This window comes from Taurulus bubalis, assembly GCF_910589615.1.
Source record: "Taurulus bubalis genome assembly, chromosome: 14".
Taxonomy (NCBI): Eukaryota; Metazoa; Chordata; class Actinopteri; order Perciformes; family Cottidae; genus Taurulus; species Taurulus bubalis.
This window is the reverse complement of record NC_136602.1, coordinates 12,353,993-12,611,940: the sequence shown is the minus strand read 5'-3', so window position 1 is coordinate 12,611,940 and position 257,948 is coordinate 12,353,993. Positions and strand designations below refer to the sequence as shown.

At 41.5% G+C, this 257,948-nt stretch overlaps 11 protein-coding genes and 1 pseudogene across 20 annotated transcripts; 6 read left to right on the top strand and 6 right to left on the bottom strand.

Annotated features, from left to right (window-relative positions):
- Window positions 1-30,632: 30,632 nt before the first annotated feature.
- Window positions 30,633-44,302, bottom strand: LOC306747029 (semaphorin-4G-like; the record flags this gene model as incomplete). Its single annotated transcript, XM_079230020.1, has 14 exons — window positions 30,633-31,636; window positions 32,163-32,221; window positions 32,635-32,789; window positions 32,982-33,097; window positions 34,114-34,336; window positions 35,109-35,253; window positions 36,220-36,395; window positions 37,287-37,441; window positions 38,086-38,199; window positions 38,288-38,381; window positions 38,587-38,685; window positions 38,806-38,868; window positions 40,162-40,310; window positions 44,155-44,302. 14 exons carry the CDS (start codon window positions 44,300-44,302, stop codon window positions 30,633-30,635), a joined length of 2,700 nt encoding a protein of 899 aa, XP_079086146.1.
- Window positions 44,303-53,314: 9,012 nt separating this feature from the next.
- tp53bp2a (tumor protein p53 binding protein, 2a) lies at window positions 53,315-81,973 on the bottom strand. Its single transcript, XM_079229590.1, has 20 exons — window positions 81,849-81,973; window positions 71,548-71,695; window positions 70,336-70,449; window positions 68,308-68,378; window positions 67,451-67,552; window positions 66,085-66,259; window positions 65,699-65,880; window positions 65,399-65,563; window positions 65,113-65,151; window positions 63,482-63,529; window positions 62,015-62,198; window positions 59,807-59,929; window positions 59,524-59,645; window positions 58,997-59,408; window positions 56,805-57,658; window positions 55,877-56,014; window positions 55,535-55,668; window positions 55,077-55,243; window positions 54,702-54,901; window positions 53,315-54,602 (listed from the first exon to the last, which is right to left on the bottom strand). Exons 1-20 carry the CDS (start codon window positions 81,873-81,875, stop codon window positions 54,561-54,563), a joined length of 3,447 nt encoding a protein of 1,148 aa, XP_079085716.1. The 5' UTR covers window positions 81,876-81,973; the 3' UTR covers window positions 53,315-54,560.
- Window positions 81,974-83,904: 1,931 nt separating this feature from the next.
- On the top strand, window positions 83,905-97,379 carry xpo5 (exportin 5; the record flags this gene model as incomplete). Its single annotated transcript, XM_079230288.1, has 33 exons — window positions 83,905-84,006; window positions 84,589-84,710; window positions 84,795-84,867; window positions 85,135-85,272; window positions 85,542-85,724; window positions 85,852-85,878; window positions 85,959-86,144; window positions 86,598-86,674; window positions 86,770-86,814; window positions 86,914-87,004; window positions 87,170-87,253; window positions 87,359-87,484; window positions 87,565-87,655; window positions 87,742-87,870; window positions 88,675-88,790; window positions 88,898-89,053; window positions 89,371-89,412; window positions 89,503-89,592; window positions 89,723-89,922; window positions 90,016-90,118; window positions 90,768-90,949; window positions 91,357-91,457; window positions 91,555-91,651; window positions 91,750-91,881; window positions 92,007-92,109; window positions 92,237-92,283; window positions 92,603-92,712; window positions 93,499-93,558; window positions 93,977-94,068; window positions 94,154-94,261; window positions 95,514-95,651; window positions 96,820-96,984; window positions 97,233-97,379. 33 exons carry the CDS (start codon window positions 83,905-83,907, stop codon window positions 97,377-97,379), a joined length of 3,663 nt encoding a protein of 1,220 aa, XP_079086414.1.
- Window positions 97,380-120,941: 23,562 nt separating this feature from the next.
- efemp1 (EGF containing fibulin extracellular matrix protein 1) lies at window positions 120,942-138,230 on the top strand. Its single transcript, XM_079230021.1, has 11 exons — window positions 120,942-121,001; window positions 121,603-121,706; window positions 121,884-121,929; window positions 122,099-122,404; window positions 133,199-133,321; window positions 133,481-133,600; window positions 134,442-134,561; window positions 134,726-134,845; window positions 135,669-135,795; window positions 135,884-136,076; window positions 136,248-138,230. The coding sequence occupies exons 2-11, from the start codon at window positions 121,626-121,628 to the stop codon at window positions 136,407-136,409; spliced, it is 1,398 nt and encodes a 465-aa protein (XP_079086147.1). The 5' UTR covers window positions 120,942-121,001; window positions 121,603-121,625; the 3' UTR covers window positions 136,410-138,230.
- Window positions 138,231-146,194: 7,964 nt separating this feature from the next.
- Window positions 146,195-172,418, top strand: LOC306747046 (serine/threonine-protein kinase MARK1-like; the record flags this gene model as incomplete). 9 transcript variants are annotated; one of them, XM_079230045.1, is made up of 19 exons in its annotated part: window positions 146,195-146,245; window positions 149,024-149,224; window positions 155,126-155,179; window positions 162,707-162,755; window positions 163,261-163,326; window positions 163,656-163,726; window positions 164,987-165,043; window positions 165,176-165,412; window positions 165,982-166,101; window positions 166,772-166,871; window positions 166,960-167,072; window positions 167,173-167,326; window positions 168,071-168,252; window positions 168,376-168,467; window positions 168,612-168,752; window positions 168,949-169,200; window positions 170,127-170,153; window positions 170,780-170,824; window positions 170,955-172,418. In XM_079230045.1, 19 exons carry the CDS (start codon window positions 146,195-146,197, stop codon window positions 171,298-171,300), a joined length of 2,358 nt encoding a protein of 785 aa, XP_079086171.1. In that variant the 3' UTR covers window positions 171,301-172,418. The 9 variants fall into 9 exon arrangements, with proteins under 9 accessions (XP_079086171.1, XP_079086167.1, XP_079086170.1 ...); XM_079230041.1 differs by having other exon boundaries at window positions 167,173-167,371; XM_079230044.1 differs by lacking the exon at window positions 170,127-170,153.
- A 401-nt stretch (window positions 172,419-172,819) lies between these two features.
- Window positions 172,820-177,703, bottom strand: LOC306746782 (leucine-rich glioma-inactivated protein 1-like; the record flags this gene model as incomplete). The annotated part of the gene is made up of 8 exons (XM_079229758.1): window positions 172,820-174,599; window positions 174,735-174,899; window positions 175,008-175,177; window positions 175,584-175,655; window positions 176,359-176,430; window positions 176,524-176,595; window positions 177,142-177,213; window positions 177,507-177,703. The coding sequence occupies 8 exons, from the start codon at window positions 177,701-177,703 to the stop codon at window positions 173,782-173,784; spliced, it is 1,638 nt and encodes a 545-aa protein (XP_079085884.1). The 3' UTR covers window positions 172,820-173,781.
- Window positions 177,704-181,693: 3,990 nt separating this feature from the next.
- LOC306746587 (cone cGMP-specific 3',5'-cyclic phosphodiesterase subunit alpha'-like) lies at window positions 181,694-187,236 on the bottom strand (the record flags this gene model as incomplete). Its single annotated transcript, XM_079229517.1, has 22 exons — window positions 181,694-181,734; window positions 181,834-181,981; window positions 182,089-182,172; window positions 182,463-182,537; window positions 182,626-182,689; window positions 182,798-182,905; window positions 183,000-183,100; window positions 183,261-183,348; window positions 183,439-183,548; window positions 183,643-183,750; window positions 184,013-184,159; window positions 184,254-184,319; window positions 184,397-184,540; window positions 184,748-184,897; window positions 184,986-185,033; window positions 185,150-185,216; window positions 185,335-185,399; window positions 185,491-185,565; window positions 185,658-185,798; window positions 185,913-186,002; window positions 186,398-186,550; window positions 186,769-187,236. 22 exons carry the CDS (start codon window positions 187,234-187,236, stop codon window positions 181,694-181,696), a joined length of 2,541 nt encoding a protein of 846 aa, XP_079085643.1.
- Window positions 187,237-188,601: 1,365 nt separating this feature from the next.
- Window positions 188,602-190,648, bottom strand: LOC306746586 (free fatty acid receptor 4-like; the record flags this gene model as incomplete). Its single annotated transcript, XM_079229516.1, has 3 exons — window positions 188,602-189,107; window positions 189,887-190,018; window positions 190,109-190,648. 3 exons carry the CDS (start codon window positions 190,646-190,648, stop codon window positions 188,721-188,723), a joined length of 1,059 nt encoding a protein of 352 aa, XP_079085642.1. The 3' UTR covers window positions 188,602-188,720.
- Window positions 190,649-192,117: 1,469 nt separating this feature from the next.
- On the bottom strand, window positions 192,118-195,382 carry LOC306746585 (centrosomal protein of 55 kDa-like; annotated as a pseudogene). The gene is made up of 8 exons (XR_013771253.1): window positions 195,230-195,382; window positions 194,948-195,064; window positions 193,734-193,963; window positions 193,357-193,483; window positions 193,077-193,266; window positions 192,899-192,973; window positions 192,643-192,765; window positions 192,118-192,315 (listed from the first exon to the last, which is right to left on the bottom strand). The product of XR_013771253.1 is annotated as a centrosomal protein of 55 kDa-like (transcript).
- Window positions 195,383-196,762: 1,380 nt separating this feature from the next.
- myofl (myoferlin like) lies at window positions 196,763-214,454 on the top strand (the record flags this gene model as incomplete). Its single annotated transcript, XM_079229536.1, has 54 exons — window positions 196,763-196,850; window positions 197,291-197,346; window positions 197,491-197,582; window positions 199,680-199,788; window positions 200,011-200,101; window positions 200,426-200,592; window positions 200,946-201,074; window positions 201,475-201,537; window positions 201,659-201,709; window positions 201,791-201,821; window positions 201,930-202,045; window positions 202,171-202,297; window positions 202,391-202,494; window positions 202,587-202,655; window positions 202,760-202,803; window positions 202,883-202,965; window positions 203,061-203,093; window positions 203,223-203,347; window positions 203,458-203,571; window positions 203,827-204,004; window positions 204,244-204,368; window positions 204,455-204,564; window positions 204,716-204,908; window positions 204,999-205,154; window positions 205,244-205,375; window positions 205,472-205,635; window positions 206,039-206,153; window positions 206,562-206,664; window positions 206,778-206,917; window positions 207,004-207,168; window positions 207,350-207,437; window positions 207,584-207,661; window positions 207,818-207,999; window positions 208,117-208,275; window positions 208,357-208,458; window positions 208,667-208,828; window positions 208,942-209,107; window positions 209,194-209,264; window positions 209,361-209,375; window positions 209,463-209,561; window positions 209,944-210,072; window positions 210,505-210,660; window positions 210,793-210,884; window positions 211,507-211,677; window positions 211,785-211,933; window positions 212,150-212,289; window positions 212,427-212,515; window positions 212,591-212,686; window positions 212,820-212,961; window positions 213,083-213,182; window positions 213,357-213,550; window positions 213,634-213,743; window positions 213,855-214,002; window positions 214,142-214,454. The coding sequence occupies 54 exons, from the start codon at window positions 196,763-196,765 to the stop codon at window positions 214,178-214,180; spliced, it is 6,150 nt and encodes a 2,049-aa protein (XP_079085662.1). The 3' UTR covers window positions 214,181-214,454.
- Window positions 214,455-216,202: 1,748 nt separating this feature from the next.
- parga (poly (ADP-ribose) glycohydrolase a) lies at window positions 216,203-241,083 on the top strand (the record flags this gene model as incomplete). The annotated part of the gene is made up of 17 exons (XM_079229514.1): window positions 216,203-216,231; window positions 216,413-217,057; window positions 217,188-217,320; window positions 217,915-218,037; window positions 218,135-218,215; window positions 218,850-218,924; window positions 223,152-223,244; window positions 224,431-224,585; window positions 227,207-227,286; window positions 227,400-227,460; window positions 229,032-229,107; window positions 231,793-231,940; window positions 236,521-236,599; window positions 236,707-236,815; window positions 237,665-237,770; window positions 239,032-239,160; window positions 239,802-241,083. 17 exons carry the CDS (start codon window positions 216,203-216,205, stop codon window positions 239,936-239,938), a joined length of 2,259 nt encoding a protein of 752 aa, XP_079085640.1. The 3' UTR covers window positions 239,939-241,083.
- A 2,663-nt stretch (window positions 241,084-243,746) lies between these two features.
- Window positions 243,747-257,613, top strand: ogdhl (oxoglutarate dehydrogenase L; the record flags this gene model as incomplete). Its single annotated transcript, XM_079229745.1, has 22 exons — window positions 243,747-243,968; window positions 244,328-244,498; window positions 245,377-245,479; window positions 247,211-247,326; window positions 247,419-247,573; window positions 248,043-248,189; window positions 248,271-248,361; window positions 248,441-248,620; window positions 248,725-248,853; window positions 249,279-249,458; window positions 249,546-249,698; window positions 250,338-250,440; window positions 250,624-250,752; window positions 251,206-251,356; window positions 254,686-254,813; window positions 254,887-255,065; window positions 255,216-255,287; window positions 255,805-255,930; window positions 256,806-256,878; window positions 256,965-257,128; window positions 257,230-257,384; window positions 257,490-257,613. 22 exons carry the CDS (start codon window positions 243,747-243,749, stop codon window positions 257,611-257,613), a joined length of 3,051 nt encoding a protein of 1,016 aa, XP_079085871.1.
- Window positions 257,614-257,948: the final 335 nt, after the last annotated feature.

Here is a 257,948-nt window from a genome sequence, read left to right as displayed (position 1 = left end):
GCTATATTTCTCTCAAAAAAAACAAATCAATATCAATTGCTATAGTGGTAAGAGTTTGTGTTATAGACGTAACTTAACAAAATTAAAGCAGCAGGTACAATAAACGAGGACTTTGATGTCATCAAAGTCCGCCAGAAGGGAAGCACACATGTTCATGTAGTTTCTCTCCCTGCATGTGTGCTTGTAGCTGCATGTGTGAGAGGACAAAACAACAAAGACAACACAGATATGCAAATGTGATCTAAGAAAAGGAAAGAACGTAAAGGACATGGGAGATGGTGCACGGTTAATTTATTCCCAAGATGGAGAAGTACAGTCAGGGTTTGTTTGGTGAGCACTCTCTGTGTTTGATTTTGTAGATGTTTTAAACTGAACCGACCGCTCTCTGAAGGCAATCCTGTCATACACGTTTCACAGCATATTTATGTTAGACACCGTTTGACCATTAACACACACACACACACACACACACACACACACACACACACACACACACACACACACACACACACACACACACACCATCAGATCCGTCAGTGTGTAATTTCCTTTTACTCAGTGGCAAAGGTCAGCATGTCCACATGTTTCCATAACCCTCAGGGTATAGGCTGTATACTATGTGTGTTAATGGAGACTGGCATGATGACTGACATGGATGCTGAGCTTTGCTGTGCTGGCCGAGGCGTTCAAACAGCAGAGATAAACTATATATAGACTATCTTTTTCACCCCCAACAACCCTCCCCCCTCTTTTTCTGTTTTCTTCTTTTCCTTTTGCTTTATCTGCAGATCTTGTATCACATTCACTTTGCTTTCTATCTCCTCCACCTACTCCATGTTGCTTCCCTGCATGCCCTTGTCCCTTCCTAATTTGTGTCCCTTTCATCGTCATCTCTCCAAATCCCCAAATGTCAGTCTCCTTCTGACTTTTGTCTGAGGATTTTGTTCCCGAAGGGTAAAAAACAAAATACTGGAATAACAAAAAGGCCAAACCCAATCCTGTGATTTCAGAAGAGAGTGTGGGATGAGGAAAAGGGGGAGATGGGCTAGTTAAGGGGGGAGATGGGGGAGAGACTGAGTTATGTAAGCGAGGCTAATCCCCTCCCAACCCTGCATAGTTAATGAGACAGGATGACACTGGCCTCATTTCATCCGTTCATCTCTGTATCCGCCGCCGCTACCTCTCCAAACCGCTGCGTCTCCACCTCAATCTTTCTGTTTGATCTCTGACAGCAGACAAGAGCTGAGATTTAAACTCTGCACAGCAGCAAATCCTGGTCTGCTGACACTTTATTTTATCATCAATGGTAACATCAGATTTTTTAAAAGCTCTCTCATAGTGAGGAAGGAACAGAAAAGGATTGGGATATATTCATGTTAAACAAACTCAGCTGACAACAACTATAAATATTCCAGATCTATTTTTTATTATCGGATGCCAGACATTTCTGTTGTAAAAGTGGAGCTACGGTGACAACATGTCTTCAAATTTAATGATAGAGTACCCATAAAACAAAGGCTTAGCTCCCACCACATGACCCTCAACCCTCCAGCTCTTCTCTCCTCAACTCTAAGCCGACAGTCTGACCCCTCACCCAGCCAGTAACCCAGACATCCTAATCTGTAGAGGTACGTTTGGCTCAAGGGGTCAACAAGGCCGGCAGAGTGATCTCATAACACTGCACCTCGTATCAGGTATTGCAGCTCACCGCTATTGATTGAATCGTCTCACAAGGAAACAAAAGACATGCCACAGCATGCAAGTAGTTCTGGTTCGAATTGACCTCTTCTGTACTTTATGTTCAGTGATGAGCATGTCGACATTAGCGTTTAGCTCAAACCACCGTTGTGCCCAAATACAGCCTCATACAGCCTCATAGAGCCACGAGCATGGCTGACTACTCTGAGGCGATGCTGCACCAACAAGGATTAATTGAATCTAAGATTAGTTCTGATCAGAGTTTACCAAAACTAGGTTTGAACTGAGTTAATCTAATTTTGAAATGAAGCAGAGCTGTGTTACACACATACAATGGATTCTCCATTTAGTAAATCCAAGTTTAAATCAGAATTAAAAAGAGTTTAATCAATATGATGCTTGTCACCCTTTTAAGATAAACATGTCTATGAATAAATAACCTAGTGTTATAAAGAGGATTCCTTCAAAGGAGAAATTCAGCAGCATCATAAGAATTGAGTCCATTAACTTTCTTCAATTAACTTTTATATATATATATATATATATATATATATATATACATATATATATATATGTATATATATATATATATATATATATATCTTTGAGAGCCCAAATTATTCAGAATTTACATGTTTCAGAGTTTAAAGAGTAACTTAACATCAGGCTGGTAATCAGTGTTGTCACAATGCACTTCAGCGAGGTGGGAAGTTCAACCACTAGAGGTCAGCAAAAGTCTGAGTCAAGTTACTCTTAAAAAAAACAAATAACAATAAAATAAACACATAACATAACATAACAAAAATAAATATGTTTTAAAAGAATCCCTTAAATATAGTTATATACAAATAGATTTGAACAATACAATATATTTAAAGATTTTATTATGCCGGACACGGGTTAAATAAATAAACATATCTTCGGATAATTTATGCCAATAACGCTGTGATTAGCTGAAAATAAACCAATAATAATGGTCGCCAGTAAATTGTTTATTAACGCCCCCACTCCACCACCACACACACACACACACACACACACACACACACACACACACACACACACACACACACACACACACACACACACACCATCGCCACTCCAATCCTCCTGCTCAGACAGGACGCTCCACTAAACTTTGACCTACTTATGTCTTCCCTCAGTCTGAGCCAAGAGGGGGGGACAGCAAGACCCCAAACACAGCGAGCTTCACGCTGATCCAGCCTGTTAATGATAATAATATGAATATCAAAGGCTTATTTGGACAATACATCTTTTGAATGTCAAATCGCAGAGGGAAGCCGAGGGAGGCTTGAGGACGCGTGTATGAGAAAGAATCACACTGGACTCATTGTTTAGTACATTTTAAATTCAGATGGGCGCGCGTGCACACACACACACACGCACACACACGCACACGCACACACACGCACACGCACACACACACACACACACACACACACACACACACAGTATATCTCATGCTGAGGACTTGATTTCACGTTTCTGCTGATCAGCCACAAGACAAACCCTGTCCTTCATCTTTTTATCCGCACTGTGTCTCTGGTTTCCAAGAGATCTCACTCAGCAGATGGACAAAATCCTCCATAACCAATTGTCTGCTGGATAATGCAGAGCAGACAAAGACGCCGCAACACAAAGCCCGACAACACCTCCACGATTCAGCTCTGTCAGTGTGAGCCCAAGTCCCTATGAAACTCAGCAGGGGACCAGTGACAGCATCACTTCATAAACTGCAACTATGTTTAAAATCTGCCAACTGCTTCACAAGCGCAGGACGGCTTCCAGGCCAGCTGAGTCCTGGCGATCCACATGTGATTGGCTGGCTCGGACGAGAGGGTGGTGGGAGTTATGTTACCGCGGCTGGGACGGCATCCCAGAGGTTCCCGGAAGAGTTCTGGGAACATCAGGGTTCAACATGTGTGTGTGTGAGAAAGGAAGAGATGGAGGCAGGGAGGATGACGGGGGAGACGTCTGCCAGCAATTAAATAGAAGGGATCAATTACGTAGTTTAACCGATACAGTATGCAGAGATATACGCCGGGGTCATGATGTAAACTCTCTCAGGGTTAAAACTCCCCAGCCTCCCACTCCTCCCTCTCCATGAGACAAGCTGACCACAGTTTACCCAAGCTAGTCAGCTGACGCAGGGAGGGGGAGGGCGGATTCTGCCGAGGTCATCTGGCAGACGCATCCTCTGAGATGGCTTCACTCCGCCGAGGGGAAGAAGCTGGCCAAGAGGGTGGAGGAAATCTAATCTATAAATCAGACACATCTCCAAACAACTGGGTGTCAACCGATCTTTGCTTATGTTATTAGCTCCGAGGTGCCTCGCTGCAACATGCTGGCAAACTCACTGATTCAATTCTGCTGAGGTAGTTGTTTGAGGTGTTTGGAAAGACAGAATCATATCTGAGAGGCTCATTTGAAAAAGATGAGGAAATTACAGCTAAACTCCACCAGCAGGGGGCCAATGAGCTTCTAAACCGGATCAATAATTCATCTTTTGCTTCCCTTGTTGGCACAAACCAGGTTTCCGATAGAATCAAATCAACAAACTTAATCAATGACTTTCTCACTTGTAAGGAAGAGGGGCGTTGTTAGTTACGTAAAGAGCTCAACTCCGACTGATTTCTTCTCTGATTTCAAACTCGAAGAAGAAACAAGTCTCTTGACTTGTGAATGGAATTTCTCACAGATACAAGATTGCTACCAATAAAAACATTTGATTGTTGCAGCTGCAAGTCGTCTCCCGACTTCCTAAAACCGTTCATCTGCTGCCGGGCAAAGTGCCTCCATTCTGGACCTAATACTAGTTTCATCCATCAATCTTGTGTTTGCGTGTGTGTGTGTGTGTGTGTGTGTGTGTGTGTGTGTGTGTGTGTGTGTGTTTGCGTGTGTGTGTGTGTGTGTGTGTGTGTGTGTGTGTGTGTGTGTGTGTGTGTGTGTGTGTGTGGTCTGCTGCTGTTTCAGCACTGGCCATTTCGGTCCTCATACATCAACTTCTTGACAGCAGTGAAGTGACGCTTTGTGACATATGAGGCCACTTTACCTTCTCCTCAGGAGGAGAGAGGGAGGAAGGCAGGGCAGCGCTCCAATCGATGAAAACTGATTCCATGTGCAGGCATTGTACTCGTACATTGCACACAGACAGGGTTTTTGCATTTTAATAATGAGAACTTAAAACTGCGAACTTTTGTTGGTCACTTGCTGGTCAAGTGGTTTTGTTGCCTAAAGCTAAATCCCTGTGAAGACTGAAGTTTATTTTGAAAAGACGCAATGCATGTAGTAACAAGTGGAAACTCCAAAATCCAAAACGTTTACGTAGAGCGTCATGGTTTGAAGCCGAGGAGCATTAAGATGGTTATTTTACGTATAATTGTAAGAATGTGTTGATTTCAGCGAATAAGTTGCTCTACTGTATCTTTGGGCCAAAGTGAACGAAGACACGAGTGTTGAGAAAACACAATTTGATTGGCCCACTAATGGATGTTTGGAGCAATTGGCAGACTTCAGCATTCTTGGCTCTAATGAGATCTGTGCCAGAGCTCTGCCCCCTAATGTCCATTAAACACAGACTTACTCCACTCTTCATTGATTCTGACTCTTTTTACAGACTGTAGAGGCTTTCAGAGCTCATCTCCGCCTGCCATCTCAGCTATCAGATTACAACAGCAGTTTAATTGACATGCAATCTATTTACGCTAGAAAACACATTTTGAGTCTCTTTTCATGTTGAAAAGGGTTCTGCACGAGCATGATAACACACAGGCAGGGAGCCAGTTCATGGAGCCTTTAATGACTGCTGCTTTTGGGTGTTTTTAAGTCGGTAAAAGTCAAAAGGAGGTAATGACAGGCTGAGACTGAGGACAACTTGACGATGACAGTCGTGGTCCACCAGAGTCTGTGCAGCCACACCTTGAGGCTGATGAACGGGCCGAGCAGATGTCGGTCTGTGTCGGGCTCCTGCAGCTCCATGTTCCTCCCGACTAGTTATCTGAACATGCTGATGTTTAGTACGCATAACATTTAGGGCTGCCCTGTACCAAACTAACACATACCATTTTGTCAACTAATTGATTAGTTGATTTGATCAACTCATCTGTAAAACTGAGTTCCCCCACACACACACAAATCACGCACCACTTTAAATCCTGTGTTTTATCAGAAATGTGCTCTTAAGATGCTTAAAAATAAGTCATAAGAACAACTTATGGACAAAATAAATCATAGTTGAAAAGAATAAAATAAGTACTGACAGAGACGTGGCAACCCTATAATAATATATATCATCATTTACTTCATTTACTAATTAGCACCTGATGGGAAGGTCATTCGCTTGGCAAGTTTGTTTGGTCATGAACCAAAGTATTGGGCAAATTACATTTGTTTTCCTCTTTTTACCTCATTAATGTTCTGTATATATGTATTACTTGACAACTATTGTTGAATTGAAGTGATGCAGTCAACAATTGAGAAAAAAAAGCCTCTTCAATACGCATTTCCTTACTTTCTTTCTGTTTTGTATCCATGGCACAGATTGCTGTATTTGTTAACTCGAAACAACTCACCAAACAAATAAGAAAAAAAAACAAAAGAAAAGATTAATTCAATAAAAATGATTTGCAGAAGAGGCTGTCTGTACAGTTTATGCATCCTTGTGTTCACAGGAAACAATCAGCACGTTACTGTTTGGGAGTTTGCATACTGCAATGATTCACTAATATTACTGGGATTGGATTTATCAATAACTCAAGAGTTCAGCAAATCCCTTAGATGTCCTTAAATATTTAATGAGGAACGAAATGATATTATGGATTTGCTGCAGCAGCAGTCAGGCCTCTTCAAAAGTTCTAAAATCTATAATTTAATTGTCAGAGCAGTTAACTATTCAGTTCTCAGGAACAGACAAAATGCAGCTCGTTAACCATGAAGGAAAGTCAGACAGCAGAACCAGCAAAGATAATATTACTGCAATGCCAAAAAACAACATCATATTTCAAACTGATTTTTTATTTGATTCCATTTCATAACCAGCTGTAATTCAACACTAAGTAGAACAATCCAATAATGAAACATAAATGTAAACATAATCATGTGGTTTGACAAATTTAGAAAGCAATGAGATTAGTGTCTCTGAATGAAGCCTGAATAAGTATTTAGGCATACAGTGCACTGTCTATAATAAAGCTCCATTCAGGTCCAATAAACTCAAATTGAGCTAAAACTAAGAAGTGAGATGAGCATGAAGGCTGCTGTAAGGCCCAACACACCGAAATACTGTTGTTTTGGAGTATAATGTTTAAGGTAACAGCTTGTTTCTCTCTCCTTTAATGGGCATGGACACCAATATGACAACAAGACATTCTAAAAGATAAACTCTGTCAGAAAGCATTTTTGCATAAATGCAAGAGATGATCCGTCATTAGAAAGAATCAATGGCATACATTAGAAGAACATCTCCTTCTCCGCTCTGTCCATGTTGCTTTGTTTATTTCAGGCCACAGTAAAATTTCAGGAATGCAAGTCGATGAAACAAATCGACAAATGAGCCACGACAAATGAGTCTTTTAAAGTCACAGCATCAAAATGCTGTATATTAGATGCAGATTAATTTCAGCAGATGCAGATAATCAATCGATCTGTCGTATCAAACCACATGAACATAAAAGCAAAGCCATTTGTGATGCTGCTGCGACACTTCCAGAACGGGCCTTTAAAAGCAAATAAAGAAAGGTCACTGCAAACCCAGGCAGCTACTTATTACAGTCTCACATACAGTACAAGAGCAGTCTGTGTGTGTGTGTGTGTGTGTGTGTGTGTGTGTGTGTGTGTGTGTGTGTGTGTATTGAGTCTGACTGACAACTCGTCTCTCCCCTGCTGTGCTCTTACTCTTGTCCTTCTTTAACGGGCTGACAGAGAGAAACTCTGAGAGAGATCTCAATGATGGTCCCGCTGTGAAGACACATCCCAGCTGAGGGGAGTCACAAGCAGAAAGATCTCAGAACCAACATAACTGCGACGAACTGCATTGAGAAAAAGGAGCTGCAGCATAAACATCAAACAGACCTGCTTGTCTGACATGAAACTCAAGACGTGAAATGGTTCATGGAGGGAAACGCGAGACGAAACCAAGAAAACACATCTGTTGAGCTCCCTTGAGTGCACAATTCCCTCAGAGGAGTTGACGGTTCTTCCACAGACACAAGACTTTTCACACGAAAGCTCAATGTTACATTAGAATAACAACATACACTTCCTGGTTTATCTCAAACATATACCTACAGTGGCGTATAATAGGAGCATAGGAGTTTCTGTTGTGTTAAGCTTTTGGGTTCTGTTACATCATCATAGATGATAACGAATTAAATATTGCTGACATGCTTTTAATTACATCCACCGCTCATTGTCATCACCGCTGCAGCAAAATAAAATGGAAGTCTGCATCATTTAAATCCCAGATGGCTGGAGAGGCATTTTGATAATTGAGCCTCGCAGGTGTGGATCAGACTGTTCCCTCTATACATCACTTTAATGTGGGATTTTCCTTAGCGTGTTATATAAGAGTGCAACCGAGTGCACAGATGTGTCCCCCGTGTGCACAGTTTCATGCTATTTTCAGCTGAGATTATCTAATGAGCAAATTAAGCTGCGAAAGCAGCCGCTACATTTTGAGCAGTAGGCGTGTCTTTAATGTTTCAGCGTCTTCAGAGCAAGTACTGTGCAGATGTGCATCAGCTGCGATTGTGCCTCTGGCTGTGTTCTAGTTTCGACTCACACATATTTGTTAACTCAATGTAGACATGAATGGGGATGAGGTCGGTTTATTCGACAGTAGAAGCGGAAAGCTGAGGAAAATGTAGCTCATAATCATGTTAAACTTAAAAAGGGAGAGAGCAGTGGCAGAAAAAGACAGGAAAAAAACAAACTGTTTCAGTACTACATGTTGTCAGAAGCCTGCTGAAACCATGACTTTGGTCATGTTTTCGCCCGGCTGCCGAACATGTCGCCCCCTCAGGGCTTCTTGTCCTGTGAAGGAGCCATGTGATAAAAATTATCCCTCATCATCACACCCTCCTCCACCACCTGCCCCCCCGTCCGCCTCCTCAGCCCCTCCAATCCCTCCAATCCTGATCGCCTGACAGCTTGGTTATCACCTCCCACCACCACCACCACCACATCCCCCCCCTCTCTCCGTATGTGTCCCACCGTCCTCCATCCTCCCCTGCCTGTGCTGTGGTGACAGTGCAGGATGATGTAGGGTCTCCTAGTGAGGCGGCTCAATGATGCCGGAACACTAAGTGAACCTCCGTGCAGGAGCATGTGCGGGCAGAACAAGAATCGATGTTTGCAGCATTTATGCATCCTTGTGTTGGTTGTCTTAATGTTTGCATTCAGTTTAAGTCTTATGGCTGTGTGAGGATGACGTCAAACCCATCAGTCAGCTGCAGCGAGGGTGTTCACCACAGATGAGAAGAAGATGGAGAGCATCTCAGGCATGCTTTAGCATTTATATCTGCTCCTGTGACCATAAATAATCACATTTATGGCCCAGTAAGACCCTGCAGGCGTTTCCAGTTCAACTACTAACTAATCCATATATTAAAGTGGGCCTCGAGAGCATAAAACAAGTGGTGCTAAGGTCCCTCTCTCTCTTTGTGTGACCTTTCCTTTTCATCACATTCCCTTCATCCTCTCTGCTTCTTTCAGTCTTTAAACAAAAACAGCTGCAGATATCAAGAGGCAGAACGAACATAACCCGAAAAGTGATATGCAAGAGCAGTTGTTTGCGCGTGCCTGTGTGTGTGTGTGTGTGTGTGTGTGTGTGTGTGTGTGTGTGTGTGTGTGTGTGTGTGTGTGTGTCAGTTGCAAGGGGCAGCCGCAACCCCATTCACTGAAACAGCTGGATATAGAAAACAGAGCAATGCTTATTCTCTCTCTCTCTCTCTCTCTCTCTCTCTCTCTCTCTCTCTCTCTCTCTCTCTCTCTCTCTCTCCACACATGCACGTACAGCTCGTGGGGGAAAAAACAGCTGAATTCAATGCAAGAAACTGAACTGAAGAAACTGGAGGGAAAACTAAGTCACTGCTTTCCACTGTAACAACTGCGCATTACACTCAAGTACTTTAATCACTCAGACAAGTCAAATGCCAATAACCAATTAATCATATCGACTGAGCCATGCACACTCTGACGCAGCACCATCAACATCATACTTTAGTATATTATCAACCTCCCTTTTGACATAAATGGCCATAAACAACGCTTGTTTGTGGATCATTTTGCACAAATCGGCCAACAGCATGGAATAAATTACTGTAATGATTAACTAGTTGTATAAAAACAGGGTAAGAACGCTTTAAAACAAAGCCAATAACATGACTTAACCACCCTGTAAAAGAATACAGCACAACAATGCAAACTGTCCCACTAAGTCACTGTTGCGCGCTGCGTGAGCTGCTCACCTCCAGCAAGATGTTCTTCACAAGCAATGTTTCCTCCAACACTAAATGTGTAGTGCGAGTATCCGGTCGCCTTTTCTTTGCGGGTGCAACTTTTCTGAAAACAGCAAGCAGCGAGTGAACCCTCCTCTCCTCTACGTGTCGGTCCTCCTGTAGTTCTGGCTCCTGGTCGCACAAACCCGTCCCGCTCCTCAGCAGCTCGGTGGACCCGCTGCTGTCCAGGCTGAGCGTGTTTGGTTCTGTCACCGGCAGAGCCCGGCTGCTGCTCAGCGGGGCGGGCTGACTTTCTGCTCCAGAAGGGGCTCGACTGCTGATCCACAACAGAAAGGTTTAGGACAGGAGGGAGGGCAGGGGGCTCCGCCAGGGGGGGCTGCGACTCCCGGTGCAGCTCTGCAGGAGGTTGATGTATTTACTTTGTAACTAATAATAGATTAGATAAGTATTTCTTTATTAGCGGTGCACGTGCAATGTGTGCCTTTTTTTGTGATATAATTATTTATTAAATATATGGCTACTTAGTTTTGTAGTAAATCACTGTCAGTACTTGTTAGACGATCTGGCAAATGTAAAGTCTTTCGAGGTTGCACTGTCCATTTCTTATTAGGAATCTTGAGTATGTGTTTAATTCAGTCAATCATTACATATAATACAATAAGTATAAAAAAGGAATACTGAAAAGGTATAGGCAGAAGCAGAATGCTTATATATTCCTTTTATTATGAATTATTATGATCCCACAGAAAGTGGACTCTTGGGTTGGACCCACTGTCTTAGATGGTTGTGGAACCATATAATGCATATTATGAAACAGTCATTAATATGGGCTGCATTTGGGGGACTCTAGGCCTCAAAAGCTGCTTAAAAAGCTTGAGCCAAAGGGCTTAAACACATGCAACTCTGGTAATTTATGACGGATGTGTTGCCCATAAGTGTTCCACAATATTCCCTTGATGAGGCTAATTTACTTTTTAACAACCAGATCAGGGGAGCCAGCTAGTTACAGGTAATCTCCTTAATGGCTCGACTCTGCTTTAAAATCTCAGGTTGAGAGATTCCCGCCCACTGCCTCCTGTCCACTCTAACAAGCCGGAAACACAATATGGGGTCTTCTCTCCTCACCACAATAGAGCCACCTGCCTGATTCATCCATGAAAGAGGAGCTGTATGAAAGGTGGAATTACCTAATTTGTGCGAGGAATGTGTGTATTTGAGTTCCACTAGATCTTAAGGTGCAAAAATCCCTTAAGTCAAAACGAGCAGCTGCCGCAGTAATGTTAATCCATACAGAGTTATCCGAGCAGGTGTGATGGACTGGCCATTCACGATAGATTTACACAGACGTTTTCACAGAGAAAAAAGACAAGTTGCGTCTTGTCTTTGGTCTCTCTGACCAACAGTTTCTCCACCAACTCTGCAATGTGTTCAGTTAATCCGTTTTTTTTCTTCTTCTCATTTTGGACATGTGGTCCACACTGTAAAGGTAAAAGAAAGCAAGGAATATTTAGTTTTTCTCAAATCAAGAAACATTGAAATCCTCTATATCTATTAAGAACATTGGCTCATGCACCATGAATTTCAATGTCCCTGTTTGTCTTCTCTTTCCCTCCTGATTTCCTGTAATCTCTCTCTTGTTGACTCACTTGTGAAGGCATAAAATGCCCCACTGGGAAAATGACAAGTATTTCAAGGAGGTGCTATAATTCCCACTGATTTCATTTGCTCCTGTTATGACAAGGCATTAAAGAGCTCATTAAGGTGGATGCTTCTGCCATGCAGCATCACATTTATAACATCTGTGATGTCATCAGTCTTCTACGCTATATACAGCTCAAACATGAAGGTTACAGCTCAAGCATGAAGGTAGAAACATCTAGTTTGCCTAGTTTTCAAACAAAGTGCAGCTTTAAACTATATTATCTTACACCGCAGCCTCCACAGTGACACCTTATGTCTTTGATGTGCGGTCGGCCCTCCTGCCTGAGGAGGAGGATATTCAGGAGGCCTTTCACTGCTGAACTCCAACTGACCTCCCCTCCTCTGCGTAAAACATACCAATTTATATCCTGCACCAATGCCAAGTGCGTAACCCCCACCTGTACTCTGCCCCCTGGTTCTCCTCCTGCTCGTCTCTCCCTCCAGATTGTCAAGCACCTCTGCTACTTTTCTTCTTCTAATCCCACTCTGTCCAATAACCTTCCTAGTTCATCTCTTCCTTCTCTGCCACATTCAGCCTCCGCCCTCCCAATTCACCATCAGCTCTTCTTTTCCCAATCCCTTTCTCCTTTAAATCGCCTCCATGGTTCATTTCAACTTCAGGCTTTGGCAGCCCACAACGCTAATATGATTTTCAGCTGAATTGAAACGTGCAAATGTGCTGCAGCCTCTCCTTTTCCCCAGTGGGTTCCCTTTGGAGTCTACTTCATTATAGGAGGCTGGAGATCTTATTTTTTTACTAAACTGCAGAATATTAAAGTTACACATTTTCTGGGCTTCATGTTTGTTGGTAGAGCATCACTTATTTTTCCAACATCATAAAAGCCCAGTTAGTTTATTGTCTTCTGACACAATATGCAAATAATGTGTGTGTGTGTGTGTGTGTGTGTGTGTGTGTGTGTGTGTGTGTGTGTGTGCGTGTGTGTGTGTGTGTGTGTGTGTGCGTGCGTGTGTGTGTGTGTGTGCGTGCGTGCGTGTGTGTGTATTCTAAATGCAGTTCTTGCCCTTGGCAGCTCGTGACGTTCGTAGAAGACAAGACTGTTCATTTCATAATCACTGAGAGGAAGATGCTGCAGCAAAAAAAGTCCTGCTTATCCAACTATTTCTCATATTTTTGCTTAAAATGTGTATTTTTAGCAAGTGTTGGTGGTGTGGTTCCATGGATGGTAATGTCAGTTGCTCAGTCGCTCCCCCTCTTTGGTGCAGGTTGAAATATCTGAATAACTGTCAGGTGGATTGCTGTAAATGTGGTACATATGGTCCACAGAGGATGAATTCTAATAACTTTGGTGATCTTCTGACTTTAGTCAGCTTTCACCTCCATGTTCATATTTGTGGTTAAATATAGGCGTATGTTTTTGGAGAAAATAAGCTCTGTGGCAACCCACATTGATGACACTTACACGTTTTGTTAGATCATTTTCACAAATGAACACCAAGCGTGAATCACCAGAAATAAAAAGCTAATATTTAGGTTATAAACAAACTACTCTGCGGTTATAAACAAACTACTCTACGGTTATAAACAAACTACTCTACGGTTATAAACGACCTACTCTACGGTTATCAACAAACTACTCTACGGTTATAAACAAACTACTCTACGGTTATAAACAAACTACTCTACGGTTATCAACAAACTACTCTACGGTTATCAACAAACTACTCTACGGTTATAAACAAACTACTCTGCGGTTATAAACAAACTACTCTACGGTTATAAACAAACTACTCTGCGGTTATAAACAAACTACTCTGCGGTTATAAACAAACTACTCTACGGTTATAAACAAACTACTCTGCGGTTATAAACAAACTACTCCACGGTTATAAACAAACTACTCTGCGGTTGCATGAGTGATACACAACAAGACTGTGTCTCATTTATTCATGTGTTAGCAACACTTTTACCCTTTGGAATTCACAAGAGCGGTATTTACTGATGTATTTTTTTTATTGTGGATCAAAATGTTAAAATCTCTTAAGCTTGTGTGAACCACAGACCCTATTTCAGGCATCAAACCAAAACCCATAAAACAAAACAAAAAACCACTGACTTTAAGACGTTATAATGTGTCAAACCAGGATTAGAAGCAATGCATGGTAAGGTGCTATGGTATAGATATACAGTGTGTATGCTGCACTGTAGATGCTGTGATAGTCGAGCACACACTCACATGCCTCCGTGGCAGCTCTGATACCGTGAGAACAGTCAGGGTGCTCCTGGTGGGAGGACTCTGAGAAACAACCCCAAGAACACATCTCACACAGTGTAACAGCTTCATGAAACAAGATGAAACAGATTAATTCCTCACGCTCATGCCTCAGCAGAAATCATACATTGCAAACCTTTGTTTCCAATCCGCTTTGGTATGTGTCTGTCTGTGTAAAGGCCGAAAGCCTGGATCATGTGACTCACACATGCTCTGTCCCCTCAGGGTCTTCATCCACCGCCAGATACCTGACCAGAGTGGACCCTCAGCCTCAGCATGATTCAGAAATAACAAAATGCTTCCAGCAGCGCTTCTAAAATTAATCCCAAGAACTTGTAGTGCATTATTGCATTTTTGTTTTCTTTTGTTTCCACATAATGCACCCCATCATCTCAACTTGATGTTAAATGACTCATGAATTGTTTATGCCTTGTTTGCCAAGTAGATGAATTTCAGCTGTTCAATAAACAATGAAGCTCAAAGTGCATCCAGGATGAATCTTTCATACAAAACAACAACGTGTAATTTTGAATAATGCCATTATCTTTGGGTTGGCCCTTTAAAAATGCTTAAAGTACTCTGACATCTCTGTCAGGTACCCAATTAGAGGTTCCCAATCCTGGAGCTGCACGGCCAGCACTGTGTGGAGCTTTATTTACATATTTCCATAATGGTCGAATCAGGAGAGGGCAGTGTAGCATGAAACACTTTATTCCCTCAAATTCCAGCTCTGGTCTGAGCCTGCGAGCTCATCCAGTGTTGGGTTCTTTGTCTATAATCAGAATCAGTGTGGCTGGGAAGCAGAGGAACTGGGGCAGAAAACAGCTTCATCTCTGTTCTGATACATGCTGTCTGTTCAGAGCTTCTCATCTCTTTGCTTGTAAAGCTAAATGACAGCTCAGTGTCTCAGTTTCTGACTAATTCTATGAAATACTTTGCTGCTGCTGCAGTCGTGGCTGTAGCAGAACAAACTCCCTCATCACACGCGGAAGAGGATTATTTAACACCGCTATTCTACACATGCTCATTAGGAGTTTGTCTGTGCAACAAAAATAACCACATTGATAATTTATTCAGTCGCCAGCCACCACTTTGATCTTCCTTTTATTCCCTATCCTGATGCACTTTCATACATTTTAATTACCGTCCCATATGCTCATCCATCCACTGCTACACTGGTACTGTCGATGAACTCTGACTAAACTCCTGAATACATGCAAGACATGATTAATACTGTAAATATATAAATACAACCAACATGCTTTAGGATTGACGATATGCACTCATAACACTGCTGTGAGACTTGTTCTCCTCGTCATACTCCAATGAGAACATGCTGTGCTTTTCAGGAAAGAATTACGCAATCGTTTTTACACTATAAATGTGAATGTATGCAAGAATTTTGTTTACTTATCTTTCCAGTCTCCGTCTCTGAATAAAAACACTCTTTTATGCACTGAGACAAAGCTCAAAGGAAACGGAAGTTATTGTTAAAAATTGTTAGCTTGTAGTGACAGATAACAAAAGTCGTATTTTGTAATAAAACCAATGTTTTTCTAAATGATGGATTTTCTCACATTGAACCATATATTGTTGCAAACGATTCTGCAAGCATAGCTTACAATGTATCCCTGATTACAGTGACTATTAAAGGGGTATTTCCATGCCAAAGAAGTTGAGTCTCATACAAAGCCATTAGTGATTCAATTCAATTTATTTTGTATAGTCCAAAGTCATAGTGATGTGCCTGGCATTCCTTCGTTATAGTTTGATGGTGCATTTTTCTGGTTGGCTAAACATAAATGATTTGACCTAATGCTGACATTTAAAGTGCAGCTACAGTACAATATGGTCTGATAGCAGAAAGGCAGTCTAAAAGCAAGACTATTAGGTTTTGTTGTCAGAGCCGTCAGTTACAATCAACACACAAGGATTTATCTCCACATTGCCATTAACCTTCAAAAATCATAAAGGGAGACTTGAGATCATTAGACTACGTGTTTTACTTTTCACTAATGCTCCATCTAAAGTCATCCCAATGCTGCACCTCCTTGTCCCAGATTAAAGATAACTAACCTCCATCCAGTAGCTGAAATCGCTTCTCAGCCTCGACTTCCAGATTCAGGATTTTCTTCTTCTTCTTTTGCAGCGGCTCATTTTCATAGCTAAACTGAAAATGGGATGCCGAGAGCAATCCTCCCTGGATTATTTAAACAGCCACTTCAAAGGAGAGCAATTATAATCCTACATTATTGATATGGGAAAGAAACAGTGAGTAAATGTCATACTAGAAATGAACTGTCACAGTCATATTGTGGACGTGCAGAATGTGAGCGCAAGATAAGTGCTTTTAGGTTTGAGAGTTTAATTTCTTTTTGTGACATAAAACGATAGATTGAGTATAATCATAATATTACACCCTGTTCAAACACAAAACATTACTTGTGAACTCAGTTGTGCACTCACACACAAGAGACATACTTGCACCCACACACAGTCAAATGTTCTCGCTTGCTACATTATATTTAGTAATACATATCAATATCTAGGCTTTTTTATTATACTTGGGTCACATCTTCCATGTAATTCTCTATTAACTATTACAATAACTATTACTATATAGTTATATAAAAAGAATAAATTGTAGCTCATACTCACAGAAAAAATAGCTGTTGTGAAGTTGTATTTTTTGTGAAATAAAACTGTCAAATCTCATAGTAAGCTTACTGACCCAGATTAGAGCATGCATGTGTATGTCTGTGTTTGTAGTTAGTAGTAAGTGGCAGTGAATTATGCTGCACGTGTCCCAGAGAACGCCGTGCAGATGGTTATTTTAGTCAGACGAAAGCTGCAGGCAGCACGCTGTCATGTTGTGTAAATCTGGCTGCAGAAAAACTGTCCATCCCTGCAGGTAATGATGAGATTACTGCACGTTTTGAGAAATGATGAATGAGAACGCTGGAGAGAAAAAAATAAAATTATGTAACACTCTGCAGAGCAGTTGTGGTTTTGAATTCTGCAACCCTAGTAATAACTTTCTGTTCATTGCCATCAGCCCTGCATGAATAATAGCATTTTCTGCCTCAGTGACCTTGGTGGAATCAGAGTTTACTGACCTTTAAAATGTCTGACTCATGACCAAGTGTTCTGTCTTCAGACCTTTAACTCATTTATTTCACCTCACTCCCATTATAAATCCATAAGATATTCTTTCATGCTGCAACAATGTTATTTTTGACTGCACAGTGCACCTTTTATGTTTTGACGTGATTGCAGATGCATTCGCAGGACGTGTGTCTGTGTTCACAATATTGGACACGTCGAAGGTTGGACAGTGACATGTTGATGGTGGGTGACTTATTGCTTCCTGCCACGATGGCGATACCAACCTACCAGCATGTTTCTAATATGAAAAGAAGTCAAGGACGTGGCTGCAGGAAAGCACAACTCTTAAATCACCTCCATACCTTTTCACACAGACACCTGTATGAGGATAAAGACACAAAGACGTAGTTTTAGAAAGGAGTTTGTTTTCAGCGTAGGTCAGGAAATGAACATCCCAGCAAAACCTTGTCTTAAATCAAGCGCACCTTTAGACAGAGGCACTGTTGTGTGGAAAACAGAGAGAAGGGTCTTTAGATTAAAACAGCAGCTGTGGACATTTTGGGGTTGGCTGAGGTGATGCAAACAGCGTGACCGTCTCCAGACACTCAGCAGCTGTGTGTGAACACACACACACACACACACACACACACACACTTTCATTTATAGTGCCTTTCCTGCTAATGCTACAGTATGCGTGTTTGAAAGGGAGTCATAAATGTTGTCGTTGCAGGGTCCTTGAGCTCCGAGGAACTCGTATAAGTCATGCATGGTTCTTTGTTTGTCACAGTTAAAGGATGTGCAGAGGGCGTGTGTGTTTGCACTTGTGTGTGTTTTAATGATAGGGGAAGGAGACAAGGACAAAAAAAGGAGTAAGGCTCAAACCCCCCTTCTGAGCAAGGAATTGACATACCCTGACCTTTGAGTATGAGTAAAGTAATGTTATTGAAAAGTGTCTGAACGATGAGCTTGATATCTTTGTTACCAGCAGATGTATCAGTGACACACATACTCGGAAATAAGCTTTCAGGATTGTGATTGAACAAGAAGTCACAAAGGAACGTGTGGTGTGATAAATGTCTTGCATCACAAAAAAGAGTTACACTTGCACGATGAAATCTTCAAATGTTTGGTGCCCATACATCTAGCAGATTTTGAGAGATCTAACGCGATAGCTGACCCGTGGTGGTGTGAAAAGAGAAATCTGGCCTCCCATGAATGTCTGGACAAAATTTCATGGCAATCCGTCGAATAGTTGTTGAGATATTTCAGTATGGACCAAAGTGGTGGATTGACATTGCCATCATAGAGGGACTAGCCACTAGCATGGCTAAAAGAGAAGCTAACTTCAGGCCCTGACACTAGCAGCAATGTGGAAGTTGTATTAAAATGCCTTTATTAGTCCTATGGCTTATTCATGAGACAGTAAAACAGGCCAGATATAGATATAGGAGGCGAGGACTTTCACATCCAACATCAAATAACGTCCTTGAAGTCAACTTGAAGACTTTTACATGCAATCGAGAGCTCAGAATAGCTAACTTTACATTATTTTGTTGCACATCAGGGTTTATCAGAGTTGGAAGCAGGACTGCTGGAGAAGAGTTTGAGGATGTTTTTGAGCAAAACAAGTGGCATCAGAGAGGTGAGGATGGACTGAAAGATAGTTTTTATGTCAGGAGGTAAGAGGTACATGAGAGAGGAAACGAAAAGGCCAGAGGAGGAAGGGAAGGAGGGTACACTGCACTAATGTGGAGCGACAGGGCCGGCATCTGTTTTTAGAGTCTCCATCCATTGTCTCCCCCTGACCCCCTCTGCATCTCTCTCTGAGTCTCTCTTTGATTTTATGCCCACAGTGTGGTTCACCATCAGAAAGCAAATACCAGGATCTTCTCCCAGAGGAGTTGGAGACAGCACGACTGCTGTTATTTTTTCTACAGCCCAGGATCAGTCAGGACTGCTCTATTTAATAGCAGAAGGCTATAAAAAACATTGAAGTGTTATTACAGTAGGGGCTTGAGAAATAATTCAAAACATGTGTGTGTGTGTGTGTGTGTGTGTGTGTGTGTGTGTGTGTGTGTGTGTGTGTGTGTGTGTGTGTGTGTGTGTGTGTGTTATTACATTATTACATAAGAGATTAACATTTGGGTGTCTGGATGCAGAAACAAGGATTGGAAAGAGATGAAGGGAGGTTTCAGTCTTCTGCTCTCGGTTATGTATTTCTTGTCGCCATTCGAAAGGGAGGAAATCTGGAGATAATTTGAGCTGTTGGAATTCAGCCGCTCAAGCTCCAGTGTAATTGAGGAGAATTTACTGAAAACATGCTTGACCTGCTCCTCCCATGTCCTCCACTGAACCCCACAACTATTTATCTGTTTGTTGAGGACTTTCAGGCTCCAAGAGGCCTCTCTGAACGACTACATCATTTCATCTTCACAGCACTTCATATTTCACTCAAGAGAAGGTAGTACTGTGAGAGTAAAAAGAACATACTCCTGTAGTTACCGAGGTTGCTGGGTCGACCCTTGAGCACTAAACTGCGACACCATTCAAACTCTCCGGTAAGAAGGAAAAGAAAAGGGCTCTCTGGTCTCTGGTGCTCCGGAGCTGCACTAATATCAACACCGGAGATTGTCCGACCTTCCCTTTCAGCTCAAAAAAACACAACCTGTAGTAATAAGCAGAACCACATCTCAGAAATGTGACTTTTGGCTTTTTTTTTTAGCACATACGCTGCTCTGCTTGTTTGCATAGTTCTCCTCGATCCCGGCCCTGATGTTTAACACAAGCTCTCTTCACAGATCCTGGTGATTAAAGTTATTAACTTTTAGCTCTCTCATAAAAATAGATGGAGGTAGCAAAGTATTACTCCTCTTCCCATTAGCCAGTTCACTAACTGCATCATCAGTTATTGTATCAGGTATTGATGATGAAGATGAAGGGGGTGGGTGGATTTCTGCAATGCAGGAACATACATCGCAGGAACATACATCACTCAGTGTGAAGTCAAGGTAACACGTGGATTCACAAACACAGGCACACACACTCACACACACAAATAAAGTAATTAATTGTTCCCTGCTGATTGGACACCTGGTACTGTTGTTTCTATTAATCAATCACCAAAGCAGTAATACCCGCATTATTTTATGGTGCAGTTCTGTGTGCTTTTGCCTGTGTATCCTTTTGTGCTTGTGGTATGTTACTGCGTTGCATGTGTGTGAGTGTGTTTAACTGAGTTAGGGGATGCAGCTCCAATCCTGGATTAAAGCTCATCTCTCTCTGTGTTTATCTCCCAATGGACTATATGTGAGGAAACAGAGGGGTTTGACCCAGTTGGACACACACACACACACACACACACACACACACACACTCACACTCACACACATACACACACACACACACACACACACACACACACACACACACACACACACACACACACACACACACACACCCTAACTGTAAACCCAACCCTAAAACTAACTATGCCCCTATCATCGACCTATCCTAAGCCTTCACATTCAGTTACACACAATCATGCACCATCTCACACACTCATGGTCTCTCTCTTACTCTCTCTCACTCACACACACACACACACACACACACACACACACACACACACACACACACACACACACACACACACAGTATCTCCATGTCATCTGTGCCCTACTGTCTGTATTCTGGTGTCTGTGTGTGATGTAACAGCAGTCTGTTCTTTGTGTCCTTAAACGGTTTTTTAAGTAAACACATGGATCAAAGTTTGTGCAATTATTATTATTCACAAAACCATCTCAACTCAAGGTCCACTTACAGTATTTGCTGGTTGGGGAGTTTTTGCACATATTGGTCTTAATTAGCAGATTGAGTTCACCACTGAATTTACAGCTTTGCATTTTACTTTGAAAACTATCTATCCATCTGAATTCCTCTCTTCAAAATATTTGTCAATTTATTCACGTTGCGTAGTTTAAAATTTCCAGTAGGTATATTTTTGGGGTTTTAAGATTCCAACAGTAAATATGAACAAAATAACAAATCAATAAATAAACACTTATTTATTGCACATATGGCAGAAGGAGGCTCTTTTAGGTCAGCGTGCCTGCACCAGTCAGTGTTGATGGTGGATAGAGCAGCAAAGATTGAAAGATGAAATTATTTGACAGTGTGTTGACGCATAGACAGCGCTGGCAACATGTGCCTTCCATAAATGGCAGGAGGAAATGATGGCAATAGGTAGGAAATGGTGTCAGTCAGCAGAAATGAGACACACATGCACTCACACTATACGTCTGACTTCTCCATCCACCCAAAACAAGAATGACACTGAAATACAGACAAGTGTTGTCGTTGCTGAAGCCTGAAATTGCCTTTCCTTCCTGCTGTTGATTGTGTTTCACACTCAGTGAAACAAGAGCTGGGACCCCATGACAGATTCAATGTGTGTGTTTGCGTGTGCGTGTGTGTGTGTGTGTGTGTATATGTTGTCTTACTCATTTGTACCACGCTTACACCAATTTGAGATTGATTTGATATTCTGCTTGTGAGATTGAATTTATGCATGGAGGGTATTCAGCAAGAGAGCTTTCCGGTCAGTTAAGTGGCAACCAATCTAACTTCTTCTCCGGTTATTAGCATTGCTGGACTTCACTGAGTCCTGTGGCTCAATAAGGTTAATGTTTATTGCAAATAAATTCATCTGGAACACTGTTAACTGACTAACAGTCTCTTGTTCTCGCTGTAGACGGTGTACTCTATTGTTCCCTGACTGGGCCTCGATGTCCACCACACATGATTACATAAAGACTTTGTAACTTTTTTTAGAAGGAATTACACGGATTTCTTCTTTTATGCTTTATACTTCTACTTCAATTTTGGAGGGAAACATTTGTTTCACATATATAGTTATAGTATTTATAATTTATAATATTTACATATTATTATATTATTTAATAATATGATATTTTGAAAGTGATCATGATGCATAATGAGATCCTTTACTTTTGCTAGTTTAAACACATTTAATAATAATATTTTTGGATAATATTTATCTGTACATTTTGGAATGCAGGACCATTACTTGAGTATTTATATATTGTGGTATTTTTATCTTTTTTTTTCATCCTGTAATTGTCACTTGCTACTGCTACTGCTCATTAAAAATACTGTTTTTGTTGTACAGTAGCATACAGTCTTTTGGCTGTGATTTCATGTTGGGGTATATATTTGTATTAATCTTAGTTGCTGTTTACATTCATACATGTGATTGGTGTGTGTGCATGAAATAATTCCAAATGTCTCGTCTCAGAAAAAAGATTTAAAGGTTTTAAAGTTTCTATGCAGTTTTGCACAGCGAGGTCAGAGGTCAGGGTCAGTTATGGACCAGTGCCTCTGGAGCTGGCCGGGGTTCAGCCTCATCGTTGTCCGGTGACACATTCATCAGTTTGGATGCTTGCTGCCATTAAGAACTGATGCCAAGTTTTCTTGGTCAAGGTCTGTCTCCTACTCACTATGTCAGCCTGCCTCCTTGTTTTATTTATTTTATATTACACACTTTTACCTTTCTAGTCATCAATATGTATGTCCTTAAGGCCGTTGGACTTGGGTCTGTGCCATCAAACTTATGGAGAGAGGTAATCCTGTTCCTTCAGCCCAGATGTGCAGTGGAAGCTTAGCGGCCACTGGACTAGAAAAAAGTTAATACTAATACGCACATACTATATGAAACAATATTAGATTATTTACATCTCGTCTTGTTTGGTCTTCTTTGGATTATCTCCACAGCTGTTTGATTTCAGACAAGTGTGTGGTGTGTGTCCTGCCTACAGGGGAAATATGATTAAATGTGTTGGGGCAAAACACATAATACTATGGAGTTGTGCTGAGACTTTAGCATGTATCCTAGTGTATTTGAAGGCAATTGTAGAATTCATACTGGCGGATTTTCCATAAGCAGGCTGTCTATGACCTCCAGTGGTAAACAGCAGAAGTACATTTTTATATTATTGTAAAGAGAGGATCACTAGGTGGCGCCACAGGTGAGAGAATGACATGTGTCCAAAGGGGAAGCCATTGGCCCTGCAACACACACACACACACACACACACACACACACACACACACACACACACACACACACACACACACACACACACACACACAGTAATTACTAAAGTGTCACAACATGAACAAACACCCATGACAAGTGTCACAAGTGCTCTTTTCTGTGTGGCAAATTTCAAACATCAAAGCTGAGCAAGATGTGCACACCGAGCTGTTTTCACACTGTCAATATTTAAAAAGTCCAAAGGTCCCAAGATCAGACATTTGTCTGTGCCTCTTCAGGATATGGGTGTCAACAGCCGCTTTACATCTACATACACAACACCTGAGCAGCAGTCTGTGTTTGTCTAAATCTGTTTCACTGTTACATCATGCAAAGGAGAGGAGCACAATCACATGTTGGAGCCAGTATCAGAGTTGTTGCTCACTGCAGTTTCACTTGAAACTGCAGTGAGCTGCTATCAAAACATCTACCTGGAGTTAAAGTAAAACCTGAGACACTCAGGTGTGTGTGTGTGGGTTGACAATGTGGCGTATCTGTTGACAAGCTGATCATACAGGTGACGTGTCACCCGGGTGTGTCTATGTGAGCTTCCTGGTGGCTACAATTCAAATGTGCGTGATCACAAAACTACAGGGTAGCTTTCAATGCACTTGTTTTTTTGCACTATTGATTTCGTTGGATTCTGTCAGAAGCAAATCAGAGGAAATTGGCTGCAGTTTCAGCAACTACAACAAAAGCCTGGAGTGGTCCATTAAGCTTACATTATTAACCAATACACAATATGGCAAAACAGGTCTAATCTTATTCACCAGTGATTAACCTACTTTGTCATGAGGCGTTTCAAGGACACAACTTGAAATTCTCCGCAGGTTCATCTGTTTTTTTCTGCAGTCTGATTTTGACAGGCATGTGTCTTGTCTGAAGCAACTGTGACAGTCAGACAGCGAGCCGGTCGGGCGGAGTTGAGGAAGCAGATAAAGGGCTGATTGATATGGAAGTGTGGGGTGTGTGACAGCAGAGACGCGTGGCTTTTCTGGCGTCAAACCGGTCTGGGAGGAGGCAGAAGAGCAGCTTGTTTGCATGAAACAGCAGCACTCTGTTTGTTTTGGGGAAGAAAAGTGCAGCGTGACACACTTCTTCCCTTTGTCAGCTCAATAGACGGGCTTTCCATAACGGTGATGTCCAGAAAACCAGCTCAGAGTGGAAACAGCAACTGACAATATTAGGGGCCTGTTTATGTAGCTGTACAATGACTGCACACAGAAATAACAGTGGACTCTGAACACCACCAGTGTTTTCATTTAATATACAGACTGAATGGATACAACACTTGGTTTTCTTTCACTTACTTACTGCAACTTTTATTCTATATTTTGCCTTTTCACTGTTCTTAATTGTTTTCAAATCTTGTTTTCTTCTGCGTTATGTTTTGATGTTTTTGATGTTTTTATGTGAAGCACTTTGAATCGCCTTGTTGTTGAAATGTGCTATACAAATAAACTTGCCTAACTTGTTTATCCTTTTATTTTTTTTTAGCAGTGAGACTACGGGGAGGGACTTAAAGAGGACTCTATGTCACGCTTGTCCCAGCAGCATTAGATGTACTTTACTGAAGCTCAGGATCCTCTTACTTCATCCTGGCTGTCAACACTCTAAAAGCACATCTCTGTTTGTGTGACATTTCCAACATCACATGGGGAGCAAAGAATCAGGTAGAATGGGGATGTCTTTTGGGAGGAAAAAAGGGGAAAAAATAAACCTTTAGAAATCAAACAACACAATTATATTCAGCTCAGTATTTCCAATTTATTTGTTATGTTGTGTCCTCATCACAAAGTGTATTCAGTTTTGCGCAGCAATGGGTTTGTCATGTAAAAGCTATTTGTCCTTTGGCCAATCTTGATGAGTCACAGTGACTTCACTTTCTGATTTGTTCCACTTTCCACTTGTGCGTCCAATACATTTTAGGACACCCGCTTTTATGGGTGTGTCTTTTTAATCTAGTTGTTTTCACCAACAAACAAAATGCACCTCTGCTGACGTCTAAATGAGAACTAGAACCAAAAATAAACAAGACAAAGGAGAGCTGAGATGATGGCGCCGGCAGCAGAAAAAGGAAGAACAAGGAGTGGGAACTATCATATGATTCCTACACTTTCTCACTGAAGGTTACCTTGATATAAGACTGATGTCTGCAAGCTAAAATCTTATTTTTCCCCTATCATCTGTCATTTTCATCTCATGTCTCCTGGGATGATATTCATTTACAGCTTGGATTCACAAGGAAGAAAAAAAGATCTGTTGAAATATTTTTTCCCCAAGATGTAAATCTAGTCCAGGAATAGAAAAAGAGGTTTTCATCTCAGATGAAGTTACTTGATGGGTAATTTCTAAAAGACAGAGTGGTTTACAAATATCACAGGGAGATAAATCTCTGTCAGTGTGTCTGAACAACAAAATAGCACATTTCCCACCAATAAGACACAGTGGAAAGTTATTAAAGGTGTTCAGTACTTCAATAACTTTGCCTCAATGAAGAAAGACTGTCACTATGCATGTTGTGCAGTATGTTTATAGTGTATCCAACAGTGTCCACATTGTATTGTTAGTCTTATTATCTTGAAATGACAGGACCATGTTTTATTGCCTGAAATGATAATGACAATAAAGTTGGTTTGATTTCAATCATTTTCAGAAGCCCAAAGAAGTCAAATTATCCAGTAATTCACAAGAGAACTAGAGTGAGGCTATATATTAAGCTAAATGCTAATGCAACCACGAACATCTCACAATGCAAAAAAAAAAAATGCTGATGAGTTATTGGTAATGTTAACCAACATCTTAAGCCTATAAGTATGCTAATATTTGGCTATTTAACGAGCACTACAGTACAGCTAATGACCATGTCTTCAGTAGATGTTGAGGCGATGCAGTCAGATGTATCTTTTGATCAAGTATATATTTAGGCTACAACAGAAACACTTTCCCCATGTTTATCAAGTCAGTTCAAATCAAGACGGTAATGTGTTGTTGATTAGCACACGTATCAAAGCAGCAGGATTTTATTGAGTCCACACATTTTCAGTAAATTAAATGAAAATATTCTACTCTGCCACTCTAGAGGCAGACCATGGGCTCTCTATGTTGACCCTGATTACAAAAACCGAGGCGGCGTTAACGTAAGCAACGCACCAACCATGACAGTTTGTTAATCACATGTCAAGCTGTACGATCTGCAGGTTACCTGGCACTATTAAAAATGGCCCTTTGGCTGCGTGTGCACGGCACGGCTGTCCTATTTATGGGTGTTTTGTCACGCTGCCAGTAATATATTACAACAGCCGAGTTATTGTGTGAAAGCTGGGTGTTGCCAGTTCACCAAGCAACATCAGAAAAGGTCATATGGATGATGGGAAAAAAATCAGTGTTATATATTGACTGTGGCATTTCTGAAAGATCAGTTCAAACGGTTCAGATGAAAAAGAGGATCGACCGCTCTTTTATAAAAGCTGATGGACATTTTCTCTTGTACTGTACGTCCTTAGACATTCCAGCTAGATCTGAACCAGTCCTGGAACATCAACCTGTGAGCAACATTTTCCGTGCCATTCTCTGGTGTGCTTATTTAAAGCCTCATGTCCGAGAGTCTGACAACATTCATCCGCTCTGCCTCCTCTTAACATTCCAGTTTCATCTACCTATCTTTGTGAAACGTGAGAAGGCAAACTGTAAACAAGAAATGACGAGGAAGCTGAAGTACAAAGCTTTATTTTAACTCATTGGAAAAACAAACAAAAAAAAACAAAAAAATCACTGAAATGTGAAGGAACATACTGCCCTGTTATTCTCTGTTTAGTTTAGTAAAATAATTTGCTGTGCACACAAAAGCATGCAGTAACATGCCGATAGAGATCAAAACAAATATTTGGACATTACAGTGAGAGAAAAGCTAAATGATCCCTAATTAATAGGTTAGAGTGAATAAGTAAATTAGTGTGTTATTCCTCCCATTAGTAGGTTATAAATATAAAATTCCGTGGTTCTGGTACAGCCTCTGCATGCTTTTGGCTACCGTGCTTCCATTCATCACATTTTGTTTCAACACAGGCGACTTGTGACCCTCCCATTTGTCACAAAGGTGTCCACAAGTGGCACCTTAACAGCAACAATAACTTCCTCAACACAATGTACAAAATAAATACACTTTTTAAATCCATTTCTTCTGCCTTAAAAGTAGGCTCACAGAGCTCTTTTTAAGCACCGACCTTGGCATTTTACATTAATATTAAGAGTTTTCTTGACTTTAAGAAGAAAAAAGCTGTGTTGAAAACATAATTCATGCAGCAAGTGTGGAAAAAAAGGCTATTATACTTCGAGTTTGGTTGAACAAGTTTGCATCAAACAGACAGATGTTGCTTACTAGGACACTGCAGCCAACCGTTTTCATTCCAGTTGTGATAAAGCAGAGCTTTACACTTTTATGCTGTTGCTCTTATCCAGCTTCTCTTTCTCTTCTGGCTCCGCTGTCCAGTGATGAAGCTGAATTTGATTTCATTGCTCATTTAAAGAGCAGCTTTAAAGCGGGTCTTGCCATCTGACTGGACAGATGGTATCCCCAAGAATTAAATTAGGAGAAACTCAAACTGACCTGTGCACCTGCAACGAGAAAGAGGGAAAAGATATTCAACAATGTGTCTCTATTGTCTGTTTTTTTACTTTACTGTGTTGCCTGGGCTTCGTCAAACGCAGCTCAACGTATTTATATATTAGTTAGACTGATTTTAAGTGTATGTATGTAAGTATCGTTATGTTCACCTCATCTTCGAAAAGTCTTGTGCTTTGAAAGGAGGTCAGAGGGCTTTCTTTAATGGAGGCGTTTAAAGTGTGAAGTCTGCTTTGATCAGTGCCATTGACGGGAAAGCTTGGTTTATTGCAGACCACTGCAGAAGGCACAGTATCTCACACCCTGACCCCACAGCGCTTCAGCATCGTCTACGGGGGTGTATGAAGTGCCACATGCAGCATATGGTGTGTAGTTGAGATGCTTTTAGATTTCTATTTTGACGTAAAGTAGTAAAACACAAAACCCCAGTCTGACCCAGAGAGTATAAGCAAATAATTGGGAGCTTGAGGGTGTAAATCTCCAGGGAAGATATCAAACTCACTTTGTCTCTTCTCTTCAGCCTTCAGCAAGAAGGTCAGACGAGTGTTTAATTAATTCTGCCCTCTGACAGTGAGATGCAGAAAGAGGACACCATAAGGGAAATAAACAGTGTGCTCCTGATTGATAATGACTAGTTTGAAGATAAACTTGCCAAGTGAAAATATTAGTTTCCTTTTTGTAAACTGCAAAATAAATTAAACTGTAGCTCCTCCATCACCCTGGCTTCTAAAAATCGAGCCTTGGAGTTCATGGGATCCATGGTTGGGGTTCTCTCAGAAATGTTTGAGGTGATACACTATACAGTATATCTGTGAATTAGACTCTAGCAGATGTTTTCATATGGGCATCTCTGAACTTTTCTCCAAATTATAAACAGCCCAGCCGTCATATCAACGAGCTGTTAGCGTTCAGATAAATCCAGTAAATTGTGAGATAACACTATGCTCAGTGTGCCACATGTATCCAGTCTTTGCAACACTGATGAAGTGAACACTCACTCTATCTCCATGATCTATTCTTTTAAGTGCTTGTTTGGCATCGTGCCGGTGTCGGAGATGTGTTGGTAAGATATGAAAATGATTTACCTTTGATACTTTTGGTGAACGCTGTGCCCCACAGTTTGTCATTCTTCGCTATAGTCTCATGTCAGGCGTTGCTCAGCGGTGGATTGAGGCTCAGCTGAGACAGTTTTCCTCGTGTCAAACGAGGTCCAGCAGACAAAGTTGTGGCCTTCCCCGCTGCAGCTCTTCATACTGAGAAACGGTCAATCAAAAGGCTCCTCCATCCTGCTGGTTCTTGACAGGTTGCAGAATCAACGTCCATTATAGTGTTCATTACCTTCCGTTTCAAAAATGTTTTAAAAACTACTTAAAGTGCATTCAAATCAATAATACTGTCATATTTTCTTCAGGTTGTCTTTTAACACTTGGTGAAAAAAATCACTATTCAATATGTCTTCAATTATGTATAAGATTAAATAACATTATTTCCTTGTTTATTCTTTACTATCTAAGGAATTGTATATCTAAAATGTACCCAAATGATGTTTAGGTAAATTCATGTTTAATGGCTACTTATTATCTGTTGGCAGGAATCGCAGACACGAGTTGTGACGTTATATTAAAGGCCAACATGAGGCTTAAAGCCATGTTTAACCATTTGTGATAAGTTGTGAGCCTCAGCTGCAGCTGTAAATTACAGTTATGCTTATTTGCAATAGCAAATACTTATACTTACGATTAAAGGTTTACCTGTATATCAGGTAATTATGGCAGTCAAAGTTATTGATTTAATTTCTTACAATTTTAACACTACCAATGAATGGCAAATTCTCAATATTGCCATCAATTAATAAATAAACTACATGATATTATCAATGATTCATTTTAAACAATGTCAACATTATCTTCAATTTGGTTAATTACTGAAGTCTGAATTAGGGTCAATAGTAATATTAAATAATGATTAGCTCACCATTTCTTCATTCTTTTCATCATTATGTGCTGCCATGAGTTACTGTATATCATTTTGTGTGTTATTAGTATTAATTATAATATTGCAATTGATTAGGTCAGTATTAAATGTGAAAATATTGTATACCAAATTCCCTTACTCATCATGTCCACCTCCCTCAATATTTATAAGATGCGAGCGTCATGTTTAAAAATGCATAGGCCATCTGTGCACTTGTCAGTGCAAACAAACTTTGGCTAGCTGCCCTCCGGTCTGAATTGAGCCAAAGATGGCCGCCATGCAGCAGAAGACTTCACATGTATTTATATTCCCATGGGGCTTTGCTCCTTGCTGGAGTCCGTGTGTCCCGTTTTGTGTCTTGATACTCGGATCAGACTACAGACTGACTGCAGAAGTTCTCCTGGGCAGTAAAAAGGTGAGGTAGATTGCACTTTCTTGTCATTTCATGCTCGATCCTTCACTGGCATTTATCACTCTCACTTGTTATGTGTTGGGAAATTTGGGAATTAAGGTTAACAAGCAGCCCACAAGTCTAAAAAGAAGGAATGTCTCAATGTGGACTCGTACAAAAAGAAGAAAAAAAAATCCAAAGATTGTAGTTAAGACTCTCTCATTGCGTTAGTCCTTGACAATAATGGGTCATATGACAGGCACTTCAGCACCAAGTAAAAACATAGCTGCTCTCCCACCACAGGGGGAGCTACACCTCTCTACACGGAGCTCTCGTCCGGTCTGGGCAGCAGCTGAGTGTGTTTTCTCTTCTCTAAGATCTTGTTTAGCTCCTCGGCAAAGGAGTAGCAGAGCGGTGACGTGCTTTCAGACTCGCTCTGCCTCAGCAGCACGTAGCTGTTGCCATTCATCCTCCGCAGGACGCTGGGGAGCGTGGCCGATAACCCGTTGGGGAAGTCATACTCTGGAGAGGGATGTTGGGGAGTTGGTGGGAGAGGAGGGGCCGGGGGAGGAGACTCCTTATTGGGTGACGAGTGAGCCTCTCCGGGGACGATCTGGAGGAAGCCTCCCTCCTGGAAGTCGCCGTTGTGCTGCTTTGAAACTCCATTGCAAATGCCATTACCGTTACAGTGGCTCGAGATGGTCTTCAGCTCCATGAGGGAGGAGTTTCTGTGATGTTTTCTGTTCTTGTTGTGCCTCTTACTGTTCGGGTAGGCTGAAGCAGCGGCTCGTAATGAATACTTTCCTCTGTTGCCCACTCGCAGGCAGAAGCCCACGTAGACGAGCACCACAGTAAGGACTACACAGAGGCCTCCGAGGATGGTGATGAGGGACAGATATATGGCCTCCATGTGCCTGGGGGAGAGCAGCTCTGAGTGTGGCAGGAGAGGAGCCGGGGGCGGTGGCCCCTCGGAGGAGGAATGCTCAGTGGGGGTTAGCAGGGTGGCAAAGAAACTGTAAGTGTCTTCCGTTGGCTCAAAAGGTGGAGGAGGGGGCAGGTCCAGGCGGATGGTGACATTGAAGGCGACTATGGCGACCTGGATCTTGTTCTCGACAGCGAAGCAGGTGTACAGCCCGCTCTGGTGCTGCCGGGCCTCGATAATCAGCAGGCCGTCTGTGCCAGTTCTAAAGCCGGAGTTGAGGCCGTAGCCCTGCAGCTCGCTGCCATCCAGAGTCCAGAGGGGCGTCGCCAAGTTCGAGCTGAGCTCACACTGCAGCAGCACGTCGTCACCGACCCGCACAGAGCGGCTCCGCACGACAACGTCTGCAACACAGAATGAATACATCGTGTCTAATTTCACATTAAGTTTACAGGAAAACTCACAACATAGCCGCCGACTCATTTTATATGGCAATTGTTGGACACCTACTTAACCGATTAATGGCTGTCCAAGGTTATTGAGGCATAAACTCCAAATCCATGTCTTTTAAATCCTGCCATCGTTTTACCTCTCAGAGAGAGAGAGAGAACAACGAAGGGGCAGACGATGCTACATTTTATCAGATTGAAATTGTGAAGTGAGAGAAGGCATTTGCCTGCCTTGAATATCAAACAGATTTCTCTCCAGAGATGGCAAAAATGTGATTAAAGAAGGGAAAAGAGGATATTGCCAAAGCAGTGTGCATAATCAACTTTCAAAGAGGCCTTCACGCCATCTGATGACAACTATGCATCTTTTGAGTCCTTCCTAACATTTTCTATTTTTAATCTCCCTTTCATCATTAACTGTGTTAAAAGGAAACTTTTTTTAAAGTAGCAGCACCTAGCTGCAGATGAGATTTCTGCGTACCATCTTGTGTGTTCTCACATCCTTTTCTGCCCTGCTGGATGTCCTGGACTAAAGTGGATCTGTAATGAAGGGGAAAACACAACAGATAACAGTGCACAGATTAAACACACACTTTCTGCAACATAAAAACGTTTACAAATTGTTGGTAAGTATATTGAGAACTCCATTTCCTTCTATTTCTATTGTGTGCTATTTTCTGTCTCATATCATTTATTGCCTCCATACCGGCTTTCTACCAAGTAAGCAAAACCATCCAGGTTTAATCAGTGCACTGGTGCGCATAAGGTTAAGTACACAGCTGCATGCTCTGTTCACTATCACAGCGTTGTGATTACGCAACAGTTCTGGGAGCTGGCACTGTGATACTTGAGGTTAGTTAAATCAAAAACACACAAAAGGGCACCTGCAGCACTTTAATCAACACACACACACACACACACACACACACACACACACACACACACACACACACCTGTTTGCTTGAGCCATTACGCCCACACACTGGGCTCCGTTCCAGGCACAGTGAGGGTCTCTGGCAAAAATGCAGTCGTAGCAGGAGGTGTATCTGTGACAGCTAGAGAGGGGAAGCTGCACCACGCCTGATGGAGAGCCCACGTATACACTCATCTGGGGGCGACAGAGATGATTTAAATACTGTAGGACGGTGAGATTACTCATCAAACGTACGTGTGTGTGTGTGTGTGTGTGTGTGTGTGTGTGTGTGTGTGTGTGTGTGTGTGTGTGTGTGTGTGTGTGTGTGTGTGTGTGTGTGCGCGTGTGTGTGCGCGTGTGTGCGCATGTGATGGTCAAACACAGTACCTGTTTTGCTGACAGCAGCAGGTTGATTACAGGCTGTGGTTCCTCAAACAGTTGAAGCTCCTCGATAATGTGAAGCTGACCCTCGATTTCTACAGCTTTATGTAACCAGCCTTCATCTGAGCGACACACACAAAGAGGAGGAACATCAGCAATGAAAACAACATACCAACCAGCAGTGGCCAGTACTACAAACGCAGTTAACCAGTTCCCAAAACGAAATCACTTTGTTATGATTTATTCATAAAACATTAAATTGCAAACACTTGAAACTAACGCTTAAGATATCAATCCACTTATTTGCCTGTATTTATTATAGTTACAACATTGTTGAGTGGAAATGCAGCCACAGTTGGTGTTTTCAAGAAGGTTCAGACATCTAAAGATGTGGACTTCTCTCGCAAAACACAATGTTTTTAATGCAATAAACAAACCAAATGTAATAGTTTACATAGTTTCTTTCACATTTTTATCTTGTGGGTTTGATTCTCTGGAAATTTATAATGCGTTGCTGCACGAGCCACTTGAGCACATATTTGGTTCTGTAAATTGTTTATGCAAGTATAAACAGAATAATACATTTGTAAATGAGATGTAAATTTGGATTAGACAAACTACAATAGTTTTTTGGCAGCTGACTCTAAAGACTCCTTTAACACATCAACAACCTAGTAATGGATGGGTTACCATTTTTAACCGGGTTTCTGTTCCTGGTTTTATATTCTCAAATCATAGTGAAATGAATGAAAGACACATCAGAGATATATATATATATATATATCTATAGATATAGATATAGATATATATAGATATAGATATAGATATATATATATATATATATATATATATATATATATATATATATATATATATAGTAATCGATACAGCTAGCCTGGCCACGGTGACTCAACAATAAATAGTCCGGGACGTAATCCTTCATAAAAATATTATGAATTTAGGCAGACTTTACCAAACCCCCAGTTTCCAGTAGTTATGCTAAGCTAAGTTAACTCTATTGTAGCTTTACATAGTGAACAGACATGAGAGTGGAATCAATCTTCTCATTTAACACTCGACATTCCCCAAATGTCAAACTATAGTAGCACAATTATACCGGACATGAATTCATACACACCTGTGCCCATGTACAATACATGGTATGTTCGTCCATCTAAGCCTTGGATCATGCTTACGGCCATGTGTGTGTAGTCGGTCGTCCGCCTGAACAAAAGTGGTCGCCTGTCTGAAGGTTGGACCTGCCGGGACATCAGAGGATGCCTCCGGACAAAGTTCAGCACATCGTCAGGCAGGGAGGTGGAGACGTTGATGCCCTTGGCCCTCAGAGTGTCAGTTATACACTACAGGAAAAGAAGTCAAAGAGAGCGATGAGAGGAGGGATGAGAAGCCATGAGGCTTGGTGTGGGCTGCAGGGAGAAGAGACATTTTTGGCTTTTAATAAAATTCTCTGCAAGCAGAGGCGGATGGTGGAAGGCAGAGAGGATGTCACGAGGCTTAACGAGATGGTCGGCGAGGAAAAATTAAAGGATCAAGAAGAACATGCGAGCCTATGGAAGATTCTGTCAGGGGGGAAATGATACTTTTCACACGGACAACAATGAGACTGTGCGAGTTCAGCAGCCGGCTTGAGCTGACATGCGGGCGACTCAGCTCTCTGAGCACCTGACTAAGGGAACATCTCAGCTTCAGCCAACTCCTCTAAGAGGCTTTCACGCTCCCAAGTTAAAGCCCTTGACCGTTCCGTTTAATAGCAACGTTAGAATTAAGTCCCACAAAATTTTTAACTGACACCACTAAGCCATTGTCGCCAAAGCTACGGGCTGGAGTTAAATCGGCATGGAAATGGGTTTCAGCGACATAAGCTGGTTGTGTTTTTTGAGCCTCGTCCTTTCTATCATCTTCCCTCATCTTTTCTTCGTAATCTTTACTTTGGATCACATTCATCTGCTCTCCGTTGGCGTCTTCCTTGTTTGGATCCTGAGGCCGAAGGGGAGGGAGACTTTCCTCCTGTTCGTCATCTTGTGTTTAAGAGGCTGAGAGTGCAGCAGGGCCCGTGTCTTTGTGCATGTGTGTTTACCGTTCCAGGTTGTGTCTTTGTGCATGTGTGTTTACCGTTCCAGGTCGTGGGTCAGGGATCTTTCCAGTGTATTCCTTCCACTTAGAGCCAGAGTCCTGGTTCTCCATGTATGGTCCTTGAAAGGCCTCTTGAACTTCAGACAGAGAGAATCGACACACCGCAGACGCCTTCACGTTTTTCCTACAGAGAGCAACACAGACGGAGTGAGAAAAAGACCAGAGCACAGGCTGCAAACAATAATAGCAGTAAACCCAGTGTTGCCATAGGGACAGCTGTTGGAGTACAGTAGATCAGTGGTGCCCAAAGGAGGGAGGAGGAGAGGGAGGGTGAGCGCTGAGAGAGATAGTAGGAGGATTCCTAGAAGTCATACATCTCTGAGAAGGTAGGAGGGAAAGAGGAGAGAAATATAAAATCATTTCAGAGAGGTGTCGTAGGAGTTGGAGACAGGAGAGATGGCGCTCAAAAGGACACAGCGGCATCCAAACAACAAAAGCACTGAAGATAATCAGTTTGTTTAAACTTCCTGCACAACAAAACCTTTTGTCCAATACATTCTTGCAATAAATGCACCACATTGAAAAGAGATAACTAGTTTTTACAAAGAGCCATTGCCGTTATGACCATAAAGATGTTCCTGAAAACAAACAATATTTTTGATACGGTTGATGGTCTGCATTTTTCCTGCAATAGCCATCTGATGTATTTACATTCAGTAATTATCTCTCTGCATAGTAGCTCTTTATACTTTTTATACTTCCACCGTTTCACATTAAAAACGTTTAACTGGCGAACCATAGTGTCTTTTATTGTGAACACAGGAAATTAGTTTGTCTTTTACATTTTTCAAAGAAGTCATAAAAAGAGCCACAGTGTGGCATTAGCAGGTTAACTTATCTTTACCTTCTTTTTAGTCCATCTAAATCTGTGTTTCTTATTAATATTCTCTCCCTAAATTATGGTAAAACCCGTCCACCCAACTTTCATTTGAATGAAAGAGTTCCCCTCTCTTTCATCTCGTCCTCTCCTGTCTCTTTCGACTTTCTCAATGTATCGATTGCTGCCTTTCATCATCTTCATCTCTCTCTTTTACATTTGCATCCTCAAAGTCCCCGTCAGCCGGAGATCTTGACGCACGTTCCCACTCACCATTCCAGGCCGAAGATGCCGTAGAAGAGCGTGTCCTGCGGCGTAAGGCCAGGCATGACAAAGATGCTGCGCAGCATGTTGAAGTGGAAGTCGTACTCGGGCAGAGAACATGTCAGCCTGGCCTTGAGGAAGGACGTCCACCGTTTCTGGAGAGTTAAACGGCCTCCCCGGTCCCCCTGAGGGAAGAAGAGGGCGGGAGAAATGAGAAACAGAGAAGGGAGGGGAGCGGGTCATACGAGGTAAGGTCTGAAGAAATGAAAAACAGACCGGACAATCGACTCAAGGTGGCACACAAGGGGAACTGAACCCCCTAAAGAGTGCAACAGATGGCATTGGAAAGCAATAACGAAACAAGATTAGGGTTTCCCATAGGTACTGTGAGACTCCCCACTGAAATCTACAGGTTTGGGTAAAAGTGTGTGTTTTTGTCCCCAAGCAGACTGCAGCACACTTAACGAGTGAAACATTCTGGACACGTTCATATTGGAAAAGCTCGACTCAAGGCCACGATTCTTTTGGAAATCCAGCAATTGACATCACTCTTTGATCACAACTTTTAAATGTATTCAGCATGTAGCAAATTGCAAATGTCACACATTCTACCGCAGGACATTTCTATTAAGATGAATAAACAATATTATTATTGCCACAACTTCAAGGAGAGAACTTGTGAGCTGACTTGATTTTAAAGGTGCCATAGGAGAGAACAACAAGGTTATTACACTGTACAGCTAGCTCTCATTATTCTTAACTCCTTCCTGGGCAGCAGGAAATGTAAATCATTCACATTTCAGGCAGCAGAGGATGCCAAACAGTCTGTCTCTCCCCTGCAGTCATCCATCCCTCGCACTCTGAGCCACAGTGACGTTGCAGCCCATTCATCAGCTACAAACTCTGCTCCTCTAATCACAATGGAGCCATGTTACAAATGCAAATCCCATCCAGCCCCTCATCTATTATAGCAACCTCTTCTATCATCAAGAAAGACTTCACTCAAGCTAGTCTGATGCAATACTTCACTCCCAGTTGTGAATCATATCCTGCATCCTTTTTAAAGCTACACTCACCTTACAAATGCGAGCCACTCGTGCCACCCTGCTGTGGCTGTAGGTTGTTGTCTGCTCCTGGCTCTTCTCGGTGAAGAAGTAGTAAATCTTATCATCATCGCCGGTGCTGCTGCCCAAACTCTCCCTCACGAGCGCCGAGCCCACAAAGTCTGCCTCTGTATAGGAGAGTAAAAGATGTACAGACTAATGCTGTGGGGGTTTTTTCTTTCTTGAATAAGGAATTTACAAAGACAATTTCTTACCATAAAACTAGGTATAGTAGTTTCCCCAAACAATAGAGTTAACATAATATTCTACATGTCTAACCTGAGGTGTCTCCACAAAACATCTTTAACAGAGGAGATGGCTACTTAAAAGACAAGAACAAATGAATGGTAATCCAAGCACCAACACAGTTAGAACAGATGGTGAAAACAAACAATGAAAAGGAGAAGATGTTATCCGTTTGAGTCATTTAAACTCCAAACCAGGTTTCTGGAGGACTATATTAACAAACATCAGAGTCCAGAGTCATTCTAGTGGCTTGGTGAGGCTGTGCTTAGGCCCAGTTGTACTTTAAGCTAAACCACAATGCCAGCATGCCCACTATGATTATGCTAATAGGTATAATGTATCATTTTAATGATGTATTTTTTATTTTTATACGCAAAGGCATACAAATATATTTAGCAATGTAAAACTACATAGTAGTATTTTAAGAATTATTGGAGCAATCAGCAGAAGTACAATAATGTATTATTGATCAACTGCCACTGATAAAGAGAAAAGGACCTTTTATTATTCCAGAGGATTAACTCACCGTTCAGCCAGCGTGTCGGGGCATCTTCTGTCTTCAGTGTGGGGAACGGAGAGTTGCGGCGGATATCTGGAAAGCTCCTAAACTCGTACTGGGAAGCTGTATACATCTGTTGGTCTGGAGGAAAACCAATGAATCAGATTATGCAGTATTGTAATCTATTAGTAAAACTTTGGAGGTGACTGACAACTGTTGAAGGGCGTACCGATGATGAGGGCAGTGTAGCCTGTCGTCGGGCTGTAGGGGCATTTGTCTTTGCCCTCTTCAGGCTGAGACGACATCACAAACTTCTCCTCATTCTATACAGGACAAAACATTTGGGTAAAGAGGACATTTAGTCCCACCTTAAAACCATACATGAGGAATCAAAGATCACAGCAGCGATGTTCACATCTATATAAACAACTTTACTCAAAAAAAGTGTCACTAATATAGTACGAAATTAAATATACAAATGGATTCAACAGCACTTAAAGGTCTGTAATGCGTTTTGCGTTGACATACTATGTATGCACAGAGGGGTCTGAAGGCATGAGTCCCACACATGTAGAGATGAGTTGAGTTGAACCTCTGGAGGAAGCGGATGTGATTAAAACATTCCGTCTGGAAGAGGATGAGAAAGCCAGAAAATATGTTATGGTCAGGAAACGAATATCAATACATGGGAGAGAACCCAATACGAAAAGATGAAAAGAAAAGACCCAGGAAGAACTGAATGCCTACCTTATTGTCTTTTCCCTTGAGCAGACACTGGCGTTTTTGCTCGGGGGAGGTTTCCCATTCAATCTAATACACACCACATTTGATACAGGAAGAGCACAGAACAAATTGGATGGTTTCATATCACTGACTTGTATACATTTTAGTAAAATACAACAGATAAAAGTATTTTTAATTTCTTTCAAAAATATGGAATTTTGACCTCACTGCCTTCATTGTGTTGTTGAACAGCATCGTATCTTTTCAAACTCTTCTGACACAAAGACGGTTTTAACAGGTGTATTTACAGCAGGGGACGCAGGAATGGCTGCGAGGGAGTGTTACGCACGCACACCAGCAATTATATTTTATGACAGACACCAACGCTGCATTAACCTAATTAGCATGACAGCTTAACGTCAGGTTGTCACCAGGTAACACACGCAGCAGCATGAAGGGGAACGAGGATTTTCCACTTCCCTGGGTGACGGTAAACTTTGAAGACATTGTCCTGCAGCATAGATAGTATGAGAACTAGACTCAATCACAGCAACATTGCTGAGAATACACTTTAAGGTCAGCTATGGACATATTCAAAAGTTATTTAATGTTTGTTTTTTGCATCACTGTCACTTTACCTATACCAAAGCAAATGCGTTTCATCTTCAAATACCATCTGTTGAGCTACTCTGGATTATGTCGTTACTTTATTGCACATGGATGCATTGTTCATTGTGAATAACTTGTTCATGCCATTTGAAACCAGATATGTAAATGTCTGAGTTTACATTTATTTAATGTAAATGGCAGAATATCTTATAACTTCCAGCCATAAATAGTGTCAAAAATTGGCTTTTATATGAAGAGAATTGTAAGGACTATAACTTTAATGCGGTAAACGATAAAGGGAAAAGGGCCAAATGTCTTATCATAACCACCGACCTGAAATATTAATTCGAATCAGAATTAACCTCTTGTGGGGTTTTAAGTTAAAACTGGCAACACTAGATTGAGGTAGATAGATAGTATGCTAATAACTGCATACATGTCAACATATTCCAATGTGTGGATGATATAAACATGAATTCTGTATCTATTTAAAGTTACAGTGAGAAGATACAGTAGTTAGTTTTTCCGTTTTTTTCTCATTAATATGTAAGTTTATGCAGCAATAAGCTCCTGTGGTGAAACTGCGAGTTATTAAACCAAAAGTAACACAACTACACACATAAACAAACACACAAGGGGTGACATGGGAATAAGTAGTTTTGCCTCAAAAAGTTCCTGCGTCGTGGAATGCAAATTAAGTTGTGGCAGAGTTGAAGATATGGCAGCTGAGGTGCACAACATGAAGCAACACAGAAACAAAAACACACTCACAGTGAGAGCAGAGCTGGCTGAAATGTCAGAGGCATTGAGAGCAAAAACAGCTCCCCGGGCCCCGACGAAGAGACGCTCACTGTCAGCCTCCAGCAACATGGTGCTGTAACTGACTGCAGAGGACTGGAAACGTCTGCAGTCCCGGAGACCTGAGAGAGGATAGGAGAGGAGAGCAGAGGAGAGGAGGAGGATTGTTATTAAACATTACTTTTGTAACACTGGTTGGTTCTGCCACATCGATTTATCAAAACAGCTCTAGTGTCCTTTAACAAATTCAGGTTATGTATTTTTTTAAACGACACACAGAAAGTCAGAGGGAGCTAAATGTACTACACATAACCCAGTTTTTCTTTTGTTGTTGTGCTGCCACTGATAATTGGGATCATATCCCAGGTTTGATTATTGGACGTAGCAGCTTGATTCTCATTCATGTGGCCACACACATTAACATCTGGGAATATCTCAGCACAAACACTGTCCACTACTGCAATGTCCTGTCTCTATGGCAGACCATAAAAACTGTGGGTTCACAAATAAAAAAATTCTAGAGAAGAAGCATCCTCTGTTCGCGATCATATTTTCTCAACTACTGCAGAAATGTACTTATTTATCGTCTGTAGCAACACTTGAGTGATTACTAGATGATGCAGCACACCTAAACACTGGATTTGTGTGCGATAATTTGAATAAAAAAACAAAAACAATCCACACTGCTGTTCTGGAAACACCTGAATGTATTTAGACTCATTTGCATAAAGTTCTTGCCATCAGAGTGGGGGCATTTTAAAAGCATGAGAGTGAGTGTTTTTTCAATCAAACCTGACAGCATGAGAATAAAGGGAGAAACTGAAATCTATTCATCTCCTGTGATGGATTTCTCTCTGTATGATTGCCGAACATCAGTGCAAAGCGCTAAGAAGGCCTTGCTCTTTGATTCTGAGGGGTTTACTGCAAATTCTTTTTTTAGACTGCAAGAAAAAAATATCCTATTCAACTCCATTGTACTGCAGCTGCACAGAAAATCACTTTCATGACCTCAAAGTTCATTGTGTTTCATCAGAAATAAGAAAAATACACACTCCCACAACTAAATGGGAAAAGCAAGATGTATTATCATAGCGGCTTTTCGACAGGAATTCATACATTTCTTTGGTGGACCATCGCCATACATACGAGCCCTGCGGTTGGCATAGATTAAAAAAAATGCCTTAAATTTGGTGGTTTCAGCATTACAAACAATTTATATTTATCCCTGACCAGAGATGAATTTACAACCCCACCATGGACAATAAAAGCCAAGGGATTATGCTTATCCCAAACAGCTCTGCTGAGGAAGAAGAAGATAATGAAAAGAGGCCCAACACAACATCAGATTTCAGAAATCCACTTCTGCTTAATGCGGGTTTCTGTGATTTTATTGCTTTGTGGGCATGTACCCCGTCCAGCTTACCAGGATATATTGGGATGCATCTGTTTTGACAGGACATGAGATTCATCCATACAAACACTCAGCAAAGACACATGCTGTACAAATATACACACATATACACACACGCACACTCGCTCACACGTCATGTCATGTCATGTCATGTCATGTCATGAGGTCACTCACTGCAGTCCTGAGATGCCAGAGAGTTATGTAAGTTCTAAACATACGATCGAGCCGGGCTCCACTTACCTTGGGTAAACATGACACCACTGTCAACAGTCACGGGTGCATGTTATGACCTCAAGAAGATCTCCACAATACCAACTGTGATGCGACAGCATGACAGCAAAGTTTTAGTTCCATGTCTAATTAAAATATCTCATGTGACGAATGCTGAGCATATTTATCCATCAGCTGGGGTGGAGTATTTACAGCAAATAAAAGCAACAGAAACTTGAAAGCAAGCCACTTTTTTCTGCCTACTGCTCGACAGCAGCTCAACTCGACTTCCTGCTTCCTCAGCCACTCCACTTCCACACTGAAGACTGCATGGTTATCAAGTAAGCCGTCATTAAGATTCCTATCAGCTGCTACAAAACACAACCCACACTGCTCACTTCAGCAGCAGCAGTCAGATCCCATCCCAGACTGCTCCCTGGTGATAAGGTGTGTACTTTACCTCACTCATTCTCAGCAGGAGGAAGAAGATTTTACCTGAATGGGATTTTCAGAAAAACAGCTCTCCCAACATGATACAGGTTTCTTTATTGTAATCCGAGCATTAAGACACACAATGCATGACAGCTGCAGCCATGTAACTGTAAACTACCTTTCTGACGGTGTGACGCTGCGGAGGAAGATTTATTAACTACATCTGCCAGCACATTTTAGCCCCGGCTTATAAGATCGTGAGAGAAAAGGCCCGTTTGATTAAGTCTATAGGGGAAGCAGAGGGAGAAGCCCAGAAGATATTTTCTGAGCAAACACTTGGAGGGACCTCAGCTGATCAGCACAGTACACAGTGTTCAGGGACAACGCACACGAACGCACACACACAGTTGCTGAACCTTTAGGGCGACGGACTGTAACGTGACAGCCTGAAATTCACACTCAATTGTCAGGTCTGTTTACGGTCCAGCGTATCCTGGAAAGCCGGCAGGCGGTGCTGAATAAACAAAGTTAAATCCACCGACTATAATTCCCCAAATACCTGACAGGTTGAAATCAGTGTGCGTAATGAAAAGGTATTAAGATGTTTAGATGCGTCCGGCTATCTCTGTTTTGACAGCTTTTAGCCTCTCTACTCCTCAAAACTGTAAATTCGTCAAATCAATAATAATCCATCACGACTGTCCCTCCAATTTTTTAACCTTTATGGTGACGTTGCGATATGGAGTAAACACGGAAGTGTGATATTAACAACCCCGCACAGATTTGGAGGCTTTGCCTTCTTTAGGTTGCTAAGAAACACAGAGATTAAATGGATTAGAGGTAAATTTGTATATCGAATTCTCATCAGGAGGAAGGACGAATAAAGAAAGAAAGACCAGAGGTAAAGACCAAGTAAAGGAATTGAAAGAGGGCAGAGCATCCATGGAAAGTACAAACTAATAAAGAAAAAAAGGGAGGGAAAGAGACGGATGGTGGGGGGAGGCGGGAGTGAGTGATGGGGCAGCAGACAAGGAGATAGGAGATGAGGGGTGTAGGGTGTAGGAGGACTTGTGTGCAGGCTTGAGCCCAAACTGATGATTTACAGAAAGTGAGATAAAGGTATCAAGAGAGGTTCATAACAATAGGTGTAGCAGGAGGGGAAAACATGGATAGAGATAGTGTAAGGAGGTGATGTATTGAGAGAAAGACAACGGTTTAGAAAGAGAGAAGGGGAGGAGAGGGATGTTGTTCTACAAGAAGATCTAATGGAGTTAAATTTGGCTGCATGTCGAAGTGGAGACGTGAGAAATAAAGTCCAGGATCAGATAACAGTACTGGAGACACACACACACACGGCAGAAAATTACGGTATACGGCCGTCTTACTCCATACTACAACAGTTGTCATGGTTACGCTGCTTCTGACTGAACTACCTACACGGGTGTCGGTCTCCCACGATGCTCCGCATGGATCATAGTGTAAGCACATCACTCATCTGCCTCATTCTCTGTGACACCTCGGGCTACATGCCATCACTCACACAAGGTAAACGAATGGTAATCACACTTTGGTAAAATAAATAATAATCACGATCTACAGAGCAGTAGGTGTGATAATTACTGAAGCAAGCGGGTTTGTGCACAAGTTGGTGTACAGAAATAACTAAAAACAAGAGAAAAAGACGGCACAGCACCTGCAACACTACAGACTAAAGAGATTGAACGATAGAGAGTATCTCTCCAAATGGAGACAGTCTTCAGGTATTTAACCCAAAAAAAAAACAGTTCAAACTTTGACCCCTCAAATGATAAGATCCGTTGAAATGTGACCATTTGGAATGTGTTGCACCATAAACTGTCCAACAATCTGCTGATTTTAGAACAACCCCCCTGTGTGCTTGAGTTCTTGCTTACCACTGTTCAACACGGTGACGCGTGGAGTCACATCCAGGTCCAGGGGCGTTCTGAACGGGTAGCTGGCTGCGGCACACACACAGCAGCTCAGCAGCAGGAACCGCACCGCAGAGGATCGAGCTCCCTGCATCTCCACCGAGTGTCTCATGGGACACATACACACACACACGCTCTCCGACCAGGGCGTATACACATGCAAAATGCACTCACACAAACATATTTGCCCTACGACTCAGCCGGCAGCAGACAGCCTCTTCCCCAGTGCTGTAGAGAGAATCGAAGGAACCTGAAAAAAATAGGGGACACACAAAACCATCTGGGTTAATAGTCATATCTACACTCGAAGAAACTAAAAGAAAATTACTGAAAGTGTCACATCAGAGGAAAAGAAGAAAAAAAAGGAAAGCTGGTGAGTCAAACATCACAGTTAAACATTAAATAAGCTGATGTGGAGGATTTCACATGGATGACGACAGAGATATGAAAGAGACACAAAGTGCATTGGCTCAATAAAATATTGGGTGCTTTTGCAGATCAATGCTGCCATGCGAGACTGGGGCCGGCTCTCCGTGTTGCAAAGTGTTGCAGTGTGCAAGCAGCTGCTGCTAAGTCTAAACACATGGCAAGTATCCTTAACCAAACAATGGCTGTCAAACAGAGCTACGTGCCGATGTCACAAGCAAACACTTGAATGAAGCGCCGATGAGATCGATAAGATGTGAAACCAGTTCAAACAGCAGACGTGCATGAGAGGAGTCCAATGCATGAGGGGAAATATGATCATCTCTGTGTGTGTGCGCGGGTGCGCGATATGATAGGAATGTTATTTCAGCAAGACAATGTGCTTTTTTTTGGAGAAGTGAAGGGAGAGGTGATGTTTGTGCGTCCCAAATCACATGGACCAGTGCATGTAGACCAACACTGAACGCACACGGCATACAATCGATCACACCTATCTTTTATGCAACCGACACACACCTCTCTCTTTCCCTCCCTCTTAAAACTCCACCTATTGTTTAGAACACTTTTTTAGAACTGTTTCATGGAGGAACGATTGTTGAAAGAATGTCTCTGAAATTTTGGCAACTCACACCGTAATCAATCTAGATTGATAAATAACACGACAGGTGGGAGGATTTTGAGGTGAGCTGTACCTTTAAAATGCTTTTGCAGTTCCAAATGTAAACAGTCACACTCTTTAGTGCTTTCCTTCAGCAAAGCATGCTCTTTTGCACACTAAAGAGCCGAACGTCCAGAGAGGCTGCTGGTTCCTTCTATCACGAGCACACACATGCCAACACAAATCCGCGCGCGCGCGCACGCACACGCACACGCACACACGCACACACGCACACGCACACGCACACGCACACACGCACACGCACACGCACACGCACACAGCAGAAAAGTGAATCCATTAGCACAAGTGTCTCACAGAAGGTCCTAGCAGTCCCTCAGGGCAGGACACCATGACAACAGCTGGCTTGAGCATTGCATAATGTGACAGACAAACAAACTGCAGCATGCAGGTGTGCTGACTGTTATTCTAACAGCAGGTAGTAACTGAAAGATGGGGCAACACATGGTTGGCTGTAAGTACTGTAAACAGTGTTATTTTATAACCTTTTATTGCACCCACAGGACACTAGCGTGTAAGAATTTCCCAGAGTGCTAGTACTACGGGAAGTAACAGGATTTTAGTCCCAAACAAGCAATGTGTGTCCACAGATGGACAAAAAGATGCCCCGTTGTAAAAATATATTATTATTGAAAGCATAAAGTGATGGTGTCTCCAGTGGGTGGGTGTTAAAGGATTATTCTACTTTCATTGTTTTATTTAGAGATATATATATATATATATATATATATATATATATATATATATATATATATATATATATATATATATATATATATATATATATATATATAGATAGATAGATAGATATATATATATGACCACAATTGTGGTTTTGCATGTTTCAGCACATTTACAAATGGTGTACTAATTCAGAACTTTTTTAGAAACAAAGAAAATATGTTTTTAGATTGATTTTCCATCTTCCTGCAGTCACCAGACTCAGTTGATTTATCTGCAGAACTCAGCAGAGAGATGCAAAACCTGCAGTAGATTTAAGTAAATTCTTAGTGAGATAATACACATCATGCTGAACATTTATTCCTCTTTATTTCTAAATATAAATTGCAGTGATACATTTACAAGTGAGGACTATTTTGTAAATTAATTTGTGTTGGGCCAGCTGCCAAAAAGTGTTGTAGTCACAAGTTATGTTGTTAAGAATAAAAACACAAAGACACTAAAGTAGGTATAATAATAAGAAAGTATAGACTGATGATCGAATAATGAAAAAATATATATAAATCAGTACTTGTCAAGTTCTTGCATTAAAACATGGCACCTCAGCAGCAAGATTATACATTCTTGAGGATGTTGGACTTTCCCAAAATACACCCGCAAGGAAGAGAAAAACCGTCCCTGCTCATTATTTTGGCCAAAAGGAAGTTTGAGGAGATAAAAGAGAAGTCAAGTGAATCTTCAAGGATGTATTTTAGTTCTCTGCAAAGGGATACCTCTATTGTACTGGAGTGAAATTAAACCAACAGCTAGAAGGTAGGAAATATAGCTAAATATTTTGGAAATGCTAAGTATAAGTGATCCTCCAGGAGTGCATAAAAACTCCTTGACCTCTCATCATCAGGGCAATTTCACAACACCGTGAAAACAAGGCTGCTTCTACAATGTCTTGAACTGTAGTCGTTTGGGAAATACTACTTTTAAACTAGTGTCGTCTTTTTAAAGTTTTTACAGCTCTAGCCTGTTCCCAGTATGGAAGATATACCTTGGGGACACTAATTATTTCAGCCGTACAGTCTCTTTCCTGGAAGTGCCGTCAAACACTGTAAAAGGTGTGTCAATCAGCCTCGTCTCAGCTCGCCTTAAAAAGATGGCAGAAGAGGTGCAGGAATAGGGCTCTTTATAAGTCATTTATCAGACTCATGTACACCAAATCACTCAAATGTACTGTCGGGGTCTAAATGCTTTCACTCAATCAGTCTGCCATTCAACTGATGAGTTCTCATAATGCTGAGAGGAAGAGAAGTCTATTCAGATGGAAATACTTCATAAGAATACGACGGAAAGAGAATGGGAGAAATCAGCAAGCAAAGAGGTAAAATGCTGTCTGAAAGTCCAGCAGCGCAGACTAAAGAGACAGTAATGGTGACATTCCCGATTCCCTTTCATCTAAAATCCAGATTAGCCCTGACTTGCTCCGACTACCCCGGACCCCCTAAATGCAGAGGCTTTAAATAGTTAATTGGCCGCTGAGCACACCAGTCACACTTTTTAGAAAATATAGAAAGAGATATGCTGAAAGATAAAAATGAGGGCTGGCCCAGAGGAAATGTGACTCTACCACTCACGACCCAACCTTCTTAATCGGTCTTTCTCCTGATCTCGCTGCCAGCTCTCAGTCCCATGGCATTCGTTCACAGAGATGGATTTTATCAGGCAATTATAAAGTGTCTATAAACGTGCCCGAATGGAAGAGATTTGAGCACTGTGGTGGCGACAGCTCCATCCACAGACTATTGTCTCAGAGGACTTGAAACTCTCTGTTTTTTTAAGTTGGATGTGTGTGTGTCTGTCTGTGTGTGTTTGTGCATGTGACAAATAGAAAAGATTACAGTCAAAGCCATTGAGCTGTGTTTCCTACTGACAGACAAACTGTGTTAAAACTCTCTTGTGTAACAGACAGACAAGAGGAAGCCAACTGAACTGAACTCTATTTATTCCCATTACTGTAGCTTCATACTTTCTACAGTCAGTCTGTTAAACACTGAGCTCTTTAAACCGACACTGGAGTTATTCTGACAATACCACAAAAGAGACAACTGTGTATGGCCAGTGTATAACTGAAATGTTCTGTACCATTATTTCCCAGCTTATTTGTGTCATTTGTTTGAATCTGTCCCGTCTGCGGCTGGTTCTCTCTGGAGTCAACAGCAGCCTAAATGTGGCAATAATCTAGAGTCTAAAGTCTAAACTCGTGGTTTCTGACGGTCTAGAGAGAAGTTTAGACTCTCAAAGATACAGTTATCAACCTAATTTAGGAAACAGTGATGCATACAGTCAAATCAGTCTTCAAATGGTTTTATTTTAGAGTATATGAAATTCCAAATTTGCCTCAAAGGGTTTCACAATCTGGACATTATACAACGGCCTCTGGCCTTAGACCCTCGATTTGGTGAGGAAAAGAGCAACAGAGAAATAATCTATCTTCCAGACATACAATAGATGTTGACAGGAATAACAATAGTATATTAGTAATAGTAGTATTACTTATTTGGTACAAGGAACAAAGTGTTTTAATCTGCATGAACATATAGCACGTTTGCAGTGTAGAATAAATCCTGATAGAAACCATGAATAGAGCTACAAAACTACAGTCATTACAAGTGATGAACTTTAAAACATTTGCACAGGTGAAAACCGGTTGAAGAATGGGGAAACATAAAACAATCAACTATATGAAGAGAACATCAAGGAAACAATCTACCTAACAATGAAACACGTTTCCTTTCACTTACCCAGCTACGTCTTGACATTTCCAACGCCTAACCAGATAAATGGGTTCAATGGGTTTCCCCATACTAATGATTACATCACAGAGATGGCTGATTACCCATTTTACGCAGATCCACCATACTCTTCAAGCACCTTCAACATCATCAATGTGTGTTTAATAAACAACATGTGTTCCATATGAATCACAGGCTGCCGCTTTACTTTGCATTTTGCCCAGTTCGCCCACATCCCTGATGTGGAAGTCTTACACATCAGTCCACCAAAAGAAGCCCCTGGTGAGTTGAAACGCGGCGATGCAGTAAAGTGAAGCAGAATGGGTCACTGGGTGCTTTGAATACAGCAATTAGCCATTTCTACTCACATGCATGAAGCCAATTCCTGCTTCACTTGGTGATATCTCACACCTGTCTGAATCGGCTGAACTCCTCGGAAAATGCCCAACAAGGAAACATAAATTATCCTGTATTTTAATTAGAGGATAGCCTATTAAAGCCTATAAATATTACAAGTCCGAATAGGACCATTGCTTAACTGTCATAAAGATTTTAGGAGATTAAAAATATTCCACCTCGACGACAGAGAATCACACCGCACAACTATCACTGTGTGGCCACAGTAGAGCATATTAAGATAAACTCAAAAGGTATTTTTCTGTGGGCTAAGCAGCGGTGTGTCTTACCTGACTCACGCACAAATTCCTCGAACAGAAAGATATGAACGTTTCCTTGAGCTCAAAATAATCCAAGTGGACTTTAAACGCCGAAACACCCTCTGAAACACACAAACACCCACTGGGCGACACGCAGCACTAACAGTGGGGCTGCCTCGAGCTCTTCTCCACTCATGTGCCGTCACAGGTGGCCCGCCCTCCCACGACGCTCAACACTTCTTCGGGTTTTTTTTTCTCCACCTACCTCTGAATCAGGTAGGCCGGTCTGTTTTTTCTCTCTCTCACCAGCTCGTTGTTATTTTATAAAGAGACACTTCCTGGTTCGCTGTGGCACTTTGTTTTTGCGCTATATATGCATCACGAGTTCCAGCCAGCGCGAGGACAGTCACAGTTATGAAGCAAAGTGGATCATGCAACCTGTCCAATCAATGCTGCAGGGTGGCGTCACACCGACACCTGGCGGTCACAGAGGGGACTGCACACAGGCAGGTGTGCGGGTTAGAGGAAGTCATCAAAATCAGAACCATTTATTGCCCCGTAAAAAGAATTTGTCTTGGCAGGTGGTGCATAACATTAAACAATAAACACAGTGCAAAAATAAATAGGAGCATGACATTTACAATTTAAATTTACAATAGAATATAATATTAAATTAAAATAAAGTGCACAGACAAACAGATAACAGTACTTTATACAAGTGAAATTAAGTGAAATGTGAAATGTTTAATATAAACATATACAGTTAACTGACCAGACGGCCCTTATTTACGACTGTGCACTCTCCGTTTTTATTCACTGCTGCTTTCATCTCTCTTGACAAATACACATTCTAGTAAGCATTTCATCGCATTTGATGCTGCTTTTCAAATTAATTTGGTAACTGTTTTCAACTTTGCATACTTTGTTGAATGTATTTGAATTACATAATGTAGCTGCTCTTGCAAAGTGCACACTGTTGCATCAGAATTAATTCATTGGCACATAATTTGTCACAACATTGCCCCTCGAGCTTTAACCCTCTATCTCATTTATTAGCTGTGCAGAGGATTGTGGGTCAGAATAGCAAGGAAAGGCTGCTGACTTGTATACTTCAAAATGCAACCAGATGCAGTAGGACATCCTGGTATTTTCGGCATACTGCATTTGACAAACTACGTATTGGGACATATAAATGTGGACCAATACCCATACTACCATATTGTTTAGTATGCCAGAACATTTATTTTGTATTGGTATTTGAAAATTGGTAGAACGCTCCAGATGAATGATTATGTTGCTCTGTAACTGCTGGACATGTAAATAAACATATTGCAGTTAAGTTCACCATATAATATATGGTGAACTTAACTGCAATGTGTTCACAACTATTCCAGCTGTCTCCAACCGGCCAAAAAACAGTTATTCCTGGTTCAAAGACCAATATCAAACGATCAATGCTTCCGGAAGGTTTGCAGGAGACAATGGATGTTTGTATCCTGCACTAAGGATGTCACTGTAGCTTTTAGACAGGTTTCTTTCTTTATTAAAACACTTTTATGCAAGGCTCACATCACTCACATTCAAGCATGCAGACATAATTCCACCTTAAGGTCCTAATCTGTTTCCTCGCCTTCCTCTCCTCCAGACCCTCGGGTAAAATATTAAATTGTGCATCTCTAGATTGGGTGAGATTCATGGTGCAGCAGATCTCATATCCCTGTAAATGTGGACACACAGGCTCAACAATTAATGAGTGTGTCTGTGAGGAAAGTCAGATCCATCACCAGAGGGACACAAACCCAATAAAATAATATGCCCAGAGGAGATATACATGGAACTTTAATCATCATATTGTATAAGACAACAGTAACAACATATATCAGATATGTATCTGTGTGTAAACCCTGCAGACCTTCACACTGCTCATAAAAATAACAAAGGGCTGGTGTGCTGCAGAGATCAATGAGAGCTCTGATTATGAAGGATAAAACAGCATCGATCTGTCATCTTTCTTTAGAGAGAGTCTTTATCAGTACTTTGAATCCATTATAAATGTATATGTATCAATTATAAATGTAGTGAGTCATGTTCAGTGAGCAGTGTTGATGTTGAGTTCAGCCTTTTATCTCAACTCCTTATTGCAATACAGCAGGGGATTTGTGCAGCATAAGGGTTGTGTCTTAAAGATCCAGCTGCATTAACCCCGTACAACTCTCAAAGGGACACAACAGAGGAACTCCGCTGGAGCTTATGGATGAAGAAGTGTCACTCGTGCTGGTTACCATGGCAACAGGGGTACCTGAAAAAGGGGGTTGGTTCATATGATGACATACAGTATGATGTGGATATAGTGGTTACATCAAAGGGTGCAGCACTTCTGTTTCTCTCCCAGTGTGTGCTGGGATAAAGATTACAAAAATGGATTGAACTGTTTCCCTTTGCCTCTCACTCTGACGGAGATCTATCTGCACACGTCAGTTCTAGCCATATTTCAATATGAATATATATATATATATATATATATATTATACAGTTATCTAGATCTAAACATTGATTGTGAGAGGAAGCTGATCTAACACAACCTAAGATGGTGAACATGGTGAACTAAAATATCTCAATAACTAGATTCATGTCATGTAATTTTCTACAGACATTCGAGTTTCCCGGAGGATGAATCCTGCAGACTTTAGTTTAGTGTTAGTAAACTAATGTTAGCATGCTGCTTACCCACTAGACTAACATGGTGTGCAGGGTAAACCTGCTACACATCAGCATGTTTAGTTATTGTGAGCATGCTAAAGCATTAAGAGCAATGCACCATTGTGCCAAAAGGAGGTTATCTAGGTTCCCAGGGTCTTTTTTTTCTTCCACAGTTCAACATTATTTAAGTAAAACATTTCGAAAGGTTTTATTTTGTCAGGGACTCCTTTTTCCCAGGTCTCTGTGTTCAACTCCATGCACTCTTTAAAAAGTTCCCATACAGCCCGCGACATATTTAGCAAATAGAGCTAGGGAACATCTGTTTCAGGTTCCCATTATGTGCTTTATAGGGTTGGGGAACCGGCCAGGTTATCAAAAACGTACTTATTTGAACCCAAACCACGATATTTTCCTAAAACTAATTAAAAGCAAAGTAGTTTTGCTGCCTTAGCCCACGGGGTCCTGACAAAGCGTCTGCAGTGATGAGTTGGGAATGAGAATGGGTGGAGGGAACAAATAGAACCATGGAAGAGCATTATGTAGCGCTGGAGAACAAAGGGCCCTTTGTCATGTTCACATTATGTGCCATATGAATGCCATTCTTCTTCTCTCTGCAATGCAATTTTTCGACAAAAAGCTATTGTATCATTTATCAAGTTAATTCAGCCTAAACTTTATAATAGTGTTTTCCTGTGTCCCACAACATCCGGCTTATTTTCCTGTTGTGACGGGACTGGGAGAGAAAAGGAGCTTGTTCTACAAATTAAACATAAACGTAATCTAATACAACAAGTTATCACCTTACAAGGATTGCTCAAAATACACTATTTTTCCGCATCATCTGATAACAATTGCTTCCGTAAACGCAATTGCACGAACAGTGCAAAGTGCAGAATGATCTCAATCACAGTGGCACTAAAAACAGGTTGGTTTTAACAACTGTCTTTATCAAATTTTATGTACTGCATTACTTATACAATATTAGTTTATTATATAATCTGCTCTGACTCTTTTTCCATATTTGGATTCATGCTCTGGGAGGTGAATAACCATCATCTGTCCAGCAGAGGTCACCAACGATAGCGTAAAAAGAAAAAAACAGTATACATGGAGACAAACATATTTCTACTCGCCTTCATCACAAGGATGAGAAAACTGGAAAACAGTCTGTATTTGTGGTTATACAGGAAGACCATACAAACTTAGTACAAAGTATTTTATTGTAAATGTTTGAAATACTAAAGTACATTTGTGGTTATAGTACTGACAAAAGGGCTAAAGAAAAAAAGTAACAAAAATAAATACATCTGCTTTGACAGATAAGTGATGTGGGAACTCATATTGTATAAGTTCCCTCTTTTTTATTTGACTTGAGAAATTGTTTCTGACTTCATGATATAGCATTATCTTCACTTACTGGTTATTACAAAGGTTTCTGGTATTACGTTTTCCTTCTTACATTATTATATTGTCATGAAATGGCTGTAATAAAATATTATTTTTCATACTGCATGACATCTCCTTCCTGACCAAAGGGTTTCTGAAGAGCTTGAAAGTCCATTTTCATAACAATATAATTCCTACAGTAACTTTTCACTAGTTTTAGGACATACAAATACATGAGTATCTATGGCATCTCAACCACAACGCAAGAAAGCAGACTGGCTTTCTGGGTATCATAAACCACAGAATAAACAGCAATAGATCAATCAAAAGCTTCATCACCAATCATCTCATTTTCTTTTTGTTTCGTCAGCACAGTGATGGTCACAACTGAAACTTTACCCCTCTAGTGCTGTTATGAAGAGGCACAGTCACTCAATACAGATGATGAAAAACAGGCGCCCAAAGATTGTCTCAGTAACAGACCATTTTTAAAAGCATCCTCATTATCATCATCATCATCCACTTGTTCACCTCATGCAATGTTGAGCCCAAAGTAGTTTTAAAAGACTATTAAAAAGTGTAAAAAGGTCTCGCAATAAGAATACCGCTTGTTCCATTTATATCCCAACATTTGTGTTTCTGTCAGTTAAGAAATAGTTTCAGACACTAATTACATATACAACAAAAACAGTGGAATGAAGGAAAACAATGTCAATAGCGTCTTAAGTACGTAGTACACAGTGTGGCCTGGAAAAATAAGTGAGGGAGAATCCCTCTGTTGTAGGTACAGAAAAAAAAGTGCGAGAAAGAGTTCATAGTTGATCCTTCATATTGTTTGGTCTGTCTCCGTCTCTTCATTTCAGCAGTGTCCTTCTCTCCCCCTTGTCTGTTAAAGCCTGTCTGTGTGTGTCTGTGTGTGTGTGTGTGTGTGTGTGTGTGTGTGTGTGTGTGTGTGTGTGTGTGTGTGTGTGTGTGTGTGTGTGTGTGTGTGTGTGTGTGTGTGTGTGTGTGTGTGTGTGTGTGTGTGTTTTGGAGTTCTGGTACACTGGAATGCACAGCGTTTTAAGCGAGGGTTCTCTGCCTTGGCTTTATTCTGGGATAGAGCTGTAAGAGACAACAAGAAGACATGCCAACAATTAACATTCGTGCATGAAATAATAAACACACTTATCTTCATTACAGTTTCAGTGACCCGTGACTCACCCCGAGGAGGTTGCGGGGAATGTACCCCTCAGTGTCACCCATGCGCGCCCACCACCATTCTATCTCGTCCTCGTCCTCCCTTCGCACGATGGTCATGCAGTCTCCCTCGTGGAACATCAGTTCATCAGGGTTTTCGCCGTTGTACTCCCACAGACCGTAGACCACTCCCCTGTTCATGATGCCCATCTTCTCTTGCACACCTTAGGGTAGACAGATTTAAAATAACAGAAAAATTATTAACACAAAAAGCATAGTGAGGTTTTGACAGAAACATAGACACAGGACATAATTCAAATGACATTATTATAAAGGAACAAAGCATAAAACAGAGCACAAAACAAAGACATCTAAAATAATAACATAGCTTTAACTGACCATAGAGGAACTGGGAGCACTGGGTGTAGCCCTCCTCCATCTCTTCACATTTATCAGCTGCTGTTTGCATGTCACTGTAAGTCATAGCAAACACTGCTGCACCAGACTCCACCAGGAACTTGCACACTTGCACATTGTTACAGGATGCAGCACAGTGAAGAGGTGTCCTGTATGAGAAAAAAGGAAAAGAAAAAGGAGGTAAGAACCGAGGATGCGGGAGAGGGAGATGAGAAACAATAGGACTAGAGAGTAAGACTTTCAAAATACTTTAATTTAATGACTGGATTTTGGTGACTACAGTTGCAGCCACTACACTGCATTAGGGTTTCTGTTGTTAACCAGCTCATACTGCTAGAATATGCTCAAAGTTGAGAAAAAACAAACATGTCGACTATTGATGAAACAGTTTGGACTGGTCTAAGGCAAATCAATTGTGTCAGAAGCAGACTTGAACTTACCAGCCGTCACTGTCGGCAGCATTGACATTGACACCAAACTGAACCAGAAACTTGACAATCTCTGTATGTCCGGCACAGACGGCATTGTGTAGGGCAGTGATTCCTTCATCGTTGGGCAGACTGGGATCTTCCACCTGAGAATGAGGAATTTCAAAGAGTTTTAGCACCAGTAAATTGTGAAATATAACTACTTTTAGATTTCTTTAATGAAAACGTATATGAAACAGTGGCAGCTGACTAACAGAAAAACAAGTAAAAAAAACTACTTTAACAATGTGATTTTAAACATTATAATAATGTTATATTACATAGCAATTGCTTCTTGAGGAGAACAAATCTTACTTCATAGATGATTCTCTGCACCAGGTCAAACTCTCCCTCCAGAGACGAGTCCAGCAGCAAAGCCAGTGGGTTGAACTTCACTCTCATGGCGTGATCGATGCGTTCAGAGCCGAGCTTGCGCAAGTTGGTCCTCTTTCCCTAAAGACACAATCATAACAATGTGTCACACAAACGATCTTAAACAGCCATCACAACACAGAGAAATGTAACATCTAAGACGTGAGACTGCAGAGTCTCATCCTGAAGTGTGTCCTGCCGAAGTGCAAGCGTCCACTCTCTGTGGGGTTCAATCTGGACTGAGAGCCGAGGAGGGACTTGTTTTCTGGCTCTATGTGCATTGCTAATCCAGTTTATCCAGAAACTAATTCATTCCTCTAAAACCATGAATGTGCAACCAAATGGGTGTTAAACGGAGGTGACAAAAGGAGGGAACAAGGGGGGAAAAATGGGTCACAATGTTCATTTCTCATTGGTTTTTCTTTTCGGGGTAAAACCTGCCACCTCACCATAAACCCACTTAATGAAGTTCACTAGGAGCTCAACAACAAGAACACGTAAACTTGTGTTTATTTACAACACTGAATGGGGAAAAGTGTGTATCCGCTTACTGTAAGCAGAAGGCTAATTTTCTCCAGAAACAATAGCAGTACTTCATAAGGATTATCAAACTATATAACATCAGACCAGGTCACTGCTGTTAATTGGCAGGTCATTAAAAAGTAGAACGTGTACTAACTGTAACTCATGACCTGTCACTGTGGTACAAACAAACAAACAAACATGTGAGTAGGGGATTTAAAAACAGACGTAGCACAAACGCACACAAGGATAATCTATACTGGTGACGCCGGGCTGAATTGACAACAAAAAAGACCCCGGAGAGCCACATCATAATTGTGAATCAACAGTTTAAGGTGGTGATTCATACCGGTGGCAGCGTGACCTGGCCAGTGACCTCAGGGGCCTTCATGTTAAAGGTGTCCTCTCCCAAGCTGTCCTGCTCTGCTCCACTGGGGTATGGGGGTGGAGGGTATGGGGGGAACTCTTCCAGGAAGCCTTCTGGAGGTGGAGGAGGAAGGTTGGCCATCGCATCCTCCAGGCCAGCTAGGGGTGGTGGTGGGAAAAGAGCATCATCTGGCCTGGGGGCTGGGTGGGACGGGGGAGGTGGGGGGATAATGTCCTCGCGCTGGCGGATGGCTGAATATGGTTTGGTCTGTTCAGCGGGGCCTGGGATGGGGACTTTAGCATCTGGGATGTGAGATGGGAGCTGTCCTCCCTCCAGAGTCTGTCCCGTCTCTGATGGGTGGTTCTCTGCACCACTCAGATGGCTTGGAACATGTGGCCCCGATGATCCTTCCGCCGCTTTCTCTGCTTCACCAGCATAGGTTGGAGTAGTTGGTGTAGTCACAGTCTCCATGGCTGCCAGTGTGGTCTTCTGGTAGAGGAGTTTCTGAATGTTGGGCCCTGCAGGACCCTCTGGTTCAGTGATGGAGCTGCGCTTCTTCAAGGGCCTTGGTGCATTGTAGAGCTTCTTCCTCAGGGCTTCCAGGTCACCATCACTCTGATGCCTGTAAGGGTTGGAAATGAAGGGAAGCAGCTTGGTGGGGCTGAGGGGCCGGGGGGTGCGTTCTGTTTCTGTTTGGGGACCCTCAGACGGGCTGGGACCCACGTTGTTGGGTCCATTGTGGTCAACTTCCGCTTCTGGACCGGGGGACCGCCGGTCAATGTAAGGGTTCTCTGGATGTAGGGAGCCTCCTCCAGGGATCACTGGTTTACCATACACTACAAACAAATAGAGGAAACAAGTGTCATGACTGCCATGTCTACAGAGACACCACCAATATCACACTGATACCCTCAGGACTGACCCTTTGCTCTCTACCAATTATAGTATAAACTGCTTTATTGACCCAAAGGTGAGTATTATAAATTGATCATTATAATACAGAACCTCATTACTACGGCCTTAAAATCATGACAACATTCTAAAAAGTTATCCTGCTAATTAATCGTTAGATATCGTACTTTAACCCTTTGGAAGCGGGGGCAGATATTTAAGTTTTTAATAAAATCATATCTTCGCAATAATACATCACAGAGATATGGTTTCAAATCTGTCGGATATGGTTTCCACTTCCGCATCTGAGCATCTAAACATGGACGTGTCGTATGGCACCTGACTTACCAAGCCTGTAAGACGTGTGTCAGGTCAACAAAGTGCTACGCAAGAGATGCTGTGATAAAACTCCGTTAATACAGATCCGATTAAAAAGAAGATATCTTTTTCCACCAATACACAACTTGTCTTTTGTTTCAGTTTCTAAACCTGTTGCTTGATGATATTTTTTTAATAAATATAAATCATTGCACTTGAAATATTGTTCTGATCATATTTTTTTGTTTTACTTGTGCTTTGACTTGCACCAGACACCTACATAATTAGTTTTCATAAATGAAATACCATCTCAGTCTAAATTACTGTATAGAGGCTTACTTAATTATACTGGGCCTATGTACTCATATCGGACTTATTCTATGCTATCCATTTCAACTTTTGTCTCTGTACTTTTACTTTGTCTTTTCCATCCAAGGCTTCCATTGCATCTTTGTCAAGCGGGTGCCTTATTTGACTTTGCAAATTAACATTGTATTAATTTTACAGAGCTAGCGAGGATATGAAAATCCTCAGCACAGAATTTACACAATTCCAGTCAGAAGCAGCAGATACAGTTGCCTGTGATTGCGTTTGTAGAATGAAGATCTAACAGATGGCTTCGCCTCTCTAGCTGCCCCTCTGGTCAGTGGCGTGTAAATATTTTCTTCCAGGCAGCAGGGTAGATTTACCTTCAGGTGAATACATCTCGAACTTGTCTTAACCCTTGTTTACATCATACCGAGTCTTCAGATTGTATTTGTATTCCACTCAGAGGGATAATGTGTACATTATCTATACTCTCACTAGATATGACTCTTTGATTTTGTGTGTTACAGTGGAGTTATGTCTCATTCAAAGTGTGACCCTCCATTTCATCATATAATCTATCCAATAACACTTTGTAAAGAAAAAGAACCCCATCATCTGTGTGCCGTCAACAACACTACGGATATGGATATTCTTACCACTGGCAAATCCATTGGTGCGGCTCTGAGACCTGTTGAGCGCGCCCAGCACACCAGGCAAGTTGAAGGGCTTCCCTGAGCCAGGCTGCTGGGTGTACATGGAGTAAATGGAGCTGGCCGTTAAGGTCTGGGGTTTACTCATGCTGGCGTCTTTGGAGGAGGGCAGCTCTGGGGTGAAGGGCCGTACGGTGGCTGCAGGTGGAGTCTCCTGCTTGGAGGGTAAGGGGAGTGTCTGGCTCTGTGAGGGTGGGAGAGGGTTGCGGCCCTGTGCAGCCGGGGGCTGCTGGCTGTGGGTCTTGGTTTTGGGGAAGGTGCCCGTGTTGAGACCTGGTTTGACATAGGGCACGACAACAGGGCCTTTTGGTTTGGTGGGTACAGGAGGGGGCACCTTGACTGGCGCTTTGGGAGCCGACTAGAGAAAGAGAGAGAAAGATAATTAGATGCCAGGGTGTGTTAATGTTGGTAATTACTAAATACTATTTTTTTTACTGTGAGGATGTAAAGACAATGTTTCTATTCACGCTCACCTGAGCGTCCCTGACCAGGTCATCACTGCTCTGGTTTTTGCGTAGGGAGGTGGTGGGAACCTCCGTTGGCTCAAACATGGAAAATGGACGCACCTTCCTGTCCCTCTTCAGTTCTGTCTCATCTATGCAAAAACCACAATGAGAGACAGTAATCAGTTTCATCTCATGTTCAGACACAGTGTGACTTTACAGTAGAACAGAAGCCCCTTTGGAAGCTGTTGTTCTGTCACATTATTGTAGTTTCCGTAATGACTATTGTGCAGTATGTGTGCATGTGTCTTACCTTGTTCTGTGTTAGCGTTGGAGTGAGAGGTCATTCGTGGCAGTGTTGAAGCTGGACCATGACCGTTGGTGTTGGGTTCTGGACCTGAAGAGCTCCAGTCTGCCAGCTTGGATGGTTGAAGGCCTGTGGGATGGCAAGAGAGGCGAGAGAGAAGAAAGCAAAAATGAGAGACAGATCATTTATCTTTTACATAAGAATAAGACAAAACAAAGTAGCTGTACACAGATTGGAAACTAGCTTTAGCCATTATTTATCCAGATAAACAGAGGCTTCAAAGAGCTGTGTGATATACAGGGTCACACGGAACAAACAATCATGTTTGTTTTTTTCAAAATAAGAAAAAAACAGTGAATTTTGAAGCATTTTGCCTTTCTCGCTACTCATCATTTGTTATTTTGGTTGACTGACTAAGACCCAGCCAGTGGCCATGCTTGTCCGCAGACATCCAGTCAGATGAGCCACAAAAGCATGGGGCTCTTACAACTAGCAAGATTAGCATCACATCAAAGCTGGTAAAACATGATGATTTTCATCACAGTGCCTGCAGACTGTAGTTAAATGCTCCCTCTCAAGAGGTGCTGTACAAATACGCCAACAAACTCACACACATTTTGCAAACAAGACCTGATTGGGTTGTTCAGAATCTGCACAGCATGTCAGTTCAACTGAAGGTTATGAATTTGTTCCAACTGACCCATTTAGAGGGGCAGAAAAAGAACTGAGAAAAAAGCTGAACAACAAACAGCAGCGAAACAAGGAAACAGGACCAAAGATCCAGTCAGGAAATTATGAGAATATATCATCTTTTTCAGTGAGAATCACGCATGAAAAATAAACACAAAGCCTTTGAGATGCAGACAGCCACAAACACTAACACAAGTGTGTACCTTTTCTTTTAGCCCGCAGCTCTTTCAGAGGCTTAAGCAAGAACATGGCTTCTGAGGAAGATGCATTCAAAAGACAAAACAAAAACAAATAGCCTTAGAGCTCCAAATCTTCCTTTTCTCTAGACAGCTGTTGGCTGGGCCCAGGCAGGGGGCCCCCTGAGGAGTCACACAGAGACCAGCACAAACCCCAGGAGCCTGCCTGATGCTATGCACAACGTCCCTGCTAGAGAAGAACCGGGGACGGGTGTATATGAAGAGCAGATTCCTCTGCATCCCCATCGCTATCTCTCTTCTTCCCATACTGCAAATCAACTCAGCATGCAGAAATAATTGCGTGCAACATCATGACAGACTGGGTAAAACCTGTTTCTTTTACTTCCTGAATGTGGAATGCTTTAAATAGGAAAATGTGGACTGAAAAAGTGAGAGAGGGAATAAGGAGGGGGGGCTTCTGTTGTTGTTGTTGTGTAATAACTACTTTTTGTATCGGATCATTCATTTTTAATAATATAAAGCATGCTGATGGCCCACTATCCACTGGGGGACTGATTTAGGTCTAAGAGAGAGAGAGACTAGAGAGCGTGAGAAAGAATTACTGAGAAAGAGGATGGCACAAAGAACATCTATAAGTGGGATATGTTGCTCTGGTCCGTCATTGGTTTAGACAGACTTCTTCCCCTACATTACACAGCACATATGCTACTTCAGTCAGTGGGAAAACGGTACTGGTGTAACAACAGCTAACTTTGTACCATCTCTCAAACTTGATTTTAAAAAGAAAAGTGGCATAAAGAGATACACACCACAATGGTTAAAAAATTGGTTCACTCACTGTAAAACACATCAAGAGTTATTTAGAAAATATAAGGAGACTGGAAGACAGGGTTCAAAGTTCAGGCTCTGCAATACTCGGTCACAACACACCATCCAGGAGGTAACTAGATACCTTCTGAGCTCAGACTGACATCACAGCCAGCTGGTGTCCCAGACTCCTCTGCTCCTGCTGGAGGCAGGACAGTCTCAATTAAATTAGTCGCATTTCAATAAAAAAAATAACATACCAAATCCCATGATGATATTCACAAAGACACCACATGGAACAGTAGTTAAAGACTCTCTCCTTACGAGTTTGTGATTATTTTTTAACTTTGCTGCTGCTGAGAGCCGTGGCTCACTTAGCAATCACTAAATTTAGTTGAAGAAACTATTTGTAAAAGGACAGACGGGACAAAGTGAAGGATCGCCAAGTCAGAGATCCGAGTCATGACTCAAGGAAAAGAGGTGAAAGGCTGCAGATAATGTGTTGTCTCTGGCGGCTCACCTGTGCCGGCCTTGCCCTGTGGCTCTTGGGCTGGAAGGGTGGCAGTGCCGTCTGGGTAGGCCGGTTTTACGAGTAGGTCGTGCCTTACTGGGCCCCTGGGCATGGTGGACGACTGGATGTACGGGCCGACCGCCGCCACACGAGACGGACCCAACTGCTGTGCTGCTTGACCATCAGAGGGAACCTGCACAGTGAAAGGATATGAGAGAATAGATAAGAGGAGCTTGTTAGAGCGGCAAAGGTCGGTGAGAGTCATTTTAAAACCCCGTACTACGGGAGACAGCAGAAAGAGAGCACACTATTTAGACACGGTGACCAAAACTGTATCTGATGTTTTTTTATGAATGATTTAAAAAAGTAGAGATTGAGATGAGTATCACAGAAAGCATGCTGAAATCCCTATTAATGTTGACGCACTATACAACAACACAATACATATATAGCAGCACTCTGAGACTGTGATGTTCATTACATGACGAAGAAAAAAAAAAAAAGGTATGAAAGTTGAAAAACGGTGAGACAACTTAGTCTTCTTGCCACGCAAGACAAAAATATAAGCGTTGGCCTGAGGGTAGCGCCAGAGCGCACTATGTTCACTTAAATCAAAAGGATGTATTCTGTTTATCGAAGGTCTGTAAGGCAGTCTTCATTTTTCTAACCTGTGGGTGGTGGTCGCAAAGTGAGACAGCTTTGAATGTTTTTGTGGGGCGCACTGTCATGAAGTCTGGCACAGGTGGAGATTTAGACCTGCTGGTCGAGCTTGATGATGGGTCTGAGGACCATGAATGTTTATAAATGCAACAATATAACCCACCAAACAATAATCTGGATGTTTCACTGGAGACTAAAATGTTGGAATGACAGACCAACATCCCCATCATATGCCTCGAACCCCTCACACTGGTATTTAGGTTTCTAAGCCGGCGCTCGGTTTAATTGTTGCTGAATAAACATATTGCTTCAAGAAAATGCATGGATTACTGTTGCTCATGCAGAAATAGTTAATTTACCCAGATTTTCTTAATTATTCATGCATTTCATTTTATTAGCATGTTGCTTTTTATAAAACTTGTTGCAATTAAGAATCCTGCAGTGATTTTAAAGCAGCTAAGATAGGAGTGGGCTCTTCTTAGTCGACAGGTGATATAAAATCCTCACTGACCGTACAACCTCTTAGATCCTGCATCTTACTTTGAGGCATAATTAGAGTTATTGAAGTTAGGGGAAAGTCATTTTGTCATGGATAGAACATGTCACAGAAGAAACCATCTTTCTAAAACAGCTCAACTCAGCTGACGTCATTATAACAAGCCGTTTCTTTTAAACACGATGAAGATGGCTCAGGATGCCCATCAAGGGTCTGAAGAAAAAAAAACTTAACTAATCTAATGTGCCAAGTCATATTGAAGAGATCAGGTCAGAAAGAAAAGAGACGCATATGTTCAGCTCCAATTCTAGTTTAGTTACCTGAAGATGAGTGTCTTTTGAAGCCCTCTCTTTACCAGGATAGCCATTCTTGAAAGAAGAAGAAAAAAAAACACAAAGATGAAACGGCAGTTCAAATAATACCCTTTTTCCAATCTAATGTAAGCATTTTCCAAGTGTCTCCTGAGCTATGTGACTCTAAGGCGGTGCACGATCGCTTCTAGGCCGGCAGCGCTCAGACTGCCTCTCTTCAGTCAGTGTGGTCATACATGCTTGTTGTGTGATGTCAGCCAGACGCTTGTTGTTTGGGTGGAGGAGAGAGCAGCTTGGATGGAGTGTGTCTTTGTGCTAGAGTGAAAAAGGGCCACTCATTATAATTCCGGGCATGGTGTGGGTAAATCACCTCCTTACTGGGGCCTATTCAGGCCTTCATCTCTAAACCACACACACACACCTTTCTCTGTTCTGTTCCTACTTTATTATGCATGTCGAAGGCACATCAAAAGAGAAGTTGGCCTTCTTTAAAGTTGGATTACGGGTGCTAGTTCCTACTTTATTTGAGCTTCAGAAGGATTTGTTGAATATACATTAGAACATTTATTATTTATCTTCTAACTTATAGATCACTTAGGATCTTGTACACTGTATTTGCTCGGAAAACAGCAAAATAAGGAGGCAATTTTTGTATCTACAACACAGAGAAAAGAATCTGATGGCATTGAATACAAACAGCTTTGTGATTTGCACTACAAAGTTATGAATCAGCATTATGTAATGAAAAACAATATTTGAGGTTAATTGGTTGAATGTTAATTTGGATGAAAGACAGAAAGTTAATGGTGAAGGCCAATGAAACCCCGTAATTATGTCTGAGGAAATCGACCCCGTCAGAAGTACACAATAAGAGTACACAATTAAATAAATTACTGCATAGAGGACAAAGTAAAGTGATTTGTGTTGATAAGAGGGTAAAAACATAAAAATCATCCATCATCCAATCAGAATGATTATATTTTCTTTTTGGCCATCCTTACATCTTTGCTATCCCAACACAAGCATCCTCAAGCAGTAAATATGTTATTTTTTCTTCCACACAAGTCTGTTGACTCTTATTTATAGTCCCATGGCAACCTGTGTGCAAAACAACTCCTGGAAAGGGGAGAGGGGAGCAGAGGAGACACCAGGCAGTGAACTCGGAGCCAAAACTTTGAAACCAATTACAGCTAGTGCAAAGACTGGATTATTCAGCCTGCTTATTTCTAGTACGTGTTAAATCCTGCAATGTATTTCATATCTAATGTGTTTTGAAAAGCCAATGCTTTTTAGTAGGATGATTCTTGCCATTAGTAAACTGATTATTTGCCTTTTCCTGTGTCCGTGGAGCTAAATAAGATAGCATCTCCCCTGACATTCCTGCCCGTATGAGATGCCAGCCTGCACTCATTACTCCTCTCTCATCTTCAGGAGTTGTTTCTGCCAAATGCGACTGAAACACAGCTGAGTGAAGAAGTGAGAGAGTAAACTCAGATGCAACTCTGTGACATGATCAAAACTATCATCAATCCCCACCAGCCATCTCAGATAGAGATCAAAGAATGGAAAACGACAGATAGGAATGGACTCCTTTGACAGAGAGGGGGCCACTTGGTTTTCCCATAGAGAAGATAGCTTACGTTGGCATTGGTGAGCTCTGAATGCCAGGGCATCTGAGGCTTCAGGATGTAAAGAGAGATACAAACATCCTTTATTATCTGGCCACTAGGGGGAGCTCTGATAAAAAACATTTCCATCACTCATTTGGTATTTTTAAACAATAGTGGCATGACAAATTGTGAGAAAGACACAATAACAATCAAAGTTAACTGAATAACGTTCACAAAACATTGAGGTGACATGTGAGGGGGTTCTATATTAGGTTATGTGAATCTTTTTATGATGTCGTGACATTATAATACTTACAGGCAAGTTCTCTTTCTGCTGCAGCGCGACCTTCTTCTTCCACAGCCGGTCTCGGAGCTCACTGATCCGTTTGTCCATCGCAGCCACCTCCAGGTTGCGTTTGTTCAGACCCTCTCTCTGCTGCACCAACTTGGAGTTTTGATCCTGGTTGAGCTTATTCCTCAGCTGGCCGCCAAGAAGGACAAGGCACGAGGACAAATCGTTCAATGTTTGTGTTCATTTAAAACAAATACCATCATCTTTGGAGCTCATTTCTGTTTTGGTGTTGAAATTAATTTTGTCTAGATTATTTCTGCACACCTGTAGTTCCTTGTACAGACGGTCTAGTTCAGCCACAGAGCTCTGGTTGTCATGGATGTTGTCCATTTTGCCAGTTTTGAGCAACTCCAGCTGACGGCTAAGCTCCTCCACCTTGGAAGCAGCCGTCACTAGTTCTCTCTGCTTCTGCTGGAACAGGTTGTTCATCTGCTCTATCTCTTCCACTGGAGAAGGAGAGGCATGAAGACGAGAAGAAGGTGGAGAGACAGTGTGTGAAGATTATGGGAGGCATGGAGGTGTGAGAAACAACATCATGACAAAGTAAAAAGGAAGACATTGTGTCTTAATTTATTAAAATAAAATCTTCTACTCATACAAAATCCCGAGCAGGCATAAACTCATAACATTCAGTAAATCCTTTAGCTTACCCAGTTTGCCGTTGCTGAGGCGTTTCTGCTCCACTTGGCCCTTGAGGGCCCGGACCTTCTTGAGCCGAGTTTCCTGGTTCTCGATGTTCTCTCGAAGGCGCTGTAGCTTTTCCTGCTCAGAGGCTTGCTGCTGCTGGCGCTGCTCCTGCTGCTTTAAGTAGCGTAGCCGCTGCTCCTGGAAAGATAAAAGAGCGGAAAAAGGAGCAAAGGTCACAAACATAGTAAATCAGACACTTTAATTTATGAGAAATCCATGGCCAAATATTCCTCAACAGCTGCTGTACAAGTGTCATACGGCAAAGCACTGAACTACATCTGTAATGAGATGTTAGGGGCTAGCAGTAAAAGGGCTGTTGTAAGAACACGATTCAAATTCCTGAAGGCTGTCATGAATGCATTTTATAACATACTTGGTGAAACATGAATAAAAAAACATTCGGTGGAGCGAAACATCGTTAAACATTCCAAACCAATAGTCAGACTTGACCTCTGACACACTGTGCTATACACCTGATCTAGCTCTCCCAAACAGGTTCTAAGACAGCACACTGTTTCTACCGGGAACTGTACCAGGTGATGTGTGCCGATGGAAATGCCTGCTTGTTTACTTGACTTATAAGAGTGACTTGTAAGTGTACTTGACTGCTTGAGGCTACATTCCTTGGGTTGCTAAATCATTCTCAGGCATAAGTTGATTGGATCAGAATGCTTGAGTGGGTTATTGACACAGGTTGCCATGGGCAGAACATATTTAAGCATGTGTATTGAAACAAAAGAGAAAGACCAGTTGTTTTAGTTATCTTAATACAGTGCATATGTCTGGGTCGGCAGAACAAAAAAGAAATGTAGGTACCTTAGCAAGAACCAAAACATGCGTAGGGAAAAAGCCAAGTATTTCATTATATCACGCCTGTTTTCTGTCAAATGTCTTTCGCACAGTCACCAATAATACTGAGCAAAATGAGACGCAAGTCCTAAACAAGAAAAAAAATAGATCTTCAAATACGAGAGGACTCCTGCAGTGAGAATCAAAAGGCAGGAAGCTGTCTCAGGAGTCTCAAATTATAACCACTGCACCTGCAGCCATCCACAACTCATCTAACCTGTCTATCGCAACCATCACATGCACTCTGTCTTCGCATTTTTGTTATCATGAGTGCACTAGACTTGTTTTAGTACCTTTGTTTTGTGTACCATCTCCCCACTTTCTCCCAATTACCCCGTCTTTAATCTATCTCCATTATTTTGTCTCTCCTCCTCTGGCTTTTACTTTCATCTCCACCATTTAAACCTCTCCATCCCCTGAATCCACCCAGCTATACCAGTCCCCATCGCCCCTTTCATCGTGCACTCTGTCTTAACTCACCTTAGAGGCAAGGAGCTGTTGTTGAGTTTCTATTTGTTGTTGCTGTCTGGCAGCCATCTCTTGTAGTTCGGCCAGCGTCATGTCCATCCGGGGTGTTGCCACCTGGGCAGAGGTTAATGGAGAGATGTTGTAATACACACTCTATTGAGTTCATTCAAGGTCTAATACGAGACAGCAAGTGAAGCACTGAAGTCAGAAAAGCAAATGTAGCAACAGACAAACACATGTGGGTTAATAAGTGGAGCAATCCCTTCATATTTCCACTAAAGAGGACCGATGTAGACCATTTTGGGATTTCAGGATCTGTAAAACATGTTTTTTTCAAGTGACATTCTCAACTTGATAATTACATAAACAGTCATGTCGATGTTATGATGCACTGATTAATTTTTCATTTGCATTTATACACTGCAGGGTGTTTTTTAATTGAATGAATTAGTACCCTTTCAGAAATCATCAAGTTGGCTCCTTGTTAAGTATAAAGAAACAAAACAGGTCACAGAATTTATGTTAGTAATAAAATCTGTGACCCACATGACAAGAATACAAATAAAAATTAAAACATCTTAATGGAGATGCATTAAAACATCTTCGACCTGCAATGATTAGGAAGGAAGGAAACTATGACTGTAAATCTAATGTTATTACAATACAAAAGTCTTTGTAAATGAACTCTTTTGTTCTTCTTAAACTTAAGAATAAAATAAAATGACTAAGTGTGCTAAAGTATGGATAAGGTGTTGTCAGTGGATAAGACGACAATATTTTGTGAGAATGAATCAAAGTTCTTCTTATAACAATGGAAACATCCTGTTGAAAGTATTTGGAATTGTCTAAAGAATAAGACACAAACTCACCCCATTCTCCATTCTTCTGTCTGGGGGACCCTTCACTCCATTCCTCTTCTGCTCTGAGCCTCTTGACCCACCTGAGTAACCAACACGAAACAAGACTCAATCAGACATCACAATCTACTGTCGGTCTTCATCCAAATTGACGGCTTCAGTTCAGTCCAAACCAAGAAACAGCAAATCGAGCAAACTATTGGCTTTTGCAGACAACTTCCCTTCGCATTTCTGCCTGTCACGGTCTCTAAATACCATGGCTAGACACTGTACGGCTTTCTCTGGACTTGCTGCAGAGGAGATTGTAGATCAGTAGACGACTAGGCAAAACAGACTGGCTAGTGCTGAATGATCTTAGCTTCTCTGGGAAACAACTGGGATAAGTGTTCTTTGTGACTTGCAGTAATCTCAGGATTTAACCTAATACATAATCGTCTGGCAGTGGGTCCCACACGTGTGTGTGTGTGTGTGTGTGTGTGTGTGTGTGTGTGTGTGTGTGTGTGTGTGTGTGTGTGTGTGTGTGTGTGTGTGTGTGTGTGTGTGTGTGTGTGTGTGTGCGCTCGTCTGTGTACATGAATGCACTTATATCCAACAATGCGACTGGCATTTGACAGCTGAGAGGAGGGGTCTGGCAATCCAGATCCCATCCTTAAAGCCTTGGCCCATGACCAAAGCCCTTTAGCTTGCATAATGGTTTTAGATGACCCTTGACATGCAGAATGCCTGTTAAATACATGAACTGTTCACTTCAGCAAAGAATTCATTTGTCCTGACAAAAAAAAAAAAAACACACCTGCATAACAACAGGAAGTGTGAACATTTAACTGACTCTGTACTACCGGTAGGGCTGAGTACAAGACGATCCTTTTTTCATAGATAATATTAACAGCACAGAAACAGGAGACCACATTAACACATCCTCTGTGTTACAAACACTGAGCAGAGCTAAGCTAACAGTGTGGGAAAACAAGAGCAAGTTAAGATAACAGGAAGGGAAAACAGCCTTCTAATCCCTGGGCCAGACTCAAGCTGTGAGGGGTAAAAGGGCTTAGTTACGCAACTGGGAGCTGAGAGGATAGCGCAAGACCAAGTTTTCTGTGTTCCTAAGAAAACTGAAAAGTAACAGGTTTATGACGATGTGCCTGGGACTCCCTGGCACCCAACAGTACGGCTAAATAAGGCTGAATCAAGATTTGAGGCCTGCTAATATAAAACCCTCTCCTGAATAAAGCAGTCTACAGTGTACCACCATCATTTTCAACCTCGAACAGGATGTTAAGGCTTTCAACGCCACATACTGCCCAATTTGATCTCAAGTGGGCCAGACCAGCGTTTGTGACGCGTTTGTGACGCCACTTTCATGACGTGATCCATTTTTAACGACTTGCAACACAATGCCTCGCGGTGAAAAATACTGTGAAATGTCCAAAAACGTTATCCTCCATTTGGTGCGCCGTCTATAGCCCCACTGACAGCACGGGTCCAGTCCACTCTACCCGGTCCAGCGCTTCAAGAGAGCGCTAAAAACATAATTCGCTGTCGTGGTGTCTGTCATTGTTATCAACTCAAGGAACTCCTCGGTGACCGCCAAAATCTCATCAACACCACGAATGAATACGGCCAGTTGAGCAACATCTTTAGTAATGACAGAGCTCTCTTTGATTGCAACTGAAAATGCTACAAATTACTTTACTTTATGCTTCTTTTGGCTATCCAAATCTGCTGAAAGATCGGAAATCCTATCAGTCACAGTATTCTTCGTTAGGCTAATGTTGGCAAAAGCCTGTCACTTTGAAAAAAAAATTATTTAACAGTTATCCGGCGGGCCGAGCTGGACCCCCTGGCGGGCCGGATCCAGCTCGCGGGCCGTATGTTTGACACCCCTGGTTTAGAGGCTGCAGGCATCTCTGGAGTTTACTACGTTGGTGTAAAATGTCTTTTCTCTGGGGAATGCCCTCGTCCATTGAGACCATAGAAACCTTTGGCTTTGCTTCTACCTGTATGTGCGGTTGGGCTGTGTGTTGGAGATGGGACACTTACCCGATTCCCTGCCAGGGACACGATTGTGACGCAGAAAGAAGCGCACCTCTGCCCTGTGTTGTCCCCATCGTTGGAGCACATCCAGCATCCTCTCCCCGTCACCTACAGCTCGCTCTGCAGACAGAATACATAAATACGTCAGCGCTCAAGTGTGAGATAACAACACACCCATAAACTCAACATTGAAAATGTTTACTTATATAAAATTTGGCACGGTTAAAAACCTGTGACAATACCATTTAGGTCTAAGTGTGCATGTGTTGTTTGCTTTGTAAAATCCTGTTCAAGCACTAGCCCGACACTGCTGGCAGACACTGAAAGGAGATTAATTTCACCATCGTCATCTGCATCTAGTTGATCTTTCTGAGTAATGACCTTGAGTGTAAACAACTGTGATGTGTTGTCAATTATTCTGGCTGGTACTGAGCCAAAAGGCTCATCGTCCATTCCTCAGACATTTTCTTCAACCTGCTTAAGACCGTTTCATTACACAAATGGACAGACACATTACAGTCAAGTAGAGGTCAATGAAACGGATGTATTATAATGGCATGACTGCGAAACAAGTCAGAATAATTATGTAATATTCAGATTATTAATAGCTTTACATCTCAATTTGATGCAAAATGCCACTGCTGTGGTTTCAAGGAGCGTCAGCAGTGGTCTTTAGAGAAATGGCAGCAAAATGAGACAATCTTTTCAGACTACTTGTGGAAGGACTTGTATACAATAATTGCCACTTTCTTCACTCTTACGGCAGCATCGCCATGGAAACAGCTACGAAGCCTGGCTCCTTGAGTTTTGATGCTGAATACCCCCCGACTCTCAGAGATGGAGGAAAGAGGGAAAGCATGAAATCTCAACCCCTTTCCACCTGAGAGATGTGGGAGATGTCTGGGTGCTTGTGTTTGTTACAGGGATTATGGGCTCTGCTTCATTTGCATTGTGGACCCAAAAGAGATAAGCCCTTCAAAAAGAAATTACTAAGCAGTTGACCACACAGCTAATCTCCATATATGGTCTACTTCAGAAAAGCAATTTCCCTCTAATTAAAAGGAAGAAGACAAACAAGTGTCTGCAGACTGACTTGAGTCCCTTGGGATGCGTCCATAATATCCCACAACCAAAACAGCATGTGACTAAACATCCCATGTTCTTCATTGTGGACAGATGAATAAGGATAACACTGCGGGAACTGTCACTGTCACTCACCAGATCCACGCCACATCTCAGAGAGGTGACAGTCGGCCTCCCCTGGCTCTTTGCACAACTCCACCACGTCCCGGCACAGCGTCTCCGGGGTAACAGGAACCTCAGTAAAATGCTGGTCATTGTTACTGAGGTATACTGTCAGGAACATCTGGGGACAACGGCAAAGAGAGAGAGGCCGATTAGATGGAGAAATTAAATAACAGCAGAAAGAGGAGCGTGTGCCTGCGTGTGTAATACATTGCTGGCTTCATCTGTTAAAGCGATAGCATTTTGTCATTCAGATATAGGTCACTTTACGTTAATATTCTGTACAGCATATTCAAACATGGCAGCACATTTACAATTAAAACGTATTTTGTCACTGAAGCCTTAATGACCCTAACAGTGAACTACTGATACGGCTGCCTGTTTTATAATATCCAAAAGTGCACAATCATTTAATTCCTTTTAGCCCACTTAGTGTATGTAAAAGGTTTTGCTGGATATTCATGTATACATCCACACAGTATGCATTAATGAACATTGGAAATGCATAGAGACTGTTTGCCAGATTGTTATTGATTCATATAATTAATTTGTTGCGGTCATTTTAGGAGGCGGTACAAGTGGTACATGGATTTCATTTCTCCCCCTTTCTCTGCGTGTTTCACTTTCCACTGCTACAGTCTTGAACTTAATCTGACAGCATTCAATTCAGATTTGTATTGTGTTGAAAGTGATACGGAAATGTTACTAGGTCCGACCTAAAAAGATTGCTGTCGTGAGCTTTACATATAAAGTGACCAAAATACTTATTCATATATGAGCAACCTGTTAGTTAAATAGTGTCAGTTTAACATAAAGGGGGCGTGTCTGAAAGGGAAAACAGATAGCAATATCTACTCCGAGCTTTCATTCCTCTAATCATCAAAGGCCAGCTCCCAGAACGGCATTTTACCCCATGGCATCTAACTGCTAAGTAGTGCTGTCACCACTGTGAGAGATCTACCCCAACACACACACACACACACACACACACACACACACACACACACACACACACACACACACACACACACACACACACACACACACACACACACACACACACACACACACACACACACACACACACACACACACACACACACACCCCTGCCAAGCAGGGGTATGCCCACTGAGGATTCTTGAGTTGTCAGTGTGTGACTGACAGATGGTAAAGACCGGTTTAGGACCATCTAAAAAAGAAAAGAAGTATCTCAATGAAGATGTCACTCGGTGAAGAAGTGGACTGTAAAAGCCTTTGGCTACTGCAGAAAAACAACAACACTGAGCAGAAAATTGAGCCCTTTGACAGCAAGCATCCCGAAAGCTGGAATTTGTCACATTCCAAACTGAAGCGTCAACAGCATCTGTATTGCTTTCAAAAGCTAAAAAAGAATTCTCAAATCAATACTTATACATGTGTTTATCTTTATAGTTATAATAGGCATTGGGTGTATAATTGAATAAAAGAAAAGACGCCTCAGTCAAACTAAAGTCTCAACAATCCATTTCGAAATACACATCCGAGTGAAACATAATGTTCTGCTTATATGATACCTGAACAAACACTAACGGTAAACATGAAAGGGAAAACGGTGTCTCTGTGTTATCATGTAGGCCTATGACACTGTTCGGACTGTGCTGAAATATGATGATCCCATCTGTAATGTCATCATCCAAAAAGGAAAGCGACAGCTTTGATAAGGCCGTAAATAAAACCAATATTACGAAATAACATAGATGTCTTGGGGCATAGCACCACTTGAACTGCTTGAAACTTTATGTATTAGCCCAAAATCAGCAGACCAAAAGCTAGAGTAACCTGAAAAGTGGATACTTGTTAGAATAGAATCGTTTGTGTCCTAAACTTCCAGGTTGGACTGCTAGGTTTTTCTATTCTCAGCACGCTGCCGTGAACAGCCGAGCCTATAGGGGCTATGGTGGGAACATCAGGTCAGCAGGGTCATGAGCACAAAGGGCTTGGGGGGCAGAGCAGCTGCAGCCATGGTGCAGAAACAAAAGTATTTCAGTTGCTTTTGATCTGTGGGGTGCACAGCGTCAAAGCACAACAGCCTTAAGATAAGTGGCTTTATTCCTCTTTTCTTCTTCAAGCTTACTGAGTGAGTGGTGACATGTTTCCTCTGAAGATCTCCTTAGCAACATATACAACCAGAAAAGGTTTGCTTTTTTCACGGTAAAGGTGGAAACAAGGGGCAGCGGTCTGACTCAGAGGACCTGAGTCAACTGGTTTGCTCCATAGAGATGCAAATGAAAGATCCTCATCAATAGAGCGAATCAGCAGCGAGTCATCCTTGTCAGTAATCTACAGTACAGACGTTGCCCCTGTATTCCTCACCGGCCATATAAGCCCTAACAGCTCTGTGGTGAAAGACCACCCCGGAGAACAATGCCAAAACCAAGACTTTTCCTTTGCTGTCTGCTTATCAGAATAATTTTACAGTTTGTAGTACGGAGATGAGAAATGAACTGTTATCAGTTAACATAATAAATGACCATGTCATGGGCTATAATTAAACTAAAACCTCAACTGGCAACACTTTCATGTAGCCTGCCTTTAGCGAAATAGCCATTGAGAGATCAGCACAGAGCAGCTAACATCATCACAACTTCCCAGCAATGTAGGACATTCAAATGACCCTGTTAATATTTGGAGAGTGAAAGAGAGACTACGGAACAAAGGGGGGTGGAGGGTGGGAGAGAAAGTGAGGATACAGGACGCAGTAATGGGAGGGGAATGGAGTCCTGCGAGTGGCAATTCCTACACTAAAAGCCAATACTCTAAAGTTAATGATCCAAGGCCACCACTACCCAGATCTAGCCTCCATCCAGATGAGTTAGCAATTTGCTGCTGACCTTCATCCACCTTATGCACGCGGCCACAGTTTATAGACTAAGATATCGCACACATGGGCAACATTTAAAGAATGATTTAAACTAATCAGGCTAATTGTCATACATATTTGCATATTCGTATCGCTTTAGATAGATTAAACTATGCAAAAAACATAGGGTTGTGTAACACATTAATATTCATTTATTTGCATCTCCTATAACTGTATTCATATTGAAATATATAGTTCATACACTGTCATATTTAATGCAGCAAAATGTCCACTTTGACTTGCTATTAATAGCAGACCTGTGTGTGTAAACAACATAACTTCTAACATAACTAATGTAATTTTTCATGCAAAAACTAATTTGAATGAGAGAAAAAAAATCTCCATTAAGCCCAGCCCTACTGCAGAGCCTCCTTGATTAAGGTGGTCTACCTACACAGACGGGTGAAAAGAGTGGCCCTCATTTTGACTCAGCTAAACAACTTGAGGTCATTAAATATTCATAGATACAACAGCGAGTAAAATTAAACAGCTCAATAACAACAACAGCCTGTTTAAAAATAGACAAAGTAGCACAACAGCTCAGCAGAAAGAATCGTCTTCGGGTTGCCTTCCACAACCAGGGAGCCGAGCGGTACCAATTTGGATTGTACATGACACGTACTATGACATTTGACAGAAGTGTGCTACACTTGCCTTCCGTCTACCAGAGCAAATGACAGAGGCAACTGCTGAATTGCCTTTCCTGCCTACCTGAGACAGGGCAAAGAGATCGCCCCAGGGAAGGAGAAGGGGACGAGCTGCCTCTGCTGCTGCGGTTCACTATCATAACGATAGATTTTTAATTCCATCACAGCATCAGTTTAGTCCAATCTGTCTCCCAGGGTTTGGGACTGGTGTGACAGCTCAGAATTGCAAATTGACAATTATGGCCATTGCAAAGACATGTGGCTGTTAACACTGCAGCCTGTACTGTAGATATTCTCAAAGCAGCGCAGCTATAAGGCGAGGTCATTGGGGCTATATCGCTGGGATTAAGTTAATCCGCTATATAAAAATATAGCCTTTCAACAGACTACTGGCGCAGTATTACAATAGTAAGCTTAAATGCAATAGCGTGCAGATAGGCTACAGCCACTATGCCTTACGTTTTAAAGGGAATATCATTCCAAGTAGCCAAGGCCCAAAAGTATGCAGGTGTTCATTCTCATAACCAGTTCAGTGCCTGGTTTATCCATACAAATATAGGTACTGTAGTAACTTGGCTAGAACAAAAAAACTACACAGTCTTGAGGGTCAATGGCTCATGTGTTATTAGAACATCTGTTCTAATAACACAGATAGGAGTGTGTGTGTGTGTGTGTCTCAGAGATGAAAGGCTGTAACATCAAACCCTCAGACAAAAGACACTGTAATAAGAACACATCTTAGAGAGAGGGTGACTGCAGCTGGCAGCACATACTTGACCTGCCCTGTTGAAAAGGGCTGAGATGTTGAGAAAGAGACACAAACACACAAAGGTATACTGTAACAGTTGTTCTGGGTTATTGCATGGAAACCGGCTCCTTTGTCAATGATTTTGTCCCGTATGAAATTAAGTAAGATGCAGTTTCTGCAAGGAAGTGCAGGACTATTATGCGATAAACTGAAGATATCAGCTACAAAGCCTCCAGCCCATAAAATGCTGATTTGGCCCTTTACTGTGTAATTTGGATCCCTTCTCCATTAAAAGCCAGAGGGGCCATGAAGCAGATGCCATGGATTGCAGGCCTAAGGGGAACAGGCTTTTCAAGCCGCTCGAGTTGTTTAGACAGGACTCTGAGATGACTTGAGTTTGAAGAGCAACACTGTACCCGTAACCAATTACAGGAAGGAATGCTATGCTTGTGTGCACGTGTGCGTGTGTGTGGCACTCCCACTGATCTTCCAGATAAGGAACATGTGCACTGCAGCAATAGAGTACAAACGTACAGGACAGGTCCAAGGAAAATTAAGTTATAAGAATGATCTTTTGACGATGTTATTTCAAGCATACTAACCCCTGTCCCACCTTCACAATACACTCTCTCCTTGTGAGGGTCAATTCTATCTGTCTCTCAAGATCATTGTCCAAATGCAATTGGTCCCATATTGAGTTAAGGGTGATCAAAACTGTCTGCCACTGCAGTTTCCCATTTCCAAGAATAGACAAACCACAAGGGATTGTACTGTAATGGCATTACTCTGCATTATCAGGATAACTAGAAAATCAGAAGCGCATCCCCTCCCTGAGAATTCACATCAATACAACAAAAAACACCCGCAGCAACGTCAGAGATAACTCATTATCTTTGATTGGTGTTTAATGCACGCAAGCACGTGACGCAAGACTGTCTATTTATGTTAAAAAAAATGTAAGTTAATATGATATATTATTCAGAATATAAATAAAGAATGCAAAATCACACCTGTTGAAAGACTATTTCACTTTCATTTACTATTACTGCATTAAAAAATGGAAACTGTTGTGATTTGAATTTAAAAAAGTTTGCCATTCATAAATTTACTTCACACTCGAGTGAGAGGGGAATACATACTTTTCTCTCACTAAGTAGCATTTAATATATTTTCAGTTTGTCGTAGTAAAGAGCCTGTTAAATCTCAAACAGAGAATTTCAGCCATACTTATCGTACTGTGTCTCTATAATCCAAGGTAGACAACAACCTCCTGCTGACAAAAGAGTGATACATATTAACCAATTGTGTTTATTTCGTATTAGGTAAAACATTGCTGAAGTGAAGGCCTCAGTGTTGTAGTCTATAAATAAGACAAATCCTTTCAGTGTGTTAGATTCACAAGGGAACAACAATTTCACATTGACAACAATTTGGTAAACCTGCAATATGCTCCAAAGATAAAAGTGCCACTTTCGGAGAGTGTGTTCATTAATATTGTGCAAAACACAATATAAAGTTGTATATGTATACTCTGTATGTATCTACATTTTGACTATATCACTGCTTTGGAGGAGCACCATGGATGTAGTCAGATCAAATGAGGCAGAGTGTCAGACGGCTTGATATAATACACTGGGATTGACAACAACATAAAACATCTGATTTAATGCCTCGGAGCAAAATGGGACAACTGGGGAAGTGGATAGTTTGAAGCAGGGTGACAGCAGCAGAAGATAACAGGGGCTGGACTATATATTTGACCACTCCTGAGGGGTCTCACTTATTGGCTGCTGGGCCTTCTGTCCACACACTTTCAATTACATGTATTGCTGTGGTAAGCGAATGAGTCAACTTGGTCTTGTTGAGGGAGTCACCTCTGAATCTGATGACAGCAGGTCAGTAAGACACTGCAGCATCATCTTCGTCTCCCTTCTTCCTGCCACAGCTTCAAGAGTTGACACAGTTCCAGCACAGCAGTCCTTCAAAAAGGCAAGGCAGCAGAAAAACTCTCTAATGGCGTTATGCATTATTCCTCTTCATCCGTCTTTCAGTCTCTCTGACTTTCTGTATGCTGCATTAGGGGGATGAAGGGGTGAGGGAGAAAAGGTCAGGGGCAACAAACAGGAGAACGCAGGCGGAATCTGAACGCACAGTCGCCTCATTCAGCTGCAACATTTAGGAGGAAAAAAACAAGCAGCTTTTATACGCTGAAGCTGCAGCGAGCTGTGACTCCTTCGATCAGGACAACCTCTTCTCTCTGTCTGCACTGCAGTACTCGGATCGCTCTATGATCTGCACTCTCGGAATAGCCTTTCTTTCCTGGTGTACGTGATGAACACGCTAATTGGCTTCCTTAAAAAAAGCACACTGAACGATGCATTTGTGGTGTTTAATTTGCCATATGAAAAGAGACTTTGGTGAAGCAGGAGAGAGGGGGATTGGAGGAGGCAGAGTACGAAAGCCCTTTTTCAATGCAGGAACTTTTCAAGGATCTTTTTGGGGACTCAAGAACAGTCGCTAACTTTGGACAAGAGGAAACGGTGTGTAAACTTGGCTAATGGTGCAATAGCTTCTGTCCCCAACAAAGTCCCTGGGCCAGGGGTTAAGGTAACTATCACAGCACCAAGTACTGGTTTCCAGTAGTATCGATATGAGGCCAACAAAAGCTTAGCCTAAATGTTTGACATTTAAAGAACAACCATTCGCACAGCAGTACATTACAAAAGAACTATATAACAGTATTGTTGTCTTGTTACATGCAACAACAACTCCCTCTCCAAAAAAGACACTGCTTTCTGTTATTAGTTTAATTTTCCATTATCTTCTTGGTTCTTCAAATGTGCAAACAGGACCACAAAGAAGCACTTTTTGATTCCCGACTTAGTCCCAGGAACTAAGGTAAAGTAGGAACTATCTGGTGAAAAAGGGGCCACAAGTTTCCTAGAAGGCTGATTCCCAGACCACCCTGGGTACAGTTCTGAATCATGGCCTTGCTGTTCCCCATGGTTAGCCCAGTGTTTCAGCCTTAAACAATGCTGTCACAATGCCCTCGCTGCTTGAAAAGGGGTCTTTCTGGCATTGGACCACTTTAATGTGTAATTCAGCTTTTCACCTGGATTCCTCGCAGATGGGAGTCACTCAATATTCCATGGCGGGTAAGTCGATACCTGCTCTGGTGACTCTGTTGTGCTTCCTCTTAGAAACCAGTCTAATGTGATGCCTGTATTGTGGGATTAGTGCACTGCACAGTCGGACAGTGTGCATTTAAAGAAAATAATTTCACATATTATCAATCATCTCAGCTAATACTCTTTGTTCTGCCCCGTAGTGCTTAAATCAGGCTTGTGTGCTAAATGCTATTAATTGACTACTAGTGCTATGAAGACATTTAACCAGGTTGCTGAGTTGTCAGCAAAGTATCAATGCTGCACTTTTGCAACACTCTTTTCGGCTAATACAGTCATACCATTAACTCTTCTTCAAATACGAGTCAAAACAGTGCTCTTGAAAGTCCTTGGCTATGACTGATGAGGCTGCTTAGTAACTACCACGTACTCTCCCACAGACTAAACACAAAGCCCGTGGTGGCGCAAAGAAAGCCTTCTCAGGTTTCTGTTGACACACTGGCATCCAGAACATCATCTACTTTTCCCACCATCGCAACAAAGTCGAGCAACAGTGAGATTTGTTGCGGTGTAAATGTACATGGTACAAATGTGTGTGGACAAAGAATGCAAAACTAACAATGTGGCATAAAGAAGTGCATTTGCTTGAATATACACATAAAGCAATATACACCTCAGATGGGAGAGGACTGAAGGAGTAGTATGTTCCTGCAACATTTGAAATCTGAAATGTTGCCAAACCCCCCCCCCACAGATTTGTGGTTTCTCTTCTTTTGTCAAATATAATTCATCCTGACAAAAAATACACAACAATGTAATATGAGTTAATACTCCAGCAGAGAATTCAAGCCCAAATGTGTCATTGATAAGTGTCTGTAGAACCAAGCTTGGTTTAAGTAGAGATGAAAGTAAATCAGGGGTAAATGAGTTATACCTTGCTTTGGTTCAATAAAGGGTGTGCATCCCTTATCAGGGTGCTGCCACAGCACAGTCGCGCGCGCACACACACACACACACACACACACACACACACACACACACACACACACACACACACACACACTGTGCTCTACACAACACGCTGTTAAAGAGTTCCTGCAGCTCATTGTGTTCAGCAAACAGTGACCCCTTATTTACCATCCCAGCCAGTAATTACGACTCTACATTCTCACTACCCCCGAGCCCCTGGTCTGTGTATAAGCAGGGTCATGCGCTATGACAATACGTCTCATCAGACATTTCTATATAGAGGCCATTTTGAGTTTATCAGGCAACACCAGAAGCTGTATCTCATTCAAACACACCACACATACATAATCATTCAGGTGAAGAATTGGGGTAAAGAGGGTAGTTACCAAAGTCTCATGGGGCCTATAAAGAAGCAGATCTTGTCTGAAAACATGCAAGGGTGACAGTTTATATCGGTGTCCACAAGAATGGAGCTTGTTGATAACAAGTGACCATGTGCCAGCAGACTGAGGTCATGCACCAGACAGGACTATCCAAGTACGACTGTCTCCACAGCTAAGATGATTAATTCTCTAATCAAGCGGTTTTACTGGAAGCACAGGTCTGAGCAGAGACGGGTATCATTAGTAGAACCAGAACTTACTACAAAAGAGGATTACACTGGATTGTTCATTAGTTGTTAAAATCCTTGTACATAAATGTAACTGTGTGTTATACAGTGTGTGACTTACATATTTGGACAGAAAGGCCCAGAATTAACCAGGGAAGTTGAGACAAAAGCATTAATTGCAACAGTGTTTCAGTAAACATTCAGGCAACTAGTGCTGAACAGTCCTCAGTTTTGACATTGTTATTATTACAACTATTTGGACAACAGATTAATCATTAAAGTAAATTGCCAAAAAGGAAATGCCACAATACTCTGGCTTATCCGTTTTATATAATTATTATTTGTATGTTGGTACAACAAAACAAGCAATATAAATACTTTCACTTGAGCTCTTGAAATGAAGGGCACTTGTCACTACTTTACAGCATTTGATGAAATAAAAAATGTATCCAAAAGAAATTGACAAATTAATAATGAAAACGGTTGTTGTTTGCAGCCTTTTTTGCCATGAGTTTCTCAGTTAAATACATTTGAGAGTTTATAACTTGGGTTAGTTATTTACTTTGTTTTAACCAGCAAGCAGACAAAGTGACAGAAGTCAAAGTGCTTCGTTAAAAAACTTCTATAGCTATTTCTATTTGTTGGGAAGGTTATTTCTCTACAGTATACAAGAAGACCACTGTCCACTGCCCTCTCTACTACACACATCAACAAAGTGCTGAGAGATAGACGTTTCACTGCAGCAAGAGCAATGATGATGATGAGGATGGTGAGGACATGGCAGGAGTCCAGATCTGAGGTTAGCGTAGTGCCATCCAGACTTGGCAGGCGCCTTATGCTTGTTCTGAGCAGGCTGGATGTGTACAACACTAACAAAGCCGACAATACATGCATCTACTGTACATTACTGTGCTGTCAGGTAGATGCTAACTCTCCCAAGACGGGGTCTAAATACACCGCGGCGCTATGACGCAGGGGACATGTAAAATAGCCACCCGGAGTCAAATGTGCTTATATTATCCCAGAAAACAAATAGATGACATAGCTTCCCACCAGATGCGACGATCACACGCACACACATATGTCACTGATAACAAACTTCTCAAAACAAACCCGTGCTACCGGAGACACAGAATAGCAACCGCCCCAACTTGATTTAAATGTCCAGGTAACTCACTGTGTAAACAATGCGGCGATATACATGTCGGAAACGGACGTATTCAGCTGTAGGATAACGTTTAAACTTGTAGCCAAGTGAATAAAGCACAAACTCACCGGCATCATTTTAGCGTCGTACCGCATTTAGATCACCAACACGGCATGAATCCTCACGGGGCAGTTTCGACGAAAGCTGTGAGACTGGCGATCACTTTAATCCCGGAGCCTGAACCCGCGACGGGCGAGGCGACTTTCTCCTGTTGGGACCGTCCTGCGGTAAAAACAAAGCACACCGTGATTTAGTAAATACAACCAAAATGTCAAAAGAACAAAATACACTATCTCGTCTCGAGGACCTGTTGCAACGAATAGCACGGCCTTCCTTCACGACAAAAGTTTCCGTTGTAGTTGCGCGAGCATAGCTTTAGAACTTTCTTCATTGCGAGCGCGAGGCAATGCTAAAGAAACAACTCAAGTGTTGTGAGTAGACTAAAGGTAAAACAAAATGAAACATCTATGAGAGGATTATTCGCTATTTTTCAGGTTTTGCTTACCAGAGGGCGCCTAGGTAATCAGCCCGAAACCCCGTTGACTGACAACGTTGCTCGGTCGCTCGCAGCCTATCCCAGAGTGACGTAGCGGGAGGAAACTCGTTCCCGTTTGGAATTCAAGCTCCGCCTCCTTTTGGAAAAGACAACACCTCCAACGGACAGACTTACAAATACTAAGCCTTTACGCTTACTTTTAGAAAGCAAAACACATATGTTCACTACAATATACTACAGGTCGACACCAGTCAGTTCTCGTAAGCTAATTAAACTGACATTACAGGTAAAAAATTCAACCTGAGTTGATTTGGAGAAAAGTAGGATGTCTCACTCCGCTCGTATTTGACAGGCTGAAAGCCAAAGGTAAAGTGGGAGGAGTTATGGCAAGACGATCCTTAAAAAAGTAAAAGTAGACTCAATAATACTTTACCACACAGTGAAATACTCTGGTACAAATAAAATGTGTTATCATAAGTCACAGGTGGTTTTGTATATCATTCCAATTTTGTATTACTTTGTCGATCAGTTTGTTCCTAATGGCTTCAGAAGCCTGATTGTTTTCTGTTTCTGTTTTAGTCCCTTTTAGATAATAATGTTAAATCCCAATGTATTTGGTGTCAGTTTTCATAAATGAAATAAAATAGCTGAATAAAATGCTTACCATGGGGCCAAATTTAAAGGATCACACACTATCAGGGGGGAATCATGTGCTTTGTTTGTTTGTTTGGACATTTTGACATTGCAGAGTATGAAAAGCACAGGTCACCATCGTCAATGTTATAAATAACACCTGTCACTAAACAAGTCACTATGTCCTATCTGGATTCTCTTGGATGTGTGGTGGCTGTATAATAAGTGCATCTCTTGGTGACTAAAATGTGACCTTCTACTTATTCAAGACTGGAATGATTACAATTTAGAAAAATATCTGCTTGCTGGTGAGGTGAGAAGGCAATCTATTCTAGAAACCCACAATGCATGTAAAATAAAATAAATTATTGAAACACTATAATATAAATACGTTAGAAAAAAATAAAGTGATGTATATATATATATATATATATATATATATATATATATATATATATATATATATATATATATATATATATATATATATATACGTAAGAACAAGAATTGTGAAATAATTTGATGACCTGAAAGGTGAGGATACTGGTGGTTGTACACTGTCATGAAAATATAAATAAAAGTCTTTTGAAAAGACTTGATGTAATAATTACTCAAATTACATTTCTATAAAGAAGTCACCCTAAGTTTAGTTTTGATTATTTATTTATTGAATCATTGATGTCATAATATGACCATTTATTTCATAAGGTCTTAATAATGAATAATGAAATAAGAAGTACACGTTGGGGCTCCATCTGATATTTGATTTGTTTTAGACAATCTATTATTATTAATTGTTTTATTAAAGGCGACTACAACTCCCATAACTCCCTTTCAACAACGAGCCAACCTTTCACACGGGCAGGCAGCACATTGGAGCACGTTGGTAACGCTACTGCCTCCCTGAGAGTACGCAGCCCGCTGTCGTGCAGGTGTTTTGCATAGCAGAGCTCGTCGCCTTTGCATCAACAGCGTGCCAGACACGACCTGAAGTCATGGCTGACCAGGTGGCCGTCCTGTGTGAGCAGCTCGTCAAAGCTGTGCATGTGATGATGGATGCAGAAACAGGACAGATTTACCGACTGGAGGCCCTAAAGGTAACATCGTTATGGGTCGCGAGCTAGCTGCTAGCTAGCCGAGCTTGTCATGTGCTGTAGCTGTTGTAAAAGTAGAACCATGTGCCTGCAGAGCTGAATGGATATTTGTTGTTCGCGTTGTTATTGATGGTGTAGAGTTAGTTCATACAGTTCGTGTACGTTTGTTAATGTTCGCTAAATATGCAATGATGATGGTGGCCAGGTGGTAGCTAGCCGTAATTTATGATTACCACTTCACAGCAACAGCCACTGTCGACTCTCGGTCCATTCATTCTTAGAAATGGTAACATCTGGTTTAATACAGTCTTACAGATGGTTATGAAAGATGGCGCTCCATATTTATAAATCCAATTCATTTGAACGTTATTTATTACAACTTTTCACCTAGCTTGAGTGGCTAACGTCACTTGGTTGGTTAGCTTAATGCTATTTGAGTATTTATAGTTATAATACTGGGACAGCTGTCTGGACGCGCTACACGTGTACAGTAATAATACGATAGTGTTATTATCAAACCTGCTTGGCAAAAGTTTAGCAAACTAGGTCCCGGTAACATAACATGTTTTATTTTTTCCACAACAGTTTTGTGAGGAGTTTAAAGAGACGAGCTCCTTCTGTGTCCCATGTGGCTTACGATTAGCCGACAAAGCCCAGCCAGCTGTAGTGAGACACTTCGGTTTGCAAATCCTGGAGCACGTCATCAAGTGAGTGTAACATATAACCAAAGTATAACAAGTAATTACATGATTTAAAAAAGAGGGATATGTGAAAGCAAAACATTCTTGCAGGTTTCGATGGAACAACATGCAGCAACAAGAGAAAGTCCAGCTGAAGGAGTGTGCCATGCAGCTGCTGTCAACTGTGAGTGTGATAGTAATAGGATGTCAACAACATAACCACCTATCCTGTGGTTCAATTAAATTCAATGTATTTTGTATAGCCCAAAATTACACATTTGCCTCAGAGGTCTTTACAATCTGTACACATACGACATCCTCTGTCCCGGGACCTCACATCGGGTCAGGACCCCCCACCCCTCCCACAACACTCTTTTTTTGTCTAGTAGTAATTCTGCCTTACTGTCACAGTTGTAAAAACTTATCTCACACCTGTTTGGGGTCTTTTCAGGGTACTCATGCTATCCTGGAGGAGGAGAGCCACATCAAAGATGTCCTGTCACGAATCACTGTGGAAATGATAAAAAGGGAATGGCCTCAACATTGGCCAGATATGCTTAAAGAGATGGAGGCTCTCACTAGCCATGGGGTGAGTGACTTGTATAGTGTCTATAGTTTGTTACTGCATATTAGTCGTATCCTTTGCCAGCTTGCATGCGATTTTAATAAAGTTATGTAATAATGTAATCGTACCAGTCGATTAGTCATGTTTCTTTTCATGTGGCATCTTCATGTGAACTTGGCCATTGGTAGATATTAGCAAGTGTGGGATAAGTGCAGCAACTATGAAACTAAACAACATCTTTTCCACTTGATTATTTTATCAGTGCAAACATTATGCCCTTATGACTTTTATAGGCGGCACAGACTGAGCTGGTGATGTTGATTCTGTTGAGGCTGGCAGAGGATGTGATCACCTTCCAGACATTGCCCAACCAGCGGCGCAGAGACATCCAGCAGACTCTCACCATAAACATGGAAAGCATCTTCAGCTTCCTGATGGCCATTCTGAATATTAATGTCGAGGACTACCGTAAACTGGTCAGTGGGGTCTTAACTTAACTTTTGCAGCAATAGGTAGCATTACAATGTACTTCTCAATATTAATCTCATTGATTGATGTATTATAATTTCTGTTGCTAAATTATTAGTATTATTTTTCATCCAGAATGGGTCCCCTGGACATGAACTACAGGTGAGAAAACATCAATGCATTACTGCTCTAAAAGTAACCTCTTATGGACTTGATTACTTACCTTCATTTTCCACACACAGGCCAGAGCTCACTGTCGAGTCGCCGGGGCTACGCTGAATACACTTGCAGGCTACATCGACTGGGTGTCTCTGGTGCACATCACCACCGGAAACTGTCATCTACTGGAGATGTTATGTTTGCTGCTGAGTGAACCGGAGCTACAGCTGGAGGCAGCAGAGTGTCTGCTCATCGCCATCAGCCGGAAGGTGAGTCGCAGGGAAAAAACATGCTGTTGAAACGCCATGGTGAAGCCATAATGCGAGCTGTAAAGAGATTATTCTTTCAGTCTCATTTATTGTCTCCGTTTGTCAGATAGCTACAACTGTATGACATCGTAGAAATACCAGATTTAAATAAAATGTGTTGGAAAGTTAGGCCATGGAAAGAAGTTCTGCAGATTCAGAGCAATAGCGCCACCATGTGGCTATTTGTAACACCCTTTGACCCATAACTCCTGAACTAAGAGTTGTGGATAAGAGTTTTTTTTTTAGAGAATTCCTGGACAATCTGGACAATTTATATTTTTCACGACAATGATCTTTATAATTTATAGAATCGTAGATCATATGACTCAAACTACAGTATGCATAGTTACTGCCTCGAAAGTTTGCATACAACTGACAATAATAAGTGTAATAAATTGTGTCATTCTGCCACAGGGCAGGCTGGAGGATAGGAAGCCATTCATGCTGCTGTTTGATGATGTGGCCATCCACTACATCCTTTCTGCTGCCCAGTGAGTACAACTGCTTCTCTCCATCATTTGTCTTTACCGGTTTTCAACATAGTGTCCTCACAGTTATTGAATGGTTTGTGTCTGTCTGGTTACAGGTCCGCAGATGGACTGGCAATATGTACGACGTCCGCAGAATCACAGTAAGTATCGTGACGCACTGTAAAGCAGTCGTAAAAATACACAATACGTTTGTTCAGTGCATCTAGCTATGACTTATCGTCTCCTGTATATGACTTTAGAGCAGTGGAGGTGGTGGAGCGGCGTTACATTTTCCTGAAGCGGCTGTGTCAGGTCCTGTGTGCCCTGGGAGGCCAACTCTGCTCATTAGTGGTGAGTTTGTGTTAATTTGGCCACACATTAGTTCCTTTGTTCTCATGGTCTTTTATCTGGGCTTGGTCCACACTCATACAGTACGTACACACATAATGTAAAATAACAAAAAAGCTTGTCTTAACAGTTTAGGCTCTTTGTTTAAATGTCATGTTCTCTCCACAGGGTTCAGATGTCGAGGTCGCGGTACCTGCAAATCTCAGCAAGTACACAGAAGCGTTTTTAGCCTTCACTACACATTCCAGTCAGGTGAGAAGACAATAACTTTAACTGCATTTAAAATCAGTAGGATATTAATCTTTCAGCTGTGTTTGATCTCTTCTCTTGTGATTTGTCCCCCTTTTTTCCCTGCAGTTTTTAAAGTCATCCACTCTGGCCACTTGGGGAGCTTTGTTCCGACATGAGACTCTGTCGAAGGACGCGGTTGTTGTTGAGATGGCCGTCAAATACCTCAGAGCGTCCATGACCAACCTAGTCAAGGTGAGACACTGATGTCAGTGCTTCCATTCCCCGTGTACATGGAAGCCAAACCGGTGTAACAGTTTTGTCTTTCTCCCCAGACTGGATTTCCATCTAGAAACGATAACCCAAGTTGCAGGTACTCCCGTGCTGACTTTGACAGTGATGAGGACTTCAACTCGTTCTTTAATTGTAAGTATTATGGATTCAGCTTTACTTTAAGTACTCTTTATTTTATCCCTTGGATGTTTTTCACAGCGCTTGTTCATATTCAACAGCTTTTCGAGCGCAGCAGGGAGAGGTCTTGAGGATTTCATGTCGCATTGTCCCTCTGGAGGCGTTCCAGATAGCAGCAGAGTGGCTACAGTATCAGATCGCGAGCCCTATTGATACTGGGGATACAGCATGTAAGTGTTTGTCCTCATTTCTTACACTTGTAGGGGAGGATTTTTCTGTACATGTGTTGTGGTGGGTTTGGTTTAACATAGCGGTCCCCAATCTTTTTTGCACCACGGACCGGTTTTGCGTAAGACAATATTTTCACGGACCGGCCTTCACGGTGTGGGTGATGAATATGCCATAATAAAATGATACGACCGGCATAAAGACAATTTATAAAGTGCATAAAAATACAACTCACCATTACGCCGAATTAGTGGGAGGCCTGAGCTTGTTTCTCTGCTACGAGCCGGTCCCATCTCAGGGTGATGGGAGACAGCGGCGAGTGATCTTTTAATTATGTCCCGTCTGCTCCGTAACTTAAACACTATTCACAAAGACAGGGTGTTGAAAATGGAGGCAGGTTTTCAATGTTTTTTTTGGCGATCTCAGTATACTCTGCCTTGGTTTTAATCTAGAACACCGGCATAGTTGAAACAGACTTTTAAGTTTAATTTTTTTGGTAACGTATCACGTAACCTCTTGACATGTGTTGGGGACGGCCAGGTGGTTGGGGACCGCTGGTTTAACATGTAGAATATGCAGCAATATGGATCAAAATGTTGCATTACAAAGTCCCCATTGGTTAAATTTACGGGAGCAATCCCCATTCACCACTCGGGTACAACAGACTTATTTGGATAGTGATGTAAGAATGTGTATGCATTAGCAAAACATGAAAAAGAATCCAAATGAGTTGTATATACATGTTGATGGTCATGAATTCTTACATGCAGCTAATTTACTTATCTTCTCTCTCTTCCCTACACCAGCTAAGACTGTTGAGGGCCTGTGCTCCCTCTTGTCTCCATCAGTGGTCCAGTGGGATGCCATGACTGTCTTCATGGAGTGTGTGGTCACACAGATTTTAAAAAATGTGGATGAGGAGGTAACAGGAACACTTTTATGTAACGGAACAAAAGAGTATGAGGAAAAAAAGATGTTGATTGTAATGATGTGAATGTTTCCCCCTTTCTTCTGCCTTTTACTGTGTAGAAGTTGCCTATAGATCGGAGCATGGAGCTGCTGCAGGCCGTGCTGAACTACAACACCAAAGACCCGCTCATCTTGTCCTGTGTGCTCACCAACGTCTCTGCCCTCTTTCCGTTTGTTAAACAAAGGCTGCACGTCCTGCCACAGATTCTCGACAAGGTCAGCTGAGTCGTCGTGTATTATCTACCATGCATGTATTATTGTATATGGAAATGTATAGTGTATATATATCACGTGTTTTCTCGTGATGGTTAGATGTGATGATATTTAGGTTTGGTGTAAATACAATCATTTGACTGTTAGTGTGTCTGCTACTGGCAATGTAATTATTGTGAAATCATGAGGGAATACAGCTTTTTCGAAAAAAGTTCCCCATGTCACATCTTTTTACATTTTGTTATGTTTCTGTGCCAGCATGGCAAGTACTTAATGAATTTACTGTGACTTCACAGTATTTTATTATTTTGTCCCCACAGCTGTTTACTGCCATAACATTTGAGGTTGATAAGGAAAGTACGGTAAGAGTTGCCTTCAGAGAACCAAATATTGGTATTGTTCCCTCATCTTTCCTGTCCAAGTCCCAAAAATATATTTTCTCACATCTTCAGGCACCTCGGACCCGAGCTGTAAAGAACGTGAGGAGGCACGCCTGTTCTTCCATCATCAAAATATGCCGGGATTACCCACAGTACATCCTGGTAAATTGACATAAATTACATGTTTATATGAATATATTTATGCATAAAATGTGTACCTGAAGTACAACATGCTGATGAATAGACATGAGTAGATGTTTGTGGCTGACATTTTTTTCTTCTTCTTCTCCAGCCTTGTTTTGACTTGTTTTACAGTCACGTCAAGAAGTTGTTCTCAAGCGACGCCACACTCACTCACATGGAGAAATGTTCGCTGATGGAAGCTCTGGTGCTCATCAGTAACCAGTTCAAAGACTTCGCAAAGCAGAAGGCTTTTCTAGATGAACTGATGGCTTCAGTGGTTGCAGACTGGACCTCGGATGAGATGAGGCAGTGCGTTAGATTTCTCTCTATTTATGTCACGTTGTACATGACGTGTTTCAGTGCCATGGCAGGTAATTGACTTCTTATCTCTTTGTGTCTCAGGGTGCTGTGTGACCCTGCTGTGTTCCTGTCATTTGTTGGTGCTGATCAGGTGGTCAATGAGCAAAATCGGAATGCAGACACGGCGGGCCGTAATAGGGGCCGGGTAAGTGTGTCGGTTTGGACTGAGTTAGTCACTGGGACATCCTTCATAGTCACAATCAATTTTCGGATGTAGCATGTTAGCATTAGAACTGGGAAATGTATTGATATAACATAAATACTGTGATATGAGACTAGATATTGTCTTAGATGTTGGATATTGTAATATGGCATTTTCCTGGTTTTAAGGGCTGCATTACAGTAGAGGGATGTAATTTTCTGAATTTACCAGATTGTTCAGGCTATTCTATTGTTTGCCTTCATCTACGTAATCCTAATCATTACCACATTACAGATTGGTTATTTACCAAAAATCTCAATGTTTACGTATTTTTCAAAAGCATTAATAGTAGCACTAAACAAGGATGAGCAATGGGAGTATATTGCAGGTATTTGGTCATTAAGCTAATTATTGGACAAATCAAGGTTTAAACGTGATGACGTAAGAGGAGACACAAATGAACGTACAACATTTCATGGCAATCCGTCAAAATTGTTGAGATAATTCAGTCTTGTCTAAAGTGAGGGACTGGCTGACAAACTGACATTGTCATCCTTAGAGCCATAGTATAGAGACATGGCTACACGTTGCATTTAGTCACCTATGTAATAACTATTAAGTGTTTATCTCTTCTTTTTTGACTTTGCTCTAGCTGAGTTTCTGCTTGTATGCCATGTTGGGGGTGGTGAAGCGGGCACGCTGGCCTGCAGACCTTGAGGAAGCCAAGGCCGGTGGCTTTGTGATGGGCTACACCACTGCTGGAGCTCCCATCTACAGAAACCCTTACACGGCCCAGTTTCTGGTCCTGCTGCCCAACCTGCTGGCTCTAATCAGGTACGCCTGTCGGGGGGCCCTGAACCTTGTGTTCAGCCACGTGGAGAACTGTATTGGACTAACAAAAACCTGAGGATCCTATTATACCCCATATGAAAATATGGTTTAGCTTCCTAACACCCTCTATGTACAAACAGCTGCTCACCACTTGCTGGCCAGTTGCGAGCGTTGAACAGCGAGCGGTGAACAGCGAGCGGTGGCGGTCCTTTTCGGCGTCAATGAATGAATGCGTTTACTCAACAACAACAACAACAACAACAACAAAACGTGATATACCATGAAACCACCAGAATCGTACAAAATACCGTGATATGAATTTTTGGCCATACCACCCAGCCCTAGGTATAATAATAAAATACTTCCTGCTATTATACTGATCTGTGTCTTTTCTTTGCTTCTCACTGCAGGACGAACAACAGTCTGTTCATGCCGGAGAACATGGCTCGTCTGAGTGAGTCTTTCTCCAGGGCACATGAAGTGATGGATTCAGACAAAAATGTGGTTCTTGGTAAGAAGATCTTTCTCCACATGGTTTCTGCCAATTAGTGAGCCGTCATCATCTGAAAAGATTCTGGTTAAAACCTTGTAATATGGGCTTTCTCCAGGTCTCTCTCAGCCTCTCCTGGATGTTCATCACTCTCCTGTGAATAGAACCAACCTGGAGCGGATGCAGGGATTTTTCTCCACATTGTATGATAACTGGTAAGAATTTCCCCAAACTTTTCTTCTGTATTGATTACATCTCACATGCAGTTGCTGATTAAATTCTGCCTCCTCTTCTGCTCTCTTTACCTCTGTAGCTTTCATGTCCTGGGAAATGCAGGTCTGTCCTTGCAGCAGGAATTCTACACCATTGAGAGGTTGAGCGAAGAAATAGCTGGTTCTGCTTTTCTCTCCCTCGAACATGTTCCTGACCATAGACTTCGCCCTATGATTCATATCCTTATTTGCTTTTGCTTCATTTGATTTACCCAGTTTTTTGTTATAAAGTACAAAGCTCTCTACATGAACAAAGCTGAGCTATTGCTTTATGTTAACATGGCATTTCCTTAACAAGTGTACGGGTGTTCCTGAGGCAGTTGGTGCTAGCATGTCCTCCAGAGAACTACAACAGTCTCCTCTGCCCCCTGCTAGGACCTCTGTTCGCCTACATGCAGCAGGTCAGATCTCCACACTTCTCCAATTCTGTAACGCTTATCTCATACACATCTTAATCTCATCACTATATCACTCTGTTTTATTCACTCAGCCATTAATGTTTTTAATTGCTTCCGTTTCATTCTACAGAGACTCGACGCCAAGTGGCAGGTCATCAACCAGAGGAGCTCTGTCAAGTAAGTTGTGGGATAATGTTTCTTGTTGTTAAACATATTAACTGAATGCTCAAGTTAAACATGAATGCCTCAAATACAAATCACAATTCACACTAAAATGCCGGTATTTTGTTTAGCTGGAGAACAACATAAAATGTTCATGTAAAATATCTATAAAACAGTTCCTTTTGAATATTTATGCAGTTCAAAATAAGCACAGATAAGATCTTTTTTCAAATCTCTCGAAAGTATCTTTTGCATATACTGTACTGTATAATTAATTATTTGATGACTCTCAAACTGGTTGGGTGGACCTACTGGTAACCTGTTGTGTTTTTAGCGGTGAGGATGAGGAGGAGGAGGCGCTGTGTCAGGAGAGCCAGGTGACGCAGGAGATTCTGGAGGAGCAGCTGGTACGCCTGCTCAGCAGGGAGGTCCTGGATCTTCTCAGTGAGTTTCCGCATCTCTAGCAACTTCTCCCATCTCTCATTTACAGACAAGTATATCAAACAGCTGTTGTGTTACAAAGATATTACAGTGAATTGTAATCTGACAACCTATAAAAGCCTGTTTAAACATTGATGCATGCACACTTCATTTATTGATAACTATTAACGGAAAATGATTATGATGTCTCTATGAACAGATTATTTTTGAAATAAACTGGAGTTGAAGAATTAAAAGTGAAGGAAGTCTTTACTAGCATTGCAGTTTGTTCTATGTGCCAGCCACTGCATTTCTTGGCATAAGTATTGATTACAAAATAAAACATCTATTGTAATCACAATGTTGTTACTCTTGTTTTATGACGGCACTATAATGTACCTGTCTAAACCCGCCATAAAGCGAAGCATTATGAGAAGCGCAGGGCTTATTCCTTAATGCTGCTTGTGCACTTTAGTCCTGTGGGAAGGTTGGGTTTGTGCCAGCTACACAAGCTAAGAACGATTTCAGAACGCATCAGGAAAGTGCAAATATCAGCTGAGACTATATAGACGTGGTAGACCAATAGGATTTGTCTTGGGTAACAACCCACTTGCTCTACTTTTAAAATGTTTTACTTCCACTGTGCACTGCTTTGAGGGTGGTTTTTGATGTTTGGTATTGAAAATGTACTAATATATGGGATTTCCAGCAAATTGCAGACTGGATCAGCTTTGACTCAAGACTGACTATAAATTGGGGAGTTACGTTATTGTGGGGCCATAATACTTCTTCTTCTGTCTTCTCTTCTAGCTGTAAGCTGTATTTCCAAAAAACTGCCTGAACCAGCAGCAAATAAGGAGGAAATAGATGGTAAGAGTCAAATTTCAAATATTTGAATCATTAGGTAAATAATGTTTTCTTAATGTGTGTATGTATGTATGTATGTATATATATATATATATATATATATATATATATATATATATATATATATATATATATATATATATATATATACACATACATACATACATACATACATACACACACACACACACACACACACACACACACACACACACACTGTCTATCTGTGCTTCTTAAAAGCTATTCTTCTTCATGAGTTTCTTCTTTTTCTTGGCGAGAGTTATCCTCATCCATCTGTCAGTGCTGTGATGTCGCTCAGCTGACCAGACAAAAACAAAACAAATACCCGGAATCTTATACTGTTGTGTTTTTTTGATTCTGACAAAACGTCTGATCGCTTTGCTTGAATATATTCTCTTAGAGGTCGACATGATGGATTCAGTGCAGGTGACGTCTCCTGCCCAGCCCACAGAGGAGCTGACTGAGCTGGGGAAATGCCTGTTGAAACACGAGGTCAGCCTAAGACGCATGACATCCAGAGGACAGCAAGGTCATACATGCCGTATATAAATCTAATGTCTCTTTTTCCTCGGTCCAGAACATCTACATGACCCTGCTGACCCTCTCCTTCACCTCTCTGTCATGGAAGGACACCACTAACTGTCACCGCACTGCTTCAATGGTCTGCTGGACACTTCTGCGGCAGGTAGCACGATAGCATCTAATATTTATTTTTATTTTTTTCCCCTTTTTAATATCATACTTTCCTTTTTGACTTTTTTTTTACTTCCCTATCGTGTATGTGGCTCTCACCACCAGGCTGATTCTTTCTTCCTGAAGATCTACATCTTTCAAAGCTGTGCACAAGTATATTAGGACTGTCAATAAATATTCTAAATCCGATATATATATATATATATATATATATATATACACACACACACACACACACACACACACACACACACACACACACACACACACACACACACACACACACACACACACACACACATTCGTATAGTAAAAAAAAAGCGGACAAAGAATAGGAGTCACACAACGTCCATTTCATTAATTGAAAACAAAATGTCACATTAAGTCAAGCTCAGCGAGGAATAATTTAACAGCCATACTGATGGCAGAGAGAGAGACACAGTGTCCAAACAGCAAGCGCTACATTATCGCATGTAAACAAACCACGTGCCTCTGGGTCAGACTGTAGATGTAACCACTTAATAGATTGGGGGGGTTGTACTTGCTATCTTTCCGTTTGTATTTTTTACTTAATATTTACCGGAAATTACATATCCGACAGCAAGTAGGAAACTTTCAGCTCTCTGACGATCTACCTGCAGCCAGTTGCCACCTCCATAAGGTTTTTGTAGTGACATGAGGTATCGTATCGTAACTTCCCCAATCATCCATGCCTCGTCCAATGCAATGCTTTCCAAGAGAAACTTAGTGTCCGACAAAAGTTCAGCTAGTCTTACGCAGCCAGTCAGGACACAGTGTCATGGACATAATGCCCAAAAATAGATGTTTGAATAGTTCAAACCTATAGATAGTTCAAACCTATTGTTTTTTTAACAACAAATATTCAAATGTCATATACTTTCATTTTTAATACAAATTTCCCGAAACCACAGGCACTGTACGATTTTAAGCAAATGTTTCTCAAACGAGAGTTAATAGTGCATTTCATTTAAAAATGTTTCTTTGCTACAATGGAAATCTACAGCACAGGGGAATAAGCTACGTTAGGCTTCGGATACACGGGAAATACCTGTCATGTATTTTAATTTAAACCTTTAACATTTCTCTGGCCACTAATGTATTTGTATTCCCATTTAATGCACTTTGTCAGTTGTTTTTTTGTGTTAATTAAATGTTTCAGCTTATAACTTAAAGGAGGCTGTGAAAAGTATTTTACCACATATTTCCCACTTTTGTCTCTTCAGGTCGTAGGGGGTAATCTTCTTCGTGAGGCGGTCACATGGTTCTTTACCAGTGTCCTTCGAGGCCTTCAGATTCATGGGCAGCATGAGGTCTGCAACTCTACCCTCTCTCAGCTGGCAATGCTCATCTATGAAAACCTGGTGAGGCTAAAGGCAGCCATCTCGGTGCTTTGTTTCTGCTTTTGTTTGATCAGTTGAAGATGTTTCCTAAAGCAGCAACTAACCATTATTTTCATTAGCATTTATCCAGCCTATTATTTTCTTGATTGTTTTGTCTATAAGATGTCAGTAAGTTGTATTCACTAACTTGCTGTCCAAAACCCAAATATATATATCAGACATGAAAATCCCTCACCTTTCGGCGAAATTCGCCGTTTTGAAACCAAAATAGGTAACCTACGTGAATCGTGAAGATCCGAAGAGTTTTTGTTTTTGGGAGAGGAGGGAGGGGGGGGTCAACTGTCCGCCGTTTCTGAGATTGGATTGGGACACGGAAAAAACTGAGGTCGTGATCATCTTAGCAATAGAAGATCTTTGACGTGTCGAGTCTTGGCCAATCAGCGTTAAGATGTCTACAGCGGCTTCATTTCCCTCCCACCCGTTTTTTAACACGTTAGCTAACGTTGTTGGAGAGACAGCGAGTGAGATTACTGGCAGCGGAGAGTCCGTGGCAGCGTGTGACGTCAGACAGGAGAGCGGCGAGTCAGCGGCGCTGCAGTTCTACCTACCGACACCTGACTACATATAAGGAGAGGACAATGGAGATTTTATCCAACTTTTATTTTAATAAAAATAACGAAATGAGTTTCCTCTGTAGGGTGGCCGGGCTACTGTTTATATTTAAGGGTTTAAGATCTACGTGTAGGAAAAAGTGTATCCTCCAGTTAATTATAATCTATATATATATTCTATTTATAATCTCTATTCCGAGGGAGTCCTCGTCAAGATGGCAGCATAAAGCATCGAATAACAGACATAAAAACTAAACCGTAAAAAGTTAAAAACGGCACAAGAAATTTCTCAAAAAAGAAACAAACTTAAAATAAACAGCACATTACATCAACCAGTTTACTGTCAAATATGACCAAGAAAAGCAAAGAGCCTCATAATTGGGAAGCTGGAATCTTTGCATGAAAATGTACAATTGATCTATTATCAGTAAGTAGTTTTTGACACATTTTCTGACTATCAACTAATTGTTTATCTTAAACTCATTTATGCTTTAGGTGTAATGAAGGTTTAATTTGTGGAACATTCAATTTAATTCCTTCTCTTTTTAACTCCTTTCCTGTCCGTCAATCTGTTTTAGCGGCCTCGATACGTAGAGCTGAGAGCGGTGATGACCCAGATCCCAAACATCAGTGTGGAGACGCTGGACCAGTATGACCACAGGCTCATAGACCCCAATGTCCAGAAGCTTGGAGACAAGAAGAGGAAAGACCAGTTCAAGAGGCTCATCGCAGGAACAGTCGGGGTAATGCCACGTTTAGCCTCTAGAGGGCAGTGCTTCTCTATCGTATCCCACTGTAGACTGCTTATCAGAGGTGGGCTCACACTGCAAGAATTTACTCTGCACTGATTTTGGCTCTGCTGTAACCTCTGTGCTCGGCAGCAAAAAAAAAGTGCAGCAGCTCAATGAGGCTGTACAATCTAATGAAATTATCTCTGGGAGATCTCAGACAGCTGTGTTTAACCTCTCCTCTCTCTGTCCCCTGCCAACAGAAAGCACTGTGCCAGCAGTTCAGGAAGGAGGTTCATATTCGGAATCTTCCATTGCTCTTTAAACAGCCGAAGCCAGACAAAGATGTACCGAGCATTGAACCATTGGGCCTGGAATCGCTCTTCTCCCCGGAGAATAAAACCCTGTAGAAGCACAGAGTGGTTCTAATGGACTTCATTCTGACTGAGGACAGTTATGTGTACAAACCGGCGGTTTCTCTCTCCATCCTCCAGCTGGAGCGGCGCGACTCTACCGAACATAACTGTCAACACTCTGTTTTCCAAAAGGTCATCTTTTTATTTCAACCCTTGTTGTCTCACAGCAGCAGTCACACTCATAACTAATATCCTTCCACTGGTCATTTGTGTAGGCTAGTATCACACAGTAGATACCTTTTTTTAAAATCCTATTGCACACGTCTTCTCCATTCTCTTGCTCATATCAATCCTGTATTTTGAGCTATGGAAATGTGTAGTAAATATTTCAGTTTATGAATGGCCTGTTTCTGTGTCAGATTGTGTTAAGAGACGATCTTAAAATATCAGACGAGCCAGTCATATTTGCTCTGCAGCAGAAGCTTTCTTGTGCTGCAAAACAATCAAGCAAGGGACCAAACTGTGTGGTTTCACGTCAAGGTCTTTTTCCTTTTTAAGAGGCCATATTTACTCAATGCCCATTATCATGCACACAGTATGTCAGATGTATGTATGGGATGCGGAAATCTAACTGAGCTTCAAGGTTGATTAACAGCATAGAAACGGGCATCTAATGATATCCAAAAAGCAAAGAATAGAGAATTGCTGTAGGAGTAGCCCATTAGGATAAAGTGTGTGTGGTGTGTACTGTAGGGCCTTGGAAACCTTTTGTATTTGTAAAACCTTAATTTCAGATGTTAGTGTTGCAGGTATGTCATGTGACCAAACTGCTGCTCTCGAGGCTGTTTTGTATTCCGGGTCAAGAAGGAAAAACTTTTACTTTTTTTTTTTTTGCTGCGATTTCTTTTGACTGGACGAGCTTGAATGCAGTCTCTGATTCGGAAGTATTTGCTAAAAGATAACTCAGGTGCGACGTTCCCTAAAATGGGATGAAGATGCTTTATGGAAACGTAACCAAGGAAAAAAATATTAGTTGAATTGTGTACAAGAATGGTTATTGTAGATATGAACAACCGTTTACTCGTTTGCAGACCACACTCAGTAGTTGGTTTAGGCATTGGTGATTTGCATTTGACCAGTTCCTCATATCGGCACAATTTTCACAGCCCAAGTAGTGTTTTGATTTGCTTATTTAATGCATCGCACATGTACTACAAGTATTTCAGCCACATATTGTGCCAAAACAATTGATATACTTTGACGCAAAACCTAATCAGATATAACTTTCATGGAGTTTATTTAAGGGTGGACTCAACAACTAATGTGTAGCTTAATCCAAGTCTTTGTTTTCTGGCTGTTTATATTCTGTTTTTAAAGGGTTGTTCTTTGTGTTCGTACTGGTTTTGCCAGCCATAAGAAAAAGATGAACCAGCACTACATTCCTTCATTATCCAAGGGATTGTTTATGAGCTTAATTTGTTGGATATATTTTGCTCTTATGGGGCTTCTATGTAGTGTGATTTGTTTTGTGTAGATTCAGGCCAAACGTATATGGGAGTTATTTTGGCTTAGAGTGAACCTTTAATAAAAGGCAAAGACTGGTCTGCTTTTTAGATATTACTGAAACATCATCCTTGCCCAGGAACATGTATGAAGCTTGACCTTCCAATGAATTGATTTCTCTTCTTGTGGTGATTGTTTGTTCACGTCGCCATTTGAAAAAAGAAAATATGCTTGTTCAACACTAAAATGTTCTGTACAATGGAGAAAATATGCTTATTAACACTGTAGTGTGGTTTATATTTTTTGTTTGAAATAAAAAAGAATACGATTTTAATATCTCAAATTTATAGAAAAGTATTGCAACTTTTTAAAGTTATTTAAATGCTATAGATTGACTTTTTGAATTATATATTTAGTTTTGCTTATGCACCATTTTCAACATTTGGTGAAGAAGTTGCAAATATAAATTAGGGTGAAATAAAATCATAAAGGAAAAAGCAACTACAATATGGATAGTGATTCTATTATATCAATTGTACTATCAGAGAATCACAAGTCGATGTTAACTTGCTGTGTATTATGTCAGTGAATCTTTACGCTGACATGTTTAATACATTTAATAACCCCTACATACAAATGTGTACATATACTGACAGATCTTCTCTTCAGAGCTGTCCCGTGCCAATGTAATACTGTACTTTTGACAGAATTGAAAACTGTACACCTATTTCAGACATAAGGTCATTACTTTCATTGCAATGAACACATTTACACAGTTATGCTGTGTTTTAATTTCTCACCATGATGCTAAATCTAAATACTTTATAGAACAAACTATTTAAATAGATTTGAGTTTTGTGTTTCTGGTTCAAATTCAGTCTATTCATTAATCATATATATCTGCATTTGGTGATGAAAAACACCAATTTCCTAATCACCAGTGTACCTTTTAGGGCAGTGGTTCTCAAATGTACGTGAGATTTCTTTTAAATATATTATAAATTAGCATCCATTAGTGTGAAAAAGTGTGTTGGATCTTAGTATTACCACTAGTGTGAACCCTGGACATAGATGTTTGTTTTTTGTGAGACATTGGGGATATTGTATTGGGTATTATATTCACACAATGCATCCTTAGAATTTTGACCTACTGGAGATATTGACTTATTAAGTCCACATTCTGAGATCTTAAGGGCCTCCATAATAAACATCTGCAAAAACAAACAAACATCGGATCAGAATGTTTACTCACTTTGAGTCATGCCGTTTTTGTCCTGTACCGCTAGAGGTCAGCGTTGTACCATCTAACAAGTATCCTCTTACTGGTCAGACTAATAGTATTTGCTATGAGACTGCTGTGCTGTGCTTTTGGGTACAAGCTGGAGCTATAGGTCCAAAAATATGATCTGGAACTTTTTATTATTATTAAAAGTGGGGAGTCAAGATTAGACCAAAAACATAGCGTCATAAATGTATTCAACAACCGTATCGGAAAAATAAAATAGGTTATTTGAGCGCATGCTTTTTTTCCTCTGTGTCTATTATACTCTTAATCAAAGAGGTAAATAGGTTGTAAAGTTGGAGCGTGGAGCTGCGGTATTTGATTTTCGGCACTTTAGTGCACAACAATTCCTCGGTAAACTGAGAATATAAAATCTGGACATAAACATTCTAAAGTTCATATTGTGAATGACTGTGGTATACAGACAGTCACCTTTTTACATTAATAGCAAGGTTTAAATAACCAAACAGCTTCCAGATCTAGTTTTGATCTTCCACATTTACCCTAGATGAATAGGAATATGTTTGGCTAGAACACATTGCCACAATATCCATGCTACCAAAGACTGTCTTCGTTAATGAGGACAGAATGAGTATCTTTATTAAAGGAAACTACCTCCACAATATCATTACACCAATGCCTTAACATAGTACTCTTTCTATTCTGATTTTTTGTGTCAAACAGAATGCAGAATTCCAGCGCATCACAATCCCACTTGAAACCACCTCAATGACGCAATCTGGCAGCCATTTACCCCATCTGAGTCCCATCAAGGGAGTGTTCCTGTCCAGAAACTAAACATCTGGTGATCTTACAAGAGGTAAATATGTGACCACACAATGTATACAAATGTGCATATCCTCTAGAGCAGTGGTTCTGAAATGAGGATACGTGAGATTTAAAAAAAAAAAATCCTTTTGAAAATAGTTATTTAATAAATATTCTGAATAAACTGTATATTTTCTATATTAAATCAGACACTGATGGCACAGCGTTGTGTATTACATTTTTTTTCAACCAAAAATGCTTTTCACTGGTCAGGGGGTACTTGGCTGAAAAAAGGTTGAGAGCCATTGTTTTAGGGGATTTTGTAAAGGAATATTGAATTAGTGAACGAGGGAGAGACTTCTTGGTAAAGCATGTTTGGAACAGCAGCTCTGACTCCAAGTCGACAGGGGGCGGTAACGCGCCATTTGCAGTAAAATAGTTTCATAGAAGCGCAATGAAGAACGCTGTTTGGCTGCCAGCGTCCATCGGTGGTTTGTTGTGTGCTTCTGTTATTATGAAATAATATTGAATTTTAATGAATGCATGCATTCAGGCGGGCTCAGTATTCGTGGTCAACAGGAAGTCGTTTTCACGTGCACGTGTTCAACGCTCACAACTGACCCGTGGAGCTGCAGCAGCAGACGAACAGCTGTCAGCGGAGCACAGACGCGTTAGATTATAAAGTGACGTGAGGCTACATCTGTAAATTACGACAGCCAGGTGCTGCCCTTCATGGTGCCAATGTACTGCAAGTATAGTTGCAACTGAAGTACAATTTGAGCCACTTTTTAAAAAAGTATTTCCATTTTATGTTACTTTTTACTCCTATATTTTCTAGTTACTTCACAATATAAGAATGTTGCATAGAAAATATGTTATAATCAGTTAAAATATGATTTAACTAAGCTACTAGTTTATGAAGTAGATCAAATTAACTCATCATCTCCAGCAGCTACAACATTAAAATGTGGCATACAATAATACTGATCTAATGAACCTCGACAGGGCTTGAATACTTTTACTTTTGATGCCTTGAATACATTTAGTTGGTAAGACGTTCACCAGCTACTATGTGGGTGTGGATATTGTAACTTAAATTTGTGTAAATTCTGAGAATTATTTTTTATACAATTGCTCTTTGCGATTAACTGTCGTTACTGCTTACTGTTAACTAACCTCATATTCTCCTTAATTAGGTTGGGCCAAAGCTATTTAAAAAAACAAAAAAAAAACACCCACAAATTTAACGAAGCTATTCAAATCAATTAATTTCAACGAGGCTGTATTGGCAGTACCATAATATTACACATTATTGCCAAAGCACATTGGCATTACATATGTTCTGTATCTGTTTGTTTGTTGAACCCGAATCATGGTTAGTAAAATATTAAATGGCAGCACAATTATGTCAAATGGAGCCTGCAGCTGATATATAATGTAGCATCTATACCAATACATTTTTAAGCTGTATAGTGTACGCAGGGTTTAATTTAAGAGGTTTATTAAAGGATGGATTAAGATATTTAAAGTTTACCTGACCTTTCATTTAGAGCTGAAACAATTAGGCCATTAATCGATCAGCCTTTTGACAAAAAAATTGTTACGCAACTATGATAAACAATTAATTAAAGTAATTTATAACCAATTCATTTATCAAGCAAAATGCCAACCGTTATCGGGTTTCAGCTTTTTGAGGATTTGCTGCTTTTTTTTAATATCTTTGGACTGTTTGTGAAACAAAAACAATGGCACCTCTGGGCTGTAATGGAGAAAATCGTAAAAAAAAATGTATTAGAACTATTAATCAATTAATTGAGAAAAGAATCATTAGTTGCAGCCCCACTGTAATGATTCCTCCCGTCCATACTGAAGTTATCCTCTCCTAGCACACAAAACAAACAAAACCCGGGACCCACCTTCAGTATGCTGTCCTCCACCCATGCAAACGAGTACAACAAAGGAATGTCTTTTGTATTTTGACCTCCAAAGAACAAACTGTAATTTCTTACTTTCCAGTTATCCCCATTTCCCCTCCATGTCCTCTCATTGCCCAACCAGCAGCAGCACAACGCTCCTCCTGCTTTGCCCATCACGGCTGCCTGGAGGCAAGATCTTCTCATCAGTGTGACTTGAGCTCAACACATTCCTCTACATTTGTTTGCATCAAACGCACTTAGTTAAAGTTTTGGGATGCTTACCCGAAATGAATAACAATTAGTTTAGACGCGATCGTATTTATACATTTATTGTTAACCTTGTTCGAGGATGAGTTGTGTCACTGGAAGGTACAGCAATTAACTACTCAAGGAAAAGCAATATTTTAAATTGCAAAAAGGAAAGGGGAATTCACTGCCTATAAAATGTATTCACCATCCTTGGATTTTGGCCTTTTTTTTCTTTTCTTCGATTAAATCTGTGGAAATGCTTTTTTTTTTTACTCATATCTTTTTACATATTAATAAATAGTTTAAAACAAAGTACAAATATGAAGAAAAAAAATTAATGATTGCAGAATGTACTCATACTTTAATTCAACATCAGAGTCCCCTTGGCAGCAGTTGCAGCCTTGATTGCATATGGATAAATCTGTGCTTTCACCATCATCTTTGCAAAACTGCTCAAGCTCTATCAAGCTGCATCGGGGAGTCGAGACATTTTCAAAGGGATTGTCATCTGAACTCTCATTTGGCTTCATGTTTGGGGTAGTTGTCTTTCAGTTTTACAAACTGAAGCATGTCTTCTTCCACAGGCTCTGTCGCTGTCTGCATGTAGTTGACCCTCTACCTCCACTAGCCATGCTGCAGAGGAGCATCCTCACAGCATGGTGTTGCTGCCACCAGGCTTCAATGTGGGGATGCTGTGCATCACAAAATATTGTATTATAATGAGCTAGTAGCCCCCTTTGCTGTAGTGGTGGCCTGCCACACAACTGCCTTTGTCACACAGACTCCAAATGTTTTGAGTGCTTAAGGCAGATTTAGAGCAGTGCTATTCGATATTCTTATTTCAAGGGATATTCAATGCACTAAGAGTGTCATTCAGTAGCCTTGTTATGTAATGGATTAGAACTTGAACACTTGTTTTTTGCCAGGAAATGTTGGCCCACTAACCAGCGGTTAGATTGTAATCAAAAGCACCTGATTACACACAGGTGACCTCCATTCAGCTTAATTATGTGTATTCTAAAAACAATTCACAACAGGATTGATGATTGCCCAAGTGTCCAATCAATCATGGGCCAATCAGGCTTTCCTGATGAATAAATGGTGTGCTTGCTGCGTTTGTTTGTTATTCATGTACGAGTATTACTTTATTATGTGCTGTATTTGTCTTGACAAAGAATTGTATTGTTCCTCATACTTACAACTTTCAGTCATTTATCCCATTGGCTGGTGTCACAGCAGCAGCACATGCTTGTGGTCGCGGTGGTGATTTTCAGATCGGACGTTCATGTTTTAATTAACAGATAGGAAGCAGGTGTGCGTTTCCAGCCAGCACGTTTTAACCCGGCTTTGAACGCGACCTCGGCCATTTATACCCGATAATCTTGACACTTATTAGCGTCTACAAGACGACTTGTCGGGTGCAAGATGTTCGTGTGGTTTTGTATTTTCGCGTTTGCGTCGGCTGCTTGCCTGCTAAACGCCGGGGAAGTGATGACGGGTCGGCCACACAAAGTCCCGGTGAACGGCACCAAGGTTTTGAGGGCAGCCCACTTTGCTGTTGTTGAATTCAACATTGCCAATTCAGAAGAGCAGTTTGCTTACAAAACTGTGACCATAACGTCGGCCAAAATTCAGGTAGGACTTCATTCTTGAGTCATGCACGTACATTTTATACCATAAACACGATTCCCATAACGAGTCTGGTTTCCTGTAGGTCGTCGCAGGAATAAACTACATCCTGGAAATGCTGCTGGGACGTACGATGTGCAAGAGGATCTACACTGATGACGGTGAACCATGTGTTTTCCACTCTGAGCTCAAGGTAAATTCAGGATTTGATGTGATGCATGACACCCAAAAAGGAACCCATGAACCCAATGCAAGTACAAATGTGCTCCTTACTTTAACCCTGTGCATTTTTGTTGTGTGGAAATGATAAAAATGCACAAATTTACTATTTATTTCAGGAACTTCAGTGCCGCTTCATCGTAACAGAAATCCCTTGGAAAAGTTATTGTGTACTTACTCTAAATAAGTGTCTTCCATCTAATCATTGACTGCTATTCTGATTGCTGCTGCTGGTGTTGCCAAATAAACGGTTATCCCTGAACAGTGTTTTAGTGCTTCATGAATGGGAGATTTTTAATATACTGTCCACACCCTCTATGTTCATAAACAAGTGATTTCATTGGCTCTCAAATATGCCACTTGTTCTAACACCCGAGTTGAATAAGTTCAGTGACCTGCACTGCATTGTATCGGGCGAAAAATGGCATAATTTTTCCAGTGAGTGACTGGGGCAGCTTTACTGTGCCTCGTCTCTCGGTGTGTGTCCTGGCAGCTGTAAGGCTCCGGTTGCGTGTCAAGCTTGGTCAGACACATGGCTGCTAAACGGAGACGAGGCTACACCTCTTCACACTACAACCACGGTCTCCAGAAGGGCTGGGCATGGAGGATTACAGGCATTTTCAGATTACTGCTCAGCAAGACTGAACTGTCTGCTACTCTGACCCCTTTTTTTTTTTTTTTTTACTGGAAGAATGTATGTTTCACTAATGTACAGAAACACACAATGCATTGGAGAAATTATGTCTAATGTGTGCAAGAGTGTAGTTTTGTTCGGGGCAATAGTATATCTGCGCTACCACAATTTCAGGAGTTTTACCTCTCAACCATGTTTTCATCGCTTCAGAGAAATTGGGGGGGGGGGAAATTAGGATTAGTGACTGACAAAAACATGTTTTAGTTAAAATGGCACACATTGCTAAGTGGTATGGGGGCAAAAGGGGCAGCGTCTGTTTTGGCTTTGATTACAGTAAACAGCCACATGGATAAGCGTTACATGTGCGCACCCACACACCCCTCTCACCCAGCCCATAATGTCTCTAATCAGGGACGTCTTAATCAAACTGAGCAAAACATAAAGAATTGGCTGGCACTGTGGATTAGGTAGCAGGGGTTAGGAATGTGGGGGAAGGGGCTTACGCCTTAACGTAGGATGACTAACATCGATGCGCTGGTGCCAGGAGTATGCCCTGTCCATCTGCCATTCCACTCACCCACCCACCCACTGACACACTAACAGGTGCGTGCACGCAGATACACGTGTTTTTCCTGTGCACACGCTCGCATATTCCACCCTGCACTCTGGCCCTACCCCTGTCCTCACTTAGCCTGGGCAGCAGATGGTGAGGGGCAAGGCGTGTAGCCCCCCTCCCAACTCCAAGCCACCAGCCCATCACTCCCTATTTTTTTTTTTTCCCCCACGAAACTACCCCACCCCTCTTTGTGTTGTTGAAGAGCTTGAGTGTTGAAAGGCGAGCCCCAGCTTGTCTCCCCCCCCCACAACTCCTTGGCTGGCTGCCATTGGCGGGACTCAGTCAGGTGTCCTAATGCTTCAGTTAGGGGAGGAAACGCTGGTTAATCTGCCCATCGCGTGCCACCGGCCATGGCCTGGCCTCTTTGTGTCTGGCACCCCTCTGATCATTCCCTCCACCCCTTCATCTGTCTTTCCCCCTTCTCTCCCATCCCAGTTTCTGTACCCCAAGACAGGGTCATCCTTTCTTAAAGACATCCCCTCTTGGGATCGGTTTTAACGATAGTCTTTAGGCAAATCCAGTAGTTTTGACAGTTTTTAATACCTCCTGGTTGATGGATTGAACTATTATATTGTCCTATCCGTCATTAAACCCTTCTCTATTTTGTGCTGACTCATCTGAGGCATCTAGTATGCCTACAAATGCACCTTACAGGAACATTGTTGCTATTCAATATTGCACCATTCTTCCTTATAACTTCTGTGCCACTTACAGTACACTAACTTACAGTACACTAACAGTACTAGTCAGGCCTTTCAGTGCCTTTTGGTGCATTCCATGTGTTGAGATGTGAATGTTCAACTATGATCACTGGCCTTTTTATCATTCCTAAATTATAGTAAAACACTAACATTAAGTTGCTCCTTAAGGAATACTTAAAGTTAATACAACATTGCTACCAATTAAATGTAGGTATTAACACATCAATGTACTGTAAAAATGTCCTGTAATCAATTTGAAATGCTTTATTTCTCATGTAGCTATATGTTTTTGTTATTTCAGTGTTTCATATTTTGCTCTTGATTGTTCATGCATCATCACACAGGTAAAAGTCTATCTCATTATAAGGCGGCAGCACCATAACGTACTCCTGGAAGGTGCACAGCTCTTATTAGGATGAATGCTGCTGAGATGCTACTTGCAGGATGCTGATGTGGTGTGATTGCATAACCAGAGAGAGGTCATTACCATTTGATCCCTGCTGACCTTCTTTTTGATTGACCCTGGGTTTGGTCACCGCTTCAGAGCACAGGCAGGAGTATAAGGTCAGAGTTCAAAGTATCATCAGCTGTGCTGTCATGGAAACAGCAGCGTTTACTCCTCTGATGGTCAGTTTTAATCTATGGACAGTGGTTCATTTTACACTATCGTTTGCTTTTGTTTTGTCTCACCTTTACGTCTTTTTAAAGCTCCAAAACTACACTTGTAGTACACAGACAAACTTAAGATATCCTTTTGGACTGATATCAGAAATATTGAATACAGATGTTTCTAATTGTTTCTCTTGTACTTCTGATGTTTAAGGTTGTTTTGAGGATTATATGCAAATTTGCCCGGTTGAAGTAGCATTATGAATGGCTGGCTACATTTCACAGATTAGTTATTTGTGCTTGTGTTATTTTAGCCTTTTACATGTTGTCTTGGGGTTTTCATTTTCATTGTGCTATACAGCAAAGCATACGTCTCCTGTCTTCAGTATTATGACCAAAGCTTCGGGATCCACCATTGTGGTCAATCGAAACACACCCGCGGTTAGTTTTTCCACTTCCTGTTTGTGACCGTTGTGAAGGGTTTCCTTGCAATCAGTGCTGCGGCAGGCAGGGGGGAGAAAATCAATACTTTCAATGTAACATGCGGCCAATGGAATAAGGGAATGATTTATGTAGGGATGGCTACTCCCTGAATCAGATGGGATTTGTGTTTGGTGGCCGGATGAGTGGAGTGGAGGGGAGGAGGGATGGGACAGAGACCCAGAGAAAGAAGAACTATAAAATGTTAAAAAAAAGTGTGCTTCACTGCTGTTGATCGTGGCACCACTGCTCTCCATTTCCCGCTGTCCCTCTCTTCTCTTTTCATCTCTCACACACACCATGCTCTCTGACTGTCCCGCTTAATCTTAGCGCTGTATTATTATGAAACTCAGACCGACGGGACACACACGTACACATGCCAGGAGTTTAGCAGGTTGTGGACCACCCGCCAAAAGGGCATATGCCCCCATCTTGTCTCCAGATGAATGGGAGCATGTTAATATTACCGTACAGTCGGAGAGGAAGAGATAGGGGCAAAGGGTAGGGAGGGGTGGGAGATGAAATGTGGAGGGAGAGTGTAAGCAGACAGACAAGGCAAGAGGAATGAGAGCAAGTCGGCGAGGAAAGGAAGCAGTGAGCAAGTCTTGGAAAGAGACAGAAAGATTGAAGTGTGGAGGCGGGAAAGAGCGAGAGAAGCGAGAACATAACAACCATAGAAAAATATGTGTGTGTGTGTGTGTGAGTGTGTGTTTGCTTTATTGCAGTGGCCCCACCTACCCCTCCATCCTGTTAAGGAGGCACAGTCCTAAGGAGGAGGGGTGGGATCCCCTCCCTCAGCCACTGACACACACGCACGCACACATACACACACACACATACACACACACACACACACACACACACACACACACACACACACACACATACTCTCTCTCTGGCTCATACACACACTCTGCTCGTGAGGGAGCAGTCGCTGAAGAGCTCTGGATAGACCATGTGTGGTTCTGCAGGTGTCCCACCCTTCTCTCATCACATGGATGCTTTAGAAGGTATTATTTACAGTTGTTTCTTTCTCCTTTATGTCATATATCCCAATTCTTCTTCAGTTTTCTTGGGTTTGCTGTTTCTCCTTCTTTGCTTGAAGATTTCTTCCCTTCATTGTTCAGAGTAATATGTGAGCCACTGCTGCTTATATGTTTTGGGAGATTACATGTGCGTTTGTGTGAGGCTGAACGCATGCTTGCATGGTTGTTTACAAGCTCTACTGTAGCCGCTGATCTGACAACTTTAGTAGAGTGGATTCTATTAGCTACATGTGTTTCACCTCGATTTTATTACTATGTAATGCTTCATTAAAAAAAAAATGTATGGGGGTCGCTTTCGTTGCTTGTTGTATTGTTTAGTCTTGCATTTTATTATTTTTATTGGTGCTCAACTCTTAAGGGTGGAGGGGAAAAAAGCGCATTATGAATGCTCTGTGTACACCCTCTTAGATGCATATTCATGATGTTTGGGTCGAGATTTTCAGTTATCTCAAGTGTAATAGAAATACATAGCATGTTTACAATAGAAGTGGAGGGTTACTCTTTTCTTGGGTGTGGTAGTGATGATGGTGAGTGTGAAAGAGTTGGAGATGAAAAAAATAAATACAAAAAGTCAGTTGAGTTGTGGCCATGCTGCAAATTAATCTTTTCATCATAAAAAAAAGTAGATTTGTGTGTAGCATAAAACATAATTAGTAAAGGCCAAACCAGAATATTGGTTAGAGAGAAATAAGGGAGATGGCTAATAAGCTGGCAACGTGGAGTGAGGTAGGGAGAGCACATGTCTTGCATGTAACGTGCTGTATTGGTGAACATCCGATACACCCCTCTTCTGCTGAACAATACTCTCTAATATACTGATTACGATATTTACTATGGACATTTTATTTCTATATGCAACAGAATCACAAGTTATACAAGTGTTATAACTATATATGTACTGTCCATTTAATTTAATATACAGGAATGACTAGACTAAAATGCTTACCTTATTTTGGTTTTCTCTACCCCGGGAATTTCTTGAACTAATAAGACATTTGGTTCACTGTCCTAGCGTTTGGTTGTTTGCTCAGGACATGTAATGACCGTACAGTCTGTAAATGACCATATTTATTTTTTAACAATGTTAGAATTTCCAGGACAGTCCTACTCGTATTGTCTATCAGTAGTGCTCAAAATGTGTCCAGGTCATTACATCCCTGTTTGGAAATCAAATTGGGGACCATTTGTTTAAACAGAGTTGACAAATAACCTACAAATCCATCCTGGAAATCTGTTCCTTCCACAATATCTCCCCCTCATCTCTTTTCTTCTGCTCATCCTTCAGCAGTGTTCTCTCCCCCCTTCTTTAAGCTTATATTGACCTGTTAATAGTATTATCCACATAGCGTGTGGCAGGGCCATGGGTCACATCCCTCTAGGGTTTGGATGGTCAGCCCTCTGGCCATAGTTTGGTCAGAGAGAGGCCAATAGGACCAAAGCTGTGGTCATCCTTCAATCTAGCTCCTTTCACAGCAGAGGTCACACGAGTCAAAAGGGTAATAAGTTTAACCCCTTGAGGGGTGAGGAGTCAGAGGTCACAAGCAAGGCAATGGAGAGAAGGTTTGCATCATCAATCAGTGGCACTCCTGGTTGTATCTGTGCATATCGATGACACATGCACGTTTTTGCCAATCTCATTTGCATGGCGTGCTAAACACCAAAGACAACCATTATGATTATATAAATGTGAACAAAAAGAACATTGATATTGCCAAGAAGCTTTGTAATGTCAGTTTTGCTTTGCCCCTTTACAATAATATTTGTAACCTTTCTTTGTTTAATTGTACACTTCATTATGCAGACATCTATAAATGATTCCATGCCGATTAACAATGCCAGTAAAAAAAGAAAAGATATTCTCTTTGCATGAATCAAGTGTTCTGTTATCTTTTTATTACTGCTTTGGTGATTACTTTAAAATACATATATATATATATATATATATATATAACTAATTCAAACAACTGTACCAATTTTTCCAATATATGGACTCTGTGACTGGTTATGTTGTTGCTCTTGCATACTACACCCTTAATACCACGTTGCATTAAGTGTGAAACGCTGAGAACAAGGACTATATCAATTATTTGACATGTTTTTCTAGGAAGGGAATAATTGTAATCGTGAATTGATCATAGTTCTATTTGTAGAGGCGTGGCCTCGTTAGTTAATTTCCACAATCGCGTGCTAATATTCATTGTCTCGGCCTCCACAGGTTTCTTTAAATACAAATAAATGATTTCCTACAATGGTACTGTGACACTTACTTAAATTCTACCGCAGATGAGCACGTGTGTCCCTCCTTGTGAATCTGAAATGGTGCTGTGCTGATGTTTCAGCATCTCCCAGAGGTCTTCTCTCCCTGGCTGATGTTAGCGATGTGTCAGCATTACGCTAGGCCTGCCTGCTCGGCTGCTGGGGCCGTGGTGGCGACCAGCCCAGCCTGGCTAAAAGCCAGACCAGACATGTCTTGGCACCAGACAACAGAGACGTGACAGGATCAAGGATTGGGGGGGGGAACTATGCTCATTCAGTATGCCGTATTGCTGAGCCATCCTACCAACAAAGTACACAGGAATGTATATTATGCACATACCTTAAGGAATTTAATAATTTGAGATCTTCTGCCCCTGTTTTTTCTTTTTGATTCAACAGTGCACCGTGGAGGGAGAAAGAAATGATGGGAGGGAGCATGAAAGAAGACATCCCAGGTCGGACTCCAAACGAGGACGTCGTAGTTACATGGTATGTTCTTCCGCCAAATGAACCACCGCGATGGTCTTGATGTGTATTCCTTTAAGGAAGGCTGCACATGCACATTACATATATGGGTTGTGGTGCATATATGTTAAACTAGGCGCACTATAGGACTTGTGCATCCCATTAAATGCATGAACAAGAGAGATGTACATGTTGCTCAGTCAGCTATTGCACAGACAGAGACCATCAATCACAAATGCATGGTGAGCCGTATTGCTTTTTTCCTGGTCCCTCAAGTCCTTTCTCTAGGCTGGAATTACACAGCGTTTTACCTGCAACACTGCATTTTTCTGGACTTTGTCTTCGCCCTGCATCTTAACTCAAGCAACACATTTGTGCGCTGCCATGTCTTTTTAAACTGACGAAATGTGACATTTTATAGTGTAACTTATAAATCAGCCCCATATATTGTACACGGTTTCTATTAGGATTTTATTCTCTACTCGCAGTAAAATGTGCACAAAGAGAAATCTGTATAGTTCATGGCTTCCACAATGTCTTAAAATAACGGTATGATTACAACATTTGTTATTGAAGGCCCTTCCCTTGGTGAAACTACTGTAAGCCTTTTATTAGTCTCACAACAAGGCATCTCCATGCCTGCTTGACATCTTGTTTCCCTGCATGTACCTGATGTCAGGTGTTAAAGAATTCTGCGTGCACCTCACCCAACATGAACGACCCTTTTCTTTTGTCCTTATGTTTGCCCAATATGGTCAATATAGGCACATTTTTCCTATTTGATATTTTACCATTTTGTATATCTAATTAGGTAATTTATATGATCCCACCAAACTCCTTCATTTGCTGTTTTGAATTATGTAGAAAATTAAAAAACCCACTTAGTCAAACAAAGCAAGGACACCATCAAATTAACTATAGCTCTATGGTATGGGCAAAAGCCAGCTGTATTTGATAGATGAACGTTGAGACCTTGGGCTCTGGATAAGACATGAGGGTGAGTATGCTGAGGGCGCCGGTTTTGGAGAGCGCGTGTGATAATCAGCAGGTGGACTGGTTGTTGTTGTGATAAGAGCAGGTGATTGATCATGCGGTCAAGGTCTTGACTTTCAAACAGTTTGATCAGCTGAAAGGTTCACTTCATATTTATCTCCTGAACTAACTGAAGTGTTGAAATACTATTTTGGCCTCTTGAAATGTATTGAGTAGAAGAAGATAAAATAGAGCAAAGTTTATCAAAAGAATGGAATATTTAGCTGTATTGTAAAGTGCCTATAACGACACCTACAGATGTGTTTGGGGTCTTTCTGAAGTGATGCGGTTGCCCGGGTTGTTAAGAAGTGCTCTTTGTAAAGGTCACACATTACTGCTTGCTATGCTGTGATGCGGACAATAAAACAGGCAATAACTGACCCTGTGAAACATGCGCTAATTACAATGTTTTGTCAACGGTTTTATTCTCACAATTGAAAATATGCCATTTAAAGAAACATTAAATAATCTTACGGCCTCATTTATGAAACTGAAACGACTTAACCCCAAACCTATAATTTAGCAGTCATTAAAAAACAGACATTGATGAGCATGTTTAAGATTAGATATGAATGAAGTTTCTTCTGCTTATGTCGGGTCTGCAAGTTATAAAGTATACATCTCTGTGAGCCATGTGCTAACACTGTGAACGTATTCGCGAGCATCCAGCACACAGAAGTTAATCCACACAACGGTACAAAGTAATTTATCTCACTCTTAAAACTCTGGTGTTTTCCTTCAGCTCAGAAAGGAGTAGGCGGACTCTTCATCAGAGAAACCTTATTTTTTGTCCATTCTTAAACGTGACCCGGCATTATAAAGAGCAAAGCCTTTGTGTCAAATGTATAAGGCTTTACAAGTATATTGTAAAGATTACTGAAATGTTATATTTTTTGTTCCATGTATTTTTACAAGTTTTATAATCATACTACAGGAACTGAATAGAGTTACGGTTCATTGAGGGAACTATTTTATAAATGCGGCCCATGTTTAAGAGAATAGAGGTTATTTTCTGTTCCCTGTTAGCTTTGCAAAACTTAAATGCTACTTCCTATATGATTTGGTGATACTGTATTTGATGAGATAGCAAGGCCTCATTCAACACCGGTGCCGTCAGTTAAATCAAGGTAATGAACGGGGACCTTGAAATGACCAAAGACCTATAAAGTAGTGTTCCCTTGGAACCGGCCGGTCCTCCACTGGGCCTAAATCGACTCCCCACTCATTTACATGAGACATAAATTCACATTTAAATGGCAGAAAATTGCTCGGGTGGCTGATACACTCGGGCATATGAAATTATAATTGTACTCAGCCGTGTACGTGTGTGTGTGTGTCTGCGTGTGTGTGTGTGTGTGCGTGTGCGTGCGTGTGTGTGTGGGTGATATAAGATTGAAGAGATGTGTGGAGGAATTATGTGTCCAATAACTGAGATGGGATGTAAATATGGTCAGGACAGTCAGTGGTCTGATGCGCTACCGGCCCATTTCATCTGAGACTGCAATGCAGGGGCTAAATGGCAGCCAGTCCCACATCGAACGAACAGCGAATCATAAAAGGTCTCATAGCACTACAGGGAAGTGTTTTATATGAAGTAACTAGTCTATGCTTTTGATCCTTTTCTCGATTAATCACTGTAAAAACACTGGACTGTAAAATGTCAAAAAATATTTAAAAAATGTTTCAAAATGTCCAAGATGATGTTTCCAAATATCTTGTTTTGTCCAACCAACAGTCCCAAAACCAAAGATAATCTCTGTATAGAGATATGAAAGAGAAAAGCTGAAAATCCTCCTATCGGAGAGGTTGAAATCAGAGAAGAGTATTTTTGCTTTAAAAATATTCTTGCTGATTAATTTTCTGTCACTCAACCAATCGACCACTTGTTGCAGCTATTAAGATGAATCATCCTGGTCGCACATGAAACAATGATAACATGTTCAGTTTCATATGATACACATTTTATTTGTTTTCATGTGCTTCTCATTGTCCGTATAGCTGACGTGGCATAAATGGCTTGTACTGTTGTGCAGTTTGCTGCCTGTTACTCAAAGACACTGTGGCCCCTCCTCATCCCACTATCCCTCTTTCCCTCTCTTTCTGAGAGCAGTTTTTTTCTTTCACCTCTCCTCCAACGGAAAGGCTTGAACAAATACACATGTCACATCAGTTCATGGAGATCCCAATTGTTTTTAGCCAGTGTGAACCTTGGGTTGGGTTGCTTGTGTTTCTCACACAACCCTTGCACATCATGCTGAACATGCACTCAGATTTATAGACGCATACATTGTACGTGCACATTGCATTTCTCTGTGTGCACTCTCACACACTGTTTTCTTTTTAAATCATACCACATGTCATCCAATCCAAACTAGACCATCAACAAACAGTACAATATGGCTCACCAGGCGGCCCCTTACAGACCTGTTTCATAATTTGGGCAGCTCTGTCTATTGTATCGGCCTCCTTTGATAAATTTACCTCCAACTGATACAATGCGTCAGTCTTTTTGTTCGAGGAAGACAATTGCTTGTACAGCGACGGTCCAGGGCCTTAATGAAGTGCTAAAGCTACTTGGCACAAAGGTCGTTTTTGCTCTTAACATTAGATGACAGCTAACGAAGCAGATGACACTGTGAAAGGATTGAGACTAAAGTTCATATGGTGATATCATTATTTTATTGTTCAGAGCTATATGTGGAAGCCAGTAAAGCGTAATGTGAATTTGTTCAAAACTGAATTTGAAATAGCCATTGATGAGTCACAGTGAGAGACTAACTGAAGAAAACAATGAGCTGCGGTTTGAATAGGTTGTCAGTGTCAGACCAGTAATGTGCAGGAGGATCTTGACCTTCCCAGGCTTTCTGCTTGCATCAAGCCATACATGATCAAATGTGGGGTTTGAGTAGCATTATTTTCTAAATCCAAAAATGTAAAAACATCTTATTTTGTTTGGGACTTATTTGTAGTAGTAAAGCAAAGGCTCCATTTAGGGGTCACCAGTATCAGTTTAGATTGACCATTTCATTCCCCTCATTCCCCTCCTCCCCTTTCAGTGCTCTGGCTGTTCTGCTCTTTATTTTCAAGTGTAACAGCAGGGCTCAAGACTGGTGTAAGGCAGAATACAACATAAGATAATTTTGGTGTATTTATTTATTTGGTCATTACACACATTACAATAGAAATGCATTCACAGCTACTTTTATTAAAGCCTTTAAAGACAGCTATTGTGCATGTTTCCTTTTGAAAATTTAAATTGTGTGGATTACAAGCACATCCATTGTTCGCAAAAGCATTCAACCTGGAATGCCTTGAAATGTTTGCCTGAAAGGTAAACCTCTATACTGAAGATGATATCACTTGAGTAGAATAATCTTATATTCTTCTTTAATAGCAGTGTTGCACGATTTTTATGGTAAAGTGTCGGAGGGGACAGGTTGAGGGTGAGGGGGGCCTCATGATGTTGGGACAGATGGCATTTAGCTCTAGCTGTGCCGAGCTCAGTGGGACCCGAAGCTTAAGAGGTTAGGCCTGTCAAAACCACTCTGTTCATTCACCGCCTAACAAAGTGTGGACTGTCAGCCTGTTCCGTTTAATAAACTTAAGATTTTTCTTTTGTCAACGCCAGAGCAACACTTTGCAACTCGATGACCTGAATATCCCAACATGCATTGAGGCTCAGTGGAAAAGATTGCACCCCTGGCTAAAGACTTTCCAAACTGTGTGGACATAAGTCTGATCTGGTCAGTTAAACCGCAATAGCTGATAGTGTTTTGTGAATTAAACACAGTTAGGTTGGGTCAAGAGGCTTTTTCAGCAAGCATTAATGCATGACCACTATGAATATGTCAACATATTACATGGACTTTTTAATTTTTTATCAAGCTTTAAGTGACTGTAAAAAAAAAAGAGTAGAAAAGGCCAATCGGTGGCATCTGTCTCTCATATTGTTGATACACCAGTGCAACCAATCTCAAAGCATAAATATTACATATGATGCATTTTTGGGGCATTTCCCCTTCATTAGATAGTTTACAGTGTAGATACAAGAAACACTTGGAAAAAAAAGGGGTGAAATGGAACGAGGGTAATTGACCAGAATCAAACCAGGAAGATGTGCTTATATATTTGTAGTAACCCCTAGGTTTCTGGGAAGAGCCATATTCAGCATTTTTCTGCCACACTTTGAATCAAGTCCTCATAAAATCAGTTTCAAAACATATTTCACCACAAGAGGGAGACATACTGTAACACGTGGAGTGACTCCACCATACTGTACATTGTCCACACAAGACTACACTGCTAATCTGCTCTCAAAAGGCCTGAAACACAACAAATGCTACATGTATCAGAATATCCTTGTCTGTCTTTATTGAGTAAATATGTTGTAATTTTGGCCATCTTGCCTCCCCTCTCTCCCTCATCTCTCAATTTGTTTCAGTGCTTGTTGGGGTCAAAGGCTGAGGGCTGGAGAGTGGTGACCTGAGCGAGAGGCCTGGGTGCCATCTGACCGCTAAGTGGGTGTGCGGGTGACCCTGGAGGATACTGCTCAACAAAGGGAGGCACGTGCCTTGGCCTAGTCACCATGGTAACACGGGACCTTTTTGTAACGGTAGGGGGGGTAGGGTCAAAGCTTGGTCTTTATTCTGATCAGTGTTAACCGTCTGCTGCCAATTTGCTCCGATAGATATAAGAACGTGCCCACCACAAAAGTGTGTGTGTGTGTGTGTGTGTGTGTGTGTGTGTTTTTTTGGGGACATGCATCTGATCACACAGTGACCTTTTAGGGATTCCACTTCCTCTGTGGGACAAAATGAGGAGAAAATTCACGTCCCCATAACATAAATTGTTTCAAATTAAGATGAAGATTTGGTTTGAGGTAAGGGTTAGGATTAGGCTGGTAGCAGTTACGATTAGGGTAAGTCTTCAAGGAAATGAATGTAAATCCATGTTATATCCCCAAAAGGTGTGTGTGTGTGTGTGTGTGTGTGTGTGTGTGTGTGCGTGTGCGTGTGTGTGTGTGTGTGTGCGTGTGTGCGCACAAGTGAAGAATCTAAGGGCTAACTGGGTAATCTCTGCAGGCAACTGTGATGGTGCTTTATATTCTCACAATCACCTGGAGAGATTCTGCAGTTTGTTTTATATGACTTAAAAACATGTTTATATAAACCTTTAAACTGTGTCTTTATTTCATCTCTGTTGTCTCTATCAAAACCATATCACAAACCATTTACGTATTTTTCATCTTAGTGTTTTCTGCAACATGTAAGGAGGAGACCAAATTGTTTACCAAAGGTTAGCTCAAAAACTGTCTGCCTATGTGGAATGGTGATCAAAGAGGAATTCATGCTCTAGCTTAAGGTAGTGATCATTGCACAATAAAAGAGATGTTCCCATGAGACACTTTTGTTTAGTCTGTTCATGCCTCACTATTACAAGTCAAAACAGTTAGTGGTTGTTTAAAAGAAAAAAAAGGGGTGTTATTAAATTACAGTCCTGAATGAGGGCCAACAGGTGCAGTTCACCTGGAAGAAAACACGTTTCACACTTTATACTTTGCCTCTTTGATGCTGTGCAAGCTGCACGCTCAACACAGATAACCACCACCACCCTGATCCCACAACCACCTGCCACCCCCTACAACATAGCACTATACCTATACCATACTAGATATTACTCGTCAGCTTCCATGTAACCTAATTTTTGACATTTTTGCTACTATCAATCCTCCTGCCTCTGGCCCGAGTCTTTTACCCACGTTTACCCCTCCTCCACCTCTGCTTTTCCTGTCTCATCTCCTTCTCCTTGTGTTCTGCTGTGTTTTGGTGAAATCTCAGCTGGCAACTGTGAGTCGTTCACTAGCTGCTCTCACAATGGCCTCTGGGATTATGCTAAACACAGCGCCTCGGCTGCTCTCCCCATCGACCGGCGTCAGCGACGCCCTTTGGAGCACACAGGAAAGAGATGGAGGGCTCTCAATGAAGATGTCACTGCAATTACACAAGCGCCTTTCACAGGCACCCTCTGTCTGCTCTTCCTCCTCTCGCATCCCCCTTCCCCACTTTTTTTAAACATTTCTTTTCGACAGTCTTTTGAAGTGCAGCCTCATCTCTTGCAGCTCTTTCATAATGCATGCTCCACTTTGAATTTGCATGAATTCACTTTCCAGATGCTTCTGCTGCCATCTTGACTTACAATGATGTCTACTGTACAGTAGCTATTGAATTATCGGAGCATGAAAAGAATAATAATGGCTTGTTTTTATGAGTATATTTAAATCACTCATCTCACCATGAAGAGCTATTGCAGAGGATCAAAATGTGTTGTGAACTATTCACCTTTTGCTGCCCCTGCACTGATGTCGGGGTGAAGGAAGAACTTTCTGATGTGGATGATACTGCATCAGGAACTGATTGGTTGATGCTAAATTGCCAACAGCGCCTGATGCATTGCCTTCAGCATCGAAAGAAACGTCTGAGTACTGGCTCCTTAATGCTCTAAAAAATATACCTCACTAGTGTATTAGCCCTTTGGGTGTTGGGACACCAACACTTCTGCTTTGCCTCTGTAATTTGCAAGCATGACTTTCTCATTTGGTTTCCGGTGAGGAATAGGACCTCGGGGAATGTGCTCTTATCCTCTCTTTCATCAGACTTGGATAACATCTTCTATTAATCTCTACAAACTACTTTCATTATTCAAGTGCTTTATCTCAATGTCTCTGTCTTTTTTTGTGCATCTGTTAAATAGCTTGCCAAGTAAAATAAACTTTTAGTGAAGAGTCAAGCCTTTGCGCAGTTATTTATTTGGGTCATCCATGTTTGTACAAGTTATTTATTAGCATATTATGTAGTTTATTATTGTGCCATATTCAGATTATTCTCTTATCGTGTGAGCAGACCTGAATATCTACAGTGCAGGACCAAAACTCAGCTCTTAAATTGCATGTTTTAATGTGCTTAACCCGGGAAAAATGCTCTCTGATTAGAAGATAAGTACTCACCTTAAAGATTAAATACTGGAATTGTGTTTTGGTAGAAAAGAATCAGATTTCTGCCAAAAAAAGAGAGTTTGACACTGCACCTGTAGGGTATCGCACCATGCAGAATCTATATGCCTTCCTCATGTTATCCAGACCCTGTGAGGAAAGGTCAGAAGGTCAGCATTAAAGGAGGTGGTTGCCAAGTCATTTTCTATCCACTTGTATCAGCAAGCATTTGACACACACACAAGCACACACACGCACACACAGAATAACTTGCTGTCTCTTCACCCATGGGAAATCCAGGAAGCCATGCCAATTCCAGCAGATGTTCCTGAAGCACAGGCATCTTGTAAACACCGTGAAATGTATTAGAGGCTAATGTTGTGGTTGCTGACAGAGGTCTTCAACACAAGATTTGATTGTAACACCTGCTGCACACACATACTGTACATATCCCCCACAGCATGACAGGGTATGACAGTTACAACCCCAAAAGTCATGGAAGCTCATTCTTAAAATAACATGAAGAAATGGTGTTGGACTATTACAACTAAGGGGTCCCAGATTTCCTCTTAGAAAACGATTTAAATCATTCAAAAATAAGGACTATCACTTCAAACTCCCTACAGTATTGTTAGCATAACACTGGTACAATAAACATTTTATTAAAGCTAATTATTTCAATAACCTATGATGTGTGCAATACATTATAGGTTTAATGTAATGCATTGGAGCCATCATACTGTAACTCAGTTTACTTTGGTTTCTTATGAGAATATTGCACACTGTTTATTGTTAAATGTGTTTCTGTTTATTGTTAAATATTCAGTGTGATGCACCTCCCGCCAGGACAAATTCCTTATGTGAAAACATATATGGCAAATAAATGGTTCTGATTGTTCTGTGCAGCAATATAATGATTAAGGTTTAATAATAGATTCATTCTCAGACGAGTTTTCCATTGATAGCGGTGTCTTATGATGATTAATTTATGTTATCACTAGTGATCAGTCCATAGAGGGAGCCACTGTAGCCTGCTGATCGTTTACTGCTCCCCGGTGAGAGAAACCCGGAGCTCAACCTGCCCGGTACACCGCCCCCAGCATGTCATACTGTTCGAGCCGCATGTTCATCACAAGTGCTGCTAGCTCTCCGACAACGACATAACATCCACTGCACCGTTTGCATTCAAACGCCAGTCTGCTACGCGCGCACTCTCGGATTGCGACTGAATAATAAACCGGGGACGTTTCCTTCAGCGCGCCAGGAGAGTTGGAGATCCGCAGGTAATTGCAGGTACGTCTCCAAGGCGCCACGGGATGACAAAGCTGCTGCATAGAGCACAGCGCTCTAATCAAATAACAATGAGAGCCGTTCAACGAGTGTGAATGTTGAAACAAGTTGGGGGGAAAAAATCTGCAGTAGCACTTGTTTCTGATGTAGCTCGCTTGTTGTCATGGAATTGACCAGTAACAAGTGTATCTTGAAACAAGGCTGCAGGATCATATTTTATCGGGCAGATTGTTAAATTGGACATGTTTTGTGCAAATACAGAATTGTCCTCAACATGAGCTCCTTATGGCTGATTAAGTCGTTCATTTTCCTGACACTGACTGACACAGGAGGGCATGTTTACGCACGATCTTTACGCGTATTACGCACTAATCCTTTTGGAGAAAAACAGCAGAAAAACACTTCACTTAGTTGAAGTCGCAGATTTGGCTGGAGCGGTGCCAACATAAACATCACGCCAGCAGCGGGAGATGTTGGGACTCGTTAAGCAATGCCATCAATGATGTAATAGCTAGTATTAAAACTTGAAGGCTTGTCAAGCGAAAAATAATCTTGCACGCTCTATCCATTTGGTTCCTCTGCATCTCGTTACAGTGCTGCTCCCACGTTTGGTCGACATGCTGGGGATCTGCGTGTGTCTTTGTGCGGTGTTCACACACGTCCTCTCTCAGGAGGCTGGGGAGCCGGTCTTCTACACAGTAAGTGAGAGATTTTCTGTGTAGGGTTTAACACAACCTGGCATGTTGGAGATGCGTACTATTAGCTGATGGAGACCTCAGGGTCCATGCTTTTATTGTTATCATATGATGTTGACACACATGAAAGGACACTCAAATATGTATCATTTCATAGTAATCATTATCTGTCCTTCACAGTGCACAGAAGGGTATGAGTATGACGGAGTCAGAGAGCAGTGCAGAGGTGAGAAATGTTAAGCATTAGTTATTATACAATTGGACAGCTTCTCATGCTTAATTAGTTTAAATGTATAAGTATCAGTTGTCATTGTAACCAATTGGAATAATTGCATCACACAAAATGTCATATGTAATGTCTTTCTATTTGTCTGTCTTACTGTTTTCCCTGTCAGACATCGATGAGTGTGCCTTGTTAGACGATGCCTGCAAAGGAGGGATGCAGTGTATCAACCACTTTGGTGGCTACCTCTGCCTCCCCAAGAGCGCCGTCATCTATATCAGTAAGGATGGCGAGCAAGTGCCGCTGCCGGAATCTATCCCTCCTATCCCTGCTGTCCCTCCTGTCCCGGCTGTCCCTGCTGCTCCACCCAGCCAGCCTCTGCTCCCGTGGTCTACAGGCAACACCGGGGTCTCTCAATCCGGTCGGACCATCCGCTGTACATCTGGATACGCTGCAGATGAGCAGAACCTCTGCAGAGGTAAGATCAGCTGCCCAGGCACTCCTCCTCTTTGTTCAGCTACACGATGATACAAAGTACATCAAAGTAACTTGAAAAACGAGCCTTTCATTTCTTACGGCTTTAAACCAACACATGGAGACGGATCCTCTTATCTCAGCAAGTGGTGTTGACAAGACCTCCAGGAGAGAAATAGGAGTCTGTCAGCAGGAGAGGAGGTGTAACCACAACATATGGTATAGAAGTGCAAAAGGGATGTCTGCCACACTCTCCATGAAAAAAAAAGTTGTTTCTGTTATTTAATTTTCCAGAATATAAAGTGCAATGTGATATATCTGGCTACACGCTAGAAACAAATAGGGGGCAGCATTTCACCTCTGCTTCTGGGTCCATTCAATCTAAAGTTACAGTCTTCAAGTATAAAAGAAAAAAGTCAACTACTAACTACAGCAGGGCAAGAATAAGCAAAATTCAACCAAAACTCTGTCAAAATAACACTTTTATCTCCCAATCTTTACATGTGGAGTCGGTCTTTGGTTCATGCTAGCCATCTTTAAGTTTATTAACTGGGGGCCATAGCTTTGATAGTTTGTTTACTGGATGAAATCCAAAGTGGCAGACACTAGAAAATGACTCATATTTTCACTTGAGCCGCTTCACGGGAAGCAGTTAGCGGTAGTAACTCACATTCAACCAGCGCTCGGAGACACAGCGGGAGGTTAGAATACCCATTCCAGATGTTGTGTCAAAGACTTATATGTATTATGTTGCAGAGACAATATGTAGACATCAATGACATAACTTCAACACTGTGACCTCTTCACATTCTGTTGATAATTCATTTCAGTTCATTTTTTGAATGCTTTAAACTGAAATTCTATCCAGATCTTTCATTGCACCTTTAAATGTTAATATTGAGAAGTGCTTTTATGTCCTGAATATCAGTAGTATGCTTTTGTTGCTCTTGGCCAGATGCAGTGCTGCTGCATGGAAGAATGTGTCTGAATGTGTCTCTAGCAGGGCCAAGCAGGTATTTGATAATTACTTGCTAACGACTTTAGAGCCTCAATAAGCAACGCTCCAAAGGTGAAGTGTTCATCCATCTGTCTGACAGTCATCAACAGCTAAACCATGCGTAGCTGCCAGATGTGTTGCAAGCTTCTCGGCTTTTCCTCACTGTGATGTTATGTGTTCTAAACTCTTTGGTAGAAATTGTGTGTTCAGGTCCTTTGCTTCAGGGGCAAATCAAGGAGACCTTTATAATATTGAAGCGAGTTCTATGCTCACATATAGCCTGTATACCTTCAGTAGGTAATCTCTGGGCCGTGACCAGTTTGAGATTTTGGTCGCTGCAGACAATGGTATGGGTGTGATCTTGTGTTTGGGCGAGACTCTTTGATCTTCACAGATGGGGAGTGGTTTGAAGATTACATTTTGTGTCTCTCTAACACACACACACACACACACACACACACACACACACACACACACACCCACACACACCCACACACCCCAGTGCTCTTCACTACTTTGTGCCAGATGCAGCTGCACCTGAGAGAGAGAGAATCTTTGATTACTCGTAACCTGCCTTAGCTTTACCCTTGCCATCTCTCTTGGTCTGTGAGAGATCGGGATGGTGAGTGTGCATATGGTTAGCTGTGTAAATGTAATGTAAGGTAAAGTGCAGTGCTGTAAATTACATGTGTTCAGTGGTTAGGAGGTCCTCTTGCCAGTAGGCAGAGGTATGCGGTGAGTGGCTATGTGGTGACGCTTGCGGTCACAAAGCTGCAGTGAAAGTAACAAATTTGATTTTACACCTGGGGCAAAGATATGTGTGAGGTGTTTTATATGTTTCTCTGAATTGAAACCCAATTAGGTTTTATTAGAGTGTAAAACATGGCAGCTCATCAGCTAAAGCAACCACATAAGCAGGCTGGCATGGGTTTAATACTTATTCATTCGCTGGCGTGCCATTTCAGTGCACGGGCTAAACAAAGATAGGCTGTTGCTGTCAGCGTTATTGCTTTGAAATGACTGCAGTTTTAACTGGAAGGCGTCTCGTGGGCGTATGTTTCTGTTGGTGGAGTGAAATAATCTTTGTTTACATCAGTCTCTGGTTTCTCTGTCATTACCTTTAACTCGCTACAATGAGCCAATTGTTCTCGGACACAGAATTGTCTTTTCTCTTTTTTGATTCCACAGTGGCTGTTTTGCACAGCTACGTATCTTGCTAGCGAAGGAATTCCTATTAACTTTCAATGGGGGGAAACCTCAGTGTATCAAATAGCGCTTACATCAGGCTCCTTCTCTGCTAACTCACCACTCTGTGAAGGAAACCTCGAGTGTCGAGTCAGGTAGGGCAAAGGGGAGGATGAAAGGCTGACTTTGACTAAATAACCGCAGAACTGGCCAAGCCAGGTTGTACCAACGCCATGCGTTGTGCTAATGCTGAGTTGCTTTGGTGACTTACTGCTGAGTGTGTGGCGAATAGTAGAGAGATCATCCAAATACCCTGGAAAAGAAATGAAGCCAATTTTCCAAAGCACGACAAATTGTTAAAAAAACAGTTTCGAAAACAAAAAAGTTTCTCTTTCGTGCAATATTCTTTATGCTGATTAAAAGCAAAAAAAACACCCCAAATTATACAATACACTTCAAGATAATATTTTTGCTTTCAAACAAAGCTTTAATTTCCGTTGTATGAAGCCCTTTGACCCTGAGTGTGAACATGAGCCTGCGTTTGTGTTGTTGCAGTGACACATCGGGGAAGTTGGCCCCAGCCACACAGAGACACTCTGAACCTTTACTGTATGTGTGACAGCTTAATGATGCCCCGCATTTCCATGACCTCCCCCCACCCTCCAAACACACACACACTTACTGTGTTTACCGCTAGGAGATGCCGACAAGTGGCTTGTTGTAGTCTTATGTATGCATATTAACTCTTATTTACAGCAGAGGTGAGATCACATCCTCCTTGAAATGAAGGTTGTCCATCAAGTGCAGTCATTAAATCTAATGAAAAATAGAAAGACGTTTTTTTATGATCCTCATTTACAGTTGGACATTGTTTGTCCTCATAACTAACTGTACTGTATTCAGCTTTAGGGATATAACTTTGCCAAAGAGAATGACACATATCATGTTTTACATGTCCTGAGTTTACTTATATTTCATGTATAAATTAGATACTAATGCACTGCAGTATGGGACATGAAAGGACGTGCCACTCCTGTTTACCTGTCTGGTTTCCTGAGGTCATGCAGGCCACACTACCACCTACATGCTTGACTGATTTCAGCTTCGTCTGGACGCTCTTCACCTGCAGTGGCTGGAAATCTTTCCCAACTATGTTCTACTAAGGCCGTTAATCCCTGTGTGACAGAACTTGTGTACTTTTCCGAACAAGGCAGAGTGCATGCAATAACATTTTTCCACACAGATGCAATGCACTTGGGAGGAATATCTCTGGAATGTCAGTGGTGGTTGTTTTTTTCCGTTTGCTCTCATCTTTTGTGATGGTAGGAATTACTCACCACCTTTGACAGATAAGCATCGGATCGATCTGCGCGGAGCAGGAATGCAGAGAGCAGAACAAGCAGAGAAAGCAGAACGAGACGCTGCTGCACGATTTGACCTTTGCAGTTTATACTTTACAGCTCCACTAGTTGTCATTTCATCCTGGCGTTTGCACTTGAAGAAACAAGTCCCAGCCACCCAGTGTTTGCTCATCCACCGACAATGTAAAAAGATGGGAGGATATGCGCAGAACCATTATAGTTTTTCAGGAAATTCCTTCAGATGTTATCCTGTTAGTATTTGTCTTTCCCAAATGAAAGATAAGCAAACAGATTTTGGAAAAGGTTGTTGCACAGAGAAGGAAGACGTCAACTCTGAGTTGAATGTGACACAGAATGTTAAATTAAAATAAATCAACTGCTCTGCTTTTGTTGAGGAAGTGGGATCAAGCACAAGCGGACCCACTTTGTTTAGGGTTACTCAGACAAAAAGAGACACCTTTGTACCTGTTGAACCCTCCTATTACCCGCTAAGCCCTTGTCTTCCACCTGCTTTCAGACTGATGATTTGCACGGTCCTGTGTCAGTGTGTCTTCACAATGTGGTTGTCCTGGTCCTACTCAACATTGAATCTGTTACGCTGCAGTTTCAGCTGGAACAACTGGTGTTGCTTTCTAGGAATGGCGATGTTGGAGTACCTCAATGGTACTTGGTGTTTATGTTAAAAAATAGAAAAAAGGAATATCAGTTGTTAATTAATCACTATTACCAGATGTACTTGATATATGTATCTGACTCAAACATCAAGTAATTGTCATGTTTTAAAGATTTCTGGCTTTCAGAACTCATTTTCCATTTGCAAAGTGTGCCAGAAAACATGTTGATGTTGCAACTCCTGAGTTTCTGATAAAGAAGTTCCCAAATCTTTAATGATCTTTTAATTAATGGATGTATTTTGACATCAGTGTCTCCATGGCAATAAACAGTTTTAATCTCTTTATCTTAGAAACCAAGAAGTCAGGCGCAAAACAACTTTGATTGAAACACCTTTTGGCGATTACATCCTAAAACATCGACTACATGAGGAGTCTTGACATCGATGTCAGAGCTTGACTTCCAGCCCTCCTGTGTTTTAACCGGTATAACATGGTGACAGTATGTTACAGCTTCCTAACGCTGCCAGAAAAGATCTTACAGGCTCTCTGAGTACAATCCAATGATCCAGCAGGCCTCTGTGGGCCTGTGCAGTGTTACTGTACAGGATGCTGTTATTGCTTGTGGTGTTGCTGCTGGCTCCTCGCTGCCATCACACCAACGAACGAGCAGCGAGGAGCCAGGGGGGAAGCAGCTTTGCCGTGCCTCCTCAGGGTAAGTGCTTAATGTTGTTGTTATTATTCTCCCTGAGGTCGGTGCCTGTCAAACGGCCAGCTGCTTCCTCCTCTGATGTGCTCACATGTGTTGCTCTTTCCGTTTACCTCATGATGGAAAGGGACACGGGGCTGCTATAAATCACTATTGCGCTCAGCTAGGTGACACTCGCATGCGATCGCAGGGTTCGTGTTATTCACACTGTTTCCCCTTTGATGCATATTTTCACACTTTTATTTTGATCATATTTTCAGGTTTCATTCCTTCCATGCCATAAATTAGCTCTGAAGGCCGCAAATGGCTGCCGCAGTGTGACATGTCAGGTGGGCAGAGTGATTGATTGCCTTCACATTGAATAGCAGGAGAGTTGCTCAGCACTTATTTTTTCTAGATATTTTTCAGAGTAACAGGAAGGATTATTATCAGTCAGGAATGTGGCTGGCACACTGGACGGATTTTCAAGAATGTCAAGACTCTGCCCGACCTTTAGAAAAGTGTGGAACAAACTCACAAATCAGTTAGTAAGTGTCAGCATGACTAAAACTCCTGTTCCTACTGAACAATGAGAGCGATGAGAGGGGAATCTTGGGAGTGGTACAAATAGCAAGAGCATGGAAATATGTCATGGCATAATACAGATAGAAATACACAGAATATAAGGTGGGAGTGCCTTGAATTCTTTGATTTCTTATCTGCTTTGTGTTTGGACTTGCTTTGAAAGGGAAACACTACCACTCCCATTTGTCCTGAGGTCTTGTTCAAGCTGGTGATAGATAGCTGCATTTCACACTGCATTGCAGAGAGAATTACACAAGTGAAACAACGTGCGGTGCAGAAATTGCTAGCAGGGCTGATATTAAGGTGTTTGAGGTTAAGCAAAATCAAACGCTCAGGGGCTGGTGTATGACATGCTAATACATTTGGCGTTGTGAAATTTTATGGGCTATTAACATTGCACATCTTGCCCCCTGCTTTCTCGAAGATTGAATTATCCAATAATCAGAGGGAACCAGAGATGCTGTCCAACAGCAGGATGACTCCAACTGTTCTTTGGAACAGCTCCTGCTTTCCATTGCAGTGGTTCAGTGAAAACAAGACTAAATGCTCTCAAGTGATAATTACAACAAGCCCTATCATGTCGCTTTGAATCTGGAACAAATAACACATTGTTCTGAATTCTGGCCAAACTAATTTGAAGTCCCCGTTTTGGACACATATGCCGTTTCTTTCTCAGCCATATGCATGCAGTAACACACCAAACATCTCTTCATGGTGTATCACTCCATTCTGTTAAACATTGTAAAAAGCCATTTAATGTTCGAGCACCTCAAACAGGACCTCTGATGCACACACACCCACTCGTCCATTACACACACTCTCACATTCTTTGAGCTGCCGCCATCCCCGTTACTCCCCCAACTCCCACAAGGCATTTAGAATTAATCTCCCTGAAAAGCAAGGAGTTTTTAACTCTGACATCACATATGCACACACGGCCATAAATCTAACTTCAAATCTTAAAAAGCCCTTTAAGAAAAAAAGAAGAAAAAAAAGACCTCCACCCTATTTCCTCATTCTTTCCTTCCACATCTTCCACTCTGCCGCTGGACAGCCTTATCTTTCCCTGTGATGTTACAGCAGGCTCGCTCTTAGAGGAAACTTGTAAGCTGTGTTAAATAAATTCTGAGGAAAAAAATCTGACCTGAGAGAACAGAGTCACTTCTCCCCACACGCAACACATCATCACATTTGATGGTAAAATCTGTTTTCCTGTGTAAACTATATGGACTGTACTGAATGTGGTCGAGCTGTGGAGGCTTTATGGGACCGAAGAGCCAGCCAGTGTGGGATGCCCTCCCACCCCACCTACACACACACACACACACACACACACACACACACACACACACACACACACACACACACACACACACACACACACACACACACACACACACACACTTGTACGGACGCACACACAAACTTCTGTAGAACTTTGTATTGGCAGCGTCTTAAAGGTTTAGTGACAAAGTAGCAGTAACCACAAGATATTCCCGTGAATGAACCTTTGGATTGCATTCAGCACATATGCTTTCATTTAAAGCTCTCCAAGCTTTCTTAAAGGGGGTGAGGATGACTCTGACTTTTCCGTACACAGAACTTCTTAGGAAGCATTGCTGCATTGTTCACATTTAAACAATTTACAGATAGCCATGTGCAGTTACTTTGAACCAACAGTTATTTTCTACACCTGATAGAGTGTTGGAACTTGATCCAGCTGCATATGTCTGCCCTGCACCAGCGACACCTTGTTTGATGGATTCTGGTACTCCCAAGTCTCCCAGGTACTCCAGGTCAACACGTAAAAATCATTCCAAGTGCACCTGATGTAATTCTGGTCGCCAGCAATGTCCCAAAGCTAGAGCAAATGCTGCTCTCAGAAATTGATTCGTAGTCCACGTATTGAAGCCACATGTGGACCAGCTCTGGCTCAGATGTTGTCCTGAATTCAGACTGAATTCAGGACACAATGTCCTGAATTCAGTCTGAATCAAGCTGAATGGGTCGAACTCTGCTGCATATCTGATCTATAATGCTGCAGAAGATAATTGCTTACACCAATGGATTGCGCGCTGTTCAAGCAATAACAGCTCTGCGGAAGTTAAAACAAACTAAAATGTGAACAAAGACAACCGTACCTATTAAGAAACCCTGAAGCTTAGCAGCACTGGCATGGTTCGAGGAATGGCAATGTTGGTTTTGATCAATGTCTCAACAACATGAAATCTTTTGACCTGACAACTTGTTCTCACTTCCAACTCGTCAAATTTCACGGACGGTTGTTCAGTGGCACTCGGCCGGATACCAACGTACGGATGCACCCTTTAGCGTCTGTATGCGACACACCAGCTGTCAGACGCCCATCCTCCGATAGAGATGGGAGTTTATTTTGAAAAGACACTCATGTAAGGAGTGGAAACTAAAACATTGTTCTTGCCACTTTAAAAACGGACTCCAGAAGGGTACTTAGAGCATCATAGTTTTAAGCTTAGGGCTCCTGACTGGTGTCTGTATTTGACGAGTTGGGAGTGAGCATGTGTTGAACCTGAAGAGACTGAGTTTCAGGATGAACTGTTTTATTGCTACCATCAACATTATAGGACTGTTTCTCAATAAACCTGCAAACATGATGACATTATCAGCATCAACTTGTGTTTAGTGCTTATTTGCAAATGTTTTGCACGCGAACCCGCTAAACTAAGTCTTGTTCATTTCTGTCACTCATAACAAAATTAGAACATTTCCCTGGCATCACAGCTTGATTGTCTGCTTCTTGGCACCATGAAAACATCAACACACAGACTTTATTTTATCAGGAGTTAGGAGTCTCAGGCGTGTGTTGTCTGAATCTATTGCCAGAAGGCAGGGCATTTCCAGTTTCAATGAATCACTAAATACCTCCAGTAAGTAGGCGTGGTTGGGATTCACAGGGATTTGTCCCGGCATCAACTATTTGCTGGCATTCATTTCAATTTTTCATTGATGTATACAGGATTTCACAATTTGTTTTTTCTTTGACCAGCACGTCACCCTGTTATCATTTAAGTCGATCTAGTGGTTCACATTCACTAGCTTTGGTAAATTTTTTGGTACATTTTCTGCACGTTCAAACTAAAGCATAGATAAGTTGTTTATATGTATTAACATGAATATACTGTATTACTAACTGAATGGATGATGTTAGAAAGTCTTGGTATTGTCGCAGAAACAGATGCAACTTGATATTCAAATCTCTACAAATAATGCAGAAACAAAAAATGTTGTGTGGATGCACTTACCCGCCACATGGGGAAATATATACGATCCATTTAGATCTAGACTAGATAGGTCTCTTGGTCTAAGAGATCAAATCTGTATACTGCACGTCTACCGCGAGATACTGTAGCGAGCCACAGCTTTTTAACAGCCATGTTATCAGCCATCCCATAGTGTGATACTGTTATGATCCAAGCATTCAGTTTCTCACACACACTCGGTGCTGGATGCAGATGCACTTTCCCAGATGCCTTTTCAGGCAACATCAGAGCGTTAGCTTGTCCATAGAAACACTACTTTTCACCTTTGTCCTTCATTAAGCAGGTCAGTGAGCAACAAGCATTGTCTGTGCATTCCTCCCTGAATGCAATTTGCATCTGTTGTATCTCAAGTACACCTTTTAGATAAGCCTGCCTTTGTCCTTAATGTACTACGTTCATCTTATCACTGTGCTCCGAGAGAGTTGAGCACATTTTAGCCCTCTTCCCTTTCCTCCCTTTAAGAAGTGAAGACAGCTTACCTTCTGTCCCACTTTTTGTTTCAGTGGCTCTTCTACAACAAATCGAGCCAATTTCTAACCGGCTCCAGTCCCAGTGGATGGTGGAGGCTGTGGGACTGGCATTTAGGGCACTTGAGGCTCTCATTCCCAGCACCCCACATTAGATGGAAATGTCCACGGAATATAAGATAAGATCTAAATGTATCCCCACCGGGGAAATTTGGTTGTTGCGATATTGTGAAAACAGAATTGGATACAGATAAGTACAGAAAGTACGAATGTAATATCAGTTGGACATATCTGTGCAGGAGCAAGTTGGGCTTTCCTGCACTTATTTTAATGGTTTGATTGGTACATTTGACATGTTTGATCGTGGTGTGTTTTCTGTGAATAGCGGCTCCATGAGTATCATTGTCTCAGGGCCATTTATTGCATCTATTCCCTATAGGAGCGATAATGCAATCACGGCTGTCAGTAAAAAAAGCAAAGAGTTAAGGTTTTCCACTATTGTGAGGCTACGCATGTGTCAAATCCCAATGCAGCAGAACCCCCCTTCTTTTCTTTGGTGCGTGTGTGTTATTGAGGATAACTGTCTGTTGTGCTGTTAAACTGAAGCCCACTGGCTGTCTGCAGATGATGAGCTGTGTCAGACCACCCAAGAGGACTGCTGGTGGGCCCACAGGGATGAGAGTATACAGTACGGGCCTATTTGTGTGGGGGGAGATGGAAGATGGAAGAAAAAAAGGGGGCAGTTACAGTGAACAGGCCTTTTTTTAAGAGGCTCTGGCTCCAAACAGACCAAAATTGAGAACGTGTTTGTATGTTGAAGATAAAAAGTGAAATCTTACCCGTGCTGCTGTCGTTTATTTTAGCCAGAGCTGCTTCAATTTTTTACTTGTAACTTAATAACACACAATGGTACCTTTTTGAAAGTTTAACACATTATCATCTCCTTATTGACCACCTTTATTATTGTAGTAACATTATTGCTAAGTTGGTGATTAATGCGCAGAGTTGTTTATAATATAGATATTTCTCACTGCCTTAAAAATAGTTTGACTTCAATTTGGGAAATGTAGTATCTTGTTCTAAACGTTATTCATGATGGTGGGAGGGATAGAAAGTGGATCTGTGTGCTTTTGTGTTGATGGATGTCTGATGAGAGAGCAAAGCGTTGTGTCTTTCTCCTTTTATACACACACACACGCACGCACGCATGTACGCACACACACACACACACACACACACACACACACACACACACACACACACACACACACACACACACACACTACCCCCTTCAAAGAGCTGTCCTCTTAGCAGAAGATATGATCTGTGTTTTCCCCTTCACCCGGAGCTGCTGAATAAAAGCCCTTTTTATTGAATCGCCCGCTCTCTGTGTGAACATGTGTGTTTTTGCCCATGTGTGAGATGTGATGGTGTCAGTGATCACAGATTTTTACTGTCTGTTTGAAAGCAGTTTGCACATCACAGATCACAGAGTACATACAGTCCAGACATGCTGCTTTGTTTTGTCTGCCACATGTTCCCACACAGTAGGCATTAACTTGGTGTAGCTTCCTCTCAGAGTCTGTGTTTGTGTGTTTATTGCAGACATAGATGAATGTGCGACAAGTAGACACACTTGTGGTCCTGAACAGACGTGCTACAACACTAGAGGCTCCTACACCTGCCAGTGTCTTCCAGGCTTCCAGAAGAACGGAGACCACTGTACAGGTGAGCGGTTGACGTAAAAACAAACTCTCCCTTCGTGCTTTAACACATGATCCAAACTGGTATCGAGCCTTTGAAATGGTTTGTGTATTGTCTTTTATCAACTGACTTTAATAATTGCTTTTCTGCAATGTATCTTATTGCTCGGTTTCTGTTTTGCAGACAGAGACGAATGCGCCCTGACCCACTACTGCATGCACAGATGTGTGAACACGCAGGGCTCTTACTACTGTGAGTGCAACGCGGGTCACAAGTTGGCCAGCAACAACCACAGCTGTGTTGGTAAGTCACTGAAAGGCCACGTTTACTCATGTGTTAATTTGTACAACAGTGCTTTGTCATTTAGTGACAGACAGCTTGTCAGACATTTTGTGTTGGCGTTGCCAGGCTGACTTTCAGTAGATCTGGACACCTGTTGTTACTTAAAGAGTTTATTATAATAATCACAATTACTGCTTTAGTGTACATACAAGCAGAACAAAACCACATACTAGGGCAAAGGAAAGCCAGATGTATACTTGATAAAACACATGCAATTAATAATATGATGCATAATAAAAATGCATGAATAAAACATAAATGAACTATGAGAGGTGCGGTGTAATACAGCACAGGGATGTCAGCTCAGGTTTAGCTCACCAAAGTCTGACTTTGTCGCTTTCATTCCTCAGTTTTCTCAGGATGCAGATATTGTAAGATCAGGAATAGCTTTAACAAAACAAATGGTGCACGAGCTGTTGTTTTTTATACCTGGAATCTCCACCCATGCAACCTGAACCCACACAGTCAACCTCCTCCGGAAGTCAAAATAAGTTATTGAAAATGTTGTGTGTTGGGATAGAGGGCTGAAACATGTGTATGTTTGTGTTCCTTGTTAGTTTAAAAAAAAATTCTAATTCCAGGTTTATTACAACTTGGGTCTTACTGACATAATGTTGCCCATCATTTCTATCCATTATGATGATACCATTGCATTCATCTTACTAAATGCAACATCTTAGCTGTTAACATGGGAACTAGTACAGAGCCATTAATATTGGATTAAAGACCATGTTCCAGATTGTGATAAACCAGAACTCTCCGTATTAAGTCCAGGTTTGTAAAACATCTGCTTTTGTTCTAGATGTGAATGAATGTGATGTGGAGAATCCCTGTCAGCACCACTGCTACAACCTGATTGGCTCCTTCCTCTGCCAGTGTGAACAGGGCTATGAGCTGGCACAGGACACGGTCTCTTGCCAAGGTGAACACACACACACACACACACACACACACACACACACACACACACACACACACACACACAGACAACTGCAGATACATGCATCCGAGGCCCAGTGTTCTGCATACACTACCTTCTGCTGATTATCTAATGTATGTTTGTGTGTGCATATTTTTTCTGCGCAGACATTGATGAATGCAGCTTCTCCAACTACATGTGTCAGTACCAGTGTATTAACAGCCCAGGAAGTTACTCCTGTGAGTGTCCAGATGGATACCAGCTCCAGGGAAACAGGGTGTGTCAAGGTACTTCAGTCCTCCTGTTTCCTCTCTCTTTCCTTCTATCAATCTATTTTGTTATTCCCTTCTTAGTTAATTTATCTATCTTACCCTCATCTCTGTTTTCACACACAACAAAGTTCCTCTTCTCTCTTGCCTCTCCTCCTCTTCCTCAACTCTTTGAAGATCACTCTTAAGAGGAACTTGATCATTCCTGCTATCAGCCACTACTCTACCTCTCAAGCGTGAATGAAAGCCACTCTCAACCAGTACTGTCATGGAAAGAATTCAGAGTTTAGGCAAAACAAACACAACAACTTTGTGTTGCCCCGCTAAGCCACCTCTGTGAATTTAAATGCACGATGTTGGTTTCTTGAAGTCGATTTATATGAAGCTCTCGCGCCCGCTCAAAGGGAGAGCTGTTATTTTTTCCTCTCCCCCTCGCTCAGGTGCAGGCTTTATAGAGAGAGCCATGAATCCGGCCGGTTGTGTCAGATGGACCTGATGGTGATGAATCCAGGTGGCTGTGCCAGAAATAACCCTGTGATCTGGGGCATGTTTGATGGGGTTATTTTCATGGTGCTGCAGTCAGGCCTGTGTGGGGTTACATCAGGGGCTTCCCTCTGCTACAGATCTGCAGCTGCTGGAAATGCAGCTACAACCCTAAAAACACTCTTCCCAAATTGTACATGTCCTGAACTTTGACTGTGTTTTCACAGCTCTGTTTCAAGGAGCGTGTAGAGTTTGTGTGTGTTTTGGAAGTTTGGGATCGTAGCAATTTTATCCAGCTATACTTTTGACTACTCATTTTCTTTTCTCTCTCTCTTTCGGTCACCCTGCCAATCACAAGACATAAATGAGTGTGAAACGGGGACCCATAACTGCCACGACGATGAAATGTGCTGGAACTATTACGGAGGCTTTCGCTGCTATCCCAGAGACCCTTGTGAGGCACCTTATGCCAAAACCTCTCAAAAGTCAGTAAACTCCATCCAGCTCTTTAGTTTCACTATCAATAGTGCAGCCAGTTTCACAAATATTGTGTTAATTTTTGTGTGTTTGCAGTCGCTGTATCTGCCGGTCTCAGGCCGAGTGCCAGGGTCTCCCACCATCAATCGTCTACAAATACATGAGCATCCAGTCGGACCGGACTGTGCCAGCTGACGTCTTCCAGATTCAGGCCACCAACATGTACACCAACACACAGAACACCTTCAGGATCAAAGCTGGGAATGAGGCGGGAGAATTCTTCCTGCGAGTAGGTCACTGGGAATTATTATTTTGTTGTTGCATGAAAAGTTGGAGGAGGGTGAAACAAGTGATAATGATAACTAGGACAGTGCCATGATGCTGTCGAAATCTGCAGCGCTAACATGAGATAATTCTGTATTTACATGCTTACATATTGACGGATTATGTTTCCTTGCAGAGCTCCAGCAATGTGAGTGCCATGCTGGTGCTAACCAAGCCTCTGTCAGGCCCCAGGGAGTACGTCGTAGACCTGGAGATGGTCACCCACCATCTGACCATGAACTACCGCTCCAGCTCACTGCTCCGGCTCACCATCATAGTTGGGCCCTACGCCTTCTGAATGCCGCATTCCCCAGCAGCCCGCATACGTCTGGTTCAGCAAACATAGCAGTGTAACACAGCAGATGCCTGTATCAGCATAACATACTGTACATTTTCTCACAATACAATATATATAACATAGGCTGTCCCAGACTCATACAGCAGCACAGCAGTTCCAATAGGCTTGCTCATGACAGCCCAGCCCGTGCTGTAATGTGACCACTGGGCATCTTTTTCTCTCAAGGTGCTGGGAAGCATTGTAATGAAGGGTTATAGTGTCCTGAGGAAGCACACACTGTTTTTCAATCACAGCACTTAACATAAAAATATTTCTCATCTTTAAAGTTTACACTTTTTTTTTTTTACTTTAAGTGCCTGAAGTGGACGTAAGAAAGATAAGAAATATGCTGGATGTAAGCCTTTTTACTTTTGATCTGCTTCCATACTAAAAAAACAACTGGAAACAGAGCAGTGGCCCTCAGGAAAAGAGACCCAGTGGACACACATCCAAACGGTGATGGATTTCTGATGCAGTTGTACCTACATTTATCACTTTGTTTCAGACCAGAACTCCTTCCAATAACCTGTGTATGCATCAATGAAGCGCTCTGTTGTAAGAAAGAGAGAACAATTCATATTTTCTATATTAATGTACATGGCAAATATCCAGTATGACCAGCTTTTGATACAAAAATAATTGACTGAGCTTTTGTTGATAAATGTTATCAACAAAAGCTGCGCTATGCTGTTTATGCAAGTTTCTGTATAGTTTTGCTCATGAGAAATAATTTCGAGAACAGTTCAGAACTGTAAGGGGAGAGTCAGTTGAGAGAGTACTAAATTTTACATGACAACAGGCTTGATGCTCGTAGACTTTAGAGTTAAGTCTTGTACATACCGAGGTAACAAACCTGTGTGTGTGTGTGTGTGTGTGTGTGTGTGTGTGTGTGTGTGTGTGTGTGTGTGTGTGTGTGTGTGTGTGTGTGTGTATGTGTGTGTATGTGTGTGTGTGTGTGTGTTTGTGTGTGTATGTGTGTGTGTGCGCCTGGCTTTGTTAATGCATGTAAGCAAGTGAAAGTGTGAAACACAGATGGGGAGTGAGGGAAAGAGTGAGAAAGAGCGTGTTCTGTGCCCCCAGGTTCGGTGGATGTGGTTGAGCTGTTTATGCGTTTCTGTGATGCCATCCTCGCAGACCTCGGTCACAGAGGCAATAACAGAGATTTTTTTGGTAAACCCGAAAACACGCTGGGAAATGACGGCTTTCATTACACACCTTGGCCAATCGACCGCTCACTGGTGCCACAGCGACTCTCCAGAGTAACAGCTGGGCTTTCTCATGTCGGTCCCAGTCAAGAAGTCACACTGGCACCAGGCTGGCTTGCGTGATAAACATAATTACAGTGCTTTGCCCTGTAGCTGGTTTCATGTGTGCCACAGGGGATTATTAAAGTGTTAATACAATGCCACCACACTGGCAGTATGAGAAATCTTTCACTACCTGCTTTGCCTTTCGTGACTCTGCGTGTCTGCTCTGGCTTATTGCTGAAACACTGTACACTGTAGACCCACAGCACTGGAAACCAACATGTTGTCGCCACTTCAAGTGTAGAAAGTTGTCCATCTTTTATGTGGTTTCAGCAGCGATCATTCGTAGTGCCTTAGAGGTAAACACAAAACAATGTAACACTAATATTATCATTCATGCTGTCAAGACTTCCTTCACTGAAATGCCTTAATGTTTTTCTCTTCTATTTAAAATATATATTTTTGTCATATGTATCTTATATTGATTGTACTCTGAAGAGCAAAAGTTATATTGTTGAATAAAATATGATGGATAAATGGGGCTAGGTTGTTGTGTTTTTCCTTTATATTCAACAGCTTGTGTGTAAGAGAGAAACAACAAATGAAAACTGCACTGTGCCTGTACCGAAGTGAACAAGATCTAACGTCATACACTGTATAATGGAAAATGCAGCGGTTGTGTGAAATGCTCCGCTGCTCTTCCAATGCTTTGGGGAAAACGTGAGGATGATTTCATATGAATATAACAATGATAAATGCATTGCACATGATGCCCTAGCCGTCATATCGATCTTATTTACAGAGATCCAGAGGGGATGTAGTGATATAGTATGTTGAGTCAATGTGTGCTGAGGGACGAATGTGAAGCCTGCACACACACGCAACATATTTAGATGTGAAATTGGTTGGGAGGGGTTTTATGGTAAGTTGTTACTCAATCATTCTGCTGTCTAGAGCTTTAGTCAGAGCAGCGTTGGGACGTGTAAGATGATACACGATGTGTCATTGTTCCCCTAACCCCATCTTCAGCTCGCCGCTCATTGGGGCTCTGGGTTTCTGCTGTCCGTGCATGATTCAACCCCCAGCAGAAAACATTGCTCACCCTCTTTTTTTCTGTGACTCAACCATGTGTTGAACTTCTTAAAAAGAGCAACATTTTCAGGTCCTGGTTCTTGGTTAATAATCCACTCAGGGTAAAGATAATTAACTTAATCTCCCTGCGTGTGGCTTGACATTTCATTGATCATCGTTAGATTTATTAAAATGACCTCAGCCAGAGTCATTGGAAGAAGATCACAGAGAAGGAAAAAAAAGTCATGAAAGTTCAGTAAGTTGAATGTTTGTTACCCTTGTCCCTTTTTCCCAGTGATGCAATAACTGCCCTCTATTTCTTTCTGTTTTTATACTCCGAACATGTTTGGGATCAGATAGATAAGTGAGCTGTTTATATCAAAGAGTCATGTATTTACACAGTCACATTTTCCAAAAAGCTAGTGAACATTTCTGAATCAAGAAATTTACTTGCTCAAGGCATCTGCAGTTTACAGATTTTTTTCAATTTCCGAAAGAAAAACAGAACACCTGCTTTACAAATGTATACAGTATGCAGATACAGTATATTACCGACAGGGCCAGATACACCCATTAGGAGGCCCCGGGGAAAAATGAGGTGTGGGCTGCGACTGAATTAGTTTGTGGTAACTTGATTAAGTACCTTTGTATATAGTCCAATGCACTGGGGCCTAAACATTAGGTATTTATGCAGGTTTTACCCCTAAGGTAACCTATCACTTCAGATTATATTGTTATTTTGTGGTTCATGCGGTGCATACAGTAAAAACTAACTATTTTGCAATTCATTCAGTTACCACAAACTAATTGTCAGAGAACGTGGAGTCTTCTAGGCCCCTGAGGGTGCCTCTGCTTTGCCTGGCTGGCAACACACACTTGCAGTATGTAATAAGAAGGAGGAAATCCCTTGCTATGTTCGCTATATTAGCTTAGAATGTTACTAACATTGGGAGACATTTCACACAAAACCTCAACTATTAACCTCATGGAGGCATACGAGGAAAAATCATAGGGTTACCTAATTCATTTGGAACACATTGTCTGGGATCAATTAATGTCATCCAGTGGATGTTGTGGCTGTTGGTGCCACAGGAAAATGTATTATGATTCATCCTCTTGGGATCGTTACTGATCTCTACAAACGTGTATCTTGTTGAGATATTTCAATCAGGACAATAAAGTGGTGGAATCGACACGTTGTCCTCCCACAGCCATGGAACTAGTATGACTCGAAACACGCAGAAGAAATAACATAAAAATAACCCACAAAGAGGGTTGTGAAACAGTCGTTACGGTGCAGCAGAACTATATTCATTTAGACATTCACTGGACTCAGACTTATCCAGGTTTAACCCCAAGGCCTACATCACAGAAATGTTGTTGAAACTCAAGTGATTAATCACTTCTCATTGGGAAATCACTCACAATCGCTTCATAGCATGCAGTTGCTTTATGTTCTCTTGTCTTGAACTCTTTCAGTGGGTGTCAGGGAAAGAGGTAAGAGGTGTTTTAATGTCGAGAGAGAGAGAGTGCATGAAGAGGTGAGAAATGAGTAGTTTATTGGATGACATTTGAGATCGGAAAGATATAATGGGATGAGGTAGCTTGTTAACACTGGCAAAAAAAAGTGCCACACAAGGGTGGCATAACCACACAAAGGCATTCACAGGGAGACACATTCACACCGCTCGAGAAACCGCTCTCAAGGTACCAAGACCATACACACGTAAAACCAATTAGCAGAACCAGCCGTGCATGTGTGCATGTTTATGTATGTAAATTGTGAACTCTGCTGGTATGGTTTGCTGCCCGGTGCCACTGCATGTGGCTGTTGAACGCGTGCCAGGTCGTAAACACTTCCTGCCAACCACAGATGTCATTTCAATCAGCCTTCAGTCAGGCTGAAGAAAAAAAAACCTGGAGGTCCATACCTGTGTGATTACATTCTCTAATTATAGTTTGGAGCAGTAACTCTGAGATGACTAAAGGAGACGGGCCCTCAGGGTGTTGTGAGTGTAATTATATCCTGGCAATTAATAGGCCCGCTCCTCAGAGAAGAGTTTGTTACATGATGACGTACCTGACCGTTTTAAGCTCGCCAGGGAAGCCTTTGAATTATGACATAATTACAAGGGAAAACATGATATACAAGGACGATAATTATCCACAAGTTCAGTAACAGTAGTGTAAGTGGCATTGCCACTTATGATACAAGTTAATATCAAGGAAAAAGTTTACATTTCTCCTCTGAGGGGTTGCTGCAGTGTGCAGGGTTTATCATTAGCTGCTTGGTCAAAAGAGGAAATACTTTGGACCTGGAGTGCACCGTGTTGGGCCATAATAAGTGGAATAATTTCTTTATTTAAAGGAGGCTTGATCTGTTGCTAGAGTACAGAGTCTGTACCCACAAGCAAAGCAACACATATCTAAATGGCTGTAAAAAAGAGGAAGGTACAGGCTAACAGGCAATGCATGCAAATAGTCGGTGACTAATTAACACACATTTAGAGAAGCACGTTAGAAAAGGACACGCTGTCAGAAAATATATTGCCAAAATGATTAATGACAACCTGGCAACCCACATCGTACTGTTCTTACCGAGTGCTGATCTATAAATTATAACAATTGATTTTGTAACCATTATCGAAGCCGTTAGTTATGGCTTTAGGTATGGCTATAAAATCCTTCTGACTGGCAAGTCTGCTAAATGGGCTCTTTTTGGTCCAAAATCAAGGTGAAGCCACTTCTATAGAGGGGCCTTCTCACACACATGCAACCCTGTTCTTCATGCTTAGCTGCAATACAGGACAGCTTAACAATGTTTCCAGTCTGCTTTAAAGCAATAATCAGGTGCCCATATGGACATTGATGTGTTTTTTCTTGCTGTAATCATTCCTCTTGTTCATACCGGCCATTAAGATATTCATGCTTAATGTGATTTCAATGTAATTGATGGAGCACCAAATCCATAAAAACTTTATCTGAAGCTGATATGAGCAGTTTGAGTTAGACAAATCAAGTAGCTATCTTTCATTATCTTTTAGTAAGAAATGTCATGCCTCTCTCCCAAACAGTGGCAGAAAACACTGCAAGAAAACGTGCAGAAAAGGCACAAGTTTTGCAGCTAAATCTTGAGCTTCTCACTTACACCTATTGCTCCTAGTACACGTCTATCGTTCCCGTCCTGTCAGCTCACATCTGCCCTGGATCTATAAGCCTTTTCATAGTTTCCACTTCCCTGCCATCCCTCCCAATACAACACATCAAGAGAGTACATGATGTGTGTGTGTGTGTGTGTGTGTGTGTGTGTGTGTGTGTGTGTGTGTGTGTGTGTGTGTGTGTGTGTGTGTGTGTGTGCTTGTGAGCACATGCATGTGTGACAGCGATGAAGACAGGCAGGTGGAGGGGAGGCCAGGGGTGGGCGCCGGCTGTTGACGTGCCAGTCAGTAATACTTTTCCTCAGGTTGAGGTGTGCTCACCTCTGAGAGGGTGTGTTACTGCTGGAAAGCTCTGTAATGAACAGGAGGCTGGCTCTCTGCCTGATCAAATTCCACCTTCATATCTATCTTGCCTTACAAAAATGTTCAGCATACCAGTGGGTTTTATTGACTTGTCAGAGCAGACAGCGGAGTGCAAGCTCTGCCTTGTAAGATGTGCAGTTAACAGGTTCCTACAGCAGGAATGTCTGCTGATGACTTTTTATTTGTAATACCTTTTTGTGGTTTTAGCTCAAATTGATGAGTGTCGATTACAGCTACATGTGCTTGGACAGTGTTAATTCGGAATGCAAACTTTTACTGTATTTATCCAAGCTGGACTTAAGTTGATCATGTTTGCACATTTTTCCTTTAAAATGAACTAGACCACGAGCCTAACGGAAGCTAGCCCTAGTGTGTGTCATGGATTGCTGTTACATTTAATTCACAGAGCTTTCCCTTTTCAGAAATAATGCAATTAAACAACACGTATGGCGGTTCTGAAGATATCCTCAAAGATTCTTGAAACCATCTGGAAGGAAAAATATTTTGTCTCCTGCACGAAAAAATAACTTCCTGAGTTATGTAAATAATAAAAAAGGTGATATTTCTGTCCCTGCTCCATTGATTTTGTCGTTTTGTCCATCGTGAGTCTGACAGTGCAATGCTAAATTGATGGTGTACTCTTTTGAAGCTAGGGTAGGTAATGCATTTTATAATTTTTTTTGATGTTCTTTAATGAAATGATTGGATGGCCTAACCATCTGTCTACTTAACTGCCTTTTTTTTCTGCCCATGCACTCATTGCTCATCATCAGAGTCTTCCACAAGCTGCTAGCTTGACAGCTGTGAGAACTAACAATTGCCATGTTTGTTGTTTACGTTCATAATGATAATCTTGCGGGAGCGGCTTTGGAGGGAGACCTGAAGGGACGGGCTGTCAGTGTTATAGACTTACTGGCTTTCTAGCTATTTTTAGCAACTTTTGGCAACTAGCTACTATAATTGGAAAAGAGTTGGCAAGACTGAGCTTTGGTTAGTTTTACAATCTACCGTACTCTTGCTGGTTTGTCCAATGTTACTTACCCAAGCTTTAATCTAATTAAAAAAATATGATCGGTTATAATTGTCTTTGGATTTTACTCTCCAATATTTTATATTTTCATACATCATATTTTTTTTTGCACTCTACAAATATAGCAAGGACATTTGTAATGTCCACTACATGGGTAGGAAATATAGCAGTGGATGGAATATTCTTTTAGTGTTTCATTGAAAATCGACAAACCACTTGAATGATTTAAAAAACACCTTCAGAACAGCAGTTAGGATTAAACAACCTTCTCAAACATCACCATATATTTATTTTTCAGATGCATATGTCTGTACTGAAATGTAACCGTTATATTTGAGAGGCACAAAGTGGAGCTGAATGTGAAAATGCAAAACTGTACAAAACATGTTCCCTCCTGACGAGGCTGTTTGTGGTGTTTCCCACACTTCTGCAGGATGTGTGCACACATTTTTACTGACTGGAAAAGCGTGGCTTGACTTTCACTGGTGAAACTGAGTCAGACAAAAAGAGCTGTGGTAAAGTGCCAATGCTGACAGATGCTACTACACTATCTGTCTCATAATGAGTTTAGCCTCTCCCCCCTCTGTATCTCTCTCTGTGTCTTTCTACTCCTTACTCTCACCCCCTGTCCTGCAAATACAGTTAACTGCATGACCATCCGCGATGAATGGCGGTTAACAGCTGCCTCTTTTTTGATGGTTGCCTGTGAGAGCATGTAATTGCATTTGGCCCTGGGTGTACATGCACTCATTAAACCAATGTCAGTGCCCATTACATTCCACAGCAGTGCAACTCAGGTACAGAATGCAAATCCCAGACACGAACATTGTGAGTGATTTGGTCCTGAGGACAAGAGCACTGAAGGCCTCAGCTCAACAAGGCCGGAAGTTCAAAAAAGAAAAAAAAGAGTTGCATTGATTGTTTTTAGGGTAAATGAACCTTTCCACGTGAACAAGTTATTCTGATGAACACACATTTTATTTAATTGTGTAAAAACGTGGTACATTTTATCAAATTTAAAATAAATTTCTGCAAAATAATACAGCCAAATATCTCAGTATTAGTACTACGAGGATGCATTTGCTGGAATAATTTAGCTGGTCCCAGTTGTTAGGGCTCACAGAGGATAAGATCTGCTATGTTGGGACATGATCCATGCTGGGATCAGATGCAGAATTCCAAAAATGCCCATCTACATGCCAAGATTCAGTGTTGGACCCCTTTTGTTTTGTTGAACCCATCTAATTTATTTGGATATTGTTCTGGTATGTCTCATTAAAAACATTATGAAGACAAAACATTTTTCAATGACACTTATCTGAGCACTCTCACCTGATGTGAAAAGGAGGTTGGTGATCTCCCTCAGCCGATATTACGGAGCTGAGTTTGTAGCTGGTGAAAAATAAACACAAAACCACAAAAACAGACCTAATGTTCTCAGTGGCTTTCAGGTCCTATATCCATCAGTTATTGTGATACGTTATGTCATGCTGCGTCCATTGTTATGGCTGAGGCCTCTATGCTGGGTGAGACAAACCATCAGTCATGTAACGCCCAGGAAGGTGCAACTGTCTGGCTGAATTCTACAATAATACTGCAGAGACAAAGAGGATGTGACATCTCATCCAAAAAGACTCACATCCACTCCTATTGCACTGCTTGTTTCTCATCACAATATGACATGCCAGTGCATTCATGACGTATGGATACAGGTAATTAAAGCAACAACAACAAAAGATGAGTAATGGCATTATTTGCGCGTCAAACCCTGCAGATGTGCAACATAGCCCACTGTGGGTGCAGCCTGACACCTAGTGGACAAACTGCGCATGCACATCTGTCATATCATCAGCACCATAACCAGAAAAACGCAGGTAACGATTTCCAGGATTCAACACATTAAATATGTCTCTTAGTAACACATAGTCACTCAGGTTGCGCTCCCTGCTCATTCAGAAAACAATACATATTTCTATGATCAAACATGACTTGAGGGACAATGAGGGGTGTAATGCTGGAATTTTCCAACAGATGGCAAAGTCTGTCCAGTTTGCAGTGTGACACAGGCTTCACCCTGAACGAGGCCTCTCTCTGGACAGTTACCACATTGTCATACTCATTATGAAGTAGCAAATCACTGAGCTGTTAAACCATGTGTGTCCAACTGCAAGACTGAACTAAGGAGTTGACTCAACCAAAACAATATTTAATGTATGTATATTATCCCAGCAATAAGTGAGCACTACAACACCACCCTAATGCGTCCTTAATAAGCCTCTGGGTGATAGGTCTACAGGTTTGGCAGTCTGTACACGCCCTATAGTTAGTATAGAGGGACACTGTTCCAACTGTGTGCTTAACTGTTTTCTGGTGACTTGAATAATGAGCTATAAAGAGGAGACAAAGGGAGAGAGTGTGTGTGTGTGCGTGTGAGAGAGAGAGAGAGAGAGAGAGAGAGAGAGAGAGAGAGTGTGTGTGTGTGTGTGTGTGTGTGTGTGTGAGAGAGAGAGAGAGATCCCTCCATCCTTCCTGGTGGGAGGTTTGAGATGCGCTGCGCAGACCCGTCCGCTATCGACGCATCTTCCTGGCCGACCACCCCCCCTCCCCTTCTCTCTCTCTCCCTCGGTCTCTCTTTCCTCCTTTTCTGTCTGCCACTAGCCTACCTGAGGGGAAGTGCACAAAGCCAACAAGCAAATCTGGCGTGTCGGCTGGGCCCTGCGCGCGCTATGCTGCGGTAAAAAAGGCCGCTGTTTGCGGTGTTTACAGGGGATGTAGAGAGGGACACAGGCACCGCTCTCCCCCGACGGACCGCGCCGACTGTCTGCTCTGCTGCTGCCCGGCCCGCTGCCTCGCTGAGCGGCCTGCGAGGCACACAAGATGTCGACCAGAACGCCATTGCCAACGGTGAACGAGCGTGACACCGAGAATGTAAGTGCTGCTACCCGGAGACACGCCGGTGGGGTCCCGCGCGTGGGAACAGGGAGGGAAATGAGCCGGCTATGTGGCTATTTAGCGCGCTGGTCGGTGCATGTTTATGGCAGCGCTTTTTTGAGGGGCTAGTTTTGCAGAGCGACTCGACCAATGAGCACTCCGGCTTTTTTCTTCTTCTTCTTCTTCTTCTTCTTTCCCCTCTGACGGGAATATTAGCTCGGAGCCCGGAATAACCTAGAATAAAAGGTGCAGTTGGTTTGTGCCTGCCCCAGTTTCTGCACAACAAAACGGCTAGCCTCAACAACGCACTGCGTCAGTGTGCTGGCTTTAATGATACATGCGAAGCTTGAATGTTAATGTTGAGAATGAATGTGGCCTGTGAGAAAATGCTGTTGCTCCACTGGTGCAACTGGGGGTATTTTCTAGTCCACAACGTCAATATTTAGCGAGGGTGGGGGAGGATGTTGTCCTACTTTTCAATGGCAACGCTTGGTAGCATCGCAATGTGACATCCATCACCTATTGGGGCCTGTTTGTAACTGCACGCTCAGTGAAGAGGAGGAGGATGAGGAGGAGGGAGCTATTATTATGATTATTATTATTATTCACCATTCTGCCGCCACGACACTGATACAGACATGCACGCTATTGATTTACACCAGACAGAAAGCATGGCTTAACCCGCCGGAGATTTCTCATTCACTTTGTGAAGGAATGTTTATGAACGGACACCCCACTGCTCGAGCGCGTACACTCACGCGCTTTCAAATCACAGCATAATAACACACTTTTTTTTAGATCAGTCCAAATGAGGACCTCTGGATGTATGCTGACAGGTTCTGACATATCTAGGTGCGTCTGATTATTTTCCTGGAAACAAGACGAGGCAGCGACTAAACCCTCCTTGTATTGTGTCCTGTTACAAGCAGTGGAAACAGCTGGAAGCAGTCTTTTATTATTTATTTAGTCATTCCCAGATTTAAAAATAAGGCTTTTACCTGCATCTGGGTTATTCATTGTCAGGTGATAACATTTAAAGGGTAAAGTGTATTTCCAAAGTTATTACCTAAACCCTAATGACATCAGCTGTCTTAGTCATTCTCTGCCAGTATTCAGAAATGCATCATTGCTGCAACTGTCTAACAGTCGATTGCTGCTTTAGGTCTCTTAGACATAGACTGCTAAGCAGCTATTAAAGCACTGCCTCAGCAGCAATGGCTGTAGCCAGCCGGCCTAGCCTGCCTCTGCTGGACTCCATCATGCAGCCCCAGGGCCCACTAGCAGCTGAACTGCATTGCATAACAGCTAATTACTCAGAGAGACAAGTGGCTTTAAGTGCAGCAAAATAGAAGAAGCTTTCTCCTGGTTTTCTTATTTTTTTTTATATATGTGTGTCTGTGCAGGTGTGTGTTAATTGTTCAGTGTTTGGCCTCCTCAAAAACATAACATCTGTGTTGGAGTTATTGGATGGTCGAGTGAATCAAACTTTGTATTAATCAAGTGCTCCAAATCACCTGCCTGTCCAGATGCTCCTCAGTTAATTTACATAATTTTGGCGCCAGGCCAAGTGTGTGTTTGTGTGTTAACTCGTGTGTGTCTGAAGGATAAATTGACCATATGATATATCTGATTTAAAGTTGATGGGAGGAAATAAAGGCCCTTTAATGTGGACATATACCAGTTGCATAATAAGTAAGGTAGTGCAAGCAACACAGAGTTCTCTGCCAGGCAGATCTAAAAGAGGGTTTGCTGCATTAGAAACAAGGATGCTGACTTTGACTGGCATCTAATCAAAATTTCTCCTTGCCTTACACACATGCACACACACACACACACACACACACACACACACACACACACACACACACACACACACACACACACACACACACACACACACACACACACTGGGCAGAGTTTGAATCCTGCAGCTAGCTCTCCCTCTGTCAGGATGCATACTATCAGAGGTGATGCGCACCCTGCAGGGTGTAGCGTTTCTCCGGTGAAACAGGAGCAGAGGAGTCTGGGTAACCAGACCAAGGCTTTATTCTCTGGCTGGGTGTGGTGCTCAGGAGCAGAGGATCATGGGATCTCTGACCTGGACTGACATCGGCAGCTGCTGTGGAAGAGAGGACACAGACCAGCAGAGACTGTGCGTAGCCTGTGCCAGCTCTGTACTTATAGCAAGCTGTTCCTAATTCACCTTCAAATGCCATATCACAGGGACACTTGTTGTTAACGGATTTGGCCATGGGGGCCAGTGATATTGTTATAACTCTTGACTCTGTACTGCACACTTTGTAGGTATTCTCAAAGGCACAAAGTCAAAGGAGTTTACTTTCTGTGTCTGATAAGGTCTTTTTGATGTGAATGTGTCACAGAGGGAGAAGAGGGAGCCTGATTCTCTCCCACACAGTTCCTCTTTGGGCTTGCATGCAGGGCACTACTGTGTGCAACGGCATGTGAATAAGGTTACAGTATATATGCACATACACAGTGTCGATCCCCTTCTGGTTCTAGGTCAACTTAATGGGTTCATCTCTGTTTGCACAGCAAATGGTCCACCTTTGGCACACACAAACCTCCACTGCAGCACTCTGCTGCATTGTTTGTTTGTGTGAAGCCAATGTAGCAAGAGGAAGGGTCCTTTTGGGATTACTGAGCCAGAGAGGTTCATGAACTTGTAGACTTGGTGTCTGTATAAATTGTACTGTACAAAGTTCCAGTAAGGGATTGAAGATGTTACTTATCTTGACATGTGTGACTTTTTTCCAGCACTCTTCGGTGGACGGCTTTGTTGAACCCCCAGCCCCCCCGACAAAATCTGCGAGTCGGCACAGCCTGCCGCGATGCCGCAACTCTTTCACCTCCACAGAGGAGCACCCCCATATTGGCAATTATCGCCTCCTCAAGACCATTGGGAAGGGGAATTTTGCCAAGGTGAAGCTGGCACGACATGTCCTGACTGGGCGAGAGGTGAGACAAGTTTTCATTTATATTTTCTAAAATACATTGTTCATCCCAAAACCTACGATGTCAACCTCACTCTTTTATTTCCACTTGTTATGGCTGCAGCTTACTATTATTTCATCATCGGTTAATCTACCAATCAAAAGCGTCCCTGGTTTGATTCTGACCTGCTGCCCTTTGCTGCGTGTCATCTCCTCTCTCTCTCCCCCGTTTCCTGTCATTCTCCAGCTGCTCTAATACATGCAATAAAAGCCTTAAAATGATGGAAAAAATGTCCATTGCAACATCCCAGACCCAAAGTCAAAAATATTACTTGTTTAATCCGACCAACAGTCTAAAACCTAAAGAAGAAAATCATCAATGAACAAGTGAATTTTGTATTTCCTTGTTTCAGTTCTGGTACCAAAGCATGAAAGCTCACTTCAAAGAATGACAAGATTCAAAGGGTACTTACAGTGAGGTCATCATCTCATTTGAGTTACACTTTTACACATCCACCAGGGAAACTTCAATATATATATATATATATATATATATATATAGATATATATATATATATATATATATATATATATATATATATATATATATATATCTATCTATATATATATATATATATATATAGATAGATATATATATATATATATATATATATATATATATATATATATCTGTTCTGTTCTGATTCTTAGGAGAATGAAAGATTTCCTGTCATGACAATATTTCACTTGTCCATGTTAGTTCTCCCAGTCAGGTCAGATCAAGCTCTCTCTTTCTGCCTCACACACAAGCACATGCACACACAAACACACACACACACACACACACACACAGAGCTGACCTGTCAGAGTGATAGACATCTTGCTTTGGTGTGCCGGTAATTAAAGCTCCTGTTTCCCTAACGGAGAAATCAGTGACCTGCGATTCGTTCACTGTCTTTTACTCAGCAGGTATCACAGCACTCACTGTCAGTCCTGATCCACCTCAGATATCCTCTCATGTCTATTTCTTAGACACTTGTTTCAATATGTTCTTGGTCCGATCAGAGTATGGAGGGCATGAATATTCTCCCAGGTCAACCCAGTATCAGTCAGATTCATTCTGCGTCCTTTAATGCTAATACTAAACAGGCATATTGAGTATGCTGCCCCACTGCTTGCTGAGAAGGTCAGCCGCTGCTTTGTGTATCTGAGTGCCCTTGCTGGCTCATCAGAATGCAAAGACATGGATCAGAGAGAGAGAGAGAGAACTGGTGGAAAGAAACCCAACACACAAAAAATAACGCAGTTTGAGCTTTAGCCCAGCAAGTCGTTTTTATTGGCAAAAAGCTAAAACGGCAAAAAACAAGTTTACCTTGAAAAACATCAAAAGAGCTCTGTGGAGAGAGCAGCAGTCACTTCTAGGTGACAGAGTGTCCTCTATCTGCTGAAGAGGGTGATTACAAGATGTGTGCGCACACACACACACACATACACACACACATGCTCAGCTGCACTGATGGACACATTTGCCTGTACCCTATGTCCTCATGTTCCACCCACTAGGGAATGCAATAAATCATTATTTATCAAATTGATTAATCAATTACCAGTCAAATGTTATCATAATGATACCTCATGTTTTTGTTGCACTAAATTTGGACCACTATTATTGATATTGATTAATCTGTAGATTGTTTTTGGTAATCAATTGATCGACTGATAGTTTGGTCTATTTAACATTTACTTTGCACAGCAGTTGGATTCTCACAAGATCACGCGAGAATAGCGGGACCACACAACAATTCAGCTTACTAGGCTTCTGGTATTGGGTTTGTTTTCCGTAAACCAGAGCTTGGACCAATCAGCATCCTGTTAAGAGCCACGGGCAGCGAGGGGCGTGGCTTAGGTGTGTGTACGACAACATGTTCTAAACAACAATGGCAGCTCATGAAGAGGTTAGCGTAGATGCTGCAATAGCACCAGTTATATCAGAACTTCTTCACTGAAAGAAGAGCAAAGAACGACACTTTTCTCGACGGTGAAGACGGTTTCACTCTTCTCCCGACTCGCTTCAGCAAGAGTTTGATTGACAAACGCTTCATCCAATCACCTGCCACGGGATTTTTAAAAGTGCATCCCCTTTCTAAACAGTTTCCAAAGAAACCTCTTCTCAGATGAGTCTGTGAAACAAACCATCTGGTGGGTCAGATTGATATAACGTAAGAATCAGTTATCAAATTAATTGCCCATTACATGTTGTTTTTTGTTGATCAACTTGTCGATTGTTTGACCATTTCAGCTCAAATGTTGACACATGAAAGGAACTTGACTTCAGTAGCTCTTATGCGCACACACACACACACACACACACACACACACACACACACACACACCAAATACAGACATAATGCTAAAAAAAAGACAACAAAGCCAAGGAAACATGAAAATACAGATGCTATATGGCAAGTTGGTATTTCTATACCCCGCAAATCTTAATACTTAATAATCTATATGACATCCTCTATCTTTAGCAGCTCAATCTGAGTAACAATAAACTCCAAATAACTTTAAAAATATATTTGGTACATACAGAGTAGACTGCAATACACAAACATAAAGTATCTATTGTATATGCTGGTCAAAGTATTAGTGTATACTGCATTTGCAGGGTTCTGTATAAACTGCTGGAATACATTTTGAATTGGTCGTTATAAGTTACTTATATACTGTGGCAGTAAGTTTATGTGTGTGTGTTTATGTTTGTGGATGTGCACAATACTTGCAAAGAGAAAAGAATATTATGTTCACTCTGATACATTATATTCCTATATTCTAGCAACAGTAATGCCTTTCTCTTCTGTGTATGAGATAGGACCTTGTGCTCTGCTACAATAGTTCCCTTCAGCTCACAGAGATCATGACGCGGTGGTCATGTAAAAAGAGCTCAGGCGGAAACCAAGATGTAGAGGAACATGTAAACCTCTCCGGCACACAAGTGAAGCTGTGATTACGTTTCCCCTCCGTGTCCTCTAGCTCAATATCCACGTTTACGCCCGCTAACAAGACCTGCATACGGTGAAGAGCATATGGGCCGTATGTTACGAACGCGCTGAATAATTAACAGTGACGCGTGTTGCCCTTCTGTCACACTGGAGCTGAATTATTCACCCTCAAATCCATTACACAGAAAACAAACTCACCCACATGCACACAGACACCGGCATATGATTTAGTGCCATCCACTCGTTCATCAAATCTGAGAACAAAAAGGAAATATTGGATCAGTGTCGCGTAGAGGAAATGTGAAGAATATCTATGACTCATGCAAATGGAATAGTGGATGTTGGAACAATGGAGTGACACAGGAGGACAGCTCGGACACCTGCAGGCATACGTTGACACACACACACACACACACACACACACACACACACACACACACACACACACACACACACACACACACACACACACAGATATACACACACATGCATGCACCTCCACCTGAGTTTTGTCCGTGACAGGAGGCAGTAGAGAGGAGGTGGGCGAGGTCTGTCTGTATACCTCCATGCCCAAAGAGACACCACCTGCATACCGCGTGCCTTTCTGAAGCCTCTCACCCCGCTCGCTCTTTTCCCCGCTTGTCTCTTTTGCGTTTGCTGACATTATTAGTTCACGAGTTTGGTGGAAATGAAATGCAACTTGTAGTGTATTTGGGAAACCCTGCTCGGGCTTAATCACCTGCATTCTCTTCACTGTGACTCAGCATTTTGCTGTCTTTGGATTAGAGCCAGAGTCTGCATCCACTGAACCATGCTTATTAAGCTCTCATAAGGCCGGAGTCACAGCAACGCTGGGATGTTAAATTGTTATTAATGCTTACATGGTATTATTAAACTACAAAAGGCAACATCTCCCCTTCCTCCCTTCTACTCTAATTAGAGGTCAGAAGTCCGGGTTTGCAATCTCTGTCAGAATCTTATTGAACAGTTGAACATACAAAAGACAAAAGTTTACTCAAGTCTGGAGTTTTGATAGTTTCACAAGGCAACATGTTGTAGAGATAGAGGAACTGCTTACTATTGGAAAAGAGAGATAACGCCTCAATCTGTGGAACAGCTGCTCCTGATTCAGCTCAAAAACAACAACCAATACATTCATGAAAAATATATTTCAGCAGGTATTTGTCAAGTTTACAGTTTTTAACTGTTATTTTCTTTAAAACAACGGTATGATTTATTCGAACAGCAAACATCAATATCAGTAGTTTCTTGTCCTGTATTTTAGTTGTCAACATAATGTATGATACAGATTAGTACCAAGGTTATACTTATGTCTGTACATTGTAAATGACGGAAAACCGTAATGTTTTGCTCAAAAGACCTTCATCACAGCTCTTCTTCCATAGAATAGAGTTATACAGTAATAATGATGATGGCAATAACAATAATGATGATAATAAAATGCATTATTATTTTTACAAGAATTGTAGAGACAGAAAGAGAGTAAGAGAGAGAGAGAGAGAGAGGGCGAAACAAAGATCCCAACCGGATTCAAACCGGGATGGTTGTGATGGTGTATTGAGTGTGAAGCAATACGCAGCACTTCCGATGGTCGCTGATCAAAGGGTGGCGGTAACGCGACAAGATAAACTGCAATGCACCAGCAAAGGCTGGAAAAAAATTGCTTAACTTAAAAGATACGGCTGTTTCACGAGGGCAGAAAAACATGCAACACGCATGCAACAAGCATGACTGTGAACTCTTGAGTTATTAGCCACAAGTTGCTCCTCCTTTTCAGTTGAGTTGTATTATGCAACAGTGCCCATTTACATCAACACCACCATACAACATATTTAGTTTTAATGCTGGTGTTTTTGAGTACATATCACTTACAGTATGCAAAACATGGTAGTAATCATTACGGAGATACTTTCATTTGAACTGCACGACTATGAAACTGTTTGGATCTGAGTTTATTGCGACAGGCATTAACAAACACTGCAACAGAGAATAAACACTAACACATGTAAAATGTCCAACACTGTGAAATGGTCTGAAAGGACACAGTTGAAGGGTCTAAACCTCCCTTTGAGCCTAAAGAGGCCAAGCAGCTCCAAAGTGGTTCAAACCGACGGCGTTGGTCTTCCTCAGAGCCCGGTGCTCTCTTTAGCATGGCTGAAAGATCTTAATTGCTTAGTCAGACCGCAAACTGTGACATTCATATTTATTCAGCCATTCTTAAGTCTGTGCCATTTAAACTATAATTATTGTTAAATTCGTTTGTGCACCATCAAAAGGCCACATGCATTATTTTAGTGTAATTATAGTGTAAAACTACTCCTTCAATCTCTTATCAGCATAATGTATGAGCTGGCGAGTCTGCAGTGTGGCTCAGCTACTTGCTCTGTGAAAGCTGCTGAGCTCTCAGAAAGTGAGCCGCCTGTTTCAGTGCACGTTGGGGTGATTATTGAGATGGATGCTTCCGACTGCTGCCTCGCAAGATCTGCCCGGCCAACAGTAGATCACCGCAGACTCAGAGTCACATACAGTATGCTAACACTGGCCTGGCTGCCACACAGAGACGGACTGTCTGTGGATGCAATCACATAAACTGTTAATGTTTTTTAAATTTTTCTTTATCTTTGCCAATCAAAGCACCATCCCTTCGCAAAGTACTGAACAGAGGAGCTTTAAGGTGTGTTCAGATTAAACTAATTCAGCCGTGACATGTTTTGACAAAGCTGCCTCGCAGCGGAATAGTGAAATAATGAGGATAGTTCATTTCAGCACAGGCTTTTACTGTACGAGCCAAAACACAAATACAAAGCTAGAATTCTTTTCGACATCTTGGTTATCTTTCATCTCTACATCCCTCTTCCTTTCTTCTTCTGACTTTGTCGTTCTCTGTCTTTTCTGTTTTCTAGGTGGCGGTGAAGATTATAGACAAAACCCAGCTGAATCCCACCAGTTTACAAAAGGTGAGTCAGTGTTTTTACAGCCTCTTGGTAACATTAATGTCTAGGTTACAGCGGTCGTGGCTTTTTCCATTAGTCATCCCTCTTGTTTCCTTGCTCTTTGAACTCAGGATGTGCTGTTTTGCATAATGTAATCAGATGGAGTCAGGAGAGACCGCAAGGCTCGTTTAATCCAGTGCACCTCTTGACTTTTTGTTGGTATGTGGTTATGAGCAGCTATAAATACCCCTGCCTGCCTGTTTGTCACTTACCCTTGTCTAGCAGTCATAACCAATTACAACGAGGAGTTTGGAACAGTTTCCTGATTACTGGATCCAAATCCAGCTCTTTCTGCTGATTAAACGCACACACCCACACAATCCTCTCGGTAGATTACACCATGTGGAGGGAAAGCGGTCGCTGCTATAAGCACCACCTACTGTGAGTCTCAAAGTAATGCAGGTGTCCAGCTGACAGACAGGATTTCTTTTTCGGAGGTCAGGACATTATTGTAGCATGGCTCCCCATAGCTCCTCTTTTAATTTGAGTGTTTTGTAAAAGATGAACAGATTGCTAAGCAACCTCTTCAGTGACTCATTAGACCGTAATAAAGGACTATTCAAACCACCACCACACCTAAATGGATGGCAGTTGATGTCTTGATAGACCTCTTGGCTTTTATCTCTCTGGAAGCTGCCAGAAAACAATATTGCAAGCAGTCTCAAGCAGAATAATAACAACAATTTGCTTCCCAAAATGTCTGCCCTCACACATTTGTCTGAGTGGAGTTAAACCAATGAGTCTGGCTAATCAACCAGGGTGTAATCGTGAGACAATTGGACACACCTGGGTCTGGCCTTTAATCTTTTTTGTTGAACTGTGAAACGAGACGGTTGGTTTCTGGCATGATTCTGTTCTCCACAAGCAAATCTGTAATTATCTTGGATCTTAATGGGATCCAACTGCAATTCTTCAGACAATCAGTACGAAGACCCTTTGAGAATTTCAAACGCCGGGTTCTGTCTAACTGAGATGAATTTCATTGTGCAAGATCTTTTGTTAGACAGCCTATTGTGTGGTTTCTAATCTGCACACTCACAGTGGGGTAATGCACATTTAGAGGCGTCGTGTATATGTGTGTGGCATTAAGATTCTGAATATGAACTGACTTTACCCCTTTGGGTCTTGTCTCGGTCATGAGAGGTTACGTACCCAATGGGTCGGGTTGTCCGCTGCCTGGTGACGGTCACAGCAGACGTATCATGTGAGACTGCCGACCAATCAGGATCTCTCTGATCAATTATTCAATGAGCCTTTCAGATGTCAGCTGCAGTAGACCTGAGAGGGTCAATATGGAGAAGTCTTTGGGCTTTTCATGGGGGATGAGCTATTATTGGTGTAAACGCATGTATGAACGTTGGTGTTTATGTGTTAAATCTGGTGTGTGTTTGTGTATTGGATTATAAAGACAAGTTCACATCTGTACGTTGCTTGTAGTTGTATATTGTTATGTCTGCTGCTCTGCACTATAGATTGCTTTAAGTGCCATCTGCAATGCAGAAGCTCGTCTTTTAATGCAGCAGTCGTCTCCTGGATTGAATCAATACTCTCATTGGCTCAGAGTCATATGCTCTCCGTCTGAAAGCTCAACTATGGATGCATTAACATCCACCTTAATACAGTTTTTGTTTGGATTGGCCAAATCATATTTGTGAAGAAGGAAGTCAGTCAGTTGTTCTCATTCCGGCGGTTTGGGTTTCGTGGCGCTGCTGGTTTTCAGGATAATTGCCGTTAATGGCAATTAGTTCCCCTTTGGATGACCTCAATAAAAAAACAAAAACAAGCTATGGGTCCAAAGGAATAGAGTTGAAAACCACCACTCTAATTTAACAAACAGATGTTTGTGGATCTACTTAAGCACTGTGAATCCTTCCACCCTTTCGAAAATCTTTCAAATTCTTTAAAATCATAAAAAAACATGAATATCCTCTCAAGGAACATTGTACTTGTTGATGTCTACAATTTGGTGTTCAATGATGTAAACATCTCCCGCTGATGTCAGTTAATTCAGTATTTTTCCGCATGCTTAAGAAAGAAGACTGAATTTCACTTCGTTCCCTGAGGGTGTCACATCCCCTTTCGGACCCTCACCCTGGAAAAGAAGGAAGTAAATGTTATAATAAATGGATGTAAAATGTAAGTCCATCCCAATTTCTGTTTTAGGATGGTTTTGTTTACCCTCTCACGTCAGTGACAAAATAGTCCTGGTGAAAAATGCCATTCTCTGCATCTGAGCAGGCTAATTCTAGAGGCGGATATAAACAACAGACGGTCATAATTATTGATTCGATGACTCAGGCTTTCTACATGCATGAAGAGCAGAGATCGAAGGATGCGTTGATGAAATGATGGTGTCTAAAATGACTAAATGATTAAACATGTTTGTACTGAGGATAAACCTGGGGAAGAAATTAACCACTGTTATAGAACTGTGCTTTATTTGAGATCTTGTTGGTTTGTCAGTGTGGATGAGTGAGGTTTTAGAGGTCTGCTCCTCCTCTCACTGTTAACGGCGACTAGCCCGTCAAAATGCCACTGATCTCTCTTTTTATGGTCTCAGAGGAGCCAGGCTGTGGGCACACCATCTGGCTCAGTAGGCACAGCCAGCGCTCTGGCAGATCCCATACAGCCACACATATATGCATACACACAGGAGATCCTTTGGTTTATGCAGAAGGCTCCAGCTGGCAGAACCTCGTTTTGTTTGTGTGTTTCATTCACGTTTGGCAACATTTCGCGCACATGGATGCCTTCCTGTACCTGTGTACAGCCATTAATTCACTGATACACACATGCAAGCATCCAGTCTCACCTCTCTCAGAGTAGGATTTAGAGACCGCAGAGACAAAGAGATGAAGTCAATCTCAAAATCTCTGTTTTTGTTACTTATTTTCTGGAGCTTATCTTTGTCAGTCTGGTGTTTCCCTCCGATTATTTGATTTTAAAAAAGGGTTAGCAGAGGCCAAAATGAGTCACAAGGCTAGAATGAAGCTATGGTCTGTTCCTTTATGGTCCTCGCTTCCCTGGTGTGACTTTGTGGTGGTTTCAGTGTAACAGGAAATGAGGTCAGCTGAGCTTCCAAAGCACCTCCTTAGATCCACCTCAGGAAATGCATCACATGTCATCTGTGGTCAGGGATGTTGACGTTGTCAGGGTTTTGAGGCATGTTAGCCCGAAAATAGGCCTCTTTGTTAATCCCCTCTTTCACTGAGCAAACGCTGCTCTCATCCCACCATCCCATCGCTCTCTGTCTCTTCCTAATCTGTACATAAGAGTTTTCATTGCTTCAACAATGACAACATCAACAAAATATTAAAGGTTATATAATCGACCTGTCAGACGTGATAGATGCGCCGTTTCAGACCATATTAAAGCCTGTGCTTTTAAAAGGCGAGACACTCACATTTGGAAAAGGTCTCTACCTTTTCAAAATGTGAATGTGTCTCGCCTTTTACGTGACGCAGAACAGGCCGGAGAAATTCAAGAGAGTAAACGAAGCAACAGAAACACTGGCAGCTTCACTGAAAATTAAAATCTCCTTTCTAGATGTGGCTCAGAGCCACATTGCTGCTAACCTTCAGTCTTCCAATGTTTTGTCTGAGTGTCACGGTTTTAAGGCAGCCAGAGTGTGTTCACAACAACATACTCTGTATTTTCAGCCAGTTGCGAAAAGCCCACCATGGGGTCAAGCTCTTTTAATGGCTGCTGTTTATGTCTGTCTTGCGCCTGCCACACTGCATTAGCCAATGAAATGCTGTCGAGCCCATTGGCTACAGGAGCTTTGGTCTTGTTCAGATGAGTGGAATGTGATTGGACAGACAGCACTGTTGTCCGCGGTGAATCATGAAACAAATCAAATGTTGAGGCTAATTTTAACACAGATTTGTTATTCACAGCAGCATTATCAGGAAAAAAAACAAGGTGCAAGAGAGCGTTTAACCACAGCTGTGTAGTACTAGTTTGCACATGCAGTACTGATCGAGCAGGTTGTATGGATCGGGTAGCGAGTGACAAGTGGCTCCTTTTGTATCGGTAATTAGCTGAACAATTATCACATACACTCTGATACCCGATCCAATATTTTAGGCGGAATCTGAGGCATTTGGTAAAGTTGAAGTTGTATCTTGGCGTGGCGAATAATGAATAGTGTATAAGGTGGCACATCTTCGTAGAAGCAGAGAGAGATGGAGACAGGTGTTATTTTCAGCAACAGGAGTGGAGGACAGGACAGATTGTCTGAATGTCAGCGACACCTTTGTTCCCTCTGTCGGTCTCCCACTGTCTTCTTTTGACATTATTTACTGATATGTGGTTTTAAAATATTGTTTGAGCATGGGGAAGTGCGCGCACACACACACACACGCACACACACACACTCATTGGCAGGGCTACTCATCCTGTCAATAATGTTGAATGAGCCGCTGTGCTGCTGTGACAGAAACAGTCCAGCCAGTTCTTGTCAGTGTTCCCAGTCTGATATCTGCCGTTCTGCTCCTTCTGCATGGGGGCTCTGCTGTAATTAAGGCTAGTTTGGGAGTCTGGCTGCCCCTGGGTGGCTGGAAGTAGGTCACTGGCACAGACTACTGAGATCCAGGCACATTAGAAACGGTGTGTTTTTGTGTTTGTGATACACATATCGTTTTTGCAGCTATTGTCTCAATTCACCATCTAAATCAATCATTTGTATTCATTTTAGTTTAAAGAAAGTAATTTAGCCTCAAAGGAAGATATTAGGACTCGCTCACCTTCTCCAGAACTACATTGAAAATGTTATTTGCCCCGCTGTGACTCCCCTGTATGCCTGTAGACATTATTGATGTTATATCTCGACTAGATCAAAGATCCTACACTCATTATCTCATGTGAGCTTTGTACATCCCCATTGAGCTTTTATCGACGGGGCTGCGTTTGTTGTCGTCGTTTTTCCACCGCTTCTCAGATTTGTTCTAATTTTTGTTTCCAAGTGGCTGCACGCGTGCTTCCCATGTGAAGGGCTTTAGGGCAATGACGCAAACGAGAGAGAGAGAAAGAGAGAGAGAAAGAGAGAGAGAGAGAGAGAGATAGAGAGAGAGGGGGGAAGAGGCAGAGAGGGGAAGAGATAAGAGATGAAGATGAAACACAGACTCTTTAGTCCATCACTCATTCAGATCAGAATAATAAAGAAGTCCTGTCTTGAAGGCCGTGTCACATGTTAAAGCACGTGAGTGGATGAATGCAGATCGAAAGCTGCGACTCATGTGTCTATTCCTGTGTACTGCAGGATCTTGTGGTTATTGTGTCAGTGTGTTTCCACTCTAATTGACTGTGTTACCGTGGGGGAACCTCTCAGGCCAACGTAGCAGCTGATGAATATGGAGCAGGGTTTGCCACACAGGAGAAGCTATTCTGAGCCGCTGAGGGAACGGAGACATTTGTTGACAAAAACATGGTGCCGTTTAAATTATGAAATCTGTACGCACACACATTGCTTTTAAATGTCGGATTTAAAATAAACAGATATTAACCTCAAACAAACAGGTATCAACAGTTATGTACAACTGATTTTATTTTTTCTTCAAACTATGATTGTATTATTCTTAATTTTGACATTGGTCTCTTTGTCCATATAACTCAAACCTGTTTATACATCAGGTTATTTGCATTTGCAATACAGTCTTGTTTAAATGCATTGTTTTAATAATGCAGGTGATAATTTATGTCAACAAAAGAACACAACTATTAATGTGTTAATCCACCTAAGATTTAACTCCTTAAAAATATGTTTAAAATAACTAAAACAGCTGGACACTGTTAACATTATTCAAACAAAAGTAAATTGTGCATTCCTTGTGGGCTATTTTCAGCTGCATATTAATACACATGTGGTGCTCCGATGAGTACTCAAAGCAGTAGGAAAGTGTATGTGGAATGGATTCAAAATAAACTACAGTGCCCATTTTTATTGTAATCGAGGCAGATGTCACCCAGTGCAACAATGCAGCTCGCTTTTTTAATTGTGTTTGGGCAACAATGGAGCTCTATGGCACAGAGGAATACGCCATATCAGGATTTAGCCCTCACAAGCAACACTTGTTAGTCGGGAAAAACCCAATCTTTGTTGGCTTTCTTATTTTTGTCTTTTTATGGGACTTTTTGACAATACGAAAAATATGGAAGGCCTATTCTTTAAGCCCTCTGCAGCAGCTCTGTGTCTGTGTCTGTGTGTGTGTGTGTGTGTGTGTGTGTGTGTGTGTGTGTGTGTGTGTGTGTGTGTGTGTGTGTGTGTGTGTGTGTGCGCGCAACGAGACGAGGTGTCAGAAAGAAAGAAAGAAAGAAAGAAAGGAAGAAGAGAGGCAGGAGAGCAAGTAGAGAACAGAGGAAAGAATTAGAGGGAGGGAGGGAGGGAGAGTACCTGCATGTTGTTGAGCCAGACTGTAGCTGAGAGGTCCTACAGTCGGGCCTGCTCACACTGGTATAATGGCTGTGTTTGATGACCTAGAAACATAGACTATCAGAGCACTTATGTAAGACCAAAAAGGCCATTAGAAAAGCTGCACGCACACACTGACGCATACACCACCACTACATTGTCCACTCTCATTTTTAATTTGACGTGTTCAGTAATGACGCGTTGAGTAAACATAATTTTTTAATTATACAATACACACAAGCAATACATTTGCTCAGCAAATGGCAAAATCTGTGCTCCGTCTCAGGTAGCAGTAGATGCTGAATCCCAGCTGAGTGTGTGTGTGTGTTGAAATTGAACACTCAAAGCCTGAGCACGACTGGGAATCAGCAGAATGTAAATGATTCAACAGCACCTCTAAGTGGCTGCGGGAGCTCCTCTGACATAAACAGCCACGCCGAGAGTGAGGAGACGCGGTTTAAATTGTATTAAATAACTGAATTATCTCCTTTCTCTCACTCAGCTGTTGGACATTGTGCTTAGAGACAATATGATGTAATTGTTCTTTTATTTGTTTCCCATAAGACTGGATAGAAACGTTTCCCATCTGCAGTAAAAAGAGTCTTCTTTATCATAATAAACCTTGTATAAGAGTTCACACTCTGCTTTGTTTTCTAGAACTGCATGCAGAGCATCAACTTGATTTTGCCGTTCTTTTCTTTTAAGATGATGACATTAGGCAGCAGATGTCTAGCTGGCTGTCAGCCTGTGTGCTGCTACTCTGCAGTGGCTAGCTGGCTGGACTGCAGCGTGTCAGTGAAATTGTGATCCTGGTCCTCATGTGTGTAGAGTTTCATGCAACGTTGTCACTGCATCAGTCATATTGCTTTCCACGGTTCAGTAGATCCTCAGGTCCTCTCATGTTCCTGTGGAGTGTAATCCAGTGTCAGCAGTTTATTGTGGCTCAGCTCCCTAATCAGAGCTTGATAACATTCTTTAACTGTGTTTTCCCAGAAGAGAAAGAGCTGACCCTCAGGGTCACTGCTTGTAATCTCATTCGTTATGTTTTTGGATTAATTAAATGTCCCTCTGTGTCTCAACAGCTCTTCAGGGAAGTCCGAATAATGAAGGTACTGAATCATCCAAATATAGGTAAGTTCAAACAGGAACCTGAAGCTTGAGGGCAGCTCAGCAATGATATTCCCCTTTGATTTGGATCAGTGTTACTAATTAAACCGACACCACCAAGTTAAACCAGTATAACTTGCATCATAGGAATATAATTCTTTCATCATAATTCTTCAGTTTGTGCTATTTGTTTCCTGCTTTTGCAGTAAATTGTATTTATATTTGTTGTGTAGGATTCTCTGATGTCATGTCAAAATAAGAGCATTGCCACATTTGGACTTTTACTAATCAGAAATTAAGTAGTTTGATGATCTTATTAACAGTTGCATTGGTTACATACAAATGCCTGACTTAATATTTTTTAACAAAAAGTATTGGCTCCCTCAAGACTTCAGATATGAAGATATGAGATTTAATGCAATGAGGGAACTCTCACCAGACAAGTGAACTCAGTCAATTTAGCTTTTCTAAATAGCTAATGTATTTATCTCTGTGTCCTTCTCTTTCCTTTTTCCAATTTCTTCTGCAGTGAAATTGTTTGAGGTGATTGAGACAGAGAAGACGCTTTATTTGGTGATGGAGTACGCCAGTGGGGGTGAGTGAGGCATTCAAGCATGTCTACTAAATATGTGTGAGTGTTTTCCTGCTTATTATTTCCATAATATAGGTTCTAGAGCAAGTTAATTAGCACACAGACAAACACAGTCATTAGTTTATGTTTATTCCACAAGGTCATGTAACTTCTGCCTCAAACTAATCTTCATATACAAAGACTAAACTATTTAAGTGCAAAACATGCTATTTAGATGTTTTTATGTAAAACACCTCACAGCAACAGTGGCTAAACGATTATAGTTGTGATAAAGGTAATATGAAATGTGAATATATTGAATGATAATTATATATTGTGTCTCCCTACTCCAGGAGAAGTATTTGACTATCTAGTAGCTCACGGCAGAATGAAGGAGAAGGAGGCCAGGGCCAAGTTCAGACAGGTGAGTCATCAGCATCGCAGTGCTCGCACCTCTGTCGTCATTCCACTCACCGCTTTCAGAGGGAAGACCGCATGCACCACGATCAAGCTTTGTCACCAACTGCAGAGGAAGGATGGAGCGCCGATAGCTTGGCCAGAGAGAACTGGGGGTTATGAGAATAACTTCCCTATAGATGCTGCTATGACACCTAGTGGTGCTATAAGAGCAACGAGGCATCAACAGCAATTCAGTGGCCTCTTTCATGCTCACTTATACTCTGAAAATGAACAGAATTAGACCAGTTCTTTCAGACCCACTCTGTTCATGTTTAAAATCCCCCACTGACGGTCTTAGATGACTCAGAGGAACTGTGTGTGACACGGTGTGGGCGGCTTATGTGTGTGTGCGTGTGTGTGTCTCACAGTATAGATAGATCAACATTCAGAAAGGTAAAGAGTGTGTGTGCGGCTGAGAGCTGGCAGGTGGGCGGCATCTGTCAACGAACAGTTTTTCTTTTTGATTGATTCTATTTAGGCATATGTTGGTGAAATCACAACTGTCAGCTGTCATAGCAACTGCTTACGGTGTGTCACATGATTCAAATGGCATTTGGGCCTGAAAAATCACAAAACTTGCTTGCATGAGAAATACAGTTCCTAGACCTTGGTTAAAGATTCAAAAGCCTCAAACATTTCCTTTTTTGGAAGCAGAAAAGTCAAAAGTCTCCTTTTGTAAGCCTCACATTCTTATTAGCCATTAACTATATTGAGGATGTTTGCAACAATTACTTTATCATAATGCGATACGAACTGTTGCTGCCAGAGCTGTTGGATGTAGAAGACATAGTCAAAATGATCCTGCTGTTGACAGTGAATCTGAATAATACATTTATTGACTGATGGTAATTATTTAGATTTCATTGTGATGCTGAAATAGTGTTGCTAACGAGAAGAAGCCTTGCTAACAAGCCATGATTGGGTTGTAAACTCGCACAACAATTAATATTTTTTATATTTTGTGAATTGTGTTGTTGAGCTTCAACAATTAGTCTATTGGCAGAAAATTAATCTGCAATTGTTTTGATGATCGATGAATAGTTTCAGTTATTTTTCACGCAGAAAAGTCAAATATTCTCTGGTTTCTCAGGTTTTGCTCCTTTTCTTTCTCATATGTGACAGTAAATTGAATTTGTTTGAGTTTTGAAAAGTGCTACAATAGTTTTCTTCCTTAATATTTGATATACCTGTGGTGTCCCATGACTTCTGTGTGTTTGTATTTCAGATTGTGTCTGCAGTGCAATATTGTCACCAGAGGAGGATAGTACACAGGGATCTAAAGGTGAGGATCTGGTCTCTCCTGAGTGGTATCCATATCTGGCATGTATATCTTGGTTAAAAACATCTATAATCCATCATGTTCTGATATGTTAACAATCCACATGATTATTTGCTTCTTCTCTCCCCACCCCAGGCAGAGAACCTGTTGTTAGACGCAGATATGAACATCAAGATAGCCGACTTTGGCTTCAGCAATGAGTTCACTGTGGGCAGCAAGCTGGACACTTTCTGTGGCTCCCCGCCGTACGCCGCTCCAGAGCTCTTCCAGGGGAAGAAGTACGACGGACCAGAGGTGGACGTGTGGAGCCTCGGGGTCATCCTCTACACTCTGGTCAGCGGATCACTACCCTTCGACGGACAGAATCTAAAGGTGTGCTTATGTTTATGTGAACAGAGGAATGTGTTGCTTTACAAAGGACTTAAAATGTGGTTTAAGTTTAATACGGTTGCTTCTGATCCGCCACGTTAACGCATCACCGCATCACCGCTTTTCACCGCAAACACATACTGATAAAGGGCTCAGTATGCTTCAGATGAAAAGGGTTGTGAGATTGTCGAAAGGTATGGTCACATTATGCTTTCAAATTACTTAATTTCCCCAAAAAATTACTCAAACTGATGAATCAATTATCAAATTGTTGGCGATTAATTTAATAGTTGACAACTAATCGATTAATCATTGCAGCTCTACAATTGAAGCGTGCTGAGAGAGTTGGTATGTCTTCCAAAAGAGAGATGAAAGGACGAAGCGGCCACTGTTGCAATTGAAAGTCCCAATAGTAAAAGTAATGATAACAAATGCCTCTCTGAGACATTTTTTATTAATGATTATATATGAATAATTCTGTTTGAATCTGAAGTCGCATGGACAGCAAAGGCCAAAGTAAATGTGATTTCTCATGCGGTTTAATGTCTGTCTGTCTGTGGCTTGGTGTGCAGGAGCTGAGGGAGCGGGTCCTGCGGGGAAAGTACCGTATTCCTTTCTACATGTCGACAGACTGTGAAAATCTGCTGAAGAAGCTACTCGTGCTCAACCCTGTCAAACGAGGCAGTTTGGAGGTATTACTGCCGTTTGCATTGTTGCATCTTCACAGTCATTTGCTCTCCATTCAAAAAATGTGTTGCACGGCAGCCGAACATACAGTCCTAATAATTTGGAGCATGATTGTTGTGCGTCATCTGGAAGCACACTGCTGTTGTTAATTATCAACCAACTCAACAGACTGCAAAGTGAAATCTGTCAGATGGAAATTTACAATTGTTATTCATCTGAGATCAGAGTGGCCTTACATCATTCTTTGATGAAAAACATTCACAAATAGTAAAGTAAAAGGATTGTATGAAAAAAACAACATAATTAATTCATCAGAATCTGTCTTTTAGTGCATCCATATAATAAATGACAGCATGTTTCTCCTTTGCAAACAATATACAGTTGTCAATTCAATTCACAATCCGTCTGTCCAGAGTCAATACCGCCCCTGCACTCAGAACCAGACTGAAGTTCAATAGTAAAGATTTCTCCACGAATAATAACAATTGATGACGCTGTTGTTCTGCCCCAGCGGATTTCATAAATAAGTCATTAATTTCTGTTGTGCAATTTGCCTTGAACTTAGCTGTCATGTTGTGAATTAACAGGCGTGAGTCCTGATTAATTATCTGAACTTGCAATTGTACAGGTTTTACTGGACATACATGAGCTCTAATTGTCTTGTTTCTTTGTCAGCAAATAATGAAAGACCATTGGATGAATGTGGGTCACGAGGAGGAGGAGCTAAAACCTCACATCGAGCCAGAGGAGGACTTTGGTGATACATCTAGAATAGGTGTGTTTGAAAGTGTGTGGGTGTCACTCTTCATGTAATTTCCAGTTCACTGATTTTATGATTCATTTTGACTTCTATCCTCCATCAGAGCTCATGGTGACGATGGGCTTCCCTAACGATGAGATCACAGAGTCTCTACAGGGCCAGAAGTACGATGAAGTCATGGCCACCTACCTGCTGCTGGGCAGAAAAGCTCCGGAGGTCATTTTTTGTCTGACTTGCATCATCTTTACGTCATCACCAGTGGTTAAAGCATGAAGTCATGTGACCACACCCCTCGTCCTATGTCTCTCTGCTTCAGTTTGAGGGGAGTGAACCGCTCACTAACAGCGTTCTGGGTCAGCGACAGCGGCCGACCAGTGACATCAACAACAGCTCCAGCATTTCTCCGGCTCATCCCAAGGTCACACGCAGCATCTCGGCCAACCAGAAGCAGCGCCGCTACAGTGATCATGGTGGGGATGATGAGGGTGGTGGTGGTGGTGTCGTAGAGAAGCCAAGTAAAGTAACATCATCCTTCCCAGCTCTGAGAGTGCTGCTGGCTGCGTGCTGTGTAGGGGGAAGTTGCTCTCAGTCACTGAGGATTGGCCTGTGATCACCCTGCTGATGTGCCACTTAGCAAGGCACAAGCTCTACCAGCTCCACTGGTGCTCTTAAAGAGCTGAAAAAAACCTGATTGAGCTTTAGAAAAGTCAAGGAGATAAATAAACTGCATTTGAATTGTTATCGTGAAAGACATGGTGTACATCAAACAGTGATTTGTTGGCTTAATGTTTATTTTCAAAATCAGTCCATCAAAATGTTCGAATCAGTGACTCAACCTCGACACTGCACTGGTTGTTGAGCAGCTTCCTCCTACGTCATGTGGGGCCATTGTGTCTGGCGCCATCTGCTGGCTGGCTGCCTTCCTACAGCTCCTCGACGAACAGCGCCTCAAAGCATGAGGAGGGAACAGCTTTGCTTTGTACACGCTCACCTTGGCTTCTGTAGCTGTAATTAATAAACTAAGTGTTTAGTGCAGATTTATATTTCATAGACTAGATGATATCTAGATCTTGGCTTTGAGTGGCTTTGCTTGACGCTACTGTAAAGATGGCACTGTCCTTGTTTGTTCTTATTTGTCTGAGAAATCGTGATATTGGAGCTGTAATAGTGATATTATTTCTAAGTTTATTCTCATGTGTGTGTGTGTCTGCTAGTTGGTCCGTCTGTGCCACCGGTGGTATCGTACACGAAGCGCGGCCAGGCCTTGAGTGTGGAAAGCGACCACAGGGAGGAGTGGGACGGAGCGCGCCGGCTGGAGCTCAACACGTCGAAAGGAGACGTTCCCGCCTCACCACTGGGGGTGCAGGAGAGGAAGAAAACTACAAGTGCTGTCGGGGTGAGGATGAGGAGGACACACTTGCTCACACATGTCCACATACAGCACATGCTCATAAACAGCGAGTAGACATTACTAGTGTTTTAAATGCTAAATGCTTTTTGTCTCTCTTTCCACAAACAGACCAATGGATCAATGACTCGCAGGAACACATACGTGTGTGAACGAACCTCTACTGACCGATATTCAGCTATTCCCAATGGCAAAGACAGCAGGTAACACACAAACACACCCCCAGTTAACTGCAGGCCGAAATCTAGCTCTTCATGTTCTCTGTCTTCATTTTTCCCCCCATTTTAATAGTGTGTTATACAAGCACTGTACCAATTACTAAATATATCTTCATCCTTGGCCCCCAGTTTAACAGAGGTATCAGGGAGCACCTCGTCGACCGCAATGAGCGCAACACGACCTCGTCACTCCAAGTCCATGTCATCGTCAGGGCATCCTTCAAAGAGCACACTGCCTCCCATCGACGACAACACAGAGCTGAAAGCCAGGTGAGCAGCCTGATCATCAGCTCTCCATCTGCAATAACTGAGACTGTCAGGGCTGCGTATTTTCCATGTTGAAGTATATTGCTGGCAAAGATAGTGATGCTGATAGTATGATTTACTACTAAGTTACAGCATATATAGCGAGCATGCAAATTGTGTAACACATGGAGTGATTTCTCCTTTGATTGCTATGTTGCAGCTCCTCTCCGCGGGGTCCCTCCACCTCTCCGTCTGCACACAGTATTAGCACCCCAGAGAAGAACCGCTTCCCCCGTGGTACCACCAGTCGCAGCACTTTCCACGGAGCTCAGCTCCGAGACCGACGCAGTGCCACTTACAACGGCCCCCCCGCTTCGCCCACGTTGTCCCACGATACAGGGGCTCTCGCCCAGCAGCGCAGGGGCACCTCCACTGGGATCATCGGCAAGATCACCTCAAAGTTTGTCCGCAGGTCAGTGAAGACAAACCGCTGCACTTCAGTTTTAAAGGAATTGTTGTTCCTTTGCTACTGAAGTCTGATTTATATTCCTGCGAGTGCAAGCTCCAAAAACCATCTCTGCAGAGCCTCTGCGCAAGTAAAAGGCAAAACTCAGATAAACTCATGGATGTCGTTTTATGTATCTGCAAGCTGTCTGGAGGTATGACTGATCTTTTCTTCATTAGTTAACACACATTAGAAATGCCAATTTAGACTTCTTCATTGGTGACTGATCCAACTAAACACTAGTTTTGCAATTAGCATTTTTAATGTATGTCATCTGCTGTCATTATTAAAAAACGTTCTTTTTACATGCCGAACGTGCATAAATATGGCCTTGTTTTAGGACTCATTCCTGCAGCCCTCTATAGAAATGTCACTGCTGGTATTTTAGTTTAGCATGTTTGCATTGCTAATGTTTGCTAATTAGCACAACATACAAAGTACAGCTAAGGCTGATGGTAAAAGCTTTGCAGGTATTTAGTCATAAACTAAAGTATTGGACAAATTGAATAGCTACTGAATAAAATGGCTATAACTAGGCCTCAAAGTGCATGCAGAGACATAAAATATCTCTGATCAACCTTAAAACAATTGGAAAATTCCCCAAAACTAAACTAAAGAGATTAAAGAAGTACTGTACTTGTGTTTAGATTATGTTATGATGATGTCCTTACATTTTCCAGCAGTAAAAACAAAGAAAGCATCACACACGCTTCCTGCCTCCTGAAGACACTCTGATCTCCTCCCAATCCTTAGTGCTCGTCATAATTCCATACTCTTACCTCTTACAAGCAAAGGATAAGACCGCATCATGCATACAGCAGCTCCTTGTGTCACCTTCACGCCTGCCCATCTGGTAGAAGCTCACAGCTTTCTCTCCTTCTTTCTCCACATAGAGCTCTGTCTTTCAGGTCGACCCGGAGGTAGGAGAACAAAACGCTTGCTGCACCTGTTCCCCCCTGTCCAAAAAACAAAACAGAACTGTGCCCACTATGACCTTCGCCCGTGTTTCCTTAACCCCTTACGTATTTGCCCACTACACCACACCCTTGTCTACTGACACCCTTGTTATGCCGTCTATTTTCTTTCCTTGTGTCCACTGCCTCGAGAACAAACCTCACGGATCACCAGCATTTCCTTTACTAAGCTAAGTCACCATATGTGCTCTTCAAGTCGCTGGCTCTCCTCTCCTTACTCTCCCTCGTCTTCATGCTGATCTGAAGTGAAAAAGCCTGTGATGGCAGCCGAGTCGGAGAATCACTTTTTCGCTCCTTACAGATCAGTGGGGATTAAGGGAAGGTAGCGTTCAGTAGACCGGATGATGCTTTTGGTTATTGTGAAGGGGGCTACAATAGTATGTGCATCAAGAAATAACCACATTGTGTGCTGACCACACTTCCTAATACCCAGGAGTGTGGATTCTTTCCTGGCATGATGCCTGACACCCCTCTCTGTGTCCAGTGATGATGGGGGTGGTGTTGGTAGTGGGGTGGGTGAACTCATGTTGATCGGCTCGGGGGACTAACAATGTATTCCTGGTTTGTTTCAGGGTGCCGAGTGAGGGAGAGGCCAGTGCCAGGACAGAAACACCGAGGTGAGAATTTGATTGAGACGTAGATTTCACAGAAAGCCTGTAACCAACTTCAGCCTCTTTCAACGCCTCTCTCCTCTTCTATTTATTATATCATATGTATATATTTGTATCCTCTCTTCTGTTGGTGTAGAAGCTTGTCGGGTGATACGAAGGATGACAACGGTCGAGACTCCAAGCCCCGCTCGCTTCGTTTTACCTGGAGCATGAAGACCACCTCCTCCATGGAGCCGGCCGAGATGATGAGGGAGATCCGAAAGGTTCTCGACGCCAACAGCTGCGATTATGAGCAGCGTGAACGCTTCCTGCTTTTCTGTGTCCACGGTGACGCTCGCCAGGACAACCTGGTCCAATGGGAGATGGAGGTGTGCAAGCTGCCCCGCCTTTCCCTCAACGGCGTGCGCTTCAAGAGGATATCAGGCACGTCCATCGCCTTTAAGAATATCGCCTGCAAAATTGCCAATGAGCTCAAACTGTGACAGCAGATGGAGTCCCAGTCAGTCTTTGGTGAGCTCTGGTTGCAGTCTATTCTCATCACTGGATTAGTGTTGACTTACAGGACAGTACTACACAATTCAGCACTGAAGGTCCTCACCTCGCAGAATCAGGGTGGATTCGGCTGGTAACGTGCAATACTGGCCATGAATGTACTGTACAGGGTAGTGGATCAGAGAGATAACGCAAGGTTTAACCTCTGTGATGGAGAGAGAGCAAAAACAGCTAAACCCCAGTTTATTTCTTCCGTCCGGCCCTCTGTCTCTCTAATTAGCCCGCTGCTCCTCGTCATAGCACACATTCATGTAACACGTGCAGTATGCAACTAAAGATGACCATCCTGCAATAACGTTTTCAATCTCTTTTTCTAAATGCCTACTACAAGATCTACTCTCCTCGCTGAATAACCATTAAAGTTACTGAAAGCTAAGATAGCCGCTTTTCCACCTGTGTTAAGTCAGTATATAGATCAGGCTAGAGCCCATACTAAAACTATGTAAAAAGAGAATTGTACTGTATGCATAACATCTGCAGGTACTGTATTGTATATTGATTTTGCGTTCTGTACAGAATTTTATTGTCAATAATGTCTTTTTTTCATGGGATTTCAGTTCTTTCCTAATATAATTGATGTCTCTTAAAGCATTATCCTTTCGGTCTGTGAGGTTTTTTTTTTTTATTATTTCTTTTTTTTTTTTTAAGAGCCACCATATAAAAATAGTGTTTTAAATTTTATTTAAAGAGCACTAAATTATTTTGTGGAGTATTAAGGGATGTTTTCCCTTGCCTTTTGTGTTATATTTTATTTGCCTATGGAAAAAACACTAAGTTACACCACATAGACTTGAGTAGTAACTTCAGTTAAAACTGAAAATGTGTTCACTTTATTTTGTCTCGACAGTAGGTAGGTGGTTTGGAGATCCTGCTGCAATTGCACAAGTTTTCCAGGGTGATGTGTATGAACATGAGAGTGTGCACCTGTATTTCTTTCATGTTAGTTTGGTAGTCCTCAGTTAAAAAAAAAAGCAGGGTTTAAATTGGTTTACTTCGGAAAGCGGAGGACGGGATGTCTCGATCCAAAAGACTGAATGAAAAGTCAAACAATCACCATGAAAGAAGCAGTTGGTCTCGTGGAGCCTTTCTGAAGAGTCTGGTTTAGACCTGCCACCAGTGTGATTGTGCAGGTACTTGTGTATCTCCTTGCTCGTGTTTTTTTTTCTTCTTTTTTTTTTCTATTCAGCGAATTTTATTGTATTTATTCCATTACATTGTAATGTGCTGCTTTGTAGAATTGAGGCGTGCACTTTGTTGGAGAAAATAAAAATGATTTTATTTGTTTGTATCTATTTTTTTTTTTTTCTTCCTATTTGAATCCATTAGTTAAGATGTTAATTTCCCTAGAACAGTGAGATAGATGTGTGAGTGCGTGTTGTCTTGCTTTAAGGACCTGGTGTCACTACACAGTGCCTTTAGGGAGCTCAGATGCGATGCAACAGATAATAATGTAAACCTTTATTGACTCTACATAGCATGATATTAGTCAATAACTTAATTCTAACCATGACACTGTTGATGTATTTTGCGTACATGTTAGTCAAAGGTAAAGCATTATGAACAATGTCCTCAGTGTTTCATTTCAGTTCCTTCAATTGTGTGAAAATAGTTCCTGTGTGCCCAAAATGTTTTCCATACTTCTTATGAAAAACTGTAATTTTCAATACTTTAAACATTATACAAACCATGAACAATAAAAATGTTAGCTGCAAGGATTTACAGGTATATTCTCACACATTTCTGTTGACATTTTCCAAATTATGAACAGTTTTAAATCATTCTCTTTAACAAATATGTATCTAACTGGCGTGGTCCCTCTTAAACTTACAAAAGCTAAATTTACAAATCTTTTGGCGCACAAGTGGAAAGACAGAAAAATGTAAACATTGCATTTTGGCAGATTTGTTCGGTTAAACATGTTAATAGATTATAAAGTACCATTTCGTCATTACTTTCTGTTGATAAATATATGAGATTACAAATGTATAAACATTGCTGAGTCACATTAAAAGCTGAACACACAAAAAAAACCTACAGGCGAGATTGAATGGATTAATGAGCATGGATGTTGCATTCATCAGGATGGGATGACCAGTGAGAGGCCCTGCTCATGCATTAATGTCTTGGCAACATATTGGGTCTAATCCTAATTTAAGGTGCATGCATTGAACTCAAAATGCATCTCAACCAAATGTATTTGGTTGAGAGGCATGTTATTGTCTTGTATCATGCACCGATTTCAATGGAAGTTTAAAAAAAGAAGAAGAAAAGACTAATTAATGCCTGCCTTGCTCAAGTTAGAATCACCTGATACTTGCAGTGTTGTCTACATCTGCTGCGACCGCCATCGCTTAACATAGTAACCACTCAAACAACCAAACAATCAGCCAACCAGTCAAGAGAACATTGACTCAGTCGCTCAGATCAATGACCAGGTGCTCATAAATCTGAGTTTTCCCTTTGAAACTGGAGGCCAGCAGGAACTGCCGGTTGTCTATGGAGACTGGAGAGAAGGCCCTCGGCGCCTGGATGTTCACCTCCTGGAAATGGACAAACTCGCCCTTCTTGGCATCCCAGCGGTACACCTGGGTGAAAGAGTAATCGCTGCCCAGGATGGCGTACTGCCAGCTGCCCACGGAGAAGGGCTGGAACACCATGGAGCCGCGGGAGGGCATGGTCTGCAACTCTCGAAAGAGGGACCCGTCCCACCGCATCACTTTGGAGTCGCCGATGAATCGCGTCAGACAGATGAAGAGGTCGGATTTGACCAGAAAATGCTTCACAGCGTAGACGTCCTCCATCTCTGGGATGTCGGTGCGTCTGTCAAACAGCTTGGTGGTTTTGTTCCACTGGTAGATGACCGGCCTCTGGGAGCTGCTGGACAGGATCAGGTGAGGCTTGGAGGAGATCTCCATGTACTCCACATCGGTGTCCCGGTACCACGGGTGGAGCGATTGGTGAGAGTAGAAGCCATTCCCGTTCCACTTGTAGATGGTGGTGGAGCCGGCCTTGGAGCTGTCTGCTATGACAAAGAAGGATTCTCCTTCGATGAGGAACGTCTCAACATCGTTTGGTTTGCGGATTTTGAGGATGTCGATGCCTTGGAGTTTGATGAATTTGTTGGCAGAGGTGTCGCGCTTATAGATGTGTGAGCCACCAAACAGCTGGGCCACAATGACAAAGAGCTGGTTGTCAATGACCAGAGGTTTGCAAATCACTGTGGATGTGCCTTGGGAGGAGAAAGAAGAGAGAAAAACAAGACGGTTTTACTTAGATGCATGTCTCCATCTAGTGGTTCCTATTCCAATTTCTCCCACAGCTCTTTTACAACCACGACAGCATATTTGAAATAAGTTTTACTTACTGTCAATGTCATCAAAGCTTCTGAAGACCATCTCCACATGATCCCACTCTAGAAAGCTGCATTTCCCTATGAAGGGCTGGGCAAACACCACATACTGGTCATCCCCAAAGGAATATGCCTCCACGGATATGGATTCAAACTTCAAGGACTGGTAGGAAGCAAACTCTATGAGAGGAAAAAAAACATGGTTTCAATGGCATTGAAAAAGTCAGGAGTAGCTGTGATCATTGTTGTAAAAATTAAGTTGAATGAGAAGCATTTTCTATACTCCACCTGTGGTTATGCAGTCGAAGGACAGCGACACCAGGTCGTTGATTTTCTTGTCCAGCTGTGAGGCCGGGCCTTTACAGTAAATCTGGTCCACTGTAGCGTTGGTGCTGTCTATCCACTCCACCAACCACTTCAACTTACAGTCACAGGTGAACTGGTTCCCTCTCAAGTCTCTGAAGAGAGAAAACCACCAAACTCACTTCCAATGGGAACGCTCTCAGCCTTTTAAATGGATTTTTATTTCCAGTCATTGACGTGTGCTGCTGGCGTTGCTCTCTGGCCCGCACAGCCTCACTCTGCACTCTCATTAACATCAAGAAGGACCACAAAGGAGACTGGAACATCTTCAGCGGGTGATGGATTGCAAACTATCTCTCTTCCTCACTGCCGCATGTAATTTTAATGGCGCTAAAAGCACCACCCACACATTTGTCAAGCCTTGGCTGAAGAGAAATGATTATACAGAGGTCTATATATAGAAGGACTTGTCCATGATAGCATACATTATACTTTGTTATGTAACACTGTACAATTTATCTCTTTGTTCCCAGAAAATGCAGGATTTAAATTTCTACTTACACTTTCGTCAAGGCCTCGAGACCCTTGAACAGATCTTTGGGCAGAGTCTCCAGATTATTGTAGGCCAGACTACTGGAAGAGAGGAAAAAACCACGAGATACATTGCTTATTGTTCGTATTTCACCAGCTATTCAATGTACTTTCGCCATCCTTCCCTCTTCATACTGTGAAATGCAAAAGTAACTTCCAGTGCCTCTTAAAACCCAAATGAGGATGTGTTATGCAGTGTGTTCTTGCAGAGGAATATAAGGATATCTCTTAAAGAGTTTGGGCACATCTGGCCACCCTTGAGACAGAAGGCAGGAACATTGCTTATTCTGAGTTTTAGGAAACATAAAGCTATTTTTAGAGCTGCCTCCTCAGAAATTTTATGGCTCCCTGTGCTACAAACAAAAAGTTAAAAGTACTTCTCTTGAAGAGAATTGAAGAGATTTGTCTTACTTTCCTCACTAAATCTGAAACAAAATGTACATGTAATGGACCTTAGGCTTCTAAGATTCATTAAGTCGGATAGTGAATGTGACAGGACTGACTTCATAATCAAGTCAACAGCTAGTGTCACAGAAATGTTTGTCTTGCAATACATGTTGTGTTATAAACATTGTGACTGGAGCAGTTTTTGCCTTCTGCAGACTACAGATTACAATGCTTTAGAAACAGCGAGCTTCTCTACATTCACTTTTAAAAAGAGACCCTCAGTGATAAGATTTTGTATTAAAATTTCACCAAAATCAGGACATCATTCTATTTTTAAAGATGAATACAGTATACTTACAGATGTACGAGTGTTTTTAGTCCACGGAAAGCATGTGGTGAAATTGACTTGATCTGGTTGTTTTCTATGAACCTGAAAAAGGTGTTGAATAAATACATGAAAGGGGAAACAATCTTGTTTTTTAACCGCTTTTTAACAGCTTGTAAACTTGGGGCATCTACTCACAGATACTCCAGATGAGGAAGACCAAGGAAAGCATCCTCGTTTATAGACTCCAGGTTGTTGGCTGTGAACAGACTGAACAGATAGATCCATTATATTTCACTATTCCTGCTCACAGATTGGATACCAACAAGCTGACTGAATGGACCTGGGATGGAAAAGTCCCTCCTTTCTCCTTCACAGTAATCCAAATACATCAAATACATTGATCAATGCAGCCTCACATGTTTGTTTCAAAGACACAGTGACTCAGTCAGTACTCCCCCCAGTGTGGAGGGGGATTCCCTGTTCAAAAGGAGGGATTCCCCATCAATAAATCCCCATCTGAAACCAGATCTCATCCACAATATGCACAAATACATGTAAAGGCAAGACTTACAGCAGAGAGACTACCCTGCTATGAAAAGGTATAAGTCGGTAAATCATTTCGAAAGGTAATTTTCTCCAAAATAATTTCTGGCTCAGCTCCCTCATTCCAATTATAGGCTACATCCATTCTTTCATAAGTGTAGCACCAGAGGGGAGATGTCTTGAGCATTAAACATGGCGTTGATCACCTCACTGGGGACTGACAGCATGCAACAAAGACTGACATCAAAAAGCTCCAGAGAGATTTCTCACAGGAGATGCAGGGCAGGCGTGTGGATGAAGCTCTCCTTCGGGATTTCAGTGAATTCAGACTTGACGAATGATCTGAGAGGGGGAGGAGGACACACGACACACACACACACACACACACACACACACACACACACACACACACACACACACACACACACACGCACGCACACACACACCACACACACACACGCACACACACACACACACACACACACACACACACACACACACACACACACACACACACACACACACACACACACACTGGTTAGCTCTGAAAGCACACACTGTCTCATACGAGTGTGTTTGGTCAATCTATGTAAGCACTGGTATGCTTTTTATTAAATAACAATAATAAGACTTACAGTGATATGACATCGGGCGGAAAGCTGCGAGGGATCAGTCCTGCGCTTTCGCACAGCGCGTTATCTTTGGTACATGTGCATGATGAGGGGCAGCGGGGCGGTCTGACTCTCTTGCTGTCCACTGCGAGTAAAACACACGCCACTACAAGTACGCAAAGCCAGGGCGATCTCTTGGGCATCTTGCGTGTATTCTCCATTCTTGCGGACCGCTGCGGGCACGACCTGCGCGTCGAACAGCCCTCCACATGAACCAGGTGCTCCTCTGTGGTTCCTCTTCCACTGCTGCTGCTGCCTGGAGGCCAAGGCACGCGCTGTATCTCCGCCGAGTGCCGTGCGCCGCCTACTCCTCCTCCTCCTCTCGCTCTGGAGGTGATCAAACCGGGCGTCCACAGCGCTGTAATTACACTACACCCCCTGACGAAAAAAAAAATGTATATCCACTGTGACAAAAAATATATAATCTAATCAAATTCGGCTGAAGCTCAGAAGAATACCAGCTGGCGCGGTGACAAACACGGTGTGAGGGCAGGTGGGGATCCCAGCGGGAGCAGACGGAGCATCTCTATCCAAAACCACGCCTATGTGATTTCAGAAAACGCCACACTCTCCGTGTCGACCTCCCGGAGGATTCCGCCCAGCAGCCGACGCAACGGAACGGTGTAAATATTCGTGAATCAGCTGGAGAAAATGAAGCCCCGACATGAGCCAGCGGATTGCAGCCTGTGGCGCAGACGCACACGGGCTGTCGATGCGGGAAGCGGGTGGGAAACCCGATGGAAATGAATGGTCATGGGAATACAGCTGTGGTGTTGACTCAGTATACTCCACTAGACTGCCAAACTCCTGCCATTACATAGCTTATATTATTGTCATTATTACTTCGGGTTTGGCTTCAAATGTTCTCATATTTTTTGGCACATTGTGTGTTCATTTCCTGGTTCGTACGCGGTTTCCATGGCGACTGGTGGATGCGAAATGTGGCCGTCCTGTGGTGGAGGGGTGTGGGGAAGCCCTCCTGTCATCCTGACATCTGCTGTGTTTAAGTCAAATGGACCCCATCCCCCTCATGCCCCTCACAGACAAAGGACAGGTCTTTGCTCACATCCTGCATTTCTGCACGACATTGTGTAAATGTCATTTCACAAAGCCACATAAGAAAGCCTAAACTCCTTTCTTTCTCCCTGTATATTTTATGGCTATATACAATTGCCTCCACTGCTTTATTGCACTGTTGTCTGCTGTACCAGACATGACATTGGAGCCCTATAAGGTCTTCTTTTTAACCATCTAATTTCACATCCCTCCAGAGACTAAAGTCAGATTGATTTGTTTATTCACTGTTCCTAGCAGGGCTGCATGCGTCAGACCCTTCTGGGAAGAAACATGAGTTTCAAAAGGTCTCTGAATAAATACGTAGTGCTTTGGAACTCTATTCTCTCTGATAGGATTACGCCATTTGATATCCAGTTTCTTTTTATGATGGTAATAAAATGTTGCCTTAAGAAATGAAAGCAGGTTCATGGAGCCGCTTCATGGTATGCTCTTTAATAAAGGGAAGGTTGGAAGAATAAAGCTATCACCCATAAGGGAGATATAAAGGAGACTGCTTATACTTCTGAGAGGAAATATTCAGAGGGGAATTGTGAACATGGAGGAGCTGAGTGAAACTGAATGGAGAACAGTGGATATAATTGTTGTGCTGCAAGATGATGGGTATGTCTGCGCTTCATAAATGCCGTCATTCATCGGCAGAATAGAACACACACTGTCCAGCAGCTATTTGACCACAGCGATGTCCACCACTATTGATTTGCCTGACCCTAGTGTTACTGACTGTTAATGGACTTTTGAGATCTGTGTTATTGGGTTTTCTGCAACTGAGAACCAGCATATGACTACACATTATGCATGTGCATGACTTCCCTAATATGTCTCTATAAGCATTATAAATAAATGTATTTCCAATGCAAACATTCACCTTTTTCTTGTAGCAGGTGCCAAAAGGGCCTGCATGTCTTCCCTTAGTGCCCCACTAGAGGGACATGTACCAAGGGAGTTGGATTGATTTATGAGCTCTCTAACAATATTCTATCTGGATTTTATAAAGTTTCATCTTGCATGTTTCTTCTTCTATTTTCATCTTAAATAGGTTGTTGTTATCATTATCAACAAGGGGGTTAGATCACTGCAAATTAGAATGAATATTCATACTATTCGACACAACAATCCTTATCTTCATTCATATCATGGTACAAAGTGAAGAGGTCACCCTCCTGCTCCAGTCTTCCGTCACCAGTGAAAGCAACACATTGAGTAAACATACTCTTGTGTTGCTGTCTGACCTCTGGCCCTACATGCTGTCTTAAAGTGTTCTGTCAGTCCACAAAGCTGGCTTACCTCCCGTGGGCTTATAACTGAGATGCTCTCTGGTTCCTGTATGAACTATGAAGTTTACAGACCACCTGTCGCATTAAGGGGATGATTATGGCAGCGACACAAGAAAACATAAAATCTTAAATGTCCATGATTATGTAATAACTATCTGGTCATATACCATCATTGCAGAGAACAAATAAAATGTGTATTTCCTTCGTAGCACGAGCGCTGAAGGTTAGTGACAGTACAATCTCCATTTAAAACTATAATAACAAAATAAGTGGAAGTTAAGCTATGGTGAAGGAGGTGAAAAATTAAAAACTTTTATGAAAAGTTTGATGTTATGTAGATTGTGATCTTGCTCTCGTTTTTTTTTTTTATCATTTTGAAATTCAGAACATATATTTTCTGCTTGTTTAATCCAGCATCCAAATGTAGGTCAAACAACATGCCAAACAGTAAAAGGTCAAAGGTCAGGCATGGCTCTATTCACACATTTTCTCTTCTGTAAAGTGCAATTTATGAGGGATATTAAATATATGTCTTGTTTATGTTAGCTACTCTACACACTAGTTAGAGTGCATTTATAATCCTCTTGAACATTTACATTTGATAAATCATTATCAGCAGTCTGAAAACACAAACCAGTCTCCAAACCAGGAACACAGGTCTCTTGTAAGCGTATTAGCAGTTGGTTGAAAAGTGATGTTTTGCCAGTCCTGCTCTCCTAAACCCATCTTTAGCTGAATCTTAGTGGTGGACATAGTGTACACAGAGGCATCCATGAGGCCATAAGTCAGGAAACTGTTTCTATTCAATCATCCTTGTGCTGCAGCGAATATACCCCAACAATAAAACCATGATGCAGCTGAAATTAATTCTAGCTAAATTTGTGTAATCTGATTAGTCCGAAATGCACACATCCATGATTTGAAAAAAAAAACTTTATTGACATTTGTGACAGGTTATACATGATGCTATTGCACATATAACTATGTATTTAATGCTATGAGTCAACTTTCTTAGCAAAGGTTGCATTCACTCGATTTCAATATTCTTACTTTAACAAACACTTTCTTCAGAAAATACAATCTGACATTAGTCTGCAATGTCTCACGCTCTATTTTGAGAATTCTGAACATTTCAGCTTTCAGAAATCACAACACAGCATTGCTGATGTGTTGTTTCACACTCCCATGCCATTCCTCCAACATAGTACATGTACAGTGTCTCTACATGACACCTGCACTCTGCACATGCTGACTTATGAGCAGGACGGAAGTATTTCTACTTTATGTAAGCAGGGTCTTAAAAAGCACAGCCTAGGGGCTCGAGGTGGCTTATAACTAAATCCAATACAGTCAAATCTTCTTACATCTCGCACCATTTGTCCGGGACATATGCTTGAAATTTTGAAAGCACTACTTGAAATAGAAAAAGCAACAAGAATGTTTGTTTTGTATTCACTTTCCCTACAAAATAGCAGCATTTTGTATTGTGGTATATACCAAATATTCCCCCAAAATATACATATCCAGTATGAATTGTTATAATGATTCAAAGTTCAAATCTTTTAGCATACACAAGACTAATTAATGTGTTCATAATATTACATTCAAACTGTTTGCGCGAAAGACTGGCGCCAATTAAAACAGATTCCTGTATAAGATGATATATATAATTTAATAAATAAAATGCATTATATATAAAAAATATTTAGGATTCCCTCATCTGTGAATACGTGCTCATGTACATACACAAACTGTACAAATACACATCCAGAAAACATTCAAAAGTGCCGTCCTGAAGGTTTAACTAACGACGCACGTCTTTGACTTCCCACCCTCTTGAGCTGTAAAAGGAACAAACGAGAAAGACGATCAGAAGACTGGTGACAATGAAGACACAGAATGAGCAGGAGGGATGTGGTAACAGTGGTTTCAGTGCTCACCTTGATCGCCTCCTTCCAGCCTTTTCTTCTCGTCTTCGATAGCCTTCATCTTGGCCTCGTGGACATCTGCCCGAGCTCTCCACTCGCCTCTGTTGATCGTCAGGCCATCGAACATTGGAGTGATCTCAACATGGAAGCGAGAAAACTCCTGCAAACAAACACGGGGTTAAGTACAAACACACCATCAAACAAATACATACATATCCTGTTGGTATTTATTAACAATGACTAGTGTTTTTATTTGTATGTATGTACCTTGTACACAAAGGAGCAGACAAAGTCAATGAAACCACACTGCATCTTAGGCAGCTCTTCAGCATGACCTCTGTCCATCATTGGCTGAAGAAGAAGAAGAAGAAGAAGAAGAAGAAGAAGAAGAAGAAGAAGAAGAAGAAGAAGAAGAAGAAGAAGAAGAGGAAGAAGAAGAAAAAGAAGAAGAAGAAGAGGAAGAAGAAGAGGAAGAAGAAGAAAAAGAAGAAGAAGAAGAAGAAGAAGAAGAAGAAGAAGAAGAAGAAGAAGAAGAAGAAGAAGAAGAAGAAGACGAAGAAGATTGATATTGTTATGACTTTATGACAACATATACAGTGCAGGCAGCATACCAAAAACTATAGCTTTAAAAAATGTCTTACAATAGGCTGTTGATCAAGGACTGTCCTTTCAAGGTCTCCCTGCTCCCAAAATTCTGCAGCCACCATTAGAGCGACCTAAGACCATAAAAACCAGTAGAACAATGAGAACAAATGGGGAAATTATGTTTTGTAATCACTTTACAGGTCTTCAGAGGGAACTCACCTTGCTCTGAACCTCCCACGGCTTTGTAATGGCTGACAGGTCACAAGCCGTCATCATCATTGCCCTGCAGAAAACACAACACCATTTTGAATTAGATATTAAACACAAGACAATCTGGAGACATGATCAGATGACAGAAATGGCTATTTCATGTGATGAAGTCTGCGTTTACATGATGATTTCCTTCCTAGTTGAATTGTTGGAGATGTAGTTGATCTTGTCTTTCTCATCTGGAATCGCCTCCATAGCTCCGACAATGTTTTGGAACAGCGTTCTCTTCCTGAGTGACGAGAAAGCCGTCAGTTCTTGTCGAACGTCCTTGAACAGGTATTAAAAGTGTACTTAGATGGAACAAAACTCTTGACATTCCTCACTTGAAATAGAGGGCGAGATCAGTGGCAATAATGCAAACTTCGAACAGATGCTGCACCGTCTCAAATTGACGCTTTTGAAGGTTTTGGAAGATATTCAGGTTCTGAGAAGCGGAAGAAGACATTAGACGGCAGCCAGAGCCTCGAAATCTGGCAGCCTACAGTACAGCATGAACAGAATTTGCAAACAGATATATCTATTTCAATGCACTATGCAATACTAATCTACTATGAAACACCTACATGTAAAATATAAGGACCCACCTCATTCTCCATCAGTGTCTTACTGTACTCAAGGTGATGCCGCTCCATAATTGAGGAGGTGTGCAGTTTCGCCAGTGGGGATAAACTCCTACAAGAGTCCACCAGAAACAGAGCACATGAGTCAAAAGTTTAAATGGTTTCATCATGTTTCTCACCAATGAATTTGTCCGAATCGTACTTTGTCTGGAAGAGATTGTTGGTTCCTCTGTGGTCAATATCGTGGCAGAATCCGGCAGCAACCATAGCAAAGGCATCGAGATCGGAGTAATACTTCTTCAGTTTACCTGTCTGTTGAGAAGCAAAGAGGACAACCCATCTGTTATAACAAGCAGTAGAACAACTGATGAGAAAAACAAGAAAGATATATTTGTATGAGACTCACTAGCAGTAGGGTGAACATGGTCTGTCCAACGTTGAAGCCGTGCCTCCAGTTGTGGTAGGTGATGTTACGGTATCCCTTGCGAACGGTGAACATCCATCGCGTCAGGATCTGCAAAAAACAAACAGAGCTGCAATGAATCATCGTTGGTTCAAATGGTAGAAACCTTGGACTCAGATCACATAAATGTATTTTACAGTTATGGAACAACTAAGATAAATAAACCTTGCAAATTATACAAAAACAAGAATGCTTGAGACTAAAATGTAATCTGGCTGCTCTCGAGATGGACACATGTTGATGTGTTGAAAGGTTCAGAGGTAGTCTGCTGCGCTGACAGGCAGAAAGAAGGTCAGGTTTCCTGACTACGTACCTCAGCTGGGACTTTGAACTTCTCGACCACCCCCAGCTCAAAGAAGCAGCGGATGCCACACTGGATGAGCTCCATCTCTGACAAGGGGAAGTCACTGAAGCGGAACTCATGCAGCTCCACCTTCTTGGCGTCGGGGATGGTGGTTCTCTGTGCGTTGGAAAACCGAGCAAACACTCAGTATGGCATCACAAACACAGTGAGTTTACGGGGAGCACCGGACTCCACACATCAAAGAGCTTACCAACAGTTTGTACATCTCCTTCTGGTCACAGTCCTCTGGTGCAGAGCCAAACTTGTCTTGAGTGGCCTGCAGGGGAAAGGTAGTTTAAAGGGAGCTCGATCCACAAATCTTTCAGCCTGGTTGAAGGAAAAACGGCAGCTTACCAGAATGCTCTGCACGTCATTTAGTGTGGCCGTTGTCTGGTACATGAGCATTTCCTGGGCAATATCTTTCCTCCACTCTGTCTTGTTCAGTTTGTCGTACGTGTCACTATTCAGAGTGGACCAGCCAAGGAACTGGGTTAGAGCCTATAGTGACATGGACACACACACAACAATCACATTAATTGTTTCACTGTTACCTAATTATTCTATAGTTAGTTCAATAAAAAAAAAACTAAATCATTACGTTAAAGTATGTTGGGACAGCATCAGCAACATATTATGTTGGGATGCTTAAAAAGTAAAACAAGATTTACAAAGAGCCGCCGAAGACAGAGAGATAGTTTTCCGTACTTCTGTAATTTGTTCATCATTCTCGTCAAATGGTTTGTCGTCTTTTCTGTTGAAGAAAGTCGCAACACCAACAATTTCTTCCTTTTTGTTGACAATGGGGAGGGAGAGGACATTCTTGATCTTCCACCCAGTCTCATCCACCGCTTCTTTCTGTCAAACGGTATCAAATAGGACATCCAGATTATTTTAGTGACAGCGAATTGAATCCAATGCCAGTTGTCAGTGAACGGTGTCTCGCCTGAAATGCAAAGTACTCATCTGCTGCAGTATTCATCATGTTGCAGATCTAGAAGTAAAAAAAAAAGTAATCACATGTGTGCTTGGAGAACAGCAGATCAATGACACTAATTATTCATCCACTGCAGGTTTTCAAAAATAAAATGGAACAAACGTGGAACTCACAAATCCATTCTCAGCCACATATGCTGGGAGTCCGCTGGCCAGAGCCCAGTGGTCGGCAGGCGGGCCGCTGTGAGTTCAGAGAGGATGAGTAACTGCATGTCTTCTTATTAGACGACCAGTTATACGATATAATTATGCAAATGAAGCGGTTTTGCACTGTTGCTACAGTGCATCATGATACTTACGGGATGACTTTAATCTCTTCTTTGTCTTCCAGCAAGTAGTCAATAATCTTATAGAAATTGATTTCCTGAATGTTTTAAACATAATAGAATGTTTTTGGATATTTAAAAAGATCTCAACACATTGGTGGACAAAAACAAACCTAGCTTTGTACTTACTCTGCCATCAGGTGTCTTGGGGCCTTTGTATGGCTCCACATCCCCTAGCTTGATTGGCCACTCATCGAAGAATTCCTGTTGTAGAAAAGGGAAAAAATCATGCTTCCTAAATACCTCATTATTAATTACGAACATCTTAAGTTTTTTTTTAAGCCTCCTCTGCTCACCTTTTCCTTTGTCATGTCCAGGAGTCCCACAGAGTATCTCTCACACTTGATGTATGGCCTCACTGTGTACAAGGCTTTGTGAAACTGTCTCTCAATATCCGTCAACTCCTCAAAAACCTTGCTGGCGGACCACAGCAATACCTGTTGCAAAGAAAAGCATATCATTTTTATATAATTTATATAATTTTGTGTCAATCAATATATTGTTTATAGTGCAGCTGATAAATGAATGTCTTTATTCCTGTGTATTTTTACCTGGCTTCTCCTGGACTCTACATCCCACATGCAAGACATGTGGGCCTGGAGAGCGACCACAGTAGCAAAGTTCATATATTTATTGAAGAGCTGTAATGAAAAAGCAAATAATCATATTGCTTTATGAGTCACATTCAGGTTTTCAGGTTTCTAAATTCTTCAATAACAAGAGATTGCAACCACTTCCTTCAACAGATCTTCCGAGACTCTCTGACCTCTCGAGTCATAAAGAAAGCCCATGAAAAGATCAGAAAAATGGCTGAGCTTCTCCACCCTAAATGGATTATAAGTTGAGCTGTCAAAACGGTGACCCAAAGTACAGAGTCATCCGGGTCAGAGTCAGGAAGCTTTTGGGCTATAGTCGGCCAATGGATGTGACCCTCTTACTGGATTTGTACTACAAACCCTCCAGCCTCAACGGCATCATTTCAGTTAGTATAGTTAGTATAAATTCCCTCTTATAAAAAATGACCATGTCCACTCACCTCCTGATCACTCTTTGAAAATTCATCAGCACCTTGTTTGTTGAGTGCTATGATGACGCCGATGGGTTCCTTATCACACATAATGGGAGTCGAAAGCATGCATTTGGTGGTATATTTGGTCTGTTTATCCACAAAGTCACTGAAATGAGAGTTCTAAAAAAAACAGGAGATACAAGTTAAACAGTTGTGTTCTTATACGCTGACCACAAGATTAATGTAAAAGATGTATCCATTGTTTGTTTTCTCTGATGTCAGCCTGGTTTAGCTTGTTTCTTTGACAACGCCCTTTTTTTTAAATCATATTTTTTGATCTATTTGTATTTGCCTTGCTTGTTTGTGTCTATTCACACTAGTTTAAGTCATTAGCTCACCTTCTTAACATCAGCAACGTTCTGAGGCTTCTTGGAGTGTGCCGTCCATCCAACAATTCCCATGTCGGTGGGAAAAACAATCTCCACATTGTGATTTACTAAATTCTTGTCAAATGGAGAATTGTGTGACACATCGAAGAGGACCGTGGACAGCTCAGGTACTCCGTTACGAGCCCTGTAGCCAAAGTAGCTGCAGCGATCAGCCTGGATCAGCAGAGCAATCCTCTGGAGAATTTTATGCAGGGCCTTTTCCATTGGGTTGTTGTTCTGCATCTCCTTTATAAGCTCAAATATGAATTCAGCCTCCTGGATGGTGGTGACATCCTTGTAAGACGTTGGATCTTTGACCTGGACCTGGTTATTGAAGGCAGCAGTGATCACATCTGCCTGGACTTTCTTGTCGTAGTACTCCTTAGCAAACTGTGGGTTGTTGTCAAGGAACTTCTCTACAGTGTCTTTGTCTGCCATGTTGTCCAAGTTTGAATGAACAATCCCTTCTGTAAGTGGACAACGATGCTCCTCTCAGATGGCTACAGCAGAGCACTAGATGGCCTCCAGAAGATGTGACAGTTCAGACCCTACTGAGACATTTCCAAAACTTGTCTGTGGACACAGCTTCCACCTTCTCCTCAGTAACAGACGGTAGTGAGTGGCTTACAGGGTAAGGGGATCCTAGGGGTGACTAATGACTGTGACGCAAGAGTCATAAAGCCCCTGAGCTTTCTTAACTTGTAAATCCAGCCACTGGTCATTTTACTGGGGCCAATCCCCTAACTGGTAATATTAGCTGAGTTATCGCACCTGCACTAGAAGAGGGCACTGAGCAAGTCAAGAAGTCAAGACTGCAATCATGCCTGAGGGTTTCCACAATCTATATGATTCACTGGCTCATCTCTTGTGTTGTACTTTTGCAAAGTAACATGCAAAATACGGTTGACTCATTTTAATAAGTAGTGAATACTGTGGTGAAAAGGCAGTTTGTAAGGAGAATATCGACACTACCATAACACTACCCGGCAAAGCTGTTTAAGTGCCATGGCAGTTATCTTCAAAGTGGCATCTGTGGTATACTATCCGTGGGTCCAGGAAATAATTTGCTATAAATTATCAAATTGATCTGTATCATTCAAAAGTGTGTATCTACAGATAGGGAACAGTTGCGCCATACAAATAATTGTGACGTGCTGCAATAATTACATTATTTTGAAGTTGAAGCACAGCTTTATATTGGTAAGTTTTAAAGATCTGGATTCAAGAAGACTATGCCAGTCATGCCAGTGTTCCTTTTCTGAAAGCGTTTAAGATCAATTACCTGAAATGTAGCCGATACCGGCTGTCATGTTGAGTCCAAATGAATCAAAACACCCTCCATTTATAGGTATATAAGTGATATTTATTCAATATTATTGCAAATTTCCCATGCTGTGGGACTAAGAAAGGATTAACTAATTTTAACATGATTCAAATGGGATACCGGCCCAGTTTCTTTGTTCGGCATTTTTCTTTATAACAGGGTGTTTAAAGGTCTAGTTAGTGCTGTGTTTTCTAGTTATCAGTCTTTTGGATTTTCTTGTTGCCGACATGTAACACTACTGCCGTTATACCTGCTTGCATTTGTAAGTTGTTTACACAATAAATTACGTAATTCATTCTGCTGCTTTTCAGATAATCATTCCGTGCTGTAATTGACACACTGGGCACACTACATTTCTTATTTGGCATCTCAAGATACTTGTTTTTCTGACTAAAAAGAAAAAACAGAATCTTAAAGTGGCAGATGATTTATTGTAAAATAACTCTTTACAGTGTTTGCCCTTATCATTTATGAATATAAATGAATATTAGTAATGCACCTACAAGCAGGCATTGTATCTGACATGAGAGGTATATAAATGTCACGAGAGCTGCTGTAAGTTGGAATCTTCCATTTGACGGAACAATCATGATCACATTTATGGACGTTTTCCTTGCGTTCGACCACTGCCACAAGGTGCTTTTCTCAGTGGAGCGACAACAGAACCACAGCAGAACCTGCGCCAGCTGTTCTTGAACTGGCAGACCGAGTAGAAGATGGGATTGAGGGCTGAGTTGGCCAGTGTGACTGTTACCACCCAGAAGAACATGGTAGAGGATACTTCTAGGTGACCCAAGAAGTTTCTGGCCAGGATAAGGAAGTTGATGATGAAAATGGGGCTCCACATAATAAAGAAGGAGAACATGAGGAACAGAAGGGTACGGAAGAGCTTCATATCCTGACGAGAGACGTGATATTCAGGAGAGTCTCCAACTCGGGACCGGATGTCTCTGGGTCGAAGCCTTAGCCGACATATTTTAGCAATCTGGAATACAATCAAATATAGCATAATGGTATTATATAATATGCACACAAAGAAATGCATCAACATTTTGATCTTCATGTAGTCTGTTTTTCAATTCAATTCAATTTATTTAGTTTAGTCCAAAATCACAAATTGTAAATTTGCATTTTCAATTGCCTGTATCACTCAAATGTCCACATTGGTAGGTTGCCCAATGTAATATTGACAGTTGATAGTGCAACACCCTGGACACACACAGGCACAATTTTCAGCTTCAGTTATTCATAAAACACCTGCATCTCTCCTCAAACAATGACGGCTACATGTCTATTCACAAGTGGCAGTCAATATGTCAGCAAGCCAATGGGTTGAATCGGCAAGAATAACTGATTATTACAGGTTTATCCACACACTTCTACAATTCAAGGGAACATACTTATCAAATGAACCATCATTATCAAAGTGGGGCCAAAACAAGGGGACTACTGTTTTCCATGTCCTCAATAATTTAGAATAACTTGGCATTTTTATGTTAAAACAACCTATAAATGTAAGACATTTTTTAAAGATGTATGTCTTAAGTAGGAATTATTGAGTGTCACAGGCAGGGTGTGGGAGTCTAACTATATATATATATATATATATATATATATATATATATATATATATATATATATATATATATATATATATACATATGTTTTAATAGTATTGGGATCTCCTTATCCTAAAACACTTTAAACAGTCCTTTACTTCACTATCTAACAATTTCATCAATCAGAAAGCACAACAAAACCCACCTGTAATATTTTGCTGTAACTGGCCACAATTATGAATCCTGGGAGAAGGAAGCACAGGACGGTGAAGGCCATATTCCACACAATCTCTGCAGTTGCGTCAGGCCACTTGAGGGTACAAATGTGTACCCGCTCCTGTGGAAACAACAACAAAATAAACAAACAAAAAAATACTTTAATGGCAGGGACACTGAACTTTCCTTTCATCCATCAATCCATCCATACCTGTTCAGGGAACTCCACTTCCATCACAGTGAAGAACAGACTGAGGGGTATGCAGGCGAGTGCAGAAAAGGCCCAGATGAGGAAGATGGTGACCGTCACCATCCTGCGGTTTAAAGTGGGCACAGTTCGCAGTCGAAGGATGGCCTGCACCCTCTCCACACTGATGGTGGCCAGGGTGGTGATGGTGACACAGCCGCTCACACAGATGACATACAGCACAATGTGGCAGGTCGCATAGCCCAGCGTCCAGGACACCGTCCACCGCACTGCCACAATGAGTGGGATCATGCTGACAAACAGCAGGTCGGCCACAAACAAGTTGAGGGTCAGGATGCTCTTGTTGGTCAGCAGTCTGCGTTCCCGCATTACCAAGGCTGCGGCTCCCACATTCGCTGCCACGGAGACCAGGAAGACAGCGGCGATAGCCAGGGTCTCGACCACAGTGGTGGCCGCATGATCTGAGAGGTGCACCTCAGAGAAGAAGGAAAAATAGGTGACGTTTCTTAAGTGGAGAAAGTGAGCATGAGGGTTTGTATCCATGTCGGCTGAATTCACGCCTGGAGACAACCAGAGAAGTGAATGGGGAAAGGAGCTGATAAACCATGAAGTGATACCAGAGGAGGGTGGTGACTAGCCTCTGTGATGCTGTTTACTCTACCTGAAAAGGAGTCAAACATTACAGGATGTTCTTTGTGCAATATCAAACACAGGTATACAGGCACACTGTGGCTCATGTCTTTGGCAGCATGCTACAGTTTGTTGACTGGGATTGACTACCCTGAGCGTTAATCCAGTTTTTAATCTTCAATCAATGGAGCTGTTGATCAGTAATACCACGTAAACCTCAAATTAGCTGCTAAGATCTAATTAGTTAGACACCAGTTTTATTTACATTGGGAATTAGATTACCAGGTTTACTTCCTCAGCAGTGATATATTAACTGATCAGTGGCTCTGCTGAAAACAGGCTTTTTCATCTTTCACAGAGATTTAAAAATATTTAGGAAGTGGAGAGATTTACTTTTTTACAAACTAGTTAACACACACTGTCTCTTCTGATTTAAATTTCCATGAAGATGCTTCCGTATGAAAAGCAGCTGAAAGGCATAGAAACTAAGAAATGTCTAGACCATATTAGCATATTTTTCTAAAGCTGTTGGCCTACAGTGGGTTAACCCTTGGTGTCACATTCCCTGCACAGACCTCTCCAGTATGTCAAGTAGCAATACTAATCCACGTCCTGAAAAAGTAACCCCAACCCGAAGGTCCCTGACAGCACGATTTCACAAAATAGTCACAAACAGGACTAAGACAGGACTATAGCCATGCTATAGCAGGACATATTTACCAGGTTCACCATCGCAGATTAGCCTGTTAGCATGCTAACATTTGCTAATCTGCACTCAACACTTAAGTGCAGATGAGGCTGATGGAAATGTTGTATTGCAGTTATTTGGTCATAAATCAAATTGGGCACATTGAAGCCTTGATCTGGTAAGGGTGTTCGATGAAGTCAGTATAATTTATCCTTGAGGGACCTTCAATATCTGTAGCAAAGTCCCAGGCACTCCATCCAACAGTTGTCAAGCTATTTCCCTCAAAATCAGAAATGTGAACCTCATGGTGGCGACCACAAAACTTGGTAAAATATATTCTGTGGGGACCAAGAATGTCTGGACAAAATGTTGTGTCAATGCATAGATGTTGTGACGTTAATGTGCTGGTGCTGCTAGAGGAAAGTTTGAGTAAAAGTCATAAGAATCAATCCTCTAGGGACTTTGAATATCTGCAGAGCTGCTAGCGTGGGTAACAACCTGCTATCTGCTAAAGTAAGAAAGCATTTCAGAGCTCACCAAAGCTTTGTGGGTATATTAAAAATAGTCTGAAGCACAACCTTAGCAACTCAACTCGTAGTTTATTAAGATAAAGGTACCTCTGGTCACACGGTATAGTGTAAGTAAAGAAAACCACCCATATTACAGAAGATACAGAGTTGAAAAAGTTCTCGGCTCAGTCAAAACAGATTTCTAGGTGGCTCATCAGTTCTCGGTAGTGACTGGCTGGATACTCGGCTTGGCAGATGGGACACTCCAGAAAGCTTTCATTCAGCAAGCTCCTGGGAGGAGACCATGTCAGTTTGTCTCTGGTTCCCAGGGAGGCCGCTTCACATGAGACTGCTTCACATGAGGCGCGATCCTGCTGGTCTCTCTGATTTGAATGGAGTCAGCAATCAGTTATGACAAATGAGACGCTGGGTAATTCAATCAGCTTTTTAAGTGCTGTTATTGTTGACCAACAAAAATGGATCAAATTACTATGCAAAATGTCAAAAAAGTCACATAGTTACACAGACCTTTTTTTACCCAACTAACTGCATTTAGCTTGTTTTGGATTATTGTTTTGGTTTTTCAAACCATAATTTATTTTTACTGACCTTCTGGGGGGCTTTACGCTGCCCCTCCAAAAATCAATGAATGCAGCTTGAAGATTAATTATTGATGAAGTTAGAATACAATAATCACTATTCATGCCAACCTTTGACTGTTTTGTCACATGGTCTTTCGTTGTTTGCAGCCTCTTCAGAACTCGGATCATCTGCTTCTGTAAATATGAACAATTCTGCTTCTCATCCTCAAGGTCTTGTGAAGAAATCTTGATCTAAAATGTAAACGTGTAATTAATGTGGCAATATTGAGAGTGGATGGATTAACATTATACCTTAATTTATAGTAAAAACAAATACTGTATTTAAGTAAGGGGACCAAGACTGAGATAACTGACACTTCCATACCTGTCTCTCCAGGTCTGCAATCTTTTCCTGGTCTGCATGGTGACCATTTAACCAAAATCTCTGAAAGAGAGATGACTGAAAAGACAGATTTGACTTTTTATTTGGTCTGCTTTCTTCCCTTGTATGTTGAAGGTAAGATTCTTTATTTGTTTTACTGTACAGTTCAATGAAGACATACCTGCAGCTCAATGTTAGCTGACTTCTGCCTCTCCTCTTCCAGTCTGAACTGGAGGTTTTCGGTCTCAGCACTCAGCCATTGTTCTTCATCCTCAGAGCAATAATGATCTCCCAGTGCACCTGTTTTGCTTATTGTTTCAGTCTGCAGCCGTTGCTTAAACTCTTCCACATCCCTCTCTCTTTCCATGCACCTAAACATAGACACATAAAACGGTCTGTCTTGCAGCTGACTACCAACTTTAAGCAGCAACATTATCTGTATTTTTTAGCTGCAGACATACCATTTTTGGGTCACTTTCAGCTTCTGGTCGGTCATGTTGAACTTCTCTCTGAGCACCTCCAGCTCGTCTTTAGCTTTCTTTAAGAGTCTTTCATAGTGCTCCTGCATCTGGCCTATTTTCTCCTTCTCTGTAACAAAGCAAAACTATTGAATGTTAAAAAAGAAGACAAAATTACACAATCGAAGATGTCAGAGACAGCCACACCCATGCACCATGGAGTAATAAACCACATGATTTTGCCAGCGCATTGCAAGCAGCAGATTCTGTAATGGCGGGCTACTCAAGGACAATCTCGATATCTTAAAAACCTTGTTGTGACAGTCTGTTGCCCTTTGTGTCCCCAGCAGTGAGTGCCCACTGCCCACTGTCTCACTCACCATCTGAATGGCCTTCATTGTGCTGCTGTGAGAGGGCCTGACTGGCTTCGTTCAGCTGCTTCTCCAGCCATAACATTCTGGCCAGAGTTGCCCTCCCAGAGGCCTCTCTCTGCTGGTCATATTCCAGCCACTGCTTGTTCTTCTCCAAGGCCTTCAGGGGATTGAATAAAAGAATGAGAAGCACATGACAGAGAAAGACAGAAAGCAAGTCTTGCCAGGAAACATCTATACTGTACACAGGCCCACATAGAAACAAATGGGCACACAAAGTAGGCACTTAAAAGTAACCACGAATACAGAAAGGTGGATTCAGCATTTCTGAAAGATACAAACAGAAGAAAACTTTTCCCTCCAGATGTGTGGCCACCAAACAGCACTTACATCACGTAGCTGCATTGCAGAAGTGGAGTCCTATTTGACAACAGGAAAATACAGTACAGCATTACACATATGTGAATAAACAATGACTTGTCATAACAAGGCCCAAAACACAGGCACAGTGGGATTTAGAGCATCACGTTCTCAAGTGTTACAACCTCTACAATATACAGAAAGTCACTGTGAAGATATGCTCTGTATGAGGACTTGTGTTCTTTGTTTTATGGAGAACAGGACTTCAAAACAACTGCTGCCATCTAGTGGTATAAGACTGGTAAGAGAGGCTCTGTAAATCAAAATCACCAAGCAGCAACACAAACATGTGCTTTGTGAATTATATTTGTTTTCATTGGTTTTAGGTCCTAGAATTATTCATGCTGGCTAACTGTCACGCTGTCAAGATTTAGTGGGATGCTTTGAATAGAAAAACGTCATTGTTAATGTTACACCTGTGATTTTACACGCAATGACAAAATGTCTGCTATGAAAATGGTCAGCTATTCTTCACCTAAAAACATAAATATTTACTGTTAAGCATCTAACAAAGGAATCGCCAAATACCATTAATTTTAATAGGCAATTATATTAGAAAAAGTATTAAAAAAATGTATGATTTCCATAATAAAACACCATTCTGTCATATTTGTTCCCTTGTGTTCCCTCAGCACTACATTACACTCATTCATACTGAAATTGAGTCGTGTTGTACCTTCTTTTGTGCAACTTTGTTATCGAGATATTGACACCTAGCTAGTTGAGGCGCTCACAAGCTTGTTCTTGATTTCTTCAACCTCTTGTGAGAAACTGGAAATGCTTTTCTTTCTCCTCATACTCACCACATCCATCTGCTTCCCTTCTTTCTCACTCAGCGGCTCTGGCGGCGAAGTCTTCTCGTCTTTGGCGGTGAGCTGCTGGCAACTCTCAAGCCTCACAGTTTCAAGAAAAAGGATCCTCTGCGGGAAGACAATGAGACACAAGTGATTTTACTAATGCTCAGCTACTGTGAATCCATACCAACATCATTTAACAGTGCATTGTGTGTCGCCTCGGCTCGTTTACTTCTGTTGAGTAAAAAACAAAGAAACAGCACTGAGAGCTTGAGTTAGTGTTAAGTTTACCTCGACCATCCTGTTATGCTCTGAATGCTGACGGCACAACTCAACCAGGGTTTTCTTCAGAAAGGCGTTCTCCTTCTTCAGGCTGCTGACAACCACATCAAGCTCTGAGTTGAGCTTTTTCCTGAGTGAACCCTTAAATCTGGGGGACGCCATCTTAATCACCTGCTAACAAATATGACAATGGACTGCCTAAACAATAATACTTTTTCAGATTGTGTCAAAATTTACAGTTTCAAAAATATACATTCTCAATGAGAAGTTGACTTCCTTGTAGATGCTTTTAGATCATTATCAAAGTACCATGGGACATTTAACTAGATCTAGGATTGTTTCATATTCTGTAGAGACAACAGTCCTGCGTTCAATCCCCTCCCTCCACCTTACTAACACATGTCAACACATGTAAACTACAACCTAAAGCTGTAAAGTCCAAATCAATAACTCCACAATAACGTCATCAAAACACATCATGGCATTGAGTTAGTGTTGCCTAAAAAAGGCCCACTGCTCAAGAAGAAGTAAATACTGTCACGGAAGATAAAGATAGAGTGATATTATTATTAATCTGAATGTAATCTCCAAACAGTCAGCATTACCCGAACCAACCGGAACAAATTCACCTTTAGTTTGGTAACAAGTGGTCGTAACTTAACGTTAATTTAACGGAAACACAACGTCAGTTAAACCTTCAACCTGGATGCGGGTCTTACTAACGTGAGGCTAGCTAAACGACAACTCAGTACCCATCAGATATTTACAGGTTAAAGATGGTTTTGTTCGCCGGTAACATCTAACATAACGTGACCGACAATGTAGCTAGCTCGGTAACTAGCTAACCTTATCTTTAAATGCCTACGTCACCAGGCCCACGGTACTAACCTGGTATTACTAACCAGGTACTAATATGGTAGTAATCTGGAATTAGTAGCCTGGTACTAACCTGGTAGTGAACTGGTACTACCTTGGTATTAGTAATCTAATACAAACCTGGTAGTAATCTTGTGTAAGTTGTGTATATGTCTTATCAAAGTATGGAGTGACGGCTAAACTACCGCAAGTGAGTATATTTAAAGGTTATACCGCTAGTTTACGTCGTTATTTCTGACACCATAGGATGGAGGGCCGCATGACGCCTCTGGGGGGCGCTGCAGCACACGAGAAGAGAGGAGGACCATCTCCGCAGATTTGCCTGGATGGCACTTGATTTAACTCACAGCTCTGCACAACTCTGCAATATTTAGTTATACGCATGGCGCCTTTTGAAAGATAACGAGAAAACTAGGCTTTCCTTTCTTCCGGGTCTCTTTCTCGCCTACCCTGGTGACGGCTGGTGTGTTTGGTGCCTCTGACTCATGAGTGAGGCTGCCCTCTGCTATCCAGCCCTCTGGGATCCAGCCCTCTGGTATCCTCCAGCCCCAAATCCTCTCCCCCCTGCACATCTGTGCGTTTCTCAGTTCCCTCTGTCACGGATCCTCTCTTCTCTCCATGGAATATGATTCATTTCGCTGAATAAATTGGGACTTAAATATCAAAATGCTTCGCGTAATTGTGGAGTCGGCTAGTGGGATTCCCAAAAAGAAAATTGGAAATCCAGATCCCATCGCTGCGATTGTCTTTAGAGGTGAGACTATTGCTTTTACTTTTTTTTTCTCTGCCGTATGCTCTATTTAACTATTTTTCTTGTCCACACAGTGTCTCACTTTCTATCAAGCTATCATCTTTTTTGTCATCCAAGGTTTTGGACATCACTTCTGCAGTGAAATGTATTTGCTGTTTACAGTAGTTTGAATGAGTTGGCAGTGACTAATAATCAAAACGAAGTCTATATCCTTATAAGGTCAGAAAATCCCTCTGTCCACAGATGACAGCAACTTGTTTTGGCCTCACAGCTTGAACTTTATATTTACAAAATGCCTTTGTGTATTAAGTGTTCCTCTGTTTCTAGCAGATTGAAAAATGTTGATTTATCTTTTGAGAGGAAGTATCTACCGTTCTCTCTAGGACTGTTAAACCAGATTATGAGTTTTTGCAAATACATGGTGCTCTTTGTTGTGTTTACAGGTGAAAAGAAGAAAACCAAAACAATTGATAATGAATTGAATCCTGTATGGAACGAAGTAAGTGCAGAATGTGTTAACATTTACAGTTTATTGAAATTACTGACCTGAGAGCTGCTGTCATTACCTCAGTTAAAACTACTGCATGTTGTTGTTTTAAAATTTAAATGATTGATTGTAAAGGTGTCTTCCCTGTAATTACAGGTGCTTGAATTTGATCTAAAAGGCTCTTCCTTGGATGCATCTTCATTTATCAGCGTGGTCGTCAAAGACTATGAGACAATCGGCAAAGACAAGTATGTGTATGACAATTATCAGACATTGAAATTATGATATTTGCATAGTTTCATATTGTGTGCTTAAAGTGTGTATTGTTTTTTTTTTGGTAATTAATGAATACATGACCCTCCGCCTACCTCTGAGTATGACTAAATACTGATCATTTAAACACACTGCTATATGTGTGGAGGAGGGCCTGTGAGTGTGAACATCTTTCCCACGACTAAGTGGAGGCGGTCTTTGAAGAACCCCCCTCCCAAAAAATGAAACACCTATGTTTCGCTTTGTAGTGCAGGTAATAACTGACAGGGAAAACCTCACTACGCCTCAACTGTTTACCTTTTGAGAAGGTAGATGTGTGATTACAATCTGTGAAAGCGTTTGTTTCTTAGCCGTTGTACTACAACAACTATCCTTTATAATAGTGTGGCTGAGAGGAGAGCAGCATGTTTTCACTTAACTGAGCTGTATAACCACAATACTCACCACGACCAAGTTAAGACTTGCAGCAGTGTCAGTGAAGAAATGTTTTTGTCTACTTCATAAATGTACTCTCACTCTTACAAGCAATGTTTCCTTAAAAGGAAAAAAAGTAATTTCTTTCTAACCCTCCCCTCCGACGGTAGACTCAGACTGCTTAATTTCTTACTGTATATCTGTTTGTTAGCCATTTTGTAATTGTGATTTTAACTCTTTTTGTCTTTCTGCAGTGCAGTTAAGTAATAATAAGTAATAATAATACTAGTAACAAGTAATACAACTTCCACTGAGTCACTTTAGTGACGGATAGTGTATAATCTAAATTATTCTTGGCTGGCACAAGGGATGGGGGAGGATGGGTGGGTGACTTCTACAGTTACGAACACACAGGGATATTTTTCCATAATCACTGCCCGCAACGCATGAGGGGGGTGAATAAGAGAGCTTGCGTCGGCTTGTCATTGGCACATTTGTGATGACTAGTCGTAACACAGCCTGTAATCCAAAGCGAAATAAACTTTAGACAGAGAGTAAGGCTGATTCTGGAGGGAGATTTGTTGGGCAACACTTTGTGACCAACTCTCCCCCATGTCTTCAATCTAGGAAAATCTAGAAAAGGAATTTGACTCAAGAAACCTAACAGAGGGATCTAAACTGTAAACTATCAACATACGCCATTCCACAGACTGCTCAGTTTGTTTGACAAAGATGTAAAGCAATCTTAGCTTTGTTAAAAAGCGATATCTAAGTAGTGGAAAATATATTAGACTGCCAGGCAAATATTTATCTGGGGGGTAACTTGAAACTAGAGTTTGAAAGTTTTGTTTTTTAGTTTCCGAAGCGACGTAACATATACAAATGTTAAGTTGTATAAACCAGTCCTTGCATGTGGCCTCTGCAGTGGTTGAGACACTAAATTCTCTCCTGGGGAGACAGTGAAATGCCTCTCTGTTTTATCCTCCACATTTGACTCGGCTATCCAAGGACAAGCCAAGTGTGTTAAACTCTGTGTAATGATCAACAATGACAACTGTTGAGAAAACATAGCCTGAGCATCAGCAGGCAATGCCTGCTCTCGCGTTGCTTATAAGACTGCCTTTTCACCCCCTTCCTTTGCTTTATATTTGACCACACAGGGCACAGAGCGCCCAGCACATGCTTGTGGTAGATGTTAATTGTTACCATCTTTCTGCTTTTTCTACGTGCCAGTGTAACCAGCTGCTCCTTGTCATACAGCAAAGTATCCATTTTGTTCTCTTAAAAGATGCGACTGCTGCTTACAAATGGCTCTTTTGCCAAAAGCTAGACAGGCAAAATGGATGTTTTTTCTATTTGGTTTGTCGCAAATGTGTTGCAATCCATTGTGGTTAATAATCACTGTTGCTACATGACTTCTGTTGGGTAGAAAACGTAGGTGTTGTTACTCAGCTTGTCATAATATGTGAAGAAGTGAAATTGGGAAGTAGAAAACACCAACTGTCCACGGCAACGAGTAATTACAGTCCCAAACATTGCTTTGAATTCCCTCGTGTGAAAAGGGACAAATTATTGCTTCTCTTCAGCTGAAATTATGCATTTAATGATATGTGTATGATTGTCTGTCGAAAATACAAATAAATGTGATTGCTTTTCAGGTTCATTGGCTCGGCAAAAATCCCTCTGAAAGACTTGGCCAGTGGTCACATGAGGTCCCTCCCATCAAAGAATGTGCCCTTGATCAATGAGAAACAACAGGCTATTGGGGTGAATACCATTAGCAATAATATGTCATACTTTTTATGATCCATAATGTCAGCTAAATCAGCTTCAGCTCTGGCAGTGGATGGTGCCTAGTATCTGTATAGAGCCGCAGGAAGTTGTTGACCATATAGTTAAAGTAGTTGATTATCCTATGATATATAATTGGCATTAGACATATACAGTAGAGCTGTTAATGTTAATGGAGAAAGCATTTTCTTTTTTCAGGCAACCATCAATTTGCTCATTGGGTATGATCCACCAGCTGACACTAACCTAAATGACCAACCTGATGGAGACACGTCTCATGTGGATGCAGGTAAGCAAACAGTTCAGGCTAAGAAAGCAAAAGAGATGGTAGATTTAGATTTGACTTATTCCCTCCCAAAATAACAAAACATCACAATTTGCATTAACTCATTTCCACAGGGTATACAGAGTCAGAATAATTAGCAAACAAAAACACAATGGCAAACAACAATCAGTTAATAAACACACATTAAAAGGGGTATATAATAAGGAATTTTAAATTGTTTAGTTTTTCCAACCAACAACTAACCAAAACACTTTTGAACACAATGAAAACGTGTTTTGGGAATATCGATTTGAATGATTTTGTGATTATTGTGGTCTTGCTCCACAGGAGACAGTGATGAGGGCGATGAGAGAGAGGCGGACGTGGAGGGCGGTCAGACTGCTGGCCCAGGAGCTCCCACTTCCCCAAACCAGCCTGGGAAAGCCAGTCACAAGCCAGTCCGTCTCAGCAGTAAGAGGCATAGGGCCTTGGCCAATAAGCCTCAGGACTTCCAGGTATTGTTCATGTTTTGATTACTGTGTTCCTGGATCATCACAAATGCCAGTTAAGGGTGAAATTCTTAATAATTAATCACATAAATGACAGCAAGCTTCACCAGTGCAAATATACAATGGAACTAACAGAAAGCGCAATATAACATGTATCCCTGATTTGAGAGAATTGCAAACATGGAAACCTTCTATTGATTATGGCTCAGGGAAAACAGTTTCACTGATTTTCTTTGGGACATTTTTTTTTTTATTCCCATAAATGGTCTTTGTAGGTATTTGTCAACCCAAATAAGTCAATGGTACCTTTTCATAAAGGACACAGATAAATTGCCCTTACTGTATCTTCTCATGTCTAGATTCGTATTCGGGTTATCGAGGGTCGACAGTTTCCTGGCAACAACATTAAACCAGTGGTTAAAGTGAATGTATGCGGACAGACCCACAGGACCAGAATTAGAAGAGGAAATAACCCGTTCTTCAATGAGGTAATTAGCCTGCAAAAAGATACCACATCCTATAGAAAGTAATTTGTGACTGATAACTTTTTCCTTTTATCTTGCTTGTCAACATCCACTTCTCTTTTCGCTTTGCTACTGAATCCTTACCAGCTTTAATAACCCTCTGTGGTATTTCTCTCTATGTCGGCAGAAGTGATATGACAGTTGACCTTAAAGGCAGTGTCTGCTTTATCTAACTCCTCTCATATGCGTTTTCCTCTGTCTCAGTTTTTGCCAAAGCATAAGCATCTCACCTTAACAAATTGTAAGTCTGATCATATTTGTCACTATGCCTGATAACAATGTGTGTATCAACATGACATCAACATGTATTGTGCATACAGTGACCAACATACTCATTTATTTGTGACTTGTTTCTGTCCTTCAGATTTTTTTCTACAATGTAAACATGCTCCCTTCAGAGCTGTTTGACGAAAGCATTAGTCTTCGGGTGGGTAGATAACTCCTTTTTAATGCAATTTTCTTTTGCAAACATAGAAAAGAACATTTATTTGTTTTAAAATCAGGACATCTCATCTACTGTAGCTGTAAAGTTGTGTTTTTCTTGACAGGTTTATGACTCCTTCTCCCTCAGAGCTGACAGTCTAATAGGAGAGTTCAAGGTGCGCCAATTAAAGTACCAGCAGGTTGACAGATTTAAAGTTTTTTTAATGATTCAAATGTGTTTATTCTTGCTTACACAGCTGGATGTTGGCTACATCTATGATGGATCAGGTCAGTATTTCCATATAAAATGCATCCTATGTAGAAAATGAAGATTGTATGTATATATTATGTTGTATTGTAGGTGTTTGAACATGTTGAATATTATACTTTGTCCAGGTCATGCCATTATGAGGAAATGGCTCCTCCTGAGTGATCCTGATGACTCTAGCTCAGGGGCCAGAGGTTACCTGAAAGTCAGCATAACTGTTGTGGGCACTGGAGATGACCCACCGGTGTGTGTACTTCTTTCCTACCATCAAGTTTATTTATATTACACACAGAGTACAGATCTGTTTTGAAAAAGACCATGACAAGCGCTCCTCTCTCCCCTCTCTCTCCTCTCCTCTCCTGTGTCCAGACTGAGCGGAAAGATATAAGTGAGGAGAAAGATGACATAGAAAGCAATCTTTTGGTGCCGGCCGGTGTCACAATGCGATGGGCCACACTCAGCCTCAAAGTCTACCGTGCCGAGGATATGCCACAGAGTAAGTGACCAATACATTCCTGCAACCATCGTGCTTTAATTCAATCAAATCACCTTAAAAAAACGAATATTTAGAACCTATTTTTCATTGCAGTGGATGATGCCTTTATCCAGACGGTAAAACGGGTGTTTGGAGGGGACGGAGACAGAAAGAACTTGGTGGATCCATATGTGGAAGTCAGCTTTGCTGGCAAGAAGGTACTTCATATTTGACTTAAACGAACAAAAGATGTCTAAGTGTTCTCACTGTGTAACTTTTATATGTATGCAATGTCATTTTTTTGTTTTAGCTGTGCACCAAAACCATTGAGAAAAATGCTAATCCTGAGTGGAATCAACTCATCAATCTCCAAGTCAAGGTGAGGAAGATGCATATTAAGATGTATCTAATAGCTTAATTAAAATGTCCAAATCACTTAACCCTTCAGCACAAATCAACACATGACTCTGTCTGCATCTTTAGTTCCCGTCCATGTGTGAACGCGTAAAGTTGACTATATATGACTGGTAAGAACTAAAATTCCTACGTGCACAAGTGACAATGATATAAAAAACAATATTTGAAGTGTCAGTTTATTCTTGGCAGGGATCGTCTAACCAAGGATGATGCCATCGGATCAACGTTTTTAAACCTAAGCGAAATGTCTTCCTCTGGTGGAGAGATTGAAGGTAATAATGTAATCTGCATTTTTAGAATGATTATGTTTTGATAATACAATATGACAATTAATATATATGTTTTTTTTTCCCCCCACTGGAAACAGACGCACGGGCTGATTGCAACACAGTGTCTGACTGTACGTAAGAATGGTCATCTGCATGTTTTTTGAGAGTTTAATTAACCCTCTTTTTCTCATGTACCTTATTGCTTCAAAGCCTTGCAACTGACCAGGTGGGTTTTTAAGCAGAGTGTCTTTATGTTACAGTGAGCACTGCAGCATCTGAGGTTGGATTTCTCCCAGCTTTTGGGCCTTGCTATGTCAACCTCTACGGTAGCCCGAGAGAATTCACCGGCCTGCCTGATCCATTCGAGGAACTCAACTTTGGAAAGGTAGACCTACTTTATTGGCTTAGTACAGTCGGTTCAGGACTGTATGTATAGACACATACAGACATTTCACCTGCATGACAATCTGCTCATTGCATTTTGATATGTTTCAGGGTGAAGGGGTCGCCTACAGAGGGAGGGTCCTTGTTGAGCTGTCCACTAAGCTGGATGGGAAAGTTGATAAGAATGTGGATGACATCTGCAGTGATGACATCCTAGTGGCACAGGTATACACTTTGTACTGTAACTACTGCTGTCTCCATATTTCTTTTATTTTTATGATAATCCTTAACATAAAAGGCCCAAAGTTTTTAATCTGTAAGTTCATACATTACTTTTTTTCCTTTAACTTTTTTTTGCAATGTCGCTCAGAAAATATCAATAGCTCAGAATCTAGCAAAATAGGTTTCTAGATGAAAACAGAGACAAAAATAACCTAACCTAACCTCTGACACTTTCACATCGTTTATAATTGAGTGCAGAAATACCAGCGGAGGAGGAAGTTCTCTCTGTGCGCTGTGTTTCACAGTGCGTGCATGCTCCACGAGCCGGGCGAACCAATCCAGTTCGAGGTCAGCATTGGAAACTATGGTAACAAGCTGGACTCCACCTGCAAGCCCCTGTCATCCACCACCCAGTACGGCTTTGCTGTGTTTGATGGTATGAAAAGCTTAAGTCTGCAAGAATACAAAAATTACTCTAAGATTTAGTCTGATATTCATTCGAACTCGGCTGTAACAGTGCATAGTTCATGTTAAACTATTTACCATGCTGTAAATCTTTGTTTAAGGGGTCATGAAGCCAAAGAGAAGGACCACACGGACATCAAATGTGAATGAGCTGTCTCCACCACAACTTGTGTTTACAATGACTGTGTATATTTATTTTCAATCCCACAGGTAATCACTACTATTACCTGCCCTGGGCTGACACTAAGCCCGTAGTGATTCTCACTTCATACTGGGAAGACATCAGCCACCGTCTGGACTCTGTCAACATTCTCCTCTTCATCGCTGAGCGACTGGTGAGAATAAGTTACAGAAGCACATATTGTACACAGGTAGCACTGCTCAGTCATCTCCTTTTATCTGTCTTTGTGATTTATTTTAGGAGTCCAACCTCACCTCTTTAAAAACCGCCATCTTAGCCAAGTTGTCTGAGACACGTCTGGCAGAGATTTGGCTCAAACTCATCAACCACATGATTGAGGACCTGAACAGGTAGGACAGGACCAGACAGAGTCTGAGTACTCATACAACCTACAGGTTGTATGAGTAATGCTATAATGTAACTTCAGGTGGTTGTTAGGGTTGAGTTATGTTATTGTGTTGCTCCCATCCAACATTACTCTCACTTACAAATCTTTAACAGTTTCCAGCTTCCAGTGCTAGAGGGCCAACACAATGTGACTGCACTGGATCTCCAGTTGAAAACCCTGCGTGATGCTGCTGTGGACGGTATCAGAGAGATGGCCAATCGCATGAGAGAGGAGGCCACAGACATCAAGGCTACTGTTGGTGACATTGAGGACTGGTTGGACAGAATCAAGCAGCTGGCAGAGGAGGTCCGGATATGCAAAAAATATAATCTTATGGAACTCAAAAATACATCAAAAACTTAATTATGTAACTGAAATATAGTGTGTCTCCATCAGCCTCAGAACAGCATGCCAGATGTGATAATCTGGATGTTAAGAGGAGAGAAACGAGTGGCTTTTGCTCGACTCCCTGCAAACCAGATCCTGTTTTCAAACTTTAGTGAACAGGCTCGAGGCAAACACTGTGGACGGACCCAGACCATTTTCATGCAGGTACAAAACTAGCCAAGATACAGTAATACATACATATATTTTTAAATTTGCATTTCACTGTTGCCACACTAATAATTTTCGTTTGTCAGTATCCCATGGACAAAAACAAAGGTGTGAAGGTTCCTGTTCAGCTGCGGGTCAACATGTGGCTCGGCCTCTCTGCCCATGAGAAGAAGTTCAACAGCTTCTCAGAGGGAAACTTCAGCGTGTATGCTGAAATGGTACAGTAGCTACACAAAGCATTAGCTTTTATCAAATACATACAGCACATATTGAATCTGATTTCAGTTGTGTTATCTGTGACTTTAATTCCGCAGTATGAGAACCATGCCCATGTTTTGGGGAAGTGGGGAACTACCGGTCTGGTTGGTCGTCATAAGTTCTCCGATGTGACTGGAAAGCTGAAACTCAAGCGAGAACGCTTTCTGCCACCCCGTGGATGGGACTGGGAGGACGACTGGTTTGTTGACCCAGAACAATGGTAAATTTAAGAAACTCACTTTATCATGCACAAGCACACACACTCGCACAGTCGTTCGTGATTCATGACTTGAATAGTCTCAAGCACAAACATCTTGTTATCACTGAACAGTTGGACACACTCCAGAATCCTTATTTCAGCCCTGACCTCTAGATTAATTAGTAAACCTCATAAATCAGTGCTTGTACCAGCCACAGCATGAAGACAATCACAGGAAATGAAAAGGAATTTGGGCATCACTCAGGATTTTGGTTTATGCAGGTCTCCCTCCCACTAAGGCTCATGTAAACAATTTTAGTTCTCCGAAGCTCGTCTTCCTGAGATTTATCATGGTCCTACATCGCTGCTGTCTGAGTCACACAGCTTCTCAACAACCTTTGTACTTTGGTGGTGTTTTCTCCAGCCTGTTGACAGAAGCAGACGCGGGCCACACAGAGTTCACAGACGAAGTCTTTCGGAATGAGACCCGTTTCCCTGGTGGGGAGTGGAAGCCCGCGACAGAGTCCTACACAGACGTGGTACGACCTACTGCTTTCACACAGATATACACACATTTCATTTTTGAGAAACATGTGGGAGAAGATAACAGGACAAAAGCTTGCCTGTTCATTTTAGTTTCCAATATTATCAGTTTTTTTTTTTTGGGTCACTCAAAGATAACTATTAACCAAACTGCTCAGTTCTTTGGAGCATTTTTTAATCTTTCAGCTTGTTGTTTTAGTTTCATGGGCGACAACTCTACTATTGGATTCACTTTTATTCCAGAAACCTCTCTAATAAACGCACTGTATGCTACTAGCAACAAAAACTAGCAAAATAAATGAGTTAAATAATGCAGGTTTAACGATTATAGGCAATGATGGGGATGTCAATAGAAATTCTTTACGTAGAGTCAATTTGCTTAAATTAGGGTCTGTGTTGTCTAGAATGGAGAAACGGTTCAAAGCCCAGAAGAGTTTGAGTGTCCAGCTGGATGGAGATGGGAAGATGACTGGAGCTTTGACTGCGACAAAGCTGTTGATGAGAAAGGTAACATGAACACTAAAACTAAACGATATGATCAAAATCTTCTCTTCATTGTGTTTGCATCTTTGAAGTATAATTGGTCTGTGTGTATGTCTGTGTGTGTCTTATGGCACTAGGTTGGGAATACGGAGTTACCATTCCTCCTAATGATAAGCCCAAATCATGGGTTGCAACAGAGAAAATGTATCATGTCCATCGCAGGAAGAGATTCATTAGACCACGAACGAAGATATCTGATAAAATGGCTGTTACTGAGGTGAGGAAGAGGAGATAAAGAGTAGATTTGAGCGATGTTGTGAGTGCAATTTCTCATTATATTTCCTGTCCTTGTCTCTTCTACAGAAGCGAGAATCAGGGGAAGGCTGGGAATACTCCTCCCTGATTGGCTGGAAGTTCCACAGGAAGGAACGTTCCGCTGACACGTTCCGCCGCCGTCGCTGGCGAAGGAGGATGGTCCCATCAGACTGCATCGGTTCCTCCGCCATCTTCAGGCTGGAAGGAGCATTAGTGAGTCCTCTCAGAAACTCGACTAGTTGTATTCTTACATTTATAGTTTGTAGTTACTTTATGCCATCTGAGTCATAGCCTCTCATTATTATTTTGCATGTGAGTGTTCCGGTCAGATGTTGGCAAATCACTCAGGAAGTTTGTTTTGGTTGTTTTGGTTGTTTTGGCGTTTTGTTAACAGGGAGTCGATGTTGACGAGAAGGCCAGTACAACGGATGCAGCCAAACTATTTGGGGCCAACACACCCACTGTTTCCTGCCACTTCAGCCGTAAGTTGTTGGGTCAGACAAAGCTGATTGCTGGTCACTTATGCTGATTGTTTCTTTAAACGTCTTGATGCACAATAACATTATATAAAGAAGTCAGTTATTACATTTTACAGTTGAACATGCTGATACATGTTATCTCCCTTCAGAGTCTCACCTTTACCATCTGAGAGTGTACGTGTATCAGGCGAGGAATCTCTGTGCCATGGACAAAGACAGCTTCTCAGGTAAACTCAAAGCAAAGTGCAAGCCTGGTCAAGAGGAATACATGGAAATTACTCACGATGTACAATTTTACCACAGTATAAATTCTATTAAACAGCACAGATTCACATGTTCTGTCTCGTATTTCCATCAAAATAAATACTCCTGGTCCTCCCCAGATCCCTACGCTCATGTGTCATTCCTCCATGTGAGTAAGACTACTGAAGTCATAAGGTCCACCCTGAACCCCACATGGGATCAGACTCTCATCTTTGAAAACATTGAAATCCACGGAGACCCACAAACCATTGCCCGCAACCCTCCTGATGTGGTGTTGGAGCTGTGTGACAGTGATCAAGTAGTACGTTGAATATTTAATCTGCCAAATCCGATCACTTCCAGACATTCATCCTAGAAATGCAACTTGGGTTCGTGGTTGATGTAATCAGGCTATGCTACATCTCGCTTTATCTCCAAGGGTAAAGATGAACCCCTGGGTCGCTGCACATGCCCTCCAGTAGTGAAACTGAACCCCAGTGTGGCTGTCAACCCTAAACTGCTCTGGTTCCCGGTCACCAAAAAAGGTTGCAGTGCTGGGGAGATACTGCTAGCTGCAGAACTCATGCTGAAGAACAAGGTAAAGAAGGAAGTAGAAAAAGTAAACACACATAACTTTAACTATGACAATGTATTTAGGAGACTGTGCTTTGCCGTCCAGGTGAATGATGGAGATATGCCCCTAGTGCCTCCTCGCCGGGGGGAGAAGCTCTACATGGTTCCGCAGGGAATCAGGCCTGTGGTGCAGCTCACTGCGATTGAGGTACACCATCCCGCCATCCTGCTCCTTTGGCAGGATTCCCTTCACACACATTACTTGATCAGACAAGACCAGCCCAACCCTAAGATTGTTGTTGTGGTTGCATTACTCATCTGTAATTCTCTTCCATCTGTATCCTACCACCATGCTCGTCCTTTAATCTGCCCATACACCTTTTTCAAACTGTGTTAATGTGTTTATTTGTTCCAAGGTCTTGACTTGGGGCTTGAGGAATATGAAGACCTACCAGTTAGCCACAGTTTGCTCCCCCAGTTTGATAGTGGAGTGTGGTGGTGAGATTGTTCAAACCGCTGTAGTCAAGAACTTCAAAAAGAACCCCAACTTCCCTGGATCTGTGCTGCTGCTCAAAGTGGTATACACGCCCTTGAACTTTCTAGAATACATATTCAGACACCTGCAAGTGTTTCATGTCTAGACTCATCCATGTTTTCTTACAAGTTCTGTACTATTGTTTTCTCGCCTTAGCTTCTGCCCAAAGAGGAGATGTACACCCCTCCTATTGTGCTGAAGGTAATCGACCACCGGCCTTTCGGTAGGAAGCCAATAGTGGGCCAGTGCACCATCGACTGCTTGGAGAGGTTCCGCTGTGATCCGTATCGCATTAACAGTGAAGTCTGCATGTCTGCCAGAGGTAAATACAAAGATGCATGCAGATACATGAACACTCAGCTACATACAGTAGAGGCTTATTGTATCCTGTTTGCATTGACTTTGCAGTGGTAATGATAGCTGCTGCCCAGGGAGATGTTGTCATAGACATTGAGGAGAGACCCATTGTAAAAACTGAGGTAAATAATAATACTCTCACAAAAGGTGGGAGACACTATTTCTAAGTTTATTTACTTTTATTGATACATATTCTTTGTTTGCTTCCCACTTTGCAGCTTCAAGCAGAAATGGTGAGATTCTCTCTTTTCAGAGATCTACAGTGTACTGATAAATAACAGCTCTAAAAATACTAAGTTCATCATTATTTCCCATCGTAGGAGGAGGAAACCATAGACTGGTGGAGTAAGTTCTATGCCTCTGTTGGAGAACAGGAAAAGTGTGGTCCTTACCTGAAAAAGGGATACGACACATTACACGTAAGAACATGTCGTTGCACAGCGCAAAAACATTTTTTTGATTTTATCTCATCGTTTTTCTTTGATTGTGTTGGTTCTACAAGCAGCAGCAAGCTAGATGTGACAGACTGCGTTGTGACCAGAAAGTCCTTGTTCTCAATCCTTTGAAATAAGTTTGTAGGAGTATATATCCCAAACAGAGAGAGACAATAGTAGTCAAACATTAGGGAGACTCAGTAGATAAGTTAAGTTCAGGTTTAGTGAAGGTTTTTAAATGAAAAAAGTAGACAAATTTTATCTTATAGTATAAAATCTTATAGTAATAGTAATAAAATCTTATAGTAATGCAAGTTTGACTTATTTTTGTATCGCAGATAGTACAACAGTCTGTAATTGTTTTCAGGTGTTTAACGGGGAACTCGAAGAGGTTGCACAGTTCCAGGGATTCACTGATTTCTGCAGCACATTCAAACTTCAGCGAGGGAAGAATGAACATGACGAAGATGATCCCTCTGTGGTGGGAGAGTTCAAGGTGAAGAAGTGAGATTTTGTAGAAATATTCCAGTCATCAAGCATCATTATACTTGAACTATTGTAACATGAGAAAACTCTGCGTTTGCTGTTGGAAAGCCATGTCTGCCATCTGGTGGAATATTTATGAATTGCATAGACATAATAGCAGTCAAAATGTATTAAAAGATTGACCAAGTTGAGTGGCAACATCAGTAACTTAATATTTAGACTCATACTTTTTGATTTGTTGGACTGTGGACATCTGATCAGTTTTCATTCCAGCGGTTTATTTTTCAGGTAGAATGACAAACCCCAGAGATTTAATTTATCATCTGTGATTGTAAAATCTATTTTAGGTAGGAACATGGTCTTATGTTCCGGTGTGAATGTGATTATCTTATTGATAAGACGGTATATCACTAATGGTGCTTTCCTCCTTGGTGATATTCAGGGCTCATTCAAGATTTACCCACTGTCCGATGACCCAGGGGTGCCAGCTCCACCCCGCCAGTTCAGAGAGCTTCCTGAGAGCGGTCCTCAGGAGTGCCTGGTCAGAATTTATGTGGTGCGCTGTCTTGACCTGCAGCCGAAGGATACGAATGGCATGGTGAGTATTATATGACGCTACGTCTGACCAACCATCTGGTTTTGGGATAATGCATTGAGTCACAATTACAACCATGCTCTAGATTGTATTTAATGTAAGAAATGATGAAATATGTTTCTGTTCTCATTTCAGTGTGACCCATATGTGAAGATTGCACTGGGAAGGAAAACACTGGATGACAGAGATAACTACAAACCAAACACCCTTAACCCAGAGTTTGGGAGGTGAGACTGAACCTTTTGGTATTGTATTATTTGTTCAAATGATTTTCACTGCTTTTAAAGGAATACTTCACCTCCAAAATGCCCATCTGTGGATTAATTACTCATGCATGTCTACAAGGTGATGGAAGAATCCCAAAACCAAGAAATGAGGTCAACAATTTTGTTTACAGCAAAACTATAAAACATCCGTTTACAAACTCTCACACAACTTTTGCAGTATAATCAGAGTCTCGTTTATCCAGTCGTACAATCACTACTTCCCAAACACATGCATCTTTGCTAAAACCTTAATATTTAAAACACGGTCTCACTTTTGCATAGGTGTGTAGCACACTTATTGGTTTTACCCTGTTTTAGCAAAGATGCATGTTTTGGGAAGGTGTAAGTATACAACGGGACAAATTACATTTGGAAGCTGCACATGCTGTGTGAGAGTTTGTAAATGGATGTTTTGATATAGTTTTGCTGTTGTTAATCGCAGCCCCCATTTACTTGAATTCAACAAGACTTTTCACCGTTGATTTATTGATATACAAATGGTCATTTTGGGGTTGATGTATTCTTTTAAGCTTCTTAGGACATAAAAGGCAACACACATTTGATGTTCTCGATTTCTGTCCAGGATGTTTGAGATGTCCTGCTTCCTGCCTCAAGACAAGGACCTGAAGATTTCTGTGTATGACTATGATTTACTGAGCAGAGATGAAAAAGTAGGTGAGACAGTCATCGATTTGGAGAACAGACTCCTGTCTCGTTTCAGGTCCTGCTGTGGCCTGCCACAGACTTATTGTGTGTAAGTATGTACTCCCACAGCCACAGAACAGTACAGTACAGTACAGTTGATACAGCAAACAAAGTAAGCCTCAAAGCCAAGCTAATAAAGCTACAATGTTCTTGCAGCTCAGGGATCAATCAGTGGAGAGACCAGCAGAAGCCTTCTCAGATCCTCCAGAACGTGGCCCGAGTCAGTGGCGTTCCTCCTCCACGCATAGAGGGAGACGGCAGCTCCCTGTCTTTCTCTGAAAAACAATACAGCCTGCAAGAATTTGGTAATGCCCTATTATCATGATTTTAGTAGAATTATTATTTATATTATCTCAAGGACCATGTTTTTATTTGTATTTTATTTTTTTGCCTTGTAGACTATTTAACCATTATTAAGTATTCTGCTGCAGTTGCATTTTGGCTTATCTGTGATATTAACATTTTCTACAGTGCACTATCCTTTTATCCTTGACTTTTGTGGTTTGCCATGTGCTTTGCAGAGGCAAACACTGTGATTAACCCGCACTTAGGTGCAGCCAGAGAGAGGCTGGCTCTGCATGTCCTCAGAAACCAGGGCTTGGTACCAGAGCATGTGGAGACCAGAACCTTGTGCAGCTCCCACCAACCCAACTTGTCTCAGGTTAAATCAACAATAACACTTTTTTAGTAGAGTTACAAGAAGTAGAGATAAAGTATGAAGCTAATGCTCTGTACAATTAATATTTTTAAATTGTTGTAAGCTTTGTTTCAAAGACTCATCATTTTCCCCAAATACAGGGACAAATACAAATGTGGGTGGACATTTTCCCCAAGAGCCTTGGTTTGCCAGGGCCCCCATGTGATATCACGCCACGCAAAGCCAAGAAGTAAGAGACACTTGACTAAATAATGTTTTATCGTAGTTCATCCAAGGATAAAATATAACAGTATATTTAAAATAGGTACGTTTTGCGAGCCATCATTTGGAACACAACTGATGTTACTCTGGACGAAAGAAGCATCACTGGAGAAGATATGAGTGACATCTACGTTAAAGGGTACATTCCTCGTCCTGTCTCTTAGCTCAGCCCTTTTTTTGTGTTTACACATGTTTTACTTTATGCATTTTTGTACACCACTGGACTCATTCACAAATAGCCAATCTGACTTTGACATTATCGTGTTTCCTAGATGGATGCCAGGTATGGAGGAAAACAAGCAGAAGACCGATGTCCACTACAGATCCCTGGATGGTGATGGAAATTTCAACTGGAGGTTCATCTTTGGGTTTGACTACCTGCCTGCTGAGCAGCTGTGTGTTGTCTCGAGGAAAGTGAGTGAGATTGTGAAGCAGGGACAAAGAATCAAGGGACTGTTGCTATAACCGTATTTTTTTTTTGTCATGCTGCTATGGTTGCAGGTAATGATCTGAATAAAGTGTCTGTCTTTTACAGGAACACTTTTGGAATCTTGACAAAACTGAATGTAGGACTCCTCCTAAATTGATCATCCAGATTTGGGACAATGACAAATTCTCCTTGGATGACTACTTAGGTGAAACAGCATTGTTATTAACCCCATTTTATGCCGTAATAACAGTAGTTATCACGGCAAAATCACAGCATATTCAGTAGTTCTCTCTGCGAGAGAGAACTAGTCTCTCTCTGCGAGAGAGAACTACTGCATAGGAGACTAATTACATTTTTTTTATCTATATATTTGTTACAGGTACAGTTGAACTGGACCTTCTCAATCTGATCTCTCCTGCTAAGAGCCCAGAAAAGTGCAGTCTGAAGATGTTGCCTGGGATAGTGGGCTCAGTCGCCTCCAAAAAACCTCTGCCCAACTCGCTCTTCTCCCAAAAGTCTGTCAGAGGCTGGTGGCCATGCATGATCGAGCAGGACAGGAAACATGTGCTTGGTGTATGTTTATGGCAACAGCACAGTTCCTAGTTAAGTTTTTTTCTCTTGGTTACTGTTTAAGACTGTGTTTCAAACCTCTGCAGGGTAAAGTAGAGATGACACTGGAAATAGTGGAGGAGAAAGAGATGGAAGAGAAACCTGCTGGGAAAGGCAGAGATGAGCCAAACATGAATCCCAGACTAGAACAACCCAAGTAATAAATCCTTCAAAAAATAAAAAAAATACATGGAATATATGGTTTTCTAGTTCTATGAGTTGCTTAACATGAATTATGTGAATGTTGCTTTCTTTCTTCATTCAACAGCCGCCCTGACACGTCATTCTTCTGGTTTACAAACCCTTGCAAGACCATGAAGTTCATTGTTTGGCGCAGATTCAAATGGATTTTCCTTGCAGCGATTCTTCTTCTGCTGGTCCTCTTGTTCCTTGGGATCCTGTTCTACTCCCTACCAGTATGATTACTTAGTTTACTGATCATTTATTATTTCTATATTTTTTTAACTTTTATAAATAATTTGTATCTATCGCACATATTCTTTTAACAGTATTTTGTAATCTGAGTGAATACTAATGCCTATTCTATATCCACAGAATTACATCTCAATGAAGATTGTGAAGCCTTTCTCTTAAGGAGCCTTGCAGAGAAGATGTCTGCGTTCCTGCTGCAGAATTTGCAGTCCTCTTGACCATCTTCATCCCTCAGGAATATGCAATAACTTCCTCTGTTGATGCCATAACAGACTGATATTCAGCTTTCTAATCTCACATAATCAACCTGGCTGGTCTAATTTTTTGCACTCTCAGTATTAGAGTATATTTCTTGTGATGCAAATATCTCTTATGTTAAAATATAAAACAAAACAAATCAAGATTGTCAAGAATGATAGATTTTAATAAAATGTGTTATAAAGAAGTTGTTCATATTTTTGCCCACATTTGAAATCAGCACAACTGTTTGAATACTATCTATTGATATAGGAGTATTAACCATGGAAAAAAAAAAATAATAATAAACCTTAGTACCAACGTTAAGTTAGTAATATAAAAAAGAGATACACCTTCTGTCCATTATAGGTTGTTAAGATATTACAAAGTGCATTAACATGGTGGTTAACGCAACCTATTTAGATGTATAGCCTAGTATTTTAGTAAAATTCACTATATTTCCAAAGAAAGAAGATACATCAAATACAATTACAACAGCAGTGCTATCTCAAATTAACTTAAAGCTATCAAGTAAAGAAAACAACTTTAGAGCATTCTTGTCTTTCACATGTTTCAGTGATATTCTTCCAATGCATCAAACTGGGTTTAGTCTTGAAGTATCTGTATTTATCTGTGAAGAACTTCCCAAGTAGCAACACAACATTTCAACACAGACAACAGATATAACTGTCTTCACAGTGACAACTCAATCCCCATGGACTGTAACAAGCTCTGCAAATCACTCCATAAGGACTGCAGTGAGCCACACACAAAACACATGTTCCAAACTTTCAATTTCACTTTTACAAAGTACACAGTTGTGCCAACACTCATGCCAAAATTAAACCGCAGTCTTAAGACTTTGTATTTGTTGGGTAGCCCTCATTTAGGATCTTGAAGTTCACCTATTGTATGTGGGGAGGAAGTATAAATGTAATGTATCCGTACTTTTCCCCTTCTATTTGTTTATTAACGGTTCCTTAATGGTTGTACGACAGTAAACTCCTTTTTGGCCAAGTTGCTAGGATACCAACTCATCATCCCGCCTCTTTTTCTGGTAAACGTGTCTGATTGGTCTGAGTGTGCCCGCAACGACGAAGTAAACGTAAACCAATGACGACACGAACACATTTGGAGAGTGATATGTGGTTATGGGAGAAGTCGTTGTATATGAAAATGTAAAATGATAACGTATCGAACTCACAAGTCTTACACGAAGAGGGACGTGCTTGTAAGTTATATATTTTTCTTGTACTGGACACAACACCGCTAGCGTGTGCAGGTTGCTTTACGGTAGCGCTGTCTACGAGAACTGGGGCGAGTGAATAAAAGCTAACCTTTGGATTTTTAGCCAATCAAAGCTAAGTTAGCTAAAGATGACTTGATTGTTTTGTCCCGCAAGATGTCCTCGCATCAAGGTGGTAAGCTACTATCCAAACCCCTCGGAATGAAACACCGCACAACTCTGGTTAATACCCCAATCACACGTTGTACAGTGAAGACAACTTATGTAAAAAGTACAAGTTCGTTTGGGGTTAGTTAGCGAGCTAATTGTAGCTTTGTTGAACCTGCCAGAAGCAGCTTTTCGCCGTGTTGTGCTGGCACGAGCTTTTGTAATAAAACGGAACTGTCACTGATGCTAAATCGAACGCTAAGACCAGTCCTCGCCCCGCAGTGGCCAAAACAAGGTCCTAAAACACCTCTGAAGTTTCGCTTGCTGTCCGTACCAAAGGTCCGATTGTATCTTCCGTCCAAGAACAGACACGACAACGCTTTGTATTTGGCTCTATGTAAAATCCAGTGTCACATGAAAACGGGCAGTCTATAGCTATATTATAACTTGGTGTATGTGTACAATTATACAAAATTGCTGCTGCTTCTTAATACGTGATTTCTTATTATTTCTTAAGCCGCTACTGTTAACTCATCTTGTCTGACCTGTTGAAGATGGATGAAGGGATGGATTCTCAAAGAAGGTAAATCAATCCTGCCACAATTAGTTCTAAGTATGTTTATAATTAAGCAATCTGCACATATAAGCTACTTGTTAAGAACGTGCACGCTGAGAAAAGGGAAGCTGCATCGCTGTGACCATAAGTGCACTCTGTAGATTCAGCCTGCTAACATGGCATTCTCTCATGTTTTTCTCTGTTACAGTGTGACTGCTGAAGTCGCGCCAGATGACGTCACGAATGATGTTCCAAAAACAATCTCGACAGATGGAAAAGATGAACTGTTTTGTGGACCACAAAAGAATGACACAACAAAAGACTGTGCACTAATGGAGAACACGCAAGATGATTCAGCATCTCAGACTACAGTGGACTGTGGTTCTGCAAGTGGGTTTGATGAACCTGTCCTTGCAGGCAGCAGAAGTGACACAGCTCTAACAGACTGTTCTAATGGGCATAAATCTAAAAGGTCATCTTCACCTGGTTATCACCCTGCTAAAACAACCTGCGTTGCTGCACACTCTTCAAATCCAAAACTCACACTCTGTCTTAGTGATAGTCCCAGGAAGGGTGTCAGTACGCCGACCAGTGACGTGGAGATGCTGAGTCCAGACAGCCCCATTTGTAAACCCGTGTTCGTCAACAGCTCCGCAGACAATGATCACGATGACAGTGCTTGTGCAGAGAACGCTCAGCAGTTGGTCAAAGACTCTGATTCTGGATCTTCTGCCAAAGAAAAAGTCCATTTGGTTGCCATGGGAAGTGAGGATGCTGAGAAAGCTGAGTACAGTGGCTCATCTGATATGAGCCAAGAGTTAATTGGAAGCCAGTCAGGTGCACTTTTCGAAAGGTATTTGTGAACATTTTGTCTTTTCTGATTAGTAAATTACCTTTCCTGTTGTGTCCTAGCTCCATTTTGCTCGCAATGTCCTTCAGTAATCATGTGACATACTGTCGTGTTCTGTTTTTGTTCTTTACAGCGTTTCATTCGCATTGCAAAACATGGACAGACGATGGCTGGGGACTCCCATAGATGAGCTAAACAGAATGCCTCAGTGTGCCCCCCCTCTGCCTCACCTGAAAGCTATGCTTTATCACACTGTCACAGTCAGAGTGAGTAAACAACCACTTGTTCTTTGTGTATGGTATGTTGTGAAGAATACGTCACAAATAAAACGTGCATGCAAATGTGACTAGGCATTGTGTGGTGGGTCAGCACACAGAGAGAGAACAAGATAGGGAGACGTGATGGGGAGAGTGAACCCATCCTCCATGATCCCCTCAGGGGCCTCTTGTCAGTAAAGCTCCGATCAGACTGTGTACTCCACTACAAGTCCCACAGGAACACTGTCAGTGCTGCTGTTTCGCTACCACTTGCTTTTGCCATCAACTAAACACTGTCACCCATGCGAGATTCTCTCCATCACCCCCTAAAATCACACAAATACTGTTTTTTATTCAATTTAAGAAAATCATATAATTTTCCCATTATCTATGTATTAATTTTTAAATTCTATAGTATATCTCTGAATTAACTGACTTTTATAAGTAATAAACTGACTAATTTTCACCACCATACCTTGTATCAAGTTTCCAAAGTTTTTAAAAAGCCTACGATTGCATTTTTTTGATGAGCAAAGAGAAAGCCGTTATCTCAATTATCACTTCTCTACCCACAACAGTAACCTGTATTTTTTTCTGTTGAAGACAAATCTCCTCAGAGAGGGTGAGGTCCCTGTTTCATATCCCGGCAAGTTCAAAGATGCGTGGGACGACGTGTCCGTGAAGATGCCTTGCTCAGAGAAGAATCTGTTTCCTATGGAGACTGAGGTATACTAGTGCATCACGGCTTTGTTTTTCAAAATCTACCAATGTACCACAACCTATTTACTTTAGGAATGTTGTAGTAAAGGCAATTTGTCATCAGGATGGAGGTGGTGTCCAAAGTCGATGGGAGCTGATCCACACTTCCTTGCAGGGAGGGTTCAAAAGTTCTCTGGATGTGAGGGTAAGACAACTGTGCTTGACCAGACAAAGCTGAATTAGGCTGAACATACTCTTTGTCCTCATTAAGACAGGTTAAACAGCCTTTAAATATCCACACTAAAAAATCTAAAGTAAGGGAAACAGCTATTTATCTTCCCGCTTCTCTTTATGTTGGCAAAGAGGCAAAGTGAGAGAGAGAGAGACATTTTTTTTCCCATCCATGCTGAAATGTGAGACTCTAGTTTTAAGAGTTATCCACCCTACAAACATTTTTCAGCTTAGTGTGGATGGAAAGTGAAAACGGGGACGATAACATGTTTTTTTCAAATTTAGCATTTTAATTTGGGCAATGCAATACAATTGGTACGTAGGCTTATTTGGACAGCAAGTCTTGTATGCTGGAGCTATTCTATGGTTTTATTCCAATTGAACTGTCACAGGAGTTTAAAATATACAAAACATATTCCATAAACAACCACATGGTGGCAGAGTTTACAACAAATATAGCTTGTTTTGGCTCGTATTGAAAGAAGCCTTGTAATCTGAGATCCTAAATATTGTTGTGCTTTAAACCTGCTGTTAAAATGCTGCCATACAGCTTAATATATTTAAGAAGGCTCTTATATGTATAAATAACATAATATTCTTCTCTACAGGATGCTATATTAAGATACAACATAGCCCATACAAAGAAATGGGACTTCACTGCCCTGAACCTTCTTTGTACAGAGGTAAGATGCCCAAAACATGACTGCTACCTTCTCTCTATCGGCTGGTCTTGTAAAAGATAAAGCAGGAAGAATGCAGCTTCCCTAAAGCAGGCTGATCACACTGTATTGTCAAAGCGTGTCATGAATCTTTGCTGAAGCATATGCATTTTAAATCCAATTATTTGGGAGTGAAACCTCATTTAAAGAAGCAATACATACATTTGTGTAATCCTAACTTCCTATAAAACAGGTTTTCTTTTTTGTAGTTGTAATTGACTTATAGATAAACACCTCATCAAATGCAGCCCTTTGTGTGTTTCACAGATCTTGACAGTCCCTGTGACCCTTTCTGGCAGTGTTTGTTTAACTCACCGTGATTCATTTTAATCTTTAAAATGAACCTTAATGAAGCTAAAGCTGATACTAAACTAGAGTTGTTGTCGCAAAGGGAGCCTGCTCTCCTCTGTTTGGCTGCAAGCCCATCAGTGTGCTTCGTCCCCTCCCAGTACCTGGGAGTCTCACGGGAGCAAATATGCTTCAGTTAGGACAGATGAGCACAAAGCATAGCGGCAGCAGCTGTTGTTGGTGAACCAGGGGAATGTCTTTCTTCTTTTCTGTCTGCTTCCTATTTTTTTACACTTCTTTTACTCTTCTCAAGACAGTTATGGACTGTAATCACATACCTGTTGTTAGAGAAACTTCTTCCCATCTGGGATGACTATTTACCTGTCTTTCATTGTTATGACATTACTTATTAAAGCTGTAGTGAATTGTAGTATTTCCAAATAAAGCGGCATTCCTTTTGCAAAGATTCCCTCAATACTTAGATACAATATTTGTAGTACTGTCTGCCTACTGGACTCAAATAGAGTGTGCGTATATATGACATACTACCGCCCAAATTGGCCAAAAAGAAGAAAACAGGATCTTTGAATAGATAGTAAACAAATTTCAGCTCCAAGCCTAATTTGGTTACCTACATTTATTAAAGCATGTCGTTTATTATCAAACTCTTTCAAGGTGGGCTCATTTCTTTGTTGGAGCCATTAGGAACAAGGTCATTATTCTAATGAAGTCCTTACAATTAAGTGGGAACATTTCATTCTTGTTGCATCCAGTCAGATTGTTATCTGAACGTGATGTTCTCCTCATCGTTGATTACTCAGCTAAATTCAGACCCTTCCAAACTTATGTTTTTTTCCCTCCTCTCTAAAATAAAAATCAGAAAGCTCGGTAGATCAATAGCCTCCTGAGCTTTTTTTTTATAGCTTAGTCCAATTTAATTAAAAGGTCCCATTAAATCTGCAAGGATGCCAGCAAGAAACTTGCCCTTCCAGGAGTCTTTTGTGTCAGCGGCTCCACTCGCTACTCTGAGCACAGTATTTCTCCGCATTTATTTCCCGCAGAGGAAATTAGCAAGGAGAGTTGGTGTTGGCAGGAGAAGGACATGTCAACGTTTTAATATCAAAAGTTAATACAATATGTGCAGTAATTGACAAAAGTGATATAGGAATATCAATGTACAGATACAACATACCTGCTGGTTGTGTCTGCTTTCTATCAGATACATTTCTATTAGTTAATGGTTGCAGGATGAGGGAGAGTTTAGATCATCCTGCCAGCACGTAGAGCAGGAATGATTAACAGCTGCCATTCTACAGCATACATACATACCATCTTTCTCACAGAGACATGTGTAGTGCAGAATCCCACAGACTGAATTGGTTAGCCATTCTTTGGGCAACCCAATTGATTAGTAGTTGACAGAATAATCTTTACTGCTCCTCCTACATTTTTTATAATGTTACTTTCTTTCCCTGTAGTTTGTGGTGAATCTTGAATCTTAACTGCTTTACTCCTCAGCCAAGACTACCTTATTAAATCTAGAGCAACATTTGTGCAGCACTGGGGTAATTGTCACGAGGTACATTGCCCCTGGGCCAATGATTGACACGCCGCTCAACGTGTAATAGCCATATGGGGGGGTGGGGGTGAAAGTTATCCAAATTAGGGCTTGTCTGTAAATAAAAAATATATCTTGGTGTTTCTCCCCTGCCAATTGAAACTGTCACTGTGTCACTTTCTGATGAATGTCTTTGGGCTGAGCAGGAAAACAGTCCAGAAGTAAGTACAGCTGATGTTACAATAGTACCTGAACATTCAGCAGCAGGACAACAACACACTCTCTCACTTCTGTGCTTTGTTACTTGTTTTGTTCTCTATAACACATTCTTAGACCTCAAAATAACAATGTGAAATTGAGACTTGCGTAGGTTGAGCTGCCAGAAAATGAAAATAACTTGTATAAAAACCAGAATGGATGAAAGGTTTGAGTGTAATCGATCATTAGTCTATGCTGCAGTAAATCTGAAACGTCTGTCATATGTATTGATATGAAGATATAGTTTGTGTGTGCTGCCTAACCTGTGTGTTATCGTGGTGGACGGCAGCTGTAGCTGTGGAAAGGCTGGAGGATCATCTTTCTACCCTCATCCTGTCGGATCACCAGCTACCATCTATTAGTCCCACAAGAGCACTTTATGATGTCTGTCCCCTCATTACTTCTGACAGCATTTAGTCAGATCTGCTCTGCAGCCATATAAATGCCCCCGGCCGAATCACCCGCCGAAGACTTCCTGTTGAAATTCAAGCCTCCCTGCCACTCTCTCCACAACGGGTCATTTGCATTTGCTCCAGAAGTCCATTTAATCAGCGCAAGCCTCCCTGCTTACCTTGATAGAATAAGGCAAGTGATGGATGAGTAAGCCAATACACTCATAAGTGATTGCGTTGTAAATCTGGGTCTATGATGGAATAACTGGGGGTTTATTTTAGAGGGAATTGCAGATGGCTGCTGAGGTAAGCTATAGGCTGAAGTATGGATGCCATGGCAGCCTCGCTCCCAGATTGATGGTAGTTTCTTCTGAAACTAGTTTCTGTGTAGCGAGCAGTTCTGCAGCTTTTTTTTCTTCTTCTTTCATCACTGAAGCGTTGGGATTATTGATATCTGAGGAGTCAAAGGTCATCCTAAAACAATAATAAACCTCCATTACCTCCACTGACAGAGTTTTCTTCTTGGATATGAAAGAATTAAACATCTTCTCTTAGATATTGGTCACTGGTATTAGGTTATGACCTCAGACTCGCTGTCAAACCGTTATTGGACCATGTAAACCTTTCATGAAGTATTTGGCTGGGCCAGGTTGTCTCAAGACAATACTGAGCCTAAAAAAAGTATTGCAACTATTGAAAAATAAATTGCATGTGGAGCTTTCATGTGTTGTATTTTTATTTTTGGGTGTAAATTGTTCAAAGGGATGTTACAAAATTGTGGTCATGTTGAAGTTTACATTAATATTATTATTTAATTTATTGTCAGATCAAATCTGGATTTTTTTTCTTGCATCCCAACAGCTTTGTTTGCATCAATTTGTACTCACTGTTCAGGATGTGGTTTAGGTCAGAAACGATAAGATGATTCATTGAGTTTCTCAGGGGGATTGGCCTATAATCTAGCAGACTTTCATTTGGTCGAGCAGTTTTGACTTTGAAGTGCCGGACAGACATTTGTAGCATATATTGAAAATAGCCATATTCAGGCCTTGAGAAGTTTTTGAAAAATAAATAAACCCTCAACGTTTTGGGAAAATCATGGAAATTTGCATCACAAATGCCTGTATTATAATATATTATATAATATATATAATAATAATACGTGGCTGAGTTAAGATCGACTGAGAACAATCTATATTGGTGAAACAATACTTTAAATCCGGGCAGATAAGTTATATCTCTTAATGTTGCATCATTCTTTGTGTGGGGTAACTGCAGAATCTTTATTATTAGCCTTTTTATTCCTATTTTTCACTTGTACACTGATGTTTCAGGGAATCTATGGTCATGAAAATTTGCTTCAAATGCATGTAAAAGTATGTATTAACCCTGTGTTTGTCTCATTATGGTTATATGTGTGTTTACTGTAAAATAAAAGGATATACAGTATTTGCCAATATATGACCGATATAAAAACTTAATTTTGCTCTACTCTTAATAAAGAAGGCAACACAACAAAGCAAACAATACAATAACATTTGGGTTGGAAAAATCAGTGGTGTTACAACCCAATATGTCACTTCAGATCTAATCAGTCACTCTGACTGTTGGTTGTGAGTAACTTCCTGCTTAACTAGGCAGAGAGAGCCCATTTAACACAACTTCTGCCTGTGTGTGTTTTTGTTCTCTCTCCAGTGTCTTGAGCAGCCAGAGTTACAACTCCTGTTTGATTATGTACTACCAGCTATGGTTAACCTCGCACTCAGTGCTCCTGTCCTCTGCACAATGGTAAGTGAAATGTTTTTGAATGTTAACACAGTTTACATTTGAAGGGTTGTGTGAGACAATTGAATGGTGAGCTATTTCACTACGGTTAAACGGAGATCAGCAGTGTCGAGGCATTTCGGAGTAAGGAATTGGGTGCATACAGTCAGCAGAGAGGAGAGCGACTGGTTAGATGGTGGATGTTACAAGATCAGCTCATGAGTTACAACCGCCAGATAATGAATCCCCCTTTTTGGTCCATATCAAGAACTGCTTCATTAGAAAAGAGGGCTGCGAGAGGAGAGGTCCGTCTCATTTCCAGTCATCCATCTGATGTGTCATGCTTGTGCACTTGAGGAAATTTCTCTTATGAAATTAAAAATTCAGTCCACATAGTTGTTCCTCCTCCAAGCAATATATTTTGAGAAACAGGGTCCTCTCTTTGATTCACAGTAAATTGAGCTGATCCATGTCACAGATTTTTAAATGCCATCCCTATTTGTCTTCATTTTTTGTTCTCTGTCATCAATTATAGCAATGCAAACAAATTCCAAGATTGGTATTTATGTAATTCAGTTATCTATTTCAGAGTCCTCAGTTTAATCAAATCATCTTAAATCAGCTCCCACTCTGAACTGGAAAATCCCTCTGGTTGTTACTGGAGACAGAAACGAGGGGAAGAACGTTAAAGATGCTCATGTTTAACCAAAAGAGGAGAAACTGGTACAGATTTTTGCCTCACAATCATTTGTAGCGGTTGGCCAATGAAGCGTTCTGACTCTCCGCTTTATTTTTGCAGTATTTAGCGTCAAGGCTAATATTTATGTGTGTGTGTGTGTGTGTGTGTGTGTGTGTGTGTGTGTGTGTGCGTGTTACTAGAGCTGGTATTGATCTGCTAACTGGGCAGCCTAGGGAGGCTCTTTAGCCCTAATCAGTGAAGATAGATGGGCCCTGTGTGTCTGACTGAACGAACCCGGGGGAGACCAAGAAAACCAGGACCTTAATTACTACCACCCATTTACCTAATGGAACTCTCCTTGTCTCCCCTGCTTGCTAGATTGCTAAACTAATTATCTACCCCTGTTAGCCATCAAACCTACACTACTGCACACACATAACCTTGTGTGTTTCTTGTGCATCTCCCATGTTTTCCATTCTGATCTCCAGTCCTTCAGGTTTGTCACTCTCTCCTCTCTGTTTTTCTTTCTAGCCAATTCCTCTCCTGAAGTCAAGGATGAATCACTCCCTTACTCTGTCTCAGGAGCAAATAGCTTGTCTTCTGGCCAACGCCTTCTTCTGCACATTCCCCCGACGCAACTCCCGCAAGTCGGAGTACTGCAATTATCCTGAGATCAACTTCTACAGGTACACCATCCTTTGGAGAACACTTTATAGGCGATGATCAGTAGCTCACAAGGGTAATTGAGCTGCAGTCGTTAGTTTTGTATTCACAAAAGCAACATTTCTGATTGAGTAGCTCTGTTTTTAGTGATCCTACCATTCAGAGGAAACTGATTTCCATAAGGGGGCACTACTGCCTTGAAAACCTTAATAGATGAATTATATTACTCAGCCTTGACTCATTTAGTGTCCAGTGAGTTTACACAATAATCTGGGCCAGTGGATCTAGCCGTTATACAAAGTCACAGCGTGTGGTATCTCATTTGTTCATTTGTAAGTTGTAAGATTAGTGCCTGCTGTACAGGGACTGCCTCTGTCACCTTATAGCCTTGAGGACGGGACTGTGGGCAGGGAGTCTCTTTGAGCGCCATTTCTTCTGTTATGCCTTTTTGGGTGGGAGTGAGATTCAGAGTAGGAGTGTTAAATAAAGGTTTGCTGTGTCGACCCACTCAGAACCAGTGGTCTGTTACGAAAGCCTGGGATGGCTAATTGAAACAAACACACACCTATCTATCTGTCAATGGCTTCTCACAATCTTGAGCAGTCACGTTATTTGGATCAGAGGGAGGTGATGCATGAATGCAGTGAAGTCTATATTCTTGTGTCTGAAGTACACAACCTCTGCTCTACTGGTGTAATGTGTGCAGAAAGCAGAACAAGGTGTGGCAGTTTTGTTAATGAGGTTCAGCTTGTCCTCTGTTGGATAATGTCTTGATTGTTGTTAATAGTCTTTTTTTGTTTTGTTTTGCTTGAGACATTTGAAGTAGCTGATAATGTTAGAGATGTTGTGTATGGGTGAGGACCAGCTCTATTACAGTGTTCATGGACTATAAGCACCTCGGTACACACTGACTTGACATTGTCCAGATATCACCTCAATTCAATTTCCCTGTATTTCTTTGAGGCACCGTCTCCTCATTAGTGATGTGTGTAATCACTTCCAGTGCTGTTGCCTGACAAACTGGAGATGTCATTGTGGCAGTACCTTATTATGATAGTGCTAACACCCTCTGCAGAACATAAAGAGTAGGTTTAGTACTATATCATTGTGATATTCCCTGTCATGGGCTCCAACTGCTATCCAGAGTCTAATTAGCCATCTGCTCTCCCTCGGGAGTCGAGCGGGATTATTTTATGAATCCCAGGGATGGTCATATTGATTATGTGTGATTTGGTCCACATCCCCTCCTTCAACTCCCTCCTTGTATCTGTATCTGAATCTTAATCGTAGTCTCACAATCAGTCATCTGTATGGGTGCACGTGCTTCCACATCAAATGTTAGTGGCACACTAAGTGAAGAGGGCTCTGTAATAATGTAAGCATCGATTCCAGTTGCAGGGCTGGCTGGTCAGACCCATGCCAGCACTTGGTTGCCTGCCTGCCTTCACTATTAGCATTTCTGCCTGCAGTGAAATACAGGAAAGAGCAAGAGGGGAAAAAAAGTCTTGGTGTTTCTGAGAAGATGAGACAAGACAACCAGTGCAGTCTAAAACGGGCCCTGGATCGTTACTGGCCCTCCCTTTCCCCCTGTAATTGAGGGAGTGTCCGTCACTTTGCTTATCGGCTACGGTAGCGCTCTGTCTTGGACAAGCAGAGCAGCAAGCAATCTGCTGATTGCTGTTTTGGCAGAACTGTCAAGGTTTGTCCTTTGTTAAGTGATGGATAGATTCGAGGAAGAGGAAAGAAAGCAGACTTATCTCTTTAGCTTGTTTTCATCTGTATGAGAAGATGACATAGGAAGCCTGTTTAGCAGTTCAGTCAAGAACGAAAGCTCATTATTAAGAAATACATCTTCTGTTTTGGTTCCTGGACCAAGTGACCACAAGATGGCTTCCCTCATTTGCAGGAAAACTGCCTTATTAGTATTAATAAAACTGTCAGAAATCGTCTATCTCCTGGTGCACTTTATGTAGTAGGTAAGGTTACAGTGGATAGGAAACAAGTAATTAATATGACTTTTGATGTGCTGGAATTGCTTAATAAATGTGTTGTTTTTTCTCTCACTGAAGGCCTTTTAGTGCATTGCATTTTTATTTAGTTTGCCCCCTCTGTTTTTATTTCTTTACTGGTCTGGGCAGAAAGTGGCAGGAGGGAAAGATGAATGCTTAAAAGTGATTAATCATCAGGGTTTGTCGCTTTTAATGGAGGGAGAGAACCAGTATGAGGTGATTTTAAAATGTCCACCCAATGCTCTCTATCTTTTCTCTCCGTCTTTCTCCCTCTCTGTCATTTTCCTCAGTCCACCCTAGTTTTTATGTTAACTCTAAAGAACTGAAACACGGCCTTTGGCATTACTATTGTATGAAGGACAGAGGTAGAAGGGAGGGACATCAAGCCAGTTTAAATGCTTGACCTCACTCATGACATGTTGTGGCATGGTTGTTGTGCAGTGAGCTAGAGATAATGCCCCTGAGTGAAACATCCATGTCTCTCATCTGTAAAGACACATTACGTTTCTTTTAATATCAAAACAAATATATATTTAAAGTAAAAAAAAAAAGAATAGAGTATATACTATTCAGTAAAGTGTGTAGCCTACAAAAATATCTTGTTAACTCAAATTCCCATTTGCTTTCTTTTTCAGGTTATTTGAAGGTTCTTCACCAAAAAAAATTGAGAAATTGAGAACTCTGCTTTGTTACTTCAGGAGAGTTACACAGACCAGTAAGTATTAATAATATCCCACATGATTGTGCAGCTGTTGTTTCTTTGTAATGCGCTCCCATGTTTTTCAGTTGATGAATATTTTCACATTTTGTTTCTATTTTCTTTTCAAGAGCCCAAGGGTCTTGTTACATTCACAAGACAAACACTGAACAATCCTCCAAACTGGGAAAGGTAACTTCATTATTCATTAAATGATTTAATGGCACACAGCAATCTATTTTAAAGAAGGTTCAACTTTCTCCAATACTTATTAACCTCTTAACATTCCTGTAAAATTTGACGAAAAACGCCTATCCAGGTATACCTAAAGTAAATTGGAAGCTGTACTTGAACTATTTTGGAGTAAATGCATGGTCTTGGTCTCTTTTGAAAGGTAGCAATCTGAAGCTTTTTCCCCTCAATAGTCAGAATCACTTTAAGTGCTGCTGACACTGAGTTATATGAGTTTGAACACACTAAAGTATAAGGTTTTCATTTCCGCCTGAACATTTCTTTGTAAATAGATGCCTGTAGATGACTATAAATGGGACTTATGGACGGAAAACACAATGGAACCATAGCCTGAAGCCTATCTTGTCAAAGTAAAAAGCAGATAATAATATCACAGCAAATGAATATTTTACACATGTTTTTCTAATGTCTATGCGTTTTTCCATTTTGAGATTGAAAATATTCATGATATATATTATATATACCTATAAAAAGGCTTATAGTCTTGCAAACTTATAGAGGTACTATTCATATGTACTACCAGTATTGCTGACACAGAGAAAATGAAGTATAAATGCATTTTTATGCTAATTCAATGACAGACTGAGGATCTATGAGCAGAAGTCTGTTCTGGTGAAGCTGAAGCCTGTAGGGATCATCTCCACCCCCTCTTGTTTAGTCCTGTTTTTTAGGCAATTTTATTGGCTGTACGAAACGCCTGTCATCTGAGCTGTACGACGTGACAGGCTTGAGCCACGTAAGAAAATAGAGCCTGAGCCTGAATTTCAACGTAGCTTCTGGTTGGGTAATGTAGCCTGTCAGTCAGGACATGAAGCTCCTATTGGTTCAAATGAGGATCCAATAGAAAGCTTAGATTCCGGCAGTCATTTTGGTGCCGAGTTTGTAGCTATGATGCAAACTTGATTTTTTTTCTCGTTTTTCTTTCATATCTTCCAGCTGATATGAAATGATGCAACGCCAGTTGGTGGATATTTATGGATGTAATCATGTGTTTTGGACTAAATCTTTTATGGGATTTATTTTTATTGGACCTTTATGATGTAACAACGCCGTTTTTGTTGGAATGTTATGGATTTATGGATCAATATGAGGCGTCATCTGTGAGTTGCCTGGATTTTGCTATCGTTTGTTTGTTTATTGTTGTCTGACAAAAGTCTTGTTTGTAGCTGCTGTGGTGGTCTGATCTTGAAACGGGTTACACAGCTGGAATCACAAGAATCGTAGGTTTCCAGAAACCTATGGCACTCGTACCGAACTATAAATAGGGGGTACAGTGTACACTAGAATGTACAGGAAAAGACGCCCGCGGGGGGGCAGAAGTTAACAGGTTAATGCTATGCGTTTCGTCAGGAAATATTCTTTTTAGGTCAATCAGTTTTCTTTTAGTACCTGCACACTTTTCTGGTGCATTTTGCGGCTTCACCTCATTCGCATTAAATTAGTATATTGTTTTAATGCAGTGAATTACTCATTGGTTAAATAATAACTGAAAGTTTTGCTTTTTTGTCAAGTTCCCAGACTCTGCTGAAGCGTCTACACATCACTTGTGAAGGGACGATTGAGGATGATGGATACGGGATGCTGCAGGTAGGAATTTGTTTGCTTGCTTTGGTCCTCAATTTAACCGGCGCAGCTTTTCTTGCCTTTACGGCTCTTGTTCAGCGGTCCAGGAAACACAGCGATCAATTGCACGCCTTGTAAATCATCTCACGTGATCCTACTCGGCCAATCACATGTGTGGATTCTGATAAGCGCCACCCTTTGACTCAAGTGAGATATTCTCACACACGGGAGCGACAGGAGAGAGCCGATAGTTGGAAAAAGTATGTGAGTCGCTCCAAAAAGAGAAATGTGGACTGCTTACCAATGCCTTTAACCAATAATGGACAGACTCTTATATGATTATTATTCCCACAACCAGTTCAAAAGCAGTATGTCTCATGTTCAGCGAGTAAATGAAAAAAATAAAAATAAAGCAGCGATTTGAAGCACTACCACGAGACAAAGCACAGATCTTTTGAGCAAACGTACCGACTCACATCCGAAATTAAGGCAGAGAGAATAAACCTAGGAGCCCAATATGATCAGAACTTCTTTAATTTAACAGTCAGTTGTTGATTACATCCAGACGTTAATAAAACTGTCGGCTACTTCAATAAATATAGCACAACATCATATCGTGCAAATTAGACATTATTGTGATGTTCCGGACCTTTGCTTGATGAAATTCTCTCCAACTCGACCTTGCGGAATTTGAGTTGAATACCCCTGCTTTAAATGATTTCCTTTTCTAACTATAAACTCATTGTGGAAATTGTTTGGACAGAGTGTCCGATTTTAAATAGCATACTTGTTTCGCATTTTTTGGTCAAACCCAGTAAACATGTCTGACCATCACCATGCCATTTGTGAAGCTTTCAAAAGAGACTCACTTATCTGAATAGTTATCCACTACCTGCCGAAAATCTAAATCTAGCATAGGATTTTTGTGAATCTGGGAAAGTTATTTCTGCATTGATCAACCCCATTTCCTCACTCCCCTCAGTTTTCAAGAACGGCTGGTGTTTTTTGTACTCTAGCTGACAGCTGATTTTTACACTTGAGTAGTTTAGAGGAGGCATGGGTGGAGGAGAAGACCCCTGGGGTGAGGGATGAGGGAAAAAAAGGAGCATGGAGGAAAAGATGACGAGGGTGAGCCATCTCACTGGGGCAACCCAGTGGGCCAGGAGTCCTGCAGGCGGATTGATGGCTACCTCAGCGGGCTGGGCACTGGCTGTGTGTTGAGTTTTTATAGGGCAGAGTGGGCTGTCATTCTGTCACAAGGTGAGTTTGAAGGGTGAGGGGGGTGAGGTCAGAGGTGAACCAGTGGAGGAGGTGAGAAGTTGAGCGACTGGTTAGACGACATACACACATGCAAACACACTCACTGTCACACAGATTGACGCAGCTGTGGGCCAGTGAGCAGAACCCTCACCCCTGACGGCCTGTTGGAAGACCAGCATTGTGGTTGAATCCGCTTTCCTTGTTTCCATGCCACAAAAACAAAGAGTGAACTTGAATGGCTTGAAGCTCCAGGATCCTGCCAACATATTTGGCTAAAAATTGCTTGAATTCCATTAAGGAGAACTTTTTTAACCACTTACACTTTTCTAGCCCTTGATATAAGATATATATATATATATATATATATATATATATATATATATATATATATATATATATATATATATATATATATATATAATATGACAGGGCGAATTAAAACACTTTTTTTAACCAGTTTCAGCACTGGTCCTCAATGGTATCTATGGTATCTGTTATTATAATGACATTGAAGGTGAGAGCACAACTTCTGTGTTGTTCCAGATTGCTCAGTGATAATGTGTTTTTGCTTACGGAAACTCAATCATGCCATTGTTTGCCTGGGGAGACCCAAAGTTTAAGGCTACAAAAAACAGATCATTTTATATTGGCTCACCATTTTTTCCATAAACATCTATCTATTAGGCACATTTTTGTTCTGTAAATTCCGTGTTAATTATTGACCATAATATACTTCGATACCGTTATATCTGCAACGAGCTTATATTGACTAATATATTTGCCCCGCCGATTTGTTGGTCGAGCTCATTGAGAACAATGTGGTTGTAAAATCATCTTTCATCCTTTTGTCTCCAGGTTGGTCCCCTATATTTATCTATTTTGTCTTCCTTGCCACTTTTCCATTATCTAACTAAAGAATGACATATATTTAGTACCCATTTATTTTTGAAAACGAAAGTCGGTTGTTTCCTCGCTCCCTGAGGATACATCACTGAATAGTGAGCCCACACAGGGAATGCTGATAAACTTGTCCCACATACAAAAATAGAGACAGTCTGCAGACATGCATGCAGATTCTGCAATACTGCTCATCAATAACTGAAGATTTTATCAATATTTGAACTATCTCTTTTGATTTCATGCGAGTTGTTCTGCTACGATTTCCTGATTTGATTATTCACGAGCAGGAAACAGTGCAGTGCTCCTTCGACATTTATCTGTGTTAAATGACCACAGTGGGTGACAGATAATAAGTAGACACTAATAGAGTAATATGTTCAGATAATGGGAGTGACTGTAGCTAAACCTTTAAATTCTTCTCAACAGTAGTATGGGCAAGACAATATATTAATGTTGTTGATTCAATTTTTGTTTTGTTGTGAGTGAACTGAGGGACTGTGACATTTGGGTAACTCTTCACTTTATTTTCTTATAATATTATTTCATTAGGTGGACTTTGCAAACCGGTTTGTTGGTGGTGGAGTAACAAGCCTTGGACTGGTCCAGGAAGAGATCAGGTTCCTCATCAACCCTGAACTCATCGTCTCTCGCCTCTTTACTGAAGCTTTGGAATACAATGAATGCCTCATCGTCACAGGTACGTTCAGTTTCTACTTTGTATGGCATTAATTACTGGCTGTCTTGAACAATTGTTTCACCTTTAGCAAACCAAATACAAAAAAATACCAGCACACACCAGGGAACAGGTATTGACACAATTGTATTGATACATTATATTTAAACAAGAAAGGGCAAACGGCGCTTTTCACTTTCCTTTGTTCTATTCAGAGCTCCATGTTTATATTTCAAAGTAAAAATATGTAGTAGAGTACAAAAATAAACAGTAGAGTACAATAAATTAACAAACACATATCAAAGTAGTATGTAATAATGCATATTAATAAATAACCACAGAACAATATTGAGGTAAATCAATAATTAAAAAAAACTATTTAAGTTATGGCAAATGAAATACATGACTTTGAGGTTTGGTTGGCACAGAGGATTATATATATATTATTCACTAAACGGTTCAGAAGAGCACATAGGTATGTTACTGCAGGTTCTACAGTAACATAAACATAAACACAAACGTGGGATGAGTTTGCAGGAGTGAAGGTTGCGCTCCAATTATCATAGTGAAGCTGAAGTGATGTGACCCTTGTGCAGTTGGAATGAATTGTATTCTCGGCAATAAGTCAAGCAGCTTTCTAAGTGAATTGGCTCCACTCGTTTCTGATTTCATGGGCAGAATCTCTGCCAAGTGGTGAGTGTCTGGTTTGGTGTCCTCAAAATTGCCTCGCTGTTTTTTGCAAATTGTGAAGTTTGTGTGGTTTTATCAGACCGTGACCTCTAGCACCCTCTTGGGCTGGTTGCATCTGTGTATGAAACAGATGAGTTGAGTCAGCACCACCTTTCAGTCTGAGGCTGGGATACTCTCCCAGAAAATACAGTAAATTACCCCATCGGGTTCGGAGCAAGTTTCTGGATGGAGTGTGAGTTAGAGCATCAGCAGTGTTTTAGGCATTGTTGCGCTGAAAAGGGAGCTGAGCCTCAAGGGCAGGTCATCTACGTTCCAAGTCCTGACCTTATGTGAATGAACTCTGGGCAGCGAACGAGCAAAAGATACACTCATGCATGCAGGATGAGGGAAATAATACATCATTAATGAGGAAAAGCAGTAAAACAATAACTAGCAAGATTTCTTCTAAACAATCACTGCAGTCATCTGGATGGGAATTAACCTCCTAGGGTGTGCATGATGTGTCTCTAGAAGCCTGTCTGAGTGCAGCGGTCCGTCACCCATACCTGGATCCAATTGAGAGGACGACCGCAGCAAGTTAGGCGACTGCATGCCAACGTAGTCCTGTTGTGGGTCCAGCCCAGACAGCTGACAGTCCACAAGTGCGGAAATGGACTTCCTAATATATATACTTATGCACTTTCGGATGACGTCAAAGGCTACAATCTATATAGAACGAATAGCCCAGATATATGATTCTACCACTCTGAATGCAATACACCTTTATGCCATATGGTGTATAAAACTAGTTTTGTTTTCATGTCAGAGTTATTTTCTCTCGTCCATTGAGTCCTGTGTGTTTATTGGGCTCCATTCATTTCTGTCCCCGTCATTCTTTCCAGTAACAGTGTAAATCCATTGCATTTATTCACTTGCGACTGCCCAGTTATCCTTCATTCCTCTACAACAGAATTGCTCTATTTTTCAACCTCCAACTCACTGCTCACTCGCCTTCCTCCTCCGGCTATCCCACTGGTTTTCCTGCCTTACAGCTGTACCTCGCCCACCTCTGGTCAAAGTATGGGCAAACAGATTAAAATCATAGAAACGCGTTTTTAATACAACATCCATGTGCAGTTATGGCCAAACAAATGTAATAACATAAATGTTGCGGTGGATACAATATGATTGCTCATGTTGGATTTAATAAAATCAAATGTTAACATGTTGATTCAAGTTTACCTTCATTATTTTTGTTTGTAGTATCATTGTAGAGTATGGAGAAGTTTTATCTCATTGCCCCTTCACCACGTTTCAAAATATCCTCCGTTGAGTCAGTTGATTCATGCTTGCATCATATTTATTTTATTGCCCCTTTATCTAGCTTGACAGAGCAAATATGTAATATACACTCATCCTGCCTTGGTGCCTGTTTCTCAGGGGCATTAAAATTAGCCTTCAGATTTATTTTTGATGACACAAGAGGCATCACTATCCGGTTTGATAAATCCATCTGTTTGACATGAGTGCATGTATTATAACTTAGCTGCGCCTGCAGAAACTCAAATATGAATAATGCTCCCAAATGTCTGCACTTCATTGATTCTTTGAACTTGTGCCTCACGAGAGAGACACATGGGCTGAGTACCACACTCAGGACTTTTAAGGGTACAAACCAAATTACGTTGGTTCTACTGGGTTCTGATTTAAGTTAAATCAATCAGTGGTTGGGTAACTTGGAGCATAGAGAGAAATGGAGAAAGTGGGACTACGTCACCCCTGCAGCTTGTTCAAGTCACAGTGAGTCGGGCAATGTCGAGCCAAAAGTGGGTTTAAAGGTGGGTGTTACACTTTTCGAAATTGGACGCAGACGACGCTTGTTGCAGCATTTGTAATGCGAAATGCAAAGCTGGCCGGGGCAACACGTCTCACATGTGCTTCCTCCGAGGGACACATGACAGCGCTGTCCTGTTGACAGACCGTGATAGGCTGGAGGTTGTAGGGATGGGTTTGGGAGAAGGTACAGCAGAGTTTTATTTTGTGTGGTCTGTGTAAAATGTTCTTAATAAATAACACGTTGAAATTAACTTTTTTACTGAAATTACACTTTTGTTATTTCAGAGAAAGTAAAGTACCGAAAATAGGTAAAGTTGGGTACCTGTACCAGTATTGATTATAATGTGAACAGTACCCTAACATGGACAAACAAAACAGGAAGAGACGAGGACTTAGCGTGGTATATCTGCTTCTTGCATATCTTCTCCTGTGCATTGCTTGTTACATATTGTCTGGTTGGAACAGTAGGGTAAAAAAAAAAAAAAAAGAGTCAACGTGGTGTTATTACCCCTGATCTATAGTGGTTATAAGACAAAACACACACACAACCAGTGCTGTTCAGTCGGTGTTAAAATCGACTTCTGTCTTGTTCACACAAAGTCTGTCTCTTTTGTATGGCGCCATGTTATCTTCTCTGAAGCTCCCATCCCTTCCAAGTCACCTTCAGTGGTTAGTCACCGTCCTCCTTCCTGCCTCCCATCATTCTGCCTCCCTCCCTCTTCCCCGCCTCCTCCTCTCCACTTAACTTTATTACATTTAGACAGAAAGGGATTTATTGCCCAACTAAGGTCATAGCTCCACTAATGGAATGGCCGGTTACGCCATAGATTCATTTAAACCTTGCAGAATATTCCTTGCACGCATTCAGTGTTTCCTCTTAAAGTTTCGTCTTTATTTCTAGACTCTCTTCTTCCGTCTTTGTTTTTCCTCTTCTGTCGAGTTAAACATACAGTATGTCTTTGTCTTTCGAGGTGTCTTCACATGGTAAAATCAGTTTCGGTCCATAGGCGTTTTCTTGTCGGAAGTTAGAGGGACACGATGTAATCTTGTGATGGAAGCCTGTATGCCAGGAAGCTTTCATGGGCGGTTGCCAGGATAAATAGGATCAAGGTGAAGGAGGAAGAGGACAGCTCTGTTGATGGAGAAAGTGATATGGGTGGCCTGTTATTGGACGTTAAGAGTCCACAAGTGTTGTAGAACAAACTTTGACTGGATGTTTAAAATACTTGTTCATTGAGCCTAACCTTCATATAGTCTTTTGCCCAGTTTTACTGTCATTGTTGGCTTATGTCTTGGCTCCAGAACAAGCCATTATCAATGTCATATTTTTACATAGAAAAGCACAAATAAAAATCATCCTTCACACTTTGACTTCAAGTATTAGCAGATGGTACATGCTTAAAATTAAATGAAGTCAATTATGAGAAAGTAAAAGCAGCGTTTAATTACTGCTCTTCAAGAGACTTTCAAGGAACGACATCTAGCATTGCTTTTAAAATACATTTGATCTTCTCTTCTAGTGGCATATGTAACTCTGCCACTACATACAGGAAACCCTCAAAGGCTATATTAATCAAGTGTTAAGCACCTGCTCTTCATTGAGGTGCAGTAAAACTTCCTCATCCCTAATGCATAATGTTTGGAGCCTTTAATAGACATCGTTTTCACAATTGAACAGCTGTATATGCATTGATGAATAATGACATTTTTGCTCTAACCGTGAGCACATACTAGTACAGTATATAAAAACATAACTTCTTAATAATAGAGGTGTCAGTGAATGAATGATTCAGGGCTGTTTCATGTTTTGAAAGCATTTTGGGAATGTGGCCAAGGTCTTTTGTTCTAACCATTTCTTCACATTATGGCTGAAAGCTTTTTATTTAAAAGCCCAAAGCGGATTACTTATTAAATCAATGGCCTTTATTTATGACAATCCAATACAAGCTGATACTGTGTACTCGCATGGGGAGCACAGAGAGCACTAAATGTGATTTAAGAAATAAAGCGCTGAAACGGATTTAGGCCCACTGGGCGCTCTGACTGCTGAATACTGAGTAATGTTGTGTTTACTCTCTACTTTCTTTCTTGTTCTGTAGGTACTGAGCAGTACAGTCAATATGCTGGCTATGCTGAGAGTTACAGATGGAAGGACAGCCACATAGATGAGACTGCCAGGTATTGTTTCCTCACATAGTACTGTTTGGTCAGAAAAAGTTTGAGAAAAGATGTGTGGATGTTTCTAAATCTTTGTCAATTCCATCTCTTCTCTCTGTTTTTTTCAGGGATGACTGGCAGAGACGATGTACAGAGATTGTGGCCATTGATGCTCTTAGATTTAGGCACTTCCTTGAGCAGTTTCTCCCTGAGAAGATGACCAGAGAACTCAACAAGGTGAAAGAGAGGCGTTATTATGAATCCCACTGTTTTTCCTGGCAAGACCCTTCTGCGTAGCATTAAGGAGCTAGGACAGGCCAGGTGTCACATAGTAAATAGAAATCAAGTAGTATAAATAAACAGTAAAGACAGTAATAAAAACAGTAAAGTAAAGTTTATTCTGCCATTGACTGCCTACTGGCTCCTCACTCACTACTCTGAACTGACCCAGTAGTTTCGGGCCGCTAGTGATAACACAGCTGAGTGCATTGCTGACCCCCAGCCGCTGCTCTGCTGCCAGATGCACAATGGAGGAAAACAGTTGGCTCCCTTCTATTTATTTATTTTTTGGGATAACCGCTAAAATATAGCAGAACAACCAGTACACACACTGCTGTACCTCGCTGCAACTCAGTAACTGCTAAGGAGGCCAATAGCTTTGTGGATTTAATTTGGCTTTTGCTAAGATTGTATAAAGTGTATTTAATGATGACTTGGCGCTTGCTTTCATACATAAATAGCTTGTTTTTGAGTTTGAATGAAGTGGTTTTGACAATGCTTTGCAGCTCGAGATTGTAATCTTTTAATCAAACATTTCTAGTTTTCTCTTTTTTCTGTTGAGGAATTAGGCAAAACATGATACACCTGTGGGCACTTTCAAAGTCCTCTATTGCAATTAAACATTGTGACTTTTTGATGTTTAGCTCACATGAAACCAACCAAACTGAAAACAACACTGATGTGTGCTGCACAGCTCAATGCAGCACCCATAATTCTAATATATTGTACAAACAGATTATAGAAAAATATTGAAAAGGTTTCTCTTGTGTCTATTGCTTCCCTGCCTTCCCTTCCTCCGACTCCCAGGCCTACTGTGGATTCTTCAGACCCAACGCCAACAGCAAGCACCTCTCTGCAGTAGCCACAGGCAACTGGGGCTGTGGAGTTTTTGGTGGAGACACACGGCTCAAAGGTACCATTAGCTGAAGTACAAACATGCTTCCAGATAGAGGGAAGGAAAAGACTGAATAACAGGTGTGAAGAAATAAGGTTTTTCAGACATGAGAGCTGGAATGGTACTACTGGTATAAGTCAGGAGATGCATAACATTGCTTTAATATTAAAATATTAACTGTGGATTCTTAAGCAGGAGGTACATTTAAGTAGCTCAGATGGGATCAGTCATTCGTCCGGACTGCTTGCCGCACCAACGAAGCTGCTGCTCTCTCCCAATCTCCTCTGGTCAATTAGTAGCTCTCCCAGGTTGTCACTCACCTGTCCTGTCCTTCCTTTTATAGATCAGCTGACACACATTTATGTTTTCCATTAAAAGGGCAATTCATTACAGGGAGGGGGCACCATAAATCCAGGCTGATGCAGTTCTCTGCGGGCCTACACAACATCACTCTTCACAAGCAGGGCCCTTTACTGTCCCCTCCTGTAAACCACACTGCAATGTCGACCAGTTGGGTTTTTCTAGTCAATGTCTTCAAACATTTGAATTAACTGTTGTTCATACTCATCATTCATGGAGGCTGGGCTTTACTAAAACCCAAATCTTCTTATGAATGTCCTGCATTATTAATGCAGATGTGATTGAAATAGCATGTGTATGTTTTTGTACAGTTTCAATTAGAACTGAAGCTGTTAATTTCCTCTGCAGCGCGTTGAATAGATCCCATGGACTTGACAAAGTGCCTGAAGATGATATTAGCTTTCGGGGGCCTCTGCCCTTTAGCCCTGGAATTAGCATAGCTTGTATTTTTAAAAGGAAATAACTTTATTTTACATTCCAGTCCCGAAGCTGAACTTAGATGTGGTAGTTACATAAAACCGAGCTGTTATGTTGTTGTTAAAATTATAGACCTTTTGGAAGAGATGTTTGTTTTGCGTGTTTTAATCTGAAATAAATATCCATTATGTTAAATATTTAAAGGTTTTAAGACCTAATTTGCAAGGGCTAAAAGATTGAATGCGCTTGATGAGGTTATGCTACCAGTGGTGGATTATTTATCCTTCTGATATAAATTGCTCTTGTCACTCGCGTTTCTTTTCTGCCAGAAGCCCTACCTTATCCAGCTTATTGACCAATTACCTAGTTTCCTCAGCTACTTTTCAGCGGTCAATTACACATTTATGATTGCGTTCTGAAACTGAAGGATACTAATGATGCTAATATGGTAAATAGTTTTTGCCTGGATTTCTCTTTAGCTTTTAACCTCTCACTTTTTCAGCCCTGATTCAGTTGATGGCTGCATCCGAGGCTGGGAGAGACGTGGCGTACTACACCTTTGGAGATGCTCAGCTTATGAGGGATGTTCATGAAATACACACTTTCCTCACCGAGAGACAAGTCACCGTCGGTAAGACTCGCACACAAGAACAAATGTTTTTAGTATTTTTGGTCCGGGAGTGAGAATCTCTAGTCAGTCCTGCCTCTGTTGAGCTGCTACACTAAATTGCATAATAAACATGAATGGAAATGGTACCGGCTGAGGCTTGTACAGCACATGGAGCTTGTCCTTGCTGGCGTCATTACAGGGACAGTGTGCATAAATAACAGAACGCAGTCCATCTCAATGTTAAGTTATTCCACTTTATGGGCCATCTCCGTTCCTGAGCCCATCCATTCAGCCTCAGCCGCAGAGTGGATTACTGCCTGAACTGACCCCAGCCTCTCCCCTCCCCCTCTTTTCATTTTTCTTCCGCTGACATTTATTGAAGCCTTTCAGAGAAATTCCCCTCTAGCCATCCATTTCCTAAAGTGGAGCTACAGAGAAAAAGCTCATGACTTGTGTGCGTGTGTATGTGTGCTTGATTTATAAATGAGCCCGAACACGCTTTCATTTTTTCTTCTGGTACGGTTTCTGTCTCTCTTGTTCTTTGACTACCTGTTTATCCTCATAGTCCATGTTTTCTCACACATCCTGTTTTATTTATTTCTTCTCTGGACCCCTGCGCCATCTCCTCTTTGTCTCACATCCTCTCTCCTTTTCCATTCCAGGGAGGCTGTACTACCTTCTGAACCAGTACTATAGTCTGATCTGCAAGAATTGCCGCACAACGCGACCTGACATCAATCTCTACAGTTTCATCTACGAAAAAGTCTCTTGCCCTTCGGCCGACGACGGCCCAGACTAAGGATTCTGGGTTGTCCGCTCTAACATCAGACTCTCAGTAATACGGACAGAGCTGCAACTTATCCTCCCTCCTCCTGTCTCTACATGTAAAAGAGACTCCAGGTTCCGAAAGCCTCAATGTGCGCTCAGCCTTGTGCTTACAATCACTTCTTCTCTCACACACACACACACACACACACACACACACACACACACACACACACACACACACACACACACACACACACACACTCCCTTTAAGTTTGTGATCCCAACGCAAACTACCAAACACACAGTTTTGCCTTTCTCGTTGGTGGTATTATAGGAGCCTCGTAGTATGTCACCTACATGTGATGAAATGTTTCAGAGACTTATAGCAATAGTAAATCAAGGTTGCTGTTAGGCCTTTCTTTAGTCTAAATGTGATGTGGAATCATTTTATTTTTACACTTAATTACAAATATTGCCAAATATTCATCATATGCATGGTTGTGGACACTTCATTAATAATAATCCAGGACATGACGATCATCCCTAGTTTGGAGTTGTCTTCTCTATTTACCATACCCAGGCTGTTGTGATGTTCCTGAATGCAGAGAGATGATGAGATGCCATACTGTCTATGCATGGGTATCATTTATTCATCAAATATTCTACAAACATATGCTGCTTTTTTATATCCCCTGGGAAGTAGACGTTTAACTCACATATTGTCCTAATTTTAAATATGAGTCAGAAACAATTATAAAATGTCACCGCTATGAGAATCATGAAACACGCATTTGATTTATGCTGATTTCCATCTCCAGACCTTTGATTATATTCTGAGTAATTTATTTATGTTCAAATATATTCACTGTTAAGCACAGTAATGCTACTGCACTGTATATACAAATAAATAAAGGGTAAGCAGTTAAATAAGTAATTGCACGTAAAATATTATTTTTGTTAATGTTTTAGCTCAACTTTTACTTTGGTGATATTTTTTATTATTTTCTGTGTTTTCTGATTGCCAGTGGGGTTTTTATTTAATGATGGGTTCATAAATAAAATTAAAGGCTGTAAATGTCTTGCCTAGTGCTGTACTTTAGTTTTTAAGGTTATACTCTTTATTATAATTTCTTAATTAAAGTATATCCTGTTAAAATTGTTTTTCTCTGCTAAACACAATATGATTTATTTCCTAATGATCAAAGGGTCCATACAGTAGAAGCAACACCTTATATTGGTTGTGTAGCCTCACTTCAGTTAACTCATACCTTTTGATGTTAACCAAAAAAATATGTCAAGAGGTCATTCTGCAGTTTTTTTCACTATGTAGTTTATTTACATCATAATATGATGGTAATATAAGTATTCAAAGATAATATGGAAATACGTATTTCAGACTCAGAGGAAATTAACTTATTTCGTATGTGTATGTTTTTAGTCGTGCCTCGGCACCAAAGATTTGTCACGTAATTTCACGAAATCATACATTATTTAATCATATTGAAATGTGATTGATTTTTCTGATAGCACGTGTACCAACGGCTTTCAGACTAATTTAATTTGGCCTCCAAACATGCTTTATTAGATGAATTACAGCTCCTAAATAACCTCATGACGTGGACTTCCATAAATGGTGTGTAGGCTTGGCCACAGTAAATGGATTACACATTATCTGCTTCTCCCGGTCTTTGTACTGAGCGGCGTTGGCCAAATGAGCTGTGGACTCGAAACAAAGTCAATGTGGTTTGGCAGGCCTGATGTTGATGGCTGCTGTGAGCCGGGGTCACCTGGACATGAACTTTATTTAGGTTGCCGGTGCCTCCTGGATTTATTGACTAAATATGCCAGCCAAATCCAGCAAATAAATAACCATAGTCAACAATGATGACATATTTCGACTGTTATTCACATTTAAACAACAATTTATGTCAACAAAAATAGAAGGTTAGAGAGATTGTCACTTGTTTAATTTCCCACTGGTTCAGGTTTGGCCTGTCTACTGGTGTAATTATTCTAAAACAGGATGTAATTTAACACTGAGCCTGTAATGTTACCCAGCGGCACAGTTCTTTTCATCGATGAACACTATTAATAAAACGCCAGAAAGCAACTGGTCTTCACTCCATCTTTGTCAGGCGGCGAAATCACTACAACAAATGGCATTTCAGTTCATAATTGCCTGACCCTACGTACTCCAGGTCAGCCGGAGACCAGCAGCAAACACAAATGCAAATATTGAAAAGGGAAACACTGAGCATCACTGTGTCGTGTTTTAGACTTAATGCACAGAGAATATGCTCTTGTCGTGGGTTTGTTTTTGTTGCTTGGTTGTATAAAGTATGCTGTGCATTATGTGAATACATATGTTAATGGTTAAATGTAGACATTTTGCTGTTGTTGAAAGGGGAGATAAACACAAATTGTTAGTAAAAATAAACAATAACATGACAATGGTCTATTTCATGTGATACTCTGATATTTAGACCTGCACTGTCTTTTAGATCCTCTTGCAACTCAGGCCCACTCCATTTGCCCCTTTCCACTGTCGTGTTTGTCATGATTGATAATACTGTTCATTCTGTGCCAGCAAGTATGAATGATGGAAATCTAGATGAGGAGGAGAGGGAAAGAGAGAGGGAGTGGAGTTGGGGAGGGAGGCATGGCAGAGGCTGGAGAGAGGGAGGGAGGGAGGGCCAATTATCTTATTGTTTAACCCACTCAAGGTAGAAGCCCATCAATCTGAAACCACTTGCTCAAATGACTCATGTTCAGCCTTTATACAAGTTTAATTGCCTTATATAATTAACACTGAGGGGAAAGACATATGCGTGATGTAACTTAGAGGGAAAAATGACCTGTCTGAATGAGAAGTGTGTGCAGGGACTCATAGATTACGGCAAGTAGTCTGATTATAACATTGATTGCTGTTACAAGTAAACCCCACAAACACAATAATACATTGATATCTGTGTCTGTGTGTTTTTATCAAAGATAATTAAGTGGTGTCCTTTCTGTCTCCCTGAGATGGTGTGTTGGTCCGTTACCTCGGCACCACCGGCACCCTTGGGTGCAGCAGGCTCACAGGAAGCACCACCTGACACGCGAGGGGGCGTGTCAAGCCGTGCATGCACTTGGATCTGTCACCTTCACTGATACCTGTTCTGTTTACATCCTCCGGCGATGATAATCGGAGGCTAAGGTAAATGTAATGTATAGAAGTGAAACGGGAGTGCCATTTTAAACCACTGCGCTATTTCCCGTGATGCCGCGCGACACGCAGAGACGAGGGGGGATTATGAGGATTTATGTTGACGTTGAGGGATTAGTGGTCAAGGGGAAATAGACCCAAGATAATATAGGCAATGGTTTGGAATTGATTTCAGTACTGTAGCTTGAAGAAAGCGTGTAAGCATCCTGCAGGAAAAGGTGAGAAAGTTAGTAGCTGTAGTTGCTGCGGCGGCAGACTGTCACACTTTGGCTGTTCGCGGTTACGCGCTTGTTGCAGCTACAGAGACTTTGCGCAGAAACAAACGCGCAGGCCGTGAACGTGGCCGTAATTAGTCTTGCAGAGGTTTTACATCACGTATATGTCGCTTCAATCAGTGGAAAGCCCATCAGGAGTACACGCATGTAAAGGTCATTTCATTCATGAGGTGCGCAATAATAGTGCGATATATGCGCTCTGCCTCTGTGCGTAACCTACAATTTAAGCAGCATGGTGTGTGACATTCAGAAATATCTATTCAGAGGTTATTATATAAATTGTCAATCAAAACATCGAGATGAATTGTTGACTCTCTCTAACCCCCAACGTTCTCTTCCACCGTGCCACTCCAGCTATGAGTCCGTTTCGGGCGTTAGCGGGTGTGCTGAGAGGCGGGTGTGTTGGAGGGCGTCAGTGGCTGCGATGGTGTGGAGGTGCCCCGGCCAGGCGCTGGGTTGATCCCAGGAGAGGCTGCTCCTCCGGGGCTGCGCCTGTTCTCTCCGCGGTGACCAGCAGCTCCAGCTATGTGGAGGAGATGTACTTTGCCTGGCTGGAGGATCATACAAACGTCCACGAGGTAACAGAGTGCAAGATGTGCCATTTCTTTCCACATTATGCTTTTGCCCATCAATGGATTTGAGAGCATTTTCAGTGGGGACAATGTCCAGCACACATTATTGGGTGGGTATGGCAGCTACATTATAAACTGCTGCTGCCAGTGTTGCTCTTGAAAAGGACACTTAATAAATGTGCACTAGGATGTGCTTGTAGGTCATTTGCTTGGGGCATCTACAAATAGAGGCTACTGCTGAAATGTCTTCCTGTCCAGCGTTTCTCTGTCCCGCCATCTCCAACCCAGTAAGCAGCAGTGATACTCCTGGTCCGTGTTTGCGGCGGGCCTGCTTACCTCTGGATCTTTCTTTCTGTGTGTTCTAGTCTTGGGACACATTTTTCCGTAACATCCAGGCCTCTAGTCTGTCTGGCGAGGCGGGCGAGAGACGCCCCTCCGCTCTGCTCCAAGGCCGAGCGCTGCCCCTCTCACCAGACATGGCACAGAAAGTGGTGGAGGACCACCTGGCCGTGCACACGCTCATTAGAGCCTACCAGGTACTCCTCACTCACCCGGCCAAGCTGTGACACACACACACACACACACACACACACACACACACACACACACACACACACACACACACACACACGCTTGTATAATGTACATTTATGTTATTTACAAATTAAAAGATGAATCACATATCTCATGGGCATCCGTTTAAATTGTAAAGCAGTGTCTGTGTACAGAATTAAGATGTCATCCTCGAGCCACAACTGGCTGACTATTTGTATCTCTGACGTGTGTGTGAAAAATGCATCAAACAAAATCCACTTGACTTGCCGCAACAGATGCATCTGGCAATGAAAGCTGTTTATACCGTATGTCCTTGTATTAAAAGGAATACACAATTTGTTTGTCACTGCACGAGGTTATGCAAATTGCAAGATTAACTCGAGCCTACTTACCCTTTCCGCTTTTTGAAAACTGGCAATATCAAAGAGACTACTTAAACAAAACAGGTGGTAACATTTTCCCTCAACCTCAAATTAATTCGAAGAACTATCTGAGGGATTTATTAAATTCTGTGTTTTGGCAAAGGCATCACTTTTATTCCCAGTTTGCTGCAATCCTGGTGGGAATGTGTATGTGTATGTGTGTGTGTGTGTGTGTGTGTGTGTGTGTGTGTGTGTGTGTGTGTGTGTGTGTGTGTGTGTGTGTGTGTGTGTGTGTACATAGACATAAAAGCACTCCCTCGGGGCTCTTTTCTTAGAGAGGCTGACCTATAACTGAATGTTAGCGTATTCTCCAGCTGTTCACACTCAGCATCATGATGCTAAATCTTATTCTCTCCTATCTGTCACTTTCTCTGACGTAATTCTCCTGAACTCTTCTTTTCTCCCTACCTCACATCTTTGTCTGTCTCTCTGTGTAGATTCGTGGTCACCATGTTGCCCAGTTAGACCCTCTGGGGATCCTGGAGGCTGACCTGGACTCTTTTGTTCCCTCCGACCTGATCACCACTATCGATAAATTAGGTGAGCCTCACAACCCCAGCAATCATACCAAACACATCACAAAAGCCTACAAAAATCTAAATTGTGAGAAAAAGATTGTCATCATGTCTTGAGTAGATTATATTCATAGTTTTTCATTTACTCAAGTAGTTTCATAACCATTTAAAAAATACATCTCACAATAACATGTTTTGTCATCAAAATACAGGTCTACTGTAATATATTTTCAGTTTTAGACTTTGTGTGGATATTGTATAGAACAATGTTATCCATCATTGCTAACTAAACGCATATAGAGTTAAGCCACAGGCAGTGAATATGCTAATTACCTTCCTACTATAGAAATCCTTCCTTTTAATTACCTTAGGATACTTGTTTAACTTACAGATTTCAGTCATAAGCATAATTATTCTCATTTGCCGGTTTACTTCAAAAGCTTATTTTGCCATTCATAATGAAAATATATGGATTTAAATATTTCCTCCACTTAATTACAATAACATTTATTTTATTTAAAAATACAGTAAATACAGGTGCATCCATACACACTTTATACAGACCCAGGGTTGCATAACTCTCAGACTCGAGAGTGTGAGTGGTATTTCAGTATAAAAGGCCCCATTGTGTTTCCCCGCATAGTCTGTATACTTGCTGGTCAGCCTAATGCTGTCATTAATCTCAGGCCAAGCTCTTGTCATTCTCCATTTCATTTAGTGGACTGAGGATCGGTGGATGCGGGACGGCCACTGAAAGCGATCGAAGTCTACAGTAATAGCTAGTAAAGAGGAAAGAGAGAGACATTGTTTCTGTTGCCGCTGTTATCGGTGATCGTTGTGTGTCAGGACATAGCGTTGCATTGTGTATTGCTACCAGGGCTATAGCTCCCTAATGAAAGCTAATGACAGCCTCCGTGGACCCTTATTTGGTCAGCTGATAGTACAAGAGTCTATTTTTGGCCCTCTTCGTCTTTGCTGTATTCCTAATATGATTTGCACCTGTCTCCTCTTATGTTGCCTGAGATCTTGAGCTTGACCAGCTCTCTCAGGTGGGCTTTGTCAGCACTGAAACTTAGGTGGGTCCTCTGGTATGGATACTGTATCTCCGCAGGTCATGCTATTGTAAACACATCCCGGAAGTTGTTTTTACTTCATAACCAAGGTTTTTTTTTTGACAGTTTTTGTCAAAAACAAATTTACTACGATCAAGATGTAAGTTAATTCCCTGTACCGTTTGCAGGGAGCATGACTGTCCTATTCGTTAAAAAAAGTCCATTCCAAAAAGTGATTAGGCGACCCTTTCAATAAGATTGCTACCTCAGTTAAGGCTGCCGGTGATATTTATATGTATAATTAAAACAACGTGTCTGTTGGTTATTATGTGTTCAAATCAATGCAAAGCTATACAGTTTAAAAACGTTGTGCTTGTTTTGCCCAACCAACAGTCCAACACCTCAAAATATTAAATTTACAATGCTGTAAAACCAATCAAACCAGCAAGTCCTTACTCTGGAAAAGCTGCAACCAATGATTGATATTTAGGTTTAGTGCTCCTCGTAATCTGGCAGCTTCACTCCTCTACAGTGTGGTACTGCACAAACACATGATAGCAATTGATACATATCAATACATAAAACATTACTTTAACTATAATTTGGGAGGGAGATTATTTTTGGCAAGAATATGAAGAAGAATATGTGTTAGTCCTGTCTCAAAGGTCTTCAACAAACCTGTGTTTCCCATGGGGTTATCGTAGGTTTCTACGGTCTTGATGAGTCTGACTTGGATAGAAGCTTTCAACTTCCCCCCACCTCCTTCATCGGAGGAGCAGACAACACTCTTCCTCTTAAAGAGATCATACGAAGACTGGAGGTATTTTATTTGTTTTCATGCATGTGTTAATGATGGGGATGGGGGCCATGAAACTGTACAATGTTATTTGTTTGTTATCTGTTCTTTTTCAGACGTCGTACTGTGGTCATATAGGAGTTGAATTCATGTTCATTAACAACGTGGACCAGTGTCAGTGGATTCGTCAGAAATTTGAGACTCCAGGAATCATGCAGTTCACTAATGCTGAGAAGAGGACTTTGCTAGCCCGCCTGATCAGATCCACTCGGTCAGCAGTGAATAATCATACACTGACTTACACTTTGATGACAGCACAATACCTCAATTTTAGTTATAGCTCACATCAGAGCCTCATATAACAATAACAAAACATGCACACGCATATATTTGGAGAGATAAACACCCTATTTTTCATGTGAGCTAATTTTCCTCTTTGATGAATGATCTCACGAGTTACTGGAGTTTCCTAGAAGTGATCTGTCTATTGTTACTGTGAATACACTTCGTATTGTAGTTGTTCTTGTACTATGCTGTTGCAGGATTATCATTCCTATTAAAACCCACATTGGTACTGAAGCTAAATTCTTGAGTACAAGTTCTCTAAACCATAGTTTTTTCCCCTTAATTATTTTCGGTACGAAGCTTTTACGTCATCATTATCAATCAGTAGTAGTGTCATTTGTATCATGAGTTTTGCAAATAAATGAACCTTACATCTGAACATTCTTCATGTCCAGGTTTGAGGACTTCCTGGCCAGAAAGTGGTCATCAGAGAAACGTTTTGGTCTGGAGGGCTGTGAAGTGCTCATCCCTGCCCTTAAAACCATGATTGACAAGTCGAGCGCTGCTGGCATCGACAGCGTGATCATGGGGATGCCACATCGGTACTGTCTATTACACATGTCCTTGCATTTTAGCTCAATCTGTGTTCATAGCTGATTCTTGTCCCTCCATATTTGATTTAGGGGTCGACTGAATGTGTTGGCTAACGTGATCCGTAAGGACCTGGATCAGATCTTCTGTCAGTTTGACCCCAAGTTAGAGGCTGCCGATGAGGTAAGGGAACTGCAGGTGCGTTACAGTGTGGAAAAGTATCAGAGGAAAGCATTTCATAAACCGTTCTCGTCACCTGTAGGGGTCGGGTGATGTTAAATACCACCTTGGGATGTACCACGAGAGGATAAACCGCGAGACAGACAAGAACATCACTCTGTCACTCATGGCAAACCCCTCCCACCTGGAGGCAGTGGATCCAGTGGTTCAGGGCAAGGCCAAAGCTGAGCAGTTCTACAGAGGAGACACTCAGGGAAAGAAGGTAACACTTACTGTACTGGCTTGTTTGGTGCTGTAAATATAGATTTCCATTAGAGATGCATTGTGCTACTCTGTCCTGTTCAGTCTATGATGTGATTTTTACAGGTGATGTCCATCTTGATGCATGGCGATGCTGCTTTTGCTGGACAAGGAGTTGTGTATGAGACTTTCCACCTGAGTGAGCTCCCCTCCTACACCACACATGGTACGATCCATGTGGTGGTCAACAACCAGGTATTGGAGTGTTTGGTGTCATGTGACCTGCCACATTTACCAATTACTAGAATGCATATATTTTGTAATAATGTACTCACATGTTATGGCAGTCATACTAATCTAATACAAATAATCTCACTGTTACTACTAGATCTGTATTACTTCTGCAACTTTTTATAACTGGGGCTGGACAATAATTCACTATCGTCTGTCAACTTAAGCTGTGACCATATTGTTTTATTGATTTATACAAATCTGTTGTTTAAAGTAAGGTGTTTTACTTTACTAAGAAAATTAGCTGTTAAACCTTTCGTTTTACACGTATTACGATATTTCACAATGTGCATGCGTATTTTGTTCTACTGAACATCATGTCAATACATTTGCATGTGATACTTGGCTTTAAATTATGTCAAATTTTGCGTGTGATTGTTGCCTCTCAGATTGGCTTCACCACAGACCCTCGAGTGGCCCGCTCCTCCCCCTACCCCACCGATGTGGCTCGGGTTGTCAATGCACCCATCTTCCATGTGAATGCCGATGACCCCGAGGCTGTCATGTACGTGTGTCGGGTGGCTGCAGAGTGGAGGACCATCTTCAACAAGGATGTTGTCATTGACTTGGTTAGTTACACCCAAGTCTTAATGGAATTACAGGAAACACAACTATAAGTGCACACTCAGACATGATTCCTGCGTGTGTATTTACAGGTTTGTTACAGACGGTTTGGTCATAATGAGATGGACGAGCCCATGTTCACCCAGCCGCTGATGTACAAACAGATCCGTCAGCAGCAGAATGTGCTGAAAAAGTACTCCGACAGGCTGATTGCAGAGGGAGTGGTAACACTGCAGGAATTTGAGGTTTGTGATCTAATGCTGTTTGCACTTGTTAAATATACTGTATGTTGGTGGCCGTTACTGTATACGGTTTTTATTTAGCATCACCATCCGGGGAGCTATGTGCATTAAATCACGCTTAGATATTACCTAGCCTTCGAGTAAATGTGTTGCGCCAGCACTGCTGTGTTTGAGTTTCAATTTACTGCCTCAGTTCAATCACCTAGCCTCACGATCCCTCACATAGAGAATATATTGCTCAATGAAGTTGAAGTGCACCTCAGTTTCTTGCACCATTCAATGGAATTGCTCAGGCTCTTCATCCAAAACAGAAACTTTGATTGTAGCATCCATTCTGATTTTTTTTTTTATATCCCGATGTCAAAGAAATACTTCCTGGCTTTTGATGGACATTGTTTTCTGCTGTGTGGCCTGCTATTTGGACTCATCTGTAATATTGCAAGGCAGAACCATTACTGCCAGTGGAGACTTCTCTCCTCCTAATATTTCTCTCTCTCTCTCTCTCTCTCTCTCTTTCTCGTTCTCTTTCTTTCTGCTTCATTTACACTCAGTGTTGGTTAGCTGTAGTCCTTTAATTGAAGTAATTAAACTGTGCATCAGTTAATTTGTGGTTATTATCAGTTAATCAGTTGTTCTTTGCAGGAAGAAGTTGCCAAATATGACAAGATATGTGAGGAGGCATACACAAGATCCAAGGATGAAAAGATTTTACACATTCGACACTGGCTCGACTCCCCCTGGCCAGGTAAATTGTTCATTTGCAATCCAGTAATTCAAGTTAAGAAAACAAATCTTTTGATTGGCTTATTTTTCTGTGGATACTTTCTGTTGAAGCTGTCTCTTTCTCTCTCTCTCTCTCTCTCTCTCTCTCTCTCTCTCTCTCTCTCTCTCTCTCTCTCTCTCTCTCTCACTCGCTCTCTCTTTGTAGATTTCTTCACGGCTGAGGGAGAGCCCAGGAGCATGAGCTGTGTCCCCACAGGACTGGATGAGCGGGTCCTGCAGCACATTGGCCAGACAGCCAGCTCAGTGCCTCTGGAAGACTTTAAGATCCATCCTGGTGAGCTTAGTAGCTTTGTGCTGGAGAATAGAGTAGACAGAAATATCTGATGACAGTCGTCCGACTGATATGTGTTGCTAGAAATCTACTCAATGACAGAAGCTCCCATATTACTGCAGGATACGAGATACATGCTGCTGAATGACCAAGATCCGTAAAACACTTAAACCTCAGTGCCACGATTACTTAATTTGTTGTCTGCAGCGATGATCCTAAGTCGATTAAAGCAGTTCACCTGTAAACACATCCTTTCCTAACAGCAGGTGTTTAGCCTGCACAGCTGATTTGGCGCACGCTATAACAATTAAGACTGCCACAAGGGTTTTTAATGTTATTTACAACACAGTGCGTCAGTCCATTGCTTTTTACGCTCGCTTCCCCAGTGCTCTCCTAAGAAATCACTTGGTTTCATTTTTGTTTCTCTGTCTGCCTGTGTGTGCGGGGGTTCTCCAGGTGTGTCTCGTATCTTGCGTGGTCGAGCTGACCTGGTGAAGAATCGGCAGATGGACTGGGCTCTAGGAGAGTACATGGCCTTTGGTTCCCTTCTCAAAGATGGCATTCATGTACGACTCAGCGGGCAGGATGTAGAGCGGGGCACCTTTAGGTGAGTGCATGTCAACCCAACTGAAAAAACAATGTTGCCTCTTCAAGGATCTCTCTGAATGCTCCTACACCAGGAAAAGCCCTCTCTTCCACCACAGTATAATAATAAGTAAGTGTATTCATTTAATAAACAGAGCATTTCAGGAATATTGATTTCATCCGTCTTCATTTTTATAGCTTGAGAGTCCTTGAGAGGGGCTACGGTTTCTCAGTGGTGAGCAGGGTCGTCCTTCAATCAGAGGATCGGCGGTTCGAGCCCCGGCTCCGCAAATCCATGTCGATGTGTCCTTGGGCGAGACTCTTAACCCCAAATTGCTCCCGTAGCTGTGCCTACGGGGAGTGAATGTGTGTGAATGTTAATTAGTCCTGATGGGAAGATGGCACCTTGCATGGTAGCTCCTCCCACCAGTGTATGAATGGGTGTGAATGGGTGAATGATGTCATGTAGTGTTAAAGTGCTTTGAGCGGTCGGAAGTCTAGAAGAGAGATATACAAGTACAGGTCCATTTACCATTTGTGAAGACATTGTCTCTTTACTCGCTTAAAGAACTCCCTTAATGGGTTTTTCCAGTCACAAATTAGCTTTGTCTTTCCTTACAAGGCGTGTTGCTAATTGGTGCTAAACAAACTTAGAGCTTAATCATATCATATATGAAATTTAATTATATTTTTATAATTCAACAAGTGTGTTGTCTGGAGCGCATTGGTAGCCAAATGGTTTAAGCGCATGACGTAATTTAACTGCATTGTTATTTTGATTCTGGCCTTGGGACCTGTTGCATGTCACGGCCCCCCTCCACGCCTCCCCCGCTCTCTCTCTCCCAATGTTAGGCTGCCTCTTTCAAATGCAGGCAAAAATGGCAAAATAAGAATCAGGGATTGGCCCAGAATTAATAAACTGAGTTGTTTACTCAGGGAGAGTTTTTGTATTTTTTTATTTAATGTACAACACTGGATCATTATTGGAAAATATCTTTCCACACTGTGATAATGAGTTCAACTAACCACCCAGACTAACAATGATGTAAATTAATATTGCCCCAAATGTATTGTTTTTAAATTAAATTGGCTCATTTGTTGAGACTGAACCGACATTTAGGGTAAAGAACAGTGACCTAAAAATAGTGAATTAAGTAATTGGCCGGGTCTGACAGACAGAAGACATCAGCACAGTCTCTTGGGAACTGTGAAGCCCACGTGGTGTTGTCATGGTATGGAGGGACGAGTGACACATGAACAAAACCAGCTCCCCCTTTCACTGTGCCTGTCTCATCTGTCCCCTATCATTTCTCCACCAGCCCATCTTCACTGACACCACCCCTCTCTTCCCCCCCTCTCTCTGCTCACAGCAACATACATCACACTAACTAACCAGAGGCAACGGGGCTTTTTCTTCTGCCTCGCATTTACTACGGACATCTACTACTTCCCCTCCGCTGTCCCCTCCAGCAGGGTAATTTGCCCGGCTGACAAAAATGACAGCAGTCAAAGACTCCACCCTTCATCTCCGCATCACCTGTTGTTCATTTAAATCCTCTTCCTTGTCAGTTGAGAGTCCACTTTGTATTATTTGTTCTCTTTCTTATTGTACTTCAGGTATACTTTACTCCCTTTTACCACCTCTTGCTGCTTTTTTCCCCACCTACACTTTTTGTCATCCCCCACTACTCTGTTTCCCTTCATAGTTCTTAGGAGCTGAGCATATTGGCATGTTACAGTCGAGTGGGTCTGTTTTCGTTTCTGTGATGTACGTAACAACGTGCACTAATGGATTCTGTCGTCGTGTTTGGGTGGGTTGCGTGCGCCGTGCACCCCTTTCCCTGACTAATGGGGCCCCCAGGCAGAGAATGTGTGAGTGTTTTTGTGTATGTGAAAGAAAGAAAGAAAGAAAGAAAGAAAGAAGAGAAGAGAGGAGTGGGCACACAGTTTATGAAGAAAACCCAGCGAAAGACCTAATTCTCGTGAGGTTTTTGGGTCGTCTTTGGATTGCATGCAAGCGGTTCGAGAAAATGAAATGTGAAATGATGTGCGTTATCTCAATTAATGCTGGATGCTCTTGATTTTGTTCGTTCATCAAATGATGTCTTGAACGGAAAGTGTATGTGCGAATGTGGATCAAGGATCAAACAAAACAATTATGCAGTACATTATATGCCTTCATTAGTCCACAATTATGGGTGATGTTATTCAGACGACTCCAATTATGAAATCTATTCTTCAAGGTGGTAATATATCATCTTCAAGATAATAATCAATAGATTTTGGTTATTTCCTGCAGTTCTTCCGCCTGGCCGTTGCATAACCTTTCGCACTGTGTGTGTGTGTGTGTGTGTGTGTGTGTGTGTGTGTGTGTGTGTGTGTGTGTGTGTGTGTGTGTGTGTGAGAGAGTATGCGCGCGTGTGTGTGTGTGTAGATGTCATTAAAGTGATGTTAAAGGGGTGTAAGTGATTGTCTGATCGAGCTGGTTTTGAAGGCTGATTCTTGCACTGGAAGCGAGCGGACTGCTAGAGTTTGTTAATGCTTGGTTCTTTGCTCCCATCAACTCCTGTTGGACCTCATACTGACTGAAGATGGGGAGAGTGGTCTTCATGGAGTGTGTGTTTGTGTGCGCACCGTGCATCTCTTACGATAAGAACCTTTTTAAGAAATCCTTTTACCCTGTTGTTTTCACCATCTTCATTTAAGGCCGCTTAAGAGCCCTGAAGATATTTTGTGGCAATATCGGTCTGCTATTATAAATACTACACTTTGTTTTTTGTCCTCTACTTTAAATACTAGTGGTGACATTATGTATTAAAGCTAGAATCAATAATTCATAATCATCAATTAATTTATCAAGTAACATTTTTTTTTAAACAGACAATTTGGGTAAAAACAAATACTACATAATTGAATCACTTGTGAAAATAATCATGTTTCAGCACTGCTGAAAACTGTTTGCTATATAACATGTGTTATACACACAGCCTCTTACATTTATTTGTGTGGTTGTTTTTGTTTATATCCAACTTTTTAAATTAATCTCAGCTAAATGTCATGTGAGTCCACTTTGATCTGGCCTGAAATATCTCAACAACTATTGGATGGATTGTCACGGTGCCCAAAGTATGAATCCAAATCACTTTGTTAAGGTTTGCATGCTAATACACTTAGCTAAGATGATTAACACTGTAAACATGATAACATAGCATGTTAGCATTTTCATTGTGAGCCTGTTAGCTCAAGCCACAGCTGTGACTAAGTACAAGCTCACATAGCGGATAACATGGCTGAATTCCTGTTTCTTTATGCCTGTTAAAGGCCTTTCTGTCTCTGCCTCTGTTTTTGCAGTCACCGTCATCATGTTCTGCACGACCAAGAGGTGGACAAACGTATGTGTGTTCCCATGAATCACCTGTGGGCAGACCAGGCTCCTTACACTGTCTGCAACAGCTCCTTATCAGAGTATGGAGTGCTGGGTAAGCCACACAGCATCCTTTAAGCTAATAAGTCATTTTTTGGAGCTCCATATAATGATGCCTGTGACTGCAGGTTTTGAGCTTGGCTTCGCCATGGCGAGTCCGAATGCTCTGATCCTATGGGAGGCCCAGTTTGGAGACTTTCACAACACAGCCCAGTGTATCATTGACCAGTTCATCAGCCCGGGTCAGGCCAAGTGGGTCCGCAACAATGGTATTGTCCTACTGCTGCCACATGGGATGGAGGGAATGGTGAGAAGGGGAAATAAAGCAGTCTCTATACAATGTCCTTCTGGAGTATTTACAGATGAATTTGGATGTTTTTGGAATACATGTTTTAGTGTTATTCCTCTTCCATTTTGTCATCATGTGTCATACGCTCTTCTTCTCTTCTGTCTTCAGGGCCCAGAACATTCATCAGCTCGACCTGAACGTTTCCTGCAGATGAGCAAAGATGATCCCGATCACTTCCCTGTATGTTCACATGTACAATTTACATTATGTCTCTAATGGTTACCAATTTGAGGAACATCATTACCTAATGCAAACACTGAGTCACCACACAGTGTGCTGCAGTTATTACCTAATAGCTTCCTCTTTTATTGGCTATGCTGATGCATGACCACTTTAGTGATGGCTTAAGTGATGATTGCCAATTTCTCTAGAGCTGAAAAGTCTCTTCATTATGGCCTCCAAAGAGTTGGTGTTCAGCAGTAACTCAGGTCCCAAGGGTGCCCTGGTATGAGTGAACGTTCAAGGAGGGAACCACAGTGGGCTGTATCAGCAGAAGCTTACCAGATTCATCTTCAAATGGATTATTGATCAAACTATTAGTGGGAGCACACAAAGGGATTACCATTATCTGTGTGTGTGTGTGTGTGTGTGTGTGTGTGTGTGTGTGTGTGTGTGTGTGTGTGTGTGTATGTGTGAGCGAGCGTGTGCGAGCGTGTGACATACAGTACACTGATACAGTCATGCACTTTTTTTAAAGGAGTTCAATGGAGATTTTGAGGTCCAGCAGCTGTACGACTGTAACTGGATTGTGGTAAACTGCTCCACGCCTGCTAATTTCTGTCATGTGCTCAGGCGGCAGATTCTGCTACCATTCAGAAAACCGGTAAAGTGTAACATCGTCTTTACTATAATTTATGTATGTCCAGTTTGTGCTTGTTTTGTAATTATTCATTTTATATTTGAAATTCAGCATAGATTGCGTTGACGTTACACACATCCAGTAAACCTACTACCATAAAATGTCCAGGTGGTCATCTGACAAGACTTGCTAATGTATAGAAGACAATTCCGTATTTCCTTGCAGACACAAAATAAAAATGTACATGAAAACATAAGAGGCACAAACTGGGATTGTGTCCTTTTCAAATCTCTTCATTGCTTTTTCTTAAAACTGTTAAAACGTTACCATATAATTCTATATAAAAAAGGATCTCAGTTTTCAGAAAGATGCAGAACTTTAATAGTATGTGCCTACTAATTTATGTACAGTACAAATGTGGCTCAATATGTAATTAGAACCTCTAAAGTAGTGCTAGTTTTCATATAAAGTTTTGGGACGTAAAGCGTTTCTCTATTTGTGTATATGCACAGCTCTTTTTTCATTCTCCCACAGTTTTCAGCCACAGTGAAAGTCTTAACTGATCCCCAGTCGCACATAAATGCAATGCTTGGCGAAGCATGAGAAAATGACTTCCTGAGCAAATTAGTGAGGGGGCCAATAGGGGATAATATTGTTTGTCTTTATGAAAAACTCTGGACTTGGTCGACTGAGCACAAAGGGGTTTATTTACTTGATTTTTAAAGAAATGTTTTGTTTTCCCAACACTGATGTTGCGTGCTATATCGTGGCAGCAAATTAGCGTGAAAAGCGTGAAAACTTTTTTCTCTTGAGTTTTTTTAAAGCGGCCAAAAAAGATACGGATGACAGAATCAATCTGTTGTTTGTCATTGACAGAATCTTTTTCTTTTTTTCCACAGCTGATCATTTTCACTCCGAAGTCTCTGCTGAGGCACCCTGATGCAAGGTCCAGTTTTGATGAGCTCGCTGAAGGTGGAGTTTTACTTTGTCTCAGTAAAAATGTGTCATAAATGTTGGTGGACTGGATTGGTGTAACATATCCTAGTCAATGTCTGTAGGCACTAAATTCAAAAGGTTGATGTCAGACAAGGGCCTTGCGAGTCAAAACCCAGATCAAGTGAAGAGGGTGATTTTCTGTACTGGCAAAGTCTACTATGAACTGGCTCGAGAGAGGAAACAGCACAACATGGAGAGAGACATCGCCATCATCAGACTTGAACAGGTGTTTATTCCCTCAGCGCATGCCATGCACTGGATTTCAAAATAAGAGTGATGCAATGTCATCATTTCCTCTTCTACTTATTCCTTGACTTCCCCCCTCAGATCTCTCCATTCCCGTTTGACCTGGTCAGAGCAGAGGTAGAGAAATATACCAACGCTGAGCTGGTTTGGTGTCAGGAGGAGCACAAGAACATGGGTTCCTATGATTACGTCCGGCCGCGTTTCCTCACAGTGGTGGCCAACAGGAAGTCAGTTTGGTAAGAGGTTGTGTTCACTTGTCACCTGATTTGTTCACGACAGAGGGAATTGGAATGATTTGTTTTTCGAGGATCAGGTGACAAACCTTCAATGTTGTGTTTCAGGTACGTGGGACGGGACCCTGCGGCTGCTCCAGCGACAGGGAACAAGTCCACCCACCTCAATGAGCTGAAGAGGTTCATGGACACAGCGTTCAACCTGAGCGCCTTCCATGGGAAGGACTTGTAACTGAGAACTGGAGCAAGAAACAGACTGGAGGTGCCGTTTCATCTCCAACCATTATGGTCTACATATTAAGTCTTGATGTGGCAAATTGGCACATTTTAAAACTCTTTAAGCTTTGTGACAATCTGGAGCATAGTCTTTTTAGTAAATTTAGTTTCAACCCGTAATAATCGTATGTGAAAGAAACATCGACAGCGCTCACTGACTTATTCCTGGGTCAGACGGCACAACATTTATGTTTATTGAGATGCTCTCACTGTCAGATTTAGTAAGCGATCATTGTTCAAACCCGATCAATAATAGCCCTAACCCTAACGCTTGACCTGCAACTACGATGA

Bases quoted from the DNA above. Each gene is read 5' to 3' on its own strand.
- tp53bp2a (XM_079229590.1), bottom strand. From the start codon at position 81,875: ATGCGGTACGACGCTAAAATGATGCCG. The intron at 65,881-66,084 runs GTAAGCTAAAGG...CTCCTTCTCCAG, and splicing joins CCTCAGCAACGGCAAACTGG to TGGAAGAGATAGAGCAGATG. The intron at 65,152-65,398 runs GTAAGTATTATA...TACATCCTGAAG, and splicing joins AGCAGAAAGAGAACTTGCCT to CCTCAGATGCCCTGGCATTC.
- efemp1 (XM_079230021.1), top strand. From the start codon at position 121,626: ATGCTGGGGATCTGCGTGTGTCTTTGTGCGGTGTTCACACACGTCCTC. The intron at 121,707-121,883 runs GTAAGTGAGAGA...TGTCCTTCACAG, and splicing joins GGGAGCCGGTCTTCTACACA to TGCACAGAAGGGTATGAGTA. The intron at 133,322-133,480 runs GTGAGCGGTTGA...TCTGTTTTGCAG, and splicing joins GAACGGAGACCACTGTACAG to ACAGAGACGAATGCGCCCTG.